A 284935-nucleotide genomic window follows, 5' to 3' on the forward strand; every position below is an offset into this window, starting at 1 on the left:
CTCCCCCCCCCCCCCGGTAAGTGCGAGGGTTAGTTTTTGATGAACAGTTGTCGCTCATAGTTGGGCGTTCCCTTCCATTTCAGGGCCACATAAAATATTTTTCTTGAAAACAAACGCATTTGAACAACTGCCAAATGGACTGCGCGCTAGTAGAACTATTTTACGCGAATGGTATAAAAAATCACAACAAAGCCGTTGACACATTTGTTTAGAGTCCTGAAACATATCAAAGATTCGGCTCAACGACTTGCTAATATTTTTATTGAAATAACTTCATTCATCGTTGGACGTCCCAAAGATTTAAGCGCTGCCAAAACGAAAATTTCTTCGAGGAAAATGCATTTGAACAACAGCCAAATGAACCGTACGCTAAAATTATATTTACATAAAGTAATTGATGGGCTTGCTACAAAATATATACCTTATTAAAGGTTACTTTCGTTAGGGGTGACCAGGGGGGGAAGGTGTCTCTAAGGAAAATATTGGTTCAATCATCACTGCCACTATGACGTCACGCTTCGCATGAGTGATATTAAAGATGGCGGGCAAGCGTCAATCGAGAAACGAGTCAAGAATGTGGCATTTTACTCCGTTACCTTCCTTCATTTACTCAAGTCAATAATGCAGAGATGTTAGCGAATGCAACCGTCTCTCTTCTGCTATTTTTTGGTAGATCAGACGTTATATTCATTTTTTTAAATCAACAGAAACACCTTCGCAAAGTGTAGAATGATCGATGAAATCTGTAAACAGGTCGAGCTTTCGAGGGTCCTTGCACAGCGAATTCAATTTTTTTTTGTAACAGAAATAGGAGGTTTGGTACAGGATGTACGGTTCTTGATGTACGTGCAGTATCAGACTTTCAGCATTCGTGGATCTTCTTGTCTTTACCCTTAAAGGTGAAAATCGGAGCATTTAAGAGGAAAAAGGCGCTACACGGTAATCCCAGTTGGTCACCCATCCAAGTATTAACCTCGCCCGACAGGACTTAACTACAGCCAGGTCGGATGGAGCCTGCGCTTTCATTGGGTATTATAGAAAAACAACACAGAATAACTTTACTCAAGTCTTTATTAATCGGTAATTTTTTACTACTCTTGCGGCAACGAATTTGAACTCATGTCTATTTCGCACAACACGTTTTTCCTCGTTCAAACCCGACAATGAAAGCGCTTGCTCAATTCAAGCTGGCCAAAGTTAAGGCTTGCCGGGCGGGGTTAACACTTGGATGGGTGCCCGACTCGAAATACCCCGTGTTGTAAGCTTTTCTTTTTATTTAGTTATTTTTTCAGGAGGTATGCAATTAATGAAATTTAAGAGTCGTCACGGCAAGGAAAGCCACAAAATACAACATAACTGCACAGATACCAACAGTAGTACATTATAATAAGCCAATGAATGCGAATAAAAATATATGGAAAAAGAATTCTACATGAGATCGCGAAGCAGCGATCGGCGTTGTTGACATGTTCTGGATAAAAATTATACCTTTGCACTCGAACGGAAAGACATGAAGTTTGGCTAACTCAAGCGACACGAAAGGCCCCGGAGATTAAACGTTAATATTCAAGGAGTAAAACCTCCTATCATGAAGCGGATTTGAGAAAAATGTTTGTGTGAAAAGGTGGATGTTTTTTTATGGACTTCGCTTGACCCGAAAGCAAAATGGCGGTCCCGCCTATTGTCCCGTTCAAGAGTTAAAAATAATAACCAAATTACAGGATAACGGGCGTTAAAAAACAGAAACAGATCATACACACAAAAAATTAAGGCATCAAACCTAACTACTGGGAAAGAATTAGCGAACGATAGCGATATAAGCACTAATGATAAGGCTTTCTGGACCTCTGCTGTGGCGTACTCGCGATTTAATCCCGCTCATCTGACCAAACCGAGGGAATCTCTCGCGCGTTGCCATGTGACGTCATACTGGCAGTGATGAGTCGGTCACGAATAAACAACTGGAAACAATAGAGCCACCTTCCCCCCTAGGGGCGACGAATTTTAGCAATTTTTTTATGAGCAAGATTTAGCGAAAATTAAAAAAAAAGTGATATCGTGTAAACCAGTTTTTAATGAACATATAGATAAGTTAACAAATAAAGAAGCCTAAGCCATGTTTTATACTGTTATAAAACACGACGGGCATTTGAGAACACGAGGGAAATGTAGAAACATGAGCCGCAGGCAAATGTTTTCTACATTTCTCGAGTGTTCTCAAATGCCCGGAGTGTTTTATGACAATATAAAACATGGCTTAAGCTTCTTTCTTTGCTTTATGATATATATATATATTATACACCGTGAGCAAAAATAAAAACAACGAGATCGAAAAACTGTTGTGATTCTATCGTTCGGAAAAAAAATAAAAGATAAAATGTATTTGCATTGGCATTGTTTCCAGGACGCCAATATTTAATACTGGCGCATCAAAAAAGTAATTGACATAATAATTATGTCAAGTTTCTCTGTCACAACCTGATTAACAACATAGCAGATTATTTTAGATTTCTTTCCTGGATCGACTTGATTGGAGTCATTCTCTCAATTTTATCGACTTGATTGGAGTAGTCGCATCGAGAAACTAACTAAGAAAATTGCTTCTGGGATTGGAGCCTTAAAACAAGTAAGGCACCTGGTCCCTCAAGCAACCTTACACCTAATATATAGAGCTTTAATAAAACCGCATTTCGACTACTGCAATAATGTTTGGGGAAACTCTGGGATTACTTTGCAAAACAAGCTACAAAAGCTACAAAATAGAGCAGCCCGTGTTTTGACCTTCTCAAACTATGACGCGCACGCTAGTGATTTATTTGACACTCTAGGATGGAAAAATCTAGCTCGCCTGCAGCAAAGTAAGAGAGCCACAATGGTTTACAGGTCTCTGCACGGGTTGGCTCCAGACTATCTATCCTCTAAATATGAAAAACGAGAAACCGCGTACAACCTAAGGGACTCTGAAAACAAACTCAATGTTCCATTACCGCGCACTGACTAACTATTACAGAAACAGCTTTACCTATAGTGGCGCCATCTTGTGGAACAGTCTTCCTATTAACGTAAGACAAGCAGAGTCCCTTGGGCAATTTAAAGATCTAATTGAACGAGTACTCTAGGGCAAGACATTCGTGGAAAGCAGCTTTTTGTATATTTTCATTTCCCTCTTCTCTCTATCAATATATATATTTATATTAGATTGTAAGTTGTATTAGCTGATGATTTGACCGTGTTTTTAAATAAAGATTATCCATCCATCCATCTATCCACTGCTCTCACTGAGGAACACAAGTGGAGCAGTGATCAAACGATGGATGACCATTTTAAGCTGCTGTTGTCTTAAAGATTGTTGTGTGTGTCTTCTTCTCTGGTCCGGAGCGTCAGTGAAGCATATATCAAATACGCGCTGATAAGATTCAAGTAGCTTCGAAATATTAAAATAACCCGGATTGCAGACTCGAGCTCCCTTCGGGGCAAAAGCGAGGAGCCACCTTTTGTTTACCAGCGTAGCTGGCGGTATTTTGGGGTTTTAACGCAGGCTACCTTTTGTTGGTTTGCATCACGCAAAGAACGGAGCTCATTCTCTCTATTTTGGACGCCTTTTGGGAAAGTTAAGGTTAGAAACTTCTCAAATTCTCTACTCTACATATATTTATAGTGCCATCATGCTGTATATGTCTTACACCACTTACAGCCACTTACGTAACCTTTGCTTAGTGATCTTTAAAATGCAGCACTTTGTGTAACCGATGCCTCCCATGATAATTCGTTCACTTACACATAGCAAAATGATTTTCTGCATTTGCGGAAGATTTAATTTAGCTTATAATCAGAATAAGCAAAATTAGTTCCGTATCATCATACGATACTGGAGCGATTTTAAAACACTGGGTTAGGCCTTGGCGGATTGTGCTAGCATAATTTTTGGCATAATTGGAGCAAAAAGCATAATTTTTTAAACGAACACTGCCACGGCATAATGAGCAAATTTTAGCACTTTTTGGAGCGTATATTCATAAAATTTAGTAAATATGGTGTATTTTCTACAGAAATAAATTAAATTTAGGTCGTATGTTCTTGCAATGCGTGTTTTAGCTACGCTAATTGTAGCATTGACAGCTGACGGCCGAGACAAACTGCCATAAAACACAAATAAGTTTGCAACAACGATATATTTGTAAAACATCATGATTTGATGTCGTTATTGCGCGCCTCTATGTACAGAATCTACGTCATTTTGTGAGCACTGAGGAACAGAAGTGGAGCAGTCGTCTTCATCTTCTGGTCGGGTACGTCAGTCGAACGTCAGTAAGGCATATATAAAGTGTACTGATAATAAATATTAAATTAAATAAATATTAAAATAACCCGGATTGCAAACTCCCTTCGGGACAAAAGCAAGGAACCACCTTTCGTTGATTTGCATCACGCAACGGACGGAGCTCATTCTCTTTATTTTGGACGCCTTTTGGGAAAGTTAAGGTTAGAAACTTCTTAAATTCTCTACTCTACATATATTTGTAGTACCTAATTTTGCTTATTCTGATGATTAGCTAAATTGATCAACCACAAATGCAGAAAATCATTTTGCCTTGTGCAAGTGGCCGAACTGTCATGTGAGGCATCGGTTGCACAAACTGGCTGCATTTTAAAAATCACTAAGCGAAGGTTACGTAACCGGCTGTGGGTGGTTCAAGACATATACAGCATGATGGTCCGTATCATCATAAGATCCCGGCATAACAAATCGAACCCAATCGAACTAAATTTCAATCGAACTCAATCGAACTCAATCGAACTCAATTCATGGATTGAGTTCGATTGAGTTCGGCAATCGAACGAAATCGAACTCACCGAAAAGAAAAAAAATCAATCGAACCCAATCGAACGTTCGATTTTCGAACTCGTGATTTGTGGAAAACAGGCGTTGAAAATCCATAACCAGATCTTGGAAGCTCGAGTCACTTCAGCCCAGAGTGTAGCGCACGTGTTTTTCGTAAACGAAGAAATACTGCAGAAATGGCTTCAGATGCGATGTGGATTGTAAGCTTCAAATGTGTAGTAAAAGGCTACCAGGAATGCCACTTTGACGTAAAGGATGGCGAAGTTTTCAAGGTTTGAAAGAAAATAGGCGAGAAAGGCCGTGCATTCCGAATTGTAAACGAGCGCATCTTGACACTCAAGAATTAAATTTAACTTTTAATTTTGACCTGAGGAGAAAAATAATTTCACTGTTGCCTGTTGCATTTACTATTTGTCCTTTCTATCATGGCAGTAATTATAAGATGCTTCCATACATCCAATATACTGACGCTCGTTCACCTCTTACTCTCTTGGTCACTGTTAATTGTCCAAGATGAATTTGAAAGAATCATGTATATCGTTAGTAAGATCATAACTATGGTAAGATATTTATCATAATCATCCATCTACTGTACGCCGTTGCCTGTGTCGCGGTTAGTAATTTGCTTGTATTTTTGACTAAAAGTAACCCATCGAGTTGTCTTTCCGCAATTGCAAGTTAGCTAAAAAGGAAAGAGTACAACGATTTCGGAATACGCCCGTGGGTATAATGATAGCTTTGTTCTGTTCTGTTTTTTTCTCTTAACTGCCGTGGACAGTTTATAAATGGGGTTTCTATTATTGAATAAATTGTAAAAAATTTAAAGCACGAGAAAAACCTGCTTTGATGGGCTTGCTTTGTACATCCAAATTGGTCGTTACTATTCCAGACGACCTGCAACTTACAGACCCAGAACGATCCGTTCTCAGCAAAGGACTTTCTTTGCTTTGTATTGGTATACCAGAGCCAATCGAACGCAATCCATTTAATTGTGTTCGATTACACAATCAGATGGATTGAGTTCGATTGAGTTCGATTTGTTCGATTGAATTCGATTTGTTCGGAAATCGAACTCACTGAAAGTCTGGTGTTCGATTTCGTTCGATTGCCGAACTCAATCGAACTCAATCCACGGATTGAGTTCGATTGAGTTCGATTGTGTTCGATTTTCGAACGTTCGATTAACTATGCCGGGTAAGATACTGGAACGATTTTAGAATACCGGGTAGGTTATTTACATATCTCTGAACGTTTTTTTTAGAACGAAGCATATTGAAACAAAAGGAACCATTCAAATTTAATGAGATGCAACTAAGTGGTCCGGTATTCTGCAGTTAAGCCGAGATATTTCGCAATATAACGCCATACTTATTCTGTAAATTTAGTCGGCTTGTGACGTTACCTTACTGTAAAAAGGGAAACAACTGTAATGTCATGTAGTACATGATAATAAAGCGTGTGTTGTTGTTGTCTGTTAGGCCTAACTGCAGACAGCATTTAAGACTAGACCTATATCACAACCTATTAGCACCTATTCAAGGCGTTCGGTTGGTCGGGGAGCAATTTATGACTTTCGGTGTTGTTTTACGCCGCTGAAAAATACTCAAGGCAACTGCAGGTTTGGGCCTAGCTACCGTGTCGATACCCTGGACGTTTTGCACACCGAATTCTTTCCGCTTTTCATGTGGCCCAAGGAAAAGTCATTATTTGAATATGAATTGATAAGGTTCAAGGACTTCAAGAGACCAAAGCTGATTATTCTAATAAGCCGAGAGGTCACAGTCTAATAGTTAAATATTACCATAGTAAAAGTTAATTGCAGCCGAGCTAAATTATTGTCATTGTCTTGTAGTGGACCTCAAAGCTGCTTTTTGTGATGGCTGACACGGTAATCTGGGGAACAAAAGATTTTCAGAGTACTTTCAGAGTACTTTAACAACCTAGACTTAACAACATAGCCGACTTAACAACCTAGACTTAACAACATAGCAGATTACTTTAGTTTGCTTTCCGGGATCGACTGCTCCCACTGACGAACAGAAGTGGAGCAGTCATCAAACGATAAATGACCATTTAATACCGCTGTTGTCTTTAGATCGTTCTGTCGCGTGTTCTCTTCTATCATTGGGTACGTCCGTGAAGCATATATAACAGTGATATAAAGACGTACTAATAAGATTCTAGTGGCTTAGAAATATTAAAATAACGCGGATTGCAAACTTCCTTCAGAACAAAAGCGAGGAACCACCTTTCGTTGGTTTGCATAACGCAAAAAACGGAGCTCATTCTCTCCGGCTATTTTAGGCGCCTTTTGGGAAAGTTAAGGTTAGAAACTTCTCAATTCTCTACTCTACATTTATTTATAGCACCTTATTTTGCTTATTCTGATGATTATCTAAATTAAATCAACCGCGAATGCAGAAAATCGTTTTGCCTTGTGCAAGTGGCCGAACTGTCATGTGAGACGTTGGTTGCACAAACTGGTGCTGCATTTTAAAAATGAACAGAAATTTTAAAATGCCGTTTTAACCAACTAAACGCTAAAACTATCTTTTATTGAGTAAAATTAAGAAAATTTTTTGCTTTCCAAGCCTTAAAGCGTGAATAACAGCAAAAAATACGAAGATTTCTAAAGACTTCACGAAAACGTTTTTGAATGACTGCGCACTGAAATGAAAGGAATGGAACGACGTCATAATTGGTGTTTTTGAAGACGACCGCAGACCGATTCCACAGACCGCACCAAAGTAAAATGTCCAGTTCAAAGGCTAGTCTTAATTTTTGCTGAACTGTGGACGTTCCTCTCCAGTTCAGGGCCGCAAAGTATTTTTCTTTGAAAACAAACGCATTTGAACAACGGCCAAATAAACCGCGCGCTAGTAAAACAATTTTACACGAACGTAAACGGTATAAAAAATCACAACAAAGCCGTTGACACTTCTGTTAATATAAGAGACTAAAACATGTGAAAAATTCGGCTCAACGAGTTGCTAATAGTTTTATCAAAATAATATAATTCATGGTTGGCAGTCCCTGAGATTTAAGCGCTGCCAAAACGAAAATTTCTTCGAGGGAAATGCATTTGAACGACAGCCAAAAGAACCGCACGCTAAAAGCAATTGATTGGCTTGCTCCAAAATACATACCTTATTAACTGTTACTTTTGTTAGTGGCTAGAAATTTTAGCAATTTTTGATGAGCAAGATTTAGCGAAATTAAAAAAAGTAGCGATATCGTGTAAACCAGCTTTTAATGAACATATAACTAAGTTAACAAATAAAGAAGCCAAAGCCATGTTTTATACGGTCATAAAACACGACGGGCATTTGAGAACACCAGGGAAATGTAGAAACATGAGCCGCAGGCAAATGTTTTCTACATTTCTCGAGTGTTCTCAAATGCCCGGAGTGTTTATGACAGTACAAAACATGGCTTAGGCTTCTTTCTTTGCTTTATGATATATATTTTATACACCGTGAGTAAAACTAAAAACAACGAGATCGAAAAACTGTTGTGATTCTATCGTTCTGAAAAAAAAAAAAAGATTTTACTGCATTTGCATTGGCATTGTTCCCACGACGCCAATATTTAATATTGGCGCATCAAAAAAGTAATTGACATAATAATTATGTCAAGTTTCTCTGTCACAACCTGATTAACAACATAGCAGATTATTTTAGATTTCTTTCCTGGATCGACTTGATTGGAGTCATTCTCTCTATTTTATAGACTTGATTGGAGTAGTCACATCGAGAAACTAACTAAGAAAATTGCTTCTGGGATTGGAGCCTTAAAACAAGTAAGGTACCTGGTCCCTCAAGCAATCTTACACCTAATATACAGAGCTGTAATACAACCGCATTTCGGCTACTGGAATACTGTTTGGGGAAACTGTGGGATTATTTTGCAAAACAAGCTACAAAAGCTACAAAATAGAGCAGGCCGTGTTTTGACCTTCTCAAACTGTGACGCGCACGCTAGTGATTTATTTGACATTCAAGGATGGAAAAATCTAGCTCGCCTGCAGCAAAGTAAAAGAGCCACAATGGTTTACAGGTCTCTGCACGGGTTGGCTCCAGACTATCTATCCTCTAAATATAAAAAGCGAGAAACCGCGTACAACCTAAGGGACTCTGAAAACAAACTCAATGTTCCATTACCGCGCACTAACTATTACAGAAACAGCTTTACCTATAGTGGCGCCATCTTGTGGAACAGTCTTCCTATTAACGTAAGACAAGCAGAGTCCCTTGGGCAATTTAAAGAGCTAATTGAACGAGTACTCTAGGGCAAGGCATTCGTGTAAAGCAGCTTTTTATAACTTTTATATATGTCCCTCTTCTCTCTATCATAATATATATTTATATTAGATTGTAAGTTGTATTAGCGGATGATTTGACCGTGTTTTTAAATAAAGATTATCCATCCATCCATCCATCAACTGCTCCCACTGAGGAACACAAGTGGAACAGTCATCAAACGATAGATGCCCATTTTAAGCTGCTGTTATCTAAAAAATTGTTGTGAAGCGTGTGTCTTCTTTTCTGGTCGGGAACGTCAGTGAAGCATATATAAAGACGTACTGATAAGATACAAGTAGCTTCGAAATATTAAAATAGCCCGGAGTGCAAACTCCCTTCGGGGCAAAAGCGAGGAGCCACCTTTCGTTGGTTTGCATCACGCAAAGAACGGAGCTCATTCTCTCTATTTTGGGCGCCTTTTGGGAAAGTTAAGGTTAGAAACTTCTCAAATTCTCTACTCTACATTTATTTATAGCGCCATCATGCTGTATATGTCTTACACCACTTACAGCCACTTACGTAACCTTTGCTTAATAGTGATCTTTAAAATGCAGCACTTTGTGTAACCGATGCCTCCCATGATAGTTCGTACACATAGCAAAATGATTTTCTGCATTTGCGGAAGATTTAATTTAGCTTATAATCAGAATAAGCAAAATTAGTTCCGTATCATCATAAGATACTGGAGCGATTTTAAAGCACAATTTTTTAAACGAGCACTGCCACGGCATAATTAGCAAATTTTAGCACTTTTTGGAGCATAATTCATAAAATTTAGTAAATATGGTGTGTTTTCTACAGAAATAAATTGAATTTAGGTAGTATATTCTTGCAATGCGTGTTTTAGCTACGCTAATTGTAGTATTGACAGCTGACGGCCGGACAAACTGCTATAAAACACAAGTAAGTTTGCAACAACGGTATATTTGAAAAACATAATTTGGTGTCGTTATTGCGCGCCTCTATGGACCTCTATGTACAGAATCTACGTCATTTTGTGAGTACTGAGAAACAGAAGTCAGAAGAAGCAGTCATCTTCAGTTAAGATTGTTGTGTCGCGTATCCTCTTCTCTGGTCGGGTACGTCAGCCGAACGTCAGTGAAGTATATATATTATATAAATATTACAATAACCCGGATTGCAAACTCCCTTCGGAACAAAAGCGAGGAGCCACCTTTTGTTGCTTTGCATCACGCAAAGAACGGAGCTCATTAATCGGGCGTGGCCGATTTATAGTTTACCCTTTGGTCGTCCTAGACGATAGTCTCCTGTCGGCTAAAAATGACGGGGATAGCCTGGGCCAATCGGTTTCATTTCAGTTTTGACAGTAAATCGTTGTAGGAACACTGGGTCGACTTTTGGGCTAATCTGCAATCTGGTTCTCTTCTTTGCTTCGGCGGGAGGACAGAGAAAAAAGCTTAAGGGGTAAAGTACTAATAATCACCATTGTGAAACTGTGGTTGCTTTGACAAGTTGAAGCTATTTTTGTAAATAAAAGGGGTAACGTCATTCATGTCACGCAATGTTTTTGTGGGAAACGTTGAAACTAGACGCTTTGCTGGTTTCTACAAATAGCAGTGTGATCTGGCGGTACATTTTTTTGAGACAGACTCCACTTTAAAACTATTTTTTATATATTTAGCAAGAAGTATGTCGATTTTCATTTCCGCACAGTTGGGCGTCAAAGTCGCCTGTCACAAAGAGTAGAATGTTTGCACAACATGTTTTGGATATATTTTAGATTTGACTAGTGACGTTAGTAAGACACTTCTCAAGACGTCAGCAAAACATTGGCAATGTACAGTATTGGTGTGAACTTGAATGGAATTTTTTACGAGATCAGTAAAGCTATCGAATGAAAAGATGACTTGAAAATGAAAACTTCGAATAATTATAATTAAATACCAATTGAATTTTAGATGAGAAATCTGGCCGGAAGTGACATCTGTGTTTAAAATAGGAATTTTTGTACAACTTAAAGTTCCGAAAAAAAAGACCACATGTTTTGTTCAAATCACAGACAAACATGATCAGGAAAACAAAACAGGCCAATGGGTTTTATTCACGAAAATACAACTTTCTTAAGAAAGAGTTTGTAAACAAGACAATGGAATCGAATTACATTTCACACGAAATTTGCATACATTGCAAAAAAGAAGTATCTCTGCCGAGACATAATAGCGAGACCTTGCATTAATAATTATTGTATTCTGATCTGATTGTTATTTTTTATGCATTAACTATTTGAAAGTGGTTCTCATCGATGAAAACAAAATGGTTTTTCATTCACTGCTTGAAGTATTTATAGACGTGAAAACATTCGCTTAATCAAATTACATTCTGCACGAAATAATTTGTATCCATTTGTCCCGAAACTTTGAGAAAATTGAAATCTTTGTTGGACAGTACTGCATAAAAGCAGTTCATAGAATTGAATAAAAAGATAAAAACCATATTGATAAAGGAAATTTTAAAACTTTATTTTGGCTCATTTTGACGAAATTCAGGATTTTAACATGATATCATGGTAGCGGGCAGAAGTCGGTTCGTTCTGAATTTTTCAATACGGTATACAAGTTACAGGCCAATATACAGACCCTCTGTACAGTAAAAAACGTTTTGGGAACAAACCATTGTGAACTTATTTTCTATGTTGATCAGTAAAAATCCTTAGTACGACATGGGGTTTGTTATCAAGTTCGTTAGTACGTTAATACTGCAAGGTGTATAACCTCAGAGAATTCTTATCAAGTGTGTTTTGTTTTATTAGCGGTTTATACTCTAAGGTCTTGGTATGGGAGATCAAAATTAAGGCAAATTTATGTTATTATCTGATTGCTTGGCACAGATTAGTACGATACTGAATTGGTTAGGAAATGTAAACAAACATTAAATTGAATGAGAGTAGAAAGGGAGGGACAGGTGGGGGTGAAAGGCTAAGGAGATGGAAAGGGAGGGAGATTTAAAATCCATGCTTGGTTATATCACGCAACCTTCTGTTGTTTTCTCACAAGAACAAAACTTAAGGTGGGATTCTACCTGAATTTGAATGGAACTTTAAGAGATTTAAAGAAGGGATTGAATAAAAGAATGGAAACACCACCAAACAGTTGACCCCCTCGCAAGAGCACTCCGGGTTGTCAGGAGACTGTTTGGTGTCCGTCCACCAATTTTTAACTTCAAATTCAAATTTTAAAATCACATTAGATCTCCAATATTTCTTATTTGTCTAAATTTTACTAATCCTTTGAAAAAAACTATCGCCTCCCAGACATCCCCCAAAATCGTCCAAAAATTAACAAAATACTGCAAAACAAATATATATGGGACAAGTAAAGCTTTTTTGGATTCCTTGAAACCCGGCTGAAATGGTTTTCAGTGTTTTCCAGCCCTTATACTTTGGGTCAGTACTACTATTCTTCACCAGTTGCTATTACAGTAATGGTATGAAACAAATACCTAATCATTGGTCAATAAGTTGTGATCATTTTCTTGACAATAGTAGTTACCTGATTAGGAGTTGTATACTGTTCCATTAAAGTGTAAGGGCTGGAAAATACTGAAATGCGTCAGCCACCTAAAGCGTTGGAAAAATTGGTCTTCAGGTAAAAACCCCGCCTTTATAAAGTATTGCGAAAAGGCTGCACTTTGCTAAGTGTTACAAATTTATATTTTCTAGACGTCTAGTTCAATCGTTTATTTGTATTGTGCGAAATATATTTTTATAAATTGATAATGATAAAGTAATAATGCAATCTTGAAAACATTCCAGATTTTCATTATTAAATAGAAACACGAAAATTACAAATTTGGGAAAACAAGCCTGTCAAAATGACGTTGCCATGATGATTTCAAGTTACTGGCACAATAACTAATCCGACCAAATTATTGCGAGATAAATTTTAGATAAACGCCCAAAGTGTGGCAGCGTTTGGTTGAATCTTGAAAAAGTTATAAGCATCCAAAATCAGCGCGGGCCTCAAAAGCCCCCCCCCCCCCCCCCCCCGGCCTGAATAGGTTTAAGTGACTGTTTTTCCAGTGATTTTTACTGTACTGTACCCTTCCTTTCAAGTCAAAACAGATAGCTAATTATTAAGCGTCCGATTTTAAGCTTCTCAAGCTTCTTGTTCTCTCTATTTTGGACGCCTTTTGAGGAGGTTAAGGTTAGAAACTTATTAAATTCTCTACTCTACATATATTTGTAGTAACTAATTTTGCTTATTCTGATGATTAGCTAAATTGATCAACCACAAATGCAGAAAATCATTTTGCCTTGTGCAAGTGGCCGAACTGTCATGTGAGGCATCGGTTGCACAAACTGGCTGCATTTTAAAAATCACTAAGCGAAGGTAACGTAACCGGCTGTGGGTGGTTCAAGACATATACAGCATGATGGTCCGTATCATCATAAGATACTGGAACGATTTTAGAATACCGGGTAGGTTATTTACATATCTCTGAACGCTTTTTTTAGAACGAAGCATATTGAAACAAAAGGAACCATTCAAATTCAATGAGATGCAACTAAGTGGACCGGTAATTTCTACAGTTAAGCCGAGATATTTCGCGGTATAACGCCATACTTACTCTAAATTTAATCGGCTTGTGACGTTACCTTAAAAAGGGAAACAACTAAAATGAAATGTAGTAGATGATAATAAAGCGTGTGTTGTTGTTGTCTGTTAGGCCTTAGCTCTGCAGACAGCATTTAAGACTAGACCTATAGCACAACTTATTCAAGGCGTTCGGTTAGTCGGGGAGCAATTTATGACTTTCGCTGTTGTTTTTCGCCGCTGAAAAATACGCAAGGCAACTGCAGGTTTGGGCCTAGCTACCGTGTCAATACCCTGGACGTTTTGCACACCGATTTTTTTCCGCTTTTCATGTGGCCCAAGGAAAGTCATTTGAATATGAATTGATAAGGTTCAAGAGACCAAAGTTGATTATTCTATTTAGTCGATAGGTCACAGTCTAATAGTTAAATATTACCATAGTAAAAGCTTACAGCAGCCGAGCTAAATTATTGTCATTGTTTTGTAGTGGACCTCAAAGCTGCTTTTTGTGATGGCTGACGCGGTAATCTGGGGAACAAAAGATTTTCAAGTTCCAGAGTACTTTAACTTTGCTGACGTTATAGATGAATGGGCAGAAAAAGAAAAGGTGAAAAAATGTTTGTGATGATAAACAAGCAACCATTTCAGCTGAATTGTTTACACGTTATGTGGAGTGAGACCCGTTCATAATTCGCTCACCGAGCTATTTCTTTTAGCTGTTTACGCCAAACCAGCTTGGAAAAAATGCTAGGTTAAAGCTGCTTTTTTTCCAATAAATAGAGTATTAAAAAAGGAAAAAGAATTTCAATTAAATTCATAAAATAACGAGACGAAGGAGGGTGATGATTTTAGACCAATAAACCTCCTGCTACGAGTTTACTAAACTACTTCAAAAACCCGTTTCTCAAAGGCGTCCGGTTTTCACCCCCTCGAACTTTTCTAAGAATTTAACTCGAAAGTGGGCAAACTTTTGTAAGAAATTGTTAAAGAAATAGTACGGTGAAAGAAAATTTCAAGCTGGGAAACTCAGTGGAGATGAATTATCAAATTTTCCATCCATAAGCTGCGTATAAACCTTAACTTTCCAGGGACGGCGTTAACTTTTGGCTTTAAAGCGAAAGTTTTCGAAAATTTAAGGAATTTTGGCGGGAATTGCACAAAAACTGCACACGCGCGCAGCGTTTGACCGCTGTGTGGGGTGGGAACGAGGTTGACAATTGCTTCAGACAATTTAAAGGCGATGACGTTGTTCATCGCCTCATGCAGGCAAACGGTGGGGGGGGGGGGAGAGTATGTCATGAAAAGATGCGTGATTACGTATACTCTATAAATCAACCTAGCTGAAGAACAATGGGTTGTTATCGCCCTTGCATACCGTATTTTCTCGATTAAACGCCGGGTCCCGAATAAACGCCGGGTCTCCGAGCGAGGGTGGTAAGAAAGCCTTCCAGGCATTTATTCGAGGTGTAATATGCTTTAAGTATGATGGCAAATTACATTCGTTTTACAAATAATGATTTAAAACCCTTGTTTAATAAACATTTTGATCCAAAAAACTGCACCATTCAAATAAACGCCGGATCCACGGAGCCAAGTTTGAATTAAACGCCGGGGGCGTTTAATTGATAAAATACGGTACTTTGGTTCATTTTAAATAAAAAAAAAAACAACATTCCCAGGTCGAAAAATGTAAAACTGAACAAATAAATAAATAAAGAAAGAAAGAAAGAAAGAAAGAAAGAAAGAAAGAAAGAAAGAAAGAAAGAAAGAAAGAAAGTAAGAAAAGGTGAATGTAGAATATAGAAAGGAGATGAGGCACTTTTTTGCAGAACTACTCTGACGTACGTGGACAATTATACGCAAAAGAGTAGTCCATTTGGGACAATATTTCAGGAGCTTGACTTCCTTTAGCTTTCCTTCACACTTCATTGTTTTTCTGTTTTACTTTAGAAAGGCACAAGAAAAAGTGATTACCCAGCTCTGTGGTGGATTGATGGAATCGACAACGAAGTTAAGTGGAGTTTTCAAGATGTTGCTTTAAAATCTAAAAAGTAAGTTAACCTTTTACGCAATAAAAACACTTTTATGAAAGTTATGGTTATTTGCTTCGGTTTTTATTTTTATTTTGGTTTTCTGGGGGAGGAGAGTTTTGTGGAATCCAGTAGCTTTCAATATTTGCGATATCTGGAATGACCGAATTTTTTAAACAAAGTGTCAGTCACACTACAGTAGATTTAGAGAATTTAGTGTGGAAATTTTATTTATTTTTTTTTTATATAAATATAAATATTAATCATGCTAAAAGTTAGTTTTTCATTTCAGGACTGCTAATCTCCTTTCTAAAGCAGCCGACATTAAACCAGGAGACCGCGTGATGGTGGTATTGCCCACAATTCCAGAGTACTGGCTGATACAGGCTGCGTGCTTGAGAACAGGTATCCCTAGATTTCTGATTTGTATAAAACTCGCAGTTTATTAGCTCATATTTGGGTTGTGAATTCCTGCGGAAAAGGACGCGTTGTGGTCGCAGTTTAACCACAGAGTGATTTCGTTTCATGAAATTCACAGTAATTTACCTCTTGAGTAAGTGTTAAGAAGTTTCAGTGAAGGTAACAAGGAGAATGAATACATGCTAACCTATTTGTACAATTATTCACCAAAGATATTAAAGGCGAAAATCCCCCGGCCGTAGATCTCCTGAACCGGGAGTGAAATTTTTGTCAGTGACAGCTATATAGGCAAGATATCTATTTTATATACCTTTAAGTGCTCTTTTTACAGGGGGCGGATCTTGGGGGACGGCGCAGGGGTGTGCACTCCCCCCCCCCCCAGATGACCTGCGGCTTTATAATACAACTGATATTAAGCAATTATTGGATGAGGTTGAGCATGATATCGTGAATTATCAAAACCGAGGACTGTGTTATCTGCCGAAGCCGAAGGCTGAGGCAGATAACTCAGACACGAGGTTTTGATAATTCACGATATCATGCGAAAAACGAATTCAATAATTATTTTATTATACGTTTTCAAACAATTTGCCATCACTTTTTCTATAGCGCCGGCGTAAAACTTCGTCAGAACATTAGCCAAAGCGGTTTTATCTTGTGGTTCCTCCAGGTTAATCTCCCTCAAATAATCATTCAGAATTTTTACACTTGTTTTTGTTGTTCTCTTGGTGTTTTTAGAATCTTTATTCTCGATCAAAACTATCAATTCCTCTTCGGAAACGGAGGCCATATTATCAAAAGTTTGAGTTTGAGCACTACACGGACGAGGGGCTTGGAAGCTAGGCGGACTTTGAACTCGACATGATAACCCAATATCTGCTGCAGATATTGGGTTATCATGTCAAGTTCACAAGTTACTGTATATTGATTGAATGCTCTCGACCAATCACATGTTTCAAAGTAATTCTAATGTATAATAATCTGCAAAAAAAGAAACCTATGTGGTTTATTGGTGCACCCCCTCCTAAGAAAAATCTTGGATCCGCCCCGGCCAGAGGTGACCATTGCCAAGCCGTGTTATTTAAGAGTGTGCCCGTGAGAGAACAGGGCAGAACCAGGTAACAAGTGATACAGCTCATATCACCGATTTCGCCCAAACTTAGCATAAATGTTGGGTATGGTGAGCTATTTACTGTGACAAAACATCAGCTTAAAATATTTTATTCCCTTCAAGTTATGGCACCTTTTGCAAAAATGGCCATTTTTCACTAATTTATGCATATTTAATTAGATGACTTTGATTGACCAGTTCCACAAGAAAAAAAGACTTCTGAAAATAAAATTCACTGCACTATATTCTGTGGTTATTAGGCTTTAAGTACAATAATTCACTTCAACCGTCTGATTTGATTTCTTCTCCTCAAACGGTCTTTTGGAAGGTACACATTTCGTACTGTTGGAAAGAGCCTTTAACTAGTGCCCAATATCTCCCATGAGCAACAACTTATATACATTATTCTTACATGGGTAATGAAATCCATCTCTAAACTTCACAAAAATGCCACAAAATGTCTGGGGACTTCAATATTTTATTAGTATTGAGGAACTAAACACACGTGACTTAACGATTTCTTGCTATTTCATCAAAATTCACCGAAACACAGAAGCCATTTATTTGCCTCAATTTGGCATAAAATCGGTACGAAATAGCTAATCAAGCATAAATCTATAGATAACAATCAAAATATTGGCGAAGAAAAGACAGTTAGGACATTTTTCGGAGCGTTTTCAGAGCCGATATAATTCGGCAATGTTGTGATAGCAAATGTAAAAATAGCAGCGAAAGATTTTCTTCAAAAGCTCGCTCAATTCAACATTTAGGCACATCAAAGTTAAGAAACAAGAAAGTAATACTACATACATGCCACTTATCGACACACAGATGCTTTCTTTTGAAGGATTTGTTCTTCCTCGCTGCACTTCGATCCTTCGATCGATCTCAATTGACATGTACTGTTGCTTTGAGGCGCGATGAACTTAGCCAATACATCGTGGTTCATTCTTCGTGAAAGGTGTAAACAGGTTGTCAATAAAGTCATTCAAAGAGCTGTTTAAAGTTCACGGAAGGACACTTTTCTCAGCCAGTTTGAATGAAATAAATTTAACTGGAAAAAAAACAGCCGCCATGTTAAATCTCTACCTTTGAGCCTGCGGTTTCAGTCAGCGGTACGGCCGTTCACTGGGGCAAGTACGTAGTGTAGTCATCATATAGTTGTTTGACTAAATCCTATATAGGGATATTCATAGAGGGGATACATAGCCTAGCCCTACACAGCTATACACACCTATACATAGCTTAACACAGCTATACACAGCTATACACACGCGTGTTCATTTGCTTTTCCTCCGCAAATGTTTGTTTTCGTTGGAATAAGTAGCGGATGGCGTTATCTACCCTCTGAACAACCGGGGCTTGATCTTAGCCTTATAAGTAGTGTGCGTTTCTTGTAAAAGTGAGAATTTTTTTCAACTTCTCCATTGAATTTTTTTGATAAATAGTTGATGAGAAATACACTGGATGCAGTGTAATGTATGCGATGCAATCGGTTTTGATGCTCTGAAATTGAGCTCTGAAATGTCGGAAACCATTAAATAATCAGAGCAAATTTTTTCCATCTTATATCAGGTTAAAACTAGTATGTTTATTGTTTTTTTGTTGTTCCTGTCTTTTTGGGAGGTGGGGGAGGGGGTGACTATGGACATTCGAAGAAATGGCGGTCAGGTTGTCAGCCTGGCCTGTGTACATCTATTCCTCCTGTTCAAATCGTCTATATTATATTACACTTTGGCAGCTAGGAGACTGAATTTGTACCCACTCTCTTTTTCGGGATCCCACAAAGTTCTCCATCTGTCCATTTACCGATAAACGTCATTACTGCAGTTTTGTTTTAGAAAAGGGCTTTTATGGGGACAAATTTTTCCTCCTGAATGCCCACATTGCAAGTGACGAATTGCGGCTTCAAATGATAATTTTCTTCATCACCGACTCAATTTAAGTGGCTATGTGAGTTACAAAGACGCGAATGCAGACTTTTGTAAAGAGCTTTAACCCCGCATTAACACTAAACAAATTTATTGCAAGACTAGGACTACGCAAGACGGCAAAACTTATTAGCTAATGTTTCAACCAGCACAGGTAGTCTTCTGTCTTCTTCGAGGTCAACGCGAGGGAAACCCGTTTTATTTTTTTGTTGTTTTCTCTCTCTACATTCACACCTTTATAGATATATGTATATATTTGCTGCGCCATATAGACTGCGTCGCTAAAGGCATTTCGTACGTGAATACTTTGTTCAGTTCAGCACAGACGCTCCCCCAACTAAAGCACTTGCGCAAGAAAGACCACCTGCTACGATTACAAAACCTACCTCGCTATCCACCGGATAGTGATTTATCCCGTGGTAAACGTTATTCTCCAATTTTGCTGAGTTATTCATTTTTTTCCCATTTATGCCCCGGGGGTAGGGGAATTTGGTCAAAAAATGTAATCGTTATGCGCGGTATTAATCACTATTTCCGCCAGGGGATGGGAATTTAAGCAAGCAATAAAAAATGCAAATGTCTGGAAAGTAACTGGGAGACGTTGACATGTTGATTTGTTTAACTGTGTAGCGTCTTTTATGCTAAAAATAATTGTTTATGTTCCAAAATGACGCTAAATGGCGGTATAAAACTGCTCCGACGTTTCGGCAATACTGCCTTCTTCAGGGTGCCACCCCCCAAAAAAGGCAGTATTGCGGAGACGTCGGAGCAGTTTTGGAACATTAACAATTATTTTGATTTGGTTGCCGTGCATGCCGACCGTTGAACATAAAAATCAAGAACTCTGTTTCGGTGAAAGTCAAATGGAACAGCATTTTTTCTGGAAAATCTCTTCGGAAATTGACGGAACGTCAGAAATTTTCTTACCATTTGTAAGGTTTCCCAGTTCTAGTCTCCGATCCTTCGGAAAGAAATAACAGGAAACTGAGCTACAAATGGTAAGCGACATCTGTTTCGGTTAGTTTGCTAATTTTGGAAAGAAGCCTTTCAATTCCAACCGGTTCTCTCCAACAAATGGTAAGCACCCTAGAGTTTGTTCAGCATCACATTGCGGTAAACACGTCAAGCTGTAGCGGAGGAAATAGTTTTCCCTACGACAATTTGAAAATATTCTCATTTTCATCACAAACGCATCCAACGAACACTCGCACAGGAAAAGCAAATGATCGCGCGTGTGGTCACGCGTGATGGACGCGTGATGCCCAGTGAACGACCGTATCGCTGACTGAAACGGCAGGCTCAAAGGTAGAGATTTAACATGGCGGCTGTTTTTTTTTCCAGTTAAATTTATTTCATTCAAACTGGCTGAGAAAAGTGTCCTTCCGTGAACTTTAAACAGCTCTTTGAATGACTTTATTGACAACCTGTTTACACCTTTCACGAAGAATGAACCACGATGTATTGGCTAAGTTCATCGCGCCTCAAAGCAACAGTACATGTCAATTGAGATCGATCGAAGGATCGAAGTGCAGCGAGGAAGAACAAATCCTTCAAAAGAAAGCATCTGTGTGTCGATAAGTGGCATGTATGTAGTATTACTTTCTTGTTTCTTAACTTTGATGTGCCTAAATGTTGAATTGAGCGAGCTTTTGAAGAAAATCTTTCGCTGCTATTTTTACATTTGCTATCACAACATTGCCGAATTATATCGGCTCTGAAAACGCTCCGAAAAATGTCCTAACTGTCTTTTCTTCGCCAATATTTTGATTGTTATCTATAGATTTATGCTTGATTAGCTATTTCGTACCGATTTTATGCCAAATTGAGGCAAATAAATGGCTTCTGTGTTTCGGTGAATTTTGATGAAATAGCAAGAAATCGTTAAGTCACGTGTGTTTAGTTCCTCAATACTAATAAAATATTGAAGTCCCCAGACATTTTGTGGCATTTTTGTGAAGTTTAGAGATGGATTTCATTACCCATGTAAGAATAATGTATATAAGTTGTTGCTCATGGGAGATATTGGGCACTAGTTAAAGGCTATTTCCAACAGTACGAAATGTGTACCTTCCAAAAGACCGTTTTAGGAGAAGAAATCAAATCAGACGGTTGAAGTGAATTATTGTACTTAAAGCCTAATAACCACAGAATATAATGCAGTGAATTTTATTTTCAGAAGTCTTTTTTTTCTTGTAGAACTGGTCAATCAAAGTCAGCTAATTAAATATGCATAAATTAGTGAAAAATGGCCATTTTTGCAAAAGGTGCCATAACTTGAAGGTAATAAAATATTTTAAGCTGATGTTTTGTCACAGTAAATAGCTCACCATACCCAGCATTTATGCTAAGTTTGGGCGAAATCGGTGATATGAGCTGTATCACCTGTTGCCTGGTCCTCTTATGGACACACTCTTAACTACTCAAATTAAATTTATTTAAGCGAACAAGATTTTTTTCTCCGTCTAAGTTATCGGATTTTCGTGGGAAACTAACGGTTAGTCCCTATGCTCTCGTTTACTTGTCTTCTCATGGAAAAAAGGTGGAGATTTTTGCACGTAAATTTCAAAAGGGAGCCCAAACTGTTCTATATTAAAACACTATTCACAATTTGGACGCTTATTTATTACTAGCCGGCGAGGGGCTCCCGATCTGATCGGTGAGCGGAGTGAGCCGAGTAGGACCTTCTTTTCTCCCCCTCCCCGACCGGAGAGCCTGTTCACAGGCTAATTCATTTCTACAGGTGGAGTATTAATTGTAACGCCAAACAATCTCGGACCTGTAACATTTCAGCAAAGGATTTTAATGGCCAAACCAGTATGTATTGTGATGGCCCCCTGCGATCAGATTCCAAGCGAATATGTCGACGTCATCAATCAGGTTTGATAAAATCTCGTTTTTCTGGGCCGGGTTGTGCTGAATCGTTTTGCGCCGTGTCTTTGTCCAGTTGTGCCGTTTTTTTGTGCAATCTTTTTGGGCTAATGGGAATGTGCCGCTGGATCGGGTCACATTTTCACGACTCGATAGACTACACTGGGGTAAATACAATAAGCGCCAAAAATGTGGAGACATGAGTACCGTGACAGATTTTACCCTTTACTCCTTTGATATAACCCTCTCCCCCCAAAAACAATATTGGATTTACTATCTGTAAGACTTGCCGCGTTTGTGTACAACATTGAAAAGGGGGAGGGGGGAGTGGTTCACAAGCTGCAACTGATTTGAAGTGGAAAAATGGGAATGTTAAATTTAGTATACATTCCAACCAAAACAAGTTTTGTTCCAGCCAAAACATGTTTGTATTTTTTATCCATTGTAAATACAATAAGTTGTGAAGAAAAATTGCTCGTGTCATGTTGAATAATTTCTTCACATTTATCACCGAGCTGAAATTTACCATCTTTATTATTTACTACACATTTGATGATTTCGACATTGCTGATCCAGCAGTATGGACGCGGCACAATCAACCTAGTAAATGGCCCAGCTCAACAACGAGTCTCTCGTAGCTCAGGTAGAGCGCCCAACCGGTATCTGGGAGGCCATGGGTCGACCCGCGGGGACTCAGATTTTTCTTTGTCCCACGCTCGTGTCATTTGAATAATCTCACTATTTATCACCGAGTTGAATACCATCATATTTACTACACATTTGATGATTCGACATTGCTGATCCTAGCAGTATGAGGACCCACAACAACCAGAATGACCCAGCCAACAACGAGTCTCTCGTAGCTCAGTTGGTTAGAGCGCCCAACCGGATCTGGGAGGCCCTGGGTTCGATCCCGTCGGGGATCAGATTTTCTTTGTCCCACGCTCGTGTCATGTTGAATAATTTCTTCACTATTTATCACCGAGCTTGAAAATTTACCATCTTTATTATTTACAATAGAATAAGTTATTCTAAAGCGTTTTTTTTCTGATTGTAATTTATCGGGTTTTTATATTTTTACAATTTTTTTAATTCAATTGTAAACGCACTGAGACTGATGTAAAGTGTGTGCTAAGTACTGTTATTATATATTTGTTTCATTTAATGTCTAAAGGACTTTTGACACTCATTGTAGAAAAGGCTAGCACATTTTCGTGATTTAGAGGAAAGAAAATTCTGGCAAGAGGATTTAGAGATTTTTGATTGAAAAAAATGGAAAAATTCCCGGTAAAAAAATTTTTTTTTTTTTTGTGGTTATGTTAATAACTTAAATTCGGCGTTTTTGAATCACAACTTTTAAAACATTAACTAGTTGCACAAGTTAAATGGCCTATAATGTAGATGCTTAAACAGAAAATGACAAAAATGGGATCACAATTTTTTTTCATTTAAATAAAAGTGACTAATATGGGGTCTATAATTGGCCAAGAAAGACATAAATGGGGTAGAGGCTCTCAGAGGCAAGCGGCACATACCCAGCTAGAACTGACTAAAGTACTTCTTTGTAGTGGTCAGTCGAGGTGTTTTACAAATTGAAATTCCCCTTTATTTATATGGATTTCTCTCGTTGTAATTTTTAGGTTACTGATTCTGGTCAGGTCAATATAAGAAGCAGAATTGTGATCAACCGAATGAAAGATGAAAAATGGTAATTAAAAGTAAAAGTTCAAGTGGTCCAGTTGTGATTGATTTTTTTATGCGATGTTTACAATAACTGAGACAATAATATTTCATGCTGTTGTGTTCTTCTAGGGATGGCTGGCTGTCATTTGAAGACCTTTTTGAAACTGCGAGTACTGAATTTCAGGTAAAATAATGTTACGAGTGAGAGTGTCGTAGAAAAGTACATTGGTTGTTCGACAACACAACACAAAATCATCGGAAGCAGTAACAAAAAGTTGGGGGAGACAGGGGGACCCGGGGCATAGGCGGCAGAGCAGGGTGGAGGGGGCAGGGGGACCCGCGGGTACGTAAAGGAGGTAGCAACGCTACGGAAGACGGAATAAGAGAGGGTGGGAAACAGGATTCCCATTGTGAAATGCTTCCATCACCAGACACGCTGCTTCCATCATTCGACCCAGTCTTCCGTCCAAGCAGGGTGGTAGGAACTAGGAGAAATTGCAAATGTATATATTTTGCAATCAAAAAAGCACAAAGAGGCATAAACTAGTAGTTTACATTTCAAACCAAAAATTATTGCACTACAATTAATTGTTACTCTTTCTTTTTTAAAAATTATTTTTCATTATTGTTTCTAAGATATATGGGTTTTTAAAAGATATATGGGTCCATACTTGTGTTCAAGACTTTCAAGAGAAGATAAGAACAGAACAAGGCCTAAATGCATTCTTCATGAAGAATTCCAAACATTTCAAATTGTAGTTAATCTAGTATTAGAGAGGTTAAGCATGACGTTAACGGCAGACGGCAAACGGCAAAGATAACTTCTGATTTTAAGTTCTTTTCTTCTAATCGGTAAATAAGGCACACAAAAGTAGAATAACGTCTCCTACTATTCATTGCAAATACAAATAATTTCACTCTTCTGTACACACAACTGAAGAGAGACGGCAGAAGTTTCATTTTTGCTTTGCCGTTTGCCGTTTGCCGTAAACGTCATGCTTAACCTCTCTAGAATCTAACAATTTGTAGGTAGGATACACTTGTAAAATATTTGTACAATTGCTACAATATTTACTTATTTATTTTCACGTTTATATTCCCTTTATATTGTATCCCCAATTAGCCGCAATGCTAAATATCCCCAGACCACTTTAATTAAGTTTTTGTTGTTGTTGTTATTGTGTTATTGTTTTTAACCCTAAATTACAGTTGGAAAACGCATACAGTCAGCTCTATCTTAACGGACGCCTCAATAAGACGGACACCTTGTGGTGGTCACGTTCCTGCCGTTTTTCAGTATTTTACTGTAAATAAATTCCCTACAAGATCGACACCTCTATAAAACGGACATTTGGAGCTGGTCCTGACAGTATCTGTTTTAGAGAGAGTTGACTGTAACAGATTGCATTACAGTTATTTTCTTTCTTTAGTTACTATATACACACGGGGATGAAAAAAAAACCTTCTACAAAAGTAGCAGCCTTATTAATTTTTATTTTTTTATTTTGTTTCTTTCGGTAGTCTGTTAAGTCCTTGAGCTCAGCACCTACAAATATGTTCTACACAGCAGGCACGAGTGGAGGAAATTTGAAGATGGCTGAACATTGTCATGCCAGCATGGGTCTGGGTAGTGCAGGAATGCAAATGTACGTACAGCAGTTAATGAAGGCTTTTAATAGGACCGCTCTTAAAGGGACTGTGTCACGGCTAAGCTGAAGTTTATTTTTTTTAGGTTTTGTCGAATACTTGCTATGAAACTTAATATTTGCAAAACAAATTGCTTCTATGGATCCAAATGACAAAACCATAGCTTCATTACAACCAAATGTGTCTCCCGAGCGTTATAATTAAAAGTAACAAGCAAACGAGATTCAGTTTGAAAAATTGCTCAGCCCAACAGTATTTCAAAAACCCATTTCGCAATCCGTTTTAATTTTCGTCACTATTGGCCATCCATACCTTCTTTTGTATTTGAGGTTTTATTGAAATGTTTCTTCACTGTTTTAACAGATTATTTTTATATTTTACCGAATTTCATGGTTATTTCCGATGCCTAAATTTGCGCTAAAATACATGACACGGTCCCTTTAAAACCTGAGCGCGCAATTTTTTTCCTCTATTCGAACCATACTAGGCCAACTTAATTAAGAAGTGGTTGATGCTTAGCGTGCGTATATCGAGTTAGGGTTGTGTTACTCTGGACAACCTGCATAACGAAGAAGAAGAAAAGCAGCAAATAATTTACGGGAAGACCGGAAAACTGACACAATTTCATTCAGTGTACGCTTCGCTCGACACGCAAAATAAACTGCCTGATTAACTTGTTAGACTCTGAGCTCAATTTTGTTTCAGTTTCAGCATAATATAGTAGTCTTGTTGATTACAGCCGTAAACAGTATAATGTAAACCGGCTCGCGCAAGACGCATAATTTCCAGAAAAGCTATTTCTTCGGATCTTCCGGTAAACCTTAATTGTTGTCACAAATTTCCAGAATGTATGAACTACTTTGGAGGAGATTGTTCAAGGAAAATGTTGGGAAGAAACCTCTCTCGCTCGCTTTCTTCGCGTGTTTCATTCACCTCTAGAAGTGAACACCGCGCCACAAACTTCCCCGCCTCCTCACACTATCACTTCGTTTACATCAAAATGAAATGTCTGGTTAACAATTATTCCATTCGTCCTTGTTGGATTCGGAGTAAACGACGGGAACTCGCAGCTATAAAACTCGACTTAGCTAAATGCAACCGCACATGTCATTTTACATACGTACGGCCGTGCATATGTTTAACAATTATTTAACGAGCACGCGTTAGATATGAGATGGTAGATAGGGTAGATGGCCAACGAGGCGCGGAGCGCCGAGATGTCTATAACGATATCTCATATTCAACAAGCGCGAGTGGAATATTTTTTCTTATTAAAAACGCACAAAGAATTGCAATATTTGAGCTCCTCAGCGTTTCCTTTGACGCGCATCGGCTACCACATTTGTAATCAATAGTATATGAGCTCATAACCAATCAAAACTCAGGAATTGCAGTATACCATTGCTAGTTTTTAATAATGAGTAATAAAACATGATGGATCATTAGGAATTAGATAGGGCCAGTACGCGCACGTATTTTTTCTTACTTTGTTTGATGAAGAATCATTGGAAGATTGTTTTGCACCATCTCTTTTACACGCGCGCGTATCATGCCGTACTTATTAATATTTCCTTTATTTACATTGTTTTATAAAACACCAGGTTCAGATCTGATATGCAGACGATTTTTGACCAGAATTTGACATATAATGTTGTAATACTTTTTTTTTTTCTTTTGGTAGAAATAAATATTAATTTTGTTGTGGTTGTGGTTTTTAGTGCAGAATGCACTATTGTGATGGTTTGTTGGGACTGTCATCCGCTAAACCCCTAAACCTCTAACGCGCTAAGGCGCTATGGTGTAAACTTTAATAGTCAATTAATTAATTAATATTAATTAATTAATTATTTAATTATTTCTGTGAAGGGGGTAGGGTGTGGGGAGCACCTGACCGTACCCCCAGGTAAAACCTGGGGCATATCTACGTTAGTTTCATATGAAGATCTCAAAGGTATATATTTGTTGCAGAAAACCCTTTGCTCTCCTTGTGGTACTTCTGTTTTATAGGGCAAAGAACTTTGCGCCAAACGCATGCGCAGTTTAGTCAACGTTTTTTTCCTGGAACTCTCATGAACGCTGCTTGTATTGCGTGTTTGCGGTAGGATTCCTGCAGACTCTGTGGCACCAAGTAAAAACCGCAAATTAATTAAATTAGATTTTGAGACTTTCGCAGCGCTTTCGTTATTAGGAAATGCAAAAACTTGCACCGGGACTTTGGGCTTGAAACTCCTGATAACCAGGAAACAAATACCCTAGCTGTACTGCGTTTTGAAAAACCTCTCGAAAGAGATGTTTTTTTTTTATTAGATTTGTTCCTTACTTCTTGAGAAACGTCTTTCGTGCAGTTTAAACCGTAAATTAATTAAATTAAAATGGAATATTTGGCTTTATTAAAGAAAGGAAAACAAATGCTATCGATGTCGCCGTGAAACAAAACAAAAACGAACAAATGTATCACGTTACGGTATTTTCAAGGAAAACTAAAGTATCTTCATTGGTACAAACGCACAAAAGTGTTGTGTTACGTTTGCAAAGATTAGCGTAAGAAAAACCAGGGAAGGAATACAAGTGGTGTTTCAACGTCTAGTTGAAAGTTAAATAAAGCAACAACAAAAAAACGCGAACATAAAACAAGATACTTTCAATTGTCGACTCCATTGCATTCTGCACTGTCCTTTGAGTCTCTGAGTTGTTATCGTTGTTGTTGTTGAATGAATTACAGTTTTGGGACCAAAACCAAGACTTTTTTATTCAAATGATGTATTGAGAGGATATTATAACTTTAAAGAAATCATTACCGCTCTTTTCAGGTGTCGCTTTGAAGAAACAGATTTAAGCTGGACTGGTAATACCTCTCCTGGTTGGTCTTGGCTGCTTTTGGACAATTTCCACAGCACTTGGTCGGTGGGAGCGGGAACATTTGCTCATTATAGGAAGGCAACTGCCAGAGAATTCCTAGAAGCCCTTCAGAAGTATCCTATAACTAAATATACATCTTTATATTGTACGTTCATGAATGCGTTGCACGAGGAAGACCTTGAAAGCTTCAGATTTCCCACACTAAAGCGTTGTTACACCGCAGGAGAGCCAACGAACAAAAACGTATTGCGGAAATGGAAAGAAGTAACTGGAATAGAACTTTGGGACTATTATGGACAAACGGAGCTAGTAAGTCGTCATATGTAGTGGTACTATCCGTTAAGCATAACCCAGCGACCGACTAATTAGGAACCTCGCAATCTAATCAAGTTGGCTACGCAAGCGCGGTCTAATTAAAAATTAGACTACAAGCCTGAGTTTTCTATGAGTGAATAGTCAACTCGGGTGCGCCTCGTTGACTATCGTTTATAGAAAACGAAGGTGAGTAATCCTTTTGTTTTAATAAAAACTTCAAAGGATTGCAGTCTAAAACCTACAATGCGTAGGGATTTTACAAGTTTGGATGTATGAAAGGGTAGAGATATCGGTCCGTTTAGGTATTTAAAAGGGCGTTGAATTAAAATATTTCGAACAGATGCACCTTATGGTTGTATCATTTAAATTTATTAAACGCCGCATGAAAATTGCATCAAGACTTCCTGCTTCAGGTATATGTCATATCTTTTTGGCATATGAAAGGGGTACCTTTTTTCAGTAAGAGGTGTACGAAAGAGGTACCTTTTCTGTCAAAATGGTATATAAGAGGGTAAGGGGTAAGGGGCCTCGGGGCGGAGCCTCCCCGTATAATTTTTTTTGAGTAGCCCCCCGGAGAGGAGAGGCTTGCCGTCTAATTGTTAAAAATTCTTTCTAACCCTACGAAGTTGTTTGCTCTCATTTTTTCATATGTATTGTTTATGTATATGTGTTATATCTTATTTTTTTAATAATTGACACCATAATAAAGCAAGTTATGTTTATTTTAATTTGTAGGCTGTGATAACTATGCCGCGAAAACCAGGAGATGATGAACAGCTTTTTTCTGCCGGCAAAGCGCTTCCTGGAATCGACATGATTGTAAGTAAAAGCTAGATCTTTACACGTGTAAGCCGTCGACTAACTGGTTAGTTATTCCACGTTTTACAGAGAACAGCTACAGGGGGTTTGTCAGTAATATTTTTGTAGTACAGCTATTTCAATAAACGTTGTCAGGTCAAAGCTTAAAGACAAGACCGAAAGGTGGTCCGGGTATTTACTAAAATTTTGAAATTTTGCAAATTGGCCTAGACGAAATGTGCAAAAAAATTTTTTTTTCCTCTCAGGAGGCCTTTCTCTATAGGTTTTCTTTCACTTTTACATGGCTTTAAGATTTAAAACATTTTCTAAAATTCAGTGTGGCTAAAAGTACCTTGTTTCTATATGTCTAAAGAGAAAAAACGTGCAAATTCGCGTTTGTCAAGTCCTTATATCCTTATATCTCATTAGTATTCAGCACGTGCAGTAGCTATCTTAAAGCTTTTATCCGACAACTTTAATTGAAATAGCTGTGTATAAACGCTTGAATCGAAATGGATCTTACCAAAGCTGACAGTGAATTTAAGATTATCACATCATTTTAACTTCCACTTCTGCTTATTGAAGAGTTTCTGTAAATACTTAATTAACAATTATTCGCCGAAGGCTTTTTTTCCCCGAGACGAAGTAGAGGGGATAATTCAACAATAATCACTGAGCCTGAGTTTTAGGAATAAAACGGAACAAAACAAACTCTACGAAAAAGATAGATATCTGGTACCTTTGTTTAATCGTTGGCGACTTCTGAGCAATTGTGTGAATCCTCTCGACTTATTAGCTCCGGTGTGAAGAGAGCTATTTTTTTTTTTTTTTTTTTTTTTTTAATATCTTTATTGCCATTTTAACATTGTACAAATGTTACAGTGTAAGAAAAAAAAAGAGCAGACGTAAGTTACAATTAAGTTACGTAGTTTATAAACTGTTACAATTTACATATGAAAATAAAGGTACAGGTACATAGGAAAATAAAGTAAATGAAAAAATATAAAATAAATAAACAAGGAAATAAGCTTACATAAAGTCTTTCCACTTTAATTCGAAATTGTTAATAGTTTTATTTCTAACTGCAATATGTTGTAGAGTATCCAATCTGTTTTTTAGAAAAGGAGGAAAGCCGTCAAAAGGTACATCATCGCAGTCTTGGGTCGTACAAAAGATATAATACTTAGCTACAAGTGATATGTAATTTAAAATATCTTTTGTTTGTATGGCGTTGTCATGCCAGCCGTAAAGGATATCGCGTTCTGAAAGAGTAATTGTATTTTGTTGTTTTTCGGACCACCACTTTTGAAATGCAGTCCAGAAATTAGAAATTTTTGGACATCGGTAGAGTAGATGAGGCAATGTTTGCGGCTGCGTTTTACATAAATGACAAGTTTCAGAGTCGCATAAATTCATACGAAAAAGCGAATACCTGGTAGGAAGTATATTATGGATGATTTTATATTGAAAGATTTGAAGCTTTGTTTCGATCGTAATTGCAAAAGGGAAGTTGTAAACATTTTTTAGGCTTTCTTGGGAGAAACCATACCGTAGAAGTCTTTGTTCAGCAGTTGGAGGTTGGAAGTAATGATCCGTAATAGCTGCATAAACAGAACGGGTGTTAATAATATTGCGTAAAGGGGATTCTTGCGACGCATTTTCGTTTTCAAAGAGAGAGAGCTATTATATGAGATGAATAATGTTTTGTCAGTCGGTCTGACTGAGTAAATGGCCGCGTGCGATCTCCAAAACCACCATGATTACGATCAATTCTAATGCCTTGAAAACCATTTCTTGAAAATATTTTCGGTCCAAAAGCTTTGATAGTTAATTTGCAAAATTCCCAATGTTTCAAATATCCACTTTTAAATAAGAGAAATTTTCATTGAGCAAATGCCGCCATGTTCACTGGCCTGGATGACAAACGTGGCATGGCTTAGTAGCCAAACCTTGAGATTCTATATTCACCGCCTAGCGTAGTGAATATTCCGTCATAGTCCGAGCTTCTCCACCAATCAGATTGAATTCACCTCTGAAAATTATACTAATGTGTAATATTGCTTTTTGCATGTCCTTTCCTGGATTCAGGTCGTTGACGATAATTGGCAAGAAGTGCCTCCGGGTACATTGGGAAGAGTTGTGATTCGAGTGAAACCATACCGTCCTGTTAATATGTTAACTTGCTATACCGTAAGTGAACTTATGTGAGAAAAAAACTTGTTCCCACCCCCTATAAAACCCCGCTTTGAAAATGGATGTTGTCGTTGTTGTTGTTGTTACCATTACCATAACAGCTTTTTTAAAATGCTCACAGGCCAATTTTGGCATCATCGATCAGGGCTCTCCAAAGTTTACACGCAAGATCAAAAAAGCGCTCCACATCTGTTGAGAAAACCCAACTCTTAACGCGCAAGTTCATCAGTTAATTTTAAACTTTCTGTTTAATTTTTTCTCATTATTGTTACAGTCAACTCTCGTTATAGCGGACACGCTCGGGGCGTCGTTTAGTGTCCGTTATAGTGAGAGTCCGTAATAGCGGGAGTCATTTCCAGTAAAACCTATTACGCCGGGGATCTGGATTTTGTCCGTTATAGCGAGTGTCCGCAATAGCGGGGTGTCCGCAAGGCGAGAGTTGACTGTACTGTGCTAACTTTTACTATTATTATTGTAATTTTCCTTACTATTTATATGTTTTTGTAACCATGTTCAAATCACACTGAGGATGGCAGATCGGTTTCTGCCGAAACATGCCTGCAAAACTTAAAGGTGTCGTGTTCTGTTTAAAATTTGCTTTACGTTTAGGAAATAAAAGAAATGGTAGCAATATTAACCCTTTCATTTGCGAATTATTCCCAAAAACGCGCTTTTTTAACCGTTAAAGTGATGTTTTGGTGCTATGATCTTGAATTTACCTAAACTTTGCAAGAAAAGCACTTTTTCACACTGCAGGAACATTTTGATAAAGATTCCATGTAAAAATGTACAATATTTCAATTTGGTGCATGCGCATAAGCCAATTTTTTTAAGCATAAGTTTTGTTTTGTTTTTTTTTTTGTTGTTGTTTGTTTTGTTTTTTGCTGAACCGTTCCGATTTTTTTCTTGCTCCTTTTCCTTCCGTTTTTTTTCGGGTTTCTTATTCTCGTTACTTTCTACTCTTCATATCCTTTCTTTTGTTCGAAAAAGTTTTGACGTAATCATTGGGAAACCCTGAAAAGGGGACCTTGATCAATTACAGGTGTATTGGCCTGTTTAAGCGAGACATGTTTAAGCACCGATTTTGCACCAAAAACGGACCGTGTTTTTCTTGGATTAGCTCTGTCAAAATGCAACCGATATTCAAAATGAACAGCCATATAGAAAGGTCATTTCTAGCTCTATCAGCTGCTTGTCACAAAAATCCACTGACGTGTTATTAATGACGTCACAAGTGGTTCAATGACGCGCCTCCAAATAGCGCCTAAAACGCGCGTTTGTAGATGAAAGGGTTAAAAAAGAAATGGAAACAATGGTGTCTTTTGACAAGCCATATTATCTGGGCACAAGATAATGTCGAATACTCTGCTTTGTAGGATAATCCTGAGAAAACTGCAGCATTGTACCATGGAGATTTCTACCTCACAGGTTCGTATCCTCTCTGTGCACTTTCCATCATTTACATTCATGAAAAGACATTGTATTTAAATTTATTAGAAATGATATTTTAAATAAGTGACAATGGTGTAGAAACCCCGGCCTGCGATCGTCTGCGATCATAACAAAACCAGGCTTAAGTCAAAGGCCTTGAAAAAATCTATAAAGAACATGTACAGTGGTTGTCGATCAGGGTTCCCGGCAGTTTTCTTGTAGCTGTCGCAGAAAAAAAATCATATCCATGTTCGATCTCTGAGCCTTCAGTTGAAACATAGTGATCACCTTTGGAGATACCACGAATTTTGTTTGATCGCTGTGGTCCCCTCTGTTGTTAGCAAAGTTTAAAACGTAATAATTAAGTCATTTCCCATGTGCTAATCATGGTCTACCTTACGGTAATCTTCAAGCATTAAGAATAACTCTAGCTTCTAAGAATCCTCCCCTATTTTCGAAGTATTTGTTTATTACATTGTTTCGTGTGTTTTGTAGGTGATTTGGGTCGAATGGACGCAGAAGGGCATTTCTGGATCACTGGACGGGCTGATGAGATTATTTTCGCGGAAACGTAAGAAAAAACAGATCTTATTAGACAATCAAGTGTGTAGTATAGGCTTGCAGATTCTAACTTAAACATACTTACTTTCTTACTTACCTACTTACTTACTTACTTACCTACCTACCTACCTACCTACCTACCTACCTACCTACCTACCTACCTACCTACCTACCTACCTACCTATCTACTTACTTGCTTGCTTGCTTGCTTGCTTGCTTGCTTGCTTGCTTGCTTGCTTGCTTGCTTGCTTGCTTGCTTGCTTGCTTGCTTGCTTGCTTGCTTGCTTGCTTGCTTGCTTGCTTGCTTGCTTGCTTACTTACTTACTTACTTGATTGCTTGCTTGCTTACTTGCTTACAGAACAATGCGCGTAGAGTTGGGCTTAAGATTAACACCAAAAAGACCAAATGGATGAGCACTGGATGCAAAAGAAATTGCCAAATAAAGATAGATGGACATGAGATAGAGAAAATAGAACAGTTCTCTTACCTTGGCAGTGTGATTGATGTGCAGGGAGGTGCCGATGCAGATGTAAAAACGCGTATCGGCAAAGCTAGACAGGCATTCATAGCACTGAAACCAGTTTGGAGATCCAAAAGGATTTCCCTTAAGACCAAATTAAGACTATTCAACTCAAATGTAAAGACAGTGCTTCTCTATGGCTCCGAAAGCTGGAAAACAACACAGGACGTAGTTAAAAAGTTGAGGGTTTTTATCCACAAGTGCCTCCGTATTATATTGGGAATAAGATGGCCACAAAAAATATCCAACCTGGAAGTACGAAACATCTGTAAACAAGAGGACATCATGGTGAGCTTAACCCGCAGGAAATGGAGTTGGATTGGGCATGTATTGAGGAAGGACTCCGGCGATGTGGCTAAAGAAGGTTTATTCTGGACACCAGAGGGAAAGCGAGCACGGGGAAGGCCTAGAACAACCTGGCGAAGGTCGGCCGAGAAAGAACTTAAGTCCCTGCACCTGACCTGGAATGGGATCCGGAAGGCGGCACAAGACCGCTCCCGCTGGAGAGAGACTGTAGAGGCCTTATGCGTCCAATGGCGCGATAAGGATTGATGATGCTTACTTGCTTGCTTACTTACTTACGACGACGACAGATACGACGACAAAGTAGGTTTCACTTATATGTTGCTGAAACCATAGTCTTTTCACGCCAACCTTGCTAATTCAAGCTACTGATTTAAACACAGTGCGGATAATGTAAACCCTTTTGAAGTTGAGGACATTTTGAATGAACATCCTGCGGTACAGACCTGTGCTGTGGTCAGCAGTCCCCACCTAGGGGGACAGGTAAATATATGTCTTATGAAGCCAATGATATACGTTTCAACATTTGTTTAACAGCAGTTGCAGTATTTGTTGCACAACGAATGCTGAACTTGTATCATTGGCTAGATGAGTTGATTATCAATTGTAATGTAATGTAATGTAAAACTTTATTTATACACGGGAAACCATCAGTTACAATAAGCTCAAGTATTAAAGAAACTAAAACTTAAACTGCTTTACATGATTGCCGTGTGGGAATCCGATTCGTCAGCTACCTTCTTGATAATTTTCTTAAAATTATTAACTGATGCGGCATTTTTAAGACATTTGGGCATGTTATTCAAGAGCGTAGCGCCGCTGTAAGAAAAGCTTCGTTTTAAATAGTTGGTATTTGGTTTAGGTAGCGTCAGCTTTCCCTCAGAGTCTCTCAAGTTATAAACAGAGTGACGCTGATAGAAAAGGTTTTGTAGGTAATCTGGGGCAAGTCCATTCATGGTTTTATACATTATTAAGGCTTTCTATTTCTTTCTTCGAAAAAATAGCCTCTCCCAGTCGAGTATGGATAGGAGGTGGTTTGAGCTCGTATCAAAAGGTGATTTTGTTATAACTCTGGCTGCACGGTTCTGTAATTTTTGGAGCTTGTCACTCAAGTAACCACTCAAACAGTCCCAAACGGGGCTGCAATAATCGAAATGTGGCATAATTAAAACGTTAAAATTTGAATTGCAGTTCCTTTCGATATAAAGGTGCGCACTCGTTTAAGGGCGCCTATAGCCGAGGAAACTTTTTTGCAAATCTCTTCAACGTGTTTACACCAAGAGAGATGAGCATCAATGGTAAGACCCAAAGATTTGGTATGATCAACTCTCTCGATAATTTGGTCATCAATTCTGATTTCTACGTCGTCACATTGAACAGATAGTCTTTGCCTTGATCCAATTATCATTAACTCTGTTTTGCAACATTTAAGCTGAGCTTGTTAGCTTTCAGCCAACAACTAAGGCTATTTAAATCAGGGGCTAAAGCCAGCTTAAGCTCAATTAACGTCTTAGCAGATAACGTAAGATTGGTGTCATCGGCAAACATTCTTGGTACAGAATGTTGTGATCGTATGATTGCTATGTTTAAAAGAACAGAGCAATGTACTTTCAGGATAAAGGTAAAAAACGAGTTAATGCGTTTAATATCTAATGTGTAGAAAATAAGCTACTTGGAAAAAATTTTCGCAGTTTTTCCAACAGGATTGGAGCCTATGACCTTGCGCGCACCAGCCGGACGCTCTACCACTAAGCTACAGTAGACACGTGGGAGCTGGACTGTAAAACTAGGCTCAAGTGTGACAAACTTCCTACACACTGCTGGGATTTTAAACCTTTTCCAGTGGCTTATGTCACTAACTGATTAATATTTTTCTCATTTCTAAACGAAGCTAAACATCTTGATATATACACCATCATTTTTTCTTACAAAGTGACAGCAATATTTCGGTATCGGTCCGTACCGTCTTCAGACTATATGATAGTCAGACCCGAATGAGACCGTCTTTACCGTTTTAATAAAAACTAGCAATGGTAAATTGCAATTCCTGAGTTTAGATTGGTTAAAAACAAATATGGCAGCCAATATGCGTCAACGAGAACAGGCCGGGAAGCTTAAATATTGCAATTCTTTGGGCGTTTTTAATAAAACATTTATTCCACTCGCGCTTGCTGGATTTGAGATCGTTATAGCTAACTCGGCGCTACGCGCCTCGTTGGCTATCTTCCATCTCATATCCAACGCGCTCTCGTGGAATAATTGTTTAATATCCTGGAAGTTAGTAGGTTATCAGGTTCTGAAAGTGCTTTTCTATAGAAACTAGCTATTGCGTAATCGTCTTCAACGTTAACTTAATAAATACAGATAAATACACGCGGACTTTTTGCGAATTTCGTAGTATTTTGTGGGGCCAGGACAATTGCGAGAAATGAGACAAAGGGTTAAGGTTGCACGTGAAGAGATTAAAAATGCCGTCATTTGTTGGCAGTCGAGACCGAACATGCATGAAAAATGGTATCTTTTTGGGATCAAATATACCTTTAGCCACGCCTAGATTTTCCTCGATCTTTTACTTAAGGGTTTAATTAAAGTTTTCCGACGGGCATTCCAGTCCATTTAATATGGGAGGTCTACCCTGTGCGAAATCTGGAACAGATTAAATAGGAATAGAAGTTCATAGCCTTAAAGTCTCTGGACTGCCTTTACTGACAGAATGCAAACTTAGTGTAAATTTTTTCATTGCCATCAATTTTTCTTATTTCTACAGACAATTAAAGCGTTCGTTGTGTTGTCACCTGGATTTAAAGACAAAAACCAAGATAAAATGATAAAAGAGCTACAGGAGTACGTGAAATACAACAGTGCGAGCTACATGTGTCCAAAGAAGGTATTCTCGTCTGTTAATTTCATAAAACCAATAAATAAATAAATAAATAAATAAATAAATGAATGAATGAATGGATGGATGGATGGATGGATGGATGGATGGATGGATGGATGGATGGATGGATGGATGGATGGATGGATGGATGGATGGATGGATGGATGGATGGATGGATGGATAGATGGATGGATGGATGGATGGATGGATGGATGGATGGATGGATGGATGGATGGATGGATGGATGGATGGATGGATGGATGGATGGATGGATGGATGGATGGATGGATGGATCGATGGATGGATCGATGGATGGATGGATGGATGGATGGATGGATGGATGGATGGATGGATGGATGGATGGATGGTGGATGGATGGATGGATGGATGGATGGAGGAAGGGAGGGAGGGACGGACGGACGGACGATCTGGATGATATTTTGCTTAAGTCCTAAACAAGTGTTTGGAAATTACATTATCACATCACCATCAGGTGCCCATGTTCCAAGGAATGTTACACACGGTTTCAAATATACACACATACCAGCTTTGAGCCTTCGATGAGCTGCAAAGTTACCTTTTTGCGTATTTCTATTTATTTGTTCGGTAAGCTATCTATTTAGTTATTTATTGTGTAGGTTCGTTCATTCCTGTAATCATGCGAGCCAAAACTATTCATGACAGAAGAAAAAAAGGAACGTAGGACGCAACTTTTCATTTAAGAAAAATAACCTAAAATTTATTGAATTTTATTTAAATTTGCTTATATTTTTCAGATGGAATTTGTCGACGATCTTCCCAAAACTCTCGTAGACAAGATTGACAGAAGAACTCTAACCAATAGGGAATGGAATGGAGTGATCAGCGCATAAATAAAACTACTACGCAAGCAGTCAAAGACAAATTAAAATGTGATTCGTTTTTAGATACACAAAACTACAAAATGCTTCTTCCTGTTCTACTTTTTGCTTGCTTTGAGCGTTTAGCTTTATTAAACCTTATTACAAAAATTTTAGTTCGTATTTAAATTTATCCGTAATAATTTAAATAATTTTCATATTGGGGTTTTGTAAGAGGTAATTGGTTCCTTTTCGATTCCTTTGTTCTACATTTACTCGATCTAGCTTTCAAGAGGCATTCGTATTTATGTTTTCAACAACTCGCTTTATTATACATTATCATAAATATATTTGCTTTTAGTCGTCATTTTTTATAACATATTTAAGCAAAAATAGGAAATTTTCCCTTTCCTTTGTATTCCTACGCTGGCTACGCAGGCTGAGGAAACTGGCGTTAAATCAGGATTATGACGTGCGAATGCAACTTGGGAGGGGAAGGTGGGAGAGGTGTTGGGGGTGAAGTAATTTGCTGCAAAAAGGTTTCAACTGCAGGTGTTTTCTGAATCAATCTAGATCTAACAACCCCCTTCCTTCCGCTATTTAAAAATTCCTGAACCGCCCCTATATCGTTATAGTTTGCAGTGGCATGATTAATAGAAAATGTGGTGTTAGGGAAAAGTTTTTTTATAATCAATTTATTGGGATTCGTTACTGGCGAATGATGTAATGCTTAGCTTGCTAAATGTTTGCTCCTCAGTTGATTACAAAGGTATAATCAGCAATTTTAAAAAGCGTCATTTGGTATAGAGTAATAATGATTTTTTGGGGAAAATTAAATAGCATTAGAGGAGAAAAAAAATGTTTTTCGTCACTTTGTTTATACCATGCATACTAATGAACTAATAAACAACGAGCGCAAGTTGGTTATAATCTTGTCAGGTCCAACAACTGCAATTATTATTCATTCAAAATATTTCTCTGTTTCTGATTGGCTTTCAATCCCCGGTGAATTCCAGCTAACCGGCTAGCGCCGGCCAAATTTGGAAAAAGGTCCTATTTTACGACGATTGACGTCATCAATTGTCCTACATCAAAAATTAACCTATCGCAACCACGTTCCCAAGGATCGCTGACGTCCATTCGGGGGAATTAGTGCCGGTTTTGGCAAATCTTCGTTAAATTTTCCGAATTATTTCAATTCATCCAATCAAAAACTAGCGCGAGCGCTCACGCCTACTCCGAAAGCAATCGCGCGTGCAAATAGTCATGGTTGCTTAGCAACTTCTGGGACGAAAACCTCGGGCTCAGTCACTTCTCGGAGAAGTGATGTCGCCAATGTCGCCATAAACTGGCACTTGTTCCCGCGACTGACGTCACGCAACAACGGCTTTGCTGCCGAACAGCTTGAAAGCGCGTAAATTGTCGCAAGATTTGAGCATTACGAGAGGAAATATTGAAGTTATTAGAAGACAAAGATAGTTAAAACACGGAAAAAACAATGAAATGGAATCGAACGATTTTGAAAGCGTATCTTCAAGAGGAAAAATTCCCTGTTTCAGCTAGAGTGGAGGACTTGGACCATTTTTACGAAAATTCTACGTCGAAGTAAGCAAGAACGATGGAAAAACGTCGCTTTGTGTCTTCGGGTTTAGCTTCAATAGAAACTTTAAGCAAGTGCCTTATATCGACATTACAAATGACAAGAAATTTTATTGAAGGTAGCCGAAAAATAAATTTTAAAGCGAAAGTTGTTGTGTATTTTTGTACTTTGCCTATGGTCAAAACCCTATTAAATTAGTTTTCTGGATTTGGAGCTCTGGAAATATTTTGAATTAATAATAAAACAATTATTGAATTCGGCTTTTGTATGATAATTAACAATCATTCTATGAGCCCGCGTTGGAAACGAGGTGGTAAATAGCCAACGAGGCGCGAAGCGCCGAGTTGGCCATAACGACTCGTATCCAACAAGGGCGAATGGAATAATTGTTTTATTAAATTCTTCTTTAAGTTTAAATCGACTGGACATTTCATTTTGATGTTAACGAAGTGATAGTATGAGGAGGCGCGAAAATTTGTGGCGCCGTGTTCACTTCTTGAGTTGAATGAAACACACGAGGAAAGCGAGCGAACGAGTTTTTCTTCCCAAGATTTTCCTCGAGCAATCTCCTCTTAAGTCGTTTATATATCCTGGAAATTGTGACAACAGTTAAGATTTACGGGAAGATCCGAAGCAAAAGCTTTTCTGGAAACTACACGTCTTGTGCAAGTCGAACGAAGCAAGTGTTTACATTGTACTCGTTTACGGCTCCACGGCTGTCATCAAGACTGCTATATTATTTGAAGCGAAATTGAGCTCAAAGTGGAACAGGTTTATTGAAGTATAAAAAGAAAAAACCAAGATTGAAAGGTAACAAACTTTACAGAAGTACTGAGTCTAATTTTATGGCGTACACTGAATAAAACTGTGTCAGTTTGCCGTTCTTTCGTAAATTATTTTTCACTCGCTCTTGTTGTGCATTTACAACTATTATTAATTAAAATTTTCGCATCAATCCTTTTGTTTTGCTTAGGTAATTTTACTATGGCATTTCTGTGGTTTTTTGTAGGCACTGCTGATTATTTCTTGTTCATAAAGCTCGCCAAATTTGCTGTTTTCAACCATTTTTCTGATGGATCTGTCGCTTTCCGCAGAAAAATTTTACTCTTAGCGGCACTTGCATGCCGCAATCATTTCCCATATAAGGTCAAACATAGGTATATGAGATGATAACCGGGATTCAGTGAACCAATCAGAAAGCTAGAAATGCAATATCCGAGGTTGAGAATTTAATAAGAAGAATTAACAAACTTGACCACAAACTGCAGCCAGTTTTTAGAAGCCGAAAAGTTGGCGATGATCTCAAATTACAGGAGTCAAAACCATGCACCTGTAATAAATCAACAGTGCGTTGTTTATAACTATGTATGTGATCTGTGCGATGCAGAATACGTCGGTTACACCAGCCGTCACCTTTATAAGCGCATTGAGGAACACCGATTTTCAGCCATTGGAAAACACCTTCAAAATGAACACCGAATTGATAAAGTTGGCGACCTGACCAACAATTTTAAGATCTTAAAGAAATGTCAGGGAAAGTTCGATTGCTTGATCCACGAAATGTTGTGGATTCGCATGAAGAAACCGAGCCTTAACACTCAGTCGGACTCAATTCGCGCGAAGGTATTTGTTTAGGCTTGAACGGACATTGTTCTCATTAATGAACATGAACATTGAACAGTTATTTTTATCTTAATTTATTCATTATCACACCTTTATCTTAGTATAAATAATTTTCTTTCGCATATGAATTTTAACTTGAAAATGGTGCCAGGATGTCACCGAAACGTCGTTCATTATTTTCGCTTGTATTTATTGTTAACTGTATTTCTAAATTTAATCTTATAAGAATTATTATTCATTCAAAATATTTCTGTGTTTCTGATTGGCTTTCAATCCCCGGCTAATTCCAGCTATTCGGCTAGCGCCGACCAAATTTGGAAGAAATTCCAATTATTGGATCGCAAGCGTCCAATATCAAAAATTATTGGATTGCAACTTCGTTCCCAGAATGATTATCCGATCGCAACCACGTTCCCAAGAACCGCTAACGTCACGCGACTGAACGGCTTTGCTGCCGAGCAGGTTGAAAACGCGAAATGGCCGCTAGATTTGAGCATTATGAAAAGCCGCGAGGTAAAATTTAAAGTTATTAGAAGACAAGGAAAGTCAAAACACGGAAAAAGCAACGAAGGAAAGTCGATCGATTTTGAAAGCGTATCTTCAAATGGAAAAGATCCTTGATCCAGCCACAGCGGAGGACTTGGGGCGGTTTTACGAAAATTCTACGTCGAAGTAAGCAAGAACGATGGAAACCTGTACTCGAAAACATCGCTTTGTGTCATCAGATTTAGCTTCAATAGACACTTCAAGCAAGTGCTAAATATTGACATTATAAAGGACAAGAAATTTAATGAAGGTAACCGAGTTTTTGAAGTTTAAATCAAATTTAAAAGCGAACGTTGTTGTGTATTTGTCTACTTTGCCTACTGTCAAAACCCTATTAAATTCATTTTGTGCAGTTGGGGCTCTGGAAATATTTTGAATGAATAATAAAACAATTTTTGAATTCGGCTTTCGTATGATATGAAGAATTATGCAGATCTCGGGGCTGAGGCGGATAACACCCTCCTCGATCTGCATAATTCTTCATATCATACTCAGCCTCGCCCAATAATTGCTAATTATGCAGATTTCGGAGAGAGTGTTATCCACCGAAACCTTTTCGGCGAGTAAGAAAAAGATATTTCGTAAGTATTCCTTCAAATCACAGTATCTCCCGTTCAACCATGTTTACACCAGTAGATACTGAAGAGGCTGGCTCTGTAAAAGCGGTCTGGTCAAACTGGCTTTAAAAATAGATTTTGCTAATTTCTTGTGTGTTGCAAGACTTTAATGTTCTTATACTTAAACCAAAATCCGCTTGATTAATTTTTTTTCGAGTTTTAAGGATTTTTTTTTTCACCCGAACGAGCTCTCTTAATGAGCACTGTCAAGGCTTAAATTTACCACAACTTTGAAAATAAATTAAACAAAAACTAATAACTTCTGTACCAAACAAACACCACAGTCAGTTATATTATGTCGTTTTATTACATCACATCAACTTTCATGAACAACACGCTTCTATTTTTAAACCGCTGTTTTTTTTTTGTTTTGTTTTTTTGTTTGTTTGTTTCTTTTTTGGTTTTTGTTTTTTTGTTTTGTTTTTTGTTTTGTTTTTCCTGTAGTAACATTTTCTTTTCTATCTACATTTCGGCTACGTTAGTTTAATTGAAATAGACCGCCTCAATCTCAATAATAAACTTTTGAATGTGAGCCGTTTCCTTGTGTTTCGACAAGCTGTGTGTTCTGCTGCTGGCTAGATTCGAGCTCAATGTTCATGAAAGTCACTGTGAAAACTTTAAAAGTCCAAGAGAAAATAGGGGAACAGTGAGGGAAATTCCAAGTCCAGGCCTAGAACAAAATTTAACTGGCTGTGGTGTTTGTTTGGTTCAGAAGATATTACTTTTTGTTTAATTTATTTTGAAATTTAAAATTTAATTTAAAATTGTCCATATTTTCTTTAGCCATGTTCCTAACGAGCGAAGTATCTGTGCAAGTAAGCCACAGTGTCCCTAAGTCGAAAAATGTCATTTGACATTCAATAAAAACAACATTTACTATTCGTTTGTGTCACGTTAGAGTGACTTTGAGGTGTTGTTCACGACGTTTGGACTAAGTTTGTTTCTCTGTAGGATCACTTTGTTATCGATCGACTGTTGTTCTTTTTGCTTTTTGGGGAGTAGTCGATCATGACTACATCGTGAGGTAAACAATAAACGTTTACCTTTCTTTCAAACAGTACTGCATTTGTAATGACATCACCCAATTATTTAATTAGACAAAGAAGAATACAAGATATAATTGCCCAAGCGTTTTCTTTATTAGATACGTTTTCTGCCGCCTAAACAGCTGATGCAATTACAACTGAATCACTAAAAAGGGCATTTTATGTTTCACCAGTCCTGGAAAGGCTGCTTTGGGGCAACTTTGCGCCTTCCTGCCAAATAAACACATGAAAAATATTATTTTTAGAGAGGAAATTGCAATGATTTTAGTTTCCCATAGAAAATCAGAAATATAAAATATCTTTCCTGTGATCTTTCTGTTGCTAAGCCGTGCAATGTGCTTTAATTAATGAGATGTGTGATATCGAGGCTTTTTATAGCTGATCGTATAAGTTCTCAGCTCTGCCTCGAACGCAGGTCAGTTTTGCTTTCAGTTCGTTAAGCCAAATTGTCGCATAGCCTTTCTCACAACCCCAAGTTGCTACGCGTCCATTTACTGTTTTACCGCATCTTCAGTTGATAATTTTTCAGTCTATAAGAAAAGTATTTTTTCATGGTATCTTCTAACTGGATCCACATAAGAGAGTAAAATAATTTCTTCTGTAGATGCGAGAAGCTGCATTAAGCTATGCAACCTGCTTTTCCAGAAGACTAGGAGCAAAACTATAATAGCTAATTCTACAGTCGGGGCTTCTTCCATGTACGGATGTTTTCCTTCATGATCAATGGGAGACAGTTTTGGTGGAAATGGTCCCCTTGTTTTGGATAAAGGATCCACAGCCCTGATCTGAAGCATCGGTGAAAACAAATTCTGCTGTCATTGACAAAAACGGAACTTGGATAACGGCAATTAAAGAAAATCAGCATTGTAATTTCAAAACACCAATTAGTCACAAGCATCCTTTTCTCTTTGGCAGATACCTTTTTTAATATACATAATCATACCTGTTTACAGAGACTTTTACTGCTCAGGAACACTCCTGATATGGTAGTAATCCCTTATAGGACAAGTTTGACTCCCGTCGTCAAACCTAACTATATACCTCGGCTCGTTAGAACTTCTTCGGGCTCTGATGACTGCAGAGGCGTACTCATCACCGTCTGGCTCTACAGCAGCAATAACATTCTTGTCGTCGGTAAGTCTAGTGGTGAAAGGAATCTCGTCGCGAATTACAGCTGCAGTGTCAGACTTAGCGTGTTCAACGTTATTACCATTATCAAGTCTGATAGACAAGGAGGAGCCCTCAGTATCGACGACGAAGCCTCTGAAGTAAGAATCACTGGCTGTCCTTGGGCCCTTGGCAATCACACGTGCTCCAACTGTTTACATAAACAAAACGATGGACAGTTTAATTGACAGTCCCAGATATTCCTTTAAGACTGGTTTTCACTAGCGACGCAAGCAGAAGCGCGAGCACATGTACAAGCGCAAGCATAAGAAGTCTAGTGAAAACGAACGTCGACCGTAAGCATAAACACAAGCATATGTTATATGTTTACCACAAGCAGTCGACTCTTTCGAGCGACGAATTCGCGAGAAACTCTACACAGGCAGCCCAAGCTCACGATGAGAGAAGTTTTTAATAATAACATAACTATCGCTAAAAATACGCGAAAAGTGACTCTCGCCTGGTGGCATATGAAGGTGTTGTGTTACAACGGTTTGAATTTTATGAAGGTTCGTATTATTGTTTAAACGTCTCTCATTGTGAGCTTAGGGGCCGCCTGCGCGTTTACTAGTTATAAGGCTCAAATGCTCAAATACGGGATTCTTGAACGAGTGTTTTAATTGGGCAGACACGGCCAGACGTCGTCGATCGAATCGTGAGTTGGGCCGCTTCTGGTAAGAACCAAAATACTCCGTTTACTTTCCGTTTGTCTGTTTCTTTTCGCTCACACTTTATTTTAAGTTTGAGTGTTGTTATTTTGTATTTTGTACATTTGTTGGCGTGAAAAGGTAACCATCGGCAAACTAAGAAAAGGTTCATTCAGTTCTTCTAAATGGCGACTTTTTTTGCGGTCGACAGATTTCTGTAATTCCCTTTGATTGTTTTGAGTGATTTTGCGGCTTTCTGCCGAGTTTTGTAAACTTTTAAACTTGGTTTTCAACCCCAAACGCCGACTCGCAACCAGTATTTAAGATATTGCTTATTGTTTTGATTCCTTCTCTAAATGCCCTCTGAAATTATTATAATAGTCAAAGAGTTGACGTTCTTGGGTGTAAATTTGTTTTTGCCCCTCTCAGGTAAAGTCGGGCCAAAAACATATTTATGCTCGCGAACATTAGCTCTATTGCTGGTTTGCAGCTGACTTCCCGGCAGGCATTTTGGAGGACAAGAACAAAGCGTTTCCCTCCGTTGGGAATTGAACTCTTTTATCATGCAAATTCCGTGATAACATGTTTTATTGTTTGGTCAACCAACATGGCCGGGTTGTCACGTGTTTGCAAACCAAGAATTGTTATGTTATGTATCAGTCAATTCCAAGCGAGATCATTCCCCCCCCCCCCCCGGGCAAACCCCCGGCACTTGACTTTTTTCAAAATGTCTGATCAAATCATCATCATCATCATCATCATCATCATCATCATTTTATTTGTCACTTTAGAAATTAATATGTACAAAATAGCTTAAATAGATAGGGCGAGGAGACCTCCAAGAAACCACAAGGCTTATGGGGGAGGCCACCTCGGGTTAGCAATATGTTAGTAATTTCGCTATGAAGATGCAGCTAGGCCAATTTCAGACTCATTTCATTAGAAATTTAATCATTTTTTTCTTAAAATTCCCCAACTATGTGAACCAGTTGCACGGTCAAATGCCCCACCGGTCAGGGCTGAAATGTCATTGTGAGTCGGTTTTCGCGTTGAATCGCGGTAGTTTTGCCCACGAGTACGAGCGGATTCGCTGAAGACCAATTACCTTCTCATCAACGCTTGGTCTAAACGGACACTCATTCCCTATATCAGCTAATTTTAGTAACAAAAGATAGATATGCGATCCTTTGAAACTAGGTACTTTAAGCTACTTTACATTAACGTAAACAAATATTAACTTCACGCGCTTGAGCTCGCTAGAGTTTTATGATTTATGACACATTGTGTCAACGGCCAAAAGCCCAACCACCCGGTCTTCTGCTCGATCGAATTCCCCACTATCTGGGCCTCAATAGTAGTCAACTGAATGCCCGGGGGTTGCCCGGGGGAATGATCTCGCTTGGAATTGACTTAAAAACATTAACCCGAAGTGCTTTCTTCTCTACCTGATAGGTTTTATTTCTTCTCAATGCAAAATAGAAACTCATGGGAGCAGAGCAACCAACTGAGTAAAAGTTCAATACCTGTTTGTACAGAGTCAGGATTAGCAAGGAATCGAAGTTGGCTATTGTTGTAAGTTTCCGGTGTCGCGTCGCCGTCTAAAACCACTCTAAACTGCCGTTCACTCCCGCTACCCACTAGCCCAACTACAAAGCCAATGTCCCACTGAGACGCTTGCTCTTCCTTCTTGGCAATCACGTGGGCTCGGTCATCAAGAAACGGGGTCGTTTGATCAAGAATTACCTCCGACTCCGTGTTGAGGGGGTAGTTGACCGTACTTTGCTGATTGTCGAATCTTACAGTTTGCGTTTGCGAATCAGTGTCGACCTCATGAATCACGCCAGGATGATACTTGTTGTCATCTTTGAGTGCCAGGACTCTTGTGCCAGCTGTATATACATGTTAAGAAGAGATGGCATTAAACTAATGTAATTAATTTTTTTAACATGCCATAATGTAAAGTCTGCTTGCAATGAATCAGGGTGAACTCATTTCATTTTCTTGTAATTTCAAAATTTTAATCGAGGATTAAAATGTTATTAATGAAAAAATCTCTGCATGTGTTGAAATCAGAATCTTAGAAAACCAAAATGGTTTTGAATGTATGTGCTCTTTCCTCTCTAAAAGAGAATCTTATAAGATGCAGTCTTTTAGTGTGAACGTGATTTTGTTTCAGCTCTTTTCTTGGGCATGGTTTGTAAATAGACTTGAAATAGCACGAATTATCACTTGTGATAGTAAAGCGCTTTTTAGAAGAACCTTTTTATAAGAACGTCGAAGCTGAAAAAACACCAAAATTTAAGAACTTCCTAAGAACCTGTCCAAGGCTGAAATATGGAATTTTACTTGTTGCCAACTTTTTGTTAGTGACAAAAGTGTGTAGTAAATGAATAAATCTTTATTCAAATCCTGACCTGTAACAATAATAATAATAATAATAATAATAATAATAATAATAATAATAATAATAACTAGTAATACGTGACTCGCAGGGCCTCGCGAAACTCTGGGTTGGGGAGGCGGGGGGGGGGGGTTGGTGTTATAAATAAGGAGTGGATTATTTGAAGTTGAACATTGTACATATTCAATTTTCCACAGTAGGCAGGAAGATATATTTGTTAAAAATTAGTAACGGGCATGGCCGCGACACCCTCGTTCTCAGGGTCTACTCCGCTTTGAAGATGGCGGCTCTTTCAGGTTCGTAAAGAGGTATAAAGCGTTGGGAAGCGCAGGCTATTTTCAAAATCATCGACAAATTATTGGATAGTCGCATTTTGGACATTTATTTGAGGGAATTAAAAAAAAAGAAGAACGAACGGCAGGAGGATTCGAACCCTCCGCCCGCGCGCCCCTGATGGCGATGAAAGGTTTTATATAGCCTGAATAGGCGTTGAGGGAGTATTATGTGGAAATCAGTGTTATTTTAATCCGAAAAGAAAAACGATAAAAATGAAAGGCTCAGGATTCGAACCCACAAAAAAAAATAAGGAAAAAAAAAAAAAAAAAAAAAAAAAAAAAACCCTAGCCGGATTCGAACCCGCGCCCTCAGTCCCGAAGATCTGATTTCAAGTTCGACGCCTTACCATTAGGCCACCAGCGCGCGGCGGCCGTGTGACGTCATTTCCGCCACACACCAAGCTCACAAATAAATATATATATATGACCGTAAACTCCACACGAGATTTCATCCCGCCTGAGCCCTTTGAGGGACAAAATTATACACCCCGCTACGTTCGGCCTTCGGCTCTCGCTTCGCGAGGAATAATAATAATAATAATAATAATAATAATAATAATAATAATAAAAATAAAAATACTAATAATTTAAAAAAAAAAGGCTAAAAAGAGATAAAAGTTATTAAAGTTCTTAAAAACAAAACGTTTTCGACTCGAAGGTCATCATCAGTGATAAATGAACATTTACATTCAACTTGGTTTTGCGAGGTGGCCAGCCCGCCACCTCGCAAAAAATCCAGATCAGCTATACACATGGAAAACCGCGTTCACGGAAAAAACAACTTTTCGACGCAAAATAATGGAAGGCCTGTTTATTGCTTGCGAGAAACCGACTTTGAATAAACAGGTGCACTGTTTTATCGCCAAACTGTTCCCTTCGGGAATTACATAACAACACAAAACCAAGTTGAATGTAAATGTTCACTTAAGGAGGCTCGATGTAGTTTTTTTAGCCGAAGGGTGGTTGTTTTGAAAATTAAAATTATCTAGGAAGCCAATGTTCGATTTATGCCAAAATCCACCATAATGATCATATATGATCAAATTTTAAGTTTTTACCCGTCACTTTGTCACAAAGGTTACCATAGCAACCATTGACGTTTTCTTTTGTTCTCAAACAAGCTTGATTTTCTCGAAATCTAGATTGACTCTTGGCATTCATTTCTTGATATGTTCAAGTATAGTAGATTGACTACCTGTACGCAAAATTTTAGGAAAATCTGAAAGAGCGTTTTAGAGTAAATCAAGAATGAAGTTTTTGGGATTTTCTTATAATTTCCTACAATCGGCAGTCAAAATATTTTAACAAATTAAAGCAAAAACGTCTTTCGCTTTTAGTTAATGGCCTTTGATGGTGTAAGTTTTTATATTTCAGTAAGAGTAACTGTGCTCAAATAATACGAAACAATTTTAAAGCGCCTATTTTATATTAAAATGGTGTTTTTCTGAGAATTTCATTCTTGATTTACTTGAAAACGCTCTTACAGATTTTTCTTAAATTTCGTCAACAGCTAGTCAATCTACTAAACTTTAACATATCAAGAAATGAATACCAAGAGTCAATCTAGATTTTGAGAAAATCAAGCTTGTTTGTGAACCAAAGAAAATGTCAATCGTTGCTATGGTAACCTTTGTGACTAAGTGACGGGTAAAAAATTAAAATTTGGTCATATTTGATCATTATGGTGCATTTTGGCAAAAATTGAACATTGGCTTCCTAGATAATTTTCATTTTCAAAACAACCACCCTTCGGCTAAAAAAACTACATCGAGCCTCCTTAACACTGATGATGACCTTCGAGTTGAAAACGTTTTGTTTTTAGCAACTTTAATAACTTTTATCTCTTTTTAGCCTTTTTAAAATTATTTTTTATGAGCAACATTACGACAAAAATACTACTAATACTACTACTACTACTACTACTACTACTACTACTATTACTACTACTACTACTACTACTAATACTAATAATAATAATAATAATAATAATAATAATAATAATAATAATAACAAAATAGCCTTGCTGGGTACAGCACACATTTTGAGGAGGGTGCTATCAAGTTAAAGTCTGGCTACCCTTTAGTCCCAGGACCATGGTTTGGTCTCGGCCCTTAGGATTTTAAGCAAACATTACGTGAGAACATAATAATAATAATAATAATAATAATAATAATAATAATAATCACCATCATCATCATAATAATATTTTTTTTAATAATAATACAAATAACTTTATTTCTCTATTTCTAAAATATTTACAATGGCTAAAAATACATTCTGACTTAAATTTGAGCATACATTACAAATACGACCTATTTTTGGTTGTCTATTTACAGAGTAATTAATAATATATATAATAGCGAAATATGAATCTAAAAAGTAATCGAAAATAAAAACAAAGAAGAAAAAATAAATAATCATAATAATCATAATAATAAACTTATTATTATTCCTGTCATTAAAGACTCATAGGTAGGTTTGAGTTTGGTACGTGCCAAAGCAAACCACTTAAGTCATAAACAAATAAAAAACGGTAGAAACACGCTGTGATTTTAGGTTGCAGTTGTATTTAGGGAATGTTTATGCACGCTGCACTAAGCGATGAACAATTAATCATACCCTGGCAGTCTGAGTTTAAAAAAATGATGATTACCGGGGGATCAGGCATGCTTTGTTCAGCTGACATTAAAATTTGTGAGGTCTCTCAACTTTCATGATAACTTACCAGCGAAAGCAGAGACGCAGGAAGCTTGCAACAAAACCAAGATAGAACCAAAAAGGATGCTCTTCATTCTTGTGCGTACAGGATTCTGTCTAAATAAACCGCATATGGATGTTGTTATAAACAATAATCTCCATTTGGCACAAAAATATACACGCACTGATATATGTCGGCGGACTGTTCCGAGAAGCGGACAGTTTTCCAAAAGCGAAGTTCGAGGAAAACAGATTTAACAGTGTTTTCTTAGTGATTTAGTTAGTGAAGAAGTTTTAATCATATTATTACTGTGAATGAGATTTCTGCTCAACGATAAATCGATAAATCGAATAACAAAAGTTTCATTCCTTCCTTCCTTACTTCCTTCCTTCCTTCCTTCCTTCTTTCCTTCCTTCCTTCCTACACGTTTCCCAAAAATTTTCACTGCGTGTTTTACAGCCTTTGAGTGCGGTAGAGTTTACCAAATTTCGATGATTGCTTTCATTTTACCTAAACGCTCAACTAACTGTTTTGTGACTTGTAATTTATATCTTTGCCCGTTTTTAACTGATTTTAAGTTTTGTAGCATGTTCCGATCTTTTCTTTAGGAACGTTCCTCTAATATAATTTGTTCCTCATATTTGTGTTCCTGTTAACCTTAAGAGGACCAGCTTTTTATAAAGTTAGGAACAAAACGTTCACCCTAAGATAAAACAGGAACATTTCGTTCCGAGTTCCCAAACTGTTGATGGAACATATTGTTCCCAAATTGATAATTTAGGACTGCTTTGTTCCGAGTTCCTATCTGTAAATGGGACGCGTTGTTCCCAAATTGATAATTTAGGACCGTTTTGTTCCGAGTTCCTATCTGTAAATGGGACGCGTTGTTCCCAAATTGATAATTTAGGACCGTTTTGTTCCGAGTTCTTAACTGTGAATGGAACGATTTGTTCCCAAATTGATAATTTAGGACCGTTTTGTTCCGAGTTCCTGTTTGTAAATGGAACGTATTGTTCCTAAACTGCTCATTTAGGAACAAATTCAGGACTCTTTGGTTCCGAATTCCTTGCGCTTACTTGACCATTTTGTTCCTAAATTATATTGTCCATTGAAATGAAGAAAAACAATGGGGCGCGCATAGACCTGCTTGGGCAAGCTGAGCACAATCTTGGGTGTCATGAATTTTGCACAATAGTAATGAGGGCAGGCAAGAAGAGGCACGCCTTGCCAAGTTTAAACACGAATGAAGTTCCTTAAGGTGTAATCGGTGCGTCGTATTTTTTTGGAAAAGAAATTCAGTTCTAGGAGATTGTGTTGACCATTTTACCTTGATGATAAAATGAGCAAGAAGTGTAAAATCAATTGGTCAAATATCGATGGAGCATCGCCCAAACCAAAACGGCTTCACCTGGAAAAGAATGAAACCGACCGATTGTATCATTGCCCAATACAAGTGTGTGACCATGATGGCTTTCAAAGCCAGAGAGGGTGCAGAAAACATGTGAATACCAAGCACAGTTGGTTCTTTTACTTTGACGAGAAACCTGATCTGGAAATTCTCGCTGCATACGAAAGAGAAGGCGCCAGTGATGTTAAATCGAGTGAAATCACAGTACAAACTGTCAGAGTTTTGCCTTCATTTTCAGTTTCCAGCAAAATTGGCGAATCGTTTGTGAAGTGGTTGACGGGAAGTGGTGGGGGTTGCAAGAAAGATCGTGTAGCCCAGCAGATAGTCAAGAGGTGTTTCAAATTTCTCAAATTTTGCTGCGAAGATGAAGAGGAATTGAGTTTTGAAGTGCTGGATTTTAGCCTGTGTTCGCATAGTTTGTTGTTCAAGTTTATCGACTACTTGCAAGATGAATGCAAACTCGGACACGGTGGCCGATTGGGCTACATTGATGCGATTTCCGAATTAATCGACTTCAGAAAGATAAATGGCGCATCAGACACAGTTCTTCGAAATTTGTCCTCAACGGAGCTGTACCTCAAACGAGCGCGCAAAACCGTGGCAAAGATGATGAGATTGCAGTGGACACAAGATCTAGACATTGAGACTTTGGATGCTAGAGGGCACTGGGCAACCATGGAAGAACTGTTAGAAGTGGTGACATTTCATTTGCCTCGTTACGAAAACACGGTAAAGACTTGCAAAACTATTCCGGGTCAAGTGAATCCTTTGGACCTAACATTTGCCACGAAATTTGTCGCCGTGTATTTATTCATAAAGGTGAAGGGATCTCGCCCTATGACTTATCAGTACTTGACGGTGGACATGGTTAAAACAGCTAAGGCGAACGGAGGATTCATTGACCAGAAAAAGTTCAAAACGGCCAGCAAGTACGGATTTGACTCATTAATTTTGACTGATGCAAGCATGCGGGTGCTGGAAAGCTACATCAATTTCGTAAGGCCATTACTCAAACCCCAGTGCGACTTCGTACTTGTCACTAGAAACGGAGGCCAGCATAGCAAATTGGGCGACGTCATGAGTAAATTGGTGTTCGATGCAATCGGGAAGTATATTCATCCAACGCGCTATCGTCAAATTGTCGAAACGCAAAGCCTCAATCTACTCACAAGCACGGAGCAACAAATTTTGTCAGAAGACCAAAAACACAGTTCTGCCGTTGCAAAAGTTCACTATCAAAAGCAGAGATCGCGCGAAGTTGCTGTGAAAGCTCACGAGTGTCTGCAAAAGCTACAAGGAACGAAAGGCTCAGATTTGGATAAGGAAGTGCACACGAGGTTTAGCGCTACAACTTCAACAATTTCAGAATCTGTCGGAACAACAGAATCAATGAGCGCCTCTCCTGAAAGGGACTCCCCTCCCAAAAAACAATTGCAAATTCAACGAAATCATCGCCGGGTGTTGAAATTCACGGAAGAAGAGGACAATTTTCTCAAGAAAGGTTTAAAAAGATACGGGTTTGGACAGTGGACGGCAATTTTGAGAGATCCCGATTTCAAATTTCAAGACGGAAGAACGGCGGACTCTCTAAAGAAAAGGGCCGGAATGAAAATGTCGCTGGTTTGAAAAAGATACTGGAAAAGTGTGGACACTGACTTTCAATGCAAAGAATGGGTGTAAGCAGAGTTTGTTGTACACAAAAGAGACAAAACTAAATTGCTTTATTGTAAATTCATCTTCCTGTCTCGAGATGACAGCATAACTCGACCAAAAAAGTTATTATTTAATTATGGAATTAGGTAATACACTCTTTGAATATCACTCTTTCTATTCGATTGCCTGAGTTTACAGTGCTTGCAAAAATTACAAACTTTTGTTTATAATCAATTGATATCGGGTGCAGGATTCACATTATTACTGCACGTGTGAATGAACACCAACGCTAATTTCTCTTGCTTTCTTTTTGAATGTAGAATTCTTTAGGAACATTAATACTCACACTATTACATTTGCAAATTTAAACACAGCAATAGAAAAAAAAACACTAGCCGCAGATCAGTGTCCGAACAAGAAAACGTTCAATCTACGCTTGCGACTGGAAAATAGCAGTTATTTTCTTTTGCTTCTTTGATTTTGCCTGACTCTGGGCACGCGGTCTCTTTGATGACTTTGCTGGTTTGCACGCCATCACTAGAGACAATGGACAGGGACTTTCAAAGTCGCTGCGCGGGATGTAGGTGGGGGTCTTTGGCGGAATCAGCCAACCGTCTTCTTGGTCGTCTTCGTCTGAGCTCCTGCTTCTGGCAGGCAGATTTGCTGGACGCTGGCTGGGTGGGAAGACTCTAACTGGCAGCGGAGAGAACAGGTCTCTTATCAAATTCACGCAAGAACGGTCTACCAGCTCGTTGCTAAGGCAGAGCCTCTTGCGTTCTGCCAGGGCAGCCGGTAGTTTCAGCGTTCCGTGACGCTCGTGATAACAGCGCAGTTTTTCGCAATTGATTTCCAGGAGACTTTGCATCACTCTTCGTTCTTCTTCGTCTCTTGGATCTTCCATTCTTTCGCTTTGCTCAGCCATTTCCTTCTCCATAGTTAAAAGCCACGGCTTCCCAAATGCTGTACTGATCTTTTCCTGTTCCTGATCTTCTTGGAAGGCAGCGAGGTCCCTTCGAATCGGTGTGGGCAACGGCTCGTTATGGTCGTGCGGGAGCAACGACACGTGCTCCACGGACACTCCCCTCGTTTGTAAGAAGTGTTGCCTCTTCTTATAGCACGTTTCTTCAACCCTTTTCTGCCTTTCCTTTTCAGAGAGATGGCTTTCTAACATGTGGCTCAGTTGACGGTGACGTAGAGAGCCAGGTGAGCATTGTGCCAGCCTAGCTTTCAAGGTCGTCAGGGTCTCGTCTTCATCGGAATTGCCGACATCTTCAATGGCGTCCCCTTCAAAGCTTTCTTCTCGGGATTGCGGTTCTGCCAGAAGGCCGCCACTCTGTTCTCGACTACATTCGCCCTGAGCGGTTTCGTCGACTTCTTCGTCTATTAAAGAAACGCTCAAAATGTTGCGCAACTCCTCCTCAGGCATACCACTTTCGTGCACAGTGGGCATTGTACTGGCCTGACTGCTCGGGCTGTCTCCTACGATATTGTGCGCCCACACAATGCAATCCATAGCATGTTTCCTCAGCCACTTGTTTGCTTCTGGTTCGACACGAGGAAGACTCTTGAAGTGGAACTTGCGCAGGCGTTTGTCCATAGCTTCATTGTGAGCTGCACCAAAATCCATTTCCACCTGGCAAGTTATGTACATGGTCGCAGTGCAATGGAAACCTTGAGCCTTTTTCCACTTCGCGTCGTGCGACGTGAAGCCCCCTTGACATATGATTTTCCAGTCATCTATGTCGAGCAGTGTGGCAAATGCCTCGTCGAGGAAGATAACCTCTGTCAGGTTGTCGATCATGGCCTTGTTGAAACTCTTTTGCTTCGTGACGCGAGCAATTCGGCTTAGGGGAATGATCTGAAAAACAGGTGAAAAGAGGCTGGTCTTTCCGCTGTCAGCTGAGCCAATGGCACACAGCACAGGCTGTTTGTGTTCTTTGGGACGGAACAACGCCAGGAAATCAGCACAGAACTGCCGAATTTCATCTTCTGTTAGGCTGTTCCTTAGGATTGCCTCAAAATATCTTGGCTCCGGGTCCTTGAGTCGGTCGTAGTCCACAAACGCGCGTGGAGTTGTGAGACCCTTCTGTTGAAACGAGCCAAAACAAAAGCACATCAGACAGTGCTACAGATCGTAAAGATTTGGTTTGAAAATTTGATTGTATCTTCTTAATTAAATGTTAAAACAGTCCAGTGTATTCTTCTCACCTGAGATTCTGAGATAATCCCTTGGACAAACGACCCAGAGGAAAAGCTCCAAAACCACCCGTCTTGTACTTCGATCAGGTCTCTGTCAATCTTAATTTGGCGTATGAAAGAGCTTTCTGGCTCGCTTAGTATGGGCAGAACACGTTGAATATGCTGGACCAGACGGTCTTTGAACGCTTCGTTTCCCATTAGGCTGTGGAGGAACGTTTTCATGGTACACAGATACTGGAACGTGAACTGCGATTTGGCCGCCAGTTTGTACACCTCGCCGCGATAAACAGCATACTGCAGCTTTTTCATCACAATTTGTATATCGTTGCACAGGACTGTTACTGGACAGGATAGTGGTTTGTGCGGCGGATCTGGTAGTGCTGTCTGCGATGTACTTTGCAGGTTGTTATCAAATCCAAAGGTGTCTAACACGAGACCAGCTCGGCGTAATTCCAAAACGGATGCTGCCATCATCGTTTGAAAACTCTCAAGAACGACACGAAGGCGAACGACATTTTCCGTCGGCGCTGACTCTTGGGATTCTTCGTGGAAGTCACCAAGAAGCTCCCCTTGTAGAGCCCTGTTAATCAAAACAAAAGGTTTTGCTTACGTAAGGCAATGCAATATCTCCCTGGTATTACTTTGTGAAAGTAAACTGCTGAAATCAAACTCGCGATGTTTTGAAAATGAGAAGATAAAAATTGATCAATTATCGATAATCGAATAACAGTTTCTTTGCACCGGGCAATGAAGCATGATTACTTTGATTTTTCAATGATGAATAGCATTTTTTACCTTTCGGACTGTTTATGTTTGTTTATTATATATTTACTTTCATTAATGTGCAATTTAGCAGAAATTCAAAGAATAGAAATCGGTCAAAGTTATCTACTCACCCGAGGCAATGCTGGTACGATGACTCCACTAGTTGCATTAAGCAGAGGTTTTTGTGGTCCTTAAACACTTGACACAGCTGATTCAGGTCATGACAGCAGTTTTTCTTTCGTGACGCCCTTGATGCATAATATTCCAAACCGCAACTTGCGACAGCTCTTTGGATTGTAAGTGCATTAATGACCGAGCCATTGTTTGTTTGGCAAGCCACCCAGTAAGATATGGCTGGGAATGTTTGCTTTCCCGTTGATGAAAGCTGGGACGCATTGACGGGCGATTCGTCATTCGATTCGTCACTCTCTCTGGTCTCCTGCAATTGTGGCCTTTTTCGCTTCTTGCTGTCCAATGTTGACGTACTTATCGCCGAAAAAAAGAAGCAAATTTCCGCCAATTTTGACAAGGCTAAATCGCATTCGTCGCGTTTCTCGCATATCCAGTTCCATGCTCTTTCTATTTCGGCGTCGCTAACCCGCCACACGCACTTAAAAGCAACAACCGAACACAGCTTTTCGACCCTCGCAACTATCTCGCACTCCGCCTTATCTCGTATTGCCTTACTGTTTAACTGAGAGCAAGGCTTGCTCATCTTGCCACATGAACATGAGCATGAACTGAGCCGTTTGAAGTTCTGTCTACCATTAAATACTGTTCCGTCACAAGCATGAACCAATTGTCATTCTCAAACCAGCCGGAGGGAATAGCAGAGCGAATCACAGGTGAAAGATTGAGAACTCCATTTGATCACCGCCAATAGCTTTGCAATATTCTTTTTCTCTAAATTCTTTCGTTGAGCTCAAAAACAAATAATGGCTTTCACCTAAACACACCACAATACAAATCTCCAAAACAAGTTAATGCTTTAATACATTTGATGAAGAAAAGATTACATAAGCGTTATGTAACCTATCAATAACTTTGATATCTCTGACAAATTAGTTCCTCTTGAAAATAATAACGGAAAAAAGGTGCTAACTTAAACAAATGTATTCATGCGTATGTGATGCGATGAATAATAATAAGTTGATGAAGTGAATGTTACTCTGTTGTTGGCGTGTATACTGGGTATGGCGTATACTACGGATATGGCCAGAGTTGATTAACAAATTCACTCAAACCCGCTATATACGCTTAAACCGGTATATACGCCAACAACAGAGAAAGATCATTGCAACAACTCATTAGCATGCAGTAGGCACATTTCACTCTGTACACGGCGTGTTTACCGGGTTTAGCGTATTAAGCGTATATGAGATGAATTAATTAACATCAACAATAACAACTACTATACTACTACTACTACTACTACTACTATTAGTAATGATAATAATAATAATAATAATAATAATAATAATATAAATATAATTAATTAATTAATTTATTTATTTATTACTATTATTATTATTATTATTATTATTATCATTACTAATAGTAGTAGTAGTAGTAGTAGTAGTAGTAGTAGTAGTAGTAGTAGTAGTAGTAGTAGTAGTAGTAGTAGTAGTAGTTATTGTTGATGTTAATTAATTCATCTCATATACGCTTAATACGCTAAACCCGGTAAACACGCCGTGTACAGAGTGAAATGTGCCTACTGCATGCTAATGAGTTGTTGCAATGATCTTTCTCTGTTGTTGGCGTATATACCAGTTTAAGCGTATATAGCGGGTTTGAGTGAATTTGTTTATTAACTCTTGCCATATCCGTAGTATACGCCATACCCAGTATACACGCCAACAACAGAGTAACTTTCACTTCATCAACTTACCTTTCATTTTTACTGTAAGTATCTTATGATACTTACAGATCAAAACGTGATAGGGAACAGAAATTTTGGGAAACGATCCTTCCTTCCTTCCTTTCTTCCTTCCTTCCTTCCTTCCTTCCTTCCTTCCTTCCTTCCTTCCTTCCTTCCTTCCTTCCTTCTTTCCTTCCTTCCTTCCTTCCTTCCTTCCTTCTTTCCTTCCTTCCTTCCTTCCTTCCTTCCTTCCTTCCTTCCTTCCTTTCTTCCTTCCTTCCTTCCTTCTTTCCTTCCTTCCTTTCTTTCTTTCTTCCTTCCTTCTTCCTTCTTTACTGCCTACCTGCCTGCCTAGTTTTCTTTGATTACTTTCTTTTTTTCATTGAAGGATAAAAAACCTGATCAAAAGAGATAGACGTGTTTCTGTAGACACGATCTATAGCAAAGATTTCTTAAAAACCAAAATGGCACAATTTGTGATCCATTCCAAACCCAAACAGCACAATGCCCTAATAGCTAATGGAGTATCACCAGGGGTATAATCAAAGACGTAAACATTCTTATTATTCGGGCATATCAACCACCCTTGACTATCAATGGCAGTGAGAAACGTTTTCTTTTCTATTTTAAGCCCTAACCAATAAAAAGGTCAATTGAAATGGAGTAAGCTCCTACAGCATTTTTACCTATAGCATATTAAAAGAAAAATTTAATTTTAATTAATCGGGCGTGGCCGATTTATAGTTTACCCTTTGGTCGTCCTAGAGCGTAGTCTCCTGGCGCGGCCAAAAAGACGGGGATAGCTTGGGGTTGCTACAAAACCGCTACGGGTGACGCATACCGCAATGGTTTTCATTTTAGTTTTGACAGGAAATCGTTGCAGGCACACTTGGTCGACTTTTGGGTTAATGTGTAATCAGGTTGTGTTTTTTTGCTTCGGCGGAAGGACAGAGAAAAAAGCTTACGGGGCAAAGTACAGTATGCGGCCCAGTTCTCGGCCACTTTTGACGTAAACTTGTATTTCTTACCTTAGAAGAACCGCAGGAACTTGAAATTTCTCCCAGAGCTAGCTACATTATTCAGCTTTTTGGTGTAAAGCTATCGACCGGTCAAAAATTAATTTGCCCGAGCAATAATAAAAATAAAAGCTCCATTTGTGGGCCCAGTTCTCGGCCACTAAAAAGCTTGTGCGTAATTATCTGTAAAAAAAATGCTCAATTAATTTTCACAGTCATAAAATCACTCTGTAAACCTATTTATACTATATCGATCCCAAATTATTTTTATGATGCTTTGTTTTACTTTAGAAAAGAAGGATTTTAACGCGCCTAGTTGCCTATGTGCAGGTTCTGGCAAAACCGCATTGTGTGACCCGTGCATTTAGATGGTTTATTTTGCAGTGAAAAGGTCTTGAAAGATTTAGGTGTTGTAGAAATAATAGACAAGACAAGAGTCAGCTCAAAACTTAGAGATAAGATTGAACTTTATTTTTAAAACATTTATTTCTTTCATTCTGGCAGCAGCAGATGAAATTATATTAAAAACCAAGCGCTAAGCTGTGATAGCGAGCAGGGTGGCCGAGAACTGGCAAATACGCAAATGTCGCAAGAAAAAATTTCGAAGTAAATTAAGACCAAAATATACAACGGTTCAACGAAAAGTTAACTAAAGCAGAAAGCTGAATTATTCTACGTTTCACATGCCAAAAATTAGCTCGTATGGTGGGGGCTTTTGGATAAAATACGAATTTAACTACATCCATGAATTTGGAGCCGTAAACAAACAACTTTTTCGGGAATGCAAATTCACCTACCTCCGCGTAAACTCGACGTGTGAGCTTTCTATATCGAATTGAACGATCAAACTCAAGATACTTAAAGCACATGAATCAGTCTATCGTTTGAAGGAAATACCTTTTTCTTTTGATTCAACTGGAGTGTGAAAAAACGCGTTAAACACAAAGTGGCCGAGAACTGGACCCGGCCGAGAACTGGGCCCCATACTGTACTGATATTCACCATTGTGAAATTGCACTTACTTTGACAAGTTAAAGTTATTTTTGTAAATGAAAAAGGTAACGTCATTGATGTCACGCAGTGTTTTTTTTAGCAAACTAGATGGTTTGCTGGTTTCTGACTATGAATGGGGGTGTGATCTTGCGGTATATTTTTTGAGCCTGACTCCGCCGTAAAACTTTTTTTTTATTTAGCAAGAACTGTGTCGATTTTCATTTATGAACAATTGGTCGTCAAGTCGTTTGTCACAAAGAGTAGAATGTTTGTACAGCATGTTTTGGAATTATTTTAGATTTGGTTAGTAAGACGCTTCTGAAGACCTGAGCAAAACATTGGGAATGTACAGTATTAATAGGAACTTGAATGGAATTTTTCACAAGTTGGATAAAGGTATCAACTGAAAAAAATGGAATTCAAAATGAGAACTTGGATTTTGTTGTAATTAAATTTTATCGCGGATTGGATGCATAATATCACGGCTTTGAAAGTCTTCAAATAATTAGAAAGATTCCTTTCTTCCTTTTGATCTTATTGTTATTTTCATGTATTGATTATTCGAAAGTGGTTTTCGTTGATACGAAAAAAAAACGGGTTTTCACTGAATTGCTTGAAGTATTTTTAGACGTGATAATATTGGCTTAATCAAATTACATTGTGCACGAAATATTTGTTATTCTTTTGTCTTGAAACTTTGAGGAAATTGAAATTTTTGTTTGACAGTAGTGTATGAAAGGCATTTTATAGAACTGAATAAAAAATAAGAAACATTGATAAAGGTTACATTTGTATTTCAAAGATTTATTTTGCCTGATTTTGAAGGGTTTCAGGAGTTTTAAAGAGTGCTGGTAAACGGCTGTATGTTGTTTGTGATTACGGATCTTATTTAGTTTCGAACGCTCTAATTTTTGAAAGGTTAAAACAGGTTAAAACCGGGCGGTTTCATGAGTTTTTTGGGTAGAAAGGTACGGTGGTGGTCAAAAAAAAATGTTTAGAAAGGAATGACTGTAGTAGCACGTAAGTCGGAGGTTTGCGTGAGTCACGGGGTATAGTATGCGTGAGCTGGATTTCCGGCGTCATAACGGCATGTTTTGTTTACTGAAAGATACACTCGACGTTAAGTTAGCTTAGTCGGCTTGGGAAACTATTTTAAAAATGAATGTTGTAATAGTTAATTAATAGTAATCTAGAATTAACCCACTCTCGATTGGAGTCTGTTCTGGATTCGCGCTACCTTTTCACCGCGAAGGAATTTTGTAAAATTTCGCTAGTGGAAAGAGGTACTGTAAGAACAGTATCAATAACTCAAAAGGAGGAACTTCTTTGTAGGTCTGAATTAAGACGTATGATAAAATTTTAGAATAAGAAACTTTCGATATATGGTTTTCATATTGTTTTTGTCAATTTCCTTTTGTGGCAGATTTTTTGAGAATCAGCTTTTCTTTCGTGTGATGACAGACACAGGACAGAACGAGAGGTGGATGAGAAAGATGCCGAAGATAAATAGGCACCGAAAAACGACAAGAACCGTCAAGGACTTATCTTTAGAGGGCGGGGAGTTTTGGCATACTGTATTTCGAGGACTGGACTGGACTAGTAAAACGCGGACTAGTAAAACGCGGACTTGTAAAACGCGGACTAGTATAACGCGGACTAGTAAAACGCGGACTTGTAAAACGCGGACTAGTAAAACGCGGACTCAGGTAAAACGCGGACTTGTAAAAGGCGGACTAGTAAAACGCGGACTAGTAAAACGCGGACTTGTAAAACGAGGACTAGTAAAACGCGGACTTGTAAAACGCGGACTTGTAAAACGAGGGCTTGTTAAGCACGGACTTGTAGAACGCGGACTTGTAAAACAAGCGCTTGTAAATCGGATAAAACTAAACGGTTTAGCGAGCGAAACAATTTGTGTTTGAAGCTCTTATGTGTTTCTTCGACGGCATATTTCTAGCTTTTTTGAGCACTCTATGGTCTGTTTTAGCGTGGAGATGTTTTTGCAGTATAGCACATGTTCGTTCTGCAAACCCCTACTAAAACAACGGGATTGATGCTATGAGTTGTGTGCATATGTTTCTTTCTTTCCACTACTTGACGTCTGTTGAGTGCAGTCGTTTGTATTGCTCGCACGAGGTAGAACGGGGCCCGTCCAGAAATCAACAGTCAATCGTAAATAAAGGTGACGGGCCTACACGACTCCTACGTTCGTGACATTAGAATATTTGCCGTTAAATGTTTAAATTCGGTCTTTCGACCTTATTTGCTTCTGACTTCTTTCTGAGGGTACTGTTTTAATTTGGGGGCAGTATGTGGTAAATAAAGGTGACGGGCCTACACGACTCCTACGTTCGTGACATTAGAACATTTGCCGTTATATGTTCAAATTCGGTCTTTCGACCTTATTTGCTTCTGACTTCTTTCTGAGGTTACTGTTTTTTTGAGACATTATGTATTGAAGAGAGCCGTAAGATGATTGTGGCCAAGGAATTCGAAGTGTCTAGAGGCGTTTTACAAGTCCGCGTTTTACTAGTCCGCGTTTTACTAGTCCAGTCCAGTCTACAAGTTAAAGACACATCAAGACCACCCCACTGTGAATTGCCATAGCACAGACAAAATTATAGTCAATATCTTATGTGTTTTTAAGAGAATTACATAAGAACCAAGGCATGTCTTGTCTTGCCTTACATTGACATGCAATAATTTGGAAATACTAAGCTCGTAACAGTTTAAGACAGAATCCATCAGGAATTTGAGTAACATTAATTTTAGTTACGCAAAAATTGAGCACCAGAATAATTTAAATCCTTGTGTTCTTTCATACCTTGTTAAAGGCTTGACATGTGATAACACCAACATAACACCAACAACAGTTCTTTATCAGTGGGGATTGAAGAAAAAAATGGAAACATCATCACACAGTTGACCCCCATGCAAAAACACTCCAGGATGTCACGGGACTGTTTGGTGTCCGTCTGCCAATTTCTAACTTCAAATTCCAATGTTAAATTCACATTAAATTTTCAATATTTCTTAGTTGTCTAAATTTTACTAATTCTTTTAAAAAAACTATCACCTGCCAAACATCCCCAAAAATCACTCAAAAAATTACAAAATACCGCAATACATAGATACATGGGATGAGTGAAGTTTCCTTGGATTCCTTGAAACACCAACAAGATATTTCCGTTTAAGGTGGCTGATAATGGGTTTTAGTATTTCCCAGTCCTTATACTTTGGTTCAGGACTAAAAGCCTTCATCAATTGCTATTACAGTAATGGTATGAAACAAATGTTCAATCATTCATCAACAAGTTGTCATTTTCTTGACAATAGTAGTTCCCCGGTAAACAGTTGTAGTACTGTCCCATCAAAGTGCAATGCCTGGAAAATACCGAAAAGCACACGACCTTCAGGTGAAACCGCACCTTACAGTATTACCAATACACTGCACTTTGCTAAGTCTTAAAACTTTACATTGTCTAGTCGTCTACTTCAATCGTTTATTTGTATTGTGTGAGATACATTTATAAATTGAAACCATCATCTCATTAAGTAATAATGCAATCTCGACAACGTTCTAGATATTATATTATGCACACTAATACAGCTCATGCAAGCCCTGTGACTTACACAAACACAGTCGGACTGAGTGCTACTTAAGTAACTGCTTCGTGGTTTCTGCTGTACTGAACCCTGCCTTTCAAGGCAAAGCGCCCGATTTTAAGCTTCTCAAGCTTCTCAATGTTCTTGTTTCTAAAGTATTTTCACATGTGTTTTAGATCTATGATTGAACGTAAAAAAATTGAGAAATTTGCTTGGAGTTATACCACATGTTAAGTGTTTAACGGGGTAGGGCTGTCTACAAGTTGATCGACAACTTTTTGGCAAATTTCACATTCCGAGCAACTATTTTCCCTTTGAGCAACTTTTTCCTTTAGAATAACTTTCTGCATTCTGAACAATTTCTAGTCCGAAGATTATCCGGGTGTTGTTTGAAGGTCATGTTGGATTTAAATGTTATTTAGATAGTTCTCTTTCCGTGCAATTTCCTGAAAATGCTTAGAAATCTTACCTTCAAAGGGAAATTAAAATAAGCATAATTTGTAGAAAAGTGCTGACATAACTTAAAAAAAAAACCTGGGTACGAGTATGATTGCATGTAAAAATCTACAATATATTACTTTAGCGCATGCACATAAGCCAAAAATTTGCTTTTTTGCGGAACCATTCCGATTTTTTCCTTGCTCCGTCAGGGTTCCTTTTCGTTTTTCTCTGCCTTCTTATTCTCGCTACCTTTTACTCTGTACATCCTTTTATACCATACCATAGAAAATACAGCCAATCAGAATACAGGAACGCCGTTGTATATTCGACGGTATTCAACCCAACCTTCCCATCTTGCGCTGCGATTGTATTTTCGACGAAATTTAGTAAGCGTATTGTCTATGGTAAGGTATAAAATAGTTACACAACACTTTCTCGTGGTATACTATGGAATATCCCACTTGTCACTTGTATTTTCTCGGTATACACACTCGCCTAAAGGCTCGCGTATATACCGAGAAAATACAAGTGACTCGTGGGATATTCCATAGTATACCACTCGAAAGCGTTGCATAACTAGTATGTATTAGTCCATCCTGTATTAGTTGCATATCACAATAATTTCCCTGACGTGCAAATTGATGACGTCACAAGTGGTTAAATTATCATTCCTCCAAATCAACGAAAAATCCGGGTTTAGCATAATAAGGGTTAATAAAAAGCAACGCTTTGGATTTTTTAGAACAATTTCAATTCTAGCAACGTTTTGAGAAAATTTGAGCCCTAAACGGGGGTTATATTTCGCTAAAATCGCCCAAAATAAAATTGGCCGGCAATATTGCCGCAGGTAACGTTTACGCTTTATTCGATAAGTTAAGTACAAAGTTACCCGTGGTACCTGCTCATTTTTCTTTCGGGGAATTCATTGTTGCGAGCATTGTGCGAAAATAACGAAATTAAGCCCAGACGAAAATTTATCACATTAGAATATGATATGCCATACAGAAATGGCTGCAAAACAAGAATTTCTGTCATTATGAAAACCTGCCTCTTATTTAATGATCGTTTCAGTTTATTAGTAAATTTCGCTTCAGCCATGAAATTAGTGAACGAAATTAGTGAACGAAAATGAGTTTTTCTGTCTGTAGAAAATGTCAATTATCTCTGTGCGATTTTCTTTTGTGGATGGGTGGAGAGTTTTTATTACTGTAGCGGACTTCATTTTTCACTAGTACTGTTTAGACTTCAAGTGTATAAAAGCGAAAGCGCATTTTCTTTTTTCTTGAAAAAAAAAGGATGGGTTTCTGGTAGTAACAAACTATGATCAGGTTTTCAACTGAAATCGAAATCGATTTTTCGCTTTCTGTCGCGAAATCCAGATTTTGCACGAATTTACCGACGAGTCACTTCCAATTTCAAAATGATGTTTCGAATTCGCGTTTTAAAGTTTTGGGGGAGCCTGAATGTTATTGATTCTTTAACCATAGGGAATATGTATTTATGTAGTGAACAAATTCTCTGTTTCTCTATTTTTTTTTTCGAAGAAGCCGCTAAAAACGGTGGATAAAAAAAGAAACAGTAAATCGAATTTCTTACGTCCAAATACCGCAAAACTCCGAAGGGCCATAGTGTAACGAAAAGCATTTAAAGAGAATGCCCGAAAATATGATCAAGTTGATCCCATGTGAAGAGCAAAGCTTAAACGTAATTTTAACCCGGACTGTGAACAAACTACAGGAAAAAGGTTAAATCAAAACGCATCTCAAAAATGGGCGATATATTCTTATGTCCTCTTACTTCTTTTGTATTACAAAAGAACCTGTAAAAAGAATTAGGTTGCAAAAGAGATCGCGGAATTTGTATGAGTGTATGGACATACTTGAATAATAGTAACTGCATGGGAACAAAATGATCCTTTGATTTGAATGTTGCGAAGTAAAATACTTTGATTTGACTAACCTTAACCAAAGAAATCTTCGCCTCGTGTCTCTCTCTCCGTGGCTGTAAGAATGCAATAATGAAATTCTAAAAGACCTTATCTTTTACCATTTGTAATAATTTATTTGGCACTCGTACCGCCTGGGACCTTTGGTGGGACCCATTGGTCGCTTTCGAGAGCTACCTGAAATTTAGTTGTATGACCTTTGTGGTGAGTGATTATGAAAACGACAGAAAGTCATAATGAATCACCTGCAACTATTATTAACCACTGACCCCAGGTCAAACATTTGTAAATATTTTAATTAGTAAGTAATTATAGGCTTTGTGATTCTATAGGAATAAAGCCGTTTTCCCTTAGAATATAAAGAAAATTTACAGCTAGTTTACTGCGAAGTCAGTATAATTTCCCGTGGTGAATATAATAACATTAGAAACGGACATTCTAAGCGATTGGTCGAGAAGCTCGGCTTAGGACGCTATATTTACCACGCCAAGCCAATGAGGTCTTTTCTGGTGCCGGGGTCTTATCGAGCTACCCGTAGTTAATAGAGGGAAATGGTTAAGAAGCCCGGCAAACATCAAAGGGGCAAACAAAGAGGCCAAGATTTAGGTTGGAAGGTCCATGACCGTGCACATCTTTAGTTCTGGGCTCATACACTATGTATGAGTTAGTTACATGAACACACGTAACCACCTATTGTATTTTGTAAGGTTTTGTGCACGCTCAACCCCCCCAAAAGCGAACAAACACCTATAACAAAGAACTTTGCCAGGCTTCATAACCATTTTCCTCTATTAACTATGTATGTCCTTTGTGGTGAGCGATCATCAAAACGACAGAAAGTCATAATGGATCACATGCAACTATTATTAACCAATTACCCCAGGTCAAAAATTTGTAAATATGTTAATAAGTAGGTGTTATTAGGGCGATCAGTGTTTGACATAATAAAATTTGGTTTGTATCTGATCTTAAAATCGATTTAAAAAGTTGGTAAAAACGTATAAAACTGAATTTTCGGTAACTCTCTGTTACCTTCATAACTCCGATGAAGGTAACAGAGAGTTACCGAAAATTCAGTTTTATACGTTTTTACCAACTTTTTAAATCGATTTTAAGATCAGATACAAACCAAATTTTATTAATTAGTAGGTAATTATAGACTTTGTTGATTCTATAGGAATAAAGCCGTTTTCCCTTAGAATATTAAGAAAATTTACTGCTAGTTCACTGCGAAGTCAGTATAATTCCCCGTGGTGAATATGATAATATTAGAAATGGACATTCTCAGCGATTGGTCGAGAAGCTCGGCTTATGACGTTATATTTACCACGCCAAGCCACTGGGGTGTTTTCCGGTGCTGGGGTCTTGTCGAGCTACCGTTGCCATCCAGTGATCCAGGCATATAAACGTGGTGGACAGTTACTGGGTAAAACGTTGGCTTACCGTAAATGATGTAATAAACGCCCACTCTCAAATAAACGCCTCGTATATAATAAACGCCTCCCATGAGGTATAAAGTTTGTATTAGACGCCCGCCTCTAATAAACGCCCCGTGTCTAATAGATCCCCCTCCAAGAATACGTAAGAATCACCTCAAAAAACTAGGAAATGCTCCATATAGTAAAATCACCCAATATAGTTAGTTTCTTACATGCTCGGACATCGAATAAACCAACAACGCCAACGTGGTTGACTTTGATGACGATGAAAACATCGATATCGAACTATGAATGACATCTCTAGACTTTGCATTAGCGCAGATTAGATTGCTCTCCTACTCACCAACTCTGTTTTCACGGTATCTTACTCCGCTAGCAAACTACGCTTTCTATTTGTTTTGATGACGTTGTTACAGTTAAAGTGAAATAAACGCCTCATATCTGTTTAACGCCTCTCCTAGGATCCCGAAAATTTAGTAAACGAATTAGGTTGTAAAAGAGATCGCGGAATTTTTATGAGTGTATGGACATACTTGAATAAAAGCAACTGGGAACAAAATGATCCTTTGATTTGAATATTGCGAAGTAAAATACTTTGCTTTGTCTAACCTTAAATCAAAGAAAATCTTGGCCTCGTGTCTCTCTCTGTGTGGTTGTAAGAATGGAGCAATTCTTATAGACCTTGTCTTTTGCCAATCGGTAATAAATTATTTGTCGTGTGTATACCCACTATTTTCATCGGTCACTTTTGAGAGTTTTCGATATGCGTTAGTATGACGTTTGTGGCAGGCAATGTTAAAAATGACAGAAAGCGACAATGAACTTTTTGGGAGAAACCTGCAAATGTTAAAAACCCAAAAGTGATTTGTTAGTCAATACAAAGTTTGTTAATGATTAATCAGTTACTTTGTTAGCTGTAACCTTGGTTGATTTTAACTGAAGTAAGAAAGTCGTTTTTCCTAAGAATATAAATCAAATTCGCTGTACGTTAAACCTAAGCACTCCAAAATCAAAGGCCTCGTGTCTCCCTGTACTAGGTTAATTGTTTAAATAATGAAATTCTAAAAGACCTTATCTTTTACCATTTGTAATAATTTATTTGTCACTCGTACCGCGTGGGACCTTTTTTCATTGGTAACTTTTTAGAGCTACCTGAAATTTAGTCGTATGACCCATATTTACAGTAATAGAGGGAAATGGTTAGGAAGCCCGGCAAACTTCAAAGCGGCAAACAAAGAGGCCAAGATTTAGGTTGGAAGGTCCATGACCGTGCACATCTTTTGTTCTGTGTTCATACACTATGTATGAGTTACGTAATTTAAATGTTTTTTTTGGTTAGTTGCATGAACACACGTATCCACCTATTATATTTTATCAGGTGTTGTGGACGGTCAACCCCCCAAAAAGCGAAAAAAAAAAAAAATATAACAAAGAGCTTTGCCGGGCTTCATAACCATTTCCCTCTATTAACTATGTATGTCCTTTGTGGTGAGCGATCATCAAAACGACAGAAAGTCATAATGGATCACCTGAAACTATTATTAACCAATTACCCCAGGTCAAAAATTTGTAAATATTGATAATTAGTAGGTAATTGTAGACTTAGGAATAAAGCCGTTTTCCCTTAGAATATAAGGAAAATTTACTGCTAGTTTACTGCGAAGCCAGTATAATTTCCCGAAGCAAAATTAGTGAACGAAAATGAGTTTTCTGTCTGTAGAAAATGTCAAATATCTCTGTGCGATTTTCTTTTGTGGATGCGCGGAGAGTTTTTAGTACTGTTTGGGCTTCGAGTGTCTAAAAGCGAAAGCGCAAGAAAATCTTGGCCTCGTCTCTCTCTCTCTGTGGTTGATAAACTGAAGGAATTCTTTTAGGCCTTGCCTTTTGCCAATCGGTAATAAACCGGACTTTTTCTTTTATTCTAATAACGGAGGCTTTCGTTATACAATTTAGAATAAAAATCAGCGAAAATAAATGACGTTTCGATGAATCGCGGTTCATCATTATCAAATTCTAAAAAAGTCAGATTCTGATGAGTTCAATATATATTAAGAGTGCGTGTGAAAATCTCGTTGCATAAGATTAAAGACTATACAATGTGAATTGTATAGAATGTTAATTACGAACTAAATAGTTTTGCTTTAATGGAGTCAGATTGAGTGTTCAGTTTAGGTTTTAACTCCTGGATAAAGAGCATTTCGAAGATCAAGCATTCGAATTTCCCGCGACATTTCTTCAAGATTGTAAATTGCTTGTTAAGATCTTTGTTACTCTGGTTGTGGGCGTCACGCAGGTGGTTTCCAATAGCTGAGTGCTTATGTTCATCAATGCGTTGGAAAAGGTGTCGGCGAGTGTAGCCTACATAATCCGCATCACACGAATCACATTTAAATTTGTAAACAACACATTGTTGATTTATAAGCGGCGGTTTGGCCTCTGCTACATTGATGTCGTCGGCAATTTTCTTGCTTGTGAAAACTGGGCGTAGATCGCTGTTTATTTTCTTGCCAAGATCGGACAGCTGTCTTCGTACAACGTCTGCTGATCTTTGGTCTTTGAATGGCAGAATAATCCGAACGGGTGCATTTGCTTGAACATCTGGGAGAAGCTCGTTTATTCCACCATAACTCGATTCACCGAGTCGCGAAGTCAACAGCAAGTTCGCTCTCACCACTGCACCACCCCGCCTCTCTGATATATACAGGAGCACAAATATCCCTTGATGTGTTTGTAAACTCTTGAAGACCAGTTTATTATACAGGTTTCTATGCTTCTGGTTTCACGCATTCTGTTAGAGTAACCCTTCAAACCCCCCGCCGCCGCCGCCGCCAAAAGAGCAATTTTGAACGTTTGCCGTTTGCATACGTAGTTGCATGGGGGAGGGGAGGAAAGACTTTTCACCATTATGACATGATGCAAGATGGAGTGTGTAGTAAATATTAGAGTCACATTCGTATCGTCTTTTTTTATTTCAACAACTTTTATAAAGGCGATTGACAAAGGAAGGCGAGAAATTGAAGACGGAAACCCTCATAAAACTGAGAATACTTTACATTAGGTAATAAAGTTTAAGACTCTATCGCTATTTCCTTTTCACCAGAAAGAGTGCTCACTTAAAACAGCCTTTCTTCGTGACCTGCCACAACGCAACCGAAGGAACAATAGCCTGTCGGGAACTGGCATAAACAACAAGGAAAAATGTTTCCCCAAAGCGTGCTTTCTCTTTGGTTGGTAATACATGTTTTGTTACCGTGACGTTACATGAAAGCGCTTTTCTCTAGCTTTCAAAATCTCGTCAATTTTTGTACAAATATTTTTCAAGAACGGCAATTATTCCTCTGAGTGCGCTGTTTCTTTGGTACACTTTTTTGACTTTTAATTATAAGTTTCATTAACAGTGGCTGGTTATAAAGCCTGAAAAGAAATCACTGGGAAGAAATTTTATCACACACGTATTAGCAGTTAAAACTGGGTCACCTTTTCATATACCATTATAAAGAGCAAAACGACCCACGAATGAACGAACGCACGAAAGATCTAATGCTAAAATTGTTCAGATAACTTCGACCTGACGTATAAAAATACAATTCTAATTTAAAATTAAGTCACTGATTTCACCATTGAATACTTTTTTTAGAAAAATAAATGACAATGCAACTAAAAATAATTGTCATCGTGGCTGCTATTTCGACGGAACGTTTTGCCACGAAGAAATTTCACTAAAAAAATCTCGCTCAAACCCCGATCGAGTCCTCGCTTTAACAGCGTTTTTTTAAGTGCGTTTTTTTTGCTGCCGGGACGCCCGAAGCAAAAGAAGTTTATGTTTATAACACCTTTTCACATGTCAGGTCAAAGTGATTGGTGCATTTAGTAAATCTCTTGATGGACTTTAAAAGTAAAGCAAAAGGAAAGAAAACTGGTCACATCAAATGAAATGCTTTTAAATGTTGTAAAATAAATTCTCTGACCTAAATGGATTGATCACCGGAAAAAGGAAGTGACAGACGTTTAGAGACATCTCTTAGTAGCTGGACTGTGCTAGTGGGTGTTTCCATGGGAACAACATTGTTTATGTCCGTTACTTTAACCAGTGGAGTCGTGAACTGCAACGAAGTCATGGTTCCCGGTATAGGAGTTACTGAGTAGATTTCAGTGTTGCTTACATGAGGCATAGTTGGAACTTGAATAGATAGGGCCTGTTGCACGGCGCCAACCTGTTGAGAATCTCCCATTGTTACCAAAGGCGGTGTGAGGATCGCTTGCTGTTTGTCAGACACGGTGGAAAACAGGGATGTATCTGGATGAGCAGGCTCTGGAGTAGGCGTGAGAGACCTGGGACTGTACAGCACCGGTGTGTTGACAGGTTGCGCCGCCATCTTGATGAGCTGGTCAGGTGAAGGTGTCGAGTGACCGGAGGGTGGGGTGGGTGTAGCCCACACAACTGACGCGCCGTTCGCCGCTGAGACGGGTACTTGGAAAAAGAAAGCATTGCTTGGGCACGCGTTACTAACATTGGACGGACGTTCAGTAGCGGGAAGAATGGGCACTGGTGACATCGCGTGCGGGTTGTTGAACGAATTCAATGCAGATCCATTCTGAAACGGGACGGGCGAGGGCGTTGCCGACGCCGGACAGGAGCTCTGTAGAGATTCGGTGTTCTTCCAAGGGGACTTGACCTTGCAGTAGTAGCTAAGTGGTTTCAGAGGGCTCAAGTCGTCGATAAGACTGGCTTGAATAGCGACAGAAGACTGCTCTACAAGCGCGTCATACGGCAATGGCGATGATGACTGATGAACCATCATGGGGCGACTGGGTCCTCCTTTGGGAAAGGCTTTCTCCAGCTCGCGTTCTATGCGCTTCCAGCGCTCATCCTGCGAATCGAATCCTTGCTGCTCTTCTAAAAGTTTCTGTTGTTTTTGCCTTTCTAGAAGAATCTTTTGCTCAGGTGACGACTGATTAAACTTTCCACTAGGGCTTGCCTGTTTTGGACTGCTTACTGACGGGCCCTTCTTTTCATCTTGAATGCTTTTAAACGGTGAATTCGACGAGTGCGAAAATCCACCATCAGTTTCTTGTTTGATCGATGACACGTCGTCGGCACTTCGTCGTCGCTTTGGCTCCGGGGCATCTTCGAGTTTCGTTTTTCCTGACATGAACAGGGAACGTCGACTTTTCCTTGCATCAAAATCATCCGCGTGTCTACAAGCGGAAAGTAGCTGTGACATACGTGAGGCGAATTAAGGATAAATAGTGAAAAGCACTTCGCATTTTTATTCAAGCTTTTATAAAGTAAGTTACTGTGTATTTGGAATTAGTAAAGAGAAGAAATAATAAATTAATATGGAGTTAGTGGAAAGAATGATCTTTATAGGTACAGAAAAGGTTAAATTTGGAAAAGAAATTTTAATAAAATCTTCCCCGAAATATGCCACTCGTACAGAAACTAGCGGCCGAATCTAAACGATCTGAATACCACTTCATTTTCTTTTTCTGGACAGCCAAGAATGAAACTTCCAGACTAGGCTACTCGGATAAAAAGGCCAGAAGTTGAAAAACAAAAAAACATAAAGCCAACGTCACGGCTAAGCGTTTAAACATTTTATTCCAACATAAATTTTTAACCACTGTTTTTAGGAAAGATGTTTGTCAAAAATATTGAATAAAGAGGATCAGACACATTCATTCAACACGATGTTGGACGAAAATGACTAATCGCTTGGCCGGGGTTTTACATGAAATACAGACATAACAACGAACCAGGCATCAAAAGGATATGATTAGGGTATTGCTGGTGTAGTTTCTTCAACTCAGCACGGAACTTGGCTTCTGTTGGACTGGCTATTGATGGATCGGCATCTGTCAATTAAAACAGAAATTAATGAGTTAAACGGGACAAATATTTAACAGAGTAACAATTTCCAAAAAAATTCGCATTTGAAGCTTTTCAATAACAAAACGGTGCAAAAGCTGAGCCGTCTGATTTGTAAATGAAATAGAGCGGTATTCAACAGACCGTTGAAAGCATTGTGTTTCATTTGTTTTGGCTTGTGTTTGTTGGGTCCCTATTGATTGAAGAAAACTCGAGAAATGTGCAAACGTATGCCTTTAATACGAGACGTTTCCGGCCTACTACTCAGGGCTGAATAAGCTTAAATCTTGATTGGAGGAAACGCCAGGGCTGTATGTTTTGCCCAAAGTTTTATTGGTCATATTTTTTTTTGACTTGAAAGGACATATCTCCCACTAAGACACCATCATGGTCGGACCCAAAACAAAATTGTGGTCGGACATCACAAAAATAAAGGGTTGAATTTTTAATCATCGTTGCCGTAAAATGATTTATGATCAAAAAATTGTCCGGACATCATGTCCGACCACACTTGCCATTTCATCGGACATGAGCAAATTTTGGTCGGCCAATGTCCGGTGACCGATTGCTATTTTCGTCCCTGAAACGCCGACTGTATGTTTTGCCCAAAGTTTTGATTGGTTCATTGCCTTATTTATTTGTTGTGATTGGTTCGATAGATTGCTTTGGCAGTCACCTAGAAGATACCTTTACGGCCATGAATGGTGTAGATTCTTTGGTTAACTTACTGAATGAAGCTGTCAGCTCTTGAACTGAAAAGCCATCTTCCTCGCTATCACGTTGATCTCTTTTCTTCGTGCTCAGAACTCTCTCAGATCGTGAACGCGGCAGCTTGTTTTTGCTCGCTTCAGTGTCTTCCAATCGCGCTCTGAGCTGCTGCTGACTCGGTCTCCGTCTGATAAAGCGTCCTACGGCGCCTGACGAAGAAAAACAAAATAATGCGTTAGATTTAGGTTTCAAGAAGAGGAAAACTCAGAACATGTTTACAACCCTTCTTCATCATCTTGAAAAACTTATAGTCACGAATGATCTCAGTTTATAATTTTGTCCGGCGAACCTTTCTGGGAAACTGTGTTTGGTTTTGGATTGTTTTGTCACGCAATCTGCCACGCACGTGACGAATATGAACGCGTAATGCAATCTCTCATGTTTACATCGATTTGCATGTATGTGGCGCATTACACTGACACAAAGAAAGCTTGCACTTCTCCTGTCACTAAAATTTCTTCAGGTAAGTGAATCCAATTAACATTAGAAGGAATACAATGTGTAGTTATCCATCCTTTAAACTTACTTTCTTCTTCTTCTTCATCAAGTTGCATAGCTGTGCTTTTTGTTGCAGCACATACTCTCTTTACAGCTGGTGGGTTTTGAGTTTCGTCTGTAAGGCAGTGACAAGCAATGAAAATCAATGAACAACTATTATCTGTATCATATACATCCTACTAACATTAAACCATCCATAGTGAATTCCTCTTTTTATAACTGAGTTTGGTCCTAAAAGTAACTGATAACAATATGAAATGGTTTGAGATGAGAAGCATTGCACCTTGATACTTAACCTGCGATCAGGGTTTTTTTCTCTTGCAAAGACTGGAGGGAAGGAGGGCATGATTTAATTTACACTTGATACAGTGTTAGGGTTGTTTTGCATTCTTAGGCAGGTCTCTCTACTCTCACGGTGCCTCCACCTGACTGAACACTTGGGTCAGGCAGTCAGCATAAATCTGCGAAGGTCTGTAATCACATCCAAAAGGAATAGTAGTTCTTATTCTAGTCCTGATCACTTTTTACTACAGATACCAATTGAAAGGTACTGAGGTCATTCAGCTTCTCACACAAGATAAAGGTGGAAAATACAGTTTGACAACAACAAACCTTGGGTATTGGCTACCAGTAATTCCAATTTATCAGGATCTATTCCAATCCATCTGAAGCCAGGTTTCCTGCCAGTTTGAATACTGTGTATGTGGACTTTCTCAATCAACTGAAGGCTTGACAGAATGTTGGCAATGTCATACAGTCGTCGAACTTTGGCTGAAACAGAAAGAAAGTTTTACCGACAGCTTAACATGTGTGATTATGGCATTACCTGCTATCATTAGAGGATGAAGCCAAGCAAAGCTCTGATTTTAGTCAGGTACAGTTGAACCTCTTCTTTCAGACACTTCTTTAATACGAATACCTCCCTTGGTCTGAAAGAGACCAAAACTCATATAAACTCTACCTCTGTAATATGGACTCCTCCATAATAGGGGCGCCGTTACCTGTCCTTTCGGTGTTCGTATTAAAGATGTATGACTGTACAAATTTAAGATTATTGGTAAATAAAAAGTTGAGGGTTTGTGAGTTTAGGATTTCCAAGATTCGAAAAATATTTTTAGTGTGCCTTATTAGTAACATGCCAACATGAAAGTTCAAAACTTTCATGTATGAAATGTAACGGTTTTTTAAGCAGATCTGTTCTTTTTCTCTTTTCTTTTCTTTTTTTTTTTTTTACAAATTTTCGGTGATTTTACTGTTAAGACACTGAACATTTAGGCTGTAAAAAAACAGATCGGCTTAAATAACTATTTCATTTCATGAAAGATTATAGATCTACATTTTATGCTGTTTCAATTTCTTACTTTTGTATTTTGTCTGGCCTTCTTCCTCTTCACCTATAAGTACATTTGCTGCATCCTCCAGTGTCACATATCTTGTCTGGGTAGCAAACAATATCAAGTTGATCAGTAGTTTGTTCCAAGCGGTACTGCATCATCAAATGTTATAACACCAGTACAAACATTAAGATTATTTTTATGTGTCTTGTACTTACCTCAGAGACCAAAAACATCATTAAGAATTTTTGGCTAAGGACTCCTAATGACTTGTCTTTTCTGCAGTATTCACTATCTGCCAAGTAAAATATAAAACATTTTACACTAAGCTACATTGTACATACATGTACGAATCTAAACATATACCTAACTGTCCATTATTTTTTTCCAAGCACTCTTACCCCCCATATTTATTTGATTAAGCGCCATGGGTGCTTATTAAATTTTTGGACCTTGAGGGTCGGCGCTTAGTCGAGGTGGGCGCTTATTAAATTTTCACCATATTTAGCAAGTAGTACGTTTATTTTGCAGCAAAACAATGTATAATAACTAAACGTGAAGGTGTACGAAAGCAGAATTTTAAATGTTCATTGAAAGTTTCAGTAACAAAAAAAATTGAAAAACTCGGTCTTCGGGATAGTCTCTTAGTAGTTCTTAGTCAATTTTAATCTCAATTTCTTTAATAATCAAAATTCCTCTTGTGCCCTAATTTTAGGGGGGCTGGGGGTGGGCGGTTATTCGAAGCTGGATGCTTAGTCGAATAAATACCGATAACGGTACTCAGTCATCAACAAAGCTATTACTGGCAGTACATGTATATGTATGATGTTGTCACATTTGAACCCAGTTATTAACCTAGCTGCTCTCACAAGTCTTTACTAAAATAGTGGCAGTGAGTCTGACTACTATTAGAAAAATTCAGAATATTATTCCATATAGCTTGTGTCAAAGCTCGATTTCCACCATTATCGTTCATCTAGTCTTCAAACCACCCTGAGAGAAGACTTACTTCTGTCACAAAGTTCATATCCTTCATGTTGTTCAAACTAAGTAACTGTACGTCCATATAAAGTTTTCACAAAATCTATGCAACAGGGTTCGTACTCTTTTGAGCATTTGAAATTCCATGACCTTTCCATGACTTTTCAAAGTTTCCCATGACAGCTAAATTTGATCATTTTTCTTGGTAATTTTCTTGATTTCGGGCACATTTTAACCCTTTTCTTCACCAAATATAACCTGCCTAATTTATTTTGTACAATCAATTCCATTTTCCATGACCAAAACTTAAAATCCAAGACTTTCCAGGCCTGGAAAATGAAATTTTAAAATTCCATGACTTTCCAGGTTTTTCACAACCTGTACGAACCCTGTGCAAGACTCACAAGACTGATCACTTGACCTGTGATGACAGTGTACCACACGGGAAAAAAATAGCATGTGACTGTACATGGAATGCAAGTATTGGTGTCTTACAAAAGGCCTCTACATACCTTTAAATTTAAGCTTTTTACTAGCATTATCCTCTGCAATATTTTCTGGCATGTTTGATGGTGGTGGCATAAGGTTGTTATCCAGTGAGGGCATTTTAGGTGTTAACGCTTGGACAATAGACATGAGATTGGAATCCTTTGGGAGTATTAATGGCAGCTGGGTGGGTAGTACTGGAGTAACTGGAACCTTTGCCTAAGACACAAAATTTACAAAATGAAATTTAAAAAATGATGAATTCTACATGTTCAGTGTACATACAACCAGGGCTGCAAATAATTTTTTTGCCCCCGCAGGGTTTTGGCCTGCACCCTAGGAGTCCCCGGGTGTATACATACAAGGACAAAGAATGTTTGTTGAAAAAGTAAGAAATGTGTTTGTAATGGGCGAAGCGTTCTCGATTTGACAAAACTAGGCGCGCAAGGTCGTCTCGGGTAATATTTTAGCAAGCGCGCACGGTGGTGTCGGGTACTTGCAACCATGAAGTCGCGTTTCGTCACCTTCAAGCTTCGCCATCTTCTAGCAGCATTTCGTTTTCCGGTTTTGGTTTACGTGTGTTCACAGATTTGTTCGAGCGGTTTCTCTGCTTTAAGTGATATTTGAAGCAGTTGTTAGTAATACGTCGAAAGATTTCGAGCAATTGGTTTCGTGTTCTTGGCTACGTGTGTTCTAAGAGCTGGTTCGAGCGTCAACGTTTGCTTTCGGGGGTTTGTATCGTATACATCTTACAACGAGTAATAAACAAAAATGTAATACAAGGTAATTCGTTTCGCTAACAAACTGTCAGATTATTTGATCCAAAGAGTGGGTTGAATAAGGATCAAAAATTGTTTTCTCGAATCTTTGAACTGTGCCATATATATTTGTTACTTGCGGAATTTTTAGGCTTTTTGGCCTGGAAATTATTGTTAGTATTAAAGTTAATTTTGAATGTTATAAGCCCGGGAATAAGCTTGCGTGTTGTCACCACGAATAATGTGTTATGTGTTGTTTCCGCTAGGTTAATATTTCCGCGCGCTAGGTAATATATTCGACTTGAACTTGTGAATTAATATTTTTAGGATGCAACGGTGTCACACAACAAGAAATTCCGCAGCAAACAATGTCATGACGTACATGGCACAGTAAAAAAAGAAGCCTGTAGTCCATCGGCATCAATAAAGGCGACAAAAAGACTCCACTAATCCTAGATTATTGCTGTAAATCAAATTATAAAAAGGCGGGGGCAGCTTTATAGTGAGAACTATTACTAGTTTACTTGAAAGGACATATGTCCTAGTAAGACACCATCTTGGTCGGACAAATCAAAATTGTGGTCGGACAGATTTTTATTCATTGTTGCTGTAAAATGGTTAATGATCAAAAAATTGTCCAGACATTATGTCTGACAACACTGGGGATTTCGTTGGACATGAGCAAATTTCGTTGCAGCTCTGTGCAAGGGTAAAAAAACAAAAAAAAAAAACAAGAAAAACTGTCAGTCTATGGGAAGATTTATGCAAAACTCAATAATATTACACACAAACAAGTTTTCCATGAATAAGTATCCTAAATTGACTGAGCAAGTTTTCTATGACAAGACAGAGTGTTTACTATTTACACTGAACAACCCTCCAAGTTAAGACCATTTGAGTCGCCATGGTGACTAAGTAAAATTTTGGAGCTGGCGACTAAATTAGAACTGTAGTTGCCAGCCTGGCGACTAAAATTGGGAAGAAGGATTGAAAGAATAAGCTTAATTTAGTAACTAAAATTCTTCACTTGCAATCAAACTTGAGCAGTCGGTGGCCAAATGGTCACTAAGGAAAACAATAAACTTGGAGGGTTGCTGAAAGGTTGCTCATGAAGCCATAGCCTAAGAGCAAATTCACATTAAAAATACAGATTTATGGAAGGAATTTAATAATTCCCTGTATAGGATTTCACGTGATAATAACAATTAAGGTTCATATCACAAGTACAAAGGAATAATTTGTACTTGTACTAAAGAGAAAATTCTTCTCTGTGTACAATTACCTTTTCCTTCTTCATTTCTTTGTGCTTTGGGTTTTCTTTTCCTGAAGGTGAGGGCTTTAACTTCAGCCCTTTTGATACAGCGTAATTCTGTAAATAGATCAATAAATGTTAAGTTTTATACAGCTTACATAAAGACAGAGGCTTTCTGAGATACCATAATGAAAATATAATTTTATTTTGTATTGATGTACCTTAAGTTTAATGAGAGTAGAGGGAAGTCTTGATTTGCCATGCCAAACGTATCTGTTCTTTGCATATCTGCTAATTACTTCCACACTTTCTAAAACATTTACAATGTCATATATACGTCTTCTTTCCACACCTGCAAGGTAAGAACATTTCTGCATTTAATTAAGATGCCCAATCCAGTGTTTGATATAACAACATTTACTCTGCTTTAACTTTTTTACTACAAAACAAAGCAGGATTTATTTTATTTGTGTGTACACAATTACAAGCACATGTACAATGTATCATAAAAGTTTGTTACCGTCTGAGGCAATCCTCCGTTTTTAATGGTTTTTGCAACTTTATAGCAAATGCAAACTTTTGTAATTTTCATGGTAATGTACAAAGCTCATTTTAAAATTCTATTCAAGAGATGTTGTGTCATTAAAGTAAAGTAAAACACCTTTTTCAACTGATATCATCTACTTGGATAGATTGCACAAAATTTGCACATACTTACTATATAGTCATGAAAATAATGCATTGTTAAACAGAGTAATCCAGCATGTCTTAGAATCTTGAATTATTAGAGACTAGGCAGAACAGGGTTAAATGGGGACCTAATTATTTTTTAATTATTCTTTTATAAATACCTCCCATAAATAGCCACCTGTCTGGACACTACATGGTCCCCAGGGCATCTGCTTACAGAAAGATTGACTGATTGGAATACTTTGTTATAAAGTCTAACAACGACCTGATCTCTTTACCAGACAACCACTGGACATGCAGGGTTCTCATTAAGTGCTGCAATTGGCTAAAAAAATGGCTACTTCTAGTATTGAGCCGCCTTCTTGTCGGTGATATGGCATACTATGTGATAAACAAATGCTTATCTGGCCGCATTCCATTACACCTCAGCTGTCTACTTTAAAACTTATTGACTGGACATGACTGGGAGAGATCTTGCAGTTGGAAGAGACTAGCAGCATGATACATGTTCTACTTTGGATTTTAACAGATTGTAAAAGAGCAATTGAAGGGATATGGTGAAGACTGCACCCTGTGTGACCCAAAGTACTAGCAGCCAGCAGTGTTAATTCCTTTTGGAGTCAGTTTTAGTACAGTCTTCAATGCAGATGCTAGGAAGCGTTGCAACAATCACATGACAGTAAATTCCATATTTTAACCTACCGATGTAAGTTATCTAATGATCTAATATTCTGTCTTTAAATTAATGAGAACTGTTTTTTCTTACTAAGATCTTTGGCCACATCATCTAGACCAATCTCAATAAACTGATTCAGCTTTGGGTACTCTGGATATTTAGACAGAAACCTGTTGCAAAGAGAACAGACGTGATGTTTTACCATCAAGTGGAACTAAAGATTAAATACATTTAACAACAGAAATAAAAAAGCACTAGTATGATTAAAATGCGCTAAAATGTTCTCCTGCTGTCACGTTTATGCTTAATTAATTACTATTTGAAAAGCCCAAAAACGTGACTGCATTAATTAGATAGGCAAAGATCAGCTAATCTGTAACGCCACCTCGTGGTTAATATGCCCTTGAAAATCCCTTGCTTCTTCACTTGATTCTCGAGCAAGGTTAAATGTTTGAATCTCTGATCAAAAGATCAATCATCAATATGGAAAATTATCACAATCAAGCAAATAATATAGCTTTTTGGCGCGTAAACAACATGTCTTCACTTCTCATTACAAATTCAAACATTGACACGTCTCGCCAAATTTGGCGCTAAACGGTAATCCGGTTACAACGCTCCTATATTGCAATTATTTTACTTACTTCTGGCATAGAAGACCAAGCGATTTGTCTTTTCGACTTATAGTGATCTTGTTCCCTCCAAAATCGACCTGACTGGAGTCTTCGTTTACAGTTTTGTCGCCTCCGAACGCTTCAGACTGTCTTGAATTTGAAATAAGCGCATTTGCTGCCGTGTGAAGCGACTCGAAGGTGTTAAAACTTTCCCCAGGAAACAGTTCTCGTTTCTTGATTTCTCTATCACGAATTGCCGGACTAGCAGCACTAACAAGCATTTTAAGATTAGCTGTAGGAGTCAGTGGATCGTCACCGGTTTGATTTGTCGAGTTCTTTGCCGTATCGACGACCTTTGGTGGGGTAGCAGGAGGTGCTTGGTCCCAAATATTATTCAGCTGACTTGTAATTTGATTTTTGCAATCCTCGACAGTTGGCGCTGGCATAAGTTGTTTCTCTTGTATTGGTAATTCATCAGAAACCATATTAGTTCCTCCACAGTTTGTAGCTATAGAAGAAAGCTCCGCCAACGAAGGATATCGACGCAACGGAATCGATTGCGATGAACTATTACACTCGCTCTCGGTATCATCACAATCGCTAGCGATATGATCTGTGTTTGTTGTCTGCTCGCTATCCCAGCCTTCAGGAGTTAATACGACTGATTTTGATTCCATAACGTCTCTAAAACAATTTCAAACGAATTGAGATAAGTAAATCATAAAGAAAAAAAAAACAGATGAAATATATTCTGAATTTACAAGAATATTCATAAGTCGTTACAAATGCCGGGCATTCAGCTAGCGCGTCCTGATAGTAACGGAAGGTTATCTTTGATTTCAAACACGGAATGGGTTTCTAGCGTGTGATACAATAATTTATCAAAATCAGACTATTAAAGTCATAGAATGAGAAATAAACCTAGGTAAAATGACTAGTCTTTATAGCAGAAATTGTAGCAATTTGTGAGACTCTGAGAATTAGAGGCGGGAAGCGCCAGGTTTAGCGTCGGCGATCGCGTTACTGCATTGTGTAACTTACCACTTGTTTTAAAATATCCGTCAACTTCTGCTTAAAAACAACACAGTGTAGCCACGTCGATGATTCATATGGGTGAAAAATCACTTCAAGGGTAACTAGAAGCTAAAATGGCTGAAATATCACCTCGCCTTTCTTTCCCAGCACAATGAAACCGCGTTATAAGCGGTTGTGATTTTTGGCGCGTTCAATTTTACGCGGGGATTTGGTTCGTCACTCAACCCTCCCGCTGTTATCCAATGAAATTTTAGCATTCATATCATGTGATTCGTGATTCACGCTTGACAGACTGGCCAGGCTGCTCAGCTAGTCTTAGTCCTTTTGCGGATTTGATGAAGCCCTGGTTACCAAGCAAGCACGCTTCGCGCGCTCCAACAAAATGGCGGCTGCAATAGGAGGTATGGAAAAAAGCGATGTTTTGTGCAGTTGTCATGTTAAAACACTGTAATTTACTGGCTTTGTTTTATATGTAGGAATTTGGAGACCGTACAAGGAGCTTCAAGCAAGTGTGGAGCGAGCTTTGTATAAGAAAAGTCCCGAAATATACCACGAACTTGAAGTTGCTTTAAAGAAGTTTAAACCGGATTTTATTTCCTTGCTGAAAAATCCGGTAAGTGGTGAAGGCGTTTTCAAATACCATGATCTAGAGAATGAATATATAGTAGTGCCTTTCCTTCTTTATTAATTGGGAGAGTTGACAGCAGAAACAGTGGGTTTGTGATAATTAAATCAATTCAAAGCAATTTATCAATGAACATGCATGCTTGTACACAGATGTCAAGAAAAATATTTTCTAGAGTTTTGTGCAGCGTAACAACAACAAGTTAAGGACTTAAGCTTAATGAACTCTAAGATACAGGTGATTATGATAAAAAAAAAGGGAAAGGACAAAAAGAAGAAAGCAAACAAAAATATGCATCATGTACATTGAGGAGTTGTATTGAATTGATTTGAATTATCCTAAACCCACTGTTTCTCTTCAATTCTCCAAACATTCTATTGTATTGTTTTGTAAAAACGATATAGTGTTTAATATTAATTAACGACCAGAAATGCATGGTACTAGAAATGGTCATGGTATGAAATGATATACCAGAAATCAAATAAGCATGAAGCAAGTTGTAAAACTAACAGTTTTTAGACCATGCTTAGGTGCCAGATTTTTATGGTGGTTTGAAAGGTGCAAAGAAAATTGGGGATTTGTTTGTTTGAAGGCAAAATGCCATCCAGCAACTTTTTTCCATACAAATCTTCGTAATTTTTAAAACTTTCAAACCACCATAAAATTTACAATTTATAAAAGCAAAATAAGTGTGAAGGAATGATACTGACTGAAAGTACTTGCTGACATGAAAGTACATACATTACAGTATAGAGTCAACTCTCTCTAAGACAGACACCGTTGGGACTGGTCCCAACTGTCCATCTTAGAGAGGTGTCTGCCTTATAGAGTGGAGGCAACGTGACACCAGTAATTCTGAGATAATAAAGCTGAACGGCTATGCACTACGAATACATATATGTGTTCTTGAAGTCTGTTTAAAAACAATATTCGTTTGTTGGAGCAAAAGTTGAGAGCCTCTACAAACTGTTACACTCTTAGTAGAAAACGATCTCTTCGGTGCCCATAAACCTACAAAGTTAAGCCTAGAAGTAATCTGTTATAACAGATTGTTTTTGGTAAGTGTAATGTCCTTAAAAGGCTAACTAACTTTGCTTTATGCTGACACAAAGTTCGTTGAAGTATTATTTGCTAACAAAAAACACTTTTTAAGTGTCCGTTATCTGTGCTAGAGAGGTGTCCACCTTGTAGGGTGTTAAGTTATAGTAAAATGACTGAAAAACTGCAGGGACCATTGCCAGGTGTCCGTCTTACAGAGGTGTGCGTTAAGAAAGAGTTGATTGAAATCATGCCTGGTCATTTCCCAGATACTAAAGCTGGTGCTCTCAAGTGTGTCAACACAAGTGGCACCCTAAACATCGTAAATGTAAATAACAATCTGCCGATTAACTATTTCACTATTTTGTCAGTTGAACACTCGAAGATAAATTTCATATCTCCAAGCAACCATGTGTTATTCTGTTTATTATATAAACCTACTAATTACGATGTTTTTGACGATTTTCCGAAGATTTCCGACCATTTTCCGAAGATTTCCGAAAAATTTTCAAAATGTTGTCCGAAGGTTGTACAAATTTTTCCGAACATTTTCCGAAAATTTCCGAGGTTTTCCGAAGATTGCCGAGGAAGATCTGAAGATGAGCATTGAAACATGGCAAACTCTGCAAGCTGATTGGTCAAAAATGATAACACACATGTGGATATCATTTTTATCCACACATGTGTGATACATTTTTCTCGATTTGCTACCACTAGCTAAAGCACTGCAGTTTATATAATAAAACATGTTGTTTCACTGTAGTATTTCATATTACACTGCAGTGCCCCATTTGAAGCTACAGTAAATGACAAGAATAATGTTGATAAATAATGGTTTTAGGGCATGTTATGCCTGGGGCAAATGAGGATGAGAGTTGACTTTCATGAGGGTTTCCATCAACTCCCATTGACTATCACCAATTCGGGTCAAACGGGAACAAAAGTTCGTCAAACTCTCATCAACTCTCATGAAACTTTGAGCACATTCAAAGTTGATGAGAGCACATGAGGGTCGTTGAGAGTGCATGAGAGTTGATGATGAGTTTCAGTCCAAACGGCCCGGGCTGTACTCAATTCTCACATTTTCCGTCACCCCTATGGGGCTAAAAAAAATACTAAGAAATTTGTAAAATGTCTGCAGATATTATCTGTAAAACCTGCAAATAAACTCATCTAAAGCTTTACTACCATTAAGTCTACTTCTCACTTTTAGGTAAAAAATGCAGACCACCGAGAGCAGTTGAAGAAAGCGCCAACCATAGGTCTTCAACTTGCTGGCCACCCAGAAAAACAAAAACTTCCCGAACAATTTGTCCAGGAAGCCCTTATACTTAGTGACATCCTTGAATTGAATGAATTTGTGTGTATGGAGTTGCTTCTTGCTGGTGAACAACAACAGCCTAATTTTCCTGGTCTGACCAGGGGATTGGTGGCGGTGCTCTTGTATCATGATGGACGTAGGTGTTTGGTTAGTGCTTTAAGAACTTTAATCCAGTCTCGCGAAGGAATAACATGGACACTGGGTCTCTACGAGGACATGACGCAGTTGGTAACAAAATTTACTGATGAACTCCTGGAAGAAGGTTTGTGTGTGTGACTATTAGTGAAGGCTTATCAGAAGTGCAGAGCATTAAGATCTAGTGAAAATCAAATTGGCCGAGTCTAATGTAGAGCTCCGATTTTCGCTAATGGCTCCGTCGTTTTTGATCTTGTTAAAACCAGATTGTTGAAGTTGCAAGCAGAAAGGAAGCACTTGGAGGGTGTGAGAATTAGCATTGTGATTGGTTTGTTCTTCCCCTTCAGCTTGCGACTTTGACAATCTAGTTTTCACAGGATTATAAACGACAGTCATAAGTGGAATCGGAAGAAAGTGGAATTGTTCTGATTCTTCTGAATATTACAATATTACTGTCAAGCTTATGACTCGGATTTTTGATTTTCACTAGGTCATTAGTTCTCTTATGACTCTGCTTACAACTCCAACTCTGACTTTATCGCAATTGAAAGCCAGCCTTCAGAATACTACTGACACAACATAATTGAGTTTGTGATTTTCTGCACATTTTTATCTCTCTTATTTTCTTTTTGCTTTCAAAAACCAGTAGCTTATCTTCAATGTCTCTGTCATTCCAGGATTAACAACAACAGTTCTTCAACAACTTGATCAGCTTGATGTTCAGAAAGAACTTGACAAACTGGAGAGAGGACAAGCAATAGGAGATGAACGACATAAACAGCAGCTCATTGATTTTATCACAGATCAGCGGCAACTCTTGGCTGAGTGTCTGTTTTGTTTTGCTTGTCAATCACCCCTTCCAAGAAGTGACTGTCTTCAACTATTGTCCTTTTTAAAGAAGTGTCCATCTACTGATGCCGATGGCACACTGGATAGTGTTACTCTCACGCTGTTGATGACAATGCTGTATTGTTTAAATGTTGATCCCCTTGATGAAGCAGCAGAGATGCAAACTAACATTAATGGTATGAGATTATATTATAACAATTATTATTATTATTATTATTATTATTATTATTATTGTTATTATTTTATTGGGGTAGATCCAGGATTTAGCAATAGAATTGGGAGGGGGGGGGGTGGAGAATTGCCTGCCATAGGCAGACTCTTCTAGGGAGGCCAGGGGAGGAGAGGTGGAAACATGTGTCAAGGGGAGATTGTAGGTTGTCTAATTCCTTTGAAACCATCGCTGCACATGTTTAAACATTCTTCATTTCAGTTTAGGGGGCTAAACCAAACCACCTGAACCACCCCTGGATCTGCTCCAGATTTTACTATTGATTGCGGTTTCAAGTTAAACCATTTTAATCGAACTTGACTCCAGTACAGTGATTTCTATGACAAATTATGACCCCGATTCTAGTAAGAGAAAACATCCACACAGCGATAAAAGTCACACGACCTAAGTACACAAACCTCATGTATACAGTAACAAAATGTCCCTCACATCAATTGCTGTAGTTCCATTTAAGTTGGATTATTCTGTTTGTTTCGTCTTGCAGAAGAAACTTTTTCTTTGTTGTCAGACCATAGCTTTATTCCAGAGTTTCATCAAGAAATTATACAACAAGATTCATGGGAAAACCAGGGAATGTGTGCTTGTGTCCGATTTGCTTGGGCATTGGTTCTTCGTTCCTGTAGCCAGTGGCCAAATGCTGTAGGTGCAGTTGAAGTATTGGAAGAAGATGAAGGAGTACTTGACCTTGCAGTAGATGAAAGCGTGTTTGGCTTCCTTCGCTATAGCGTTGTAGGGGCAGCTAATTTTCACCAGGAGGTACGCTCATGTACAGTGTATATTAAGATTTCAGTTCAAGAGCTAAACCCTTGTAGTGCTGGGAGATGACAGAAATTCTAAAAGCCATTCAAATTCAAAGGAGACGTTAATTCCAAAATGGCTGCTTGTTTTCGATTTTCGGACTACTTCAGACAAGGATTTCAAAGGGTTTGACTCTTTGGAAGCTAAAGTTTTGGTGATTGACATATCTTGGAAAATTTTACCTTTTTGTGGGGAAATAAAAAAGTAACATTTTAGATTGAACTTCTCCTTTAACGTAGTCTGATTTCGAAATTACCGGTAATCAATAATATGCGATAATTAAAGTTGAAAGAGCATTCATTTAACATATACCCACCAGTGATTGTTTCCTACATGTACATATTTCTTGTTACCTTTTCCTCTTAAAAAGGGAACCAGATGTATACAATGTAGATGGAAAGCAGATTTTTTATGGTAGCTTAGTGCTTACACTAGAACTTGTTCATTTTCAGGAGTACTTTGTTCAAAGATTACACTCCCTTGTGACAGGATTCATTGTGAAGATGCCACTAAAGGTACTACAGATCAAGCATTCTGACTTGTACAATTTACATTTTGATGAAATTTACTGTGTTTTCCCTGCTATTGATCCCAGATTTCTTTTGAAAGGGCTTTTTTCAGGCCACCCACATGCCACTGGTTTTCAGCATGGATTCAAAATTATTGATCACATAAAACTACTTTTATTTTTTTCTCATGTTGGCATAAAAGTTGTCAAAAAATTGCACTTGCAGATGTGACTCATAGCAACTGTTGGCATCCAGCAGAGGCCAAAGGCTTTTTCCTGGAAAGAAAATTTGGAATGGGCAAACACTAACAGTTACTAAGAGTTGCAGCTGCCAGTGAAAGTGTCCATCGCTAGTTCAACTCAGGTTCAACTTTACTGTCCACGCAAGCAACAAAAATAACATCAATTCATGAGATCAGTCTTTTGTATCTGCAACTGAAACAAACAGTGTGTAAAACTTCCTGAAAAAGCCAGTTAAACAGATGACTGGACTCAATAATGTTTCGCACATGTTCAATTTTTTTGTTGTTTTAGGTGAAAGAACTGCGTAACCATGGTGATGAAGCTGCTCGAATTCTTCAAGCACACTTGCAAGATGGTGTGGAGCCTCCTGCTGGGTTGGCAAGACACTTTGAAGATTTTATGAGAATGGTTTGTGTTTGACTAAGTTTACTGATCATAAAATGAGGGCTTACACTTTTACTGCATTGTTTATACATGAACGACTGTTCTTTCTTTAAATGACTAACAAATTTCCTTACAGCTAGCTATACATGATGACACATCTTGTATTCTTGTATTTCCAGATTGGAGAGCTTTATGACAATGATCCATTAGGTCTTGAACTTGCTACCGACTTCTGGTGTCCTCTGGACCCTAGCTCTTTTACTCCTCACGGCACGCTGTCTCCTGCCTTGCGACAGCGTGCGTCACAGAAGCAGGTGAGTAAATCATGTAAAAAATGTCAATACAGTGGAATCCCAAGGGATTCAAAAAGTGGTTAGAAAAATCAAGGAGTTTGAGAAATCAGTTTAAAAATACAGTGTTTGACTGAAGGAAGGGAATAACCTGTGATCAGGTGTTATTTTTCTCATGGCGGAAGGGTTTTCTCCTTTCCTCTGCCGCGAAAAAAAAGAAAGCCTGATCGCAGGTTAGGAAGGGAACCACTTTTGGTTGAGTTGTAGGAAGGTTCGAGAATTTGAGGGTTTGAGAAAGCTTTGGATTCATCAAAAATAAAGCTGAAGAAAAAAGAAGAAAAGAAAAGTGCAAATTTCCCAGCTAGCAGAGGCCTCTTTTCCTTTGCATTCTCAGAGCTGATGGATCGGGAGTAAAGAGACTTCTGCCCTGGGTCAAAAATAACTTTAATTCAACTGACGTCCACAGATTTGGACAACTCTTTTCAGGACCATGCTCGTTGCATTGTTTGCTGACCACAACTTTAGCCCGTTGTGTCTCGCGTGATTTGTTACATTAATTCCGCTCTCATTTATTGAGCCCACATAGCATAAGCATGACACTTGACAGTTTGATCACTAAGTAATCATGGGGCATGCTAGATATAGCTATTTTCGACCCAGGGCAAAGGTCTCTTTTCCCCCATTCTGTCAACTCAGTGAATACAAAGGAAAAGAGGCCTCTCCTAGCAGTGAAAGTTCAATTTTTTTTCGTTAAAAAATGCTGCACAGTAAAACGGGTCTGTCCATTTCATGAGTTCGGGTTAGAATTTCGAGTTAAGTTTGAGTTTGAGTTAGAATATCGAGTTTGAGTTAAAATATAGAGTTCGGGTTGCTTGCGGTTAGCTCCACTCTGGTTTGCTTGTGGTTAGTTCCACTCCTATTTGCTTGGGGTTAGTTCCACTCCTATTTGCTTGCGGTTAGCTTTCATTTGGTGATAAGGGCGACACTATGCGTGACCAACTGGGAAAATGTTACCCCATAATTTCTAACTCGAACTCGAAATTTCTAACTTGAACTCATAAATTCGATACACTCCAGTAAAACTTTCCTACTTTGGGATTTTCATCTTTTTCTTTCTGTTTCAGGTTAGCCTCAATAAGTTTTTACGGCTGGCTGGAGATCTGTTGCCTCCTCCACTGTTTGTTCCATACATGGAGATGCTTAGTGGACTTGCAAACAGCCCCCAGGCGGCTCATCACTGCTTCAACCTGCTCAAGTCCACGGCAAATGGTCCCTTGTCTTGGGATCACTTCTTTGCTTCTATCAAACAATATTACATGGATCTTAGACAGGATGGTTCTCACACAGGTAAACAATACGAGGAAAATAAATAGAGGATATTACATGGTTTCCTGGAGATATGAAATTTTTCTTCGAGTGTTCATCAATTTAATATCTCACTTGTTCGCTGCGCTTACGCCTGAGATATTGAATTTGAACACGAGATGATAAATTTCATATCTCCAGGCAACCATGTTTTATTCTGTTTATTATATAAATCTACTAGTTACGATGTTTTTGACGATTTTCCAAAGATTTCCAAAGATTTTCAAAATGTTGTCCAAAGGTTGTATGAATGTTTCCGAACATTTTCTGAACTTTTACAAAGATTGCTGAACATTGCAGAGGAAGATCCGAAGATGTTTCGACTTAATATCAATTAACTTTGGCTCATTTAGCATTGAAACAGGACAAACTTGTCAGGAAACGTTTTGAAATCGATATCTTCACAAGTGGCGTTATTTTCACGTGTGAAGATGTAATTTTTTTGTGCGAAAGATTTGCTAGTATTTCATTATTACCGGGTACTCTTTTGTGTGGATTAAGCAATTGTATGCTTATTGTGGATGCTATATTTACAGTTAAATCACGATAATTCAAATCCTTAAAAGCTTGAACCTCGAATAGATCGAATTAGTGGCAGAATGGAGGACTTGAACTAGGCACCTAAACCATCCGGCCGTGGCCACCTGGCCATGTTACCTCAAATTGCTTCAGCATAACCCAGAGGCCAATCTATTCAATAAGAAGTTCAGTGAAAGTGGTTTATTTATAGTTTTGGTCTGTGTCTTCAGCTATTTACTTACACATACTCCTAGGAAAGTTTATTAAAAATAAGACCGCTCTTGAATTGCCAGTCAGATTGCAAGTTGGCATCAGTGGGTTATGCTAATAATCAGTGCTGTCATTAAGTTCCTAAGCAGCTGTAACATTAAAGTTATCACCTGTAACATTTAGTTCTGTATGCAAGTGTAATGCATTACCAATCAACATTTCAACCTGTAACATTGAGTGAACTCAGTCATAATAGGTGCTATGGGTTACAGCCCTGATAATTGTGACCCTATTTGGGAAAAGCAGGCTTAATGAAAATAGCGTTTTCCGTTGGAAATGCATTTTTAATGCGTTGCAAATGCATTTTCAACGCGTTGAAAATGCGTTGAAGAACATTTTCAATGCATTGAAAATGCGTTGAAGAACACTTTCAATGCATTGAATAATTGGGTTGAAGAAAATCGTTTTGAAATGTTTCTCAGCGAAAACAAAATGCGTTGCAAAATCAATTTAATATATTTTCAAAATATTATTAACGTGTTTTGAAACATTCAAAAACGAAATCACCGAGCATTTAGAATCATTCACGGGACTATTTGAGTGACCCGGGGAAATGTTGTGCCAGTTTTCGAAATTCTCTACAGCGTATTATAAAGCCACTTGCATCATTAATTTTGCTTTGAATTTGGAGAAGAAACTCATCAAATACATGGACTATTCCTGTAATTTTGCAAAACCCTATAAATGCATAATAAACTTCGAAGCGGCATTGAGTTCCTCAACTAACCAACCGCCTGGAACAGGCTAGCTGCATGTCTGAGTTTCAAATGACATTCAATCTCTTCCATAATCGCACGCACGCAACAAGTTCTGAAGATAAATATATTTTATTCAGCGACCACAACTCTCTATTACTGGTGCCGATTTAACCTGTCTGCTGTTAAGTTATCAATAAAGGCTTCGCTTCGCTGGCCGTTGCAATAAAACAGCATAAAAATAAAAGGCGCAAACTTTATTTTTTTAGCGACGGGTAAACAGTCATGCGGCGCTACATTGTCTGCTGTGACTGCTTCAGTATAAACAAGAGAGGATAAAATTATTTTTCAGATTTTTCTGAGCCACTTGCATCATTAATTTCGCTTTGAATTTGGAGAAGAAACTCATCAAATACATGGACTATTCCTGTAATTTTGCAAAACGCTATAAATGCATAATAAACTTCGAAGCGGCGTTGAATGAAATCATGCTGCATGTCTGAGTTTCAAATAACATTCGATCTCTTCCATAATCGCACGCATGCAACAAGTTCTGAAGATAAATATATTTTATTCCGCGACCACAACTCTCTATTACTGGTGCTGATTAAACCCGTCTGCTGTTAAGTTATCAATAAAGGCTTCGCTTCGCTGGCCGTTGCAATAAAACAGCATAAAAATAAAAGGTGCAAAATTTAATTTTTTAGCGACGGGTAAACAGTCATGCGGCGCTACATTGTCTGCCGTGTCTGCTTCGTATAAATTATTTTCCAGATTTTTCTAAAAAGATTTGTAAACCGTTCAGTTTCATCCAGTTAACAAACGCAAAAAACTTTAAACAGAAGACTTTATGTCTCGTAAAAATCTCTTAAATGCCTTTGCCGAGTAAAAAAGTTACTTGATCAAATATTATTAAATTAGTGCTGGGATAAACCTAATCCCGGTTCATGTTATCCAACAAGTCACGCACGGCGCAGTATGAGTTCGGGAGTGAAACATAATTATTATTTTCGTGCTCTTGGCTCTTTATGCTTGCGGTTCTTAAAAAAAAAAAACTTTTTATATTCTCTTAGGTAAATAAAATCAAATTCTCTCTGATGCCGAATTTTGACGTCTTTATTGAAACAGAGCGAAATATTTTCCAGTATTTAAACCTTTTGCGGAACATTCCCATTTTAATGTTGGAAAAAGCAGCCAACGCGTCAAGAAACATCTTTTATTCGTTACTAAACGTTTTCGAACATTTCCAACGTTTTCACAACGGACTGAATAACATTGTGAATGCGTTGAGAATCATTTTCAATGCGTTGTAAATGCATTATCAACGCGTTGTAAATGCATTATCAAAGCATTGTAAATGCATTGATAATACGTTACAACGCTGTTTTCGTTAAGCCCGGTTTTCCCAAATAGGGTCACAATTATTGTTTATTCCTCAGAATGATAAGGATGTCAAACGTTTGTCATTTTATTCCTGATTTAATTCCATAGTGTTGTATTTTCAGTGTCCTTGCCAATATTGTATATGTATTAAAGTAGTACCTATTGTTTTAGTGATGATGTATGGTGGCTTAGCCAGAGAAACAGGTCACGTCCACAGACCACATCTGTCTAACCGAAACATAACACCTGAGGAGTTAGATGGCCTAGAGGCTGTGTTAAAACTGACAGAAAGAGTGGCTGATCAGGTAGGAAAAAAGACATACATACATGAAATAAATAAAAAATTCATGTACAATGTTAGTATAAACTGAATGAAATCATTCAGCTACTGAAAGCTGCACGTATATACACATGTACTTTCAACCCTGTGAAGCGAATGCATTCAGTCGCTTTTCCACTGCAAGATATATTCACTATAAAAACAATCTATCATAGCGGATTGTCTTTGCACAACTCTCCAGTTTTTTTAATCTTCCCGCTGTTAGAGATTGGTATTAAACAACTGACTTGTTAAAAGGGTGAACTAGATGGTATGATTTTGCTTACAATTATTGCATGCGACATGCTTATGCCATGACTAGAACATAAATTGCGTCATGTAAATCAACCTACTACATCTTTATGACAGATGCGCGGTCGTGTAAGTGGCCCTAAGTCATGTTGTAAGTCTGTCATAAGCATGTTGCATGCAAGAAAGTTGTACAGTGTAAAATTAATTGTTCCTAACAATAGAGATCATGACTGCTCATTGCAACAGAACTGAACATCGCTTTTGCTGCCTCTTACTTTTTATGCTGTAAGTTAGCTTGCTAACATTGCTCTTGCACAGAACCGCATGTGTATGGAAGCATTATCTCCCAGGGGGGTACTCCGGGATCCAAGTGACAGGGATGTGCGAAGGATTTTTTTGGGGTCGAATTTTCGATTCCGGGATTTTTTGGGTAGGAGAATTTGGCAGGTTTTTTTTGGGTGACTTGATTCAAATAGGGGATTTTTTGGGTATTAAAATCAAACTAAAGTGCCTTGGCAATTTAGGGTTAATTTGACTAGGGATTTTTTGGGCGTTTTTTTTTGGTCCAGGGATTTTTTTGGGTAATGTCGGAAGACTTAGGGATTTTTTTGGGTCCTGAGTTTTGCCTCCATTCGATCATCCCCGTCACTTTGATCCCGGAGTACCCCCCCCCCCCCCCTGGGCATTATCTTACCATAATTATTGCTTTTTCACTGTTTTTTTTTCTCTTTAGGATGATAAAGCCCGCCTGGCCATGTGTGAAAGTCAAGCTTGGCTTCCTATAGCATCGTTATTTGGCTTGCTTGGGTGTCCTGTGCCCCTGAGGCTCAAGGCACAGATTCTCTCAACCCTTGCAGCTTTTGCAAAGTCTCCTGAAATTGCCTCCTCTTTGTGGCATACCCTGGAACTATCACAGGTTAGTCTGAAAAGATGGTAAGGTATAAATATTATTACAAATAGTGTGTCAATATCAAGAAACTGTTTTTTTTTTATGTGCATAAACCCTATTTTATAAGGGTTATGAATAAAAATACCAGTCGCCATCTTTTCTGTGTGGTGAATTGAACAAGGGAAAATATACATAACAAATAATTTTTTTCAGAAGATGGCTATCCCACTCCAGGATTGCACTTAAATCTCTCTTGTTTTACTCTTAACAGACCCTACAGACTGTAAACCCAACAGGCCAAGCTATTCAACAGGGAGGGATACAGGTAAAAATAGATGAAGTTTAGTGGGGGGGGGGGGGGAGCAACTTCCCATGCATTCTCTTAATGAAATCTGAGTGATGTTCTCACAACTTGCAATTAGCAATCATCAGGGTGATAGTCAGCCGAGAATACCTCTAAGGCACATGAGCATATCCTCTAATTCTGAACTTGCCAAAACAATTTCAACAGCTTTTGGGAAAATGTACCTGACTTTACCGTATAATTTTGTCAAACCCGATCATGAGTATAAAGACCAAAGAGTAAAAACATGCTTTAAAGGCAGCTAAATACACTGAGGATTGTTGTCGTTTGCATACCTTATATCACAAGTACGAAAGCAAGCGAAAACTGGCACTCCAGTAACACGGTACAATTCGTGTTTATAGATGGAATGGTTGAAATATGCCAATTCCATTTACATTTGCCCCAATTTAAGTATGTCAGCGACCCATCGCAGATGCGCCGGAGAGGAGACAGATTAGAACAGATTGTCGATCGTTGCCAGTTGCCACCGGCGACTATATCGCAGGTGTATCGTCGACATATGAGAACCAGGCTTAACCCTGCAATGGACTAGCATCCCATCCGGATAGGAGTAGAAATACTCCAAGTCGTTTAAGGACGTTCACGCTTATTGTTTATGCGCATCCCTACTACGCACGAAATTCATGTCGCAACACCATGCCACGTCATACATTGAGCGCGCGGAGTAAAACTCTAAGAACATATTGGGCGAGTGCCCGTTCCGCTAGCTTTGCTTGCAATTTGCTCTCTAAATCGTCGGTGACCCCACCTTTTTCTTAACGGATCACTTTTGTTAATTAATATCTACGTTTTGGGAGAAAATGAAAAAAATCTATCGAGTGGAAGTGTGATTTTTTTGTCACACTGACGGTTGATACCATTTTTGAGTGTTCTTTTTGCCCTACGAAGTTTCAAATGTCAAGGAAAGTTTTACAAAAAAGATGGAAAATAGGAATTTTACAAAACAGACGACTTCTACAAAAGTGATAAATCGTTGCCTCCGTTTTTCTTCGATATTTTAAATTATAAATTACGTATTTAGTTCGCTTTCAATAGGTAGTTTTCCCACGCTTTCTTGAAACGAAGTGGTGACCCAATTTTTTGCATTTCTGACAAAAGTAACTCATAAGCTGACTGCAGCAAAAAAATTAAAGAAATCTATCGAGTGGAAAATTTTGGCGCGAACGTCCTTAATACGGCAGAAACCGGGATAAGCTCCAGCCTGATGTGTCACTAGGCTTGAATGCTGACTTTAACATTGCACTATCATCTATCTTCTCTAGGTTGAATTAAATGAGCTTGAAGCTCGCAGTGAGTCATATCCTGAGACGAGAGCATTCCTCAAGCTACTGACTAATCTGACTGAGATTCCCCTCCCAGCCACTCTTGGGGCAGGTTACAGGGTGCCTGGGTTTGAACCTTACCTGGCGTTCTTGAGAGATGAAGTGTTTCTGAAGTTCAATTCAAGAGGATATCAAGATCCTAATGAAAAGGTATTCAATTTTACCTTCTTAGCTGTATAATTGGCAAAACGAGTACCAGTTTAGAGCAGATCATGGTTGTTTAATTCACAAAAAATTCCATTTTGCTTAGGAATTTTTTGTTAAGGAAGAATTTGTATCATTGTTGGTTTCCAAAAGAACTTGCCATTTCAGTTGAACTTCTAAATTTGGCATGGCTGTAAAACCCAAAAGGCCTGGAACTGGTGCTAAAGATGCAAAACGGTTAAGTTAAAGGAGCAGTGGCCCAACCAGTAAAACAGGACTACGTTTTCTGAAGTTCTGTTTCATCTGGACATTTTCCATTGGAATCAGCCAAAAAGTTGGAATATTTTGTAAAAATGGTTAACAACCACTGTTTCGGAGTGGAATTGAAAGAACTCTTGTTGTTTTCCCACTATAATTTGCTTAGCAACATGTGGTATTAGAATAGCTTAAAAAGTATTAATTTGTTTCCTCTCCTGTCTATCCTTATTATTTCAAAGTGCAGATGAGTGTTCACCCTTGTTCTGCTTTTGGCCCACCTGTACTTTTAGTCACTCAGAGGAACTTCTATCAAACCTACACTGACAGCTTTCTCTCTGCAACAGTCAGGATGTTTCATTGCAGCCACATACTGGTCCATACACTCTGCATACATTATACCATAGTCTTTGTATTGATGAAACATGTGTCTGATATTTTTTTTGAGAGCCCACTAATAGAGACACCTGGAGAATAAGGACACTTTTAATTAATGTGCCCTTTTGCTGGGTTCCAGGGAATAATTATCAGACGTCCCACAGTGGCCATTGTAGAGATTTCCAAATGTCCTTTGTTAATGATGTACTTTGTTCTTTTTAACAGTGGAAAGTTGCAAGCTCTGTTTTGGAGATCTTGTTTAAGTTACTAGAGGGTTATACCCCAAAGCCGGAAGATTTTGTCAACCAGTTTGTTGAGATCCAAGGTGGAGAGAGGATTGTAGTACCTAAGCCCCCTGGGTTTAGCCTCATGACGTACATGTTGAATGACACACCCATGTTGAGAATGGTGAGTGGTTTGGGCTTCATTTTAGTTTGATTCAATTGTTGAATTTTTAGTTTTTTGATGTTTTTTTGGTTGGGGGGTTTGCATAGAATACAGTACATGTGTTTTTAAGTGGTTTTGCATTAGAACCTGGCCAGTGCACTAGTTTTAATACACCTTCAAACTCAAGAAGCTGACTTAGAAAGTTTTTCCTTTTGATTTTGGGAAATCAAACAAAACAATGTTAGAGGAAAGTTTGAGCAAAGTTTGAGAACAAGATTTACCGGTTTTCACGACCTGCAGTACTTTATTTTATGACTGACTAAAATGGTCGAAACTGGGAGGGTTTGATACCCACCCCATGGAAAGTAATTGTAAATTCCAAGGGACTAGTGGTCTCAAAAGTGATTTTTTAAAGAAAGGTATGAGGCTAAACTGGAATTTCTGGATGAGTTGGGACAGGAGTTTCAAAACAACAAATCTTCTGTCAAGAGGTATGGATATTTTCTGGAACAACACATTGTGGAACTTACGAGGTTATTTCTTTTTATTGCTTAGTTGCTGAATGTCATAGATGCTGCATCATCTTCACTTGAACATCTCTCTGTCACTTCAGGTATATTTTAAGTCTGTCAATAAGTTATATTTTTATTCCTGACTTGTTATAAAGTATTTACTTGAATGTAATTATCTTGAAGACTGGTGGAAGGTGTGGTGGCCTAATGGTTAGTGCAGTGAATTCTAGATTGAAATGTGAACATGTATGTAGCCGGGGCTACATAATGGTTGGTTAATGTGCAGTGGACCTGTAACCTCAACACTTGAATCATTATAGAGCTTCTGGGACATTAATGTGCAGCTTTATTGACAGGAAAGGTTCAACAGGCTCAAAGCAACAATAATAATTTTATTAAGGGTGAAAGGACATCAAAATTAAAACTCAAAAATTTAATGTGCCTTAGCCTTATAATGGGAAACACACCTTGCCTTGCTTTTAATAAAAAAAACTCAGTTTTTTTCAAAATGAAGCCACATTATATACATTGTGTTATTTAATTTTTGTTCCAGCAGAACACAATCAAAAATATAATTTTGTTGTAATAATATTATATTTTAATTAGCACTTACTTTGAAAAATTTTTCTACATTACATGTGTTAAATTATAAATTATTATTTTAGGTTGATTTACCTGTGCACAAAATGTATAATACTACTTGTTGATAACTGTATTGTCACAAATAACCGACTTGCACATCATTGTACTTCAAGGCCCTTTAAACAATAAAGTATGCATAATAGTTTCTTCATGTACAGTAGTTTGTTGGTATTAAAGTGTGATCCTATTAATTTTGCAAACTGTATAGACGGAAGAGAAGAACTGGAAAAAGCGGCTTTGCTGTGTCTGAGAATGATTGAAATCACCTTGGAAAAGCAAGAGCAGTTTGTGGATGTGCTCCGCAGTGTGCCACAGCAGTCAGCAGTGATGGTTTCTCCTTTAGAAGATTTACTTCTTAGTGTTAATCCACAGTCAAGTGCTCCTGACTACCTACTGAAAATAATGAAGTAAGCACTGATATAAGCATTGAAATTCTCTCATGGATCCCATACATTTCTTATGATTGTAGTTGGGAGAATTTAGTTTTGTTGTACTTAGCATCGTAATTTCAAGTTGCCCAGGCTGGTAGACAGTATTTTCACCATTTTTAATTTAACATAACAGGCAAAAAATTTAAGATCTGTCATGTTTTAATTTGTAACTTATGCTACTTATTGTAGGTTTGTTTCTCATCTTCACACTGGAGCTGAAGTCAGCTTGTCTGTCGTTAAGATCTTGTGCCTCGTCTGTCAATCAACAACTGTTCAGAGACACCTAGTGAATCTGTTAACAGCCAATGAGGTGAGAGAGTGCATGAGAATAAACTAATACTGCATTCACACTGGGCCAAAACATGTCAAGTCTGACCACCAATAAAACATGTTTCTCTTCAAAATGTGTTCACTGTGTGCATTGTGCAAATTATAATACCACTGCAACATGATTGTTTTTTCTGAGCATGACTGAAATTAACTTATGAGGTAATCTAGATGAAGGTCAGATGAGACATGTTAACTGTTGCAGCTGACAGTGAAGGGAAAGCAAGTTCCTGAAGCCTTTGTCAAGTGACAAACAAAACAATATTATTCTGCACTCCATTTCTTGATTTAAGTGTAACAATGACGATTTGATGCTAGTCCTGGAAAAGTGCTAAATGAACAACTCATGGGGACAAATACAAATGTGTTCAGAAAAAAATGTGGTTCTTATAAACATAACTTTTTTACTCTAAAGATATTTCCGTCATCTCGCGCTTTTTTTTTTTTTTTTTTTTTTTTTTTTTTTTTTTTTTTTGTTAACATTTTTGATCAGTCTGTCAAACAGTATTAGAAATCTTGTGTGGTCTGTGTCAAGCATTCTTTTGTTCTCTTGTTTAACAGTCAATCTCTCAGCAAATCCTAATTGGGTTTGTTGACCAGCTGGAAATAAATGAACCTGAGGACCACCATGAAAAAGATGAGCAAGAACTTGGGAGAGGTAAGCATGATTTACATGTTTGAAAACAGAACCATTATCTTTGTTTAATTTGTTAAGTAGACCCAAATGCAGACTTTACCCGCCTATAAGCTTGTAAGACAGTTATACAATTATAGACCCCTAATTCGAACTCAGTTATTTTGAATTCTTTGTTATTTCAAACTAAAACCCATTTCCCTTGGATTTTTCCTTCAGTCATTTACTGTCAGCTACTTCGAACTATTTTTTTTGTTTCCCCTGATGGTTCAAAATACAAGGGTTCAAACATCTTTTTGTGGTGCTAGTTCTTTGTGACCATTTGGGTTTCAAAGTTCCCACTTTACACACACACAGCTGATTTCGAAGAGACAATAAAGAAGTACTAAATGTGTGTGTTTTCATTTAATTTCTCCCTTAGATTTTATAGATGAGAAGTCCTATGGGCTGTCACAGATTCGTAATGCTGTGAGGCAAAATGTGCTGAGATTAGTGTTACATTCACTACAACATCCATCTCCTAACATGGCTCACTTCTTAATGGGTTATGAGCTTAGGAAACTTGTGGCCAAGACCAATCTTCAGGATCCAGGTAATTTAGATACAAAATAGCAAAAAATATAGTTACAAAATTGTCACAGTTTAACCATCTTGGATAGGGGACTGAATAGAGAGGGGGGGCCTAATAAAAAAATTTGAATTTCAGACAAGGGGCTTACTAAAGAGGGGGTCATAAAATGGGGGGTTGAGGTCAACCCCGTCGCTGCGGGCCATTTTCAACCCGCGTGAGGACCAAAAATGAGTTTTGTGCAAATTTGTAAAATACGTTGATCAATATATTTAACATTTTAAACAGGTTTGAGCTACATAAATCAAATTTGAATCAAATGTACATGAAAAACTCACATTAGAACAACAATAAAGACTCATCCTTCCTCGGAAGCATGTGAAAAGTTCAGGGTCTGTGGAAAAGTTCATGTGTTTTTTGTTCTTTGTTTTCAGTCTTCGTCCTTCCCTTGTTTTGGTATGGTCTGAGCTTTTACACTCATCCAAATAATCTTCATTCCTTCGTCGAATTCATCGCCAGAAATATTCTCCTCGATGTCGGAATTGTTCCGCGATCTCTCTGAAGCTTCGTTAGCATTAATTCTGCTCATTGCTTGCCAGTGCCACGCGAAAAAAGAACGAAACAACCATATAATTCACCGAAGAAGCACTTGTCGCAAATCCAAGGTGGTGGATAGCATGTGTTTTTGGGAATGAGCAAGAAGGTTGTAGGCTTTCTAGTCATGTATCTGTCACCAAATGTACAAGTCTTTACCAGGCCCTCATAAGTATTTTTATATGCGGTTAGATTGTTTTTACACTATGCGTTAGTATGCATACAAGTACTTTAACTGAGGACGTACTCAGTACGTCTTCCTAACATATGAGAAAACTGATACAGGACGTACTGAAAATGTCCTTCTAGCAGCGAAGGGGTTAATAGAGCTTTAATGGTATTCATTTCCTGTTTCCTGTTTGGCATGCAACAGGGGTGCTTGGTGCTTCAAAGACTTGTCTTCACGCAGTCCTAGACATACTGAACAGAGGAGTAGATACACATCATGGCCCTGCATGTGTGACAGAAACTCCCAAATTTGCTGAGCTTGCATATCAGCTTATTTACAGTCTTTGTGCCAATAAAGATACTGCAACCCCAACACTGCGTTACCTCAGAACGAGCCATGATTTCTTGTACAGACATCTTAAGCATTTACCTTTCAAGAACCTTGTAAGTATGGACACAGATGAAGGGCAGACACCGATTCCAATGTTGACCATTGTTAGTCAACAGTCGTGGCTTCTAAAAACTGCTGCTATTGAATTGCGAATGACAGCCCAAGGACGACAAAGATCACATGCCCAGAGACTTCTGGGGCTCTTGATGGGTGAGCCATCGGCCCAGGCAGTCTTAGGTATGATGCACCTACCTGAGTTGGTGCCAAGAAGGCTAGAGGATGACTACGGCACAGCTGACACCAGCCATGTTATGTATCCTGACATGGGACAGACACAGACTCGGCGAAAGCTTCTGGGCATCCTTGAGTCAATAGAATTCAGTCAAGATGTGCCTCCGGGCTTGCAGTTGAATTATTTTGATGTGGCAGTCACTGAGAAGGCTATTGCTTCCTGTGAACAGAAATCTGAGGACAGTGGTGTGGTGTTTTGTAATGTGCCTGTCCTTCATAAGCTACTGATGGGTGAGATCAGTGGGGTGCAAGGAACTGCGACAGCTGGACAGAGGAACTTCTTGTTACAGGTTAGTCCTCATGGATTCTCATCATCATCAGTGTGGCATTTATTAAATCATTAATGGATTAAAATATTACAGTAATAATGATATGGTTTTTTTGTTGGGGGATGGTAAGGTGAGCTAAAACATCTATGGGTTTCTATTGCATTTGTTCACAGAGGGGTATTTATTTAAAGCTTGTTTTACTTTGTTATTGGACTCCATTGAGTGAAGTTGTTTTGTGCTTTGAAGGAAGTCAAAGACATTCTTCATAATGTTGTGCTTCGCAACATGGTACGAGAGAGTATGCACATCAAAAAAGAAGCATTTGAGGCTTGGAGACGGGTTATAGAGGTGGCTCTAGCTTCCTGCCCTGCTGATATTTTACCAAAAGACACAAGACAGACTGTTATATCAGAAATACTGCAGGATTTACTATCCAAGGTACAGTGTATTTGGACTACAGTTGAAGTTCTTGTAAGTTCCTGCCTTAGGAATTTGAAAAATTAGTCATAACTTGAGCTGGCCATTTACAAGAATGAGCTCTCATAAGTGAGCACATGCCAAAACAATAGAGGCTGGTCGCTTACCACAGCTTTAAGCAGAAAGCTTCAACCTCTGTCTCAGGGGAACACTTTTCTGCAGCTGGGCAATGTTACAGTAAATGTGGTAAAGTAGTGTGTACATTTATTTAAGGGCGTCTGTGGTAGTTTTATGGCAGAAAAGCTCTATTAATGGAACATATTTCTAAAGCTGACACCTTTTCGACATTTGAGCACAGTAGCAAGGGTACCATCTTGAATTTACTCACTTTGCTTATTATACATATTTTGGAAATGGTAAATAAAACCATGATTTTTGCAATCACCCACCATACTTTGATTCTAAACTTTCCACAAATATCAAATTTACTTGCTTAGATTGCAGATGAGAATGCTCTACCAGAACTTACCTCGCCAGTCTCAGGAGTGATCCTCACTCTCATGGCACATCTACGTCAGTGTACCATTTCCACAGATCCTTCGGCCACACCCATCCCAGTTGTAGATGGTGTGGGAGGCGGCAGGCCTATTCCTCAAGCTGGTGGTTCTCTCCCTTTGGGTCCATCTGTAGCCATCTTAAAGGGTCTTATTGAAACAGTTCTACGGTCTGGAGGAGGACTGCAGAGGGTGAGAGCCAACGTGTATGCTGCTCTGCTGTATTTTATGCAGACTGCACCAGAGTCACAACAAACAAAGGAAAGAGGTGGGCCCTTTATGCAAAACACGGTGGGCACAAAGTGACCCAAAAACGCTCACCTCCATTCATCTTTTTCATTTTTGATTTAAGTTTCAGGATCTTTGCGACAATGTTTTTCAGAAACTGTTGTAAAATGTTCCATATTAATTTAAAAAATTTTGGCACCAACTTTTGACATCATTTTCCCGCCAAAAAAATTTTAAATTTAAAACAAAAAACAATTTTTTTTTAGAATGATAAGTTCTATACTTACCGGTATGCAAAATTTCAGATAGCCAGTATCAGAAACGAAAAAGATGAATGAAGGTGAGCGTTTTTGGGTCACTCTTTGTGCCCACCGTGATATATTAATATAGCATAACTTATGAAACCCTTTGGAATTTGTATACTAAAAGTTGAATTAATTATTAATTTTTATTTGTAATTTTCATATACAGTGGACTCCCAATTTCTTAAACCTTGGGTAACAAAAATTGGCTTGAGAAAATCGTGAGTTCGATAGTCTACTTTGCGGCCATTTTTTGGGCTTGTAATGCAATGCTCCCTCCTCCACCAACGGCACCTTTAGTGGGGAGAAATTGAGTAATGACCAAATAACAACTGCGAAGGAGACCAGGAGTTCGAGAAATCAGGATCATATTGTGGTGTTCAACTGAATGAGGCAAACCCAAGGGAAACAACTTTTTGCACTAACATTTCATACGATGACCACTATTTTCTTAATGATGCAGGCGTAATGGAGAATGTGTTGTCACTATACCCTAGCCAGTCTTGGGACACCAGTATTCTACCTGTGTTGTCCAGTTATGGTGAGCCTTTCATGGATGTGGTCTGTAGAGACTCTTGTGATGGACATGATGTAGGACGGGTCAGTATACTATATTATATCATAAACTTCCATGCCCTTAAAATACCCTCCCCCTTTCCGGGCGGGCTCCTGCCTGCTTTCCCTCCCACCTTCTGCTCCCTGGAAATCAGCTCCCCCAAGAGGGCATAGCCTGGTTCATGTTTTTGAGAAGTTGAGTTACTATAACTGGGAGCTATAAGCAAACCACAGTGACAATGCCAACGAGAACGTCACCAAACAATAGATTTAATGAGCCCAATAAGTCTTGGTTCATTTTTAGCCATCCAATGCAAAATCAATGTGAAATGACGGGTATCATATTTCAAATTCTTACTACCGTAGGTGTTGTCCCTTGAGTCCCTTCTTCTTTTTATTTTTTTTTTTTCCTTCCTTCTAGGGTTTTGAAATTTTTTTCTTTTTAGGGGGGGGGGGCGGGAGAGAAAAAAAAAAAAACTCAAAAAAAAAAAAAAAATCAGTGTCAAAAGACCTCTTGACAGATGCACTTAGTTGATACTTATATTATTTGCCTTTGTTTCAGATGTTGGCATTTTCTCTTCTGGACGCAATAATTGCTGTTGATTGGCAACATCGTTGGTTAAATTATCTCAACCTCAAAGGCTACCTCAAGCACATGGTCGAGGGATTAGCACACGAGGACCACATGTTGCAATCAATGTTAGACCCGTCACCTGAGCCCCTTAAGGTAATGTTTCTTAAAATGTATATATGCCAGTGCAGTTAGATTTTGTATCTAGCAACAAAATCTGTGATCTTAGATGAAGACGTGTTCTCAAGTCCCAATACTCAGAGAAAGGATTTTCTGAGCCCCCCCCCCCCCCCCCCCCCCAAAGGAAGTCAAACCCATGACCTTCCAGATACCGATTGGAAACTATAACAAATAAGCTATGGGAGACTCATGGTGAGTGAAGTCATGAACTAGGTTGCTATGTGTGACACATATCCTGCCATAACTGCAAGGCTCAATATGTCAGAGTGATAAATGTGGATAAGTGGAAGTGGTGACTTGGATCAAGTGAAAATAAAGGAAGAAACATTCTCAAGTCAAATACTCAGAAAAAAAAAAGATTTTCTGAGCCCCCCAACAGGAGTCAAACCCATGACTTTCCAGATACCAGTGGGACGCTCTAACCACTGAGCTATGGGAGATTTGTGGTGAGGGAGGTTGTAAACTAGGTTCTTATGTGTGACACACATAACAATTTTATCCAAGTCAACATATCCATTTATCAAGAGCTGTGATCTTAATAACAATTAAAAACTTTTTTGCTCCAGGCTTTGTACATCTACGAATCAAAAATGGCCCTGTTAACCCGTGTGGCCCAATCGTCAGAAGGAGCCAAAGTGCTTCTTCAAGCGGGGCTTATGTCACGCCTGGCAGAATGTACCTTCCTTGATCAGAGGCCTGAGCAGGAGAGGACAGCAGGGCTGATGTCCAGTAGCCTGTATGCTCATGATCAAGACATAAGCCATGTTATGCTTGACTCATTTGTTCCCACTGTAGTGGAGAGATACAGACAGCTGTTAATGCCAGCTCTTAAAGTCTCGCTGGCAATGCTGACATCCCTTGGATCACAGGCGCACAAGGAGGTTGCTTCCAAGGTAATTTAGAAATGTTTGGTAGGCGTGAAGTAATTTTTGTGCGATCAGTACCAAATAACAGTGTCTACTGATTACAGGTATTGCACTTTGTCGTGTCCCATGTGGATGTTTTCATCAGCATTCTTCAAGACCGGCAAGCTGTCCACTCATCCGGCTCACTACAGGAGCTTGGCCTTGTCACAGGAATTGTGTGCAACATGGGACTCACCGAGGCCACTCTGACTACAGACGAGGAACTCGGGCAAGAACAAATCCAACTAAGGGGACCCCTGGCAAGGATCCAACGCCTAATGATTGGATTATTACCGAGATACTGCTCTAGCGAAAACTGGGAGAAGGTCAGCTGTATTTCACTTACTTTCCACTGCTTTATTTGTCATATTTTTTAATGCTCCTGTCATATTTATTGGAAGTTCTGAATGTAACTTAGGTTTTAAGCCAAACACTAAAGCCTTGAAATAAATATATACCAGTATTTGATCTTTTCATTTTTCAATAGTGGTCAATGTATAGTTTCTCCTTATGGTATCACAACACTGTAAAGCAAATGGGTTAAGAGAACAATGAAAATCATCAACTAGGAATGTGGTCTTGATGTAACACTTAATTCTCGGAACTTGCATTAAAAGAAATGCTTGGCAGTCAGGAGGAGAATTAAAATTTGAAATTTATCAGGTTGAATGTGCTCATGTGGACAGACATCTGCTTAGACAGTTTCTCAGTCAAAAAAGCAATTACCTTCCATTCATGGTTTTTCTACCCATGTTAACTTGAAATTGATGATTTCTATTTCGACGCAACTCTTTGATGAAAATACTAGTTGTTTTATTGGAACTCTAAATTTCGCAGGAAGGATTATTAAATTGCTGGATATTGTTATGTTATCATGCAACTAGATCTTATAATTTGCAGATCATCAAATCTGTGATGGAGCAAAACAACGAGGAACCTGGCACCAAGTACAGTGTGGTTGCCATGGAAACTACTGAAAAATTGCAAAGGATCTGTTCAAATGTTGTTGGTTACTGCAGAACAGTAATGAACTCTGCTGGTAAGGTCCTTAGTAATCTAGACGGCAAAAACTTATGTCACCTGAAACAAACCTCTTAGTCTTCTCTAATTGTTTCAAGGGACATTGTCACAAGAAATCTTCTATAATGTTTTCCTGTAATATTACGAGGATGCACTCACTGTTAAGCCAAATAACCTTTGTACAACAAAAGAAAGGCATGAAATCATTCTCCAAGATGTAAATAAACCGCAATCGATGGTTTAAGAAATTTTCATCCAAGTAAAACTGTCAAACTTGAAAACGGTCGGCCTTGCGTTTTCAAGTTACCTCCCAGTCTGTACCCAAACCACTTTTTAACGATGTTCAGGACTAGTAAGTATGTTTTAGCAAGGGCAGGCCACTATGAGTGGATTTACAATTCATACCAACACCTTCATGGGATTTTCAAATTGCACTAAATGTAGGTGATACTGCCCCTTTAGTATTTGATGAATTGTCAGTAAACTAGAATAGTAATTGTTAAGTTGTGCCTGTCTTTTTTCGACTTTTTTTGCTTGTTTACAGCAAAAAGTAGGAGAATACCGTTTACATAGGCAATCTGAACCGGAAGGGATCGCATTGTTAACTCTCAAGGGACTGTTTTAATTTTTTCTTTGCTAGGTTCAGTTCCTGCTCATTGTCATGTGCTGTTTTCGCCGAGCTTGACCGACCCGTTATCTCGTGATTCTCGTCTCACTAGAGAAGGTAAAGAAAAAGAGAAACTTTAATCACGTCATCAGAATAACTATTTGACTTTGAGTACTTGCCCTGTTTTCCTCTGAGCCTAGCAGCGAGAGTTAATATATCAGTTATGGAAATGAACGGTAAGGGAGAAGAGATTGATGTTTCTTGCACTTTGTCCTTTCCCTACATTTTGTTTTCTTCTCACGCCCCAGGAGAACTTGGGGGAAAAAGGCTCTTTGCAATCTCTTGAAAATTTTGGCAAAGCTTTGTTACATGAAAAGGGATAATCACATAATTATGTGGAAAACTGAATTTCTAAATTAATTAGGGTGCGATTGGTAGTTTAATCACTTTCATAGTATCCAATCTAGATTTAATCTAAACTTTGCTCTTGCCAGCTCAGTAAATGCTTTAGAGTTGGCAAAAACGCGTTTCTTGTGTGACTGTTGAAAGCAAGTGGTGTGTTCTGCATTTTCAGGGTGAGGACTTTTATAGTTGGTGTTTGCTAAGCTCTCTGATCACAAACCCACAATAAGGATATTAATGCCCAATTGAATTGAATCGAGTACAAGCACATTAAGGATAAACTTAGCAGTTCTAAATATAACAATGCTGGCAACAAAAGCAGCTATAGACACGTGTGCTTTTGCATACTTTTTATTTATCTTTGTCATCCCTTGTAGCTCTTCGTACGTCTAGCATGGTGTCATCCTACCGTTCCGTCAGCCTTGGTCTTCCTGTGACTTTCATGAAGAAGTGCTGTGATCAGATCCTTCAGACAGCCGAATTGCACTCACAGGCACGCTTGAAGCTACAAAACTTGACCGAGCTGACCAGTGAAGAACTTAGAGAGGTATAAAGTTCACATATGTAGTGATCTGTCAATCATGGCTATTCAACCCGCTCCCCTTCAACGATTTTTGACAACAACACTTCCTCACCCCACTATTGAAGCTGATGGCGTTACTGTTATATAGACTATCAAGTTTAATTTTTCATGAAGAAGTTTAATCGACTGTTATTTTGTTTCTCAAATTTTGTGATAGGTTGGATTAATTGGTAACAGGACTTAGTGCCATCCAATTCTGCCTGTAATCACACTCGTGGTTGTCCAATTTGGTTAATAATTAAAGATCAAATTGGACTCCACTCAGTGCTATTACAATTATTATTTTAATGACACTTGTCAGAAAGCCACTTTACATCAACATTCACCAGTTGTTCTGTTTCTTCGCAGCTGAGTCAAGTGCAGTTTGGTGGAGCTGTTCAAGAGAGGTTATCCACACAACAAAGACACCAGCTGGCTCAGAAATGTCTCACACAGATAGTACACTACAAGGCACATGAGACTTCTTCTCAACTGTGTATCCTTCGTTAAGTTCACATATATTATATTAAAGCATTTTAATGATAGAGAACTCCCCATGATAGCAATAAAAAAAATCTATTAAACACAGTTTGTTCTTATAGTCTTACTAAATTGGTCAGATGGAGTAGCATAAGTTAAACTTACAGTCATTTTCAGGACTGCTATTATTGATAAAATGGCTGTGAATAGTGACTAAGTTGCCTTATCGTTCATTAGGTGTTAAACTTCCTTGATCAGTGGACAAACAAATCAACTGTAGTGAAGACCTACGCTTATCTCTTTGCGTTGAGTTTAGGTGAGTTAGTATTTGTAGGGACAAGTGGTGCCAGCAACTGAAAAACCTCTTTCTTAACTTGGTGAACAGACATTATCGAGAACTGTTTATTTATTCTCTGGCGTCACTTGGATTTCTACTTCTTGCATTGCATCCCATCAGATGAGGAACGGCGCATGCTTGCTGGGCCGACGCTGGCAAGTAGTCAAATGAGACGACTGCAAGGTATTGTTGGAGGACATTTGATGCCCGAAGAACTTTGTTGTATTAAATAAAAAAAGCTAGCAATACTCCTACGTAACAAAACAAAACAAGTTTCTAGTACAAAAATGTGCATCTTAACATTAACACACACTGTAACAGTCAAGTAGTGGCAAATGTGTTGAACTTGCACATTGTTGAAACAATTCTGTATTTGAGCTCGTAGGCTGGTATCCAGAGGGGCCCTGCAAAAAATACAAAAAATAATCAATAAGGTTGCTTTTACTCCTGTTGGTGGTGGTGGTGTTCAATATTCATTGAGAAAAATCTAGGTTTTCCCTTAGCCTTAATTTAAAATAGCCTAAGGATAAACTAATATTAAAAAGCTTGTGGGGTTGTTTGCCTTTTGTAAAGAGATAGTTTCAGTAAGAATTAACCCTTGGACGTACAAGCAAACTCACACCTCCATCATCGTATAAGGGGTGGGGGGGTGGTGGAATTTAAAAATAAACAATTCTTACAATTCTGTTTCAAAAAACTGTAAAAAAATAAAGAAAAATGTTAAAATTGACAACTTTTGGCCAGACCTGCCTGTAATGGCGACGTTGCCATGGCAACGTCAAATATCATGGACACATGGTTGACATATCAAACTTTTTGCAAGGGATGAATGAACAGCTACTGAAAGTTTCAGCATTGTAGAGTAAATCCTCTTTTCAAAATTTCCTAAAAACCTTATGGGGGGGGGGGGGGTGGCATCCACCCCTCCCCCCTCATCTGAGGGTTAAGAACATGGATAACTACAATTACAAAATAATATAATGAAAATGTCAAATATACACAAAATCTTTACAGCTAAAACTGCATGTGACTGGAGATGTATTCAACTTTGACTTTGAATTTTTGCAGAGAGGACATCACTGGCTGGGACTTCATTCACATCTGATCATGGTCCTGAATCAACAGGACTGGGAGATGGTGTAACACGTGAGGAGATTGATGCAGTAAGTGCCACGTAACGGCTGCTTCTGTTTCTTTTGTGCACTCATGTGCGTCAAGAAATTTCACAACCGCCAAGCACCTTCCATCTCTTAGAAGCGTGCAGTTTTAAATAAAAACGTACAGCCCTAGAAGCGTACAGTTTAGAATGAAAATGTAGAGCCCTAGAAGCGTACAGTTTAGAATGAAAATGTAGAGCCCTAGAAGCGTACAGTTTAGAATAAAAATGCAGAGCCGTAGAAGCGTACAGTTTAAGAATGAAAATGTCATTGTAGAGCCGTAGAAGCGTACAGTTTAGAATGAAAATGTAGAGGCGTAGAAGCGTACAATTTAGAATTAAAATGTAGAGCTGTAGAAGCATAGCGCTTATGATAAAAACATAGAGCCATAGAAGTGTAGATTTTGGAATGAAAATTAGACTTGTAAAAGAGTACAGTTCAGAATGAAAACGTAGAGCCCTGTAGTGTAGAGTTTAGAATAAATACATAGAGCCATACAATGCAAGCTTAGAGTTTTGAATGAAAACGTCTGTACTAATCTACAGGTATACACAATCACGTAATGCATTTCCAAGAGTTACCGACTTACGACTGTATTTTTAAAGCAGAATATGTACAGCTCTTATATTCTGTTTTTGTTGCAGCTTAAAAGAGAAACAGTCAGTGCACTAACCGAGACGTTTTTAAAGAAACTCATCGAAATTGAACAGGTAGGCGAAGATGAAGGTGTGTGCATATGTCAGCATGACAGGCGGGTTAACAGGTTTGGTGGTAAAACGTAATTCAAGTGTCTCCTTGATGTATTGCCATCGTGCAGTATAGTGGTTCATGATAGTGATTAAAGCGCGGCCTAGTGGTTAGGGAGCTGGACTTTTAATCCAGAGGTCCCTGGTTCAAATCCTCCTTCCTGCCACTAAATGGATTTGTCTTTGGTGGTCCCAAGTTTAACTCCTCCACGCTTTCGGATTTAAACAAGTTTATATTGTATTTACAATTTTGGTTTGTTTGTGTACAGTGTCTGCAATTAGCACAACAGAGCAAAAAACATCGTTACTTAAATAAAGTTATGAATTTATTTTTTATTTTATTTTATAGTTTATCTATTTGTTTGGTTTTTATTTCCAGACACACGGTAAAGGGCGAACACGAGTTGGTTTCATTCAAGTCCTCGTCCGACGCATCAAACGACTTCTGACAATCCATGGGACGCCTGCACGCAACGAGCAGATGACCAGCGGATTACGCTGACAATCGGCTCCAGGTCCAGACCTTCAGACAAGAAATGCTACAAGTTTGAAGAATTTCCTGTGAAGAGTGCAAAGATCACTGCTGATCTGTTTCAAGCTGTTTTGTCATTTGCGAAGAAGAGCTGCTTGTGTCAACATACATTTGGTCATTATCAGCTGCTGGGGACTGGAACCAAGAATTGACCAAGCCTATGAAGGGGAAATTCATCTTCAGTAGCTATAGGTTGCTTAGCAACGGGACAGACTTTTAGAGTGAGAAGATGACGTGACAACTTTCGTAGTGCGCATATTATTGTCATGTTGGCCAATCAGTCTTCGAAACAAGTAAACATTAGCGGATCCTTTTCCAGTACAACCTTTAGGAGCCAATGGAGAAGAGTGCGTAGATACTGCTAGTATTTTCCAAGACTTGTTCTTTCTCAAATGTACAAATAAAACCACAAGTAATTGTTAGGTAGTTAAAAAAGTACCCTCTTGGTATACGGCAGATGCTTGCCTGGTTAACTATGTACATACCTCTCATATATTGGTAAACCCGACAGACAAAAATCAAAATGTATTTTTGTGTAACCCATGATGTGGTTTATTAAAAAGAAAGTCATGATTAATACAAGTCAAGGTTTTTTCAAGTAAGAATGACAAATGAGTTGTGTTTTTGGCATTGAAAGTGCGGCCAAGTAGACTTGTCAATGGAAAAGCAGCACAGATCTTGCATACTGTTAGTCTGGGTAGCTCCCAAGGGCAGGGTCTCGCTAGGGGGCGATCGCAAGACACGCATAAAGAGAAAAAAAGGAACGCTTGTTAGCTTAGTTCCCTAATCCAGTGTTTTGGTGCACTGGGCAATATTTTGCGCAGCTTATCTCGCAGTTTCTCGGCGCTATATAATTGTGAGAAAATTGCAGAAAAAGGTTGCTCAGGGTAACACCCTAGGTAACACATGAACAGCTTGTAGCGGCATTGCCATGATAAGAACACAGTTCTACCTTGTGTAACGTGTGTTGTAATCGGAGACGTTCTATTTGGGTGTCCCACACCATGCAACTTTCTTGTACAGCTTGTGTTGTAACACAATTGCTACACAAGTTGGATGAAAAATAAATTTAAAAAAACAAACATGAATAGAACAGAAACTTGTAAAAATATCCCAACTTCCTTAATGGTGTATTCACCAGCCTTACAAGCAAACAAAGAATTTGAACAAATGTATGTGATCATGGGATGTGCGGTGGCCTAATGGTAAGTGTGATGGAAATCTGGTACCAAAGTTCTTGCCACACCCACAAAATAAGACTCTGGTAATTTCCGATGATTTCCCTGCCACTTTTAAAAGAAGGCCTTCTTCCTGCCACCTGGTGTATTTGGACTACCACAAATGCTGTAAGAACCCGCTCTGACCCCTTAGCTCTTTACTTTTGTTTACATACCAACATGTTTTGTAAGATCGCCAGTGCAAGATTCTTATGTTTATCTGCAATCAAAGGAGGACGTTTCGCCTGCATGCTTTGCGCGCCTAGTCAAAGCATATCAAAGCGTCTATCACGTGACCTTCTCATTTGCCGCATTTGCGAGTGGAGAGTTCTTCGCACATCAGTCTTACAAGAGGTTTTGAAGCAACAGAGTAGCTGTGACAGGAATAAATTGGGAGTGACAGCAGGAGGCCGCGTGGCCTAGTGGTAGGGCACTGGATCCAGAGGCCACTAAATAGATTTGTCTTTGGTCGTCCTGAATTCAACTCCTCCACGCCAGTTGTAAATAGCCAACTGGTTAGTCTCCTGCCAGTTGGGGTTTTTAACAAATTCATGTTCGATTTGCAATATTTGTTTATTTATTTAGTGTTCACAATCGCACAACAGTGCTAAAAACATTGACACTTCAATAAAGTGATTTATTTTTTATTTTTTTTTATTTTTATAAACAGCTTGATTAAAAGTCTAGATTTAATTTAGTATCAGTTTTGTAACGCTATCTAATATCTCTGTTACATGACTTACTTGACTTATGGCCAAAGCCCTAAGTGGGCATAGGGCCGGTTACATGAAGTGAAACTAAAATACCCCATCGTTTTCGTTAATTCCTTATCATTGCGTGACAGATTATCTCATTAGGCAGTCACGGCGTTGTCTCTTGTCTCAGCCATAATAAATGTAAAATACAATAGCTACAATAATCGCAATCAAAGAACAAATGGCCAAAAGAGCACGCATAAATTCCCGTTTGATTTGACGGCCAGCTCTCGTAGCCTCCAGAGGCATGTTTGCCACTTCTCCCTTGATATTTTCATGTGGAAACGGAACATTTGGAATTTCACATTCCAAGAAATCACACAAGGGTTTCCAACCTTGCTTGATGTTGTACACCAATAGTTTGTCGCGGGGAACAACGGACTTGACACGCTCGTTGTGAATTCGGAATCGCTTCCTAAACACGTAGGTTGATTTGGGGTCATGAGAGCCAAACATCGCATCTGTGAAAGCAAGGAGCACAAAAAACAGTTTCTTTATTGTCGGCGATAGCAGCACTAGCGGTTTCAGAGCGAATGTTGCAGTGTTGAAGACTTTAATTTGATTCACAAGACTTTCCACCCAGGAGTCTTCATCGCGCTCGCTCAGGATCACCTTGCAATCGGGAAAGGCTTCCAAGATTTCCTCGAAGAAAAATTTGCCCGGCATGTCGACCACTGCATCGGCATTTTCGTAAACACGCTTCACATCTGGCTTGACACCATTTTGGAAAACATCAACCCAGTGATCAAGGAAGTCGAACGTTTGTTCTTCCCAGTTGTAGACAGTGAAACCAAGGAGCTGTAAAGCTTTAGAGATGGATTTTGTGCCAGTCTTCGCTGGACCTGCACAAATCACCTTCATTACTCTGGTGGATGCCGATACTTTTTCCCTGAACGAAAAGAAAGAGAAGCAGGAAAACAGTTACTAAACTTCCGTTTTCCAAAAATCGAAAGCGTTTCAGCTTTCAAATATAAATGGTGACGATCGTGTCACGTAAGGTTTTTGTCACGCACGAGGTCACGCTTGTGTAGTACAGGTTTGTTTGTTTGTTTGTTTGTTTGTTTGCCGGGTTTTTTTGTCGTGTTTGATTTTCTGGATCAATTTTATCAACTTCTCTAGAAAAACCATAACACAACCTCAAGAAAGCTGGACATCTTTTTTTTTTAATAATCCGCTCCCCGTGAAATGTTCAGCCGTTTCGGTGGCACCTCATGCACAGTACATGATGCGATCTTTTTAGGGCAGGCGACCGCGTCGTAACGTTTTTGCTTGCCGCGGGCGCAAAGTTTCGTTGCTCGGTATTTTTGTTGTGCATTCTGTTTTGATCAACTTAGTTTTGGGGCTACTTTGATTGAATTTTATTTAATATTTTGCTAACACATCAATGGAACACTTCACTGAAGACGCGTATCTATAGTTTTTGAGCTTTAACTGCGAGAAATGGCTCAGTAAAACGTACCAATGCTGAGCGAATTCGAAGTGGCAGCAATTTATTGTGGCGGGAAATGCTATACCTATAAGGAATAAGGTAAGGCTTACATGCTTTAAGCTTTAATCTGAAAGAAGCTTTGGTATAAATTAGGTCTAAGGTAGCGTTAAAGAAATTCAGAGTTTAATTGTGATTGTTTTGAAGTGTTAATCTAAAATTAAACTTAGGTTCAACTACATATAAATGGATCTTGTGCAATTTCATTCAAACTTATTTGTTGAGTCATTTTAATTGTGGTTCCATCTGAAACAAGCCACATCTGATTGAGGAATGCTTTAAATTCTGAAACGAACGAAAGAAATTTTTTTTGTTAACTGCTAATGTTTTTACACAGTCACAGTTTGTAGATATGGTACCAGCACAATGAGCTTCTGGCAAAGCAATTCCCAACAAGACCTGTCAGTCACTGGCACATCTACTTCACGTCATCAGAGGCCACCAAGTGGCCGTCGTGTACGACCAAGCAGTGCTGGCAGGGGAGGAAGTACTAAATCTCACATATTTGGCGTCGCTGATACTCCCAGACAGGATGTCGCCGTACAATCGTCCAAAAATAGTTTCCATGACAACAGTGCTGCGACTAGCTCAATCCACACCACTCCAGAGGCTCCACGCCCTTTAAGTGGAAACAAACCTAAGAAGACAACTGATCCTATTTATAATGTAAGGACATGGATGTGTTGTGGCTTAAATTTATCATTGGTTTAAAAAATATCTCAATCCATTTTAGTGTTTTATTTTGCATTGTCTCATAGTCATTATCATAACCTGCCACAAACAAAGCTGTGCTCTTAGAAAAATTAAAGGTTGCCCGAAGGCTCTTATGTAAGAAATCTTGGGTGCCCAGCTCTTAAAAACGTTTATGATAGCAAAGTTATACAAGTTGCCCAAAGTCAAGAGTAAGTTGCCTGTGGCACTCGGGGTCTGCTAGAGCACAGCTCTGACAAAGGGAACTGATTTGAAAAATTTATATCAAAAAATTTATAAATTTTAACCACAACACATACATGTGCAATTTCATCCCGGATTTCTTGAGCCGACTTTCGGTTCACTTGTAGGTATGAGAAGTCAGGATTCTGTTGTATTTATAATCCTGGGCAGGGGGACTTTGATGGCACTGACAGAGATGATTCATGATCTTTAATACCTTTTACGACTTGAAAACATGTTCTGGTACCTAGTCTTGTAGCAACTTGACATTTTCCCTCCATTGTGTCTCTGATAAAGAGCTTACAGTAAAACAAACCATAGTTAGTACTAACTATGAACCAACAGAAATGGTGATAGTCAGACACTGTTTTCAATAGGCAGATGATTTTGTAGATATTTTGCTTTGTATTGAACGGTATAAAAAAGTGCGTTAAGCTGTCCCCTTTTTCAACAGAAATGGTGATAGTCAGACACTGTTTTCAATAGGCAGATGATTTTGTAGATATGTTGCTTTGTATTGAACGGTATAAAAAAGTGCGTTAAGCGGTCCCCTTTTCCTCCCAAATCGTGACAGTCATGAATTAATCAAAAGTTTTCCCCTTGTTTTAATTTTGATCATATAATAAATTATAGCAAATTTTTATGTTACTACATGTAGTACATTTTGGTGTAATATTACATTGTCATTTTATATAGGCTGCCGTTATCACAAAATCTCAGTTGGATGCTGCCAGGAGTTTAGCCAAGGTTAGTAGTAAAATATTGGTTACCATTACAGGCTACATGTGTTTTTGCTTTTCCAGGTCTCACTGTGTATCTTGTGTTTTGCAGTTTTATTCCAATTTTTTTTTTTCAATAAATAATAATGGATTGATGTGTGGAGAGAAAGAACTCAGAAAAATATTCTGAGTTCACAGATGGGACTCGAACCCACGACCTTCCGTACACTAGTCGGACGCTCTAACCACTGAGCTACTGAGAACTCTAATGGTGAGCAGTGGTCACCATTAGAGCATTTTTTTTCTGGCCATTTATTATGAATGTGTAATATGGACATTTCATATGCAACCAGAAGGATTTTTTTCTGAGGGGAGGGGGGAGGGAAATGGCTTTTAAGGGAGCAGGGATGGCGCAGTGGTGAGAGCGCTCGCCTCCCACCAATGTGGCCAGGGTTCGATTCCGGCCCGGTGCCATATGTGGGTTGAGTTTGTAGTTGGTTCTCGCCTTGCTCCGAGGGTTTTTCTCCGGGTTCTCCGGTTTTCCTCCCTCCTGAAAAACCAACATTTCCAAATTCCAATTCGACCTGGACAGAGGACCCGCATGAAAACCAGCTAGCGCTGATGTGGCTTCCTCTCTAAATATGTTTTTTTTTTTAAATGGTGGAATGCATAAATTATTTCCTTATTTCCTGTAAGACTACATTTTTTAATTTACATGTAACTTGAACTTCAAAAGTTCCAAAGAATAGTTTAACTGTTAATGAGCTGAAATTGCTAAAAGACTAATAATTATTTTATGTTGTTTCTGTATCAGGCAAATCCAAATTATGCCGACCAACCAGCTGAAGTGCAAGTTTTTGGAAGGAGTCGCCTGGGTGGAAGAAAAGCACCTCAAGGGTTTGTGTCAGTTATGTACTTAGATAATAGAGAGGTTAAACGGAAAAATTCTGATTTTGCCGCTTCAGCACACATAAAGCCAGTTGAAAAATAGGAAAAATCCCCAGTATGCAAACAATTTCCCTCATGTACAATGGCTAACTCAGACACCAAGTCGTTCCGCCGGCCGTAAACGTCATGCTTAACCTCTCTAATAGCTTCCATTAACATTACTTGATGCCTTGCGAAATTTATAGAAAGTAATCAATTTATAATATGTAATAAATTATTATATTTTATAATTATAATTATAGCTAGCAGAGCCACGTAATCAAACAGCTATGAATCTGACTGAATTTTCAAGCTATATGTACCAGTATGCAGAAGATGTATGTAGAATGATTTGATTTTTCTGCAAGCTTATGCCGCTAGTTAAATCTGTGATTCAATTTTACAGAGTGCCACAGTTAGACCTGGGATACCTTGCAGATGACAATAATAAGGTATTGTTTTATAAATTACACCAGGCTTGACTTAAACCTTTTCAAGAGTGCTATAGAATTTAATACAGTGGAACCTCGATTTAACGAACCTCTATATAACGAAGTCCTCGGTTTAACGAACGATGTTCTTCAGCCCGTCCAAAGTTACAGTAAAATGTATGGAACAGGACCCGATATAACGAACCCGATATAACGAAATCCTCGTTATAACGAACACAATCCAGAAGCCCAAACGTAAAATGTACCTCGATATAACGAAAAAATGCCAACACGCGACAAAAGATGAATGCGGAACAAACCAACAAGGATGAAAATCCTTTAATCCTGTAACAGGAGAACAAGTTCAAGTACAATGTCCACTCTGTCTTTTACATTATAATTTTTTTTTAGAAATCGAAATATCCGGAAATCTGGGTACGTAGTACAACGTAACAACGTTAAAAACTAATTAACTATACCTCGATATTATAACGATTTTTGCGTTTTTCCGCAAATTCGTTATATCGAGGCGATATAACGAACCCTCGATATAACGAACAAATTTCATCAGTCCCTTGGCACTTCGTTAAATCGAGGTTTCACTGTAGCACTGTGCACAGTTTCTAAAAACGGATTCTGTCACTCTAGACACCCTACATGACCTAGACAAGAATTGCATTCCGGGCAAAGGTTTTGTATGAGTGCGATATATGTTAGACAAGAAAAATGGGCAAAAAAACAAAACAAACATTGAAAGCTAAACATAGCTTTCCAATAAGAAAAATGAATTACAGTGAGATGATTCAAATAGTATACAGAATGTTACCGTGCTAGGAGTAAACTTTTGGTAATTAATTTTTGCACTTATTGCTTATAGACTTTTGCAGAATCCGTCTTAATTGCAAGCATTGCATAAACTGTTATGCAAGAATGTGAACATAAACAAAGTGCATAGAAAATCCACGACCCACGTAAAATTTAAATGGATACAAAATTAATTTGTGCAAACCTGTAGGATATCAGAACAAGCTTTTGGGAGCATTAAACAGACAGACTATGTTATTATATTATACTGTTTCAGGCATTTAATGTGTTACACATATATATGTACATGTTATTATTGTAGTTGTCACAGCCAGTAGCAGTTGATGGTCCTCATCTGCACACACCAGACTCTAACAGCAGTCTTATCAGGTACAGTGTACACTAAACAGTGCTTCCAACCCCTTTAAAACTTTTTATACTAAGAAACAGTTTTCTTACTAAATACAGGGAACCCATTAAGACTAACCTTTTTGCTAGGAAGCCTCGATATAACGAGGTATTTTGCTAGGTAGCCTATTTTGCTAGGTAGCCTATTGTATTGGTTTGAGCCCAGTGCTTCAACCACTTGGCCAGGCTGCGTCCTCAAATAAACTGAAATGACTGTTTGAGTGCATTGCTTTCGCCATCGTTATAAAATTGGACAGTCACTGTCACAGTTGATTACATGTACATTTATTTATACTTTTACACTTGTAAGCTAAGTCCTGGTTGATCTACAAAACAAGCCTCAGTGTACATACTGACTGTAATAGAGTTGTGCATTGAAAGTGTTTTGAACTCCTTAAATTTGTAGCTGGGGAACCCCTCTTCATAGCTCAAGATTTCAGCCTAGTCCTGCAAAACCTAAAGGTGGTGGCTGGCAGGTTAGTGTTGTGCACTGTAAGCTGAATAATTGTAATGTGATAAGCAAAAAAAAAAAAACATTTTTTTGCTCTAGATCTTCAGATTTTAGAATTCCATTAGGAAAGTACATTCTTGAACATATTACATGCAGATACTGGACACAAAATGACAAAGATAGTGTTAGATAATTATCGTAACACATGCTTAACTCGTGTGCTATATATTCCAAAGCATTCCGTTTGAAAGCTACTACATTCTACACAGTTCTGTTGTCTTTTTTACATGTTCATGTAGGTTCAACAGGCTCGTGCTGTCCAGACCCAAAAAAAGCCAAGCAACATGCCCCCTCTTGATCTGCAAAAGTCGCATGGGGATGATGACATGAAGCAGGTTTAGTATTTAATGTTTACTGTATTTTCTATCATCTTGTACTAAAACAGGGCTGTCATTTGAGGGCTATAACTCATAACACCTGTTACGGCCGAGTGCACTCAATGTTATGGGTGATGACGCCAATTGGTGTTACATTACACTAGAGTTCAGAGTGAAATGCTATGGGTAATAGCTTCAATGTAAGAGCTGCTTTAAAACTTAATGACAGCCCTGCAATAAAAATATCATACATGTACAGTATGTCTCAGGAAAAAAGGCGCTGTTAAAGTCTATTTAAAGCAACTACATATCATGGCAATATCATAAGAAGTAGCTGGCCTACTGTAAAAAGCCTGACTATTAAGCCCTTTTCTCTTTTAAGCCCCCCTCTAATAAGCCCCTATTCCCCCCACCCACCCACACACACACACACACACACACACACACGCATGCATCTGAAGGTTTATCCAGATGAGGGCACTTAATGTGTCTTTTCAAGACCGTTTTTTTTTTTTTTTTTTTTTTTGGGGGGGGGGGGTATAAGAAAGGGGAGGCTTATTTCAAACCATATATCATAAATGTAAAAATATTATTTTTTTTGTCCGGCCTGGGTTCTTCGCCGGGGTTTTTCCCTTTTTCTTTTTTTTGTATAATTTTTTTTCCCCCCCCGGGGGGTTCCGCGCCCCCCCTTTGGGGAGAGAGGGGGAAAAATCAAAAAAAAAAAACCACCCCACCCCCCCGCCCCCCCGGGGGACCCCCCCATGTACTGATGGTTAAACCTTTTCTTTAGGCTCTTCAGGAAGGAAGAGACAATGATAGGGACATTGGCCATGGGGTGCAATTTGAAGAGAAACCGTTGAAGGTGATCATTGAGTATTTAAAGGGGCGCGGTATCATAAGCCTCTCTTTGAAAAGTCAACCTGGAAAAGTCAAAAGAAATATTTTACATTACTGGAAACCTAAAAATATGGTCCAGCTTTGTCAAAACTGACTATAACAGTCCACTTAAGTAACAGATCTAGAAGAGGTATTATCATGAGTTATACAGGCATGCAATTTCAATCAAAAATTCAAAACATCTGGCAGATGTTTTCAAACTCTGCCCATATGTCTTGGAAAAATCATTAAAAACTTATTACATTTTGCTCTCCTTTGAATGATTCATTTAAATTTATAATATCTTCACCTTGGCGTTCTAGGCGCATCTTGTGAATGAGCAAAGCTATTGCATTTTTTATAGTCATAGTTTTAGCTTTTTTATGGCCACAAATGCATCAAAATCCCGATGATACTGCCCCTTTAAGTGCTTAAATTGACGTCTTCCGTTTCCCCCCCCTCCCCCCGTCCCCCCCCCCCCTCCCCTTTTTTTTTGTTTTTTTTTTTTTTTTTTTTTTTCCCCTTTTTTTTTTTTTTTTTTTCCCCCCCCCCCCCCCCCTCCCCCCCCCCCCCCCCCCCCTTTTTTTCCCGCTTATATGTTTAATTTATAAAAAAGGAAAAAAATGTAGTTTCAACTAGTAATTACCTTTTTTCAAAGTTGGATGGTTAAATTATCTAACTCTTATTAACCATTTTGGATATTTAAGTTGTCGTACTTAATTTGCCACTTTGGTGAAAAATATAGCAAACTAGGCTAGCATTATTTATCAAAACTGTTCTCTTGACTGTGTAAAAGAGTATAATTTGACAAACTAAACTCTTACTGGACTATTATGACACATCAAAGATCTTCATACATGTTGAACTTTTCCCATGATGTGATGGTTACCATTATATCATAATAAGTGTCAATAATATCCAGATAAAATTGCGGTTTTCACTGTGAGTGTCGAAAGTAATTCGCTTTTGCCTTTGGTTTTGCGTTCACTATGCTTAGTGATTGGTTTAAAAATTTCGCGCCACTTTCTCGGCCAATCAGGAGTAAAACCAAAACCTAATTGTGACCTCGCTCGCGCACATTTTCCCGCGCTTCGTGCCAACTACATGTATTTGCTTCGAGATTTGATTGGTTCACTGGATTGTCTGTGTCCTTTGTGAGTGGACACCCAAGAGTAATTACTTTGGTTTTGGTTTTACGACACTCAATTGAAAACTGCACTATCCAGATAAAATTGGGATTGGTCTGTCAGTGTGTATAATGAAGGACTACTGGGATTTTTAAACAATATTACTGAGTTTTTTTTACTGAGTTTTTAATGTAAACTATATTTTTCTTTAGAATGATAGTTTATAATTTGAAGACTTATTTTAGAGACATTTGTACATCATGATATCATATTAATTTTAATTTGCACTTTAAATTTTTCAGGTGGACACTCATGACCCTTCTGAGAATGCAAACAAGTAGGTTTTCGTCAATAATTATATTAATCTACAAGACCCTAACCTTTAAGTTCATGACTCTTAACAATTATTAAATTGTAAATATCATATTTAATACTATGTAATCCCCCTGAGCCCTGGGTAAGTCTTATTCTTTTCCAGACCTTTTGAAAGGTAGATGGGGGTGAGCTTTAAAATGAAGTAAAGGCCTGGCTAAACTAGGAAACATTTTCGAAACATTTTTTTTTTTTGTTTCTGGTGGTAAATTAGGGGTAGCAAGGAAAATTTTTGGGGGGGTAAATGAATGGAAATTTTGGGTTGGGGGAATTTTTAAATTTTTTTTTTTTTTTTTTTTTTTTTTTTTTTTTTTTAAGGCTGACAGACCCTTTGACAGGTAGATAAGGGTTAGCTTTTAAAGTGAGGAAAGGTCACTTTCAGAGAGCAATGGTCATAAATCAGGTACCATACTTAATGTAGGAGACATTGTTGATATTATGTGCCTGTTTTGCACACAGAACTAAACTCCATATTAAGAATACATTACTCAGGAAAAAAACATAACATGTAGTTATCTCGAAATAGGTCTCCTCCTGTTGATGAATTTCTTCAGTTGGCTTGCTACATGTATCTTTCAGAAGGAGGGGATTAATTTGAATTGAAGTATTAAAATTCTACAAGGGGTCTTTTAGAGAGGGAGGTTGTTATAATGGAAGGTAAAGGTGAAGTCTGTGTCTGAGCCAAGTGGCCCATACTGCCGGAGCTTATCCCGGTTCCCGTAGCATTAAGTGAGTAGGAGTATTTCTACTCCCCCCTGGATGGGATGCTAGTCCATTGCAGGGTTACCCCCCCCCCCCAGTAAATTCGCTCATGGTACCCATTTATACGCCTGGGTGGAGAGAGGCACTGTGAGAGTTAAGTGTCTTGCCCAAGAACACAATGCAGTGCCCCAGCAGGGCTTAAACCCAGGCCGTTCAACTCAGAGTCAAGCGCGCTTACCATTTGGCCACCGCGCCTGACACTAAAAATAGCTTTCAACAGCAATTTATACTCCTAAAGTGATGAATTTTTATTATTTTGTTAGTAATAGTGAAGTCTAATAAGGGCACCTTCGGGCGGGGAAAGTGTGTGGTTTTTTTTTTTTTTTTTTTGGGTTTTTTGGGGGGGGGGAAAAAAAAAAAAAAAAATAATGTAATTAATGTGCATATTTGGCTGTTTTTTCACTCATCAGTATCATGGCCAACCAGCACGACAGACCCTGGAGTACACAACCACACACCCAGCGAGAGATGGCTCAGTTGAAAACAAGACAAGAACGGGTACATATTCTGATTTCTGAGTTGAAAAAGAATTTAAAGTGATTAAAGTAAACTTTACTGATTCAGACTTGTACCTAGTAAATGGATTGATTGAAATGGAAATTGATATTCATGGTAACATGACATTAAGGTTTGGCAGCCACTAGTTATTCCACCACAGTCTTTCTCAAAACTTTACTATAGGCACTTTGGGGGTTAAAACAAGCCGGCGACTGCCAGAATTTTGCCGGCTACTGACAGTAAACTTGATTATATGTCACCGGTTACTCAGCTAGCGACAAACAAGTCACATATTGTCACAGCTGCCTAATCTTCCAGTTGCTGACGCCTACCCCTGTATAGGTCTCTTATGTACCCTTTGTTTTGAGTCTTCTCTTTATTTGGAGACAATTTTTTTCATCACAGTTGTATAATATAACAAATTATTGTTGTGCTATATAAATACAAATAAAAGGCTGGGTTGTTTGTTGCATCTTAGGAAATTTTAAATTCAGAGAAGAAGAAGGATCTGATTGTAGAGACAGTTCTTGTAGATCAGCTGTCCAGGTAAAAATAATCTACAATTTTGTACACTCAGGTATCTTAGTTGAAAGCTTAAGGTTACACCGTCTGGCTGCTGCCACATATTATCTACAGTTATTGTATTTGTGATTTCAGTGATGTCGCTAAGGGCTGGCTGCCGGCTATTTTAACCAGCTGAAATAGAATTTAATTCCCCCTAATTTTACACAAAAAAAAAAATTTGGGAAAATTTTTTATCTCTACAAGGCACAAAAAACTTTTTTTTTTTGATGACCCGTTAGTTTTTTTCCCCCCTGTGATCTCTGTATTTGTGTCTCTGTATTGATTGATCTTTAAGTGCTCTTTAATGAGGTGGCATAAATATAATTTAGAATCCTCACTTTCTTGTATTTAGGGCAGCTGTTTCTGATCCAGAAAAAAACAACAGCACTATTCCTCCTGATTTGGGACCCAAACAACGAAAGCAAATGGAATTTTATAACACAAGGTACTGTAACTGTAAAATATGCAAACTACAGTGTTCAAGGACCTAAACTACCTGTTTAAATATCGAAACTCTTGTTTCCTTTGGATATTATTTTTTTTTTTCTCCCCTTTTTCTTTTTTTTTTTTTTTTTTTTTTTTTTTTAAAATTTTTTTTTTTTTTTTTTTGCGGGGGGGAAAAAAAAAAAAAAAAAAAAAAATTTTTTTAAATTTTTAAACTGCAGGCTAGAGAGAGATGTATCGATAGCTTGAGTTAAAATTGTAAAAATATGATAAATAAATTATATGCATCTAAGATGAAAAATCACTACTGACAGTGTACAAACAACATTGCACCTGTTATGTTTTATGTTATGGACCTAACTTTGATACCACCGACCAGTTATGAGAGGACTGTTTTTGACTGTTCAGAATCCTTGATTTTTAGAAGTTGTTAACTTCTCCATTAATTTTCCCCTTATTTGACATACACAGGAGTCCTTCCAAAGGTCCAAACACAGAAAATGCCCTTTCCAAGAGGGTGCGTTTTGGAGCCAGAGTTGTGACAAAGAATGGCCGTGATGCTCATAGAGAATTAAACGGGTTCTTCTTTTCAGCAGACAACACACTTACGCTCTATGAATTTCACCAGTTTGGCACAAGGTTGGTTTTGACGTTTTATGTTTGACAATTTGTATTGTTGAATCCCAATTTCTTGAACCTCCCAGGAAAATTGGAATCTGGAGTTCGAGAAATAGGCCAGGGGTAAAGTTGCAATTCTGATCAATGTGCTCACAACTTCTGAAAAAAGGCTGATCTGGAAAGCACATGAAATTTGCAGCTAAAGAGAAAAGTTTTTCCTTGACCCAGGTCTATAATATCAAGTAAATACCAACAATATTGTTCTGCAACTTACAATAATATTACCTAGATTATGATCCATGCCACCCTCCACTGTAATTTATAGTCTGTCATTAAATTCTCTAACTGGGTCTTGTTTACTATCAGATCATCAGCTCTTCCTTTCATTCAGCGAGGTTGTTATAGCCATGTTAGAGGGAAGAAAAGAGGACAACCTTACACGTTATTAGACATTTGTGTGGTAGGTTCTGCTAGTTGGTTTAAATTGTGTCAGCTACTACATCACAGACAATGCATCTTAAAAAAGGTGGCAAGTTTTTTCAAGTTTCACATTCGTAATCTGTCTTTATCGTCCTCAGTCAAAACTATCCTTGTTTATTTTACACCGTTGGTATTTTTCTTTGTTAGAATTTAAACTTTTATTTTGAGGTTTTCCTTCAATTTGAAACTGATCAGAAAAATGACTTAGTTATTAAAATACTGTGACATTGCTCCTTTTACATGTGTGTGTACATTGGCTGGCTTGGTAGGCCCTAGATAATTGTGGCAAAATCAACAAAACGCAGTGGGTACTAAGAACGTGAACAGCATTTGCCTCTGGAATTAAACCTATGAAACTATCAAATTCCAGATTCGCATCAGTGCATGTTCTTCGTCTTTTGTTTGGAAGGTGTATGTACAACATACAAGTCATGTAGATTTGTCTTATCACAAAAATAGAAATTGCCAAACATGTAAAGTGTATGATTGTTTTTAAAAGTTGATTGTTGTAAAAATCCTAGGGGTAAGTTATTGTTAATTTCACGATCACTATCTAATGTTATTTAACATTGTTTTGATTTTGTTGCAATTTCAGGGCAGTAATTTATCATTTATGACAGAGCCACAAACATCTCTACCACAGAGCATAAGAAGCCGCCCTGTTGTAGTGTTTAGGGTTTCCGAGGTCGATGAACAAGCTAGAGAGACACAACTGTGAGTGAAAATAATCGTTATTTAATATTAATTTTTACTATCTGTACATGTTTTTATGTTTCAATAAATTACTGTTGTTTTTCTTTTTCATTTTTGCTCAGTTTGGTGTTGAATGTGCAATAATAGTAGACTAACTGCCTCCCTCCCTCCCTCCCTACCTCCCTACACCCAACCCCCCACCCTCACTGCCTGCCTACCTATTTTTAAGTGATTCATTCATTTGATATAGATATTATAAGAATTGTTGGTGTGCATTATACATGAAGTGAGAATGTATAAGTTGGCCATTGAAATATAATGAATTGATTAGGGCCGCCTTAGAAAAGAAAAGAATACTGAATAATTAACAACTATTCACCTCAGTGTCGGTGGCCAGTGGTGGATATTTACCGAGCCGTGAAACTCAAACAGTGAGATAATAATAGCCCGAAAGGATGACTTTTGACTTGTTAATTACGTTAACGAGTATAGTTTTCGCGCACGAGTTGCTCGGAGGTGAATAATTAACAATTATCCTGCGAATTCGTGTGGATTTCGCTTGTTTTTGGCGGGGGGGCGGGGGCGGGTGGAAAAATAATTTTTATTTTGGAGATAATTTTTTTTTTTTTTTTTTAAAAATTTAAAAAAATTTTTAAAAAAAAAATTATATTATATTTTTTTTTAAAATAATTTTGGGGGGCGCGCGAATAATAACAAAGGATATTCGGAGTTTAAGTAGCCAATCAGCGCTCTCCAAAAACGCTATCCACTGTTTGAGTATATACTAATAATTATTATAATATTAAGTATGGTTCTTTAGTAGTAGCAGTACTTGGTAGTGATAATATTGGATTGTGGTAAGGGAAAAGTCAGAAATTAAATTTCTTTTCCCTTGACAAGTTCAAGTGGGAGCAATCAATAGTTTATTGAGAAAGAAATTGAACAAATAAGTATCAAAGATTGAGATGATAATAGTTTATATATGAAAATAATAATATCTGTCAACAGTTTTGAAAGCTGCCAATCTCTGGGTGACAAACGTTTAATAATGGAAAGATTGGATAATCCACTCTCCAAAGCGGAATTACAACAACAAGAACTCTTAGAAAATGTACAAGGTAGGTGTAAAATCAACTATTGACAGTAGTTTATTTAAGACATATAAACAGTAAAATTAATATTAATAGCTACTTTTCTTTGCAATTTGTTTTCAGCATAATTATGCCACGTGTTTAATTGTACTTAAAATTTATGTGTAGTATTGTTTAACTATTCATTTGGTGGTAGAATTAGTTTTTAATAAAATTATTAAAAATACCCATGTATTGAATGTCAGGGACTTCCCTCTGGTTTCATATGTTTGTGACCAGTACTACATGTGCAATCTTGTAGTACAAAAAGTAATAATAAAAAATAGTTACCGTACACAATATAATTAACTTTATTATGCTGCAAAGTGCTTACTTGTAACATTTTAATTATGTTGTGAACCCTTTTTTTAAAGAAGAAAAAACAAACACTAGTCTTTAATCCCTCAAATCACAATGTATATATTAAGTGTCTTATTATTTCTCACTCTTGATGGTGGTGGTTTGTTGTAATTTAAGGTGTGGTCAAGAAGCAACTTCAAAAGAGGGCTGTCAAGACAATGATGGGTCTTGGTCAACATTTTAGAAAGATGGACAGTTCAGGGGACGGATTACTAGATAGACATGAACTCCAAAAAGCTCTGGAGACTTATCACATTAGAATACCTGATGAGGTAAACAAAAAAAATTAATTTAGTTTAGTTTATTTTTGCCCAGGTAGGGGGCACAGTGGCCTATTGGTTTGTGTGCTGGACTCTGGATAAAGCAGTCTGGGTTCAAGGCCCTGGCCGGTGTACTGCATTTTATTCTTGGGCAAGACACTTGACCCTCATACTGTGCCTCTCTTCACCCAGGTGTATAAATGGGTAACTGGGAATTTACTGCTGGGCGTAACCCTGAATGGACTAGCATGCCATCTAGGGAGTAGAAGAAATACTCGGCCTAGTTGCTTCATGGATGCTATGGAAACCGGGATAAGCTCTGGCCTGATGGGCCACTAGGCTCATAATTTATGCAGACTTTACCTTTACATTATTTTCGGGCATTTGTCATTTTTAACTCACTTTTGTTTGACGGTTGTGCATAAAAGTAAGTTACAAAATAAAAATTTAAGCTTACTTAAATCCTGAAGCTTGCTTGAAAATGAAACCATGTATGGAATTTAGTTGAAGTTATGGTGACCTTTGTAAAGGGTACAGCACTGAACCTAACAGTTAGTAGGCTCAGTAGCCATGGGGAGCAATTAAAATATTATGGATGGATAATCTTTATCAGCTATTGTAATTATTTCAATGTTCCAATACTAAATCAAAAAATAACCAAAGCAACTGAAGGACACAGATTGAAAAAGATACTGTATAATTATTCCCCTAGAATATTATCAACTACATTGTAAAGTGAACTGGACAAATAATAGAAATAATATCTCATTGAGCAAGGTTGTCAATTTTTTTTCTCAGGCATTTACCCATTTGTGGAATGTTTTGGATGTCAACGGAGATGGGTTCTTAGACTATGGAGAGTTTTCAAGAGGATTTATTGGTGAAATGAATGAATTAAGAAAATCTTCTGTTAGAAAAGTAGGTGTATACAGAGAAAACTAAAAATTTCACCATTTTTGTGCAGTGGTTTGAAGCGATAAGAATTATCAATCTGCTTCTTTGCATTCTCTTATTACAACAGTAGAACCTCAGTAACTCGAACTCGGATAACTCCAACAGCAACGCTAACTCATACTGTTTTTCTTCAGAGTTTGAGTTTATTGATAAGAGAAATGAGAATCATTTTGCTATTTTTTTTTAAATGTTGTACATGCCTGAGTAATTCGACGTCCAAAGATGTGGGATGTAGTCAACATACCTTTTTAATATCAATTATTATAGTGATTGGTACAGAATCACTACTTGTACATCGGTAATACTATTATAGAGCAAATTTTGATCAAAGTTGAAAATAATCTGTAATCATTGCTTTGGTTTACTTTACTATGTTCTGTCAGATTGGTTTAAAAATCTTGCACTGTAACCACCTGCTCAACCAACAGAAGTAAAACCAAAATCAATTTTAACTTGCCTGCTTGTACACATTTTTCCTACTTTATGCTTTGTGCCAGCTTACATGTACTTTCTTTGTGTTTTGATTGATTCACTGGATTGTCTTTGTCCTTTGTGATTGGCCAGAGTGATTACTAATTGGCTTTGGTTTTAAGAGATTTAATGCATTTCAACTTATTATTGATCATTTACTCTAGTGACATGTTATGCTGCTTTCAACAGGTGTTCCGTAAGTTGGATCCCAATAAAAGTGGTGTTGTTAATTTGAACAACATGAGAAAGTTTTATTGCACCAAAAAGCACCCAAAAGTTGTGTCAGGTACTACAGACTATCATTTCTGTACATACTATGAATACTTCTATCTCTAAATCGTTTTTGTAAACCACCAGAACTGTAGTTCTCTAGTGTATATGTAACTTAATATTTACAGTTATGATGCTCTGTGGTTACAGGACTAGTATGTAATTTGTAAGACACTTCAGTTCTATTTGGACAATGAGTACAGCGACTTTGATAGTGCAGAACAAGAAAGTGCAAAAATGGTTGACAGATTTAAAAATTATAATAAAAAAAATTCCCAAATTTTTATATAATTAAATTGTGTAATTAAAGGTAGCAAAAACACAAAAAGAGCTTTGGATAATAATTGCTAATTGGCCTGGAAAGTTGCCAGAGGAGTTACTTTAGCAGCATACCAAATTGTTGGGTAGTCATTATACTTACATGTAGTATGGGGTAAAATTAGTATTTTTTTGTAATCCAAAAGCAAGTACCGGTAGTTAATAAGTAACCAAATACTCATATTTTCTTAATCATCCAAACATAATGCTCTGTTATACCAAGAGAATGATGATTATTTTTAATAATATTCTTTCTTCAGGAGAAGCTAAAGAATGGGAGATTGAAGAGGCCTTTCTTAGCTCTTTTGAACTTTGTGAGAACAAGGGACAAGTTACTTATGCGGTAAGCTAACATTTTTTTTTTTGCCGATGATGATGTACCGGTACCTGCATGTCAATACCGGTATGTTAGGTTTTCCTGAACAAGTGTATATTATCCCACTGAGGTTTTATTGAGATACAGGTGATTACTTTATAGGACAGCTCAGAGGAAAAGTAGTTTCTAGACTACTTAGATTATCAGGCCAGCTCTTAACCCATTGACTCCTGGAGATTTTTGAAAAAAATACATGTTTTGGACATTTTGATATTTCAGGGTCAGTTATGAGCCTAATTAAGCTCTAACCTACTGCAACATGAAGGCAGGCCTTTCTTTCCACTAATGTTACATTTATTGACATATTTTTTTGCTTGGGCATGCACAAACGGCAAAGTTTGGTCCTTCTTCCAATGGACCCTTGCATGAAAAACATTCTATAGATGATATGTTGCATAACTGTGTATTTCTTAAATTATATACACTTTACATGTTGACTTGTGTAAATTACTTGACTGTGTTGTTTGTTTTTTTCTAACAGGAATTTGAAGATTACTATGAGGGTGTAAGCCTTGGCTTTGAAAGTGATGAAGAGTTTACTGCAATGATGAGAAATTGTTGGGGCATATAATGCCCCAATTTTTACAATATTGTACAGTATCACCTGTCTACAGTGGCCTGGTTCTTAGTCTAGGTAGCATTCCAGTGCTGCATTCCAGTGGCGCAATTTAATACAAGTTAAGGACTGGCACACGTTTATTAATCAAATATTTAGTGTTAGGGTATTTTCTCAGTCAGTTATTTATTTTGTTGTAAAAGACAACTTAGGCTCTCAGGCTTGTGTAAAATACCTGATTGACAGTGAAGCAAGTTAAAACTACTAAATTGTAGTTTAATTGTATTCAAAAGAATCATTGTATAGTAACAATACTTTTAGAAAGAGACATCCAATAACACTTTGCTTTGAGCTCCATGGATAACTCCAAAGTTGTACTAAATTATTTCCTTGACAGCAGAATGCCAGGGCCGGAATAGATTGTCACTTTTAATAGGCTCATTTTAAACATTTTTCAGAATATATCTTTAAGTAAACAAACTCAAGTTTTTTTTTTCATAAGATCCCTATGTTATAGTTTGAAAACTTTTAATTACAATATTTTACTGTTAGTAAGGAAGGGAAATAAATATTACAATGTAAATTTTGATGTGTAAAAAAGTAGACCGTTTTTAGATGACAAGAGCGTTTTTACAAACTATGGCTCGGGCTTCTCGTGGTCAAATAAACTATACCTGTCTTAGTAAGGCTATCAAAATTGCAGAAGCATGTGCACATTATAGTCTGAAAAACTACAGTGCAAAGCGGTTTATTTCCTGTTCAAGAAATGTGAGCAAAAGGTGGGAGTTGTGATCATTATGAGACGTGTTGTTGCAGAAAATATCCATGTTGTGGTTCAAAATATAAATTTTTCAAACCAGTTTGATTTTTATTTCCCTTTGTGTAAGATTATGATAATGAATTTGAGGGGGACAATGAAAAAAGAAAATTAAACTGGTTTGAAAAATTTTAAACCAATAGAAATATATTTAAATCACAACATCCATACCCCTCCCACAGGAGGTTTTTTGGTTTGAATCCCCCCAGCCACCCCTCTCGTACTTTTCTTGAGATCCAGCATGGTTAGTAGTCTAGGACAGTATAAGTACTACTCTAGTACTACTCTGTAATACTACTCTAGTACTACTCTGTAATTTTAACCCTAAATTCTCGAAGCACTTTTCGTTTCCCTGTGAGACGAACTATGGATCCAGGTGGTATAAATATTTTCAGGAACCACATAATAGGCCAATTCCTAATAATTATATTAAAATTCTAAGTTGAGGGATAGAAAAATAATTCATTTGACAATTCCCCAAGGCTTGGGGCGAAGTTAGAATAAATAATTTATATTGAAATTGGAAATAAAAAACCAAGTGCACATGTATTTTACTGTAATGGTCAAGTTTAATACCAGTTATATAATTTTCTTTCCATATACAGCATAATTATAAATATTGAATAGTTTCAGGTGTACATATCAAAGTTTGGTAGCTCTTCATGGGTTTTAGAAATAAAATTGACCGAGACTGCTTGCAGTCGACTATCATTTATACTGTCCTAACTTATGTCAACAAATAATTTATTAACATCAACAATATAATAACTCTTCACCATTTTACTGTGCCTGTTTTATTTGGTGTGGCACAAGTGAACTACAAGACAGTGTATCCAGCAAATAAATAAATAAATAAATTATTCCAGTACCACCTAATTAAGTATGCAAGCTCTCTTCACTGTCGAGTGTGACACCCAAGACTTTTATGAAAGTAATGACAGTATTTTAACTATGCATTTGATGGCCTGAGAACAATGCCTTATGTGACATGTCTGCCTGTATGTCATGTTTGGCCCTACTTATCCGCAAAGAAAAGTACAATAGAATCCCGATTTCTCAAACCCTCAGTTTCTCGAAACACCCAAAAGCTTGAAACAATTTTCGTTTCCCTTAGATAGTACTACTCTGTAATTTACCTCTGATTTTTTAACCCTGATTTCTCGAGGCACTTTTCGTTTCCCTGTGAGGTTTGAGAAATCAGGATTCTACTGTAAGTGGTTACTCTGAAGATGACCAGAGAATGTTGAGTGCCGCAGCCAACTTGTGAAGTGTGATAAGTAGCTAAACATTGCTGAGCATTATTTACACTTTATACATTATAAACTTCAACACAAAGAGAACTGTCCGTTCTGTTAGCTATTTCATGCTATGAAATAAAAGTCAAAATCACATTTCTAAAAATGTAAAACTTAGATTAATAAATAATTATTACCCTGGGATTATAGTATTCAACTTTTCCATAATATTCAGAAGTTCCTAAATAGACGTATTTTGTTTCGGACACCTGTTTCATTCAAACGTTGTCTAACGTTAAAGCCAATCACAGACACCTTGGTGCTGTTTAAACAATACAGAATTTTTTCTTCTCCAATATTGTGTCTTTCAGGAATAAAAAGGAGAAGCCAAGAGGCCCACACTGCCGGAGCTTATCCCGGTTTCCGTAGCATTAAGCGGCTAGGAATATTTCTACTCCCCCCTGAATGGGATGCTAGTCCATTGCAGGGTTCCCCCCCAGCATTATGTCGCCGGTACCCATTTATACACCTGGGTGGAGAGAGGCACTATGAGAGTTAAGTGTCTTGCCCAAGAACACAACACAAGTGGCCGGGGCTCGAACTCGGACCGCTCGATCCGGAGTCCGGCGCACTAACCATTAGGCCACTGCGCCTCCCATAAGGAATAAAAGGTACCCCCCAAAATGATCTATTTGTGAAATAATATGACTATTAAAATTTCCCATACCCATCAAATTTTCTGCCTGCCCCTAACAATGAGCCTTTAATATCATTTGGTCAGATCACCTCACTAACATCTAAGTGTTTAAAGAGGCTACGTCACAGGGATTTCACAGATTTTTGGTCTAAACTGTTCTAAAATTAGTGGTAGGCAACTTAACGGATAAAAACATTATCTTTGAAAATCTAAAGGAAGATAACCTTAATATGCGGATAGAGATCAAGCTACATGTACAGCTAAAAATATCGATTTTTTGAAGAGGTGCGGAAACAACTTGAAAAGTTAAGCCTTAATTTTTCAAATTGCAATCGATTTCCATCTGAGCCATCCACAGCCAAAGACGCAGCTAAAAAGTTTCAGTGAACCATTATTTTTCGTTTTCCTATGACACAAATATAAATTTTGGCTGTTCAAAAATCTAGTAAAATCCGTGACAAAGCCCCTAAGATTACAAAAAATAATTGAAAATATCAACAATACCCGATTCCCTCTATAGCGCGCGCCTGCAGGGGAATCACGGTAGTTGTATTCATCAAATCTTGCGCGAGACTCAGCGACGTACATCGTTGCCAAGTCTCGCGCATGGTTTGATGAATACAACTACCGTGATTCCCTGCAGGCGCGTGCTATAGAGGGAATAGGCTATTGGTAACCATAGAAATGTGTTGTACAATAAAAAAAGAAATCTTCTTTGGGGAATATTTTATCAGGAATAAAAATACCCTATAGAAATGAGCTAGCCCACAAAGTATCAGGCTTGCATCTCAATATGGGGTATTTTCATGACTGAAACTAGGATTTGTTTTGGAAGAACAAGCCTTAACTGTCCTGTCACACTATATTTCTTATTGTGACAGATCCTCACTCTCCCCATGTTTTACGATAACACATCACATGACCAATTGGCTATATCCGGCTAAACTGAACCATCTAAACTCGCACATTCTGACCATATAACCAAAAGTTAGTGCTCCTCTCTAGATCTTTAGGCAATCTTTGATAACCTTGGTCTAAATCCTTCAAATATTATTACTTTATAGCATCCTGCAGGTTTCCTACTTTTTTTATCAACTCGTGGTTCATTCTTTCAATTAATCTCACTAATTTTGGTTAAATGGTCAGAACCTGCCAATTTTGTTGGTGATAATATTAAGATGCTCGAAAATTAATGAGATGTAATCTTGTTCTAAAATGGGGCTACCAAAACACTGCAGGCAAAAAAATAAATAATACACCGCCAAATGAAATTTTAAACAGAAAAACATGCCTACCTATATTTCCCCATAGACAAAATAAATAATATTAAGATACCTAAAAGGCAAGCAACATAACTGGTTTTACTGTTTAGTGAAGTGGTATTATCGCACAATGCTTTAACTACCAGTATGGATTAAAAGCTTATATAATAAATATGCAGTAATATGTCAGCTGATCCAAACGCCATCCACAGAAAAAGCAAAATTAAAATGCTGCGTAAACGTTGAGGCAATCCACTATCTGAGGGCTCAAATTCTAGTGCAACTACTCTATACTGGACTGGTTTCTGATCTATTCTCCTTGACGATGCAACAACGCCAGACGGGGACCTACAGCAAGTTATCTCTGATATCGAGTGCTGACCACCAGCTCATTAAATATTCTTTTGATGACATTTTCTTCATTTCAGTTTTAAAATACCTCACGCTCAAACGCGCACCTCGGGAACATTCGATTTGACGCTACTTCGTTCCTGAGGACTCCGCACAATTACCGATTTTCCTTTGTGTTCTATGAGTAATCTAGGAAGCTCGCCGTTCGGACGTTTCTCGAAGCAAAATCTGACAAACGAGCCGCTAAGCTTGGCCGCCGGTTTAGTCTGTAGTACTTGCCAGTATTTGATACACTTTGCGCGGCTAATGGCAATAAAACTCGGCGGCATTCCCACGTGAGGAATAGCTCCATCGATCCAAGTGTTGATCTTTTCTGTTCCGCTCTCCCTGTCGTACTGCAAGGGATCAAGTTCAAGGAGATCACCTACAATGTTCTCCATGTCAACATCGACATCGTCGCTCTGGTATCGAGAATAACGCGGACCACAAACCGCCGAATCGTACTGGCAGCACGCACAATTTGCCCAGCAAGAGCAGTACATCCAACTGCAGCTTTGGCCCATGGTTTTTAAGATTGATTAATAACTTGCTTTGCTATGTCATAGCTAGTCCATTTCTTCCTTCCAAGTTGTTCAAGCAACCACCTGTGCGTGTTTCGAAAGAAAATGTTTTCTATTGGTATCGCGGGCTCAAATAAACTATGGCGTGGAACTGCCAGCGGGGCTGAGTGGGGGGGGGGGGGACCTACCGGTTGGGGGAAGGGGGGAAGAGTAAGCAGGTTAAAGTGTCGCTGTTTCAGATAGTGCAGTAAAAATGTGCGGCTTTTCCCCAAGAAAGACTGTTTAACAAAATCCAAAGTAAATGAAATTCTGCTAACATAGATATTCTTGTAAAATGTGTCCAGCATTACAACATGTTGCTTCCAGCAAGTTGAAGTACAGGTATTCCACACTAAAAATTTGGGCTTCACAAATAACCTTTTTTTATGATTATCAATATTTTTTAACACCCCTACAAAAGTCAACCTTGCTTTGCCACTTGGTACCATCACTGTAAATACAAGGACATGTAAATACACCCTTCAGAAGACACCCAGGGGGGTACTCCCATAAATCAGGGATAGGGCTGTGTCGCAAAGTTTCCAAAACCCTGACCCTATTTAAGGATAAAGAAAGCGAAAATTGATACCCTTTTAAGGCCCAAAACCGAAAAATGACACCCTTTTCAAGGGGAGAAGCGTTCTGTGACAACCAAAATAACGGCAAAAAAAATTATAAAATTGCTTTACTTAATATACTTGTAGGTATAGTTCAGTTTAAAGATACCTTTTGTTTTCGTTAAGCTGGACATTTATTTTAGCTGATAGAATTTAGGTTCCCTATCTAAGGATCACACCGGGGACACACAAAAATGATAACCTGTTTAAGGGCTGAGAACCTCAAAAACCATACCTTTTTCCTATATACATACCCTATATAGCCCATATATGGGAGTACCCCCCACACACACACACACATACACAAAACACCAGTTGTATATTATATACATACATGTTATTTTTCCAAATGCTTGATACATATAAACATACATGTGCTGTAATTTTTTGAAACCAATATTTTGCAAAAGATATAGACTGTCCACAGCCCTCTATTTTTTCGTGTTTTTTTCGATCGATGACCGCGGGGTGAGAATGGTGAGAGTGGACAGTCTAGGTGCACATGGGACATGTTTTTACTACAATATTGTCATTTGCCTAAAAAAACCAAACACCTATATAACTGTATATCAGACACATGCAGAGGACATGTACTGCAAGGAAGGAACTTTACTTTTCAGGCATGATTACATTTGCAACAAAGTAATTAATTTTTGTTTGAAAACCTTATTGGTCTCATTCTCATTACAGTAGATCAGCTCAGACAAATTCTGTCTATACACTGTAGACAGAATCTGTGATCGATAACAAACTCAAATGCTTTAATGACAGCAGGAAAAAAATCGATCATACACTAAAAAGATTAAAGTATATTTGAAAAAAAAGGGTCTATTATATATACTCTGGTGGTCTGGCGGATTAAGCCGATTTTGAGTGGTGGTCTGCAGGCACACTCCTTAATATCTGGTGGTTTACGGTCAAGAAATTTATGGTGGTCTTAGTCTTCAGGAGAAAATAAAAGAAATTTGTGGTCTAGGATGAACAAAGTATGGCGGTCTGCAGACTGTACAACCCCCTATATAATAGACCCTCTCCATAATTTTGTTGTATTCTGTATATAGCTTATTTATGATTTATTCATCCTTTAACACATTTATTCTGCATACTTTCGATATTAATATTTTCTATTGTTTCTAGTAATTGATGTAATTGAGGAAAATATAATGTTACTTGTAATTGACTATTACTTGTTTGTTTTTTTGAACGTGTCAGTGACCGACACGATAGCATATGCTTCTTTGGTCACTGAGCTCATTTTAATTAAGATGGTTTCCGCCCAACATTCAAGCAATACAGTTACCAAAAAGACCTCTTAGCATGGTAACAGTTTAAGTACAGCTAACAAAAACCTGCCAAAAATTAAGCACTCAAGCTGACCCCGCGAGAGAAAAATGGATTTGAAATTGTCAATATTTCAGTTAAAATGGATGCTTCGCGCCAGTCCAAAACAAAATGGCGCGCGTTATAAACATTTTTACGAGGTTTGACTTTAATTTTCTCGAGAATGCTTTAGAATTTTATTACGGGGTCACTAAGACAAATGAATTTCGATAAGATCTTTTAAACAGTATACAAAATGTTGCTGTACTATGAGTAGATTTTTGGTACTTAATTTTCGCACTCGTTGCTCGAACTTTCAGGGGAATCCGTCTTAATGTATTTTCTGTAAATAGTGTGTAATATTATTTAATTTTTATAAATAGTGTGAAATAATAAAAAACTGAAATCTATAATAGATCCTCAAGCTTAGGACAAGTCCAATCGTGCTTGTAATAATTGACGAAAAAATACGGAAGGATTAAGTCACAATTTCTGAGACACAATGTTACATAAATTGACAAATTGAGGTTGTATACAAATTTGGCCGTGAGCAGGCAACGTCAGATACAAAAATGGATTCAACAAAGCCCCAGGGTACCTTCTCGTTACACACAGCGAATGCCAGTAAAAATTTCTTGCTAGCTCTGTGTGTTTAAGCTGCATGCACAAAATCTTCATAGAGACTGGCCTAGAAAGTACCTTGGGTGATGACACCAACACACACACCTCTCCCCTCAGTTGCTTTGTGGGCAGAGGGTATATGTACAGTGAGGAAAAAAATAGCTGGCAATTCTCAAATTTAAACAAACTTGAATGTTTAATGCATAAATAAACGCGAAACAAAGTTGGCTGTTCACGGTAGCTCGAAAATGGTAGTGATATACCTGTCAATGTTAAGCTCCAGGGTGGGGGAGGGGGGCACCAGCTTTTTCCTGGGAAGCAATTTTGACACATGGCTGCCATCTCTAACAAAAATATGTTCCCAAGGTGTGGGAATTTGACATTCACTAGGTGACCAGGGGTGCCGGGAATCTGACTCTGGCTTCCATGAAAATGTCAAATACCCCTGGGTCTCCCCCTCCCCGTTTCCCCACCCTGGGGCTTAACAGTGACAGGTGCATGTATTTGTGTGTTGCCATTAACATGGCCTCAACTCAGCATAATCCCATGTTATCCCCCCACACCAGTAGCTTACTCTTCCTTTAATCTCTACATACACTTGACATGTAGCCGTCACTTCAAATTCCCCCATGGTCTGCAGATACCATTTACAATTGCCATGTCGACGCTCTGCACGTTGTAAGTCACGCTCTGTCCATTTCGAGCACAGTTCATTTCCACAACCATCTTCTGGCCTTGCACTGAACTCGATCGTTTCCCTTGAATTCTGACCATTCACGTAAACGCCGTCGAGTTTCATGCGCCACACCAACGAGTATTTTCCCGGAAGGACGCCGAGGAAGAATTGATTGATTTGTAGCCAGCAGACTGTGTTGAGTTGAATCACTTCTCCAAATTCACTCTCCTTGTCTTTCACTTTCTCCAGATAATCGCCATTGAGCCAAACTACTTGGAAATCGGTGGCAGGCTTTTTGCTTTTCGCCAGTTTAAAATAAAGCCTTTTGTATTCCAACTGGGAGCTTCTGGGATCGGAACTGACCTGTTTTCCGAACCGTTTCTCGACAAGAATTTTCCAAACGATGTTCTTCCGGGATACTTCACTCCAGAATTTGCAAGTCTTCCCCAAATTTATGAGATCTTTGCCGTCTAGAAAGAAAGCAATGCGTTCCGCGGCAAGGTCTGGAAGGTTTGTGCTGTCAAAGGAAACACCTGAAGGTTCACTTTGCTGCTTTTCTCCACCGCGAATTACCTGAAATGCTTTTCTCAGGTACGCCATTTCGTTTCGAACTTTTCCAGAACCGTAAGGCAGGAAAAGTAGAGAGAGACTGGGATCAAGGTAGTATCGAAAACGAAGAACCCCATCCTCGGAGACCCAGGGGCAGTTAGTGGGGCGAAACGAAGGAAAACCGGGCAGAAATCGTAGCAACGAAAGTTTAACTGCCCCTGGGTCTCCGAGGATGGAAGAACCCCGGCCCCTACCGAAAAGGAAAAACATTAAAAAACAGAAATGAAAAACAAAGAAACAAAAACAAAAACGGCTGGTGACCCTTCTGGGCCGTAAATGAAATGAAAAAACAAAAATTGAAAGGATAAAAATTAAAACAAATATGAAAAACAAAGAAAGAAACAAAAACAAAAACGGCTGGTGAAAACAAAATATAAAAACAAAAACAAAAATGAAAAGGAAAAACATTAAAACAGAAATGAAAAACAAAGAACCAAAAAACAGAAACGGCTGGTGACCCTTCTGGGCCGCCGTAGCCCCCCCCACCCCCCCACCTCCCCACGCTAAGGGACGGACCATTATTTCCCTGGAAGTGGGAGGGGGGGGGGGTATGGGAAATTTTCCTCTCTAAACTTTTTTTTTAATCTATGCACCTCTGCAAACTTTTTTTTTTAATGCAAACTATTTTTTTAAACATATTGTATTTGCAAGCAATTGATTTTGTCTTTTCACAGGCGGCCCAGATGTTGGCGGATTGTTTCAACTGATTGCGGATCATTGAGCATAAGCATGGCGCGACGGCATCGTGCGTTCTAATATTTTCTTCCGTTGCTGAAGTCGCGACGAATTCATAGTTAGTAGAGGGGAACAGTAAAATTCGGTTATATGGTTTTTTTTTTTTGGGGAAGGGAAATATATGATTTAGCTGACCTGGCTCGTTAGTTAACGAGAAGAATAATATTGCTCGCCAATATACTCCTGAAAATCATCAATCGCCAGCGCGTAAAATAATTATTTAGCCTTCAAGGTCTCCGCGCACGTGGGGACAAGACGCAGGGTTATGTCGCAGCAACATGCTGCAGCAACAAAATCATGTGTTGTTCCCACCGAGGGACGTGTAGCAAGGACGTGTAGCGGGGAAGTAGCAGCAACAAAATCAAAATTGTACACACAGACACATTAACTGTAGGGGAGACATACCCCAAGGACATGTCGCAGCGACACACACGTCCCCTCGTGTGTGTGATAATTTTTGGCACGTACAAACTTTTGTCCCTGCGACATGTTGCACGAAGTTCGACGAGTTGAATTCCGTGCAAATGTTGCAGGGACAAAACAGCTTCAAAGTTCGCGTGCACTTGCCAAAAATAATCAGCTCACACGAGGGAATGTCGCGCGACATGCCCGGAAATGACGTCCCCGCTACATTTCCTTGCGTGTGAACACATTGTGATTTTGTTGCTGCTACATGCCCTCGCTCCACTTCCCCTCAGTGTGACAACACATGATTTTTCGCTGCTCCATGTCGCTGCGACGTGTCCGTGCGACATGTCCCCACGTGTGCGGAGACCTTCAGTGTTTTGTGTATCCCTACCGGGGGATACCCATATAACGGGGATACACAGATCACTGAATCCTTCAGCTGCTTCCAGCTCATTCGTGCTGCTCATTCGCATATCCCGGACGTTGCGTGACGTGCTGACAATCACGAGACCCATTTCGTAATGCGTGTCAACTACCGTATTTCGAAATTTGTTGTCGTGTCAGACTGAAGACAGCTCATGGGGGACTCGAAGAAAGCCTTGGTAAGTTCAAGCAACATGCTTGTCCCTCCTGTAGGAAATGATAGCCAAAGCGACCAGGATCAGTATCCAGACATGGGGGCAGAAAGGGATGATCTCGAAAACGGCGATTCTTGCGCGCCTGCTTGTTTAACGGGCTCAATTATTGTGAGAAATGGCCATCATTCCCCCGCTGAACTGCAAAAAGGATTAACCGTTTTCACGGCCGCAGTTTTCATCATCGGAGAAATGGCTGGCAGCGGGATTTTAGCTTTACCTGCCGCTATCGTAGGAGCAGGTTGGACTGGCTTCGCTCTGCTTGTCCTGTGTTGTTTTGCCTCTGGGTACTGTGGGACGGTGCTTGGAAGATCCTGGTCGATACTCCGTGACCGACACGACGAGTACAAGGGCCATGTACGGTATCCGTACCCAGCAATTGGAGAGAAAGCTTATGGAAGATGGGCATCTATTGCTGTGACTGTCTGTATCAACATCACACTGATCGGTAGTGTATAAAAATTAACATAAAAAGCACGCCACAAATTTACATACTCTTTTAGAAGTCTTGAATAATACTTACATCAATCGGTCACGCTACATATAACCCAAGACAAAAAAGAGTTGGGAGTTTAGCAATCCCCATTCCTGACTGCTGTAGTTGATCCCCCGCTCCCCCATATCAATGATTAGTCCCTAACATTTCACAACCTTGAGTGTGTAAGGTCGCTTTTTCGCTCAACACTATCATTGGGGAGGGGAGGGGAGGCACAAAAGGGCAAAACTTCCCAAGACTTTTGTCTGGGGTTGTAATTTGGTCTACATAGCCATGAATGTCATGAAAGACGTTAATTCCTAGTAGGATTAGTAAGGAATGTTTTTTTTTTTTCGAGCAAGGAATTTTATCTTTGCGATTTTCAGGAAGTCTATAAGTGCCAATCTACATGACCGTGATCACGTCTTGTTCAAGACTGGCTCACTGCTCTGTCAGTGGATTATAACTAACTTCTGCGCGCAGTCCCACTTGATTCATTATCCCCCGAATTATCGCAGCATTTTCGTTTTCGGCATGATATTCTAAAAAAACTTCGAAGACAGATGTTTTAATAAGCACCAACATAACATTTGATGCACATGACTGAGAGATGATGCTGATCATGATATTTCATCTATAAAACAATTTTTTGCGGCTGATTTTTTTATTTGCGGCAGCTTTATTGCGGATCATGAAAAAAACCGCAAAAATTGCAACTCGCGGAAATTTTAAAAGTGCCACACGCGGGTATTTTAGGTTGCGTTAATGGCTCGTAATGGTTAAGATATTCCCGTCTTTGGCATTCTATTGCTCGCTGCAACACCAGTAATGGTGAAAAGTAACTTTTAGTACAGATATGTGAGAATTGACACGATCCCCACCATGTGCTCAATACTAGATGGTAGTTGAAGCAAAGGCGGGGATCGTGACCCCGTTTCACGCACAAATTTTAACCAAGTTCACGTGTCACGTATTCTTAAAACAGCAGAATTCACGAATCATGTGTCTTTCCCTAGCTATTTTCACCGCATCACGAACTAATTTTTGCCCTATTTTCACGCGTCACGGTCTATGATGTTTTGCCCTATTTCAGCGCGTCACGGACTTATTTTTGCCCTTTTCACGTGTCACGCATAAATCTTTTGCTACCCTCATTTCATAACTAAAAACTATTGTAATTTTTTTTTTTTTTTTTTTTTTTTTTTTATTTTTTTTTTTTTTTTTTTTTTTTTTTGTAACTGGAGAAATCCGGCCTGAAGAAAAATTCGAGGCTTCACAGGGGATTCGAACCCGTGATCGCATGACGTCCGCGATACCGGTGCGATACATGTAGCCACATTGGGAGCTAGGTATTTTTTTTTTTTTTTTTTTTTTTTCTTTTTTTTTTTTCTCTAAACCTACTTAAATTCCATTCAAATTCGGTATACCCCCGCCTTAAAATAACCCTAATATTTCTTATTATTATATCTTTTTGTTCAGGAGTGTGCGTGGTGTTTCTACTCTTAGCAGCGGGAAACATGTCCAATCTGGTTAAACTGCACGTGCACGATATTGGAAAAACTGGAGACTTGCGCATCTGGCTTGTGATATGTTTCGCTGTCCTACTTCCTTGTTCCTGGCTAGGCACGCCCAAGGAATTTTGGGGGATAGCCGTCGGTGCCAGCTTGGCGACAGCTGTGGCTTGTTTATTAATCTGTGTATGTATCGGATTGGATTTGCCGCCTGATTTGAAAAACGTTCAGCAGCCCACTGTGAACTTCCAGGGCTTCTTCTCAGGTATGGAAAAACGCAGCTCGTCATTATTCATTCTTATATTGGAGTATTAATTTGAAATTTGCCACCATTCGAAGATACTTGAAGTGTTTCTTGTCCAATACTTGGTGGGAGGTCGTCGAAGATGGGGGATGTAATTAATTATTTCGATAACAAAGATGTTATTTAGTAAGTAAGTACGTAGTAGTAGTACGTTCTCACCTACTCACTCACTCACTCACTTACTCACTCACTTACTTACTAACTTACTTACTCACCAGTTTGCTTACTTACAGGGCCGTGACTAGCAAGAGGCACTTTTTACCCAAAATTAAAAACAAATATGTTTTGTTGGGAAAATAATTCCCCGTGAGTCGAACAAGACTGATTATTTTTGCTCAAGAAATGCCTCATGAAAAATGTCTCTTAATGGGAATCATAGCTTCTAGATTTCAAAATGTTCTGGAGGGCATGCCCCCTGAGCCCACTAGCAAGATCTTGCCTCATCTATGGCAAAGGTCTGGTTATACGGCGCTGACTTATTTGCTTACGTACTTGTTCGCTCCCTCGCTTGCTTACTTAGTTACTTAGATATTTATTTTATTTACACTTATTTATTTATCTATTTCTGAATGTATACTAAGTGGGCCTTCGTGTCTGCCAACCAAAGACACCAAAGTGTCGGTGTGTTTTTTATTCGCCGTGTACCTCTGTCTTGTAGCTTTTGGAACAATCCTGTTTTCGTTTGGTGGAGCATCGACCTTCCCAACCATTCAGACAGACATGAGGAAAGCCTCCAAGTTCCCGCTGTCGGTGTTCTGGGCTTATGTTGGTGTGGTCAGCATGTATCTGCCTGTATCAGTGCTCGGTTTTGTGGCATATGGCAAGGACATCACGTCCAACATTCTGAACAGTGTGGGTCACAATGAGCATAACACTGGTGCAGTAATGTTGGACATAGTGCTGGCGCTCATCACTCTTCACTTGCTGTTTAGCTTCGTGATTGTGGTAAATCCCGTGTCACAGCATTTTGAGGAACTTTTGAATATACCTCAAGGTGAGTAACCATGGTAACCGCATTCTGAAAGGGAGAACAGGACTCTACTTTTCCTGTTTGGAATCGTGTTTGTAGGAACGGACTCGTTGCAGATGGTGCGCGGATCAGTGTACCCCTGCGCCCAAAGCAGCAGTTTCTCTTTTATAAAGGGGGTGGGGAATAGTAGTAAGGGAAGCTTGCCTCTTTCCGAAGCCATCAATGAAGTGAAGTTCTTCAGAAGATAAAACAATCGGGTATCAGATTGGTACCTTGCAGTTCCTTATTTTTAATTATTTAACAAACGTTAAGTGTCTTTGAGGAAGGAGTTACCCTGACGCCTTCTTTACACTGATTTCACAAGTCGTTTCATTGTCGTAAAATTGAACCCCGTGAACGTTGATGTCTATAAAAAACAAGTTAGGGTGATTAGTTTTAATTGCAAAATACAAGTCTCAGTTGATGACCACTTCATTTATAGTTCACTTTATAGAATGAATTTCAGTTTCACAAACATGGCCGTGAGTGTAAAAAGGGCACTTAATGTTCATCTTTACTTATAGCGTGGCACACATCACACTAAACATTTTACCACTTCATTTAATTTTGCAACCAAACACAGTTAAACGTCCCATAAGAAGACACCTGTGGGACCTGAGGAAGTTTCCGCTTATGGGAGGTTAGAATTATAGTGTTTGTATGTGGCGTGTCCGCTTACAGGTAGTGTCCGTGTATAAAATGAGCCCGTGTAAAAATTTATAAATAGTTTAAAAGCTGAATTGAATTGGACTGGACTTGTAAAGGTGGAATAATGTAAAACAAAACCAATCCACCTTTTTACAAATCCATGGTTTGCAAATCTACCTTTTACCATTTCATGTTAACCAATCCACATTTTACAAATCCGTGTTTCAAAAATCCAGTCCAATCTAGTCCACTTCATGCTTTACAATATGCCAATATTCCTTAATGCGTATTTGGAAATTTGGTGTTTCATTCAAGATAATCTCTTTTTCTCTGGGCAGATAACGCACAGAGAATTTAGTTCTTGAACACATGTGCGAGTTAAAGCGTTGAGACGTTAAAAGTGTAGAATCCATCCTGATGAAACTAAAGTTCATTTTTCGATCTCCTTTTCTCGCAGAGTTCTGTTTAAAGCGGTGCCTTCTTCGCACAGCCATCATGTGTTTCATCCTTGGCATCGGTGAGCTCATTCCCAAGTTTGGTCCCATTCTCTCTCTGATTGGAGGATCCACAGTGACTGCGTTAACCTTCGTATTCCCTTGTCTGTTTTATTTAAGAATTAAGGAGAACATTCCTCTATATATCAAAGCTTTCTTGTACGAGCTCATAGCTGTGGGGATTTTTGGCGGGGTGGCCTCGACTTACTCGGCGATTAATGACATTCGAAAAGTATTCAGTTAAACAATAATAATAATAATAATAATAATAATAATAATAATAATAATAATAATAATAGAAATAATATATAGGAAGCATTTTTAACGTACTTGGCTCGCTTTTTATAGGTCTGTTGAAAAGACATATAATTATAGGATTTAAGAGACATATATGAGAAGTCAACTGAGCTTATTTTTAGGTCACTAATGTAATTTCCTCGAGTGCCTCTGGAAGAAGCAATAATGATGGTGCAAGAAACTGAAATGCATGGGCTTTTTGTGCAATAATACAATACCTTTCCAGTGCAACTGAAAGAGACAATTGTATTAAGAGCTCTTTCTTTGAAGCACCAATCACCGGCGTCTAGAATTTATGAGGTCGATGCACAGACTGGGAGTAAAAAAGATCCAGGGGCTTTTTGCCGTGTGCAAAAAAACAATATCTTCGAGTGCAAAAGAAAGAGCCAATTGTATTCAGAGCTCTTTCTTGATGCACCAATCGCCGGCGTCAAAAATTTTTAAGGTCAGTGGACTGACTGGGAGAGAAAAATGCAGGGGCTTTTTTTTACAATACAGTAATGCAATTTCTTCGAGTGTAACTGGAAGGACAGACTAGGAGAGAATGCAGGAGATATTTTTGTTCAGTTAACACCGTTTAAATCATCATCACAAAAGACTTGGCCACTCTGTTCACGGAATAATTTATAAATGCTGATTGCTGTCTAAGCCCCAGACGCCGATGAGCCGAACACCCGAAGACGAAGAGCGGAAAGAACGGCCACAGGAACGGCTCACCCGCCCGCCGGGGCCGAGAGCCGTGGAACGCCGGAACGACTGACAGACGCCGACATGTGCCGATCCAAAATATCAAACGATGACAGAGGAACGAAGGAACGGCCCGGAACGGCCAAAAGACGGCGCGAAAGGGCGACTGCAAGGGCGGCAACGAAGAGCGGCCAAAAGTCGAACGGCGTCGAGCCGGGCCTAAGCTGCATTCGTAATAATAATAAACTTTTACTGACATACATTAAGATCGGGACACACTAGGCGAAAAGTCGCAGCGACAGGTCTCTGCGACAAGTCGCTCCGTGTGTACTGCTTCAAAACAAGCCGCTGCGACAAGGGCGCTTGACACGCAGCGACTTTGGAAAAGTGGGAATTTGAACTAGTTAACCTATTCAATTTGGCAAAAGTACATGACGCTATGTCAATGGTCGATTTAAATTTTGTCGCAGAAGGGTGCACACGCTGCGACAACGCTGCTTTTTCTCATTTTGTCGCTACGATCAGTCGCACGAATTCAAACCAGTCTGTCATAGCGATAAAGAATTGTGGCAAGAAATGCATCATGTCACACGAGGCAACATGTTGCAGCGACTTGTCGCCTAGTGTCTCCGACCATTAAACACGCCGCTCACATCACTTAGCGACACGTAAGTGAAGGTCGGCGTTATAAATTAATGTTTAAAAATAAAAGTTAAATTTAAATATTGTTTCAGGCCTAAAGTTTTGCAAAATACTATCTCTTCATTGTAGAATACCAGATGCTGTTCCCTTTCGTAGAACTGCTTGAAATTCGGCGCAAATTTGAGGAAGTTTAACTGATGATTGATCATGGTACCCAAATACCATTAAATGTCCGAATGAAGGCGTGGGCGCTTGACAAAATAGTATGTTCACATCGTTCTGTTAACATTAGTGCCCAGTAAGAATCATGTTCACCAAGTGTGAACACAGCCCAAGACTCCAACGACTCCGGGTGAACCCATGTTTACTACATTCCACTTCCTGTGCGGCTTTGACTGGGTTCCTTTGGAGACCCCCCAGGCTGTCCACCGTTGCTTTCTATAAATGGAGATGAAACCTTTGAATCATACGAGGTTCGAAGCGATTGAAGGGGTTATTTTCCTTCCCAGTACACAGGAAGCTGCGCAAGAAAAACCTCTGGCACCAGTTATACGAGGACACTCGAGAGGGTCTACCGTAACCCAAGTCCCAAGCAACCACTGGTATTCTAATGTGATCTAATGGGAGTAAACGAGGTAGACTGTCCACAGCCCTCTATTTTTTCGTTTTTTTTTTTTCTTTATTTGGGGGGGGGGGGGGAGGGGGGAGAGACGGGGCCGCGGGCGAAAAAGGAAAAAGGAAGGGGGGGGGGGGGGAAAAAAATTTTTTTTTTTCCCCCCCCCCCCCCCCCCCCCCCCCCCCCCCCTCCCTCTCTTCTTTTTTTTTTTTTTTTTTTTGTACGGGGGGGATAAACGAGGCAGTAGAGAACTTAGAAAACTGTTTGTTTTAATCTGCAACTTACATTACAAACGGAATTACGAACGCACTTCTAATATTATAGACATTTTAACACCTAACTACGCTACATAGGCCCCTGTCATGACTACAAAGGGTTTTTTCAGTAATACAGTTCAGCAACACATTGTACAAACGTTAATGCCAAGCAACGTCTTTCTCTGAGCATAAACGCTTACTGGCCAGCAGTTGTTTATAAGTGCAAATGAAGGCTCAAGGGACTAAATTGATCGTCCTTTAAGGCATGACATAGCAACTAATCATTCTTTTCCTACTAGGCACACTTAAAAAAGTTCCTTATCGTTATGTGCATTTCCCAGACTCTTTAATTTATTTGCCTGCGGTTTGAAGACAGAAGACAGCAAGACCATTACGCTCATTTTGAACGCAAAGGATAAACGCCAAACCTGCGATTCATTTCCTTTAAAGTAGGTCTGGCACTTTACCAACCTTCTTGATTATCAACATCCAAATACCCTTTGCGGTTCTAAATATATTTGTATATCTCGCTTGGGAGTCAAAACTGTGAACCGATTCTGTGTAGATTATACAACAGTAAATAGCTAAGATTGTACTTGGCGTGTTACACTGTTCACCGCCGTTTCCCTTTGGAAAACCTTCATTAAAAAATGCGCTTTACACCAAAAGGGAAAATAAGAGCATTTACACTTTAAGACGGCATGTTTCTAGGAGTTATAATGCAAAAATTAAATTATGTCGGGGAAGACCCCGCAAACACACCTCTTGTACATCAAAGCAACAACCACTACGATATAAAATAATAATAAATACCTTTTCGTTATGCCGGAAATACTTTGCTATGCATTACAACGCTATATAACTAAGTTTACATCGTTTTCATATTCATCCATGTTTACCAAAAAATTGCGAATAACTTTACAAATTCCAGTATCTCAACAGTGTAAAAAGTAGCACGTGGCGTTCCTAAAGTGAACGATTCTTTTTTCTCTATCGTCTTCGAACGTAGCGCAGTAACTAGGACCATGTATGTCTGTATTGTATATACAGACGCTATAAATGCACTGTTCAAACAGGACGAAAATCACGTCCTACTTTTACAAAATACTCTTTACATCGGATAAATGGCTCAAAATAGTATTATCCTTAATTTTTTGGCGTTACATTAAAGAAAGCTGTGTGTAATTTAAATCATTGAATCAAGGTTTCAACTTTCATCCATAAGTTCCGTAAGTACACTGTACTTAAGTTCGTTGGTGTTCAACAAAAAAAAATTTCTTACATCTTGGCCTGTTACATTCTATCTACTTAATTAATGCTACAGCAATTATAAAGGACTAAGACTGTGCTATTATGATAGACAAGTACATGATCAAACCAGCGCGCCGAAAACCACTAAATACAAAATAATTCCAGCCAATACAATATACTCTATAGCATATCATCTTGACTGCGAGAGTCTTCTGGAGGCACTGGAGAAGTCGAGTCTTGTTGATCCGCTGACCGTAAAGCTTCACGGGCAAGAAAATTTTCTCTCTTGACTTGGTTTTCAACTTCTTTTGGAATATCAGGGATAAGCCAGGCCAAGATTGCCGTCATACCGAAAACGATGTGCTGTAAAAAATGGACAACATAATAAATTAGGTACATCCTTACTTTAGCAGGTTTAAATTTTGATTATGCAACGCGTGCAATGATTGGATGAAGCGGTGTTTTGTATCAAGCTATGAAAGCATGGCCATTAAGTGGTGTTACATTTTTGATCGTGCAAGGTTCACATAACATGATGCAAAACTCTCAAGTTTTTATTATTTTTCATTGAAAACGACACAAAATTGAGAGCAAGCATGATCCAGTCAGACAGTCAAGCAGACAGGCACAGGCAGGCAGGCAGTTGGGTAGGTAGTTAGGTGGGTAGGTGTACGTAGGTAGGTAGGCAGGCAGGGAAGGAGGTAAGTAGGTAGGTAGGTAGGCAGGCAGGGAAGGAGGTAAATAGGTAGATAGGTAGGGACAGAGAGAGGGAGGGAGGTAGCCAAGGTAGGTAGGTAGGTAGGTAGGTAGGTAGGTAGGTAGGTAGGTAGGTAGGTAGGTAGGTAGGTAGGTAGGTAGGTAAGTAGGTAGGTAGGTAGGGACAGAGGGAGGGAGGTAGGTAGCCAAGGTGGGTAGGTAGGTAGGTAGGTAGCCAGGTAGGTAGGTAGGTAGGTAGGTAGGTAGGTAGGTAGGTAGGTAAGTAGGTAGATAGGTAGGGTAGGACTGGAGGGTGGGATAAGTAGGGTAGGAAGGTAGGCGGAAATTACAATGTATTACAGATAGGATAAAATTTGAAGATAATTAGGTACGTACCAGGAATGCCACCACAAAAAACAGTTTGGCTGCCAAAGTATGCCAGTAAGCCGTGGAGAAATTGTAACTGTTAGGATTTGGAAAGGTCTGGTTCCCTATCGTTATCAGTGGCCGCTCATAAAAGCCTCGAAATCTGCAATGCAATCATGGGTGTCACACAACGAGAAAATTAAAACTGTAAGCTACGAATGTTTGTAGTCTTGGGAATTAATACACGATGGTGTTATCAAAAGCAGGTGAAAGTAAAACGAAAACGCGCCACACAGAACTACTTTTTAATCAACAACAATAGCTATATGATAATGATACAACAATTGTTGGGAATTGTCAAAGGAAGGACGGAGAAGGGGAGGAAAGGGAAGAGGAGAAGGAAAGGAAAGGGAAAGGAAAAACAGGACAACACAAAACTGAACTCTAATTCTGGCTACCTTAAAGGGACTATGTCACGGCTAAGTTAATTTTATTTCATTAAATTTTGCCAAATATTCGCTATGAAACTAAATGTTTGCAAGGAAATTAATTCTTTGATACTAAATGACAAAACCACAGCTTTCTTGCAGCTAAATGTGTCTCCTGGGCGTCATAAATTAAAGTTACAAGCAGACAAGATTAACTTTGAAAACTGTTCCGCCGGACCATATTTCAAAAGCCCACATTTCAATCCGTTTCAATCTTCGACACTTTTTGCCATCCGTACCTTCTTTTGCATTTGGTGTGTTATTTAAATATTCCTTCGCTGTTTTAAGAGGTAATTTTATACATTTAAACAAACGTGATGGTCATTTCCTATGCCTAAATTTGGCTAAAATCCGTGACACGGTCCCTTTAACCACACAGTCAAATACATTACCTGCAGGTAGGGAGACCAAAACCACAACTGCCGTTCATCGGCAATACATCCATATCCGTTCCATTGGGTTTCTCTTGCGAGGGAAAATCTGTCACCACAAAACACGACAAGGTGCCATTCACGAATCCTTCCAAGCTGTCATTATCTGTACCCAACGTGTAGTACAGTCTGGGAACAAATTCTGACACGAAGGCAATCACAAAGCCCTGCAAAGACAAACAAGCGAGGTTTATTATAGTCGCATCCAATTTCGAGCGCAGTTAATACTTGACTAGCTTTTTAGGACCATTGGTAATCAAGAACCAAGAGGTAATTGTAATTTATATAAGACGAAACGACGTTTGGTTTGTAATTTGCGTGTTGCAGAGATGTGACGGTCGAATATAAAGAAGTGCTCTGTCTCCATAAAGAGCCCTCTTTTACACTCCGAGAAACTCGACCTAAGTAGACAAGCGTTGGATAGCTGAGCCACTGATTTCTCTTTCTAGGGCAAAGGAGTTGCCTTTGAGAAAAAGTATGTTCTACATGACACGAGCATGGGACAAGGAAAAATTCTGAGTCCCCAACGGGAATCGAACCCATGGCCTCCCAGATACCGGTTGGGCCGGCGCTCTAACCAACTGAGCTACGAGAGAGCTGGGCCATACAAAATTGTTACTCAGAATGCATCGACTATACAACCAAGCCAAAACCTTTAATTAAAAAAGTTACAATAAGAGGACATCGTTTATGAGAAGTATTTTTCTTACATTTACGACCACAGAGATCTTGGTGACAGCTTTAAGAATCGTGTACCAGATTCCTGCAAAAAACAAACATGTTCTGTTATTGGTTGACTAAGCTTACTACCCACAAAAACAACTTTAAACAGCTCAATAATATATCAGCTTTATGTATATATTGAAATGGTAATCAAAAAGTCTAAAACAACGAAATGTGCACACCTATATCTTGAGCACGAGCAGCCATTGGTCGTTGGAAAACGACAATAAACTTGTAAGCATCAAGACGAACTTCAAGCAAGTTATTGATGAGCGCAAAAAATGGGCCAAGAGGAAAAGCAGCGACAAACAGCGTTACAAAGCCATACTGGATCACTGAAAGAACAAACAACCCATTTTTAGTCAGTGATAGAATTTCACACGCTTTTCCTCACACTCAAAAGGCATCAAGCTCTCACCCATTTCCAGGTATTCATAAAACAACCCGTGCACCGGATACTGTGTCAGGTCATAGTCCAGTTCCCACCGCGTGTACTCGGTCAAGTCTGGTGTTTCGATGTTCTGCCGGCGCCTCCACCAGTTCTGCAACTTCCTACAAATGACAAATAACATGTATAGCTTGCTTCTTCTTAAGGTTTTCCCGTATTCATTACAAGAAGAATTGGCATGGGTAGATGTGGGGGCAGAACTCTTCAGCCTGGGCCGGGGTTGTTAAAAGTACGATTCAGCTAATTTAGGATAAGCACGAATTTTGATTTCAACTTTTCTTTTTATATTTTCCTTTGTTCAATTTTGCCGTCGAATTATCTCAAAATCCACAAAACGTTAGCAGTTTATTCCTGGCTTGTAATTTAGAAAACACCTGCTAATCTTGTTTTTAAGCCTAAAGGAAGCATGTCATTCCGTTTCGTCACCCCAAGATTTCTTATTATAAGAGCTACTTACGGCACAATTATTTCAATGAAGTTGTTAAAGATCTGTTTTCCAACCATAATAACTGCCAGCTGCATCCAGAGCTCAAATAAACAGCCTGCCGGGTTACACTGAAAGAAGTGTAAATAAAATTGTTCCAATTTAAAGCTACCCAATGCAATAGATGTGCAAAGTCATTGAACATTCTGGCTACACTAACACGAGGCATTCAATGCGAAAATTTATTGAGGTTGCGTCAGTCAGTTATCTGATGTAAGGCAGACTCTGATTACAATGTTGAGCGATGCAAAGAACAACTATTAGTTCTTAGAATGTCAAAAAAGGGGAAGCAACACGTGTGAGCAGAAGTGTGGAGCCGTGAAAACAAACACGGAACAAAATAAAAAAAACAAACAGGAAAACCCAACTGGCAGGAGGCAGACCAGGGCAACAAGAGACGAGGAGAACCGGGACGACGAGAACAAACCAGGAGGGCAGAACGGGACGAACCCGGGACCCCAGATTCAAGTCCGGCGCCACTCGGCCACGCGCATCCTTAAAAAGGTGTGCTACGCCAGATACGAGAAACCCCCCTATATAAGTGGCCAGAAATATGTGGAAACGTATTCCTTATCTCATGCAGCAGCACGAGACCCCGAGGAAAGGGTGCAACTTAATACACTCAAACTTTTTACAATTATGAACAAAAGCTGAGCAAAAAATACTTAAAGGAAAGAAGGAAGACAAGGACTGACAGACCAGAATGACCTTTATCTCCAACCAAAACTATATATTCCATATGAACATCCCATAACGACCCACGATCCTCTCAATTGTGCCGTCAGAATATTAATTTCTGACTAATTCATGTCATTCAAACGTCAGAAATTACATTTTCTGTGTGTCTTTTTGTATACATATAAAATGGGTGAAGCAAGAAGGAGTTCGCATGTATCACAAGCACTTTTACACATCATAAGTAACAAATATTTTATATTTCAAATCTATTTTCCTTACTTACCTCTTCCTGGCGGTATTCCCCAAAAATCCTGTTAAATTTTCCTGGCCTGCCAGGACTAAACAAAACAATGCTCATTATTACTCCACTATTACGCCATTTTACCATGATATTAGGTCTAGAGGACGCGCAAAATATTTTGAGCCGGTAATATGCTGTAGAATAGGGCAAAAATAAAGACGGAAAACAGAGCAATAAAACGGCCTGACTAAACGATCCAAATTTTGACTTGCTTGCATCTTTTAGGCTTAAAATATTAGTGGAATAATAAATCCCTTATTTGATGGTTTAACATATAACGCACGAGTATTTTGCTCATGGCTCGTATTTTTCCTTAGCCCTTTGGGGCTCAGAAAAATACTACACAACTCGCAAAAAAGTATATGTTAAACCATCAAATATGGTGTATTTAGTTTTATCCAGTAATTCGATTAAACTCTCCACGGCTGTCTTTATACATTTCTTATAGCAGTAGTCGAGAGAATTTTATTATATTATTATAAATTAAGACAACCTGCCCTTGTTGGTATGTTTCTGCATGCCCCTTCATTGCGCGTGTACTACATATTGATCAATGTTAACACAAAGGGGTAATAATGTATGACAGTATCTCACACTGAAAAAAAAAACTAACTCATCTGACTTCACACTCGTTTTGTTTTACTTCAATGAAAACAACAATAACAGCAACAACACATGAAGTACATAAAAACCTTTCTTACGGGTAACTAATGTAACACATTGATAAACTTGATCCCACAGAGACTAAAATTCATCTACAATCCAGCTTTATTACATCACTTTCATCAGATCTATTTCCACATGTTTATCAGTCTTGTATTCTTTCGAATTAGTGAGTCTTTTCTTTTTGCCAGAATAAAAGCCTAGTCAGTGACTATCTCAGCTTTAAATGTTATCAATTCAAGAGAAATTTAGTGAGGCCTTCCAAGGGGTTTTGGCAACACACGAAATTGCTCCAAAATAGCTAAAAATGTAGCGACAATCTTGTACCAGAGCACCGACAGCCGAAAGAAACTAGCACTGAAAGGGCGTGTATTTGCGATAGCGACAACGTTTCCCTCACAAAATAGGCGACAGGTGGGTTGGAAACAAGCGACAAAGCGACATCGGAACCCCCCTTTGAAGGCCTCTTTAGAGGCCTGGGCCCGATTGCATAAAAATACTTAAGATTACGTGAGATTTTCTGCAGCCATTCCCTGTGCTCTGAGGGGTTTCCTCTCGTGCTTACAAGGATAAATCGGGAGAAAATGTACCAAAGAGCCCTGGAAACACCAAAACGCTTTGAAAACATTAACCGGAACGCAGAGAGCTGTTGCAGAAAATCGCCCGTAATCTTAAGTATTTTTATGCAACCGGGCCCTGATGACGCTGGGTTCACCTGCAGTTACATTGTGCTGGCATTTGACATTGACATCAACATTTGTTTCATTTTCTATTACTTTTCAAGATATCCACTTACTCGAGTTTAAAAAATGCGATGTAAAACAGTGATGAGTAATAGTTCACAAACTGGAAAAGGTACATCTTGAACGAGAAGATGTCTTCCATCTCAGTCTGGGTGCGAGGCATTTCTAAATTAAAAAAAAGAAAATTATAAGTAATAACCGTAAAAAAATCAAAGAAAAACCCGCTTATATTTGAATGGTGCTCTACAATGACTTCTTATTGGGAAGTACAATCAAACCAGTATGTACCATGAAGCCTTATTGTCTCTTGTGTGCATATTCCTTCAGCAGACAATACAGAGTGCCCTCAAAATAATTTAAGTAGAGAAAATAATTTAATTCAGTAAATAATGTAACAGTATTAATATCTGAAACAAAATAAACGTACCCCATCTCGTCAGAACCTCAGCTAGCTTTTCGTAAACCTGGAATAAACAAATATTAAATTTTACTGACTAACATATGTGCGGGAGTCCATAAAAATCATAATCGTAATCACAATCGTCTCTTATTGGATTTGAAACCATGTGTCCTTTTTTCTACAAACCTAAGGTTTTACAGGACGCTGCCAGAAACTTTAAGAAAAATGTGTGGTTCCAGAAAATGTTTTTACTTCCCCCACAGAAGGGATTGGAAATTCCTGGGGGTGGGAAGGGTCTCAAAGGCCAAAAACTTCAAGGAAATGTATGAAGCTTAATTGGAATTTCCAGAGGAGTGGGGGGTCTTAGAAAAATCCCTTATGTGGGAAGGTATGTCTTGAATAATTTATGGACCTATACAAAAAGAAAAACTGTTGGCGCCCAGATCACATTGGCTAACATGCAATTTAACAACCCAGTTGCCTAGAAGAGGTAACAGAAGACCTTTTTGATGTTGGTGTTGTTGCTGCTGTATTTTATAATACAGTGGAACCTCGATTTAACAAACCTCTATAAAACAAAGTCCTTGGTATATCGAACTATACTCTTTGCCCTAGTAATAGTAAAATACATGGAACCTTGATATAATTAAACCTTGTTATATCAAGGTTTGACTACTAGCCAGACTAGCAAGGAACAAGTTTATGTACCTTGTTTAGAAGCATGATGATAATAAGGTTGATGAGAGCTGCCGTGCCAGAGGTTGCGATGCTAACAGCTCCCATGTTATAGTTATTTGAAGCAGCTAATACAGCGTAGACTGCAGCACGGTACACTACCACAGCAAACACTGCGATAATGACAAGCGATAACTAAAGTTTAAAGAAAAATTATTATGTTAGTCCCACAAATCCCTAGTTTCAATAGCAATTTGCTGATAAAGCTGTAATGTGGGTAGGTTAATTATCTACGTAAATGTAGCCTGTGAACAGGCTCTCTGCATGGTCGAGGATTTGGTGAAAAGAAAGCGGGAAGAGAAAGGAGGCCCTTCTCGGCAGGTTTCGCTCGTCAATCAGATCAGAAGGCTAATGTAAATATGCAACTCAAATACAATCAAATTTGCCATTATGTCAAATGTCTTCTTGTATAGAATACGTAGTCAGTCAATTGTTTGTTTGGTTTCTCAGTCAGTCCCTTCCTTTGCTTCGTCCGTTGCTCACTTGCTCAGTGGTTTGGTTTGTCACGGAACATTGTTATGCCTGCATGAATTTGCAACTGATCTCTAGGACGAGCTTGAAAGGCTGTGTGTATGTAATCTAAATTTCTGAACTAACGCCCCCCCCCCCCCCCCGCCACAAATAATTCTCCAATATCTCAGACACAAAAATCATCCTGATAATAAGCTCTTCCTCAAATGTAAGGACCTATTTTAAGTTATGACAAGAATCAAAATTTTGCAATATGTTATTTGGGTAAAACAACTCAATCAGTGCCTTCAAGAAAGCCTTAATTGTGGCTTGTTCAAAAGGTTATTCAAAATTTAGGTACATGTAGCAATGTGTCATGGAAAGAGTAACATTTTAATTAATAAAAATTTTATTAATAATATTTAATCTTACCATGAAAATAATGAAACTGATGCTACAAACAAATCTGGGAACTTTTCTGCCAATCGAGATAAATGGCTCCTCCACTTTCGTGATGGGATTCAAGCGAGTTTCTAATGCCACTGCCTCATATTCTGGACGAGGTTGCTCCTAAAAGTTACAGAAGATGGACACTGGTAAACATTTGTACACTTTGTTCTTTCATAAAAAATGTTGTCGTTAATCGTTGTGGTAGAGTACAATAATAATAAAGTACTTTTTTGTTTGTCTCACAACGTAGTGTCACTTGTGATGCAGCGTGCTTAATAAGGTTACAGCTGACCAGCAGTTGACCTTATTGCCTGATGAAGACTAGCAGTGTGCAGTTGAATCGTCACAATCTACACCACAAGTGACACTTCAGTAGAACTCCGATAACTCGACCTCTGAAGGGAAACGAAAAACAGTTTGAGTTAGCAGGGTTTTCGAGTCAACCAAGTACAGGGATGGAAACTAAAATTTCTGAGCACTCGCCATCTGGGCGAGTGACCTTCAAGTTGCACTCGCCCAGATCAGTTTTCACTCGCCCAGTCTCCTTCTTTTAAGAAAAGGAAAATTAAGCCCCCCCCCTCCCCCAACGAATAATATAACTGGTATGCAATGCATACTAAGGCGAGGACGTTCCAGTTAAGCAAGTCAGTATGTTAAAAATTCCAGACAAAGAACTGAGAATAGGCCTTTTGGGCTTTGTTTGTTTGTTGTCCCTTTTCAGACTATGTGGCATCACTCTTGAGAATCACTTCTTTCAAATTCAAACAAATACTCTTGGTATTCAGATAGTTTTAGTTTTTTTTACTTGTTTTAATAAAAAACCAAGTTCTCTGGGCAGCATCATGTGGTTTTACACTGTCAAAGCCAAAAATGTCTATTGAGTAAATTGTGAGTCCAAAAGATATCCAAGTAATTGAACGCCGAAATTGATATCGTTGATTAAAGTGTGATTTACAGCAAGGAGCCCACATTTGTGACCACTTTTAATTAATTCACATTCTTTCATGCAGCCGTTTTCTAATGAAAATGAGAAGCTGTGACGAGCTTCTGATTGGATAAAACCTGCAAGAAAGAATATGAATACATTAAAAGTGGTCACCTTTTTGGGCTCCTCGCTCTAAGTCGAAAGTTGAGACACTGAGTCATTTGCTATAAAGGAGGGAAAATGGGTTTGTCAGGTAAATAGAATTTTAAAATACAGCACGTTGTTTTCCAGTGGTGTTTTTAGTTGTGCATTCCAAGGTATGGTTAGTTTGTAACCAACGTTAATTAATAAAAGGCAAATAATAAGCTGCTTTGATCACAAAATTGGCAATTTAATTTGTACAATTCTAATATGATGTCTTTTATCACGACTTTTGACAATGGAATGCAACATATTTTGTAACTGTACTTGACAGCAAGGAAACTTCCACGAGTTTGGCATAAAAATATTGTCTTGCAATAATGTTCTAGATTGCCTCTTGTTTAAATATAGCTGACAGTTGCACTGACTGTACAATCTGTAACGTACCCTTTGTCTAGTAGGTCCAAACACTTAATATCATTTACAGGTAAAACACAGTGCAAGGAAGTACAAGTTTTCAGGAAGAAAAGTTGATATAATATCTTGATTGACTCTTGTTAAATTCAAACGGGGCTGATAGTTGTTTGCACTATCTGTACAATCTGTGATGCAAGCAAGTCCAATAAGTCCAAAATTTTGATACAGTACAAGTGGAGACTAGGAAGTAGAGTTGATACAGTGGTTTGCCAGTGATGAATTTGTATTGAGGGTCTTTCAGTAGTAAATCCAGAGATGTTTTACACCGTTTTTTAACTTTGGTGTTATTGCTACATGGTTTTCGCTGTGTTTTGCTTAAAATATATCTGCCATTCATAGTGAGGATTGGGCTTTTTATTATGTACATATTGTATAGAGGCAGAATAGAGGCCAATAATCAGTTCCAATGCAATAGCTACATTCACACATTCATGGTGCTTCTTGACAAAGTGCAGATTAAACATATTGAAGCAATTAGGACAAAGCACAGCAATCAGTGGATTCTTTGAAAACTGTATCTTGGATGTTTTCTGTTGTTGTTGTTTTTATTTCTGTTCTGTAAACATAATGAAAGAAAGAATCAATAGTTGAAAAAATTAATAATTGTTTAACACATATTTGTTTAGACACCAAGACTGATTAACTTCAACAATTTAATGCAACATAAGTAGTTACTTAATTCACTTAAATTTTTCTTTTTTCTGAAACACATCTTTCTACATGTACATTATATCTTTCTTAAATCATTAACTAGTTATCATAGCCTACAAAAATAAATGTATATACTCTTTTTTGGTTGTTAACCACACAGCTTTAAGGTCACTGAGGTGTATCTCTAGAACACCAGTTTGGACTCTTGATTTATTTAGATTTGTACAAATATATGATCAATTATAGTTCTGTTATCAGTGGTAAAGCCTGAAATAAGTTTGTTTGTATCCATATTTTACAATCATTTGTTAATATAGATTTACTGCTGCTTTGTACACCACTATTAAAATCAATGTTGAAATCTGACCTAGTAGTAAGAGTGAAAACGTTCTGTCGACAGAAGGGATCGCGAATGAGCTTTCTGATCTATAAATTTTAGCAAATTAAATATAACAACATCTGGCAGATATTTCACTTTTAAAATCGTTATTTTGATTCAATAAATACTTTGACAATTATGTTATTCCAACACTACGGTATTCAATAAAGTACAAGCAAAATAAACTTTAGATAGCTCACCTCAGCTGCAGTTGTCCCAGTACGTCTTCTGCACTTCTCGTCTTCAGTTAAAGCTCAGGTTACAATGTCGCCAGGCAGTAGTTCAAATCACAAATAGTTTAGTCCCTCGACTTATAGGTGTGTCGATATTGTTTTTGTGTACTTTGATATCACAAAAAGTTTGTAAGTGAGCGAAAAAAATATCAGCTACTAATCGAGTCAAGGCTTCTGGCTGCGAAAAATTCTCACATGCTCGACCGAACACTCCAAGATGGCGGACGCCAACAAATCTCAAATCATGGTCTTTGTTACCAGTCCTCTTCGGTTCGAATCATCACATCTTAACACGAAGAATCCAAAGTCGCTTTATACTAACATGATAACATTAGGCTCGAGACTACGTCCTCGCCTAAAAATATACAACTAAAACTTAAACACATCATGCCACAGTAGTGGTCTATTTTTTCAATGAAAAATCGCCAAACATATACTCCACGATAAAAATACGAACACACTTACGTCAAAAGTTGAAACGCAGTTTTTAATTTGATACATACTCCCAAATTCCTGTACTCCAAAATGTCAAAACTGTACAGAAAAAGAGGCCAGAAAATCGGAAAATAACCATCCTGCCGCGTTTCGCACTAGGTGGACGAGTTAGTGTATTTTTGACCAGAGGTATTACTTTGTACAAGTACGTCTATCATGTAACAATCACCAAATGGAAGCCATTTTTGTCTGTTTACGAACCCGAATGCAGCTTTGTTGGCGATTTCAAAATGTTGGTAAGCTGTTGGATTGTGGACAGTGTAGATTATTTTGAAGTGTAAAGTAAAAGTTACGCTTATTTTGTATAATATATTGAAATTGTACTCGCCAAACCGGGCGAGTGGTCCGTGATTCGTACTCGCCTGACAGTTTTCACACTCGCCTGGGCCAGCGGGCGAGCGCTAATTTCCAACCCTGCAAGTAAAAAGGACTAAAAAGTGGGTCCAAGGAAAATGGAAGTTAGTTCGAGGAATGCCGGTCAGCTCGCCACCGACCAACTCGCCACCAAGCGAAGTCACCTCGGCTCTTGAATCAAAGAACGAGGAATTCGGCTCTTGAATCAAAGAACGAGGAATACACCAGTTTTGGTGGCGAGTTGGTTGGTGGCGAGGTGACCGGATACCAGTTCAAGTTGGCGGGGTTGTTCGAGTTATCAGAGTTTGAGTTACCGAGGTTCTACTGTATGTCACGAGACAAACGAAAAATACTTAATTATTATTTTGTTCTTTTTAGGCAATATTTTTAGAAATACCATTTTCTGATACAGTACAATCCTTTATTAGATTTATTCTAGTGTGGGAAAATCAAGCCTACCTCCTCATCCTCATATCCAAGCAGATCCCATTCATACGCAATCTCTGCCTGTCGTCTCTTCCAAAATTCAAGAAACATGGTGGCTAAATGGTAAAAGCACAAATCACAAATGGGCATAACTACAGCTCTTGCCTTGCTTAACCAAAGAACCTAGTCTACCGGTATTTATATCTTGTTCTTAGTCAACTTACATTCTAGCTGATTTACATTTTTGTTCTTATCAGGAACAGCCCCTTACGATTAAACACTAATTGAGTTACTTGACCACATGGAAATATCTACTGAAAAGACTGAGAGTTGGATAAGCAATTCTCTTGACCTATCAATGTGGATTATACAAGATTCCCAACATAACAATTAAGTGCAACCATAGCTGGTTTACTTCTCAGTCCAGGTTTTCTGCTTTCCTTGTATCATGTAAAATCCACATTTCCGAAATTCCAGTGTTATTGATATCATTACAGAGAGCGTGCATGAAACTAAACAACAGAAGATGCACTGATGGGATTTTTCCCTAATTCACTCTTCAAATATCGAATACCGTAATCTAAAGTCATATCAATTGTTTTTCTTTAGCTTTCTTACTCAGGAAAAAAACCTGGTTGATTGCCTAACTTAAAACTTGCTATATCAGCTAAAAGTTGAAAAGTGATTCTTAAATGCATAATCTCTATTCATCCTTGTCTGCTTTGTGGACGATAATTTAAATCTTGAGCTTACCCCAAAGTGACATAAAAATAGCAAAAACTACAGTGAATTCATTGTCAAAGACATAAGCCACCTGAAAACAAAGAAAGAAGAAAGCATTAAAAGTTACTAAATGTGTATCACTTCAGCAGAGTCCTGAGCAAGTGGCTCCGGCAAAACAGGAATCCACCTCACAAAAAAACTTGTAAACCCGAAAAAAAAAAAAAACTTGCACAAACTTGTTTTCTAAAGGCTGGTTTTCACTAGTGGATAAGCATTAGCACAATGACATAAGTATAAGCACACACATCAGAAAAACAAACATTTACAAACTTAATTGTTTTCTTACGTTGTTCTCATTAGGAATCGCTATGATATAAGCAAAACATTGTATTAGCATAAGCACAGAAAGATCAGACATGTTGGTTCTTCTTGTTCTTATGCCATGTTATGTTTATGTCACGGTGATTCTTAGTGAGAACAACATAAGAAAAACAAGTAGGTGTTCTTTATATGCTTGTGCTTATGTTTATGCTTCTGTCTTGATACTTTGCTTATGCGCCGGCGCTTAAGTGGAAACCAGCCTTATTTTACATTTTGTGGATTTACACTTTGTATAAGCCAACACATTAATCTTTGAGTAACAGTGTACGTCATTAGACTTGAATAAGGCCAATTTTTTTTGTTCAGATGTTTGTTTGTATTAATTTTTTTGGGGGGAGGGGAGGGGGAGGGGGTGGGGGAGGTAGAAAAGTATGAGGGTTTCCAGCCTGTGCCTTTGCAGCTACATTAGGTACTTGCATAATTTTTTGGATGATTTTAATTTTGGTCAAAAAGGATCTGGAAATAAAACCATCCAATAGTATTTGAGCGTCGGAAATATTACATTACTGTTGTAAGTACACAAACAGATCCAATGTGTTGAGACAGAAGAAACATTGGAAACTGTAACTAAGGAACTAGAACCACATGATCCTTTTGAAGATCTTGTAGCTGATCATTAAGCCACTTTATCTGAGCTCCAAAGCTTTTAGTTTACTTTATGGAGCAATCTCTAGCCGTGACACAGTCTGAGATACGTAATGCCTTGATTGTATTTGTTATTTTCGTGCAGGTCTATCTTGATGGCGCAGTACAACTATTATTTTCACAGATGTTGTTTCCGTCTAATTCGTGTTTTGTACTGGCATTAGTTTACTTTAGTCATGTTTCAGCAAAGTGTCCAAAATTTTTGCCCAAAATTTGGAAAATTTTAACATCTGATTTTTTTTTATGTATGTACCTTGGAGTAAATGCAGGTATCATAGAGATGCCAGTAAGGGCAACCTCCATCACAGCGAGGGCACATAGGAAAATTCTTTGATTCGTCACAGATGTCTTTCCTAAAAGAAAAAGAGATTGTCCTTAGTGAATAGACTAATTACTAATGACATTGAGAACCAGCTACAGAATTTGGCAAATGTAAAACCAGAAAATCAAATAACTAATTTACTTAATAGGATAGTAGAAAAAACTGCTCTATATACCCAAGGGCAACACTACTGCTCATTGCAAGACAGTGTAATCTCTAGTAACTTCATTCAAGAGAGTAATGATTGGCAACCGCAAGAAGGCAATGCAGTGTACAATACCCTTTACTGACAGTTCTTGTTTGTTTATGCACCTATCAATGTTAAGCCCGAGGGGGGGGGTCGGGCTAACCACGGGAATTTGATCGTGAGGTAGGTCCCCAGGGTAGGGATTTTGATCGTACGTGATGGCCCCAGGGTAGGGATTTTGGTCATATATGAAGGTTTGAAGGGACATCTGACCACCTTTCATGGGGATTTTGACCAATTATTTTGTCCCGGGGTGGGAATTTGACATTTTTTTATAGAAAATGTCAAAATCCCCACCCCTTGCCCGACCCCCCTCGGGCTTAACATTGATAGGTGCATTATTTTTGTTGTTGTTGTTTTAGTCAATTCCTGCACACTTAAAAACATTTGTACAATGTACAGTACATGCCATTTAACACAAAGATAAAATTTAACTGTGTTACTATAGATGTGTCACTCAGCTACAAATGTACTTCTCTATTATATGCTATGAAGGTTTCTTTCTTGTAAAATGTAATGCATGTACACTAATAATAAATTAATCAATGACAGTTTCAGTTGTTGTGGTAAAGTTGTAATTCATTCAGAATGCTCTTTTAAACCTTTTTGATGAGTTTAAACAGAGTTCTGTATGTACTGTAGGTAAAATACGTGCATTTTTTTGTATGGCCTTAACAACTGCAGCATGTGAGCCTTTCACATCATAAAAGAGAATTCGTTACATTTATTACTTACACTGGAATGTAAGAGCCCAACTTGGCCAGACCATAAATCACACAAATGATACCCATGATAGCTGCTGGGAGCAACATCGCAGTGTAGAAACCTGCCAGACATCATGCAGAACATCATTATAATACTAATCATATCTATAACAAAATTCTTGTTTTTGATTGGTTCTGCGTGCGCCTATTTGTCGCGTAATCGGCGCGCGATCACGTGGGTGTCTAATTACAGGTATCCAATTTGAGCAACTTCAAATTGGATACCTGTAATTGGACATCTACGCCATCCGCGCGTCAATCATGCGCATTTGAATGGGTTTTTTCTTGCTGTTTTCTAACTTTTTGTGCAACCAACTGAATTTACCTTTGACTTTTCCTCACAGAAAAGGTTCCTAAAGACTTCCTAACCTCGAATTTTGTTATTGACACGATTAATTAGTAATTGGACCTCATGTCGTAAAATTCAGAGAGTAATCGTGCTCGTGATTTCGAAATGACTCGCCCGATTACTCCCTGAATTGTACTCCACTCAGTCCAATTACTATTACTAATAGGCTCATACATTGCACAACTTTGTAAGAGGTTTTGTTTCACTAGTCATAGCTGCTTATATCCGGAGGGGCCAAGTGGCATGGAAAAAATACATTTTGACAAGAAACAACTGTACACTACAAGGGAGAATTTAATGCAAGAAAGCCATGCACTCTGATGAAGTAACAATAAATGGTTCATGCTTTCCGTTGCACTATATATTGAGTTATGGTGCATGCGGGACGTTTGTAGAATACAATCAAAGAAGCGAAAGAGTTACTTGAGGTGACAGTCAAGAGCAACTCAATAGTACACAGCTAAAAGCATGAACCAATTTTACTGTTTTATAATGTTGGCGGTGGAAATGAAGATCTAAACTCCAAAAACTTGCGCGAGATAAAAAATTCTGGCAAAGCGATTTGCTTGCACTGTTGGATTTTGTGAATTTGACTGTGTGGCTCTGCTAACTATGTTAAAATTATATATTTAGTTTTGCACGTTGAAACTTATTCACTGTCTGTTTTTATTTGAAGTAAAATTTGCTGCAAGGATGTTAGTAAGAAACGGTTGGCGTGGGGGTGGGCGTGGGGGTGGGTTGCTGTAAGCAGGCAAATGGGCTCAAAACCAGAGGGGTATTAGTTGGGGGAGGTCTTTAACCAGGATTTTGCAGTATCAATAAGCATAAATTTTGACATCCAGTATTACTAGTTTGATACTGACTGAAAGTTCAAACCATGATGAACAATCATCTCTATCAATTTAACAATACACTTTTCACTTTTCTTTAGCTTTCACTAATAATGGCCGACTTTGCTAATAAAAAAGAACATAAAACTAAAATAGTGTTGAAGTCCTTTTGTCAAACCCTGTAAGAGAAATCTTGTGAGGGTGGGCACAAAGTTTTGCCACAAAATTAATGATTCATGTTGTTCTTGTTACAGACTGATAATAAATACATGTAGATAACATGAGGCAAAGCAGCAAAGAAAACGTTATTAGATATATTATAAACAGTACACGTTCATAAGTACACAATGTGTGGTATAGTTACAAGTATTACTGCAGTTTCTTACCCAACCAAGCAAAATAGATGCCAATTTTTTCCCCAAAGTAATCTCTGCAACAAAATAAACAACAAATACCATTGACCACTAATAATATTTATTATTAAATTTCTTTTTATAAATAAATTAATAATTTGGCCACCAACTTCAAAAGTTTGGTTGCCAGTGAAAAATTTTACTCACTAAATAAAGCTCACACTTTCAATTCTTACTTTAGCAGGAAATGTTACCTCTTTACTCAAAGATTGTGCCAAGGAGTATGATGAACATTTAAACATTCAAATTCTGTAAGAAGAACTATCCTTAAATTGATCACCACATCTTCTCAACTCTCTAACTCCTGGTGCGTCTTATAACCAAGTGTTTTAGGATAATTTTCAGTTTGTAAACTTAGCATAACAATGTTGCCAAGTTTGGGGTGCGTCTTAAAAATGAGTGCGCCTTATAACCGAAAAACTACGGTAAATAAGTCAACCCTCCAAGTTTTTTTTTCCTTAGTGGCCATTTGGCCAACGACTTCAAAAGTTTGGTTGCCAGTGAAACATTTTACTCACTAAATTACGCTCACACTTTCAATTCTTCTTCTCAATTTTAGTCGCCATGGCAACTCAAATGGTCTTAACTTGGGGGTTGATTAACTAAAGTTATACCTGATGTGATCCAATGGCTGCATTTTGTACCATTGATGTGCATTTACCCATGTGTGAAACAACAGCTAAATAAAAACAAACAGAAGTTTTAAAGGGAGAAAATAATCTCTGATCTCTCCAGAGTAGAAATACTAATTTCTGCCGACAACAACTTTAATTCAGTGATTTAAATCACCACTACAACTTAATTACAGGACATAATTTATCGGGAGGACACAGAATAATTAATTTTGCAGAATAATGTCTAAATATGTTAATTTTCTAAGTAGAAAACAAAAATGGCAACAAACCAGGGGGGAATATGAGTTGTGCAAAGATAAACAAGAAGCTTATATAAACAGCACTATAATTATAACAGCATTATAATTAAAATATGTTAAAACCCATCTGCCAACTTCTACAGAATTTTCAAAGGAAACTTGACCTACATGACCGTTGCCATTTTTGCCGATAAATGAACATGTGTAACAATTACCCCATCAGAATAAAAATTCTCCAAGATCCCTATTTGAGCATGTGTCAAGGTTGAAACCACTAGGCTTGCTTTACAGTGTTTACTGGGCATTTTGTAAATCTACACCTCATACTCTTTGGAAGTTTAAACAGCATTATATGGCCTTTAAAATATGTTAAGGATAAGTTTCTATTTGAAATGTTTAACATAAATCCGTGGCTGATCATTTCTCCCTGAAATTTTCATCAGCTAGCACACATAGGTTCTTACAGCTTTCATCAGGTGGTAACAAAACTATAGAGCCACCTTAAATTAATCTCATGAAAATGTTTTAATGAACTTACCTGTCTAGCATTTTCAGGTCTTGGGGGTTCATTGGACTGATCCAGTTCATAGGGGCCCTGTAGAAACATCAAAATAATGCAAGAGTGTTATTAACACTGACTGTACAAATACCGTATTTATTTGATTAAGCGCCCAACCTCGAAAAAGTGCCCACCTCGAATAAGCGCCCACCCTATAGGTAGGAAAAGTTAATAAGCGCCCACCCTGCCCCACTCCTTTAAAAAATCTGAGGTATACAAGAAGAGTATTGACCTTAGTGACAATTGGGTTGAATGTTGTCAACTTAGTACTACTAAAAGACGTTTACGAAAACCAAGTTTTCTTAGTAATTCACGAAACTTTCAATGAACAGTTAAAATTCTTCTTTCGTACATCTTTACGTTTAGCTATTATTTAATGTTTCGTTGTTACTACTTGCTGAAATGGTAAAAATTTAATAAGCGCCCAGCCTCGAAAAAGCGCCCACTCTCAAAGTCCAAAAATTTAATAAGTGCCCAGGGCGCTAATAAATATGGTACATAGCATGAATAACATAATTTTTTACAATGTGGTCATTGCCAATTGAAAATAATTATTGCACTGTCACTCATAAATAATAATGGGCGGCAGTATGTTGGACTTTAGATTGAAAAGTCAAGCTATTTATTATACAATGAAGTTAGTGTCTTTGTGTTCTGTTTTGATCTTGGGTAATATTAATTTCACTTTTCTCTAACGAGTATAACTTAAACTGATTTTAGTAATTGCCAAGCAACCTGAAAAACCTGATACAATAACATGTATTGGACAGTTGCTTTTCTCAATCAGGGCCTGGGTGTTCACCTTATGGAAACTTAAGTCAAAAGACCTGCAGTGATGAACAATCTGGTTCCTCCAATCTTTACGATTGGAGAAGACTTTCACCACATGCACTTACAGAACGTGAATTTCGACCTGTATAGCTTTGTTCGACTTTGACAGTTCTAAATGCCTAATAAATAATAGAACAATCTGAACAATAAGAACAATAATAGAAAATAAGGTTTGAAATTTATTGTTATTAAGCCTAGAAATGTGCCATTTTTATAGCCAAATCCAGCAAGTAAAAAATTAAACATAATTACTAATTTTTTAACTATGCCTTCCTGTCTCAAGCATAATCAGTGCTCAACCTTAACTTTTTGACTTACTAGTCATTGGGTTAGTATAAAGGTTATAAATTTGCTAGCCAACACCCATCACCGGCTGGTAGCCAAGCCTGGGCTAGAGCCAAGGCCATATTGATTGGGTACAGAAAGAAATAATGGGAAATTGTTGAATGTTTTTGAGCTTCTTTAACTTTTTCTAACCAGGTTTCAGCAGAGGAAAATCACTTTTATGCTGCATGAAATGGGAACCCTTTTTTCCCTGATTTGCATTTACTTCAATCTTGAATGAATTTTCATGCACACTACATGGACAACAGGTAACGAGGGATTTTCTTGCTTATTCCCACTGAGCCGGTGGCCTCAGTGTGACGGGTGCTATTTAGGGGGCTTGTGGCTAGGTTGTGGGTTGTTCTGGTCGCTTGGGTGTTCTTCCGCCTTGGGGTGTGACTGCGGTTGCAGCCCCTGGGCCCCTCGGGCACCCTACCTCCATTTTGCGAAATGGGGTTTTAATTTCCTTCAAGGAAGTTAATTAATTTAATATTTTTAACTAGTTTTATAATATGGCCATGTCTCACAAGGACTGGGAACTACCAAATTCAAGAATTTGAATGGCTAAAATGTCTTTAGAGGGCCACAGTCTACATTTTCCTTTCTAGACGGGCATCTAGACTGACTACATTTGTGGTGAGAAAGGTACAAACAAAAATTAAAACAACATTCACTTGTATCTGATACGAATACTAAATAGAAGAGCCAAAAGCTTGACAAGGAAAACAAATTAAGTAAAGAGAACTTGTAAAGAACTAACTATAACTTATGTGTACATATTTTGTTTTTTATATGTACATGGGGAACATTACCAGACAGTACATGTACATTGTATGTTAGAATGAAAATGATTTAATTTACCTCATGTAAAGGATAAGCTGCAGAGTAGCTTCCATTGTTTATCAAGCGTCCAATACCTTTTAAATAAATAATTGTTAACAATAATATAATATTATAAATGAATACAGAGTTAATGTTGTAGACCCTGAGAAAAGTAACAAGTGCTCTGGTTGTGAAAAGTTGAGATAACCGGTAGTCAAAATTAAAATCCTACTGAGATTATCCTTAAAACTAACAATCATGTCTGTTATGGAGTGTTCAGAGCACAAAAAGAAACTTATAATATTAAGTACAATGTAAGATGTTCTTTTGATAAGAACCCCAGGTGCAATGTTGCGGCGGAATATTCAGATAATTCCAGAAAAGAATTTTCATATATAGCCGACTGTTTAAAAATAAAACTTAAGGTAAAAGCTGTTAAAATTGATGCTAAACGTTTTAGATCTGTTCGATCATCAACAGAGATGATCAAACAGATCGAAAACGTTTAGCATCAATTTTAACAGCTTTTACCTTAAGTTTTATTTTTAACCTTTTATCGGCGAAATGTATATAAGCCGACTGTTTATTAAAGTGCCTATGAAGTAAAAATTAATTAATGCTTATTTGAAAGCCTTGTACAAATAAAGAAGAATGGCGTTTACCGTTTTGAAAGATCTTATTTCGTTTAGGAGATATTCACATTTTTGTGTTATGCAAATTAGGAAAGTGATGACGTCATAAATTGTTCCACTAAAAGATAGATCACAAAATCAAGGCTATCTCTGAAAATATAAAGGTGATATTTCTGAAACTTGGCATCAGTAGTGACCTTCCTTAAAGGTGCAAGATGGCTCATATTATGATGTAACCATAGCAACACTCTTGGTTCCAGGCTCTTTCTGTCATAAACCAAATATTTCAATTTGCAACCCTTTAAAGTGGGACAGAGGGTCCAGCTTGGAACACACATTATGCCCTATTACCCTAACTCTCCTCTTTAGCTTGTTAGGGGTGGATCATCTTTGATTAAGCAAAAACTGGGGACATCAGTATTAATTAAAATAGGTATCTGCAGCAAAACTGTTGCCATGGCAACGGCACGACAGGAGTCATTTTGTGTCTTTTGTGGTGTACATTAATCGTGCCAAGTTTGAAGAACACAGCTCAAATATTCCTAGAGATTTTCTTGATTCAATGCTTCATCTTTTTGTGGAACAATTAATGACGTCATAACTTGCATAATATAAAAACAAAAATATCTCTAAAAGGAAAAAAGATATTGCAAAAAGGAAAACGCCATTCTTCTTTATTTTGAAAAGCCTTTAAACTAAACAGCAATTATTTTTTACTTCATAGGCACTTTAACAGACTGTGAGAAATTAGCAACAGCCTATCTTCAAATTGCCAAAGAAATGGGAATCACACTTGGAAATTTCAAATGTAAGCTGTACCTTGCAGATCAAATTTTGAATTTATAACCACAATTCCCAAGAAAGCTGGTGGCTATGTCAGGGTCGTAACAAGGTATATGGGATCAGGGATCACAGCCTTGGGATCAGGGATCACAGCCTCGGGATCGGGATCTGGACCCGGGATCCCGGGTCCAAGTCATGGGATCCGGATCGGCCACAGATGGGACAGAATGGAACAGGGAAAATGTTGCCACATTTTAGGGACAGAAGAAGGGATCAGCGATGAAAAAATATACCTGGTTACGACCCTGCTATGTTACAGGTCAAATTTAAATTCAGGTTAAATTTTTTTTAACCTAGGTTATTTTTTTCAACCTAGGTAAAATTTATGGTTATTATCAGGGTTAAGGTTTGGATTGGAGTCTATTTTTTAAAAAAATAGTGAGTCACCCAACATTTCCTATGTGGTGAAGTGGATAAGGGGTTGGATAAAAAGAAAAAAAAAATCCGATGGTACTACTTGGGGGTGGTATTACAGCAGATGGTAGGGGAGGGTAAGTAAGGATGGTGAAGGGGGGGGGGGTTCAGAGACAGCGAGGGAGGGAAGGTGTTTTAATTTTAATTTTCTACTTATTTACCTAGTATAAAAAATAAACTGGGGTTAAAAAAAAATAACCTAGGTTGAAAATTTAGACCTAAAGCTAATTTTGACTTGTAACAGCTATTTTCCCGACATCTGCTGAATAACTAGACAACCATAGGGCAATATTTTTATTATATCCTGGGCTATGCAGCTTGAAGAAATATATCAAACATTAGAGACAGTGTTTCATCCGGATATCCAAACACTAAAAAGAGATTTGAAAATATGACGTGCAGTGGAGTATTTTTAATGAAGAAATTGAGGTGTTTGGATAGCCAATGAAACGCTGTCTTGAGTGTTTAAAATCTGCTCAATGGAAACAAAAACTACGAAGTACAGAGAAAAAATTGTAAAAATCTATGCTAATTAAGACCAAGTATCCAAACCTCCTTCACGGTTATGAATTCCTCTGTTAATGTACCGTAACGATCCATGTAAAAGCCGCACCTTTTTCCTCTAAATTCAAGTCAAAAATCGGGGTTGCGGCTTATCTACGGAAACATCTCTGGTTCGAGTTCTCAAAGGCCTAATTAATATTCATAAAAACTTCTCAAGAGGTCACTGAATAAACATATAACAACCTGAAAACTTTGTTGTTGTTCACTGCCTTTCCGTCGCGTGCGAGAAAGCACCAAGATAAACGCAAGTACTCACAAGGCAAATGGCCGACCGTTTCGCTTTTTTATTGACCTTCACAGCAAATGCATCTCCCGGATTATCAAACTCTTATTCTGCATGAAGTTTTTATCCTGTTGTAAGTAGCAGTTTTCAAAAATCTTGAAAATGTGGTTTCTTCCGAAGATAGTGCCACCATGTTTGTTTTTAATGCCCAGACTCTTCTCTACATTTCAAAGCTTGGTTACTAAGCATTCATCATTCGCGTACGATTCATACGAATTACAAGTGTTTCAGAAGTGTTTAGAAGTGATAATCTCGAAAAAATGATATCAAGAAAGCATCCAAGTTTAAGATATCGTGAATTAAAACTAAACAGGAGGTATGAAAAGTGTGTCAGTGTTTAACCGTGTTTTTCCTTTTTTTTTATTTTTTTTTTTTTTTTTTTTTTTTTGGGGGGGGGGGGGTTATGGTTCAAAATTTTTGAACCAAAGTCAAATTGAACTACAACATACATACCAATCTGACTCCTTTTTTCGCCATACTGACTTCTCATCAAAATTCTATGAACCTGCAAATTATGAATTTATGCCTAGTTGAAGAATGTACAGTCATGTAGATATTGTGGTTTTACACTGACCACTTGAAGCAGAATATAATGTTATGTAGCATGAAAAAAAAAATTGAAAATATATCATCCATATGTAAGGCGCCTGGCATGACGCCCACATTGCATTTATTTTAAAATCAATTATTAAATTTTAACAAAAGCAGATGCTAATTTTCAAAATTTAACTTACAATTCTACTCCGTTGTGCACTTGTGAAGAAGTCATCCCTGTTGTCTGGAATTAAAAACCTTTGAAAAAAATTGTTGCTTATTATTGATTTTCAACTGAATTTACTACTTTAACACTCCTTCAAGAAAACTAACTAACTTTATTTTGAGAGGAAGCCACATCAGCTCTTGCTGGCTTTCATGCGGGTCCTCTATCCAGGTTGAATTGCAGTTTGGAAATAAATTATTGGTTTTTGTGGAGAACCTGGAGAAATACCCTCGGAGCAAGGATGAGAACCAACAACAAACTCAACCTGGCACATATGATGCCGGGTCCTGGAATCAAAACCCAAGCCATATTGGTCTGGTCATATTGGGCCATATTAGTCTGACCAAGTTCAAACACTTACTTGTCAAGTTTGTCTCTTCTAAAGGCACAGGTGAAGTAGTTTGGCTGTTCTGGAAGATCCTCGATTCTGATTTCAAATGGATTACGAACTCCAATGGTGTCAAAACATCTCTCAGTCCAATCCCTAGTGTCCAAGTCATTTTCCTATGTACGCAATTGTTTATAATAATAATAAATAATAATAAATATATGTTTATAGTGGTCATGCACTTAGCTTCATATCTCAACGAGATAGCTAGTTTACAGGCATGCCACTGAAACAGAGGAAACAAATATTTTTAAATGAACATAACAAGGTTAAAAATCCTCACTGGCAGGAGGCAGACCAGTTGGCTATATACAAAGTGTGGTAGAGGATTTGAACTCGGGACAACCAAGAAACAAATCCAGCTAGTGGCAAGGGCAGGTCTTGAACCGGGGACCTGCAGATTACAACACCAGCGCCCTTAACCACTCGGCCACGCTTGCCTCCCTTTATCAAATTTGTTTTAGGATTGCAAGTTAGTAGATATGTTTACATGTTATATTAACATGTATATTGATTCCTTGAGCACAATACTGTGACGTACCTTGATTGGCATCTTCATGAGCATCTCCTCTGCACCTCGAGTGAGAACTTTCCAAGGTGCATGGATCTTGATATAAGCTGTCTTCCCATTACTGGAAGTCTGTCAATAAAACACATTCATAGTATGATGAAGAATAGATACATACATTAACTGATTATGAGCTGACATTAATTAGGTCTCATGTTTTTCATGGTTTGTTGGCTGTTGCCATAATTAAGATTGAGGGCAGCGAAAAGGCAATCAATCGCTAGTTGGATTTTGAATTTCAGAGTTTTCATTTCACTGAAAACTGCAATAATAATGGCAGTCTTTTATAAAACAGATTTACACGTACCTCAATGCCTTCAGCTTCCAATTCTAGATTTTCTCTTTCCAGATTTGCCTCAAATGCTATTCGTTTTTCTTCTCGCTTTTGTTGCCACTCTCTGTCTTTAGTAGTATCAATTTCATATGCCAGAATGTAATCTAGCAATAACGAAATACAATAATTAATAAATAAAAATAAATTTAAAAATACAAATTAAATTTTATTTTTTTCTTTGTCCTATGTTCCTGAAATGTTGAACATTTCATCTTCATTATTTATCACTGAGCTTTTAATTTACCATCTAAAGTTAATATTAAGAAAATTAATTTGTGATTTCAAAGTGTGTGATATTTGCTTGTCTCAACTAGATTTGTCCAACAGTGCAGTGTATGACTGTACAAAATGTATTTTACTGTAGAGTGGGTTGTTTGCTGATACTAAAAAAAGGACTCAAATAAAAATGTACATGCATGAATTGACAAAAATTTATTAAAAAAGTGATATTTGTGCATGCATGATGTAGAAAATTAATGTTATGAAACAATAATCTTCCATGATATATACATGTTTTCTGAACTGTTATTGTAAACAATAACTCAAGTTACATGCATGCCTAAGTTACCGGTATACTTATAACTGCAAAACGAAAATTTTCAAATTTCTGTAGGGCTAACAAAAAGTAATAACAAAAACAAACAAAACAAAACTACCTTGAGTTCTTAACTTGAAAACATGTTTTTCAGCACTGTATTTTTGTAACATAAGAAATAAAAATAAGTTGACAGTATAAAGTAGAGTACTAACCAATCCGTCTCTTCCCATCTTTAAAGAAAAGCGTATCAGAACCATTTGTTTTCTGAAAGAAACGAAAAAAAAAAGTCTAAATTACACAATGGATCTGATAGCATGTAAATGCAGTTTGATGGCAGAATAATACTTCATATTTGTATCTAAAAACATTGGCTACAAAATCCTGAAAACAATCAACTAAACATGAAATCATACAGTTTAAGACTACTTTGTCATTTATTTATAAATTTAAACTAAACGTCAAGAAAAAAACCCTACTGAATCAAGCTGTTTAACCAAAAATGCTCGATCTAAGCCTACATGTAAAAGTTTCAAAACTTACTGATGACAATAATACAATAATAACATGTCAATGAATCTGGGCAAAGGGAATATTCTAAGAAACACTATTTCTTTTCTTCTGACTGTCTTACAGCTCTTGGTAATATAAATTTCTTGGCTTTCCCGATCTGGTTTTCATAATCCATTTCAGTCCCTTTACATTTGATAAGTATGAAAATTATATATATTTTTTTACTTTAGAGCTAAGCTACAAGCAAAATAAATAGTCTACACTTGACAACATAGGTTACTAAAATTGGTCCCTATATGGTCCTTAACAATGTATTAACTGCAAAAACATGTTTTTCAGCTTCTCAATAACAATGCAGACACAAAGAGGAAATTTTGAATTATTGTGGAACACCTTGTAGATGCAAATTTTAAAATTTTCATAGTAACCAATAACAGCCCTCAAAAATGTGTAAACAAGATATTGGCAAAAATTAGGTATGCTAATTGCATGGTGTAGAAACAGCACATGCATAAGGCTTCAGTTTAAATGCCATTTACAATTCTGTAATATTTGGTGCTACAGACATGAACACAAATACATGATCAGCAGGAAACATTTTACACACATGTAATATTGATGGTAAACTAAGTATAACATGTGTAAATCCTAAACCAATCATTGTTTGCCTGATCCTCATGGACATACATGTAGTAGTTATGGTGACTCTTTAATTTCCCTGTAGGAAGGAAAAATCATTTGTCCTGAAGGACCATTAGACAGGACTTTAATTGATGAACCCTGGTGTGAGTTTTATCAAAACCATCTGTTATATGAAGTTTTGTGTAAAAGAGGACTCAGAGTTTTGCTCAAGTATAAAATGTAAAAATAATTATATATATGACCAACTACATGTACCTTTAGACAGACCTGTAAGTTAAGACAATTTTTTAAGTTAACAATACCAGAAGGTACTACATTAAGATTCTAAACAAAATTTTTTTAGTGCCTTCTTATTTATCATCCCTTACTTCTCTTAGGCCCACGTCCAAATATAATCTAAGGAATTGTAGCGATAAACTATTACTTAGTTATCAGCGTTTTATATCAAAAGCTAAACTTGGTTACCATTCTTTTACCTGTGCTGCACCTAAAACTAGAGAGTAATCTTAGTACATGTATGAGAAAGTTCCCCTCAGTTGCTCAAAACACTCTTTTCTACATTGTAATTTTCCCGCTTTCAGTGTTACATATATAGCTATCTTTCTACATCCATCTTTCGACATACTGTTTGAAATAAACTAATCAAAACTGATGCATACGGGTGTTCGTTTTATGCAAATGAGCCCACAAGTTCAGAAGGTCAAGCTAGTGGGCTGTGATCATTGGCAGATTTTGATCCCTTATGTTCGCTTAGCATGTCGAGAGACAGATGTCGATAGAAAGTCTTTGTGGGTTGGGTTTGTTGTTGGTTCTCGTCCTTGCTCCGAGGGGTTTTCTCCGGGTTCTCCAGTTTTCCTCCCTCCACAAAAGCCAACACTTCCAAAATTCCAATTCGACTAGTAAGGCAAGTACTAAAACCCGAAACAACGAAAACGAAACCACCGAAACTGCTGAAACAACCAAAACGAAACCGCTGAAACAACCGAAACGGCTGAAATGAGCAAAACAAAACGAAATCACCGAAACAAGTAAAACTTCAAGATTTCCGCCACTTACCGTACTATACACTCCATTTAGCCTACTATGCACTCCAGTTAGCCTACTATACACTCCGGTTAGCCTACTATGCACTCCTGTTAGCCTACTACACACTCTGGTTTGCCTACTATTTACTTTGGTTAGCCTACTATGCACTCCGGTTAGCCTGTTTACGGTTAGCTCTCAATAATAGTAATGGGTTTTGCTTGTTTCGGTGATTTCGCCTTGTTTCGCTCGTTTCGGCTGTTTTGGTTGTTTTGTTTCAGTCGTTTCAGTGGTTTCGCTCGTTTCTGTGTCATTTCATTTTGGTGGTTTCGTTTCGTTGTTTCGGGTTTAAGTACAAGTCATGCCGACTAGTAATACACGGCCCCACAAGCTTCTTTAGCTTTAATCCTCGCCGTGTCTAAATAAAGGTAATTTATTTATTTATTTAAGCCAATATGCACATAACACTGAAAGCGGGTGTAATATTATATGTATGACAAAACATCAAAACATTATTAAACCATCCTGCCAAACCTATTGTATAAAACCCTTGTACATGTCACGAATATAATCATTTCAAATTCCTATCACACAAGAGCCTGAAACAAGCTGCAAAATGTAATAGTGAGTTGAACACAGTTTAATGATTCTATATAGAATCATGCATGCATGTAAATAATATTGTGCTCATAGTCACATCGTACTTCCTCTAGAAAGCAAATATAAGCTTAACTTATTGTCTCAAGTTGTCAAAGTTCATATACATGTACTTTCTTATTCTCTCGATTGATACCAGTATTCAAGTATTTCAAGAAAATGTTCGGCAAAGAAACTTCTATGCGACTTTCGCGACTGACTGATTACAGTAATTTTAATTCAAAAGATCAAAAATTAAACTTTGATTGTCTACAGTCTATAAATAAAGAAAGCGTACAAACGTTCAAGAACCTGAAACCACTAGTTGACAAAGAGCTTTTTTCCCAAAGAGAACACTTAGTGATCACAATTGTAAGACAAATTAACATTCAAAAGGAATAAATAAGCTTATATTTATGAATTATACGAACCTCTACATCTGTGCGTAGATGCACGCGATGCGAATCTTGGTCCGATGGCTGTGTATAAATTGCAGGAACAGGGCTTTCCCTGCCGTGTTCAAGTAGTTTAACACCTGATGCAGTAGCTGTGTCCGGATCCTGGTTACTGGGGATCCCTTCAAACCCAACAGGAGGAAGATTATCTGCATTTTCATCTCCGTGGTGATGGTATGACGGTGTGGCAGGTTGAGGTCTGGCATAGCTTGTGTACTCATTTGTGGTCGGACGATAAATGTCTGGCGCAGGAGGATTTATAGGATAGCCAGGTCCGGTATTAGGAGCTGGATAACCTGGTTGGTGCATTTCAAACCCTATGGGTTGAGAACTGGGCTGAAAACCCACATAAGGGCCAGGCGGTGGCGCATAGCCCGCCATCTTGTGCACTGTCTGTTTACTTTCTTCGGTCATGGCCTCCGGGGATGTTCGGAGCTATTCGTGTTTCATCGGAAATTTACGGAATGAGCGGAGAGCGCAGTCCGAGTGCAAGACTCGGCCACAGAGAGGCGCAGACCGGCGCAGACTTCCATGGAATCTTTGGTGGAATCCTTGTGGAATTCAGCGTATTTATTTGCAACAAACGCATATTGTTTTCAAGCTAAAAACAATAATAATATTCCAGCAGGCAAATGCGATGGCTAGGCGCACATCTACATCTATTTCAGTGTTAAAAGCAATACTTGGCTTCACACCAGAGCTCGTAAGTATGATCTAAGTGCACTTGGAACCTGCTTTGACTGTGAAGCGGTAAATTGTTTCTACACCACACTTAAAAACGCACCTGACCAATAGGAAATGGCAGTCAAACGAAAGCGGCGTGCAGCGTTTTCACGGTTTTCACGGTTCTAAAGGTGATTGACAGCTTGTACCTCAAGTAATTTACCTTGTTATCAAGTGTGAAGCCAAGTTTTGTAAAGTACGACTTGAGATTTTTAAGTGCGCTCGAGTCAAGTCCTTACTTGAAACTAACTTAGCTTCTAGAGTGAAGCCAAGCCAGTCGCCAAGCCATACTTTAAACTTGCGGCTGTAGTGTGCACGCGCTAGTTTCTTTGCAAATCAGTAAAAAAAAACTCTTCCAGGTTCCTCTTTGCGATTGATACTTTATTAAAAGATGCAGTGAAATCCAGATTTCTCGAAACCTCAATTTCACGAACTTTCCGAACCAAAAGTGGTTTCCCTTCCCTCAGTCTGATTGATTTCTCGAACCAATTGTCGTTTCTCGAGAAATCTAGCCTGCGAATACAGCCGCCCCTCATTCAGCCGCCTCTCATTTTTCTCCCGTAGTAGCGGGAGCGAATGAGAGGCGGCTGTATTCGCAGGCTACGAAAAAGCGAGATTCCACTAAGAGCCTTTGCAACTTTGCTGAATAGCTCTTCTACATGTATCTCCACATACCTCGAGCTCCACCGAAATTTTTAATATGTTTAAAAACTTTCATCGGTCAGGGGTGTTGCTCGGGTTTTTTTCTTCAAATGGGGTGGGGGTCACACTGTGTCACGCCTGGGGTACTTACCAGTTTGTCGTGACGACATCCACTGTGTTTTAGTCGCGGGACAGTGTGCAGTGATCTAGTGAGCGTGGGGGGACGGACAAGTCTACCAAAAACCTATCTAGCGCTGGAAAATAAAGGTGTATGCCATGTTGATTCTTCGGATTTGCGCGTTTTCGACACCTGATTATTATAATGTTGGTAGATTGTTGAACTTCTCACAAAGGGAGGGTCGCGGGCACCACAGGATCCCTAGCTACGCCCTTGAACCTTCATATATTTAAAAGCTCAGAAAGCTGGAGTTGTTTCGCTGTGCTTTTTTATGCGAGACCGCGGAAGTTAATGGTGATGTTTAATTACACAACACGCATCAAGTACGGTCTACTCAACACCGATTCAATTGAATTTTTTAGAGAAATAAAACTGTGCAATACTTATTAATTAATTGCAGGAAACGCGGACCATTCATCGCCCAGTCTTCTCCTGCCCAGGTGGAGGGATTTCTTTCACTGATTTTCTTGATAATGCATGGGCTAACACAAAGTTGATTTCTCTCTCTGAGAATATCGCTCAATCATGCTTACGCGCGAGGCTGACGGGGCTTGAACAATGTAAAATTTCGAGCTCATGAACGAGGTTGATGTTGGCCCTCCCCGAAAATATGCTCACCTAAATGGGGCATTGAGAAAATATAAGCGCATGGCTCATTTCTGGAGTTTTACGGTTCACTGTCAGTTTGGTACTCGCGCGATGAGCTAACTTTGTTTAATTCAGTGGTATGTTATTCCCGGCGAGTTTTATTTTAGCACGTTTTAAAAGAGACCATTTCACGGACTGATTTCCGTCCGTTCTGGTTGCAGTCTTTGATTTTTTTGGTCATTTCACAGATCAGGCAAATTTAAGTGATTTAGATCTTGGAAGCACACATAAGATCTGGATAAAAATGAATCAATCAACTTTATTATTTGAGTGAATGAGTATTTAGCTACTAAGCTAACGGGGAAACTAAAATATCATTCAAAACTGAAAATTAATAAAAGAGGTGGTATGAATTATGCTTAGGTAAACTTTAAAATTAACAATTTTTATTGATCTTAAATCTTTTGCTAGAATAGGTTAAAGTTTAAAACATAAAACCGTTTCGTATCTAAAACTATTAACATTTTAAAATCTAAAATAATTATCATGATAGAATATATTAAAATTTAAAATCGTATTTCCTCTAAAAATATTTACATTCAACACACGATCTATATAGTCATTAAAAAGATGAATAAAAAAAGACAGAAAGTGAATACTTTAGGTGTCCTCGATTAAAAGAGCTAGTTCCATGATGTTGGAAGCGTACATATCCAAAATATTTTAAGCCCTTTATAACCAAATCTTATGTCAGTTGTTTGCTTCAGTTTTGCTGTCCGACTGCTGTTTCAGTGTGTGTGGCCATAAAGTAGCGAACTCACTGTTTGCGAAACCTCCAGACCAACCCGGGTTGCGGACAAATTATGAAAAGAGGAAAACTCTTGAAGAGAACTCTTATATAATTAGCTTTCTTACACCATTACATTTAAATGCTTCTATGCCAGCTATTACTCTTATTTGTTTAAGTAATTGTTTGATTGCACCATCATTTCGACGCTAGCGCGACTTCGAACGCGATGTTCGACGAGTTAGCTTCACCGAAAGGTCTCTGATGAGTCTCTTGGCGGAGACGAAACATGCGTGTCAGACCAGCCAAGAATGGTATGGTATTTAAGAAATATTGATAAAAACTTGACTATGAAACTTTAGAGGGACTTCTGTTTACTTTTCCTGAAAAAAAGTCCATTTTGCAGTGGAATGACTTCAACCGAAGCCACCGGATACTCTCGTAAAGCGGGTTATCGTTCGAAAAAAATCGGAGAGCCGAGCGCAGAACGCGCTGTTTTGTCGCAAGTTTCAAAATTGTTTTTGTTGAGTTACTTTGTCCTTGGCTTCAGTATTATTTCTGTCTCTGGGTTAAAAACTATTTTTGTCTGCTTTGTTTGTCACACCGCTTGAGCGCAGACAAACGAAAGCCAATCAATGGTTAACATTTGAGATGCTTCAACATGATTGGTCCGATCATGAACAACCTAAGATTCGTTTGTTTCGAGCACGTGCTGTAATCACAGCGTACTATGAGAGTTTGCACGCGTATGGCATTCTTAAGCACTAGAAAGTCTAGAAAGACAAAAAAGTGACATCAGGTAAGATTTTAAGTTTTATTATAGTTTTTCAATGTTAAAAAATATATTTTTCTCAACTTTATTTCAAATCCATACAAGTTCTTATAGTAAATCCATACAAACTCTCATAATACGCTTTGGTTACCTGTGCTGTGCTGTTCAAAACTCACAGGTCACCCAGGTGAAGTCGTAGCACTGTAACAGCCCATTGGCTATCGCCACAGTCACATGCAATGATCTTCGGGGGGTGGCATGTGAACTATGTTTAGATCATCATCATTATTATTATTAAATGGGTACTGGCGAGCTATAAGAAAAACCTGACAAAATGCTTGGGAGTGAGGGTCAGTGATGGACTAGCATCCCATCCAAAAGGAGTTATTGCTTCATGCTACAGAACCCGGATTTTGCCTTCTAGCTGCTCTGATCTCTAGTTTCGGAAACCTGATCAAGACCCATAATACCCTGTAAAAAGTACATTTATATAAATGGGTTCATTTAAGTATACAGCCCATAGGCCTTCACCATAGTCTCTTGCGACACCCTCTGTTACTTTGTACTCCTCGTAACTCTGATCTGTAAGTTCAAGTCTGATGAGGTCACCCAGGTCATTACGTCCTTGGACTGGTGTCACGTCATTTCGAATGGAGAGAGTAATATGCACAGTATCTCCTTTGCCAATTGTTGGTTTGACTGCTAACTCTGCATAAGACAAGGGAGTATTGGGAGAAACTGAACTTTGAGATGCACATGTGGTTGATTCCTGGAAAACAAAAGGTATGGCTCAAGTTTAGTACTGCCTGTTTAAAACTGATAAAAAACACTTTGCGAGGAGGGTTGCAAGTTGCTGTACTTAAAGAGCCAGCATTGCAATAAGCCAAGTACTAAAATATGTGTTTTATGCCTTTTATTTTGTACAAAACTTTGAAGTATTTGTTTTGTATTATAACTAAACTAAACACCTACAGTGCACTTGGCTGCAATCAGGTCGGGAAATAAAGTTATTTTGGCAACTAAAAATTTTGGCAATTTCCAATAATGTTGACCAACTCTAGGCAATTTCGTTTTTCTTTTGACAAAATGTTGTTTGAAAAACTGCAGTTATCTTTCTTTAAAAAAAAAATAAAAATAAAGTTAGGAATAAAATCTTGGAGAAGAACTGCAGAAGATGAGATGAAAACAGCAGACTGAACCTGGGCAGTCTTGAGGGCAGTCAGTCATTCAGTAAGTCGGTTCATTCAGTAAGTCAGTAAGTCTGGTCCTAAATTGTGGAATTCCTTGCCTAATTCAATTAAGTCAGCTAAATCTCTTGCAGCCTTTAAAAGAGGACTGGAAGATATTGACTTTGATATGTTACTATCTTCTTATTGATAGCTTGTCCCACTCTAATATTTATGTGTTATTTAACTCTATTTAAATTTTTAAATCTCACTCGGCTTTCATGAAAACCAATGTAATTGATGGAATTCCGAGGTTAAATAAAGTATCACTCACTCACTCACTGTTAGTCAGATGATCAGTCAGTCAGACAGACAATGGTACTAAGTAAAAAGACATTAATTCTACGGTTTTGAGAAATGTTTGCTGAAAGTTCTAGCATGGACAATTCATGCCAGATATAACAAACAATACTCAGTCAATATTAAATAATTATTCACAGCTTGCATAGGCAAGACAGAGAGTGTTTAAGGTCATTGCCCCGAAATAAAACTGAACATAAATTTTTAACCAAACTTCGCCTACTGGTTTATTACTTCAAGGGAACTTAAATTTTGAAATAAAAAAGGGGGGTCACCAGATTCGTTTAGGAGCAGGACGACCATGTATATTCCATATAATTCCTTTATAATTCCTCTGCGAGTACTGGCAAAGTACACTTTTTTAGCGATAATTTATTTTTCAAACACATGAATTGATCTGTTTTCATTTTACAGAAAGAATTTGATCGCTACACCCAAAATATGAGAAAAAATTGATAGGTCACCAGGCTCGTTTAGGAGAAAGTGACAATTTACTTCTCTCGCGGACTAAGCCGCATAGAAAAAAGCCGCCATTTTGTTGATGTGCTCGCGCGCGCGTGCGCTAATTACGCGTAAAATTCTGCGCAGTAAGGATGCGCAATGCAAAACAGGGCAATGACCTTAAAGAGGTTCCACACAAATTCCTGCTGGAGAGAATAGCCCAAGATGGGGCCTGCAGATAAGACTGCAGTGTAGTAAAACAAACAGGTCACTGCGATAACTTACAGTTAAACATTTCCCACTGAAGTTGCCACACCCTTCCTTTAAGTCTCCAGAATCAAGATTACCCCAAAGTTTTAACTGCTGTGGATTCAGTTTGACTCTTGCTGTTACAGCTTTGGGTGAAATTGTCCAGGCAATAATTGACAAGGTTGTTGCGGAGCCTAAAGCTTCTTGAACTGCCGAAGACGAGACATAGTCACTTGTTCTCTGAGCTTGTCCTCTTCTGTTAAAGAATGCAGTAACATGGAGATGGTCGAGCTGTTTTTCTAGGCAGGACAGTGATGTCACGCTTATGTCACTAGAATCTGTCATGATGGTAGTAGGGAAGCCTGGAAAAGGAAAGATATTTTATCAAAAGAAAAATCTTGAGGTCCTTGAGAGAATGAGATGCAGACACAAAATTTGTGTCTAAGACACAAAAATGTTTCTGATTTTATCAGAAACATGTTGTGTTCACAAGAAATCATTTCTCCATTTGCGCAGCATAGAAACAAAACATTTGTTTTGTGTTCCGCTCGTTTGCTCACCCAAGAAACATCACAAGCAACAATGTCTTCTCGTTTGCCAATGCCTTTAGAAAAAAGTCTCACACCTGTGGGTCAAAAACTTTTATCTTGTGCCTGATCACACCTACTTATAACCACATTGTCACACCAAGCTGAAACATTTAACCTTTTAAAGGCCTTAACTGACACACTATTTAAATATGTAAACTCAAAACAATGAAAGAAAGAAAAAGGACAGGTTAAAAACTAAACTCTTTTAGAAGGAAAAAGCTTGCAAAAAGGTTGTGTTTGGTAAGGCACATCCTGGGATGGGGTATCAGAAATGTTTGGAAAGTCCTCAAAAATTTTCAGGCATTTTTGGTCCAAACTTTGGGCATGGTCAGATCATCTTTAAAAAACCTGGTATTCACAGCATAAAAATCTCATGCCTAATTGACTCAGGAAAAGTTGACAAGTATAAAATACATCAATTATGTCTACCATGCACAGTCAGTAAACAAGTGTAATATTAAACAAAAATCAAATAAACTTACCATGCTCGTCTTGTTGATTTTCTTTAATGAGGTAATCTTTAAATGAATGGATTTTTGCCAAGCAATCACTAAACATTTTGAACATTCTGTCTTTCAAAGTCCTGGATATCTCCTCTGAAGGAAACCATCCATAATAAACTGCATTTATTGGTTGAAACTTTGACAACTGCTCTTGGAGAATATCTTCTGTGACATCATGGTGGTTCTTTAGTGCACAGTCAGTAACACTGTATCTCCACCTGGTTCGTGGTTCCACTAACACCACATGGTAACCGGCATTGTGAGCTATAGTGACATAATTGTACAGCATCCTCTTCTCAATGTTTGTGTTATCTGCAATGTATTATTAGAATAAAAAAATACTAAGTATTATTCCAACCCAACGATTATAACCTTTTTAAAATAATGCCTGATCCCAAGGTAAAAGGTAAAGTCTGCGTACAATCCTAGTGGCCCATCAGGCCTGAGCTTATCCCAGCTTCCTTTGCATGATGTGACCAGGAGTATTTTACTTCCCCTTAGATAGGATACTAGTCCATCACAGGGTTACCCCCAGCATTAAAATTCACTGAGTACCCATTTACACATCTAGGTAGAGAGAGGCACTATGAGAGTAAAGTGTCTTGCCCAAGAACACAATGCAGTGTGCCCTGACCAAAACTTATGTCCAGGATTGAATGCAATTATTGCTTAATAAGTACTTCATGTTTGACTGTGTAATTTGACATTTCCATATTACCGGTACTTCATATTTGACAGAATCTGGTGTGTTTTGGTGAACTTTTATTAATGAAGACAATTAATGATGCCTGTCATGAGGAACACACATCTCATTAACATTGAATCCTGGACATATCTGTGATCCCTGACCGTACTGACTATTTTGGAGTGACACGTCATGTAGTGCACAATGCATATGCCAAATACATGAACCAGCCTTGTCCCGCAAACAAATTCAGATTATAATCAAGACCTGCATGAGTTTGATATGAACTTCACATTTACCCCTTTGTAACTCACCTATGATAACAACTGGTATCATATCTTCACAGGTCTGTCTTGCTTTATCTCTACACTTTTGGTGTGTTGCCTCATATTCCTCAGCTGTCCAAACATATTCCCCAAGGTCATTCAATCGAAAATCATCTGCTGAACAGATCACTGCCAGATCACCATAATCTTGTTTGATTTGCTTAGCTACTACTGATTTTCCACTTCCAGGCAAACCTCTCATTATAAACATGACTTTGGAATTCTTAATAAACTCTACAGAGTGAATGTCTCTCAAAAATGGAAAGTTAAGTGTTTCTGGATCCTTGTTGTCATCTTCACTCTGAAAGATAGTAAATTTTTTAAAAATAATTAATAGATAATTTTCAAAATGTGTCCCACAAAAAATGCCCTAAAATATGTGAGAGATTATGAGGGAATCAAATAGAAGAAAGACTGCCAAAATTACACTATTGAACTAGCAATAGTCTATGAGCAGCCACACATTTGGGTCACACTCATGAGCGGCAACACTGCAAGTGTTTGCTGTGAGAACATGTCAGCAAACATAGAGCCACAAGTCACTTTCTCGCAACTTATAATTACCAGCTCCCTTTGTTCACAGACCCATTGCGGCAGCTTTGCTGCTTGAGTTTGTGTGACCCAAATGTGAGCCTGCTTGTAGACAAAAGTTACAGGAAAAATTTACAACACCATTTTAACAATGAAATTATACAACTGCACAGCAAATAGACCATATTCGTATTCTCAGTATTGGACTGGAACTAGCTTGCAATAAAGGCTGATGCAGGGGAATATATCATTAAAAAAGCTTCATGTCATTTGCATTTGAAAAGAGTCCCCGCATAAGCCTCCATTGCAAGCTAGTTCCAGTCCAATACCAAGAATACGAATATGGTCTATTAAACAACCAGGAGGAGGTAAAATATGGGGTAAAAGTAATCAAATGATAAAATGTATGCTACTTTATGCACCTATCAATGTTAAGCCCGAGGGGGGGGGGTCGGGCTAACCACGGGAATTTGATTGTGAGGTCGGTCCCCAGGGTAGGGATTTTGATCGTACGTGATTGCCCCAGGGTAGGATTTTGGTCGTATATGATCCCCTGCAACAAGGTTTGAAGGACATCTGACCACCTTTCATTGCTGCTGGGTGGGGATTTTGACCAATTATTTTGTCCCGGGGCTGGGGAATTTGACATTTTTTTATAGAAAATGTCAAAATCCCCACCCCTTGCCCGACCCCCCCCCCCCCTCGGGCTTAACATTGATAGGTGCATTATTCAAACACATTCAAAATATCAGTTGGACATCAACATCAAGATAACATAGCTAACAGGTAATATTATAACATTAATCACGAGACCTAACCACTGGGCAAGGTAAATTATTAACTTAAGCTCAAGAGAATTCACCCAAGACGTGATAATATCTCACTTTCCTCTTCTCTCATATAAACCCGGAAGTAGAAATAAGAAAGTGAAAGTTAGTAGAGCCACGACTAGGCTTAGATAAACGCAGCACCGATGCATTTTTGTCAGCCTTCCTCACTTCAGTTTGTTAATATATAAATCGTTCATTAAATATGAGTTTACCACTGATCACTAAACATAATCAACTGTGACTCATGTACATGCAGCCTGGCGGGAACTAAGACACACGAAGAAAAATTATGCAACAAACAGCTATTTCAATGTTACCTTTTTTATCCGATACTTCTCCAATGTTAGCAAATAGGCTGCTACAGAAGCAACGGAAATAGAAAGGCCAATTGCTAAAAAAATTGCAAAGCGTCGAAGTTCCATTGAGAAGTAAACAGTACCACGAAGCAGTCAAGGAAAGTATAAAAGTGTCGCCATTTTTGTTTCCTCTCCTGGCAATGACCGCTGAGAGTTTGATCGTCAACCTCGCAATCTAGAACCCAGAGTCCGCGCGCCGAGTCCGCCGACTCGGGCTCGAGATTCCCGATCCCTTTCACTCCGGATTTTTCCCCCCAGAAAGTGTTTTTTAACCGTTAAACTGAATTTTTGGTGCTATGATCTTGAATTTAAACTTTGCTAGAAAAGCACTTTTTCACACTGCAGCAACATTTTGATAAAGATTATAAGTAAACATGCACAATATTTCTCTTTGGTGCATGCCTATAGCTATGAGCCAAAATTTGGACTTTTTTGGGCTGAACCGATCAGATTTTTCTTGCTCCTTTTCCTTCCGTTTTTTTTTTCCGGCTTCATATCTTCATATCCTTTCTTCTGGTCGAAAATATCTATCAGCTGCTTATCACAAAAATCCACTGCCGTGCTTATTGATGACGTCACAAGTGGTTCAATGACCGCGCCTCCAAATAGCGCCTATTGGTTCGAAGATTGGACTGCTGTTATGTCAATTTTCAGCTTTCAAAACTGATAATAACTTAAAAATGATAGGATAAGACCTGTTTAGTGAAAGTGCATGAAGCTGATGGTAGAATTTACTTTATTTCGTGTTCGATTTTATGGCCGTCAAATTGGTGCTCCAAAGAAGGACACCAATATGGCGGCTGCAAACTAAATACTGAAATTTTCCCAAGGCTATTTTCGCAAAAACTCGGTTATGAAAAACGCTACAAAGCTTTAATTTAAAGAAAACGTTTCTTTCTGCTTGCTTTATTATCTATTACTTAATTTTCTAACGCTATTCAAGCACCAATTGCTTGCGGTTATGCTTACGCTAGGACCGAAAACGTATCCATTTAATCCGTTTAATTACTCGGTCTACACAGTGGATCACTCAGTCTCAAAGTTGTTAGATTCAGGAATCATGAAGTAGAAGGCCAAAATGGAGACGCACATCATCATGGCAAACAAATACAAGAAAAATTTATCGATGACCAGTGCGGCGAACTTCCAGTGTTCCTTTTTTGCTTCCGTTAATTTCTGATCCATGATAAAATCAGTCAAATAGTTTAAGCCGCCTGAAATATCTTCCAGTCTCGATTCTATTCCATCGGTCGCAAAGGAAAGCTTGTTTGGATTAAGACTAGCGACGGACAAGCGACGGGCTTTCGCCGGGGCATACTTCATACTGTTGCTGTACCTTCGGAAAACTTTCGGAAGCTCTCCGTCTTTGATGACGTCATCGTACCCTTCTCGGTTCTGGCCAAGGCCGTTTTCTCGCATGGACATGCGAAAGATTTTTGCCAGGAAACCAAACACGAACGCTCTTAAGCAGTTTGGCATTTCGCGCTCTGGGTGATCGTAGTGGTAAATTTTCAGCGTGAATGACGTGGCTAGAAGACAGACCGCTACCTCGAGTAACACTGTTAGGAAGAACTTGCTTATCAGCGGAACGACCTCGGATGAGTGTGGTACGTTTTCAGTGAAGATCAACATGTACACAGTCAAACCCAGCATCATGGTGATGACCAGTGCGATTCTCTCGCCAGAATCAGGCGGAAGACAGAAAGACAGAACGGTGAGAAGAGCTAACAATACGCACGGAATGATCAAATTTTGAACGTAAAACAAGGGCCATCTGCTGACCCGAAGGGTGAAAGTTATGTCTATGAATGGGTCTTCGCAGCAGGAATATTTCACGACGTTTTTCTTAGCTTTGAGTGAAACCAGCTTCCATTGGCCGTTGGAGGTGTATTTTGACAGGTCAGCGGTGTCGCCCTTTTTCGCAAGCTCGAGTTCACGGCTTGTGTGAGTCCAGGAACCAAACACTAAGGAACACTGCTGTTTGTCGAATGGAAAGAACGTGATGTCAATGGAACAAATCGATTTGATCTCAGTTGGCGCAAACCACTGGTGGCGGCCATCATGGTGGACTATGATTTTAGTGTTAAACTTGTACATCTCACCACTGTTTCCGCCATTGATGCTAAAATAAAGAAATAAATTAAATCAGCAACAGTACAAGTGCAATGAGATTTTTTTAAAATTAAATTCACATACAAAGCGAGACTGGTGTCTAACATATCTTCCTATTAGACCAGAGACACTGGTAGTCTCTAAACACCTACGAATTTGATTGGCGCTACAAGGCAGATTTCTAAGACACTGAGAGGTAGACAATATCGGTGCGGTTTAATATATATGGCTTTATCTCCCTTAACTGCAGAACAAATACAGCACCACTATCAGTTGAGACTAAATGGAGGAGGATTCAGGAAGTGGATGAGACGCATTAACAGAATGACCCCGGATGCTATCCCCAGTGTTGTCATGAGATGGACTCCACCAGGGAAGAGGAAAAGATAACGGCCTAACTTGATATGGAGACGATCAATGGAAAAAGAAATGACAGAGGCTCGATGGACCTGGAGCCATATTAAACGGGGGTCATCTGACAGACTGCATTGACGTTTGTTGGTAACGGTTTTATGTGCTGTCAGATAACCATAAGGGTTCTGGTGCTACCTACACAAGAAGAGGATTAAAGGTGTAATAAGCCGTTAAACTCCGTAAATTCTAACAAAGCTTTATTCACCGGCCATCATGACTACTCACATGGCGAGAGAGAGAAATCAAAAGATCATGGGAAAAGTCCTAAAGCATGATGGGACATGCTTACAAAGGAGCAATGTGTCATTTTTCTAATTCCTTTCAAATTGAAGGAACCTCAAAATAATAGTTTTCTAACATAGAAAAACAACAAAGAAGTAATAAAAGGCAAAAATAACCTAGAATGGTTTCGACTGATAAAGATTAAGACAAATTTCGAACGACAAATTTAAAAAAACTTTGCCAATTTTTCAAAATGTGTTGTCCGTGCATAACGTAGCTCCTTTAAGTAAGAAATAAGTGAGTATATGGTAGAGATAGACGGTTGGAGGATCTGTTAAATAGATACAATAAATATAATTCACAGAGCCATGAGAGGACGAGAGCTACATAGACCCTACTTACAAAAGAAGAACTAAGAGAATGTTACTTACTTGTTATAGAGCACAATATCTGGAGTCCATAGAAGTTCGGGGTTAAGGTTGATTGATTTAATCCCGCCGTATTCACTGGGATTCCAGGCCATTCTAGGATTGATCCAAAACTAAGAAGAAAACAAAAAACCCTAGTATATCAGTATTTGAACACCGTTCGTGTCGTTAGCCGAGAAAAGAAAAGTATATTGTCGAACAGCTGATAAGATAAAGTGGCCGTTATTAGCAACTCTGACAGAGTTTCACATTTGTGAAGAGCATACATTTGCGCTTGCCGGGGCCCTCCTTGTCTATGCATCTGCTGACAAAGAGCCAGGCTAAACAAGGCTAAAAAACTCGACTCGGCTTAATCCATTTTGCTTTCATTTTCCAGACCCCGAGGATCTTGACCCGTTGTGGCAAAGAAATCACTCGTAGGCCCCACAATTACTACATCAGTATCGATAGCTTTATGACATTTACAACTAAGATTACACCCAGTCTCCTTACTTGTCTCACCCATACATTGCTTGTAAGATACTGGTCCTTGCTGTCCTGAAACACGACAAACGTTCAAAGAAATGAGTAAATTATTTTATTTGTACAATTTTACCTCGTATCTTCTTCTTTCTGTTTGATTTACAATATTTGTTTCCTCATATTTACAGTGTCAGTCGATGAAGAGCCACTTTGTGAAAATGCCACTGCAAATTTCCATTACATATATTTTTTGTTATTATTATTGTATTTTGACTGTTGTAGTTTGAATAGGTTCTGTCCCTTTTGCCACCAGGGCCATACCTAGGATTTTTTGTCTGCGGGGGCAAGTTTTCCTGGCGGGGGCAGGTTTTGTTAGTTTTTTAGTTTTCCTGGCGGGGGCAACTGCCCCCTCCCCTGCCCCGGGCTAGGTACGGCCCTGGTCATCAGAAAGTGTTTGCAGTCTTTCGTTTATTTGCTATAATGCGGTAGTTAAAGGTTAATTGAATTGGCTGCTCAACATCCCTGCAAACGTCTTATAACAATATGAGAAGTTCGTATACTTCGTACGCCGCAAGCCAACCCATACGAAATTTCATATGAGCAGGAATCACAAAACACGCAAAGGTTCGCCGACACGCAACCTATTTTCCAGGCCCTCGCGTGTACTTCACATTCGCCTGTGGGAGAAAGAAGACGCATAGGAAGTAGCCTTAAAAGTTAAGTGATACAAAATGAATGCACAAAAAACGAACGCTGAGGGATAAGATAACTACTTTACACGAAAAAAAAAAGAAGCGCTGTTGAAATAGTTAGAAACCAAACAACACATGTTTAATGCATATTAAAAGGAGAGAAATGCCAATCGATTTTCAAATTACCGCCGGTCATCAAAAAGGCTATTTTTGCTTACAAATGGTTTAAAAATTATCGAAGCAATTAAGACTGTAAAACGGAGACGGAGATGAACACGCAATTTAGTAGACTTGGTATTAACCCCTCAGGGACTGGGGGGAGGGGGGTTTTTTCAACATTTTCAGACATGACACAAGTTTTTCCACTGTAAATGTCTTTTAATACCATAAATCCCCATAAACCCATACATTTTTGAACAGAAGAGATCCTGGACTTTCTTTTAGTGCTAAAATGAACTTAATCTGTCTTAAAGAAAAAATATGAAAAATCCACAAATGCAAATGAATCGGTTTTCTTTCTTCAAAACTGGTCGCGTTTTCGTTAATAACATTTGTTGGTACATTAGTTTTTAGTGCAGAATGCACTATTGTGATGGTTTGTTGGGGCTGTCGTCCGCTAAACCCCTAAACCCCTAAACCCCTAAAGCGCTATGGTGTAAACTTTAATAGTCAATTAATTAATTAATATCAATTAATTAATTATTTCTTGTGAAGTGGGTGGGGGTGGGGAGCACCTGACCGTACCCCTAGGTAAAACCTGGAGCACATCTACGTTACTTTCATATGAAGATCTCAAACGTATATATTTGTTTCAGAAAACCCTTTGCTCTCCTTGTGGTACTACTCAACGTAATTTACACCAAACGCATGCGCAGATTAGTCTACGTTGTTTTCTGGAACTATCATGAACATCGCTTGTATTGCGTGTTTGCGGTAGGCTTCTTGCAGACTTCTTGGCGCCAAGTAAAAACCGCAAATTAATTAAATTAGATTTTGAGACTTTCACATCGCTTTCGTAATTAGGTATGCAAAAACTTGCACCGGGATTTTCGGCGTGAACACCTGATAACCAGGAAACAAATATCCTAGCTGTACTGCGTTTTAAAAAACCTGTCGAAAAATATGTTTTTTGATTAGATTTGTTTCTTTAGTTTTTGAGAATCGTCTTTCGTGCAGTCTAAACCGTAACGTAATTAAATTAAACAAATGTCATCGATGCCGCCGTAAAACAAACAAAAAACAAAAGTTTCATGTTATCGCATTTTCAAGGAAGACAAAAGTATTTTGTTACAAACGAACAAAAGTGTCGTGATACGTTTGCAAAGATTAGCGTAAGGAACACCTGGGAAAGAATACAAGTAGCCTGTGAACAGTTTTTCCGAAAGTAAAATAAAGCAAATAAACACGAACATATATAAAACATCATACTTTCAATTGTTCCATATTGCATTCTGCACTCTTACCAAATCATCGAGATTTTTTCAAATATCAATTGCTATATCTGTCTAGACATGTCCTAAGCACCGAACAATAACAAATAATGCAAATCTTTTGAGTATTCGCGAATTACGATCAAGACGGAGTTTTCGGCGTTCTGACCGAGTGGTCTCATTCAAATCCAGCTGGCAGACATTATCAGTGAATAACAGATCAAAATATTTAGGATAACTGCTGTTGTTTATCCATTTCTACTCTTGTACGAACCTCTTCACTGCAAATCTTAAACTTCTTAATTTAAGAATGCTGGTCTTGAAGTAAGAACTGCTGGTCTAGATTTAAGAGTACTGAATCTGGTTTTAAGTCACTAAAATCTTGAAAAAAATTTAGACCACTGAGACCTTAAAACAAGTTCCATTGAGATCTTGTTTCAAGAAATCATTTCCCTGTTATTAGATATTAAAATCTAAATTCTGTATTGCTAGTTGGAATAAAACATTTTCTGGCTCTATACAAAATTTCTAATCTTACTTAGACGTAAGCTTAAATTTCACATGAAAATTACTGAAGACAACACTTAAAAATTGCAATAGTTTGACTTGTCTTGCGAATGTGTTGGCCTTTTGAAACCTTAGGTCGCAGCCATCGATACGACAATACGCGACAAAATCGTTTTCACTGTTATGTCTCGTATTTAAGTGAGTTAACAAGACGTGCAGAAAGATAGTCGAAAAGACGCAAAACGCACATTTCCACGAAAACATTGTTATGACAGTCGGTTTGGGAAGTTTGTCATCAAGCGAATATTTCAACGCTTCTTATTGGTCGAGGAGACCCGCGAAATCACAACCAATAACGTCATTGGTTAGATTAAACAAAAGCGCTGCTCGCAAGATATCTTGGGTACTTTGTTTGCTGGGGGTTCTGGCGGGAACTCGAGGAGATGTTTGTGGTACTTCAACTCGTGTTTTCAAGTCTTCTACAGTTGGTTTGTCAAGCTCCCAGCCTTTCAGGTGAGTGGCTGCACGTTACTTTTTATTGTAGTTATTAACTTAGCGTAAGAAGTTCAGTTTTTACCGTGCAGTTTAAAGCCGACATGCAATTATGAAGCCCACTGAGTCGGCCGTCGGCCGATAGATTGCAACTGACCGATCAGCTGTTTGCCAAAATGTCACAACGAATTTTTGGAAACATCTTAACTACAGTCCAGTGCATTTACGTTCTCTTGCTAGCTTTTTTCAGATTTTAAGATAACTGATAGAATTTTCGCCGTCTCTGGACGCATACAATCTTGTTGTTGTCAAATACGGCCGCCTTTCCCACCACGCTCAATTTCCCGCTCGCCTCGGTCTGCACGTCCTTTCCTGTTCAGCCCAACAATATTTCAAAAAAAACCCATATTGCAATCCGTTTCAATCTTGGTCACTTTTGGCCATCCCTACCTTCGTTTGTATTTGCTGTGTTATTGAAATGTTTCTTCAATGTTTTAAGAGGTCATTTTTATATTTTACCGAATTTGATGGTCATTTCCCTTGACTAAATTTGGCTAAAATCCGTGACACAATCCCTTCAAAGCCTGCAAAGTCAATGTTTCCGAAATGGTGCAAGCGACAGGGGTTGTAAGGTGGAGTTGAGCGGAAAAAGGCGATTTGACAGTGAAAGAAAGATTGCCACCTCTCACTGGTTGACTTTTGACTGCAACCAAGAGCAACCGAAGATTGGCTGGGGAGGAGTTTCTGCTCCCCCCCCCTCCAAAAAGGACAAAAAATAGAAACCATAAGGAAAGAGGGATCAAGAGTTCCGTTTGAATGAAGTAATGTAATTGATCTTTATTGTAGGCCACCTCACACATTGATACTATACACTTATTACTTGATATTTATTTAATAGGCATTTCTTTTGTCATGGACGAGGACGATCCAGAAGTATGTGGGATATTGTCCCCAGATTTGCTAACCCTTAGTAGCAAATCACTTGCTCAGTTTCTTCAGACACAACAATTCACACCAAGTCAGTGTAAAGTTCTCAAAGGTAGTCTGTTTTGTTGTGCCATGTTGTTAGTCCATAACTGTAACCATTTGTTGTTGTCTCCTGTTAGCATGGATTTTGGCAATTGTTTAACTATTTTTGGCAAATTATTTCTCTTGTGCTTTATTGAAAAATGTTTGACCCTAGGAACACTTGATTTTTTTGTGCAGGAAAACTGTTACAGTTCATCATTAATTTATTTTATGAATTGGCCATACTCTTGTTTCATCATTAATAGGTGTCTAGAAATTAAAAGTCCCTTTTTTTTTATTTCAAAAGGCAACAATGTGGATGGCAAGATGTTTCTAAAACTAACAAGAACAGATCTAAAGGAACTATTCCCTGATGATTTTCCCACTCGTAAAAGTTTGTGGGACCTTCTCAGCAGTATGGTAAGTTTATATTTAAAAAATATGATGGTTATATCCAGACATCATTTTTCATTGTTTTCCAGTCAGCTAAGCAGACCTAAGTTACACTAAAATGTTTTTGGTATTATTTTGTGTCTTACCTGTTTAAATAATATTGTCAAGTTCTTATTTCTTGATAAAGTCGCTGTCTGTTTTTTGAAAAGCACGTACTTTTATATTCTATTGAAATTTCAATGGTGTAAAACTTGACAGAAAATACTTTGTGTGAATTGTTTGTTTGTTTTTTTGCTAGACCAACATGTATTTGTGTTTTTGTGTGGTTCCAGAAATTATGCCATGGAAGGGATTTTTTCCTAAAACCTCCCCCCCTAACTCCTTTGGAAACAGCCAATTAAGCTCCATACATTTTTTTAAAAGTTTTTGGCCTTTTAGACCCCATCCCCAGGAATTTTCAGTCCCTTCTGTGGGGGGAGTATGGACATTTTATGGAACCACACATTGTTCCATGGTGTAAACATTTTAAATAGTAAATGGATGGGCTTTGACTTCATGGTACAAATTGTCAGCCCTGACTTATATACACTGCCTTATGTCCCAACAGAAATCTCCAGTGTCATCAGTTTTGGAAGATAGTGCAGATCAGGTACATATGATCAGTGAATGTTCATTAAACATTTCTCTTGATATATTTCAACCCTGAAAAAGATAATATAATTATACATATACTAAGTCAACTTAGGCACATACAGTACATGTAAATGACACATGTTTCCATTAATTGCAGACCTTTCACTTTTCCCCAAGTCGTTCTTCGACTCCAAACTCGACATTGTCGACACTTAGTCCATACAGTTCAATGGATGAAGACGTACTGTCCCAGTCCCAGTCCCAGATGGACAAGAGTACACCTTACCCTCTTAAAAGGAGTAGCCGCCAGTATCCACTAGTACCACACAAAAAAGACAGAGAAAACCTGCTGGGGGATGATTTCAAGATATCTATTTCAGATGCCTTGAAAAAGAGCATTGCTGACGATGGCCTCCTTGATGATGCCTCCAGAAGGCAATTGATCAGAGACTCTGTTACTTGTCTTAAAGCATATGCTGGTGAACATCTCAGCTCTGAACATTTCACAGAAGCTGCAAAAGTCCTGTGTAAAGAAGTGCCTGTTTTACAAGATGAAAAACCACCATTGTGGCCTGAAGATGTTGACTTCCAGTACTGGGTAAGTTCATTTTAAGATCTTATTTAGCTATATCCTCATCCAAATTACATGTATAATGGTACTTGCAGCATATTTTACCATTATACTAGGTCATACATGCAGGTCATTGTGAAGAACAGTCTGTGTATATACATGTATGTCATATTTTATAGTTTGGAGTTAATAAATTGATGGTCTAAAATAATATGAACAAGTTTTGCACTAAACTATGAAGCTTATGAATTTAATTGCAGTAACTTGATATCTATGCTTGGCTGTTTATTTAATTCTATTTGTTTTCATTTTTCTGCCATCATTCAAGAGCTCCACCAAAAGACTGTTAAAGAAGCGCTATTCAAATGGGAAAAGTTCCAGTAAAAAGTCTGTTGCAGAGCCTGAAGTGGATTATCTGAGCATGGGAAGCAAGGAGGACAGTGAAAAACATGAAAAGGAACTTAGGAAGGAGCTGGCCGCTAAGAAGAAGGGTGCCATAAATTGGAAAGCCGTTGAACAGTTGCAAGGCCTCACCTTCACATCACGTTTTGAGAAAATTGCCAGCATTAGTGGTCACAATGCTGTGGCAACCATGCTTGAACAGTTTCCTTATTTCGATCATGAGAAAGTGGTAAGAGTTAATAATTAAATTCATTATGGTTTTCCCAGCAAAATGAAGTCAAGAGGGTGTTGGCTTGTTAAAAGCAGTAATTTATTTAGCTTATATAGTACATGGACAAATACAATGGACATTATGAATAAGTATAAGTCTTTGCTGGTAACAGAGTGTGGAAGGTTAATATACAAATGTAAAATTGGAGGCATTGTGGTTGTGGATATTTTATAGACACCTGTACTTGGCCAAGTACATGTGTGTTGCATGGGAAAAACATTCATTCAACAATTTGTTAATAGTGCCCTTGTGTGTGTATTGTGTGGTTCCAGAAAATATCCATACTCCCCCCACAGAAGGAATTGGAAATTCCGGGGAAGAGGGGGGGTCACAAAGACCCAAAACTTTAAAGCAATGTATGAAGCTAAATTGGAATTTCCAGAGGGGTTGGGGGGGGGGGGGTCATAGGGCAAATCCCTTCTGTGGGGGGTATGGATATTTTCTGGAACCACACATTTTCATTTTCCCTTTTAAGTTCTCCATGAGTACTGTACTATTCTTACTGTACTTTTTCTATTGAATTATTGCAGTTGCTACGTGAACTGGAGCTACACATTTCAAAACTTACAAAAACAAAGTGCAGTTATGAAACCTTTATTGAACGGTGGAGCACTCTATCAAAATGCTTTCAGACAGAAGAAGAAAACAATGGTAAGTTGTTGAAAGAATCACTTATTTAAGTCCATGTCTAACTTAAACTAGTCTGTAATGAAAGAGGATTTGTCAAAATTAAGTTTTGGAAAAGTTGAGCTAGCTCAAAAAGCTGGCTGCACAAGGTTTTAATGGTGCAAGTTACTTATAAGCAATGCCAACAAGTGCTTACAAGTGACATGCAGGCAACAGGCAGGTCTAGCCAAGTGCTTGATTTTAATAACAATCACCTTTTCTTTTCTTTTTTAGATGACTCCTTTGCAGCATTATGTGCACTTAAGACTTTACATGAACCATTTGATGCACAACCACCGCTTCTTTCATTAAAGGTAAATCAGAAATCTGACTGTATGAACAGCTTAGAGAGGTATTTTTGGGGGATGCTAACACTGTTGCACTATTGATTTACAGCTTCTTTCCTTCTTCCCCTCATAATGAGAACAGACATGTTTTGAATAATAATAACAATAATAATAACATTTATTTACCTTGGCTTGATGGGGCTGATTAGGCCCCTAGCAAAAGTATGCTAATGTGCCGTGAAAAACAAAATCGAAACAAACATTGAAACAGACATAGAAAAATTTTATTGTCTTGCCCAAAAACATGTATCATTATTTATTTTGTACACTCATCACTAACTGAAGCTATTATTTTCTCTTAGGAAGGTGAAAAAATTGAGCACTTCCTTCAAAAGAGGGTCCCATCAACTTTGCCCTACTTGCTGTTTAACATGGAAGAAGAGCCATTTACAAGAGAGAATTTGGGAACAGCCCAGATCTTTGTGATTGTGGATAAGGACGTACTTTGCGAGTGCAAGTCACAGACAAAACAGTCAGTGTTTACTTCATCTCTCATTACACTGCTTGCAGTGTTCTATGCATTTAATTTGCACTATGGAGACACCGAAAAGAACATGTACAAGTTCTTGGAAGAACACGTCCTTGATATAGTTCCAAAACGGAAAAGTTACATTTTAAAACAAATCGAGAATAAGCTTTTTAAAAGCTTTCCAAAGTAAAACACTGTAGAGAGTATTTAAGGCCGAGAGGATCACATTTACCCAATTTTCAGGGTTACTTGTACTAGCTTGTTGTTGTGTTATCCTTTATAGAAAGTGTTCAACTGATTATTATGACTTGTGAGTCCTCCTTAAGCTCGAACACTAAAAAATGTATGCCAGTTACTTAAGAGTCTCAGCATTGCTGTGCACTGTTAGTGTTTGAGTATACAATTTGAGATCACTGTGAAGCTTATTTTTTCTTGTGTTATGGGTCTACAAAGCAAGATTGTTTTCTTTTCAACATTACAAATTTGCATGGTACGATTTGAACCCACTGTCAGACTTATCTTGTACATATAAGTGTCACTACTTGGGTCCTTGTTAAATTAGTAATGTTACGTAATCAGTTGATGTTACCTTAGCTTGACATTATTTTATACACTTTAATATTGCTATACACTACTGTTATAAGGCCAGGTACATATAAGTGTCACTACTTGGGTCCTTGTTAAATTAGTAATGTTACGTAATCAGTTGATGTTACCTTAGCTTGACACTATTTTATACACTTTAATATTGCTATACACTACTGTTATAAGGCCAGGTAGTAAAAACAGTAGTAAGTGTTGTCGTTGGGTACAGTGTACTTCAAAATTCTTTTCATTGAAGAGAAAAAGCCAATATCAATGTGACAATATTTATCACCTTGAGAATGACTTTTTCAAGCTAAGGAAACTAGCTGCTGTTTATAATTATGATTTCTAACAGGTGGAAAATATTTTGCCACCAAAACCTTAACTTAGCTTGCCTACTCCCTAACTGGGAGCCTGTTTTACACTAGCCCTGCATGTATACACAGAGTTTAACTGGACTCAGACTATATCTAGTCAGTGGACTAGCAGAGAAGCTGTGATCATATAATTTAGCATACATGTACTTGTACTGGTGCTAATTCCTAGATTGTCATTGATATTTTGAATCTCGTATCAGGAAATGGTTTCCTGATTTTAAGGATTGTTTAACCTAAACAGTTTTCTTAGATCAAGAACTTATTTTCTAGTTTCATGTTTTAAGACTCTTGTTTTAAGATTTAAGATTCTTGTTATGGTTACTCAAAATAAGAAATAAATTTCTTATTTCAAGATGCTTGTGTATTGTTTTGAGCCTCAGTGTTGCTTATTTTAAGGATTTAAAAGTCTTACCTCAGGAACTTAAAACAAGGATTTTTTTGCCTTGTTTTAAGAATTTTACTTTAAGGGTGCTTCATTGCAGTCTGTGTCTTGTCTAGTTCAAATCACGGATAACCGCATCAAATTTGAGTACTCACGCTCCTCAATGTCCTCGCTGTCATCGCTTTCTTCTTCACATTTATCGGCCGATTCTTCTTCTTCGCTACGATCGACAACAGAGCGTGAATTCGTTGTCAGAATCCGCGTGGACAACAGGAAGAAACGAAACAGAGACATCGTCTTCGTCCACAAAGCCAAATTAGTCGGCTCTGCAGCCGCAATTTCGAATAATTTCGCTAAAACTTTTCACACTAAACATATGGCGACGCCATATTTAAAAGGCCGACGCGAAATTCACAAGTAACAGAGCGAAAAATTCGCTAAAAATCGTCCATTTTAGTTTCGATGAGCTGTTTTCACAGAAATGAGCCTTATTATTTCAGCCAGCGGTTTAAGTGCTACCGACTGGAATTTTCGAGGAAAAAATTTCAAAACTCCGATTTCGCATTTCTAAATATTCAGTCAAAAGAAACCCTTTGGTGAACTATTTACGAAAATGACATTTAAAATTTTCAAAGGGTTTTTATATTTGAGAAAATCGGCAAAAGGTTAAAAGGCCGTTTTCGCGTCCCCGCCGCCATAAAATTTTGTCGAATTTTTGTGGGTATTCAAAACACTCGTACGGAAAGAAGGTTGAACGTATGAAATTTATCTTTGGCAGGTATGCGGGGCATCCAATATACTACACAGAAACCTAAAAATATTGCAAAACGGTGCAATTAAACAGATCTTTTTTAAAGCCCGAAAATTGGTATTTTGAGCACTTTGGTAAACACTTGAAACAAGGGTAACTTTGGTGGCAAAAATCGTGTCCTGGTACATCGAAATTTGGAATAAAAAATAGATCGGCGTCAAGTACTATTATGGTACTGTAACATATAAAAAATCCAGCCCGGGCAATTGAAAAACCACCCGTTGAGAGAAGTAAACGCATAGTAAATATTTCATGTATTGACTACAAAAATTGTCACGGTCACGCAACACTAGTAAACACATTTCGATCTGATTTATTCAATGTGTTTTAGTTTTGCTCACTTTGGCTACAGTTTATGCTCGAAAAAGTCTACCTATCTTATGTATACTTTACTGTTTTGTATTCATATAAAAATTAATTTTAGAGGATGGGATAATTGATCTGACCGCAAAAATACAAAGGTCAAGTTTCGTGTCATATTTACCGACTTTGCCGCTCACACTGTGTAACTCGCACTGTGAAAGAAATAAAACAATTCAAAGCGAAATGTCTTCACAAAGTAGTCTCGAAGCGTGTCATATTTTTATCCTGGTGGTTCTGTTTCATTAAATTACTAACTATTTAACACTGGTAAAAGTTATTTTTAGTTCCGGCTGTATCGATTCTGTAAAGTTTTTCGAATACCTCAGTCTGTGTGTCAACAACATGAATTTTGCAAATACAGTATGTGTTCATAAACAAGATGATGATCTTATCGACAAGCGTATCTATAGGAGAACATCGAAAAATGAAGTAGCTGTGTTCAACTGCTTGTATATTTTCCTTTTAAGAGTGCGGGTCCTCGACTTGATATTATACGTCAGAACTGATACATGTACATGTTTACCAAGAACTGCAAGAATTGGAATTAGATGTCTGTCTGAATGTCTGTTGATTTCCTGTTTAACAATAACAATAAAAAAACACTCTTGGCTATAAAGCAAAAGATACTCTACCACCAACAGCAGCTTACCATACATGTCCAAACATAACAAGTAACGATTCTCGGCTGGTTGAGCAAATACCAAACACATTCGAAAAGGCGATCTCCACAGCCGTTGTTAGCCGTCGTCACGCTCTCCCCTTCGCTCCACTGTTCCCAAGCTGTCTGCCTTTCTCCCGTTTGCAATTTTTACACAGGTTCTCTGACTTTTTACCGCATTCACAACCAATCTCGACTCACTCTTTGTACCTCCAGACTCTTAAAGTCAAATTCCATCCTTTGGATAGCGGGGAAAGGGAAGGTTTTATGCGGGTGTTGGGTGGGGGGTGGGGAGGGGATGGGGGTAGGGGGTCAAGGTTTATTTTGTCATTGATCTTATTGTCCCACAAAGTGACTGACCAGATTACCTGGTGTAATCAGTTACCTTAAGGTTTAAGATGGTAGTAATTTTAGCGATTTTTTTTAGCAAGATTTAGCGACAATGTAATTTAGCGATTATCAGATTTTTTTAAAAAACTGAAAACAGCAGGCCCTAGAAAAAAAGATACCCAGTGTAAACCAGTATTTCATAAAGTAATAGCTAAGATGGAAATAAATGTTCAGTAAAAGAACAGAATCACTAGACGGCATTGTCAGAAAGAACAAAGTTTCGATATCCATTTCTTAAAAGAATTTTTGATGTCGACTATGATTAATTTATTTTCCTTTGGGGAGGGGGGAGGGAGGTACTAAAATTTAACGAGTATTAAATTTGACGAAGACTAATTTTAGCAAGTACTTTTAAATTTAGCGATTTTCGTGCTACTCGCTTAAATCACTAAAATTAGAAGCCGTTAAAAATTGCACCCTTGAGGTATGTTGTACTGACAGCAGCCTGGGAACTAGCTAAGGGTTGGCCCTCAGCCCTCAGATACTGAGGTGGACAGGAATTCAGGAAGAGAGGTTTAACTTAAAAAAAAAAAAACAACAGCGACAAAAAACCTTGTAGTAGAGAGAAGAAAAGGACCAACCTTGCAGAAAAAAATTGGTCGGAAATCATTTCCTGTCTCCACTTCTCAGTATTTGAAGGTTTGCCCCTTGCCTTATTTTAGGATATGTGGGACGATTAAATGCAGAGGGCCACACAACGTTAGGAAGACTTTGGCACAATTCTTTGTCGGATCTCACGTAGCTTGGAGATGCGTGTACTAGAAGTCACTCGAGGTGTATAAAACAGTAATTTTAAATGCACGGCTAGTACGACGACACTTAGTATTGGACAATTTATTAGGAGCTAGCTTATGTGTACTAATTATAACAGTGGCGGATCCAGACCTTTAGGTAGGTAGGGCCCCCAATCATCCTTACCTGAAATTAGCTCTTGAAGATGATTTTTCTTGGTCCCGTGGGCCTCGGTTTAGCCTAAAAATAATGGGGACCAGGGCCCAATGGCTTCTCCCCTTGATCCGCCACTGTTTTTAATAGTTGCAGACGCAACAGAACACAGAGCATTTTAACTTGGTCCCGCATTCATGCAACTACATTCCTGGACAAGTTCTTGCAACAGGACCACATAAAGAGCCCTTTTCCTCACTTGTGGTACAGGAACAGCTAGTCCAAGTTCATTGCAAAAGAATTGTAGCTGCCACAGATTTTTCTTCGAAAGAGAGTTTGCCTGGACCATTTCCCACACAAGGGCCTGGCCTAAAAAAACAAATTCTGAAATCGCTAAATTAAATAGTCACTAAATCTTGCTCAGAAAAATGGCTTAAATAAGTAGCCCCTAAAAATAGCAACCTTAAGGTAACGATTACTTCTGCAATTCTGGTAATCAGGTCAGTCACTTTGTGGGACAATAAGATCAATGACAAAATAAACCTTGACCCCCTACCCCCCCCCCCCTCCCCCCGCCCAACACCCGCATAAAACCTTCCCTTTCCCCGCTATCCAAAGGATGGAATTTGATTTTAAGAGTCTGGAGGTACAAAGAGGGAGTCGAGATTGGTTGTGAATGCCGCAGTAAAAAGACAGAGAACTGCAAACGGGAGAAAGGCAGACAGCTTGGGAACAGTGGAGCGAAGGGGAGAGCGTGACGACGGCTGACAACGGCTGTGGAGTTCGCCTTTTCGAATGTGTTTGGTATTTGCTCAACCAGCCGAGAATCGTTACTTGTTATGTTTGGACATGTATGGTAAGCTGCTGCTAGTGGTATAGTATCTTTTGCTTTATAGCCAAGAGTGTTTTTTTTATTGTTATTGTTAAACAGGAAATCAACAGACATTCAGACAGACATCTAATTCCAGTTCTTGCAGTTCTTGGTAAACATGTACATGTATCAGTTCTGGCGAATAATATCAAGTCGAGGACCCGCACTCTTAAAAGGAAAATATACAAGCAGTTGAACACAGCTACTTCATTTTTCGATGTTCTCCTATAGATACGCTTGTCGATAAGATCATCATCTTGTTTATGAACACGATTTGCAAAATTCATGTTGTTGACACACAGACCGAGGTATTCGAAAAACTTTACAGAATCGATACAGCCGGAACTAAAAATAACTTTTACCAGTGTTAAATAGTTAGTAATTTAATGAAACAGAACCACCAGAATAAAATATGACACGCTTCGAGACTACTTTGTGAAGACATTTCGCTTTGAATTGTTTTATTTCTTTCACAGTGCGAGTTACACAGTGTGAGCGGCATAGTCGGTAAATATAACACGAAACTTGACCTTTGTATTTTTGCGGTCAGATCAATTATCCCATCCTCTACAATTAATTTTTATATGAATACAAAACAGTAAAGTATACATAAGATAGGTAGACTTTTTCGAGCATAAACTGTAGCCAAAGTGAGCAAAACTAAAACACATTGAATAAATCAGATCGAAATGTGTTTACTAGTGTTGCGTGACCGTGACAATTTTTGTAGTCAATACATGAAATGTTCACTATGCGTTTACTTCTCTCAACGGGTGGTTTTTCAATTACCCGGGCTGGATTTTTTATATGTTACAGTACCATAATAGTACTTGACGCCGATCTATATTTTATTCCAAATTTCGATGTACCAGGACACGATTTTTGCCACCAAAGTTACCCTTGTTTCAAGTGTTTACCAAAGTGCTCAAAATACCAATTTTCGGGCTTTAAAAAAGATCTGTTTAATTGCATCGTTTTGCAATATTTTTAGGTTTCTGTGTAGTATATTGGATGCCCCGCATACCTGCCAAAGATAAATTTCATACGTTCAACCTTCTTTCCGTACGAGTGTTTTGAATACCCACAGAAATTCGACAAAATTTTATGGCGGCGGGGACGCGAAAACGGCCTTTTAACCTTTTGCCGATTTTCTCAAATATAAAAACCCTTTGAAAATTTTAAATGTCATTTTTGTAAATAGTTCACCAAAGGGTTTCTTTTGACTGAATATGAAGAAATGCGAATTCGGAGTTTTGAAATTTTTTTCTCGAAAATTCCAGTCGGTAGCACTTAACAACATATTTGTACCCATTCCCCACGGAAACACTGAAAATAACAACAGAAAAGAGGTGACGTAATTTTCGACGTCTGTGGACGTCGTTGGTCCCCTAGGGGTTAAATATATGTTTGGCGTTTTTCAATTAACCTAGCAAAAGAGTTTAAGTTAAATTTGTAGTTACAGTTCACTTCGTTGGATTTCAGGCTATTAAATCTGTACTTACAATCATACACCAATGTATTTTACGTTAATATATTATATCCACATTTCCGGTTAATTGGTTGGAGGTGGAGCATTTAGAGCAATCATTACAAGTCTTCTAATTGTAACTGAAAAGCGGTTCTTTTGTTAAAACGTATCGCTAGGCATAAGCACAAGGCAAAGCTTAAGCGCATAAGAAGAACGAAAAGATCGTCTCACTCAATCGTATGGTGTCCTCACTAGGAGTAAGCAATTGCACAAGAACAACGAGCAAATTTATTTTCTTATGCTTATGCTTATCAGGTCCCAGTGAGGACATGCAGCACAAGAAGAATGGGTTTGTTGGATCTTCTTATGCACTTAATATGCTTGTGTTTTCGCTTTTGTTTGCATACTTACGCCTAGTGAAAACCGCCTTCAGCGGGACAGCAGCCGACTTGTTTGCTGGCGTGAAAAACAGGTGAAAAGACTATCTAACTGTAAAGGGATACACGTACTGGATTTCAGTTGACGAAAATTAAGACAACCTCTTTGTTGATCAGAAATAGATTAGCTTGATTGATGTCTGACCGATATTTTGAGTGCCTATTTATGTAATGCCAATAATATGTTTGGATTTTAAAGCTCTTTACTGGTGTATCCTCCCTTCATCGCCGTAAAGAATGAAAATCGTTTTCAAGGGTACAACATTGGTGTATTAATACCGTAACTTGTTGCATTAATCGCATTTCATACAGTTCAATTTTTTGTCAATTCATTTCAGTTTGAGGACATGTCATACCCATCCGTTTAATTCTCGTTCCAAAATAAGGGCAAATTGAAATATTTTTATTATACCAGATATCTCCAATTAAATTACAAAATAAGAAACAAAACTGCTAAAAATTTCTTCTCTTACAATTAAACTTACCAGATCGACTATTTGACTGTAGGCCATATCAAATATGACTTTAATGGGTTTGGTCTCATTCAGTGTTGGTCTTATTTCTCTTTCATATTTGTAGTTACTAACGATGTTTCTTATGAGCTTGTTGACAAAGTCTTCTTTAAGGGGTGAAACTTCCTGCACTAGAAATTAAGAAATGCCAAATTATACAAGTGCAGAGGGTTAGATAAATAAAACTGACGGAATGCTCTAAGACAATTTGCTCTGGTGATCGTGATATGAAAAGCTTGCGGAATGCGTAAAGCACTGACAATTGATTTAGATGAAAGTCAGCAAATTCTTTCATAGTACTGCCCTGTAACAAGTGTCTTTTGTTTTATATATATAGTAACGGTTTTGCAAACTGTTCCCATGATCAAATAAGAAAGTAGGGAAGGAGAGCATAATTCTTTGCCTTGTTTTTCGATTATCGAACCTGCACTTAAATTAAGTGTATTGCAGTTTTGCAAACGATCTTGTTAACTCAGGGATGGTCAAAATAATATTTTTTTTAAACATAAATAACCTGATGTCTGACATTGAGAACGGTTGGGCTGGACATTAAATGCATATAATTATATGGCCTTGTTTTGTAAGAAGTAAATGAGTAAATGTTACAGCTTTCTTGATAGTTGTCGTGGAGGACTTTCATGATACCGGTTTTAAAGCATGATGGTTAAGAAATGCGCAAGTGAGAGCTGGGCAGGGCAGACTAGTTCACTGTGAAAAACAAATAAGGTCTGTGCAATCTTAAGGTTACTTTTTTAATTTAAATCAGTATGAACAGCAAAACGTACCTTTTTGAGTTGGCAAGATAAAATTCCCCAAGCAAGAAGCAATTAAAGCAAAATGGAGCACCAATTTCTTCATACTGAATACGACATGGATTCTTGAATATTAATTAATGTTGTCAGCTTGGACTGAGGAATCGCATGTGAGCGGAGAACGTCCTACTGAAAGAGACAAATACCTTGCACTGTTGCCTGGGTGGATGGAATTTCATTCAGATGAGGGGGTCGGGGTTTTCATCGAGTTCATTCAACGTTTCCACAATGCAAAAACAAACAAAAAGGTCAAGACTGGATATAAACGGTTCTTGTTCGAATTATTATATTACATGTATAAACTTACTGCATTTCATTTCTTTAATCTAATGTCTTGAGGTAATCGTCCTAAGTAAAGTTTTTGTGCAATCCCAATTTATGGCAAATTTGTTTGATCATTTACTTTTCTAACATGTTCAGACGACACGGCAATACTAATTGTGCATGCATGACGGAAAACAGCCATGGATGCAACCCTTACAAATGCAAAGCTAGAAAACTGCTGAAAATTCCGACAAATTATAAGCCATGGGCTTACTACCGGTATTTGTTAAAAAGGCTTTTTTGGTGGGTTTATTTTCGAGGAATGTAGATGGAGGGGTGAGGAATTACACCGGAGGTGCTTAAAGTACGGCGTTATATGAAGATCAGTTAAAACATATTGTGAAGACATAAAATACAAGGCAAGCTTTTCACAAAGTGTCCGTTATTATTGAAAAATATCGATATTTCCGTTTCTAAAAGAGCTGAATTTTCAGATGGGAAATCTATCACTTGGGAAGGGGAAAGGCTTAATTTTTAAATCGGATAAATTTAGTTTACATACGGGTATCTGAGTGGCAATACTAGTAACAAATATGACCCCAAAATCCAATTCCCAAAATATTCAAGGTACAGTCTGCTGCACTCTTTTCCATTTGACATCAGCCAAGGTGTCTGTAGTATGAAATTACCGGAGATTCCTCTGCCAGGGATATTTCTGGTTTTGTCATGATTCGTATTTAAGTTGTGTGGGCTACAAAAAAGGTTTAGCATTTCCTTAAAGGGTCACCAAACCAACTTTAATGACAAAATCTTTTAGAATTTGAATGGAAAACTCGTCATTGGTAAATTCAGTTAACTACTGCATATGAATAAATGGCTGTCTTTACTATGTGCGTTTTTTCACTTTTCACTCTTCTTTGTTTTTCCAATATAAGTTTCTCGTATTAAAATTTTGTAAAATTCATCGCAAGCTTTAATACCGAGCTTACGCGTAGGAAATTTTAAACTGACTGCGTTAATGAAAATACGAATAAAGCTTTAGTTTAGAATATGCCCAGTTTTGTGAGTTAACCCTATTCACATCCACTGCAAAGTATATATGTGTTCATCATTTCATGAATGTGCATGCAAGGTTGTGCTTTTTATTCTGTATAGAGGAGAAACAGTTTTCTCTGGTACCCGGAGGCATCCTCGCCATGTTTTTTTTCCTATCCCACTTCGGGTCGCCTGAGTATGCCGACCCTGGTGCCCACAGGGTTGCCTACTCCCACCCTTAAAACCCGTCTCTACCCCTGGCCAAATATAACTAACATTCAACACGTTTCCAGGAAGCCAATTGTCAAGAATAAAGAAAATCAACTTGATCTTGATTTACTAACAAGTACTCAGTACTAAGATTAAAAAAAATCTATGACAATCAATAATGGGAGTTTTAATGTCGATTTTAGCTCTGTTCGTCCGGAATGGGAAAATAGAAATATCTTTCAAGAACCTGATCATAATATTGTTTTAACGCAAGAGCTACTGGAGAATATTTATGAAAATAACCTTTATTCTCTTTGTATAAACGAAAGATCATTAAACTAGGTCTTTGTCCAGTCCTATATATGACCATCGAAAAACGTTCAGCATGGCGAGAAGTTATTCCATTTCTGTTATTCCGGCTTCATACACACCTCGTGGCTTCCAAAAACACTGTGGAATAAAATAATAATGATAAAATAAACCTGTTTTATAAGAATAAATAAAAAAATTAGAGCATGTTGATTATGCCGCGCAACAAGGTCTTCCCCATCATGCAGATGCTAAATACGACTTAGTCATGCATGAATTACCACACCTGACCTCGGAATGGTTCACTGCTGTGATTGGTCATTGTGATTGCTGCGGGTTTGGTTTACGACACTCAACTGAAAACTGCTTTATCTAGAATAAAAGTGCTCGTTCTCAATTCGATTAACAACTTGAAAAAACTCCACAAGAGGCAATTGAAAAGTCAGTAGCAATCTTGAATTTAAAACTAAGAACATTTTAGTTACCAACCCTTTTTGGACGCACTCGAGCCCAGCCTTACACGGTCCACAGTCGGGCTTCTCTCCTACCCAGATCTTCCGATACAAAATGGCCGCGCACTGGTGGTACTCCTCTAGGGTGGGTTTACATATGGGCAGGTGAGAGTTGATGGTCGGCTCCAGTACACAGCACGCTTCTTTACAGTCGGTATCTTTCTCGCAAAATGTGCCTGAAATCAGCAGAACCTTATCAGATCAAATCAACCTCATTTCTATCCTTTTCCCTTCCTTGGCCCTTCCCGCCCATTCCAAATCACCAAGGGAAAAGCTCTGAGAACGATGTTGCAGATCAAATGTTGCGCATTTACAGTTATGGTATGCAAAGTCCGCACTCAGGATAAAATGGCCCACACCAACAGAACTTATGCACGTACTGCTGAGAGAACTGTTATCCCCTCCTGGATGAAATGCTAATTTTAAAATTTCTCGCTCAAGTGACAAATCCATCTACGCGATCAAGCACGCGAATAAATGCAAGAAAAAAACTGTGCTTAATTGCATCCAAAGTGGCCAATTCAGTGAACAGGCATAAAATACAAGAAATAGTTGACGGATAGTGGATAGTGATTTGTGTTTTGACAGTTAGCTTTTAGTATATACTATGGCAAGCTGGGCTTTTTTTAAGTTATTCCCGGTGATCCTGCTTTAGTACGCAGTCGCGTCGTTGAACTTGTCATCTGTGAGCGCGCGTTTTTAAAAGTGCTACCAAATATGGTTTTTCCCCCGATTTGATACACAGATTTATTTAACCCTTTCACTCCTAAACGCGCATTCAGGCGCTATTTGGAGGTGCAGTCATTGATTCACTTGTGACGTCATTAATTAGCACGTCAGTGTAATTTCGTGATAAGAATCTGATAGAGCTTGAATCGACCTTTCTACAGGACTGTTCATTTTGAATATCAGTTGCATTCTGACAGAGCTAATCAAAGAAAAACAAAATCCATTTTTGGTGCAAAATCGTTGCTAAACAGGCCAGTACACCTGTAATTGGTCAAGGTCCCCTTTTCAGGGTTTTCCATTGATAATGTGAAAACTTTTTTGGCCAAAAGATAGGATATGAAGAGTAGAAAGTAACGAGAATAAGAAAGCGAAAACATACGGAAGCAAAAGGGGCAAAAAAAAAATTGGAACGGTTCAGCAAAAAAAAAAAAACAAAAAAAAAAAAGTGGCTTATGCGCATGCACCAAAGTAAAATAGTGTACATTTTTACACAGAATCTTTATGAAAATGTTGCTGAAGTGTAAAAAAGTGCTTCTTTAGCAAAGTTTAGGTAAATTCCAGACCATAGCACCAAAATTTCAGTTTAGCGGCTAAAAAAACGCGTTTTTTGAGGAAAATTTGGGGGTTAAAAGGGTTAACTTACCTGGGTCTCCTTTAGACTTTTTCTCGCACCTTCCATAAGCGCAGACGAGTCCTTTACAACACTGATCTTTACCATTGCACGCCACGTTAAGCTTGTGACATTTCTCGCAGTAAAGGACGTTACAGTACATTCCTTCTTTACAAGGCTTCTTCTCAGAACACTCGGCTTGGTAATAACCCGGGGCTATCATCTGCAAATATACGACTACTTAGTGTATTATTAGTATACCTTCTAATATAGAAACGAGACTTTCTGGCTTTATCACTTTAATCCGGCTAAAAATCGATTGCAAACCTCTCCTTAACTTTCATTACGATTTTGAGTCCATAGGTAATAAGAATTACACGCTTGATCATCCCAGAAAGAGACGGCTCCTTGTTAACTGTTACCGGTAATAGTGCTCTACCTAAATCATCCGATTACTGCCTGAAACTGAGTGCCGAATTAGTTTGCAACTTGAAACAGGGAGGAAAAAAACAGCACCTAACACACGAAAGTACTTCGCAATACATTCAGCTCACGAATTCCATTTCTCACAAGGGTTAGTTTTATCCGCAAACTTCAAAGCCAAAGTCAAAGCCACCTTACTTTTTATAAAATCCCACTTAAATTTACTGCTCAATAGCCGCTTGCATTTGAAAGGACACGTACTAGCATATCCGTAGGAAAAAAAGAAACAGTGAAACAACTTCCATGTGAATGGTAACATACAGGGGTTTTCATTTCAGAACCACCTTACACAGCAAAATAACAGGAGTTCTGTACATGAACGTTCTCCTCAGTGACTTTCATTCGAATAGTTATTCAAACGATAGTGTTTTCTCGGAAGTAAAAGGGTTCGACCACAAGTCAACATAATCCCACATATTACTCCATCCCCCCCCCCACCCGCACAGATCCATGTGGCGTCTACTACCCTTACAGCGGCGTCTATATCGATCAGTAACGGAATACTCACTGACTTACTTGTCTCTTTCCAAGCTGTTGCTTCAGTCTCCCATTGTGAAATCCTGTGTGCACGATTTTGTTCCAAGATAGTTTCCTTACGACGGATTTTTTCATCCCCTTGAATGTATTATGTTTTCGGCCACTTGACTTATCAGCGTGAATTTCATGGTTCTGCCGTCTTTGGTTATTTCTTACTGTCATATAATTCTTGATTTCATCGACGTTGGGAACTTTCGTTGATTTTTCCTCGCTTGCGGAGGCGTGAGATATTCCATACAAAAAGCAAATCTGAAATAAACATCCAAATAACAACAAGAAGTGTTCATGTTTTCTCGGGAACATGGTGTTGTTCTTGCATTGATTAGCTACATGAAGACAGCCGTATGTTAAACATTCAGTCCATTTTTCAAACGTATCGGAGCCCAGCCATATGATGTGATGTTTTACGTTTTCACAAAATTTTCTCGCTTCAAGCTAAGACTACTTTTATGATTTAGCCAAATGTTTTGCGACAAGGGTATTTTCAACTATTAATAATTCATTACCTGACTGGTTCGTTATTCACCAGACTGCACAGTGTAGCCGCCCTATCCACACCACCAGTTTATTGACCGGCTGAGCCCACGATTAGTCTGATAAGCGTGGTTGCTAGGTAACTATGTTCACATGTACTGTCGACATATTTTGGTAGAACACGACTGTATATGAAGAAAGAAGAACTGAGAAGAGTTTTTTTCTACACATCTGAATAAAATTATCTATAGCCTTGAAAAATTTGGTATAGCCCAGTAGGCAAGAGTTTGCAAAAATGCAAATTTCTAGAATTTTAAAGCAACAATTACACTGTACAATGAAGTTGAGAGAGTCTTGAGAGGCAATTTGATGAATATCCCAGGGTTAGAAGGCGAAAAATGGCCTATTCGGTATCAGGAAGTGACTAAGGGTGTTGCTATTTCCCCTCCCTTGATAAGGTGCTTGTCCATTTCAGCATTTTTTTTCAGGTTCCTCCGGTGGACATTTTGTTGGTCATTTGTGAGGTATGACGTCCAAAGCTATGAACCGGATTGCTCTCGGTCAGGAGCCTTAGTGAAGTCCAATACTTCGAGAAAGCATGTTTACGAATTCACGTAGGTGAAGAGAAAATTATTTGATATAACGAACTCGCCAGGCAAAATAGTTGACCTGTCTTGCCTCACAATTATAGTTTTTTTTTCATGTCCAGGCCGTTGGGATTGGTCGAGAGTAGCCTCACTCCAAACATAGTCACATACATTGTGCATTACTCATATTTATACCATGCCATATAAAATACAGCCAATCAGAATACAGGAAAGCCGTTGTATATTCGACGGTATTCAACCCAACCTTCCCATCGTGCGCTGCGATCTTATTCTCGATGAAATTTAGTGAGCGTATTTTCTATGGCATGGTATAAAATAGTTACACAACACTTTCTCGTGGTATACTATGGAATATCCCACTTGTCACTTGTATTTTCTTCGTATACACACTCGCCTAAAGGCTCGTGTGTATACCGAGAAAGTACAAGTGACTCGTGGGATATTCCATAGTATACCACTCGAAAGCGTTGCATAACTAGTATGTGTACGCCTATAAAGTCTTTAAAGGCCAGGTCAAATGGAGAAGCCTCCCTCCCCCCTCCTTACTCCCCTCTTCATCAAACCTCGTGGATGAGATTTTCTAAAGGGGCTTCAATTCAAAAGTCACTTTTTTAGGAGTTGCTTCGTCGGGTCGGCATCCTTTGAATATTGTAGAAAAATCGGGTTATTTCATGCTTCCATGCTCAAGCTCATAGATCATGCAGACGTTCATGGGCCGCAGTTTCCGTGACGTAATAAAGTGACGTGGCTTTGTTTTTCTGGTAGAAAGAAGTCTGGGAACTAGATTTGTTTATACCGAAGGCTTACCGAAGGAAAGACAGAAATTTTAGATCGTCCGGCGCTTTGCACAAATTATTAGAAATCCCTGTGAAAGAAACACCCCTTTAGTGTGGAATAAGAGGAAACATGAACGGTGAAACGACAGCGCAAGAGATGAACAGCTTTACGGAGGACACAGATAGTCTCATTCGGCATGATGGCGAAGAACAGGTATTGAAGTAATGTCTTCTGTACACAGGCGTTCATACAAATGAGCAAATTGTTGAAAATAAGAGTTCTGGATAAATTTGTGTAATGAAGACAGCTTCAGTGAATGATGGCAGTTATCTTAAGGACAATTTTATGCATCCTTAGCTAAGAAGATAGAAATATTTGTATTTTGTCCTGGCCATTAAATCTTGCACACAAGTAAATGTTGAATGAATTGATGCAAATCTGAAGTGTCAATGCCTTACAGACTCGGCCCATAAGCAGTGGAAGCAATTTGGGGAAGAAACGTAACAGACCAAGGGAGATCCGTATGATCATAGTGGCATGTTTTGTTTTTGGTATTGCTGTAACAACTGCCCTTGTTATTGATATCCATACGGGCAGTCATCATACAGGTAAAAATGTTCAGTCATTCTGTAAGATTTTAATCCCTTGATCTCCAGATTAACATAATCAATGTATAACTCCCTGAAGTGCATGTAATGAATGATAGAAGGACAGCCCTATTGTGAACTACCAAGGGAAATAACAGGGCTGTCATTTTAAATTTTTTCTAAAATATTATGTCAGTATGTACAGTACTGTATAACATCTCATTACATTGAAGTTATTGCCCAATCAATATTTTCATCCATACCATTGAGCGAAATCCGCCGAAACAGGTGTTATGGGTTACAGCCCTTTATGACAGCCCTGTCTGGGACCAGGGTAAAATTATGTAAGTGAAGGCAATATAAACTTATCAGTGCAAATTTCAAATACATGTACAACCCTTGCCGTACTGCTCGAAATAATCATTAATGGGAAGTTTGAGATAATTGAGTTGAAGTAGCAGTGATTTTTTTTTACAGTAAATTGCTAGAAAAATAGGACCAAGTTTATCTGCGGAATATGACTTTTTCCTCAAGATAAGTGAATGGTCCTACTAAAAAACCTTTTGAAAGTCCATTATAAGGGTGAATATTGAGGTTATTTTGCCTATTGCGATAGTATTGCGATAGTTGAATTACTATTGCAATACTATTGCGATAGTAGTGACACCATTGCGATAGTGTTGTAATTAGTGACTATATAGCATTGTAATCATTTCTTTCTCCTTGAGTTAATATTCGAACCACCATTCTGAACGTGGATAAGGCCCTGGAGATGAGTGGTGTCTGTGAAGTTTGCTTTTATGGCTTGTAATACAGTACGGATTCTGAAACAACGAACAGAAAGCCGTGAAAGGACGGCAGAGAATGCGAGGCATTTTTCAATCAAGGAAAAAGTACTACAGGACATCATTTGAAAAACTATCGTAACTATCGATAATAAACGAGACTATCGCAACTGGTATCGATAGTTGAACTTGCATCGATGCATCGCTATCGGAGCACTCCCAATCGCGATGCATTGATAGTTCGATGTAACGTTACATCCCTAGTCCATTATGGATTAACAGTTTGGTGCTTTCGTTACTCTTGTGGGAGGCGCGGTGTCTTATTGTTAGTGCGCAGGTCTCTGGATCGAACAGTCCGGGTTTAAGCCCTGGCCAGGGTCATGGTGTTGTGTTCTTAGGCATGGCACTTTACTCTCACAGTGCCTCTCTCCACCTAAATAAAGTGGCTACTGGCGAATTTTATGCTGGAGGGTAACCCTGCGATGGACTAGTTTCCCATCCAGTGGTGAATAGAAATACTCCCAGTTGCTTCATGCTACTGAAACCAGGATAAACTCAGGCCTGATGGGCCACTAGGCTCGAACACAGACTTTTACCTTTCTTTACTCTAGTTTCCATAACATGGAAATGACTATTTATTATTATTAATAATTATTTAATTAATAACTAATATTAATATTTATAGTAAAAAGTATTTGTTTATAAATATTTTCAACAGGTCATGCAGCAGTTGTATCAGATGTAAAAGAATGTGCAGATGTGGGTTTGGAACTGATTAAGAAAGGTGGATCAGCGGTAGATGCAGCTATAGGGGCCATGTTGTGTGTTGGAGTGATGAACCCAGAAAGTTCAGGATTGGGAGGGTATGTGCATTTAGTTACATAGCAAGCTACAACATACATAAAATTTTAGGAAACACTTTTAGGAGGAGGAGAAGGAGCTGCGTTGTGGAACAGCCTATCTCATGACCTATCTATATCTATAGCATCTTAAAAAGTTTTTAAACCTATTAAACTGCCTTACTGTAATGATCCGATTTGGCGCCCTCCTTCCAATAAGCACCCTCTTCCGAAGAAGCGCCCCCCCTTTGAATGTGTTTTTGTTAATAATAAGCACCCCCATCCTTATACGCACCCCTATTCTAATAAGCGCCCCTATTGTGGATAACTGCCCCTTCTGAAGTCATCGACGTCGAATAGATAAACTCATGAACATTCACCGTACCGTACATGTATACTACTCTCGTCTTGCGAGACGAGATTCTCGTCTCGCGAGAGGGTGGAAACTTACTTTTGAGCGGTACTGTACATGCAAATCCATGTCCCCACCATGGTACAAGGTGGGGGGAGGGATTGATGGAATCCACCTAAAGTTTTCATTCCACAGCAAAATAATTTTACACTGAGTACAGGGCCGACAGCTCGCAGCTTCCTGTATATAAGTTCTATCCTCCTGACCATCAAGTTGCAAATTGCCTTACATATATTAAGGACCTGTACAGTGATTGCTTGCTACCTTAATTTTACTGCCATGGCTTCAATTTAGTACATGAACATGTACCTGACCTACAAGTGTGAATCTCATGTCAATATATTTCCTCATGATTATTGTTCACAGTGGCGGTTTCATGCTGACTGTAGTTCCTCAGAAGGATGAAGAGGTTGCCGAGGTGATTGACTTCAGAGAAGTTGCCCCCATGGCTTCAACTAAAGACATGTTTAATGGAAATGAATCACTTGCAAGATGGGTGAGGATTTACAGAATTCAAACTTATTTTTAGTACTGATTAGAACATTGTAGGTGGGTTAGATGATTTTTAGAATAGCTGCAGAATTTTTAAAACTGTTGCATCAGCTGGCAAGTGAAACACTTACAACACTTAAATACATATGTTGATAAAGGTCAACTAAAACTGCCATGAATCAAAGTGAATTTGGAAATGATGATGTTTCAGTGTTAGCCCTTTCTCAGAGCATGCATACGGTAGTGCTCTCACTGATGTAGGGCTAATTAATGCACAAAAGGTCACTTTTCTAAATTTGCCATAATGGCAGTTTATTTTTCATTTTTCAACCTCCAGTTGATAATCAACTAAGTTATAAAATTTAAAATGACTTTGCAGTCAACTGGTTTATTACGAGCTCCACTGATGTCATGAAGAATAAACAATTGTGACATAATTTACCGTACATTTATTGCTTTCTATGATCATATAATTACCCAGTATTCATTAACTTTGGATTAACTTTGTCACTCTACTTAATAATTAAAAAAAAAATAATTTATTTTAATTATTGACCTATTTATGTTTTATGATAGGGTGGTCTAGCAGTAGCTGTCCCAGGGGAAATGCGAGGATTTGAAGTAGCACACAAGAAATATGGAAAGTAAGTGTAAACAAATAACTTAAAGATACTGATACATGTAGTAAAGATAAATATTAAATGATGGAAAGTACACATTATTATGTAAACTTCTACCAAAACAAGTGACTGTATGTATTGCCATTAACTATGAATTACAAAGATACGAAGTATGCAAAATCAGGATTGGGGTGAATAATAAATGCGTAACATGGTGATTTGAGCTGCTGGCTTTTTACCAGGAAAACTTGGAGATCATGACTGCAGAATTCGCAATGGCTTTCTAGCTAGTCTCCTGCTTCACTGTATTCTTGAAGGCATGCAATAAATGACTGTGCAGCTGACTGTAACGAGGGGCGGCTGTATTCACAGTAAACTATGTGGTGTTTTCAGTGCAATAGCTAACTAAAACAAATATGATGTTACATTATTTTACCATTTAACTTTAGGCTGAAGTGGTCAGAAGTTTTTGAACCCGCTATCAAACTGGCAAAAGAGGGATTTAAGGTCACTGCACACACAGGCAAGTTCTAAATTAATTACTGTATCTTGTTTAACATCCAATCAAATAATCTTTCAGTTTCAGAGTGATTAAGCTTATTTAGTGACAGAAGCAAGTGGCTTGTTGTGCATTCAGCTTCTGAAAGTTTATGACACTGCCCTGTATATAACAACCCTTTGAAGTTGTCAATGTTGTTGAAGTTGCACAAAAGTACTGTTGTCAAATTTTACATTACAGTTTCTTGTTAGCTTCTGTATGGAGTTATTAATTAGATTGCACACAGTAATGTCCAGGTGTTCTTGATGGGAGGGGGGACTCAGGCCAAAAACTTGTCAAGGTGAGCTAATCGACCAACAAATTAATAGAATCCTTTTATTTATTTTGTGGAAGCACTTTGAATTTGGCCCAGTGGAGTTCCTTGTTCACAACATGCCTTATTTAAAAACTTATCTGGGTTTTTTGTGATAGCAACAAAAAAGTGAGTACTGTATTTTCTCAATTAACCGCCCCCCCCCCCCCCCCCCCGCGTTTATTTTAAGCTTGGCTTGGAGAACCCGGCATTTATTTGAAGCCGGCGTTTAATCGGGGCCCGGCGTTTATTAAAGGACTACAATTTTTTGACAATTTTTCAGATTGATTTATTGTTACCGATCTTTGAGACCAAGGGGCAGTTTGTCAAGGCGGGACGATTTTTCTCTTCATTCTGCCTCGAAAAACTGTCCCTGGGTATCCAAAGGTGATTATTACCCAAAGGTACATTATTACGGATTGAATAATTTATGTTGCAATCAAGATTTGTGACAAACAGAATATATTTACTTGTTAGCTTGACCTCAAATAAACGCCGGGACCTTGAACAAATGCCCCCGGCGTTTATTTAAAAACTAGCAATTTTGTCCCAGTGTTTATACGAGGCCGGCGTTAAATCAGGGCCCGGCGTTTAATCAAGAAAATACGGTAAGTAAAACTCAGTAGAAAATATAATTAATGCAATTTTTATATATTGTATTAACATGCAACTTATAATTGACTTGCAGGAAGAGTTCTGAAGAATTTTAGAAAAGATGTCATTGGGACTCGACTGGGGAAAATGATTGCTCCACAGGGGGAATTTTTAAAGGTAGATGTATATTTCATATTAATTTTAATTAAAATAATGGACTGCAGGGGATCAAATTTAGTAACAATGATGTAGATTTGATAAAAGGTATCACTGGCAATGAAAATTTAATATCAATGTTTTCCAAAAACTTTTAGTTAATGAGTTGTAAATAGAATGATAAGTGGAATGGTGACTTGGATAAAGTGAAAATAAATGAAGTTCTTGTAAGCGTTCTCAAGTTAAATACTCAGAAAAAAGATTTTCTGAGCCCCCAGCGGGAGTCGAACCCATGACCTTCCAGATACCAGTTGTCACACATAAGAACCTAGTATATGACCTTGCTCACCACGAGTCTCCCATAGCTCAGTGGTTAGAGCGTCTAACCGGTATCTGGAAGATCATGGGTTTCACTCCTGTTGGGGGTAGGAAATTTTTTTTCTGAGTATTTGACTTGAGAACGCTTTTTCATTTATTTTCACTTTATCCAAGTCACCATTCCACTTATCATTTATCCACATTTACCATAATTTTGACATATTGAGCCTTGCAGCTATGGCCGCAGGACATATGTCACACATAAGAACCTAGTATATGACCTCGCTCACCATGAGTCTCCCATAGCTCAGTGGTAAGAGCGTCCAACCGGTATCTGGAAGATCATGGGTTCGACTCCCAATAAGGGCTCAGAAAATCTTTTTTCTGAGTATTTGACTTGAGAAAGCTTCTTCATTTATTTTTGTAGATAGAATGTTTTAAAATGGAATGAAAGCAAAATTAAACCTCAACTTCCATACTAGTGACAACTGTTTGAGTAGTTTTCATTCTTTTTTAACTTGAATTTGTAGGAAGGTGAGAAAATGAGTAATCCAGCTCTGGCGGAAACACTGCAGCAGATAGCAGACAAAGGGGCTGATGTCTTGTACAGTGGACCCATTGCTGATGGCATAGTTACTGCAGTAAGTTCTTCATTTTTCAACAGTTCTCAAATGCTAAACATTCCTGTAAGGAATGTATTTTGATTTTATGGCATTCATTAAGCCAATTGTATGAATTATATTTTGTATATTTTGCAGTTTGAATTTGTTTTTAAAACATAATATAACAATTAATTAAAAAGATCTAGTTTGATTTTACTTTGTTTCGCACAGAGGCAAGGATAATAAAAATCAAACTGGTTTGAAAAAAATGTCAATTTACCAGAAACAAATTTAAACCAAACATCCAATGCAGACTACTAAATCTTTATAATGCATGTCTAAGAATTTTTTGCTTTACTTTTACCTTTATTAGATTAAGTCAGCAAATGGAATTTTAACAAATGAAGATTTAACAAAGTACAAAGCAATTTTAAGGGATGCCATTAATGCTACATACCTAGGTAAGCAATGTGCTTTAATATGTACTCTTGAACAGGGTTGCCATTGTTGGTCAGGAAATGGTCACTCAGAGAAAAAATAACATCTTTTGAAGTTCAGGGCTCAAAAGTCAGGATGCATATAAAAATGTTCTTTCCCTGTGAAAATCGTGTGAATTGAACAACTTACTGGCATGGGTTGTTGATGCGGCAACTTTACAAGACTCAAAAAAGCTAGTAAATCATTTCTACAAAAAATTCAAAAAAGTTAAGGTGGCTATGACCCCCTAGGCTTCCTGGCAGAATTTTCTAACTTTGCAAAGTTGTCTATTGATCTTTAATGATAAACAGTTGGGGTGACCAAGCTTGTTTTTGAGTTACAATGTAGATGAAATTTAAGCTAAAATTTAGGGTGTTATTGACAGGTCATACTGTTTCTTTAGTACACTGTAACCTGTTATGTCAACAAATGATTACAACTTGCTCACCAATGATTGGGCATTTAAATGATATCATTCTCGTGCCATCCACTGGAAAATAGTGGTAGTATTAACCCTTCAATGACCATAATGTAGAAGCACTGGAAACCATTGCCGGCCACCTTAATTAGTTAATAAAACAAAAGATATAATTAAAGAAATATTTGTAGCATGTTAACATCGATAGGCAAGGAGGTATGTGCTGGAAACAGCAGCATTGATTTGAAACTAGCATTTATTGGAAAGCACACTCATCAATTTACACAACAAATATTTCAAGAGTTTGATTAATTAATTAAGCATAAATATTAATTAAATATAAAAGTGCTAATTGTAATTAAACTGTGAACTTATTATTGCCTTTTTTTGTTTCAGGTTACCAAGTGATTACGACTCCTTTGCCTACAGGTGGGCCAGTCCTGGTGTCAATGTTGAATATTCTAGAAGGATTGAATTTTACTGAAAAGGACCAAGAAAAGAGCCTTACATATCACTATATAATAGAGGTGGGTAATAGGACTAAACACATGGAACATATCATCTGTTAACCCTATACCCATAAGTGTTTGTCATTAGTTGAGTATGTTCCAATCCAATTGATTGTTTGAGCCAAGTGACTTAACACTACCGCTGCTTACCAGTAATTCCAGATCCCTTTGGATAGCAAATTACTTTCAACCTTTAGTCCCTTGCCCTGGGTGGGGGATATTCCCTTGGCCGTTGGGTATTTTTTACCCAGTCTGTATTGGTTCACTGAATTGGATTGGTAACAATCCTGAAAGGAAAAAAACAAATTTTATGTGCATAATGATTTGTTACAAGTTTCAGAGATACTGTTTATTTATTTTTGTATTGTCCTTTAGCGTTTCTCTTGTATGCATGTAGCTTTTGTCTTTGCTATGACCCCCTTTATTTGCCCTGAGGATTGCTGAGTATTAAGAAGAGGGCTTGTAAATAATCTCGTTCCCAGATTGTCTACCTGCGAGATGTGGGAACGAGATTAGCTTGTAAACTCAGTAACGGTGTGGTTAATCCATTCCACATTTCCTGGAGCAGAATTTTATAATGAACTGCTCTGACTGGGTTAGTAAAAAGACATTTTTCTTTTTACCTAGGCTATGAAGTTTGCTTTTGCTCAGAGGTCACTGCTTGAGGATAGCAATAATCTTACAAACATCACACATCAAATGCTAAGGTACTGTCACGGGCTACTGGTAAGCACATTTACTTATTGAGGGGTTTATACAACTTATGCAGAGCGAACTGGCTGGAAATGTGAGTAAATATGGAGTTCTAACTACTTTTATGTCAATAGCGTATGGAAAATGACAATAAGTGTGGTACATGAAAGTTTAAGATGCGAGATGGCGCAACAACAACAAAGAGGAAAAAATAACTAAGAAGAGTTGGGAAGGGAGGAAACGGTACAGAATTATTGCTAGGCAGGCTAAAAAAAAACACAAACCAGCATCCTAGATAACTCATGAAATCTTTACTGGTCCTAAAGGGCGTTTCAAAGTACTCATATCTTACTTTTCTTTCAGCAAAGAACATGCAAAAACTCTCAGAGATAAAATCTCTGCCGACAAAACTTTTAAGCCATCTTACTACGGGCCTTTTCTTAGCCAAGCTGAGTCACATGGCACTGCGCATGTCTCAGTTATTGGACCTGACGGTGAACTTGTAAGCGTCACGAGGTGAGAGCGAGTTCTGTTTACTTAAAAAGTGTCATTTTGTACGACATAAAATAACCTTCGAGTTGAAGGAAACCTCACAATAATGGTTTACTGAGGAAGAAAAACATTAAAGTGGTAATGAAAAACTAAAAATGGTAAGGAACAATTAATGGTAACAACAATTTCAACACTACAGGCCTTTCGCTCAATGCTGCACGCAGTTACACTGTAGATAGTCTATTGTTATTAATTTAAAACTTACTAAGTTTATTAATTTTTCTTCCTTCTGTATATATACCGTATTTATTCGATTAAGCGCCCTGGGCGCTCAAAAAAAAAAAACCTCGGCCCTAGGGGTAGTCTCTTAGTAGTACTTAGTCAATTTCAATCTTAACTTCAAAAATAATCAAAATTCCTCTTGTGCCCTTTTTTAAGGGGAGTGGGGGTGGGCGCTTATTCGAGGCTGGGCGCTTATTAACATTTTCTACCTACAGGGTGGGCGCTTATTCGAGGTTGGGCGCTTAATCGAATAAATACGGTATATTTTTTATTTATTTTCTCGGCATATTAGCATATGTTTTGCTAGGGGCCTAGTCAGCCCTCATCAGCTCCGAGGGTAAATAAATCGTATTGATTGATTGAGGTGCTACATGGGCCATTCTAGAAGCCATCTTATTTTTATTGTTGATTGTTACACTCGTGTTCAAAATAAGGTTGGATAATCTTATCCGAATCGCTATTTGTTTCAATTTTATGTGAAATTTTGTAAATTTGTGTAAAAAGGCAGTCATTATGGGCGAAACGTTAGGCGGTGCTGTTGTTTGTTGAACGTCACGTTGGCAGAAATAAAATGAAATCAAAGCAATTCAATTTTTAGTGCAAATACTTAATGAAACCTGTCTTCTTTCGCCGTGGTGGACATTGCGGTTAAATACTGGGTGTCTGAGGGTGTAGCCTAAAAGTATTGACGTTTGCCGCGAAAACCTCATACTTAGTGTGTTCACATTGACTTTCTAGCACAATCAATGAATATTTTGGCTCTGGAATCATGACAAAGGACGGAATTATTTTAAACAATGAAATGGCAGATTTTTCCATTCCTGGAGTCACCAAGATCCATGGAGCTGGGCCGCCAAAGGTAAGAAGAAACGCCTTGACTTTTTTTATGTACCTTACAGTGGGAATACGGAACCGTGAACACTTTTATTATACTTTGAAAGAGAAAGTTGAGAAATTAGATGACAGATATGAGATTATTCACAAAAAATAGGCGGCAATTGGCTCCGTCACTGTCCATTTGTTTATATTTCCTGCAGTTTGAGCTGTCATTTGATGGTTTTCTCCAGAAATTTGCATATCCAATATAGTTAAAGTGTTCACGGTTTTTTTTATTCACACTGTAAGCATGAAAGAGCCCTGTAAAAGAGATTTGGTCTCTCCTACTTTAGTTTTGCACATGGAAGTTAAAGATACTAGAGCGTTTTTCTTTACAAAATTTGAACTCACTGTGAATGTTACCCCTTCCAATTTCTCGTATTTCCTTGTTTGCCCTAAGTAAGAGGTTAACTAAAATTGTTACAAGTGATATTTGGTAAACTGGCGTGCTTCAGTATGAAGTCCCGGAGAGTTTGATTATGGCGAAGGAAAAACCTTTATCTCTGTTTTATTATTATTACTAATATTTATCATTCTTTCTTTTTTCGTATTATTTTGTTTCAAGGCTAATTTCGTCGCGCCAGGAAAGCGTCCTCTTTCTTCATGTGTGCCAACTGTTGTACTTCATAAAGAGGTAACAATGTCAATACCATCATCATGGTATATACAGTCAACTCGCTCTATAACGGACACCTTCGGGACCTCCATTTGGTGTCCGTTCTACAGGAAGTCCGTAGTAACGAGAGTTATTTTCAGTACAGTCAACTCCCTCTATAACGGACACCTTCGGGACCACCATTTGGTGTCCGTTCTACAGGAAGTCCGTAGTAACGAGAGTTATTTTCAGTAATTCTTATTCGCCGGGACTTCAGCTCAGCTCGAGGTGTCTGCAAGGCGAGAGTTGTCTGTATGTTAGGAGTCCTTGACTGTTGGATCCATGTTGCTATTAAATTAATGGGAAATAATTAAAAAAAGTTGAAATCAAGCTAAAATGTTTACGCAAATACCGACTACAAATATCTGCTATTTTGCATGGGCTTTGAATTACCCGAACCATTTTGGATTTGATGATACTACATGGTACCCCTTTTGTTGCAGAACAATAATAACGGGCTTCTAATAATACAGTATGCATTTGCGGCTTAAACGTAGCAGCTGCTGTGTTTGCCGCTTACTGATACAATCTCTCTCCTTATTAATTTGTTCAGAAGCGTTGTTGGTTCCGCATGTCGCTGGGAGCCTCTGGTGGCGACCACATTACACCAGCTGTAGCTGAAGTTATAGTCAATTATCTTGCGTTTAACGACTCATTGAGTCAGTCCATAGAAAAACCACGAGTATATTATGGAGTCAACAGTGGCATTCCAGAAATTGAAGGTATGTTGGTTCTCGCATTATAATAGTTTATTCTCCGGGTTAAGATTCGTCGAAGACAGGCCATGTATTTGCTTGTTCCCTACTTTCCTCTTCTTATGGGAGCGTTACAGACAAATGCGGCTTTTTAATCGATTTTTACTGTTCTACCAATGCTTCTTTGGGGTTTTTTGTGTTTATTCTATTAAGTTTTGCCAAATACTTGCTATGAAACTCAAAGTTATGAAAAAATTACTTCTATGGATCTAAATAACAAAACTAGAGCTTCATTACAATCAAATATGACTCCCGGGCGTTACAGTTTAAAGTTACAAGCAAAAGAGGTTAATTTTGAAAACTGTTTAGCCTGCCATTATTTCAAAACCCATCTTGCAATCCGTTTCAAACTTAATCACTTTTGGCCATCCGTACCTTCTTTTGTATTTGCTGTGTTATTGAAATGTTCTTTTAGTGTTTTAAGCGGTTATTTCTTTATTTTACCGAATTTGGTGGCCATTTCCTATGTCCAGATTTGGCTAACATCCGCGACACAGTTTCTTCAACATATCATCATAAAATATTTAAGGTTTGTACTGAACTACTGGAATGTACCACAAACGTTTCGACATTGTTGGGGATTGAGAAATTTACGACTGAAGAAAGAGAACGGGAGACAAGGATAAGTGGATTTGAAATATGGGAAAAGCACCCCTAAAACCTCGACATAAGCATGCAATCGAAAACACGACTTTTGTAAAATGCTACACATAACTGTGCATTTCTTTGGGTTGGATTTATTTTACTTGAATTCTTGACAAATTGCGTCGTGCCTAGTACAACACGAATTTAACAATGGGACATGTTTATTTTCAGTTGATAAGTTTGAAGACAAGAAAATGGCCGCTAGTATCGTGCAGGATCTCCGTAAAAAGGGCCATAACATAACTGAACATGCTGGGTTAGCTGATGTGAATGGTCTGTCGTATTTCAAAGAACAAGTAACAGCTCACGGAGACAGTAGACGAGGCGGTCAAGGAAGTGCTCAATTTTAACCCGTGACTAGCAAAATGAAGATTTACGGCGTTATTGTGCTGGGATTTCACGAATATAATCACAACGTCGTTTACAGCCATTATTTATTTTGTACTAAACTTCATTGATGGGTTTGTTTGGAAAATGGGTTTTGGTAATTAGTTAGTTAGGTCAAGGCATAACCGTGTTTGGATTTAGAAATTCCTCTGCCTGCCAAATTGAAGTCGCCTGTCGCCTTGTCCAATTTGGCAGTTATTACCAATTATTTCCCAAACTTTTCAGTAGATATTGCCTAATTTCTGTACGGCTTTTTCCCAAACCTTCACGGTATTACTGACGTCACTACTCGTTTCGGTGACGTATCCGGGGCGAACGGGCCACGTGACCCGAAACGAGTTAACCGCGACGAAAATAGAGGCCTAGGAACTAGGCAACAGTAGATATTCCTTCTTCATATGTGTACAAACCTTATAGCTCTTCCTCACACACAACAAACTACCTTAAGGTAATTATTGTTAGCGGCTACTAATTTTAGCGAGTTGCACGAAATTCGCTAAATTTCGTACTTGCTAAAATTTGTCTTCGTCGAATTTATTACTCGTTAAATTTAAGCACTTCCCCCCTCCCCCCCCCCATCACACTCCAAAGGAAAACAAACTTAAACGTAGTCGACTTGAAATTTTTTTTAAAAAATGGATGCGGGTAACTTCGTTCTTTCTGGCAATGCAAATGTTCGTTCAATTTTAAGTGAGTTTCTTCTTTTACTGACCATTTATTTCCATCTTAGCTATATGTTTATTTAAAACCGGTTTAAACGAATCACTGTTTTTTTTTTAAATTTTCGGAAAATCGCTAAATCTTGCTTAGAAGAATTCGCTAAAATTAGTAGCCGCTAACAATGGTAACCTTAAGTAATTAATGTAAATAGAAACACGCAGCGAGTCTGACGTGTACCCTTTTCAGGTTGTAATAAAAGGGAAGATTTTCAAATCGTTGTACGTGTAGTTTCACTTTTCTGTTTGTTCAGTGTACCTTGGTTTCTTTGCAGACAACGGTCAAAATGCAATGCTGAACATACAGTGGAATTTTGCTTTCATTGCCTCTTAACTGGGCTTGTGTATGCATCAGGGGTACCCCCTTACCCCCGCGCGCGCGGGCATGAAAAACAAAATGGCGGAGGATCGATTTGGTGTGTCATTCAATGTGCCTCGTGCATTACGCACGAACAAATAAATTCCGCGCGGTCACTCGCGCGCGATTTCAAAGCGATCTTGCTCAAGTAACTCTGTCGACACGAAACGAGCGACTTGAGGCAAGGGGGAGGGGTGGTCAAGTTAAACTACTTATCTTGCAACTAGAACACAACAAAAGCCACGGCCAAGTTTATTCGTTTTTGAGCAACGAAATGTTTATCTTACAGTTTGTATTATCTGTAACCAGCATACAACAAACTATTGTTTTAGTTAAAGAAGTAGATAGACGCGTGCATACATTAGAGAGCAATCTTAAATTTCTTTCAAAGGGTACTGCTATTAGATAGAGGAATTTGGCCTTGGGCACAATATATTTACTTGAAAAAGAAGTCGCGATTGCTCTAAAAAACAAAAACACCCTTATGGGCAGAAGGTTAATAGTGAAGCTACTGTGTGACGAGAATCCAGAAACAACTTTTCTTTCTTTTTACGAGTTACATCAACTTGACAGTTACCATGACAACGTCACAGTAAAGACACGCCTGCGTAGTACTTAACACGTGCACTGAACCAATAAGCATCACTAAATTTTTTGACCTGCCAATGGTTCGCTGAATTTAAGAAATCTGCTAATCTGATTGGTTCTCTAATTGTTGTCTACTCGCTGATAGACAACAATTTTTAACTCCTCAGATGTCTGCTAAAACAATTAGACTACGACTTTTAAGAGCGATATCCATCTCTTCTGCGCCTCGTTGACTACTTTAAATTATAGAAAACCCGGGCTCTTAGTCTAATTTTTAAATACAACTACTCAAGTTACAAACTGCCTCCAAAAGTTATTACGTTACCTAAGTTTTTCTTTTTTTACCTTAAAGCTTATAACTCGTGGTAGAACGTAAACTATATTTTACATTCTAAAGAGCAGTATAAACGCACTAAAAATTCTAATACACCTAATGCTATTAGCAGCTGCCTCAACAATGAAATTCTCCGATAAGCTATTATAATTTGTAAATTAATAATGGTAATAGGATAGTGGAGTCATTCGTCTGTATCATACGAGGATAAAAAATCGGACGACCGCGAGCGGTCCGATGTATCACGAGTATGATACAGACAGAATTGGACGACACTCAGTCCTGTTACCATTCATACCATACTCGAGAAAACAAACACGTTATTTGAGTAAGAGATTTTAATTTCAACTTCAAAGATAACAGACCCGAGAAGAAGTTCACCTAGACAAAAAGAACCACTCAGTTGAATCGTACTAGCAACAAAAAGAGAATTGAAATTTACGTCATGCATCCGCATGTCACAATCAACCGGCGCAACCACCAAGGAAAAATCGTAACGGCGCCAGGCAAAACAAAGTAAGTAACAGCTCTCAAGGAGCTAAAATTATACAACAACCTCAAGAAAGTTCATTGGAGATGTGCCCTCCGACGTTTTGGCTGGGAGAGAAGTTGTGCACACATGGCGCGGAAATGGTGGGAGAGGGCCGCCTGGGCGGGCGGTGATGTTGACGTGGACAGGAGTGACGAGGAGAGTGCCCTGCCGCGGACGGAGACTGACGCTCCGCACGACCGCCGCAGAGCAGGATGCACATCCCCTGATTGCGATGGCGGCGATTTGGGTCGACGTTCGAGCCTCCAAGTCGCCGGTACACGCCCGCGGAAGCGCTCCGCCTGGACCGCCACCGAGCGGGAAGGTGCCGAGGGACATGCGACCCGCCGAGGGCGGTGGGAGAGCCCCGAGAGAGCGAGGGCAAGCGGGGCGAGGGCCTTAGTGGCGAGAGGGGGTGATGGTGTGCGGAGGGGAGCAGGAGAGACAAGGAGGGAGATTTCCTTAATAGTGCTACTATCCCACAGAGAGACCTTAAAAATTAAAATAAATTCCTATTTCCTAATAATAAAATTCGATTAAAAATGGAACTTGTTACATCTTGTGACCAATTCTATATCAATACATCTTTGCACTAAATTATTCTACATTTGAAAATTATAATTATTATAGCAAATTTATAATTTACCTACAACGAACTACTGACAATAATATGTGCATTGAAAATAAATAATATCACTCATTGGCGAGGATTCTGCCTCGTTCTTTTCCTTTTCGATGTCCTTTACTAAAAAAAAACCGGCGATCCTTCATCACAATTAATAACAACAATATTGCTATGATATTATTTACAGCCTTGAATTAAAGACTATAGTTCAATTCTCATTTACGCATCATCAAGACACGAATATTGTTATGCAATGTCTGTTGCAATAAAACTCAGGATTTTATACATCTTGCCCCATTATAAATTAAACAATATTTTCTGGGATAAACAATATTCCTTTAGCAAATGAGATCACTTCGCCAGTATCCGCCATGCATTGCGCACTCTGTAGTCACGTGGCACACCGTTTTCGTGCCATTCAGGTCATGTGACCGATACTTAACTTTCCGGACTACAGGTCATGTTTGATCGGTGGAAATGTACATTGAGCCATTGTCCCGCCTTTTTGTGCCAGATTCGCGTTTCCTCTGATTGTCTAGTCAAGGGTTTTCCAGCACTGCCAAACAGATCGAAAAAACAAACACTCAGAAATTGCAAAGGAGATGAATAAATACTTTTTTCTAATAAGCGTGAACATAGGTAAGTGGGAGGGTTGGCGGCTGAACGGGCGATTATTGAGTGAACACATAACATACATAATATTCACTGGGTTGGATTGTCAAACGCAAAACATTTGGCATGAGGTTATGGCGAACGGACCAAGCGCAGCAATGGCTTTGCGAAATGACTGAGAGCCACATATTTTTTAAGTTAGGTTTTAGATTGGTGTCCACAATTAGGAGAGGGGATTATTCAACTCAGCTAAACATTTCTGACAAGTAAATAAAGTTATTATTATTACAATCAACTCTTTCTAAAACGGACACCGTCGGGACCGGCTCTTACTGTCCGTCTTAAAGAGGTGTCTGTTTTATAGGAAGTTTAGTTGCAGTAAAATGACTGAAAGACGGCAGGGACGAGATTAACACCAGGTGTCCTTCTTATGGAGGTGTACGTTAAGAGAGGGTTGGCTATATTATATCCGGCCCAACCAAACTCAGCCAAAAGGTAATTTATCATTAATTTCACCGTTATGAGTAAAACTGAGTAGCGCGCGCTAAATAATTTGTTGACGTGTGGAGAGCGGGACTGGCTCACGGCAATCCATCCTGCCGCTCGCGGTATTGTGAATAACTTAAAGTCTTTTTTCTTAACACTGATGGCATAGAGAGTGGGATAGTAATAAAAATATCTATCTAAGGGTTCTGGTAGTTACAAAACGCTTTTGTCCTAGCTAAAAAAAACATTTGCACGCCAGACGTGGATACATTTTATATCGTAATTTTTACAGTAACATTACCTATTGATAAACTGTTGAAGTCGAACGTAGCAGATACAAGCAGCATCATCACCCAGCATATGAACGTGTGGTGACAAAATGGTCGTATTGATTGGTGTGGCTCTTTTGCTATGAACTGAAAAGAAACAAATCGGTTGATTTAAAATCTATAAAGCACGTCGATAAGAGGCTTTATGGAGAAGTCCTTTGAACCTTACAAATCGACCACATTTTTTCAACTAGCTACTCGCCCTCGTTTTCAACGGAAGTAGGTCAACGTAGTGAGGCCAAGTTACGAGATGACAATCACTCAACTAACAGTCTGATGCCCAAATCCCTCTATGAGACACGCCTGCACAGAATCGTGGTAGTTGTATTCAGGGTTACATAGTCAAGTGCATGCTTTGTTGAATGCAGCTACCATGATTCCCTGCAGGCACGTCTCATACAAGAAATAGGCCGTTTGTGAGTTACCTTTTGCCTCTGTTTCAAAACGAGTCTACGTGCGAAACCATTCAAATGAAAATGAATTTGATTTGCATGAATATGGACCTGTAGGTGAAACTCATTTTCATATCAATGGTTTCGCACGTAAACTCATTTTGAAACGGAGGCAAAGAGTAACTCGGAAATGGCCTATTGCGCATTGTTTAAATAAACGCTCTAGCAGAAATCCAACAAGCACAATGTTATGTATTTTAAGGCCAATAATTTATGATCATTGTCGCTTTCAAGGGCAACAAGCGCGCCAAAAAAATATAATAAAGAACGACAACTCAGAAAATTGATCCACTTATTTTTAAACTCACCATTGTCAAAATAGAACTTGTGGAACTCTAGTCCTTCAACCAAGTTACCTAGAGCTTCTGGTTCAAATGATGTAAGACGAGGGTCAACTAATTTGCTGAAACAGAACAAAAGAACGGCTTGACTGTTGGAACTGTGTAGTCTTTGTTTACCATGGGTTTACGTTTTTTAAGCTTTGTATTTGATCCAAAATGCTCGGGCAACTGAGAACAAACCTGTTGTTCTCATTTGACGTTTCTAAATTGCTTCGCTCCCAAAGTTTAGCAACGCTGGTGGTGATGCAAGTTTTCAAAACCTGATAAGGCGATCCTGGCGAAATAACGTTTGAATACATTTTTTAAGTTTTCCTTCAAATGCCTTACAGATCAAATCCATGTTGTTTCTACAGCCAAGTTTCCAAATTTTCCCGCTTTTGCCGGTTCACTGTAGTGTTTCGGCGACTTTGGCAGGTGTAATAACTACGGTTTCGGTAAAACCGCTATTGAAATATCGTTAGAGCACAATGCAAGACTGGTAGATAAGTAACATTATACCCGCGCGCGTACTTACACTAGAAAAAAAAAATCATAATAACTGATTCATGAATATCGAAAATGCATATCAGACTTACCTGTAAGTTTCGAAGTCTCCTGAGGTTATACTTGTAATTAGCTTCTGAGTTAGCTGGATAATATGTTGCTCTCGAGCTAAAAAAGAAGACGAACCATGTAATCTTTATATCAAAAGTAATTACTACACAGCTGTCTGAAGTGTTGGGGGGGGGGGGAGGGGAGGGGTGGGTCTGTCAGTGGGTGGATCGGTAGGTCGGTTAGTCGTTATACTAACCTTTATTAGCTGCTACATCAACCTCGTGCTCATCTTCCGAGTGTGCCATAAGTTCTTCATCTGATCCTTTTTTCTTGCTGACAAAAGGTCGTACTGCAATTAATGTCAAACATGAAAATCATTGAAGGTTTTCTTCCTATCTTCTAAAAATGGTTTAAATAGAGGATAAGTTCCTAACCTGGAATCTCTTAGAAGGTTTTTACTATCCGGGGAGGGGGAAGGGGGTGGGGTGAAAAATAGGAAGTTTGGGCAGGGACCTTGCTCAGGGAAATGGGATTTCAGACTAGTTTCTCGTAAAGTGTGCAAAAGACAAAAAAAAAACAACTAATAAAGCTGCTTTGTAATGCTTATTTATTGGTAATTTCGTTCGCTTTATGGTCCCTGATGAATTCTGAAAAATTGGCTTGTTGGGTGCCACTGCTTTCCCAAAAGGTTTTCAAACATAACATGTACATATATATTTGTACTTGGGCAAAGGTACTACCAACCAACCAAAAATAAAAATAAAAGAAAAGCATGCTAAGTTTCAACAATTTCACCAGACTAACGTATTACCCTATGCTCGTGACACGATTGAACCAATGGTTGCTATGGTGACACGTGATTAAATACAAATTAATGCGAACTTCATGTGAGTTTGTACATTCATGAACATGAAACGGCTAACAAAAGAGCGAATTTGTGAGTGTCAATGATGAGTCTGGTTATATTAGTAGCACAAATGACAAGCTGTAGATGATTGTGAAATTACAGGGCTCGTATCATTAACCCGAACATTAGCAACCTTTTAAACAAAGTTGTGAAAAGGTAGTAAGCTCATTCCTGTTTAAATTTAGCAACATTCTTTAAAGTCAACTTAGCATCCACAAAAGTGAGATTGCAGAAACAATTAACGGAATTAACGGTTTTTAAATTTAACGAAAAACAAAAACTCAACAAAGTATAAAATTCTTATGGAAACTGTTAAGTATCGTGTCAGTATTCTCTTAAAACGTTAATGATTATCATTTCCTGAACTAATTTTAAGTCCGTCAAGTGATTTACCTTTCAGTGATTTAAGTGTTCATGGCACAAAACTTTAAAGAAAATTGACCATTCTTGTAACTTTGTAGCTGCTTTTGGACTTTCACACTGATTTTGATTTGAAGATCAAATAACGAAAAAGAACAAAGCGCTTTTTTTAAACTACTACAGATAACTAACAACTGAGTGAAGGTGCATCCGACATAAACACCTTGCGCATGCAATTTAGCTAAGAAAGGATTTCAGATATTACAAACGTTTCTCTACTAACAGCGTGTTATTGTTCCTCCTCGAGGGGTAGATTTTTGTTGTTCTACTGTGGCTGCAGGCTTGAAAACGACTGGAATTACACAGAAAATCTCTTACTGCAATATCAGTTTATTGCTTGAAGTAAAGCAAGCTGACCTCACAGTAAACAAACAAAACAACATCACCACAAACAAAAACAATAAAAACAAACAAGCTAATAATTCGAAAAGTTGTAAATTCTTTTGTTACGAGGGTGGAACAATGAAATAACATTATTCTTCTTGAGACGATTAAATACACGCATCCATACGAAAAATGAATCATAAAGTTCGGCCAGTGTTCTTTCAGAGAGCGTTAGAAACAGAATTACTTTCCTAACTTTAGCACACAAAAGTTGTTATCTCACCCTGTAGTTCGAAGATGCGCCGAATGTTGATCATGAAGGGGTAAAATGAAACTCTCAAATGTTGTCGCAAACTGTGAACTACTAATCTTGTACGCTTCAAATGGCCAAAACAACAAAAACAACAACAGAAAAGTTGTTTAAATAAGCAACGTGTACTGATGCTTATAGCAATTACCAAAAAATAAAAAAAGTGAAAACTTGGCAACCCGTGACCGCAAAGAGGATGGTAAGGCTGTGGTTAGAAGGAAAGCCACAGGGCATGGATTATCACAAGGCATTGCTTTTCAATCTGTATTCAAAAGACTAGTTTTTTTTTTTAACCCAAACCTTAACGTTCATTTATTTTAAATAAGTGCCAAACGTTTACCTTTATTAGATTTAGAAGAAAAATTTAAAGAGTTTAGAGGCGACAAAATTTATGTTCGCCTCAGCGTGCAATATAACACTGTTTTGCCTTCGTCGCCATCTTGACCATTTTTGATGAAAACAATTTTAAAAGTCCCTTTTAACTTTTAATTCCGGAAGAACTGAACACTGCTTACTAGGACTGAGCTTTTTATTTTTTTTGTACAATAGTGTTTAGATTTACGTTTAATATATTTATTTTCACTGAATTGTTTGGTTACCTGAGTTAGCAGAAAACCTACGAGCCACAATGGTTGTTAAGATGGCACCCTGCAACGATAACAACATTGCGACATCAATGAAACTCCACGAAGAACACTAAATTATACCTGCAGAGAGATTAAAATTACTTGTTGCCAGGATAGTGGTGAGAATTGCGCCCTGAAGAAACATCAAACAAATCTCAGTCACAAAACATACATACATAGGTTCAAGGAATACTACAAAAAAAGACAAGCTACACTACGAGCAGACCCACTTAAAAAAAAAATACTGAGGTCATTACATGGAAACTGAAATCCACCGTAAGGAAAAAGATGGCGGCTGTATGTCACAATACCTTGTGAACCTAACATGGCAGACAATAGAAACATAAAAAGCCATATTTTCCGCCGATATTTGTCACTGAACTTACAACATTGCGTATGCCAGTTTTGGTACTTTTAGAAATTGTCTGTGCGTTTTGATAAGCTTTTTCACTTTTTTTTCGTGGGCTTCGAATTATGGGTCATGAAATGTACCAGTCGCCATCTTTTTGCCTACGGTGGATTGTCCCAATCGTATAGACTGGTTCAAAATGATTTGAGACGATCGGGGAGATCTGGACGAATACAAGTAACTGTTCACCACACCTTAGACTACATAGCTGGCGGGTTTGCCGCTTTCTTTTGCCACCGGACGCGGTTTGCTCAGCTCTGTGACTGCTTAAAACTTGTGTCTAACCAATCAGAGCAAACAAGCTGAGGTTTTTAGCATATCAGGTAGGAAACTAAAAAGAATAGTGATTTTCCCGCGTTTATCGCGCCGCTACCCTAGTACTACGCAGACGATATATATTCTGCGCTCGTCAAGCAACTTTTCTTCTTTTCCTCTTGGAGATCGAGAATTGAGTGACGAGCCCAAAAACCGTCTGCATAGTGGGCTACCTCATTGGCTACATACTTTTTAGGTTCGGGCTCTAAACTTAAAAATATGCAGTCTTGTGCATAAAATGAAAGATTGGGTGCTATGATTCAAAACCTGTAAAGTACCCAAATTCATAAACCACTTCATTAAAATACAATCCCTCTTCAAAATGTTCTGTTGCTCTTTCAACAAGTGATTACGCTAACAGAACGTTCGGGCATAAACTTGTTTAGATTTCATCCTGTCAGTGTGGTTAATTCTTATCAGCACCGTTTCCTTCATGTTACAAAAATGTCTTTTCGATGTAAATTGATTTTATTCAGGACACTAACCTTAAGTTTTCTTCTTGCATTGAATTTCTTCAGTCCGTCTAGAGTTTCTTGTCTGTGTACTTTAGAAGCCACACGTTCACGGTTCTAAAGAAATGTTTTTTTTTAACATGTTATTCATGTCAATACAGCCCATCCCTCGTACTAATAAACACTGTAAACCTATTCTACTTTGCAGTCTTAAAACCAGGTTTGGCGTTCTCTTACATGTGGATGAGCAAAGAAATTCTGTCGAACGGGTCAGTGGTACTCTTGCACAAAGGAACGACATTTTGCAACGTTTTTTCGCAAGGGCGCAACAGAAAAATGCAATAAAAGTTGAACAAAATAATGCATTGATTGAAGGTCACAGTAGGTGAAAGTAAAAACGTGATATGTGCATATAGAGCGGTTTTCACTTGAGTTCCGAAAGTAATTCTCGTTTGCTTTGGTTTTGCATTACTACTCTCAGCGATAAGAAAACTCGCGCCACTTTCTCAGCCAATCAGAAGTTAAACCAAAACCAATCGTTATTCGCTCGCGCACGTTTTCCCGCGCTTCATGCTGGCTACATGAATTTGCTTCGAGTTTTGACTGGATCACTGGATTGCCTGTGTCCTTTGTGATTGGCCAGGGTGATTACCTTGGTTTTGTTTTCACGACACTCAATTAAAAACTGCTCTAAGTCTATTCTTTTGGATCGACAAATCTAGTGGGAACCCGGGAGTAAAGGCCTGGGAAGGAAAGAGAAGGGCGAGAAGCCTTTTTTTGTATTCCTAACGCGGCGTAACCGGAATAAAAGAGAAAAAGTTTTGCAACACTGCGCAATATTTTGCAACAAAAAAGGACCAAGAGGCAGAAACCACTGAGAAGGTGGGACTAAACCAAGAGTAAGCCGGACGTCCACACCTCAGACTGCTCACACTCTCTTTCGGTATTTTGTAAGAAAAAAAGTCTTTTGATTGGTTCTTTTGCTTCTATAAGCATGATTATATAAACCAAAGTATTTTTGCATACCACGATCCATGGATGTTTTAGTGCCTCAGATGCAGTGATCCTCTTGGACCCATCAACAGATAACAAAGTGTTTATAAGTTCCTGTAATGAAGACAAGGCAAAAAAAGAAACGACCTGTTAACCTGGATTTCTGTTATCAACGAATACAGTAATGCCTTTCAATTTCGTGATGGTTGATGATTCTTGAAAATGAAACATGCAAAAAGGTTTTAAAAATAAATGGCCAATAACATTAAAACTTGTCCCATATGTTGTAGCAAACATTTTCCCCAACATATATAAACCGGCATTCATTTTTATGAGTACTTTTCATATCTACTGCATGCAAAATAAAATTTTCTTGTTAGACTACCAATAAGCAGACCACAAACTAAAGTATTTTATATTTAAGTGTACCTGGACTGAGATATTCATTTGAAATTTAATTTTGACAAACACTCCTGTACCCCTGAAGGGTACCAAAATCCATTATGGGGTGTGGCTTGAGTTCATTTTTTCCCCTTAAAAGTATTTGTGCCAAAAATTAATTTTCAAACTTTCTGAAGTATGGCAAATAAGCATCTCCCTTGTCAGCGCCATACAGAAAGTCCTCATCCTAAGCCATGATGATTGTTATTAATAATTATAATAGCTAATGTAGAGCTCACCTTTGCCTCATCTGTAACTGTATCCCATTCTGGTGATGGGTACTAAACATAAAAAGCAACAAAAATTATAATTAACAACAAAAAAACTCTTGCACAAACAACAGTATAACATGCCGTTGTGTATTAAGTTACTATAAATAAATAATGTCTCCACTGCGGTTTTTGCATTTGGCTAGCTGGCTAATTTAGTGATGCATTATATACTGTATTGCAGCAGTATTTACCACACAACAGGTGAAAAAGGACTTATTAAATGACATCTGTAACTGTCTGGGGATTGGGCATCAAAACATCATTGACCAAGAAAGTTGGCCTGTATTACAATGTCCAACATCCATATTTTTACAGTTAACCGTTGTTATCATTCACTGTAGTCACTATCTGTCTTTTCATTAGCAAAGAGCTTACAGTTAATTCTGGGAATCAGCGCAAACTACAAATTATTCACTAAATCTGGTAGCAGATTAGTGAATAATCTGTTTTTGCAAGAGTATAAATTTTTGCTTTGTGTGCAGCGATCTCTTGTTGAGTTAAACTTGATCTCTGTTCAGGTAACATTAATTTTATTCCTGTAGTTAGTTCCCAGTCCTATTCAGCTTTTCATTATTGATTGTTTGATCGCACACAAAAGAAGGACAGAACCAGTCAACCACCTCATGGCATAAAGCGATGCCGTCATGAGGTCATCACTTAAAAAAAGAAGTATTACTCACATCATAAGCACCAGCCTTTATCTGAGAATATAGCTTGTGTTGATCTTCATCCCAAAATGGGGGATAACCAACAAGTAGTATGTACAAGATAACACCTATTGAAAATACCAACATACACAACTACATGATTTATTACATATCTAAATAATGTTCGCAGTAATTAAATAAATTATAAAAAAATATAATCATTTTGTTGGGCAAAAAGCATGGCATCGTAGCTTTCTGACAGGTAAATAATTACTAGATCTGTTTCATCATCATCATCATCATCATCATCATCATCATCATCATCATCATCACATCCTTCATTATTTACAGTAAATACACAATACCATTATTAAGCACAATGCTTCTGACAGGGTCTGGAAGGGTATTTTCGGGATCCGGGATTTGACTAAACTACAGTGCGGGATTCGGGAAAAAGCAAGATATCTTGACGGGATTCGGGATTTAACTGCTCTCCGGGAAGTGGGATTAACCGAAATTTAGGCACGGGATGCGGGATTTTTAACCTTTCTGTCGGGAAATCGGGAAGTCGTCACGACACAAATGAACGTTCAGGCAGCGAACACGAATCAACCGGGCGAGCACGCGGTGTATCGTTTCAGATAAGACGCGGTCGACACTGTTCCTGTAAACTTCTTTAGTGCTCTTTCATCAAACTGATGTATGAATAGCGATTTCGTTTTTTGCACGCGTAAGTTCAAAATACCAATCGAAAGCACCAATCTACATTTTACTTTTTCTAGCTTTTGCAGAAATTAATCTTCCATTTTTGGGGGGGAGGGGAAGAAAAACGGGCTTCGGGATTGCCATTTTTAAAATGTGGGATGCAGGATTTTCCTAAAAAAGGACCAGGAATGCGGGATCAGGACCCCCCTTCCAGACCCTGTTCTGAGGTTGTGTACTATAGACCCTATGCAAAAATGGTTGTCATTTATTTCTGTTGTTTGGTCGAGTTCCTTAAAATGCTGGTGGTGGTACTTAAATATATACCAAATATTATGCTATTCTGAGAAGTTTCAGTGTTTTGGGTTAAATGGCTGCAAAGTTATGACTCATTCAAATTTAAGAGATTTGTATGGGAAAATTCACCCTGGCCTGCCTAGCCTCGTTTTCATGTTTTTGGCAATATAAATGTCCCTGTAACTTCCCATGAGATGAAAGTAATAGCCTTTAAACTTCGTACACTGATTTACTATGACTTTATCTTTGAGTTAGAGTAATTTAATTTTGTTGACAAATGATTCTTCTGGGAGCCGAAAATTATCATATTTGCATAGGGTCTATATATTATAGGAAATCTAAATTTATTATACAATTGCAGGCCAAGCCTAGCTATGATGATAATTAACAATAAATAATTTCCATGAGTGTGTGTTGGGAATGTGGTCAACATAGTGAAGCCACTGATTGAGAAAAAAGTGGACAGGAAGGAATCTTCTATTAATACTGCACCACAGCTGCCTCTTCAATGATTCCCTAGGGGTGTCACTAACAGAGTTCACCTATTGGTTATAATTATAAGTTCCCTACATGAAGCACTTACCACAGGCCCACAAGTCGACAGGCCTGCCATATGGCTCCTTTTTGAGTACCTCTGGAGAAAGATATCCTGGTGTACCTGCAAATCCTGGGAAAAAGAAGAAATAGAAGATTCAAATTTTAAAGCACAACTAATAGAACAATAATGTCTAATGAATGTTGAATGTCTAAAGAAGAATGATTTGGATCTCAACAACAAACAAATACCAATAATGTTTGTGATCAAATAAAGTCAAATAGACAATACAGATACAGATTCCTCACGCTTAAACTTAATCAATGTCGCATACAAATGTTTTTATATGGGTCCCCCTCCCCCTTGCAACCCTGATCGTGCCAGATTAATAAGGAAATCTTGCTTGTATAATATTTTTGAACCCCAAACATTGAGATGGGGCATTGGGAGAAAAAGAAGAAATTGCACAACACTTTTGAAAAGGGTTGTAGCATGTGCCCTGCCCACCCCTCCCCCACTGTACTCACCATACCAGCCTTGCTTGTCACCATCTACTTCAATGGCTAATCCAAAGTCAGCTAGTTTAACAGCAGCACCTTTCTCTTTACTTGCAAGTAGCAAGTTCTCTGGCTAAATAAAAGAAGAAAAAAAAAATAAACAATTTTAGATAAAGTGAAAGTTTCAACATTTGAAAAGACTTGATTTTTAATTATATACCATTATTATTAAATGTGAAAAGAAAGTTGCATGAGTTCAAGTACCTTCAAATCCCGATGAACAACGTTATTTTGATGGCAGTGATAAACACTTTCCAGTATCTGCTGAATGCAGTGACTTGAAGAAAAAATATAAAATAAAATAAAGTTATTAAGAAAATTAATTACATCTTATGATATTGATATCTAGGTTTATATTCTGTGGCTACCACACAAATGCATAATTATTTGACTGAATTAATTATTAAAATATTAATAAAACATGCACATCTGTACCTGAATGGGGTGCTAATTCAGAAACAGAAACGGCTGATGCCAAGAATAGATTTAACATAATACTTAAAAAAATTATACTCAAATCATGTCAATAATATAGACAATAGAGGCAATAGTTTGCATTGTGTACCCAGGGTTTCATATAAAGGGCCAGCCACCAGGCAAATTGCCCCGCTGTGAACACGACTTTGCCCAGCTGTTTTTAATATCATATATGACTTCGGCTGAGGGTATGGTCTTACTGATACTTTGCCCGGGTGCAAAACCGTGATGCCCACTTGCTCCAAACTTAATGAATTTCCTGTGTACCATCAACTAATAAGAGACGATAACTTAGAGAAAATTAACAATAACAACTTTCAAACTTACGATCAGGGGCGGATCCAGGATTTTTAGGGGGTTTTTTTTTTTTTGGGGGGGGGGGGGCTGATACATGTACATTTATTTTTCACGTTAGGAAATCCTTAACACAGGGTTAACCTCAAGATTGGATTTTCTTTTATATATTAACTATTTTATTTTAATTACCTAGCATCAGCTTCACTATAGTACTCTCTAGCAACAATGTCTTCAAACAATTCTCCTCCAGTTACCCTGCAGTACAAAATGGGGACATTTCAGCAGACATGACTACATGTACATGGCTGGTTAAACAGCACTCAGCAGAATTTTGCAACCTCCAAACCTGTAAGAAAATATGCTCTAAAAGCTGTATTTCTGTAGCTCTATAACAAATAGAGTTAATAGGGGCCAACCATTTTACTTCAGGGGAGTTTGGGGGGGGGGGGGGTATTCTGCAAGTGCATGTGTGCAAGAAAAAAAGGTCTGTACATGTAAAGTTGTCCCCTTTAAAAGTAGCCATAGGAAACGGCTTCAAAATCTACACGTAAAAGAGTCCTTACAATACTTACAAGTCAAACACAAGATAGTGGTATCCTTCTTCAGCAATGCTAGCATGAAGTCTGACTGCATAGACAAGAGACACAATCCAAGTTAACTACAATGCCCAAGATAAAATGTACATATTTATTATATGGTTTTACAGTCAAGTATTTTCCATGTCATGACATGGAAGGCAACTGACAGGTCTACTGCAACGGTTCAAAATCACCCATGCTGGACCATAAAACGGAAAGAAATTGGCACCATGATTTGGAATTTTAAACCATGTACAATGTACAAGTGGCAAGAGCTGGGAGATATAAAACGAAATTGAGGCAACTGAACTTGCTCAAATTTCCTGTGCCTCCCATGAGGTGCTCCTGTTCAATTCAGTCTCCATCCTTTCTAAGGATGATCAAATTTTCCACCCTTAGAATGGTTATGCAGGGGCGGATCCAGGATTTCAAAAGGGGGGTGGGGTGGATGGCAGACCATTAGGGCACCCTAACCCTAACCCTAACCCTAAGTGGCGGCAGACGGCGAAACGTGGCATAACAACAACCAGAGAGAGCTAATTCTTCTTTCTTTCTTTATTTTCTATTTCAAATAAAGTGACATTTCGAATTTTTTTTTACTGAAAAAAGGGGGGTGGATATCCACCCTATCCACCCCCCCTGTATCCGCCCCTGTTATGACTACTTAAAAGAAGGAAAAGGAAAGGGAAGAAAAGCCTGACATGTAGGCTTTCATTTGGGCCTTATGTCCCAAGGTTTTCAGCATTTCTGAAAAGGAACAGCCAATCAAAGTCATTCTCACTGGTCCTTGTGTTACCCGCGAGGACTATAAGAAAATCTCATGTGCTACACATACATGACACCTCAAGAACAGACCACGGTGTTGATCTAGCTGACAAAGCCTTTAAGATAACATGTACTTGAGATAAGATCACCCATATCAAAATATTACAGGCATTCTTGTGGAAGAAGGTTATGTAATAGGTAGAGAATGTCTGTGGATGCCACACAACAAAAACATTTAGAACAGAACAACAAGAAGGCTCCTTGCATATACAAATGAAAGAAATATTACCAAGAACATCCCAAAAACCAACATATGCATATGTTACTATGGCATATACAAAACAGCGTCACATTATGTGCACTGACCACATTAATCTAATGAGACATCGACAGTATCTGCTAAGCTACAGACAAATTTCACATTTCCCTTGACATTTCACCACCCTTCAAGGTCACAAAAACATTATTGTGTAACAAAAAGATATTTATCAGGTGAATTTCCTATCTGCCCCATCCCCCTTCACTTAAAAATAAAACATATGTAATAGGTTTAAACTAAAAAAGTCGACCCACAAGAATGAAAAGGATCTTAACAGCTTTAGTAGTGAAATTTAAATTCAATCTAATAGTTTTTTTGAATATATATTTGAGTTTTCTTTCTTTTTCAGAGAACATCGCAATGTTCAAATTCAAGACAGAAAAACGAGATTAGCCAGAGCATATTATAATTATGACAATATTAGGGAGCAAAACAGCTTGGAAAATTTAAATTGCAAATGATTGGAGAATGGAGGTCGTCTGTTTTGCATGCTTTACAATAGGGAAATAAACCTGTACAAATAGAATAAACAGTACTTAATGAACAGTGATCCCACACCTCCCTGTTAGGAAAAAGATTTTAATTAACACTTTCAGGAACTGAGATTAACCTCATTAGCTCAAGGATTATGCCTCAAATAACACCCTAAAACAAAAACTATCTTAAAAACATTTCCATGTAGTTGAAAAACGAATAATTCAGATTTGCTTGAAAAGAATTCTGTCGCCCGTGTTCAAGTTGAAGTCAGAACTTAGCAATGTAATTGCAGAAATTAATCATCTAATCTAGTTCATTGGTGCCACTCAAATTGATATCTGTGTTAATTTAATTTCTATCTCAGTCTGACTTGATAATAACTTGTGATTTTAATTAAAATTTCCTGATGTTCACAAGCCTTACATTTCTATTTCCCTCTTTTTCTTCAGCCTGATCTTCCCATCAATTATTAGCAATAAAAATCTTCGGAAAGAATTAAAACTAAAACACATCCGCAAGTGCGGACCAGTTTTTAATCAATAAATAATATACAAATTGCACAGCAAGACGCCTTGTGATTTCCTCGTTCTGAGAGCAGTTTTTGCTCCTCAACCTGCTCTCCAATTGTTGTTGGTTTCCGAATCAAGATTTTTTAGCAACAATTTTAAGTTTTTTGGAAGTGGTAAGCCATTTCAGTGCTCGTATTACATGTACATAACGTCGCGTGCGACTATACTCCGAAATCGATGCGCGCCATTGTTTCTTTCCCCAAACAAAAATACAAAAATTATTACTTAGAAGACTGAAAATCACTTGACAAAGTGTTAACACTATCGTCTTAGCTACAGCGTATAGAATTATACGGGCGGTGTTGTTTTTGACAACAATACAAGATTGAATGGTCTTGCAATAAATAAAATAAAAAACTTTTCGCGTATTTCCGATAATCTGCAGCTGGGGTAAAGTTTTCAAATCGCGGAATTAAAAGCAATCAAAACCGCCACCTCCGCAAACCAAATGTGAAATCTTATCTAGTGTGGAAATCCAGACAATTCATATACTAGATTTCGAGTTGCGCTACAGCTCAAATTAATAACTACCAGGTTAAAAGCAAACGACAGATCGACTGCGGCGCGATTCCACGGGGTTCATTGATTGTGTGGGAAGACTTCACAGTGTGTGACGAACAACACAAACGATTCAATAAACTCAAATTCACACGCTTGCAATATAAAGGGAGAGGCTGTATGAGTCGCAACTTTGCACCCAGGAAAATCCAGGCTACACAACTGCACGCGCGCCAATTAACGAGTCATTTGTACTCCCTTTCAGGGCAAGCTTAACGATGAGAGGGCATTTACATGACATCTATTAGCGAGACTGACTTTCAGTCTAGTATGTTCCGCTGACATTAAATTAAATGCATTTTTCTCTCTGTTTACACAGTTGTTGAGTTGATCCGACCGTTTAAAAGACTCGAACCGGCGTTTCCTTTCAACGTAAAACGTACTCGATTAAGTCTTCGAGAACGCCACAATCCCATAAACAATAGTCCTTTCCGGCTAGCATATATCTTGAGGAAATTATATATTACACATAATATTTCCAACATTTTAAATATCTTATTTACGGGCCTCCAATTTCCTTGGCGTGATATATCTGCTAGAATATAAAATGTATTTTCTACCCACCGATGTTGGCGTGCTTCAGAAGGCGACATATTCTGGCTTCTCTTTCGAGCTTTTGAAGATCTGATGAGCAAAGAGAAAATATTAGTGGATTTATCTGAGCAAATATCAAAGTATGGTCGACACAGGTGAAAACTTTTCTCTCTCTCTCTCTCCCACTGAGAATTGATGTTTTGGGTTCTCTGCCGTTGAAATATTAAATTCGTTCTGGTAAAACTTTCGATCGCGCACAAGCGACATCTGGTTCGCATTTGGGAATATTATTTCATCGTAAGCTTACATGTCTGTTGAAAACTTAAACCTGATATATTTTCATAAAAGAATTCCTAGAGCTACCATAAAACAACATAAACAATTTCCTTTTGGGAGCTTTTTCTATTTGCAATAAGATTCTATTTTCTTAACATCCTTGAACATAAAAGACGCATTCGTTGTATGGGAAAGAATAACCCTGCTCGTGCGAAACAAAACTGCCATTCAAGAATGTCTCGTTCTTTGAAAAATCATATTCTAGTTTTTCTGTGTAAGTCTTTCGATCTAAATCTGAGAGCCCGGGCAAATTTTGTACGTGTACATTCAAATTCGATGCAGGAACGCTTAAAACAAGACCGTCAGTTTTATAGCTTTCTGTGTGTTACCTTTTGATACTAAACCCAAGAAACGATTCAATCCGACAAAATCATGAACAAGTCAAATCACACTTCCTTACCCCTAGATGATAATTTTCTTGTGTTGATAATTTTCGCGGCATACTCAACTTTCGTCTCCTTGTGTACACATCGGCGAACAATGCTGAAGGCCCCTCTGCGAGCGACAAACGCGGAACAAAATTAAAATCTACATCCACGTAAGTTGAAATCGGCCCACAGCAATACTTACTTTCCCAGTTCCTCTTTAAGCTCGTAAGTCTCGTGAAATGCCTGTTTCGAGACCTGAGGAGAACTGCCCGCCATGTTTGAAGTCCACTCAACTTTGTTATTCTCTTCAATGATTGATCGATTGTACCAATCGACGTCACGTGACCCCACAACTCGACGCTACTTTTTATGCAGGTTTTTCTTTTCACCCCAAGGAAAATCCATAAACACCGGGACTCAAATATGACAATAACTAAACACCATAAGCATGCATATTCGTCAAAATTCTAAACGAACGAAAATAATAATAAGTTTTGGATCGCGAGGGATCGCGAGAGGACTAAGCCTGTGTTAGACACCTGTTTTTCGCCCGCGTAGCATCCTGGGTAACTTCCTCTTTCTTCCATCAAAATGGCGGCTGCCGTGGTCACTGCAGTAATCCTTGCGCTTTTTGCAGTAATGTTCAATTTCTCCGTTCACAAAATTGATGAAGGTAAGATCAAATATTTAGAAAGTTTCTCGGATTTAGCGGTTATGCCTCAATTGGCCTTGTATTCGTCCTATTTTATGTCAAAGCTATAGTAACTTTCAAGTTTCAACAAAGAAGCACGCAATGTAGGGGAATTGTTATTAGTTAAATCTGAGATAAAATTACTTTAAAGATATTTCAATTTGCTATACGTGAATTCTTCAGTTTAAATGAAGTGGTTTCCAAGTCGAACTGTTACAGGAATAAATGAATAATTAAATGTTAAATCATTTTCAGAAGAAACTTAACTTAACCTTCAGTTAAAAAAGCCTTAGGCTTTCTGCAGTCTCGTCGTAACAGTCCTACTGAAGCAAAATTAAGTTTAAGTATTACATTTTGCCTCAAGAGAGGTAACAGGCACAAGAAGAATAAAATTTCTATGCATTGTTTTAAGTATCCTACACTTGCAATAATATTCATTTTCACTTACATGTAAGCTTATTTCATACAAGCAGGTGGTTTTACCCAATATTTTATAAATTAATTATGGTTTAAATTTACATATCCTCCCTAACTTATTTGAGGTGTTTGTATCATGCTACAATATTAAAGCCAAAAATGAAACGTGATGACACACATGTATACATGTATTATATAGCATTATGCAGTGTTGTATGATGACATTACTACAGTACTATACAGCATACCTAGACTTCCAGACAGAGAGCTGTTAAACTGTACGTTAACTAATCTGTCACACTATCAATTATGTACCTATCAATGTTGAGCCGCAAGAGAGGGGGCCGGGGGCCGGGCATTTGAACTTAGTTGAGACTTTCTGTTCAAATGCCCGACCCAGGGCATTTGTGGATGTTGAAAAGAGCCACTAAACTTTAATAAGATGTTGTAAGAAAGTCCTTTGAAACAGTCAACAGTCCCAACTACGGGCAAGCAATTGCTCCCGGGGGGGGGGGGGGTTGGCACTTCCTATAAATTGGCTAATGGGGATGTGCCGCTGGATGGGGTTGTATTTTCAAGACTGGACTGACTATAATGGGGTCGCATTTTGAAGCATTTTTTATAGGGTGACCAGAATGGGGTCACACTTTCCCCAGATTTTGAGGGTAAGAAAATTCTGGCAAGTTGTGGGTTATAAACAGAAAGATTCGACGAAAAATTTTCTGATCTGAAAGTTCTATAAATTGCTTTTATCCACATCAAAAATGGTATTATAATGTCATTGCTAGTGTAATGTTACCGTTAAAGAAGAATGTTTACATTTCAACTATTTATGACGGTATGTTTGTAAATGTTTATGGTAAGCAAATGTACCAGAATGTTTATAGTGTACCTATAATATTATAGGAAATTAACACTTCATGAAATTAACGCAAATTTAAATATTCGTGTTAATTTAAGTCACATTAATTTTTGTTAACGTTAATTTCCGCGCCGTTAATTAAGTGGAGCGTTAATTTCCATGACCTTAATTTCCATTATTTTGCCCTCAATTTCTCGATACTGTCCAGGCGTTCTTGACTTCTAGAAAAAAGCCTTATTTTATCAGGGAGGAAATCTGCCGGTGTCACTGATACTGTGAAGAACGCTCGTTTGGGGAAAGTACCACGAACATTGTTTGCGGTTAAGACTATACGTCTACAAGTGTGAAATAAACTTGTTCCTGTTGAGTACTTCACGATAATTTCCTTCATTTTGAAATGTTACCCCCTCGTTTGCGTTAATTTCCTTCATTGGGAAGTGATTTTTCCTTCAATTCGCGTTAATTTATGTCGTGTTAATTTCAAATACCTTAATTAACACAAGCGTTAATTTCCTATAATAAGGTAGTTGTAAAGTAAAGTGTTCTTTATTCAGTTTATTGAATTCAAGTGTCAATTCATTTTAGAATGACTTAGTAAAAAGAATAATTAGTGTGACTAAGTTGGGGTCATGAAAATTACATTTACCCAAAAGTGACTAAGATGGGGTCTATAATTGGCCATAAAATATGACTATGGGGTAGGGGTTCTGAGAGGCCAGCGGCACATACCCAACAAAAATTGACCCTAGTCCCCCCCCCCCCCTGGGCAATTGCTGTCAAATCCACTGCTAATTATTCCAACCAGTTTGATTTTCATTTTTGAATTGTCTCCTTATGATTATCATAATCTGAAACCAAGGGAAATAAAAATCATACTGCTTTGAAAAATTTTACACCCACTTTCAGTGTTACATGCGTAGCAGCTGTCTTTCCACATCTGTCTTTCAACATGCTAAACAAACAAGACCGATCCGCTACAGTGCTGCTACAGTGTATGCATGTGAACACTGAGAGCGGGTGTAATAAACTGCAACATATCAGTACCATTCCCTTTGGGGGTCAATAGAAAATACCAAGGGTAGGGGGGACTTAAAGACCAAAATTTTCAAAGAAAAGTATGAATTTTAACTAGAATTTTATAAGGGGAGGAGGGGTTCAAGCCAATAAAACCTCTGTGGAGGAAGTGTGTTAAACATGTAATGATATTTCAATAACCCCTTTGTCTTTTGGAAATTTCAGGACACACTGGAGTGTACTATCGGGTAAGAAGGAAAAACTAATTAAATTTGTTTATTATTTTTACACTGTGCTCAAAGTTTGTACAACCAGTTATCAATGTGTTGGCATTTAGTTATTTTTTTTGGTTTTCTGACTCTCTGACAAAACTTCATTTGTATACGTACAGTGACATAGATTGATCTGCTACATGGATGGAGGCTTAACTTGCTTACAGTGCGTTTCACAAAACTTTTGACAAACGGTTTCCGGAGATCGTTTAAAATTCCTGAAGTTCGCTATGAACTTGGGAATTTCTTTCATTACGTAGTTAACGATGAAATTGCCAACCTCAAAACAAAGAACATTTAAAAACTGTGAATTTCACGTGCAGCGAAGTTGGCAGGTTGAGAAGTCTGCACCAGTTCGCTAAAACCATTTGTCAAAAGTTTTGTGAAACGCACTGTATAAGTCAGTGTATTGTACATAGTACATGTTGCTGACATAATTTACTTCAATAATTAAACTGGTCACAGACTTTTAAAGTACATTTTAGTCTCAGCCTTACAAAGACTTGTTTCATAATAATAAATATTGAGAACTTCTATAATATCAGAAGTTGGTGTTAAGTATATCAAACATTAAAATTCTTACAGTATTAATAGTACAGTATTCACAGTTGTCATATTTAAATTTGTTTTTGGTTTAAAATTTTTCAAACCAGTTTGATTTCTGTTTTCTTTTTTCCAGATTCTGAAAATGAATACAGTGTACATGTAATGAGACAAAGAAAAATAAAAATCAAACTGGTTTGAAATATTTTAAACCAAAAAAAACAATTGAATCATTTTCTTCATATGGATTTAGCTGTCTCCATTTTTTAATTTTCCTGAATTGTTATAGGGTGGTGCATTGCTGTCTTCTACCAGTGGACCTGGTTTTCACATAATGGTTCCATTCCTAACATCATTTCGCTCAGTTCAAACAACATTGCAGACTGATGAAGTCAAAAATGTTCCCTGTGGAACAAGGTGGGTATCCATGTGACTTATCCCACATGACTTATCCCACAGTAGTGTAGCAGCTCTCGTAAGCTTTTAGTTAAATTACCTTACCGACTGGTGGATAGCAAGCTTGTGGGGCCGTGACCGACGATGGAAGAGTGGGGGGAGGGAGGAAACGGAGAACCGGAGAAAAACCCTCGGAGCAAGGACGAGAACCAACAACAAACTCAACCCACTATGACACAGGGCCGGAACGAACCCGGGCCACAGGTTGGAGGCGAGCGCCTCACCACTGCGCCATCCCTGCTCCCCTAGCGGTCCTCTAGTGTTGCAGCTGCTATTGTGTTTTGGGCTAGGGGTATTGTTTATAAATGTTGTTTGTTCTATTGTTTTCTTGAATGTAAGCAAGCAATTCATGAAAGACCTTGCAAGAGATGCTACATGACCCACCACAATTTCAAACTGGCTTGGATTGAATAGACAAGTTTCCAGGACTTGTCCCTCAAAATTTAAGGTTTGCACACACAAGGCGATTAGTCCCTGTGACTGACCCCCTCCTGTGCATGTAAACTCTCCAAGAAACTGGTGTGTTCCAACCTTATTGTTCTTTTTTCATTCTAACAAAATAATAAATTATGTATAACTATCCTTTAAATTGCTAGATTTCTGTTACTGTTTTTGGTTTCTAAAAGACCTTTTTGCTTTTAGTGGTGGAGTTGTCATTTACTTTGATCGTATTGAAGTTGTTAACATCCTGGAAGCTTCATCAGGTAGAATTGAAATAGCTACAAAAAACTGAAGTAATGTGCATGTAGGTTCCTACTTGAAGATAAAGTTATTAGATCGTAATGTGTAAATTCAGCCTGTGCATACATGTACAGGGTTGAGTGTTGAGGTTTAAAATGCACCATTTTTTTTGCAAAAGTTACGAACTAAAAGCCACTTTACAATATGACTAAGATGGAAAATTTCAAATTAGTTACTGGTAGTTCACTGATAACTCATCAATGAAATGATTTGTGAGAGAATTAAGACAGTCTAGTCAAAGGTGAGACTATATCATTGACAATATTAATTATAATGAATTAGTATCTTTCCTTATATATCCTTATTCTGCCAATAAACATGCACCCAAACACATGGCCCAAATAGCAAAGCGCACTATTACTAAAAATAGATTTCGCCGCTGTGACCCCCCCTTGGATTTTTTTGGGAAGGTTTTGGGGGGGAGGATGAAAAAAAAAAAAGGGGGAAAAAGGATGTAAAGAAAAATTTTTTTTTAAAAAAAGGTTTTATTAAACTTACTTGATTTTCCAAGTCTGGTCAAACCTGACGTGAAATTGAAGCCACCATACATATACATGTACATGTACAAATGAACCTTTGTACATTTTGTACAATGTTGTTGTTACTCTGGTTATGATAACTGCTCTATTATTTTCCAAGCAAATTAATTTAAGATAGCTCACATTAATTCTTGACAGTCTGATTTTGATCGTTATTTGCAGTATTCGATATTGTCAGAAACTACACAGCAGACTATGACAAAGCATTGATATTTAACAAGATACATCATGAATTGAACCAGGTGATTTTGTATACGTGAGCCTCTTGAAGTTTATGTATCGATAAATACTGTAGTTGTGAAGTGCATGTGTAAAGGTCTTGTGATCAGGGGCGTAGCCAGCTTTTTGATGATTTGTAGGCCTGGCCCCCTTTTTTTGGGGGGGGGGGGTGGGGGGGCGGGGGGGGGGGGTTTTTTTTTTTTTTTTTTTTTTTTTTTTTAAAAATAAAAAAAAAAAGGGGGGTGTGATGGTTTAGTTTGGGCTGACAGGTCACCATTTGTTTCAACAGCTACTATTCTCCCTGACAGTACAATAGTAATACAGAAGATGTATTTTCTTTGCTAGCATATTCAGCATTACCAGTAGTTATCACTTTTTAAGGGTTGAAAGTCTATAAATTATACATTTAACTTGCAGTGTTTTTTCTGGGCTACATGTCACAGTACCTCACATTGTGTGGACTACCATACATAGCCTGCATTATGTCTGATATGAACTATTGTCCTGCTTTCAGCTTTGAACATAAAATTTCTATCATAGAGTGATGTTCTCTGAGTGTACATGATTTACAATGCTAACATTTTCTGTGTCCTTTGTAGTTTTGTAGTGCTCACACTCTTCAAGAAGTGTACATAGATCTGTTTGGTGAGCTTTTGCTTGTCATATTTTTAGATATATAAATATTTATAGGCATTTTTTTTTTATTTTGTGGGAGGTGCGGTGGCCTACTGTTTAGCGCTCTGAACTCCAGATCAAACGGTCTGGGTTCATTAAGCCCTGGCTGGTGTCACTGTGTTGTGTTCTTGGGCAAGACACTTCACTTTCATTGTGCCTCTCTTCGCCCAGTTGTATAAATGGGTACCGGCGAATTTACTGCTGGGGGGAACCCTGTGATGGACTAGCATCCCATCCAGGGGAGAGTAGAAATAACAGTAAAAAATTTACAAATGCATTATGGTCATGGGTTACGTACATGTATATATATATGTACGCCAATTTTTGTAGTACATATACGTTGTTGAACTGTGCTCATGTACAATGTAGTTCCCTCGACTTGTCATTGACATCTCTTTATTCTTTCATCAGATCAAATTGATGAGAACTTACGTACAGCTCTTCAGTTAGATTTGCTGAATATGGCTCCTGGCCTGAGAGTACAGGTTAGAAAAAAATTTAATTTTTAGCCGTGATTATTATTTGCCTTTTTGTGTGTATTTACCATCTTTGCTTTAGTTATCATTGTGTTTTCAAAATGGAGACTTCAACTTTCCTCTAATTGACTTCTGATATTTGATGCTATTTACATGCTTGTAAGTAGCATAGTTGATGAACAGGGGTTATTAGGGACCTTCAGATTGGAGTACAAGTACAAGATCGAGTACGAGTTGGACTTTCGAATTTCAATCCAGTTACATTCCCAGAGTTCTCACTCCTTCCTGTTGCTGATCAGTTGAAAGGAAGACTATCAGTATGAGACTGGTGTGAAACATGATAATCAAAAGCATAAACACTGTAGGTTTGAAAAGTCATACCCGTTCTCAATCTGGTACTTGAACTCTGATCTGAAGATTGCTGTTAATTAAAAACCAACAAAGCAACAACAACAACAACAGTATAACCGTGACAAGCCATCAATTGCCATGATTGCAATTTCTCTTTTGTTGGATAATCTTTATTTGTTAAATGTTTCTGTCATATAGTATTTTTATTCTGGCAAGATTATGTACCGGTACATCTTCTAATTTCACAACAGATTGTAGCAGTTCCCCCTTTTTTTTTTTTTTTTTTTTTCCCTTTTTTTTTTTTTCCCCTATAATTTTTTTTTTTCCCCCCCCCTTTTTTTTTTTTTTTTTTTTTTTTTTTTTTTTTTTTTCCCTTTTCCCCTCTTATATTTCTAAGTGTACTATATACATGTTTATGTGCTATCATGTAGGCTGTGAGAGTCACCAAACCAAAGATACCCGAGAGCATTAGACGCAACTATGAAGCAATGTAAGTGACTCAAGCTAAAAATTCTTGTACAGTTGTACAAAATTGTCATATATGTATTGTGTAGTTCCATAAATTATCCATACCTCCCCCACCCCTCCACCCCTCTGCAAATTCATTAGCTTCATACATTTCACAAGTTTTACAGACCCCCCCCCCCATTATCACTCACCAATCCCTTCTGTGGGGGAGTCTGGATATTTTCTGTAACCTTACCACACATTGTTAGCTAGCAATGTTAAAACAGCCTTTCTCTTGAAACTAAAACTAACAACATGAGTCAGAATACATGAACAAGTATTCCATCAATTTATAAATTTCTGATGTCTGTAATTTACAGTTAGTGAGAGCTTTATTTTCTTGTTTAACAGGGAGGGTGAGAAGACAAAATTGTTGATCGCCCAACAGAAACAAAAAGTGGTTGAAAAAGAGGCAGAGACAGAACGGAAGAAGGCTGTTATTGGTAGGCATTTTGAGATTGTTTACAGCAGAATAACATGTACATGTTTCGCTATAAATTTGAGCTGGATGTATTAAATACTTTTTCTGTGATGCAGGTTTTTTTATTTTTTTTTAGCGGAGCTCTACAGCGGCCCTAAGGGCCGCAGAGCAGAGCCCCATACGCATGAAAGAAGGAACACTATCAAAATGAGTTTTCATGGCAATGGATAGCGGATGCGGGAGCGTACGTCGTACGTACGGAGTCGTGCACTGCCGCCATAGTTTGATGGTAGAAATAGTGAAGCAAGAAGGCCGTAAAAAGGCGGCCGTATAAAGGCGGCCTTTAAAATTTAAAGAGGTTTGAAAAGAAAAACAAGAAGCAATGAAAAAAATGTGGCTGAAAATTACGTTAGAAAGTAATCGACCGCCAAAAAAGTGGACATTGAGAGCCATAATCGATCGATGACTTTCGTGTCTATCTGTAAAGCCAGCATCGTACATGAAGGAGTATCGAAAGCTAAATCGGGTTGATATAATAAACAAACCATTTTATTGCCAGGGGGTAAAAAAAAAAAGAAAAATAAAGAAAAATAAACTTGACCCTCTGGGATTTGAACTCACGACCTTCTGATCCGCAGACTGGCACCTAACCGATTAGCATCCGACAGACTCAGCGATTCACGTTGAATATATCCTATATCAATGTAATAGATATTGTGGAGTCTACTGAACTGCTGCGAAACTTTTACAGGATGCGAAACTATTTTCTATGCTAGAAAGCAGATAATACTGTACCTAAATTTTTTCGTGATGATAATGATTTTGTCCCGCTTTAAGATTATTATTTTTGTCATACTGCTGACATTTGGTTTAACCGTGAGCTATTTAAATTTGTCTTGAACCTATAAACCGCCATAAACATTAGTACTTTGCCGCTTATTCACTAGAATGAAAACATTGTAAGCTCCAGTGAAAATTAAATAAATGGGGAGCTCCGCTTTTAGGCGTGCCTAAATCTATATATTATTAATATTCAGAACAGTACAATACAAACAAAAAAAGACATACAGTGTGTATGTACAAGAGTAAATAAATAGAATAGTGATAGAAAAATTAATAAATAGAATGAAAGAAACAATACTTCACAATGCTCTACACTGCTTAGGAAGGCGAATAAACTTGATATTTGACAAGGATTCTACAAGGATGAATAAGATCAGTACTGCTCTACCAACTTTGAGGACAGACTGGAGCAAGCACTGTTTTTTTTTTTTTCCCCCCCCCCAGGGGGGATGGAGAATAAAGGACTACTATTGCATTACAATGACAGTATTGACACAAACATTTGTAAACATTGTTTTTTTTTCCTTGTTCTTATAATTCAGAGGCTGAGAAGGCAGCTCAAGTGTCAAAGATTCAATATGATCAGAAAATTATGGAGAAAGAGAGTCTTAGGAAAATGTCAGAAATTGAGGGTAAGTAGTGCTTCACTCCTGTTCAACTTTGTCTTAGTAAACGGCCAAACTGTTCCAGTGCATATCTGTTTTTTGTATATGTTGCAGTTAATTTTTGATCTCATTAATTTTTTTAACTAGTTAGTATTTTTCTAACTAATATTCTAGTTAATCAGTAGAAAAAGTAATACACCTCCCCTCCCTGATGTCTCATTACCCCACCCCCCATCTTTACTAACACCCCCCTTACTATCTGCTATTAATATTATTCCCCTCCTCTAAGAACTATCATCTATTTTTTTTTCTTTTTACTAACCTGCTCTGGATTGAACTCTTGACCTCTGGATTTGCTGTCCAACCCCTTACCACTTGCCACGTAGGAATGTTGATAACCACTATTTTTTTAAAATATATGACTCCAACTCATACCCTAACCCTAACCCTATTATTTACCTTGTATAAAAAATAAACTAGTTAGAAACAAATTAACTAGGTAAAATTTAAAATTAACTGAGATCAAAAATTAACTGCAACATATATCTGGTCGTATGTACAGTACATTCTTGAAAAGGTTAAGATTTCTTTCATTCGATCTCACTTGCTATCTAAATACATTGTGGGTCTTGTGGACATGTTACATCTCACAACTTTTTTCACATGGATTGGTCTCTTGGTTCCTTTTTGGCTTTTTTGTAACTATGTGTACAATGTGATCACCCTGCTTTGACAATGGTACATTAGTAATGAACGTGAATAGTGCAGGCAGGTGTGTTACCGGTATATTTTACTGATTTGTCAAGTACCATAAAATTCCGAAAAATACACACTGGGCTTATGTTCACTCAACTTCCTTTTCAGGTGGGACTGTTTTTGGGGTTTGGTGGGGGGTGATGTATACAAAGGGGGTGTGGTTGGGGGTGGGGGGGGGTGGCAGTTATTTTCGGATGGACTTGCGTTTAAAAAATCTTTGGGTTTCTATTCGGGCAGGAGGATACTGTGTGAAAGTTTTTGGGGCATACAAAAATACCACATACCATGTAGTTGTGTTCTGATACAAAACACTTCAGTCTGACAGTACTGTGCTTCTCAACCCTAAGTGTATGTATTACGTTGATAATTGTATTCATTTACCCTTTGTATTTAGATACTTCTCATTTGGCTCGCATGAGAGCAAGAGCTGATGCAGAATATTACACTGCTACGAAACTTGCCGAGGCCAATAAGGTACAACTTAACACTAAGATATACAAATGTAGCTGCTGAAACTGAAGGGCAAGTGCTCTGTCATTATGACATCACAACAGATAAATTTGACTTGCCCTGTGAATGTGGCATTTCATAAAATAAATTATGATACTAGAATAGGTATTATGTATGAAAACGTCATATGCTCATTTTTCACCACCAGGTTTCCTTTATGCAAATTATTCTCAACCCTCTGCCACGTTCATGCAGTTTTAACGTGGGTATTTTCATATTTGCTGCTTTGGGAATTCGTTCATGGTAAAATTTTAAGTTTGCACAAAGAAAGCGAGGCTTGGTAGTGAAACTAGCAAGTCTGAAGTATGCATGCATAAGGGGTATTGATTCTCTCATGAATAATTTAGTGACTTTTTATTTTGTTACGGTATTACTTCAGACCCTAAAATCTGAAAACAGCAAACAAATTTGTTCAAGAGGTGCATGCAATCCTTGGGTAGAATTTTAATGTTTAAGTGAATTGTTGGTAAATTATTCATCTAGCATTAGAGCATTCAAGAGTGAAACCAAAACCAAAGAATACTGACCAACATAAAAGACACAGACCAACCAGAGCCAACAAACCGAAGCAAAACATGCGTAGGCACGAAGCGGGGAACGTGCGTGAGCGAGCACGATGGGACCGATGGCTAAGAAAGTGGCGCAAGATTTTAAACCAACACAAAGCGTAGTAAGCAAAACCAATGCAAACGCAAATTACTTTTGACACTCAAGTGAAAACCGCTCTAGTTGTTGCATTTGGGTTCAACATTGTTAACAAGCATCACAATATTGTTTAGCAAGCTATAGTCTTCAATAAGTGTTCATTATATCAGGATTTTTTAATATCAGGAGTTTCTTTATATGTGGAATTACACTCACATAGTACAGACATGGTATGAGAGATTATGACAAAAACATTCTTTTTTAATACTTACAGTATACCATTGTGATTTGATGTACAGTGTAGCTCCCTTCTTTCAATAAGACACCCTTTTTGTAATAAGCGCCCTTCTCCTTGAGTGCCCCTATTCCTGCGTCCATAAAGCGCCTCTTTTCGAAAGCGACGTTCAAGAAGTTGACACAGAATTAGCTGAGTATCGATGAGTAGATGAGCGAATTATGAGGTCTGCTTTCTTACCTGAACGAAGTGTGGAACATTCTGAACAAACGAATGTTGTTACGACCATGCAAACCCCTACTTGTTACCATTGTTTTTAATTTGTGTGTAATAAGCGCCCGCCCTTTAGCTACCGAAAGTAAATTAATAAATCGAATCGTTGCAGTAAGAAGCTGAAGAAATTAGAATCATGACTAAACAGCACGTTACATTTTAGCATCCATGCATCACAGGGCTTGAGACTAACGTTTTAACTCACTGGTTTATTGGTAGTGTTATGTCAGATTGTACCGCCATTATTTTTTTTTTTTGTTTTTTTTTTTTTTTTTTTTTCTTTTTTCTTTCCCATGGGTGTGGAAAAATAAACTGTACCCAAACCTAATTTTTTTTTTTTTTTTTTTGTCCTTTTCGAGCCCCAATCACCATTTATTTGTCGTGCTTATTTTCTTTCCAGCTTAAACTGACGCCTGAGTATCTGGAGCAGATCAAGTTCAACTCTATTGCCTCTAACACCAAGATATTCTTTGGTCCCAGTATTCCTAGTGTCTTTCTCGACAGTAAATTCTTTAGTCAGCCATCTAGTATATCTGCTGGTAAAGAAGACCAAAAAAGTGAGGTATGCTGTGTCGTGTTTTGCCTTTCTTTTCAGAGTAAAACTTTTGTCACCTTGTGCTTCAAATTTTGAGTGTGGATGCTGTGAGATTTGCTTTCATCTTTCTTACATAATGGCCGGCTGTGCGTACACTTCAACTTATGAAAATAATCACTTTGTGGGTCAAGCTGCTGTGCTTATTAAGGTCCTCGGCTCTTACAAAGTGTGAAGGAGTTGTTTTGGGACGCCCGAACACAATTCCATTTGGCGAAAGGAAGGAGGATTTGTAGCCAGGACCTGCAGATTGCAAGTCCAGCGCACTAATAGCCTGCGAGAAGGCTCTCTTTCGGGGGCAACGTGAATTGAACTCTCGAGCACCAAAGGCGCGCCCCGGCAGAACCACTGGCCGCATCCTCCCAACCTCGTCCCCAGGTTCTCTCTTTTGAGAGGGACCCTGTGAACACCAAGATTGGCACCCGCTCTCTATAGGCAAACTGCCACATTTCAAACTCAATAAGAATGAAGAATTAGTGTTTAGAAATGGCCATAGCTGTTACACGATGTGAAATTTCCATCTTATTAACACGGTAAATTCCTCTTTTAACTGTTGCACTATTACCCAAATTTTAACTATTATATTAACGTTTAACTATTATGCCATAGTTTAATAGTAGACTTGATGCCAAGCCCAAGTGGGAAGGGCCGGGTTTAATAGTAGAGGGGACAACTAATTATGATTAACTACGACCTTTAAATTGTTGTTTGTTCTGTGTTGCTTTCAGGGAGACACGGAAAGCAAAGGAGAGTGAAGTACTTGTAACTGCTTTCTGAGTTTTTTGCAAAATGGTACTGAATGGATCATTGGACATTGTAAACATAGTGTAACTATGTTGCAAAGAAGCCATGTTAGAAGTAGTGTATGTGCGGCGGTCCTGTTACTAGATATGCGTTATTATATACTCGAGAGTCTAGCATCACGAATCTGAAAGCTGTTTTGGCTTCCTCGTATCTTGTTAAGCTAAAAGCATTCCATGTAGCAGTTAGTTAGATCATTTATTCCAAAGATATCAGCATCGATAGTTTTCTTGCTTTTATGTTAAGTTCAATGAAGTATATAGCATTCAATTAAGAATTTTACCCGCGTGTGATCGGGTGCCCCATTGTCTACTCGCAACTGTCTGCTTTGACCTAAAGATTTCCGAAGATGACCCTAAGATACCCGAGGACTTCCGATGTCTTTCGAGCTATATCGGTAGGCCAGTAACGATTTCCGATACTTTCCCAGGTTGCGGAAAATTATCACACAAATTTCACCCCTTTGTTATAACCCAGTAATCGCTTGTTGACCGGCATAAAATAACGAATTATTTACCCTGGTTCCAGAGTTTTTTTTCTATTTCTCAATCAAACAAGTCTCAAAGTGCCTCCAGAGATTTTCTCTTTTCTATTTTAGCAGTAGCTATACGTCATCCGTAAAATACTTCATTGATATATTAAACTGCACACCACCTAAAACGTTCACAGTCAACTCTTTCTTAACGGACACCTCTTTAAGACGGACACGTAGTGTTGGTCCCGCCCCTGCCATTTTTCAGTCATTTTACTGTAACTAAACTCCCTATAAGACGGACACCCCTCTAAGACGGACAGTTGGAGCCGGTCCCGAAGGTGTCCGTCTGGTTGTATCTACAACAGAGCTGAACCAGTTATATGTACAGTACTTTAGACAAACATTGTGGTAATGAGTTGGATCAATTTAGGTTTCTGGTACTTCTCCCCCCCCCCCCCCCATTTTATTGGTTTTGGGGGGGGGGGGGAGGGGGGGGCACCTGCAGTTCATGGTTTTTACTGAACTTTTTAAAATAACAATAAACAGCAAAGGCTAGTAAAAAAAGGTCTAGTAAAAAAGTCCTTAGTTGGCTAGCGGGCTCGTGCTTTACAATCTTGCTTGCCACCCAGGAGATGAACAGCATCAATTATTAGTAATATTCGAATGTTGAGACAACCATTGTAGACTGCGAGAACTTTATTTTCCGATTTCGTAGATCGCCGTTCGGAAGCGTAAACCACTGGGGTTTTCACTTGACGCTCAGCGAAACGTTAGGGAACTACCGTAAAAGTTAGGTTTTAAGCCCCCCCCCCCCCGCTTATAAAAGCCCCCTGGAAACAAACAATACATCCGGCTATAAGCCCCCCTCCGCTGGATGACAGAACTGAACAGGCCTAAATTATGACTTTTTAACTTAAAATCGTACTTCGATCAACACTGGTGTGGCTCGTTTCAAAACGTTAAAAAGTTTATAAAACGTTTATAAGCCCCCCCCCCCCCGGATAAAAGCCACTCCGTTTATAAGCCCACCCAAAATCCTCTTACGAAGTTGTATAAGCCCAGAGCTTATAACCGGGATTTTATATCTTGCAGTTGGTATATGCAATCACGAAATTTTTTTTTACTGAACAAGTGAAATCGTGCACAAAATGCTTTAATTTAACTTACTGTTGTCACTTACCGCACTCTTATGCCACGACACTTGTCGGGATTGCCGCGAACAGACACCGTCAGACGCCAGAAAAAAGTAATTTTTGTTGCTAATTTTTGTAATTTCACGTACTGTGGTAAATAGTAAAGATGGTAATTTATTTATTTATTTTTTTTTAAGCTCGGTAATAAATAATGAAGATGAAGTGTTCAACATGACTCGAGCATGGGACAAAGAAAAATTCTGAGTCCCCGACGGGAATCGAACCCATGGCCTCCCAGATACCGGTTGGGCGCTATAACCAACTGAGTTACGAGAGACTCGTTGTGAGCGGGGCCATTTTTACTGGGTTGATAAGTGACACGCGTTCGCATACTGCTAGGATCAGCAATGCCGAATTCATCAAGTTTGTAGTAAATAATAAAGATGGTAAATTTTAAGCTCGGTAATAAATTATGAAGATGAAGTGTTCAACATGACTCGAGCATGGGACAAAGAAAAATTCTGAGTCCCCGACGGGAATCGAACCCATGGCCTCCCAGAATACCGGTTGGGCACTCTAACCAACTGAGCTACGAGAGACTCGTTGTGAGCGGGGCCATTTTTACTATGTTTAGTGACGTGACGTACCATCATATCAGCATGCTTGATGGGATAACTTGCTCGTTCTCTGTTCTGATTGTTGAGACTCTTGGTGAGTAGGACTGAGGAACTGCTTAAAAATCATACTCGGCCTGACTTCAAACCCCTCAACGCTTCGGGCTTAGTCAAATGACGGACTCGAGAATCCGAGGGAAGATAGCACTAGTCTAGAGACACCTTAGCTTGTCTTACTAGTGATACATCATGTTACTTAACAAACCCGCTGAACATTTAGAATACCGCGGGCTAAACTTTAAATATATACAAAAAAGACTTAAATAAATGCGGGTGAGGGAACAGATGGATTGTGATACTTGAAGTTTTAGTTACGTAACAGCTCTAGTGAAACTCTGTTACATGCCTCGTTAGTATTGCCAGCGTTTTAGTCTTTTGACTTACAGTCAAAACACCTTAAGCGTTCCTGTCAAGGGTGGATTAATGATTCCATTATTGCAAATTTGATTTCATTCTTTGCTTGACTGTAACAGAACGGAGAGAAAAACGGAGTTATCATTATCGCTCGTCTCTCTTTGGGACGGACCATTAGAAAAGTGATGGGGGTGGGGGGGGGGGGGGTGGGGAAAAAAACCAAAAAAAAAATCATGCAAGAGAAAATCCCAAGAAAAAAAATTCGTGCAAAGGGGAAGGCAAGAAAAAAAATTCATGCAGGAAGAAAAGTTTCCTATGTAAGCACTTAAAACACCCATCATTTTACACTTGATGAGATCGACTTTCGACGAAATATATCAGGAAAAATGCTAAAAATAGCATTTTCGAGCCTTGGAAATTCAAACATTTCCAGCGGAGGATGCCCACAAACACCCTACAAACAAGCGTCTCCAGCGCTCAACTTCTAGTTTCACTGAAGCAAATTGAATTCAGCCTGGCCTCCCTACAAGCGAAACTTTTCTTTCCATACGCAAATGGTTATAGAAAATTCACTTTCAGGTCTTGCCTTCTGTTTATTGTATAAAAACTTTGACACCAACATTTGTCGGACATTCGATATAAATTGCTGTTGACAAGTGCATAGGGTGAAGAAAACAATCAGTGGTATAAAATCCCCAGTGGTATTCTTCAGTAGAAATGGAATAAGTTTCTTGACGTGGGCAGTTTTAGATGTATTTCTAGCGATTTCAGAAGGCCCAAATTTAAAAATTTCCCGGGCGAGATTCCCCCGGACCCCCCCCCCCCCAGAAGGCTTGTGATCGTATCAACACTTGTGGGCTCTCTCAACCCGCCACTTTTGCAATTGTTCCGACCGACCACCAGGCTTTTAGCCAGGATTTAAAAAGTGGGAGTCCAAAATTTTTCTAAGGCCTGACTTTGTCCCCATAGGAGGGCCTAAGGAGTATACAAGGTGTTTTTCTGCAGTTATGAGTGGAAAGGTATCTAAAGATTTCTAAATTTGCTAAAAAAAGCCTCTATATACAATTATTATTCATATTAATTTTCTCTGAAAAGTGGCCGTCCATAGGACTCCTGGACTCCCACCTGGCTAAAAGCCGGCCGACCACACAATACTTATTGACCAGTGCCTAATGGAATAAATCAATGAATAACAACATTTGGGGGGAAATATTTAAACTTTTTAGCAAATGATCATCAAAGCAACATTTGTCAAAAGCATGGTATAAAGTAAAAATAAATGGTATCAGGTCTAAAAAAAACTATTTCCTCAAAAAAACCCCAGACATTTGTCTAAAAAAAATTCGAGCAGAGGGTTACACCCCCCAAAAAATTCCTGAAAAGATGGGGTAAAAAAATGCAAGCCGAAAATCCACCACCCCCCCCCCTATCACTTTTCTAATGGTCCGTCCCTTAGAGGAATTACTCCTTAGGAATTACGTCCCTTAGAGGAATTACCCTTATAGGTGATTTTATTGCATGCAGTCTTTGTTTTGTGTTAAAACTCTTATGATAACTGGCCAAGTCCCTTTAATTGTAGTCACATTCGAAAACTGGTGCCGAGCCATTCGCTAGGTCTTACTAATGCCATGCGTAGTTGCCAAAAAAGCGTTTCTCGCATATATAACTTTGAGGCAGGTGGGTGCTTCTCAATACGCCCCTGCAAGGGAAACAAGGTATCACTGCCGTGACACAATAAAAACTAAGTAATTTTGAGTCCTGTAGCTCCATGTCAACCCACTTCAGTTAGAAAACAGCAAAATCACTTCGAACAAGTGAGTCCCAGCCAGTAGGGAAAAACATAGGACCATTATTTCTACAACTTAAAATCTTTTTATTAGTTGAGTGTGATCATGTTGTTTTTATATACATATATTCTAACAAATCGTCAAGAAAGGGTTTTCAGCGAAGAAACAGTCGTTTGCCTTAGAACTATATTTTACAAGTTTTAACAGGATATGATCAGTGTGAAGGAAAAGGAATGATGTACAGTTTCTTGCATGTTTCAGTTTGTAGCAGGATTGAGCTAATCTAGCTGGTATGAAAATCAACTGGCTAACTAAATCGTGCAGCTTGAATCACAGCTTTGCTACATTAAATAATTTCTTATTGAGATCGCACAGAGTGTGGTCTAGCAATAAATTTAATTGAATTGATTTTGTTCTTTCATTGTGGATTTGGGTGATGTTGAAGTGACATTAACTTGGATTGGCAAAATATAATCAGTGTAACTGATTAAGCTGTTTCAGCACAGGAGATTCTAAACGGCAACTTTCGGTTTAGATCGCTACGAGGGTGGCTATGAAGACGACTTCGCGTGCACTGCCAGGGGTCGGGGGTGGGCACGAGGGGGGGGGAGTGGGAACGAATCTTTCTTTTTACAGTTTCGTAATATTCTTTTCGCAATATTTAGCATTATTATACAAGATCTTAAACGAAACGGACGAGTAAAGAAAGTTTCTCCTACAAGTAGGGGAATGGTGATGACCTCCTTTGGTATGGGGACGGATATTCGGGAAAAAGGAAAAAAAGGAAAATTATATTAGAGTAAAACTGAAAGAGCGGGAACACATAATCAGTTAAATAGATACGCTTTTCATGAAAAAGCCACATCGTTGAATTCTCAAAGGTGTCTCGGCTTGTAAGAGGACTTGCCTCCTCTTTAGCTTCAAGATGAACGTCATCGCAAGGTAAACTGTAGTCCAGTCCCTGAACCTCTCTCCGCGCACCCATTATAGGGGCGAACCCAGGCGCGCGAAGAGAGAGTCAGGCTGCATGGATGCGCCAGCCCCCAAAAGGGACGGCCGCGCACCGCACAGTGACCCACCGGCCGGACAGGGATCACCGGAAGCCAGCTGTGTAGCGCCCCCCCCGGAGCTGATTGTTGATGCGAGCACTGGCGCGGCGCGCGATGAGCGAGCAGCTGTGCCGCAGTGACGCCACCCCCCGCGGGCGGGCCGACCCTGGGACCCCCGCGGCGACGGCGGGGCCCGAGCCCCCGAGACCCCGAGGATGTAGACGAGACGCGACGAAGTGCGGCGAGGAAGAAGACCGCCCGCCCCACTGACGTCCGACACGACCGAGAATCACAAACCCCGACGGCGTCACCCTAAAGGGAAAAAGAGGAAACGCGTGGATGGAGCCGAGCACAGAAGCAATTTGGGATTTGGAGCACAGCAGAGGGCATTGGGAGGAGCGGGAAGCCCAGACAGCCCCTATAAAGGGGCGCGAAAGAGAGAGCAGGGATGGACTAGGTAAACTGTTAATAAAATATTCAGTAGCTGAAATCTTTTACACCCTTCCTAACAACTTGCGTCATCTATGATTTTGAAAGCCCTCGCCTGTGGTTGACCTTTGTAACTGGTTTGCAGATCAACTGTCGCCTCCATAGTGGCGCCGGCCCGAGTGGTGCCAAAAAGCAATGTCCCCGATCGTCTGGGAAACAACGGCTTTAAAATCTCTTTGAATCCCCGCCGGAAATCCTGGCTGAAAATCACATATATGCAGCAGTTGATGGCACTGTTTGCATGTCCGAACAAGAAGGCGGTGGTTTGAAGTCCTATGGGGATACCACAGGGGATGAAAACGTTACTGAAATCCATCAAGAACACGTTCAGATGCATCAGGAACCAACACAGTGCAAAGCTGACAACAACTGTAATCAACATCTTCAGCACGTTTTTCTTAGACTTGTTAAGGAGCCGCTGATTTGCTGGGGTAGCATTGCCAGGTATGTCTCTTCCCCAGACTTTTGCGATGATGATCGAGTACAAAACTGAAATGACCAGTAGTGGAAGTGCGTAAAGAAAAACGAACGAAACAATTGTGAAGATTGCCTGCGATCGCCTGGGGTCAAATGCTGGTGCCCAATCCTCCACACAATAGGGGATGCCTTCATAGAGTTTGACCTTTGCGGCGTAGAAGAATGGGGCTGGGTATGAGCAAGAAGCTATCCATATCAAGGCTATCAGCCATCTTGTGCGTCTAACAGTGACAGCTTTCCACATTGGGAAAACGACGGCAAAGAAACGTTCAAACGCCAATGCTGTCAGAGTGAATATGGAGCTTGCCATTGAGCATCCCTGCGCGAACAGGAACAACTTGCAGGATATCTGTCCAAACGGCGCGTCGTTCATCCATGAATGTGTGCCCCTAAGCATGCTCACTGCATTGGGTATCATTGATATAACGGCCATCAAGAGATCTCCAACCTGTAATAAATGATTATATAGAGCGGTTTTCAATTAGTGTCGAAAGTAATTCGCGTTTGCTTTAGTGTTTCATTTCTTTGCTTAGCGGGTGGTTTAAAAAACTTGCGTCACTTTCCCAGCCAATCAGAAGTAAAACCAAAAACAATCGTGACTCGCACGCAACCGTTTTCCTGCCCTTCGCACCAGCTACATGAATTTGCTTCGAGTTTTGATTGGTTCACTGGATTGTCGGTTTGCTTCGTGATTGGCCAGAGTAATTACTTTGGTTTTGGTTTACGGTATTCAATTAAAAACTGCTTTAATACTGAATGAATTCCGTAGGGTAAATCATGCCTTGGGGAGGGCTGTTTCAATTTTTCTGGGCAACTGCGATATATTTAAAAAGCCTTGCCTACAGAAATTATTCTGCGGAATGGGCGACCAACGGCCTGACGTTATTGTTGACATAATCCCCTAACAATTGACATTCTTACTGACAACATGACCTGACAAACAGCCAAAATGTTATCTGTCGACAGAATGTGAATCTAGTATTATTGTGTCCCCCTCACGCCTCTCATGGCACGTACCAATGACTATATCATGAATTAGCCACCCGTTACAAAGGAGTATTGGCCAGGAAACAGGGTGAAAACCTACTCCAAACGATAGATTACAAAGTTGAAACATTTCAAAGACGTTTGTATGGTCGAGTGCTATTTATGACCCCACAACCACAAAAAGTTGATTTGCAAATTTAACGTTGTGCAGAAGGTATCTCGCTCAGTGTTCAACGCATTTCTCTCGCACAGTCGCTATTGATGTATCATTGTTTGCCAGACATATTAATTTAATTATTGGTTATTTGATGTTAACAAAGATATCAACGAACAGTACCCCTGGATTTGAAATTAATGTTGTTTCTTTTTTTCACAATGTAGCATTTATGCACATCCAAACTGAGATACATTAGACTCACCGCCATGTTAACGATAAGGTAGTTCGTTGCTGTCCTCATTCTCCTGTGCCTATATATGATCCATATCACCATAGCATTTCCAAATAAGGCCAAAAACAGGATGATCAGGTACACTATGGTCTTTATCCATTGCAGCGCGGAGGACTGGTTTCCAGAGGTACACTCTGGCGGAAAGTCCTGGGTACCATTGGTTGTATCATTGCTACTGTTCATGTCGGTGGACGCGGTTCAGTGAATCACTTTCGCAGAATCTGTAAACAATTCACATATTTGATTTATTAGATTAGGATCAAGACAGTAAATATACTTTCTCCCTTGCCTTCTTCGGTAACAACAAGTAAAGGCCAGCTGGTTCTCATATGATCTCCTCGATGGTTTCTATCGCATCGATCGTTTACAACTACTGAGACGATCGTAAGCAAAGGAAGCGATCAGGGGGTTCGCATATGATCGTCTCGATCGCCTGGTATGAGCGAAGACCTACGAAATATAATCATTTTAGCCCTAGATCCAGCACAATGACAACCTTTAATGAAAGAGCAAAACTTGTGGCCTCCTATGTTCTCAGTTGTTGCAGTCTTACGGCGAAGAAGGGAAAGAGAAGCTAGAAGGATAAAAAACGGACGACCAAGCGATCATGATCGCCCGAATCGCCGCAGACGTTAGAGATCGTCTGTGTAATGTTCTCATAGAAGTGACAAAGAGATCGGAGCGATTATATGAAAACCAGGCTTAATAGACCACATGTAATGTAATAAATGTAATTTGTATAGATTTTCCCCATTTTATTCCATTTTATAAAATTGGATGCGGGAAAGGAATACGCGCATAAAATATTCAATCTGGAGACAAATGCTCAATCTTGGCATGGAATAGATCACAGCCGTTCACACTAAAAATTTAACGAGTTCAAAAGGTGTCTAAAAATACTGACTGAAATTATTTTGTGCATAAACTTTGTTTCCTGGCGTTTTCAGTTAAATGTTTACATAATACATCCAAGAGTTAGAACTCATTTTAAAGCTGCGTACAATTCAGAGTTCAAATTTGTCTGACTTATTTTCAATTTTCTTTAGTTGTAGCTGTTAGTACAGAATCTTCTTTTGATTATGACATTATGTCACTTTGATAAACTATCCTACGTATTTGATCTTTACGAGCTCAAACCAATCTTCACTATTCACCATAACCACCGACCGGGGAACAATTCTATTTTTGTGTGTGGGTGACTTGGGTACTCTCGTGGCGCCTTCTCTATTAAGTTTGCAGGTGTGAAGGCCTTGACCAAAGCCTCTCACGCATAAAAGATTTACTTGTTTTAAAAAGCTCAGGCAAAATCAATTTACGTTGCTGACCAATTTAGACACAGTTTTCTATCATTGCTCTTATAAATTGAAAAATCAAGAACTGATAAATTGAAAGAAGATCGTATCTGAGATTGTTGAGCTATATCTGAACGTCAAAAAATTACCTTTAAAATTGTCAAAATTACATTTTTTATGAAAATTCCTTTTTACAAGTTGAAGAAATTTGGTTTGTCTTTTACTAATTTTTATTTTTTCTTTTCCTTGGAAGGAGGACATAGCCGGATGTCATTCAAAATTTAGTTGATTTTTATTTTTTAAGGTGAAAACAAGAAATCCAGATTGTAAATACGGAAATGACTTAGTTTCCTTAATTTGGCATCGTAGCTGATGTAATTAAAACTTACAAATAGAATTTGTAAACTTAAATGTACTGATAAACTACTGCAAGATTGATAACCTTGATACGGGAAAAATATTTCAGTTTTAAGCGCTTTGTTCTCTTCTCGGAATATAGAGTGCTTTGCGCAGTTAAATTTTGCTTTGAAAGGAGTTTATACTTTTTGAACTTATCTTTACCATTAACCGCATTTTACCCTCAGGCTTTTTTGTAATTAGAAAAAAGAGGTTTACTGCTGAATAAAATATTGACGCAAACCGCGCCTCGCAACTTCGGATATTTTCCAAAACGAACGAGAATTGCAAACATGTCCCAAATGTTGACTTCATCCAAATTTATTCTCTTTTTCACAACAAATACTGTCAAAAAGTATCAACAAATCACCGGGAAATCAATTTGTTTCTCGTAAACTGGTGTTTGTCTTTTCGTTTTATTAATTAACAATTCTCATCATTGTATACGGATACGTATGATTCATCGGTTAAGGGAAAAGCAAAATAAATTATCATTGCAGCGATCGATCCGAAAATAAGTTAGATTTTCTGTCACTTTAGTGATAGGTAAAAACGCTTTTAGTTCAAAAAAACAACTGCAACTGAAATTTTTCGTCAGCGAGATTTGCGTTTTATTTGATTGAAAGAAAAATGGACAACAGTAGAAAGATCGACGGTTCCAAATTAATTTCTTTTCAACTTCCTAAAAAAAAAAGTTTTAAGTTTTTGCTAACTACCGTTTTACAGCATTCATTAGTAAGTTTATGGATAATCAGTCCGACAACAATATGCGAATAAAAGTCGAGGTACGGTTGTGTTACAGGAATTGGGTAAGAAACCGAAAAAAATAAAGAATGACATTCTTAACGACTGTCGCAATTTGTTTTTGCTTTTGTTAGAAGCAATCGGGGTTTTCTTCTGGATTTAGTGCAAAGGAACGTCCTTCCTAAAGTGGAAAGGAAATTTATCTTCTCACAAATCTGTTAACAAAAACACATGCGGAACTAAACATATATTTACCTTAAAAGATTTGCTACGAATTTTGAGCAACCATTGTCTTTTACGTTGGCATAGACAGAAGAAAGCCCTCCAGAGCCTTCGGCGTTTGATTTAACACCAAGTGACTAATGTGGCGTTTCTTGCAACGAGTTAAGGAAACAAGGAAATACGAAACTCACATTGCCGGGACCTTCATAAACCAACAGCGAGATGGCATGTGACACAACGAAAAAGGCAACTGTTTGAATGGGCTAGTAAACACTACCTTTTCTTCTGTGTTAGATGCCACATTTGTTTGTTGACGGAAATTTATTAAATGCCTCAAAATGACTCCCTGTCGCTAAGCGTTGCCGTTTGGTAATCTCCGTTCCGCCCCATGATACACAGAGGCCCCAATCGCACAATGAAGTGTTTGGATAAGGATCGCTTCTCGCGGTTTGACCGTAACCCATCCCCGCCTGATCGCCCGCTTATTGACCGAACATTCATCAAATACTTGTCTTATTTACTGGGATGCAGCTGCCGTGAATAAACTAAGATGAAAAGCTTGATCTTCACCGCGAGACATTTTTCCTCCAAAAAAGACTGAAATGGGTTCATAATCGTTTCACAGATCGGTGCGCTGATACATAATGTTCATTAAATAAAAACAAAAATAAAACTTTTCTTTACGATGTTATAGCTAGTATTCAAATTAAAGTTAATTTGTTGTCAGCTGATTGTTCATCTAAAATGTCTCTACGGTTCACTTAGTTGACATTTCCTAGTGGCAGTCAAAAACGCGAAAACGCAGGCAGTACACAGGAACACAGAGTCCGGACATAGAGCAATTGTTTAGGGTCATGTAAATTTAGTGTTGAAGATAATTGAGGTTGCTGAAGAGTACTGGGTTTATTTTTTTTTTCCGCTTTGCCGGAGGGTTATGTTTTTTTGTTTGCGGGGAAGCAGAGTTTTTTGCCCCGCACTCAAATAAGACAAATAAATTTTGCATTCAATTACTTTAAAGACGAAAATTTAATTTTCATGAGGAAGCCGTGGCTCTGTATTAACCGAGTTGCACAATTTTCATCTTTTCTTATATTCTATGACCAATAGAAGATAGAAAGCAAATGTTAGTGCAAAAAAGCCAATTTCCTCCTTCTTGCTTATTCGTCAGCAAATAGTATAAATGATGGGTGTAGCCCTGAAGGTGCTAAATGCCCTGCTGGTGTGTGGTATTTTTGGCTCAAGTTTTATGAACTTCACACCTGAAAATAACCTTGAAAAATTTCACAGATGAAGATATCCCCAATAAATCAACAAAAACGAAGATTTCTAAGCGTGGAGCTAAAATCTCTTTGCTTGTTGGAAGTCAAGTCTTGCTCATATCGGGACCATTAGTGCACCTTTCCGGCGTAAATGAAGACTAAATAGCTGGAACGCATACCCCCTCGGCTATAGAAGGGAAGGGAGGGGTTGACAGGTTCCCTCCCCTTGCGTTTTTGTTGTTATATTACAGATCCAATGGAAGTATCACATCAACCTCGTCCCAGGACCCCGGCGACGAGAAAGGCGGCGCAGAGAAGACGCGAAACGCGGAAGGGGAGAGAAGTATCGCATACAACTTGAATAGATAGCCAGCAGCCCCTCTAGACAAGATAATGAGGTCAACTATCAATTCTTGTACGGAGAGAAGACAGAAAGAAAGCGGGGACACGGGAGGCCCAGAGACGGGCGACAACAGAAGACACGGAGGCGGCACAAAAAGGAAAAAAGAAAAGACCAAAAAAAAGAGAGAAAAGAACGATACTATCAAGTCTACGAAGAAAACTTACGAAATTATCATTACAACAAAGAAATAGTTCTAAAGTTTGGTAAAGCGGCATGTTAAAACACGGTTGCCATGGAACCCTCTTTGAGATCGAAATAGCGTTCGAGGGACAAATGAATAAGTGTTTGATTTCTAACCCTTGTACTTCCTCACAACTTCTGATATTTTCAAAATGTACGAGAGAAACAGCCCAATGTGACAACACAAAAATACGTCAAAAAGTACGTTCGAGGGCGAATAGCACTCTTACATCAGCTTAATTGTTTTATTATTGGTATGATAAGTAATAACGTTAATAATAAAAAAAATAAAATGCCTCTTCAATACTTTAACAGGCTGTTTTCGATCTACGGCGAACAAAAATGTAAATAATGATATGAAAAATAACAGCTAAATATAATCACAGGTCCCAGCACTATAGCACTGATTTATAGATCGTATTTCTTTTTTCAAATGGATCCTTGTTAAATTGTTGTTTTCAACAAAGCAAACCCCTCTTAAAGCTAATATTTTAACCGTGTGGAAATAAAGATTACCACCTCTTCAAAATGGTGTAAAATACTTGGGGAAGGGGGAGTAGGTATTGCATTAACCCTTGAACATTCAAGGGTTTATAGCCACTCTTCTACTTGTTATTTGTATGATAAAAATAATAATAAAATGTCTATTTCAATATTATTACACGCTGTTTTCGATGTATGGCAAGCAAAACTGTTAATAATGATGTGAAAAATAACAGTGAAATATAATCAAAGATCCCAGCGCTAGCACTGAAAAAAGGACGTATTTCGTTATGGTCTCGCTAAATTGTTGATTCGTTTCAACAAAGCAAATTTCTTTTATAGTAGTTACTAATCATACGTCTTGTTTGAATCGAAGACAAATTGCCTCATCTTAGAAACCTATATTTATTTTAATTACAAACGGTGACCAAATGCTAAATTCTCTTCACAGAATCAAAAACTTTATTCAGTTTTGTTCTTTATTCATGTCGAGACGAAAATCATGGTCTACTGAGCGATTGTTCTGATGTTAAACCAAATTCCTATAACATTCGTAAGATATTAAGAAGAGACTGTAATGTATGTTTCTAAATAAAATTTTAATTGCAAAAAAAAAAAAGATATCAGTAAGGATAAATAATATTTCAAGCTTAGACATACAAGGGTCTGAAATCAATCACATTAACGGACCAACGTAAATTTATTACGCCTCTAAAATGGTAGTTTTTTCTCATTGCTGCGGATGTTTTGCTTTTCACACTGCGCAATAAGACAATAAATTACATCCCCGTTGAAACCTCTAATTGCTTTTTGACTTTTTGTGTGAGAAGTACACATCTGCAGCTTTTGTTCCTTAAAGTGACAAGTCGTTCAACCACTTTGTCTAAACAAATAAGTATTTTACTGTGAACAGGAGGGTGTCTGCTCGAAAATGAGACATAGCAGCAGGGATCGCAGATACAATCTACAGCCAACTTAAACAAAACGGTAGAGTCTTGTAGAATGCAGTGTTGGATATATCGCTGACAACATCAGTCTTTTGCAACCACGCTGTGGGGGTTATCAACTCATATCCTTTTTAAATAGAATATTACTCTATAAGTTCATTATATACAGTTTCTACGGTTAATCCAGAGGTGTGCCAAGGAGAAACAGAAAAGAAAAGATTGAAGCAATTTGAAAGGTGAGGCGAGAGATCGTAAGAGCTTGTGCGATTGTTGATCTTTTAACTCAGGTTTTAGGCTATATTTTAGCTGACAATTTTAGTCTTTTATTCCACGGTTGACGAATACGTGATCAACCTCAGTTCAACTGAAGAATGCTAATTTTAAAAAATTTTCCATTTTTCTAAACCCCTCGCCAATTTAGACAGTTAGTCGCACATTTTTTGTATATTATTTGGTCAAAATATCAGCATTAGGTTGGGTATCATTCTTGGATTATCCATCATTATAACTTCACTATTCGTAAGAGATAAGCTTTATTGCCATCACAGGAAAGGAAAAGGGATTGGTTTTAAAGAAGGTCAAAAATTTTCTTATGCCGATTCTGAGGTTGTTCTGATTCGCGCGGAAAAGGAAAAGCGACTCAAAGAAGAGCGACAAATAAGACCCATGCATTAAAGTTTCTATATTAGAAAATGTTTGTTAACGTCAAATTATGTACAATGTGTTGTAAAAATTGCAATTTTTTTACGTACTGTATCATATTGAAATGAGCAGAGTAAGTTTTCTACGCATAAATATAGAGATTTTGGTATATCCTGGATAAATCAGGTGTATGATTTTCAGCGAAAAAAATTAGGTCGATTGTTTTTTTAAGGACAGTATGCACGCCGAGGTCATTAACATAAAGCTGTTAATTAGAGTCAGGGTTTGAATAGCAGCGCTCTAAATCAAAATAAAAAGATCTTTTGCCCGACACACCTTATAACATTTTGGCCAGGCCGGCCGGGTTCATTTTTTTTTTAATTTCTAATGACGTTTTATTGTCATATGGCAAGTTTTAATTTTCTTAAATTGTATAATATTTTGGTTTTAATTTTTTTGAAGTAGCTTGTGTTCCGTAGATTTTAAAAACGCGATAGACCTTATATAAACACATTATCTATAAGTTAGACTGGCAATCTTTTGACATCACAGCTGCAAAAATTTACCGTCAAGGCTGAAAACGCCTTTGCATTTACAAAGAACTTTCAAATTTGGAAGGCATTTTTATGAAAAAGGTGCTTATATAACGATATAATAAAAACTAATTTCCTCACAACATAATTGTTCCCAGACATTAGACCAGAGAGTATCAAAAAACATACAAAGACTGATATGCTTTTAGTACCGTTTCGCTTGTATTCAAAGTTGCAAAATAAATTAAAACCCGTTCAAACATATATATAAATGAGTCTAACCTCTGAATTCTTGGAAGACGTTTGTTCCCATTGATTCAACCTTGTTTAGGAAAACTTTTAGCCGCGTTTTTCTGTTTCCATTCTCTAAAAAATTAACATTTGTTTTGCGAGTCTAAATGTGCACAGAAGCTCCTTAGTGTAAATTTGATCGGAGTACGTCATAAATAAACTATTCTGTTTTTAGGTTGTACTAAGTTGTCACGTATAATTTATGACAGGTAAAAATAATGAACATCCTTATTAAAGTTCGCTGTAAAGCTAGAATAGGAGATTAAGTACATTAGAGACTTCATGATGAAGATAAAAGGCCAAAAGGCAAACTTGTCATTAGGTTTTCCTATGCTCTCAGCATGCATAACACAACTGAATTTCGTGGTAGAGGAGGAGAACGAGAAAAACAATCAACATTTCGTCTCGGTTTACCAGAAGTTTTCTGCTAGCCACCCTATTTGAAAACTATTTTTTAAAGTAAAATTGTCCAACTTTCAGGCCTTGCATAATGATTTTTTTTTTACAAAATGACACAAAACAGAATTTTATACCGGATAATCGTTACAACAGGTCATGTGAAACAATCTAGTAAAGTTTAAAGCTCGGGGAAATTCTTTGGCATTCTGGTTTTGTGAGCATTTGGGCAAAGTTTCTTATTTTATTCAGACTCATTAAAAGTCACCCTTTGGAGACTACTAAAATTCCGGCCCGCTTTTATCTGAACAGCGAAAGTCTCCATAGGAAGTTCCACTTTTAAAACACTTTAAAGTCCGGCTTTTAGGAATCCTTAAAAGGCTCACTTTTAACCCTTAAAGTGCTAAAATTACTCAAAGACACGTTTTTTTTTAACCCTTACTTGTGTTTTTTGGCGCCACGGTGCTAAATGTCTCTTAACTTTGCTAGAAAGGCACTTTTCCACACTGCAGCAAGATTTTTCTAAATATTTCATGTAAAAATGTACAATATACTTTGGCGCATACACGTAAGTTAAAATTTGGACTTGCTCCGTTTCCGTTCGTTTTTTATCATTCGATTCCTCATTCTCTCTACCTTCTACTCTGTTCATCCTTCCTTCTGGCCTGAACAGTTTTGATCTTTATCGATGGAAAACCCTAGAAAGGAGAACTTGATGAAGTACTGGTATAGTGGACTGTTTTACCACCAATTTTGCACCAAAAACTGATCACGTTTTTTTCGATCAGCTCTGTCAGAATGCAGTCGTTATTCAACAGTCGTTTGGAAAGATCTATCCAATTTGCACTTCTTGCATTTCAAAAGAATCTCTAAACACTAAAAAAATATACCGCATGCATGCATGATCAGTGCCAGTGAGTGGTTTCTTAACATTCTTCAAATGACCTCCAATCCTTCTGTAACACAGAGTAATTGTGACAGAAGTTTTTAGCATCGATTTTCACCTTCTTTTTCGAAAGAAGTATTTTAAAAAAATGGTCCATTCCTTAGTTAAGGCTGTCACAGAAAGAAGACAAAGCAAAACTAGATCTGCATCTGAATATCAGTCTATTTTAAGATTGCTAACATGAAACTCGTGCTTTGATTGGTTCAGTGGAGTAACATCACTTTTCTGACGTATTATTTCACTTTGTAAGCTTCATTTTATGCAAGGAATGGAAAAGGAGTCTTGAACTGACGAAAACACGAAAGAAAGTTTGGGACAATCCATAAGCTTGCGGCTCGGGCTTTACAAGAATATTCTCTCGTGTTGCGTGCCATTTTTTATCTTTACCGTAGACAAAACAAACGACGCCAAAAATTGTGCTGTCTTCAAACAGCATGATCTAGTCGTTTTAAAAACTGCCAGAAATGAGAACCGCCATAAATAATTGACGTTGGCATTGGCAGGACATTAGTTTGAAAATAATTACTTTATCAGAAAACAACACAAGCAAATTACAGTTCTAAAAATATGAACTTCTTGCTGTGAGAAAATTGTGCAATTCGTCCTTCTCAAGATCAGCGTGCTTTTAATTGCACCTCTTTATTATTCACGGATGCTGTTACGCTATGAAGATAAAATCCGGCCGTCTTTGCAAAATTTAAATTGCTTTTTCTCCGACAGCTGGCTACGCGTTAGCGCGACTTATAAAGAGCAATTTCTAAGGGAAGACTTTTGTTATGAAAACATTTCAACTATTGGCACAAATAGTTCAGTTCTTCAAACGTGAAATTGTTATCTCCTTTGACGAAACTGTGCTTGCCTAACAATGAAAGCGCAAACACATTTTAAGTAACAATGGTCGACCTCGTCGTCTTATTTTAAGATCTGTGAAAAGTCAGGATGTAATTATACATAATGAATACACGTTGGCTGATCTTAATTCAATTAGAAGAAACATTTAAGAATAGCTGTCACAAAACTAAGGTACATTCTAGTCACAAAGTCAATCATTACCTTCCAAAAGGGAGAAGTAAGCTAATGACAACACTATCGAAACAGACACGTTGAACATGCCAAGTGACCATAGCATTCGGATTTGCATCTGATTGGCTGAAAGGAACGAAATTTTTGTTGCAATTGGTTAGATCCTGCTGTATCGTATTTTGTGGACAAATCATATCAGGCTATGCATGATCAGCAAACACAAAAGTAAACTAGTAAACACCGCTAACGTACCCAAGGCAAAAGCGCTCTGTTAGAATTATTTTGTCAAGTTAAGAGATTGATGCACAACGGATTGATTCGGCAGTCACAATTTTAACAAGCTCCTTGGTGTGGCGAATTTGGGTGCGTACTAGCTGTTAGTTTTTCCATTTCTCTTTCAACAGTTGATTTGGTGTATAAACTTCTTGTTTGAGCATGTTTTTTTATGTCTACCACAAGTTTGGGTTAATGATCCACCCCAATGTCTATCATTCCCAACTATCTTTGTTTTTTTATGATCATAGTAGTCCACAGTGTTTCCTACGGAAGTCGCATTTTCCCTTCGCTTCAGAAGTTCTACTGAAGTTCCCTTTGAAATTTCCTTCGATCTAGAAGTAATTTTGGTCATTAAAAAAGTCAATTATTGTGACATTACTTCTTTAACGTGTCACAAAACTTGTTCATTTGACCCTGTGTGCGTTTGTCAAAGTTCGTCAAACTAATCAAATACCGCATGAATTTCAAGAATAAATGACTATTGCTCTATTCTTTCTTTTCTAGTGTTTCAGGCATATACAAGCTACTACATTCTTGATATTTAATCTCGATGAGTTTTAATCTCGACTATTGAATTATTCTTCAACTCTGAAAGACATTTTTTTTACATTGTTTGCTCTTTTCAAAACGTGTAAATAGGAAGTAACTCTGTAAGTAAGGATTTTACAATATATAAGCCAAAGGATACGCAGATAAGAACGTTTCCTAGAGCATCCATTCATGTAATGGGCAATGCGTCTTACTTTTAAGTGAAAAGGATATCCACAGTGGCCTAAAATATCATTTTAACAATTAAAGATAATAAGCTGGAAAAAAATCTTTATTTGTATGTATATGTTCAAAGAAATTTTGCATGTGTTCACTTTTTGCTCCCAATATTTGACCAAAACGAGCAAACGTTTCACGTGCCTAATAAAATCATTCTCGTCATATTTTCGACATATTTTCTTCCTTTCACTTTGACGAAATGAGCGCCAGTTTAGAGGCCTAAACTTCCAATAAGTCGAATTTAATACAGCTGAGGAAAAGTTGAACATTTATATCAACTAATTATGCGTAATTTTTTAACTAGATAGGTCGGTCGCATTATGTTCATGTTTCACCATCAAATTATAAGTTCCTCTAATGGGCATATTTGAACCAGGCCAAGGCTGTCAGCAACGTCTTCAAATATGACAATACTTATTCCTTTCCAAATTTCAACTTATAACATTTAAATCAAGGATGCATTTAATTGGCGTCACTCTGGATACGAATATATTCCGGATAATTCCTAGTCGGCCATCCCCTCCGTACGTCCGTAAAACGATTAAAATTCGTTTGGGAACTTATGGTTCACGATTTCCCTGCAGGAAAAATATTCCTTTTTAATATCCCAACATGAACTGATTTTTGAAGCGTGTGGTAAAAGCACTTTTTGTAAATGTGAGTGTCACGTTTTTCTTTTTTCTTTGTCCAATCTATGCAAGTTGTTTGCAAAAGTTCGAATTCCTGCTGCCATCATAACTATTTTTTTCATATAAATTGCAAAATTAACAGCTGATTGCCCCGCTCTGGAAGTGAAAAAAGTGCTAAAACATGCGAGGCACGTTTGACTGCAATTTTATTTGTATTATATATTACATCATCAACTTTAAAAATACATGTCTTACTATATTATATTGGAGAAAGGAGAGGTTTTTAAGATATATCAATAGAATTTTAAGGAAATCTTTATTGTTATAAAAAAGATTTTTGTGTGGCTTTTACTAATGTTTTATTTCCTTTTATTTTTGCGCAGAGAACACGATTCTTTCTTAATGTAAAACGTGTGATAGAAAACTAGCCTTACCATTGTACTTGGACGGAAAGGTGTCTAAAGAATGGCGAACAACACCACAAGCTTAAATGCCACAGCGGTTGGACGGCCGGCCTCTCCATGTTTCAATCCGCCCATTTCACTAAGACTGAAATATGGCTTCAGGTCTCTTCTTTTTTCGTTATTATCATCTTTTCAATCATTGGCAATGTTATCGTGATTGCGATAATAAAGAAAAACAAACGCATGCATATGCCGACTAACTACTTCATCGTGAACTTGTGCGTTGTCAACCTGCTGATCATGCTGCTCAACATAACACCGGACATCCAGGGAAGAATAGCACCAGAGCTCGGGTTTGTTGTCACCGGTAAGTGCACGTAAAGTGTCTGGTTGTCAGGTTTCACTGTAGATATACAAGTAAAAAGAGGCAATAAATAATATTAATGTTAATTAATGTTAATATTTAAAAAAATATTATAGGTAATTCATAATGATAGTCATGTCTATTCCACCGAAGGTTAGACACGTACTCCAAGTGGCTTAGGTGAGACTAGCTAACACACACTTTTTCCAGATATATCAATTGTATTGCCATCCAGACTATAAATGATTTTTTTTCAAAAACAGGCTTTATGCGATTTTGTATTGTCATTTTCATATTTCTGTTAAGCCTTTTTTTACAAACACTACCGCGAAAAACATCAATTTGACAATTTATTTTTGATTTAAAAGTTTACCATAGATAAGAGGCTCGAAAACTCGGGTTAAGAGGGCCATCTGGCAATTTAATGTATGGAATTTGTCAGTATAGCATTGCAATCGAGTGTTTTCTTTTTATGGAGCCCATACAGTTGTATTAGATTTAATGAATCTTAACGCATTCATGATTCCTTTGCTTGGTTTTTAACTTACAGGTTGGCCAGGTAAGATTCTTTGTAAGATTCAGGCATTCCTCTCAGCTTGTACGATCAATGCCGCCATTTTGACACTTGCATTGATTGCAGCCGATCGTTTCATCGCCATATATTTTCCACTGAAAAGGTTAATCGATTCCCGCAGAGCAATCCGGCTGATCGCTGCGGCATGGTTAGTTCCTGCATTGCCAGCTTCAATCTTTCTTTACGTGCGTAACCTATTTGAATTCCGTGGTACGACGTATTGTGTTGAATTATGGCTACCGGCCATTCCAATGTATGTCAATACTATCTACACAACGGCTGAATTCATCATCTTTTACGCTCTACCACTGTTGGAAATCATCATTCTGTACGCCGCCATCATCTACAAAATATGGATGCGAAAGATTCCAGGACAGGTGACGACAGCCAATCAACAGGTGGAGCTAAAAGCCAAACAGAACGTGCTTAAGATGCTCATCGTGGCAGTGCTGACGTTCGCATTGTTCTGGCTTCCAATGAAGGTTAACATAATGATTTCACTTTTCAGCAAAGCGCAATGTATATATAACCCAACTGCTAATTTCTTGTCACTTTTTTTTGCTTGCATTAACTGCGCCCTGAATCCACTCATCTACCTTACATTCAGTCGAGATTTCCGAAACGGCTTCAAAGCCATTTGCCACTGTATTCCTTGTTTTGCTGCTGAACCGCTTGTTCGTGTACACAGCCGGTCCGTGGAAATGACCAACTTGTCCCATACTGGGGGAAATAGTGGTCTTAGCCTGAGGAGTTTCAAGAAGATTGAAAATACCTAAAGATTGACAAAAGAATAGGTAAAAATGTAATTAAGAACATACTAAAGGTTCTAGTGTTCATCAAGATCATTCATCATCAGATTATAAAAGCTACCAAAAAAGCCTAGCGTGTTATTATTTCGTAACAAGATGTTTGAAATAACTGATCTGGTTTGAACGTTTTGGTGATTCTTCATTTCAACCATGAAAGAGCGGCGCCCAAAATGTCCCATAAAAATGCATGTTTTGGGTGTTCTTTGAAATGATAGGGTGATTTTGATGGTTTGTTAGAGGTTCTGAGTGAGGATTAACTGCTAGCTGAGAATTGATTAAAATTTTAACTGTCAGCTGAGAAATGACACGTAATAATAATAATAATAATAATAATAATAATAATAATAATAATAATAATAAGTACCAGTAATCACATGATTTCGAGTTCAATTTAGAATAAATAAGCACGAGTAAATTTTTCAAAGGCTAACAAAATTGCACGAGCCCGCATTATCAAAGCGTGACCGAAATTGTCGCTTGTGACAAGCGACAATTTCGGTCACGCTTTGATAATTTTCGTGACAACTTCAGAGTAGCGCCTGGCTAAAAATTTTGACGTGTGAATTCATGCGTAAATATTTATTCACTCTCTAGAAGTGCTGCATGAAAAGTTTTCAGAACAGTCTTTTGACTCTTTTTGGCCGTTGAATTTGAAGAATGTGAATGACAAAGCAAGGAAAAAATTCCTAAGGTTCTGCTGCTGTTCTTGGCTGAGAGGTATTTTTTTTGGTACGTTTTATCCGTGCTGTGTTTGTGTTCGCCCGAACAGAAATCAACCTCAGTTCAACACATGTTGCTCTAGCTGACAAACTAGTCAAACTAGAATACCGAACTGAAATACTGAACTATAAAAATCTACCGAACGGATTTTCTTAGTACAGATGAGCACTCTGCTACAACTCCGCATTGCTACCTGATTTCACTGGACGTTTTACAGGTTAGTTTTGCCTCTTACAGTTGTTAAACTATCTTTTGTGACTTTTGTTGTTGAGTGAGCTTTTAAATAAACAAGCTTCGGCTATTATTAAACAATCATGAAATGAAATTCTTGCTCCTTCTGTGTTCAAAACTAGGTAACCGGTTCCTTGGAAGTCTGGTCAGTACTTCTTCGCGTTTCGCTTCAGAGAAGTGAAGCAATGTTTCGGCGAGAATTTTAATTTACTATCGGCCGTCGGCCGTGAGTTTATTTCGAGTTTAGTTTATGTCTTGTCCTCTTTGCCTTTTTGATAATTCTACGTCTTTTACAGTAAGTAATGTTTGTTGTTCTTCTGTACTTTGCGTCGTTTTCAAGTCTTTTAATTAAAATTGCGTTATTAAGTTTAAATTTTGTCTCACTTTCGTCCGCCATTTTGTTCAGTTGTTCAAGATGTATTTTTCATGAGGCTGTTGTCAATTACACCGTTTTGCACTGCTTATTACACTTTTTGCACTGGTTTGGGATAAATTGACGTGTTCTTAGCCAATCAGAATGGAGAAATTGCTGCTTGTATATAATAATAATAATAATAATAATATTAATAATAATAATAATAATAATAATAATATTAATAATAATAATAATAATAATAATAATAAATAATAATAATAATGATAATAAAACTTTATTTAAACTCGAATTTAGAGTAGCTTGACAAGCTAATATTTCCGAGAACGAAAAATAAATAACAAAAAATAAAAATAAAAATTACTATTTACATATTTAAAATTGACTTATATTAACTAATTATAAAAATTGTCATTTACATGCTTCATGAATTGGCTTTGCAGATGTGCCTTTTAAAGTCAGATAAGTTACATAGCCTTATAAAATTAGGTAGAGAATCGCACTCTTTTGTTGCCAGATATGTAAAGGAGTGGAGACCAAAAGTTGTAGTTCTAGGTTTGGGCATTTCCAGTATATAGTTTCCACGCAGGTTGTATGAAGTAGAACGGAACGAGAACATGTTTCTCATATATGCTGGATAGTCATTGAAAAATAGACTTTTGTACAAGTAACTGATACCTGAGATCTGTAACCCACGAAATCTGGCTAAAGCTAAAAATGGGCTGAAATTTTAACTGATAGTCGAGAAATTGCCGAAACTGATAACTGATAATTGAGATTCCAGCACCCCCATCTAGGCCGTCTGGTTAATGTCCATTGTGTCCGTCAATATGCGTCCTTTCTCTACAACAGGACTTTAAATGCCAAGAGCCTTACACTGCGCAAAAACAAATAAAAAAAGTAAAGCAAT

General features: G+C 38.2%; 19 protein-coding genes, 1 long non-coding RNA gene and 1 pseudogene across 26 annotated transcripts; 10 read left to right on the forward strand and 11 right to left on the reverse strand.

Moving 5' to 3' along the window:
* The first annotated feature begins 4425 nt into the window (after nucleotides 1-4425).
* LOC144644498 (acyl-coenzyme A synthetase ACSM4, mitochondrial-like) lies at nucleotides 4426-39041 on the forward strand. Of its 2 annotated transcripts, none has more exons than XM_078503991.1 (16): nucleotides 4426-4482; nucleotides 14185-14304; nucleotides 15648-15748; nucleotides 16020-16132; nucleotides 21930-22066; nucleotides 23698-23765; nucleotides 23870-23924; nucleotides 25262-25386; nucleotides 28198-28555; nucleotides 29297-29380; nucleotides 31448-31549; nucleotides 32929-32980; nucleotides 33479-33554; nucleotides 34752-34851; nucleotides 37136-37255; nucleotides 38026-39041. In XM_078503991.1, the coding sequence occupies exons 2-16, from the start codon at nucleotides 14209-14211 to the stop codon at nucleotides 38119-38121; spliced, it is 1683 nt and encodes a 560-aa protein (XP_078360117.1). In that variant the 5' UTR covers nucleotides 4426-4482; nucleotides 14185-14208; the 3' UTR covers nucleotides 38122-39041. The 2 variants fall into 2 exon arrangements, with proteins under 2 accessions (XP_078360117.1, XP_078360118.1); XM_078503992.1 differs by lacking the exon at nucleotides 4426-4482 and adding an exon at nucleotides 9510-9577.
* Nucleotides 39042-43591: 4550 nt separating this feature from the next.
* Nucleotides 43592-66707, reverse strand: LOC144642043 (uncharacterized). The gene is made up of 5 exons (XM_078501041.1): nucleotides 66670-66707; nucleotides 50796-50884; nucleotides 46858-47223; nucleotides 44464-44838; nucleotides 43592-43730 (listed from the first exon to the last, which is right to left on the reverse strand). The coding sequence occupies exons 2-4, from the start codon at nucleotides 50860-50862 to the stop codon at nucleotides 44480-44482; spliced, it is 792 nt and encodes a 263-aa protein (XP_078357167.1). The 5' UTR covers nucleotides 50863-50884; nucleotides 66670-66707; the 3' UTR covers nucleotides 43592-43730; nucleotides 44464-44479.
* On the forward strand, nucleotides 51760-53938 carry LOC144644501 (uncharacterized). Its single transcript, XM_078503994.1, has one exon. The coding sequence runs from the start codon at nucleotides 52108-52110 to the stop codon at nucleotides 53800-53802; it is 1695 nt and encodes a 564-aa protein (XP_078360120.1). The 5' UTR covers nucleotides 51760-52107; the 3' UTR covers nucleotides 53803-53938.
* LOC144644500 (uncharacterized) lies at nucleotides 53798-57831 on the reverse strand. The gene is made up of 3 exons (XM_078503993.1): nucleotides 56925-57831; nucleotides 56038-56608; nucleotides 53798-55915 (listed from the first exon to the last, which is right to left on the reverse strand). The coding sequence occupies exons 1-3, from the start codon at nucleotides 57506-57508 to the stop codon at nucleotides 54260-54262; spliced, it is 2811 nt and encodes a 936-aa protein (XP_078360119.1). The 5' UTR covers nucleotides 57509-57831; the 3' UTR covers nucleotides 53798-54259.
* Nucleotides 66708-71044: 4337 nt separating the features above from the next.
* Nucleotides 71045-83234, reverse strand: LOC144644531 (uncharacterized). The gene is made up of 13 exons (XM_078504043.1): nucleotides 83062-83234; nucleotides 82051-82704; nucleotides 81497-81576; nucleotides 80262-80392; nucleotides 80071-80157; nucleotides 78057-78249; nucleotides 76782-76858; nucleotides 76591-76666; nucleotides 75842-76000; nucleotides 75258-75344; nucleotides 74692-74880; nucleotides 73870-73950; nucleotides 71045-73321 (listed from the first exon to the last, which is right to left on the reverse strand). Exons 2-13 carry the CDS (start codon nucleotides 82695-82697, stop codon nucleotides 72063-72065), a joined length of 3066 nt encoding a protein of 1021 aa, XP_078360169.1. The 5' UTR covers nucleotides 82698-82704; nucleotides 83062-83234; the 3' UTR covers nucleotides 71045-72062.
* On the forward strand, nucleotides 75100-82112 carry LOC144644532 (uncharacterized). The gene is made up of 3 exons (XR_013569128.1): nucleotides 75100-75194; nucleotides 75763-76103; nucleotides 80905-82112. It is a non-coding gene; the product is annotated as an uncharacterized LOC144644532 (long non-coding RNA).
* A 188-nt stretch (nucleotides 83235-83422) lies between the features above and the next one.
* Nucleotides 83423-112984, forward strand: LOC144644509 (nuclear pore complex protein Nup205-like). Its single transcript, XM_078504005.1, has 34 exons — nucleotides 83423-83456; nucleotides 83532-83668; nucleotides 85932-86301; nucleotides 86852-87199; nucleotides 87737-88008; nucleotides 88503-88565; nucleotides 89093-89209; nucleotides 89365-89499; nucleotides 90600-90822; nucleotides 93879-94012; nucleotides 95012-95194; nucleotides 95439-95492; nucleotides 96797-97006; nucleotides 97859-98041; nucleotides 98576-98633; nucleotides 99383-99581; nucleotides 99795-99915; nucleotides 100494-100590; nucleotides 100988-101158; nucleotides 102102-102868; nucleotides 103094-103285; nucleotides 103762-104086; nucleotides 104812-104948; nucleotides 105466-105630; nucleotides 106221-106547; nucleotides 106625-106885; nucleotides 107460-107598; nucleotides 108220-108303; nucleotides 108966-109135; nucleotides 109520-109646; nucleotides 110016-110150; nucleotides 111036-111130; nucleotides 111769-111834; nucleotides 112250-112984. The coding sequence occupies exons 1-34, from the start codon at nucleotides 83438-83440 to the stop codon at nucleotides 112370-112372; spliced, it is 6207 nt and encodes a 2068-aa protein (XP_078360131.1). The 5' UTR covers nucleotides 83423-83437; the 3' UTR covers nucleotides 112373-112984.
* A 1219-nt stretch (nucleotides 112985-114203) lies between these two features.
* Nucleotides 114204-115380, reverse strand: LOC144644527 (uncharacterized). Its single transcript, XM_078504039.1, has one exon. The coding sequence runs from the start codon at nucleotides 115233-115235 to the stop codon at nucleotides 114501-114503; it is 735 nt and encodes a 244-aa protein (XP_078360165.1). The 5' UTR covers nucleotides 115236-115380; the 3' UTR covers nucleotides 114204-114500.
* A 135-nt stretch (nucleotides 115381-115515) lies between these two features.
* On the forward strand, nucleotides 115516-132282 carry LOC144644511 (calcyphosin-2-like). Its single transcript, XM_078504009.1, has 22 exons — nucleotides 115516-115902; nucleotides 116198-116526; nucleotides 117490-117540; nucleotides 118327-118409; nucleotides 118846-118891; nucleotides 119997-120064; nucleotides 120489-120558; nucleotides 120833-120928; nucleotides 121701-121772; nucleotides 123216-123250; nucleotides 124458-124545; nucleotides 125024-125091; nucleotides 125462-125554; nucleotides 126025-126192; nucleotides 126538-126631; nucleotides 127247-127365; nucleotides 128353-128462; nucleotides 128952-129106; nucleotides 129893-130012; nucleotides 130709-130805; nucleotides 131368-131450; nucleotides 131965-132282. Exons 2-22 carry the CDS (start codon nucleotides 116227-116229, stop codon nucleotides 132052-132054), a joined length of 2106 nt encoding a protein of 701 aa, XP_078360135.1. The 5' UTR covers nucleotides 115516-115902; nucleotides 116198-116226; the 3' UTR covers nucleotides 132055-132282.
* A 3118-nt stretch (nucleotides 132283-135400) lies between these two features.
* LOC144642044 (uncharacterized) lies at nucleotides 135401-137109 on the reverse strand. The gene has a single exon (XM_078501042.1). The coding sequence runs from the start codon at nucleotides 136962-136964 to the stop codon at nucleotides 136497-136499; it is 468 nt and encodes a 155-aa protein (XP_078357168.1). The 5' UTR covers nucleotides 136965-137109; the 3' UTR covers nucleotides 135401-136496.
* Nucleotides 137110-142439: 5330 nt separating this feature from the next.
* Nucleotides 142440-147546, forward strand: LOC144644502 (uncharacterized). The gene is made up of 4 exons (XM_078503996.1): nucleotides 142440-143069; nucleotides 144576-144872; nucleotides 145570-145905; nucleotides 147026-147546. The coding sequence occupies exons 1-4, from the start codon at nucleotides 142565-142567 to the stop codon at nucleotides 147304-147306; spliced, it is 1419 nt and encodes a 472-aa protein (XP_078360122.1). The 5' UTR covers nucleotides 142440-142564; the 3' UTR covers nucleotides 147307-147546.
* Nucleotides 147547-149556: 2010 nt separating this feature from the next.
* On the reverse strand, nucleotides 149557-180036 carry LOC144644510 (anoctamin-5-like). Its single transcript, XM_078504006.1, has 27 exons — nucleotides 179600-180036; nucleotides 176570-176621; nucleotides 175793-175923; nucleotides 175459-175557; nucleotides 174891-175033; nucleotides 174504-174561; nucleotides 174223-174274; nucleotides 171073-171128; nucleotides 169036-169092; nucleotides 168238-168302; nucleotides 167597-167640; nucleotides 166003-166093; nucleotides 164952-165051; nucleotides 163703-163763; nucleotides 162983-163065; nucleotides 158851-158988; nucleotides 157942-158103; nucleotides 157261-157297; nucleotides 156887-156998; nucleotides 155410-155464; nucleotides 154422-154519; nucleotides 153935-154068; nucleotides 153699-153851; nucleotides 153504-153556; nucleotides 152755-152960; nucleotides 151905-152037; nucleotides 149557-151175 (listed from the first exon to the last, which is right to left on the reverse strand). The coding sequence occupies exons 1-27, from the start codon at nucleotides 180002-180004 to the stop codon at nucleotides 150993-150995; spliced, it is 2961 nt and encodes a 986-aa protein (XP_078360132.1). The 5' UTR covers nucleotides 180005-180036; the 3' UTR covers nucleotides 149557-150992.
* Nucleotides 180037-182425: 2389 nt separating this feature from the next.
* On the reverse strand, nucleotides 182426-189476 carry LOC144644503 (2',3'-cyclic-nucleotide 3'-phosphodiesterase-like). 2 transcript variants are annotated; one of them, XM_078503997.1, is made up of 6 exons: nucleotides 189312-189476; nucleotides 188198-188266; nucleotides 187622-187934; nucleotides 186602-186934; nucleotides 185566-185891; nucleotides 182426-184082 (listed from the first exon to the last, which is right to left on the reverse strand). In XM_078503997.1, exons 1-6 carry the CDS (start codon nucleotides 189414-189416, stop codon nucleotides 183768-183770), a joined length of 1461 nt encoding a protein of 486 aa, XP_078360123.1. In that variant the 5' UTR covers nucleotides 189417-189476; the 3' UTR covers nucleotides 182426-183767. The 2 variants fall into 2 exon arrangements, with proteins under 2 accessions (XP_078360123.1, XP_078360124.1); XM_078503998.1 differs by lacking the exon at nucleotides 188198-188266.
* Nucleotides 189477-190296: 820 nt separating this feature from the next.
* On the reverse strand, nucleotides 190297-209491 carry LOC144644517 (neuronal acetylcholine receptor subunit beta-3-like). The gene is made up of 5 exons (XM_078504029.1): nucleotides 209394-209491; nucleotides 208582-208739; nucleotides 193019-193063; nucleotides 192530-192639; nucleotides 190297-191472 (listed from the first exon to the last, which is right to left on the reverse strand). The coding sequence occupies exons 1-5, from the start codon at nucleotides 209464-209466 to the stop codon at nucleotides 190377-190379; spliced, it is 1482 nt and encodes a 493-aa protein (XP_078360155.1). The 5' UTR covers nucleotides 209467-209491; the 3' UTR covers nucleotides 190297-190376.
* LOC144644504 (uncharacterized) lies at nucleotides 195621-202183 on the forward strand. Its single transcript, XM_078503999.1, has 9 exons — nucleotides 195621-196130; nucleotides 197008-197148; nucleotides 197425-197537; nucleotides 198118-198159; nucleotides 198301-198741; nucleotides 199043-199345; nucleotides 199918-200038; nucleotides 200288-200367; nucleotides 200703-202183. Exons 1-9 carry the CDS (start codon nucleotides 196061-196063, stop codon nucleotides 201057-201059), a joined length of 1668 nt encoding a protein of 555 aa, XP_078360125.1. The 5' UTR covers nucleotides 195621-196060; the 3' UTR covers nucleotides 201060-202183.
* Nucleotides 209492-211148: 1657 nt separating the features above from the next.
* Nucleotides 211149-214755, reverse strand: LOC144642045 (uncharacterized). The gene is made up of 4 exons (XM_078501043.1): nucleotides 214089-214755; nucleotides 213123-213312; nucleotides 211728-211926; nucleotides 211149-211379 (listed from the first exon to the last, which is right to left on the reverse strand). The coding sequence occupies exons 1-4, from the start codon at nucleotides 214410-214412 to the stop codon at nucleotides 211340-211342; spliced, it is 753 nt and encodes a 250-aa protein (XP_078357169.1). The 5' UTR covers nucleotides 214413-214755; the 3' UTR covers nucleotides 211149-211339.
* A 1159-nt stretch (nucleotides 214756-215914) lies between these two features.
* Nucleotides 215915-229350, forward strand: LOC144644512 (glutathione hydrolase 1 proenzyme-like). Its single transcript, XM_078504010.1, has 16 exons — nucleotides 215915-216181; nucleotides 216429-216576; nucleotides 218059-218203; nucleotides 218958-219087; nucleotides 219660-219727; nucleotides 220153-220230; nucleotides 221247-221325; nucleotides 222153-222263; nucleotides 222598-222685; nucleotides 223516-223646; nucleotides 224256-224335; nucleotides 224685-224837; nucleotides 225834-225954; nucleotides 226537-226605; nucleotides 227180-227348; nucleotides 228198-229350. The coding sequence occupies exons 1-16, from the start codon at nucleotides 216098-216100 to the stop codon at nucleotides 228374-228376; spliced, it is 1833 nt and encodes a 610-aa protein (XP_078360136.1). The 5' UTR covers nucleotides 215915-216097; the 3' UTR covers nucleotides 228377-229350.
* A 2498-nt stretch (nucleotides 229351-231848) lies between these two features.
* LOC144644516 (calcium/calmodulin-dependent protein kinase type II delta chain-like) lies at nucleotides 231849-248249 on the reverse strand. Of its 3 annotated transcripts, XM_078504026.1 has the most exons (19): nucleotides 248005-248249; nucleotides 247835-247929; nucleotides 247129-247188; nucleotides 243871-243925; nucleotides 243488-243553; nucleotides 242729-242801; nucleotides 242495-242597; nucleotides 242016-242099; nucleotides 240467-240561; nucleotides 239754-239795; nucleotides 239107-239187; nucleotides 238114-238197; nucleotides 236878-236926; nucleotides 235868-235936; nucleotides 234574-234666; nucleotides 234359-234434; nucleotides 233751-233845; nucleotides 232963-233077; nucleotides 231849-232119 (listed from the first exon to the last, which is right to left on the reverse strand). In XM_078504026.1, the coding sequence occupies exons 1-19, from the start codon at nucleotides 248076-248078 to the stop codon at nucleotides 232002-232004; spliced, it is 1527 nt and encodes a 508-aa protein (XP_078360152.1). In that variant the 5' UTR covers nucleotides 248079-248249; the 3' UTR covers nucleotides 231849-232001. The 3 variants fall into 3 exon arrangements, with proteins under 3 accessions (XP_078360152.1, XP_078360154.1, XP_078360153.1); XM_078504028.1 differs by lacking the exon at nucleotides 235868-235936; XM_078504027.1 differs by lacking the exons at nucleotides 235868-235936; nucleotides 236878-236926 and adding an exon at nucleotides 236986-237037.
* A 4-nt stretch (nucleotides 248250-248253) lies between these two features.
* LOC144644525 (erlin-1-like) lies at nucleotides 248254-261910 on the forward strand. Of its 2 annotated transcripts, none has more exons than XM_078504038.1 (13): nucleotides 248254-248475; nucleotides 251012-251034; nucleotides 251891-252018; nucleotides 252700-252761; nucleotides 253500-253579; nucleotides 254156-254201; nucleotides 254643-254716; nucleotides 255490-255548; nucleotides 255917-256008; nucleotides 257372-257461; nucleotides 258585-258664; nucleotides 260254-260410; nucleotides 261178-261910. In XM_078504038.1, exons 1-13 carry the CDS (start codon nucleotides 248394-248396, stop codon nucleotides 261198-261200), a joined length of 996 nt encoding a protein of 331 aa, XP_078360164.1. In that variant the 5' UTR covers nucleotides 248254-248393; the 3' UTR covers nucleotides 261201-261910. The 2 variants fall into 2 exon arrangements, with proteins under 2 accessions (XP_078360164.1, XP_078360163.1); XM_078504037.1 differs by having other exon boundaries at nucleotides 248265-248475; nucleotides 260254-260415; nucleotides 261174-261910.
* Nucleotides 261911-266512: 4602 nt separating this feature from the next.
* LOC144642046 (tachykinin-like peptides receptor 86C) lies at nucleotides 266513-272051 on the reverse strand. Its single transcript, XM_078501044.1, has 4 exons — nucleotides 271808-272051; nucleotides 269091-269341; nucleotides 267176-268132; nucleotides 266513-266611 (listed from the first exon to the last, which is right to left on the reverse strand). The coding sequence occupies exons 2-3, from the start codon at nucleotides 269301-269303 to the stop codon at nucleotides 267224-267226; spliced, it is 1122 nt and encodes a 373-aa protein (XP_078357170.1). The 5' UTR covers nucleotides 269304-269341; nucleotides 271808-272051; the 3' UTR covers nucleotides 266513-266611; nucleotides 267176-267223.
* Nucleotides 272052-275119: 3068 nt separating this feature from the next.
* LOC144642047 (G-protein coupled receptor 83-like) lies at nucleotides 275120-282761 on the forward strand (annotated as a pseudogene). Its single transcript, XR_013568686.1, has 3 exons — nucleotides 275120-275282; nucleotides 280934-281321; nucleotides 281869-282761. The product of XR_013568686.1 is annotated as a G-protein coupled receptor 83-like (transcript).
* The last annotated feature ends 2174 nt before the right edge of the window (nucleotides 282762-284935 follow it).

This window comes from Oculina patagonica, chromosome 2 (assembly GCF_052425735.1).
Source record: "Oculina patagonica isolate OP01 chromosome 2, crgOcupat, whole genome shotgun sequence".
NCBI classification, from domain to species: domain Eukaryota; kingdom Metazoa; phylum Cnidaria; class Anthozoa; order Scleractinia; family Oculinidae; genus Oculina; species Oculina patagonica.

What these genes read in the sequence shown, in the direction of transcription:
- LOC144644498 (XM_078503991.1), top strand. Translation starts at nt 14,209, where the DNA reads ATGGCTGACGCGGTAATCTGGGGAACAAAAGATTTTCAAGTTCCAGAG. An exon ending in ATGTCGACGTCATCAATCAG is followed by an intron (nt 22,067 to 23,697) that starts GTTTGATAAAAT and finishes TGTAATTTTTAG; the next exon opens with GTTACTGATTCTGGTCAGGT. An exon ending in ATATGTTAACTTGCTATACC is followed by an intron (nt 31,550 to 32,928) that starts GTAAGTGAACTT and finishes TCTGCTTTGTAG; the next exon opens with GATAATCCTGAGAAAACTGC.
- LOC144642043 (XM_078501041.1), bottom strand. Translation starts at nt 50,862, where the DNA reads ATGAAGAGCATCCTTTTTGGTTCTATCTTGGTTTTGTTGCAAGCTTCC. An exon ending in CTGCGTCTCTGCTTTCGCTG is followed by an intron (nt 47,224 to 50,795) that starts GTAAGTTATCAT and finishes ATGTATATACAG; the next exon opens with CTGGCACAAGAGTCCTGGCA. An exon ending in TCCTGACTCTGTACAAACAG is followed by an intron (nt 44,839 to 46,857) that starts GTATTGAACTTT and finishes TTATGTAAACAG; the next exon opens with TTGGAGCACGTGTGATTGCC.
- LOC144644501 (XM_078503994.1), top strand. Translation starts at nt 52,108, where the DNA reads ATGAGCAAGAAGTGTAAAATCAATTGGTCAAATATCGATGGAGCATCG.
- LOC144644500 (XM_078503993.1), bottom strand. Translation starts at nt 57,508, where the DNA reads ATGAGCAAGCCTTGCTCTCAGTTAAACAGTAAGGCAATACGAGATAAG. An exon ending in TCGTACCAGCATTGCCTCGG is followed by an intron (nt 56,609 to 56,924) that starts GTGAGTAGATAA and finishes TTTGATTAACAG; the next exon opens with GGCTCTACAAGGGGAGCTTC. An exon ending in GGATTATCTCAGAATCTCAG is followed by an intron (nt 55,916 to 56,037) that starts GTGAGAAGAATA and finishes TCGTTTCAACAG; the next exon opens with AAGGGTCTCACAACTCCACG.
- LOC144644531 (XM_078504043.1), bottom strand. Translation starts at nt 82,697, where the DNA reads ATGGAATCAAAATCAGTCGTATTAACTCCTGAAGGCTGGGATAGCGAG. An exon ending in CTTGGTCTTCTATGCCAGAA is followed by an intron (nt 81,577 to 82,050) that starts GTAAGTAAAATA and finishes TCTTTGCAACAG; the next exon opens with GTTTCTGTCTAAATATCCAG. An exon ending in TGATGAAGAAGAAGAAGAAA is followed by an intron (nt 74,881 to 75,257) that starts GTAAGTTTAAAG and finishes TTTCTTCGTCAG; the next exon opens with GCGCCGTAGGACGCTTTATC.
- LOC144644509 (XM_078504005.1), top strand. An exon ending in TGAGACTTCTTCTCAACTGT is followed by an intron (nt 109,647 to 110,015) that starts GTATCCTTCGTT and finishes CTTGGTGAACAG; the next exon opens with ACATTATCGAGAACTGTTTA. An exon ending in TCAAATGAGACGACTGCAAG is followed by an intron (nt 110,151 to 111,035) that starts GTATTGTTGGAG and finishes GAATTTTTGCAG; the next exon opens with AGAGGACATCACTGGCTGGG.
- LOC144644527 (XM_078504039.1), bottom strand. Translation starts at nt 115,235, where the DNA reads ATGAAGGTGATTTGTGCAGGTCCAGCGAAGACTGGCACAAAATCCATC.
- LOC144644511 (XM_078504009.1), top strand. Translation starts at nt 116,227, where the DNA reads ATGAGCTTCTGGCAAAGCAATTCCCAACAAGACCTGTCAGTCACTGGC. An exon ending in TCTAACAGCAGTCTTATCAG is followed by an intron (nt 120,065 to 120,488) that starts GTACAGTGTACA and finishes TTAAATTTGTAG; the next exon opens with CTGGGGAACCCCTCTTCATA. An exon ending in TTGAAGAGAAACCGTTGAAG is followed by an intron (nt 121,773 to 123,215) that starts GTGATCATTGAG and finishes TAAATTTTTCAG; the next exon opens with GTGGACACTCATGACCCTTC.
- LOC144642044 (XM_078501042.1), bottom strand. Translation starts at nt 136,964, where the DNA reads ATGGGCCAAAGCTGCAGTTGGATGTACTGCTCTTGCTGGGCAAATTGT.
- LOC144644502 (XM_078503996.1), top strand. Translation starts at nt 142,565, where the DNA reads ATGGGGGACTCGAAGAAAGCCTTGGTAAGTTCAAGCAACATGCTTGTC. An exon ending in TATCAACATCACACTGATCG is followed by an intron (nt 143,070 to 144,575) that starts GTAGTGTATAAA and finishes CTTTTTGTTCAG; the next exon opens with GAGTGTGCGTGGTGTTTCTA. An exon ending in CTTCCAGGGCTTCTTCTCAG is followed by an intron (nt 144,873 to 145,569) that starts GTATGGAAAAAC and finishes TCTGTCTTGTAG; the next exon opens with CTTTTGGAACAATCCTGTTT.
- LOC144644510 (XM_078504006.1), bottom strand. Translation starts at nt 180,004, where the DNA reads ATGGCGGGCTATGCGCCACCGCCTGGCCCTTATGTGGGTTTTCAGCCC. An exon ending in CAGCTTATCCTTTACATGAG is followed by an intron (nt 169,093 to 171,072) that starts GTAAATTAAATC and finishes ATGTTTCTACAG; the next exon opens with GGCCCCTATGAACTGGATCA. An exon ending in TTTGGTCTCCCTACCTGCAG is followed by an intron (nt 152,038 to 152,754) that starts GTAATGTATTTG and finishes ATTGCATTGCAG; the next exon opens with ATTTCGAGGCTTTTATGAGC.
- LOC144644503 (XM_078503997.1), bottom strand. Translation starts at nt 189,416, where the DNA reads ATGGAACTTCGACGCTTTGCAATTTTTTTAGCAATTGGCCTTTCTATT. An exon ending in AGAAGTATCGGATAAAAAAG is followed by an intron (nt 188,267 to 189,311) that starts GTAACATTGAAA and finishes GTCTACAAGCAG; the next exon opens with GCTCACATTTGGGTCACACA. An exon ending in TCTGTGAACAAAGGGAGCTG is followed by an intron (nt 187,935 to 188,197) that starts GTAATTATAAGT and finishes ACTATCTTTCAG; the next exon opens with AGTGAAGATGACAACAAGGA.
- LOC144644504 (XM_078503999.1), top strand. Translation starts at nt 196,061, where the DNA reads ATGTTTGTGGTACTTCAACTCGTGTTTTCAAGTCTTCTACAGTTGGTT. An exon ending in TGGAAGATAGTGCAGATCAG is followed by an intron (nt 198,160 to 198,300) that starts GTACATATGATC and finishes CATTAATTGCAG; the next exon opens with ACCTTTCACTTTTCCCCAAG. An exon ending in CACCGCTTCTTTCATTAAAG is followed by an intron (nt 200,368 to 200,702) that starts GTAAATCAGAAA and finishes ATTTTCTCTTAG; the next exon opens with GAAGGTGAAAAAATTGAGCA.
- LOC144644517 (XM_078504029.1), bottom strand. Translation starts at nt 209,466, where the DNA reads ATGAAGAAATTGGTGCTCCATTTTGCTTTAATTGCTTCTTGCTTGGGG. An exon ending in ACAGTCAAATAGTCGATCTG is followed by an intron (nt 193,064 to 208,581) that starts GTAAGTTTAATT and finishes GTCGTGTTTCAG; the next exon opens with GACAGCAAGGACCAGTATCT. An exon ending in GCAATGTATGGGTGAGACAA is followed by an intron (nt 192,640 to 193,018) that starts GTAAGGAGACTG and finishes TTTTCTTCTTAG; the next exon opens with TTTTGGATCAATCCTAGAAT.
- LOC144642045 (XM_078501043.1), bottom strand. Translation starts at nt 214,412, where the DNA reads ATGTTCCCGAGAAAACATGAACACTTCTTGTTGTTATTTGGATGTTTA. An exon ending in AACAGCTTGGAAAGAGACAA is followed by an intron (nt 213,313 to 214,088) that starts GTAAGTCAGTGA and finishes GTATATTTGCAG; the next exon opens with ATGATAGCCCCGGGTTATTA. An exon ending in AAAGTCTAAAGGAGACCCAG is followed by an intron (nt 211,927 to 213,122) that starts GTAAGTTAACCC and finishes TGCTGATTTCAG; the next exon opens with GCACATTTTGCGAGAAAGAT.
- LOC144644512 (XM_078504010.1), top strand. Translation starts at nt 216,098, where the DNA reads ATGAACGGTGAAACGACAGCGCAAGAGATGAACAGCTTTACGGAGGAC. An exon ending in GGCATGATGGCGAAGAACAG is followed by an intron (nt 216,182 to 216,428) that starts GTATTGAAGTAA and finishes AATGCCTTACAG; the next exon opens with ACTCGGCCCATAAGCAGTGG. An exon ending in CATATCACTATATAATAGAG is followed by an intron (nt 223,647 to 224,255) that starts GTGGGTAATAGG and finishes CTTTTTACCTAG; the next exon opens with GCTATGAAGTTTGCTTTTGC.
- LOC144644516 (XM_078504026.1), bottom strand. Translation starts at nt 248,078, where the DNA reads ATGGCGGGCAGTTCTCCTCAGGTCTCGAAACAGGCATTTCACGAGACT. An exon ending in TAAAACATCCATGGATCGTG is followed by an intron (nt 238,198 to 239,106) that starts GTATGCAAAAAT and finishes ACATTTCTTTAG; the next exon opens with AACCGTGAACGTGTGGCTTC. An exon ending in TGATGTAGCAGCTAATAAAG is followed by an intron (nt 234,435 to 234,573) that starts GTTAGTATAACG and finishes CTTCTTTTTTAG; the next exon opens with CTCGAGAGCAACATATTATC.
- LOC144644525 (XM_078504037.1), top strand. Translation starts at nt 248,394, where the DNA reads ATGGCGGCTGCCGTGGTCACTGCAGTAATCCTTGCGCTTTTTGCAGTA. An exon ending in ACACTGGAGTGTACTATCGG is followed by an intron (nt 251,035 to 251,890) that starts GTAAGAAGGAAA and finishes GAATTGTTATAG; the next exon opens with GGTGGTGCATTGCTGTCTTC. An exon ending in AAGAAGACCAAAAAAGTGAG is followed by an intron (nt 260,416 to 261,173) that starts GTATGCTGTGTC and finishes TGTTGCTTTCAG; the next exon opens with GGAGACACGGAAAGCAAAGG.
- LOC144642046 (XM_078501044.1), bottom strand. Translation starts at nt 269,303, where the DNA reads ATGAACAGTAGCAATGATACAACCAATGGTACCCAGGACTTTCCGCCA. An exon ending in ACCTTATCGTTAACATGGCG is followed by an intron (nt 268,133 to 269,090) that starts GTGAGTCTAATG and finishes CATTTATTACAG; the next exon opens with GTTGGAGATCTCTTGATGGC.